At 36.3% G+C, this 288,358-nt stretch overlaps 3 protein-coding genes and 1 non-coding gene across 10 annotated transcripts; 2 read left to right on the forward strand and 2 right to left on the reverse strand.

The window, feature by feature from the left end:
* The first annotated feature begins 6,532 nt into the window (after positions 1-6,532).
* Ptpn13 (protein tyrosine phosphatase non-receptor type 13) lies at positions 6,533-208,474 on the forward strand. 7 transcript variants are annotated; one of them, XM_076864474.2, is made up of 48 exons: positions 6,533-6,902; positions 47,331-47,449; positions 75,875-76,053; positions 81,754-81,819; positions 84,386-84,571; positions 88,295-88,382; positions 99,389-99,952; positions 115,061-115,156; positions 116,231-116,324; positions 123,137-123,359; positions 126,512-126,586; positions 126,710-126,884; positions 135,172-135,325; positions 136,227-136,365; positions 137,058-137,210; positions 140,246-140,428; positions 143,468-143,630; positions 147,559-147,973; positions 148,119-148,213; positions 149,899-149,955; positions 157,191-157,280; positions 157,606-157,713; positions 157,884-158,015; positions 163,195-163,661; positions 164,631-164,777; positions 165,887-165,980; positions 166,469-166,554; positions 167,653-167,815; positions 169,395-169,609; positions 169,708-169,806; positions 171,249-171,613; positions 172,476-172,659; positions 174,000-174,158; positions 175,029-175,200; positions 175,295-175,505; positions 179,166-179,236; positions 182,768-182,829; positions 186,230-186,323; positions 186,951-187,088; positions 187,638-187,726; positions 193,070-193,113; positions 195,932-196,035; positions 198,301-198,449; positions 200,387-200,477; positions 202,718-203,055; positions 204,764-204,979; positions 206,374-206,436; positions 207,842-208,474. In XM_076864474.2, exons 2-48 carry the CDS (start codon positions 47,335-47,337, stop codon positions 207,935-207,937), a joined length of 7,467 nt encoding a protein of 2,488 aa, XP_076720589.2. In that variant the 5' UTR covers positions 6,533-6,902; positions 47,331-47,334; the 3' UTR covers positions 207,938-208,474. The 7 variants fall into 7 exon arrangements, with proteins under 7 accessions (XP_076720589.2, XP_076720591.2, XP_076720590.2 ...); XM_076864476.2 differs by having other exon boundaries at positions 164,631-164,762; XM_076864475.2 differs by having other exon boundaries at positions 123,140-123,359.
* On the forward strand, positions 17,490-17,596 carry LOC143406639 (U6 spliceosomal RNA). Its single transcript, XR_013092272.1, has one exon. It is a non-coding gene; the product is annotated as a U6 spliceosomal RNA (small nuclear RNA).
* Positions 208,475-213,676: 5,202 nt separating the features above from the next.
* On the reverse strand, positions 213,677-238,133 carry Slc10a6 (solute carrier family 10 member 6). Its single transcript, XM_076865156.1, has 6 exons — positions 237,757-238,133; positions 225,283-225,401; positions 222,593-222,681; positions 217,360-217,535; positions 215,048-215,205; positions 213,677-213,984 (listed from the first exon to the last, which is right to left on the reverse strand). The coding sequence occupies exons 1-6, from the start codon at positions 238,131-238,133 to the stop codon at positions 213,779-213,781; spliced, it is 1,125 nt and encodes a 374-aa protein (XP_076721271.1). The 3' UTR covers positions 213,677-213,778.
* Positions 238,134-261,574: 23,441 nt separating this feature from the next.
* C8H4orf36 (chromosome 8 C4orf36 homolog) lies at positions 261,575-264,940 on the reverse strand. The gene is made up of 3 exons (XM_076864047.1): positions 264,876-264,940; positions 262,369-262,520; positions 261,575-261,795 (listed from the first exon to the last, which is right to left on the reverse strand). The coding sequence occupies exons 1-3, from the start codon at positions 264,938-264,940 to the stop codon at positions 261,575-261,577; spliced, it is 438 nt and encodes a 145-aa protein (XP_076720162.1).
* Between the last annotated feature and the right edge of the window lie 23,418 nt (positions 264,941-288,358).

The following is a 288,358-nucleotide window of genomic DNA, read 5'->3' on the forward strand; positions in this document are numbered from 1 at the left end:
TTGTCCTTGTTTTTGATTTTTTTAAATTGTGATTTACAGTTTTCAAACACTTCTTGTGCACTATTTCATTTGATCCTGCTGAATATTTATAGGCTATCATATATGGAACATATTAGCTATTCTTAGTTGTTTCACTTTGTAGATGAGGAAAATGAGGACCAAAGAATTTGAAAAGACTGCACTTAGGTCTTCTGAGTGTAAATGCACTGCTCTTTTCAGTGTGCTGAGCTACCAAGCTGCCTCCCAACATTTAGAGTTATCTATGCCATTGCTGTCCTGTAACTCTACATCCTAAGGGAATTCTCAAATTTTAAGAGGGTTCAGCTACTAAAAGAAAATAACCTGTTTATTCAGTGGACCCGAGGGTAATTGTAGTCCTATCTGGTTTCCATCACTGCATTTCCCCCCCAGCTAATTCTTGGCTCACTTGGAAGTGTTAGTGCTGCCTCACAGAGTCTTCCTTAAACACTGTCAGAGTTTGTGCTCCAATTACCTGCTTATGTTTTGGTGGGTGACTTATCTTGCTTCTGCTTCTCTCCTGGGCAAAGTTCCCATCACAGTTTTTACCTGTAAGAAAGAAAGTATAGATAATATATTTCTGGACTTAAAAAAAACAAAAACAAAAACAACACTAACATAGCTAGTCCAAGCTAGAATATAAATATTCTACATTGAGGACAACACAAGAAGCCAGCTGGGAAAACACTGCAGATTACAAATTTGGATTAGCCCAGAATCAATTTCAACCTTTAAGTTAAAAGTGATATTTTAAAATTGATGTCTTTAAAAGTATGCAATCTTAATATTTTGGAGAGATAAAAAATCTCTTTGTGAACTTACTGAAATGTAAATTTACTGAAATGACAAAAAAATTAATTTGGCACCAAATGGCAAACGGATCTCAGAATGCTCACCGTTTAGGGATCATTCTTGTGACACACTTAGTTGGAAATATTTTCTGTGGGACTCATGGACATAACTGGACCCTATAACGGACATCAGATCCCCCAAACTGTATTCCCAGTATGTGTATTTGTGTTTATAAATATTATAAATAATGAAACACATTGAAATTGAACTCACAAATGGAATAAACCAATCTATAATTTTACCATCATTGAACATTACCTATTTCACATATTTTCATCAATATTAGATATTATGTCTTTAAAATATTCTCAACTTAAAACTTACAAATGAAATTTCTCTTTTAATTTTTCTTTCTGTAGTACTTGTTGTTTCCAGATATTTACTGTTTGTCTATATGTGTTCTTTTGTAAATTTTTCATTCATGTCTTTCTCCAATTTCGCACAACCCTCAATCATACTATTATTCTTATTGATTTTTAAGTTTGTTTTTTGGTATTGGGAATTGAACCCAGGGTCACTCTACCACTGAACCTCTGTCCTTTTTATTTCTGAGACTCTTTCTTGCTAAGTTGCTGAGTGCCTAGCTAAATTGCTAATGTTGGCCTTGAATTTGCAATCCTACTGCCTAAACCTCCTGAGTAGCTGGGATTACAGGATTACAGGCATTCACCATCACTTTGGGCTTGTAAAAAAAATTTTTTTTTTAATTCAAGGTATTGGTTCTCTGCCAGTTATATAGACTATAAGTACTAAGAGTATTTAAATAAAAAAACAAAACAAAACAAAAAAACCTCTAAGGCATTTTGTTTGTTGTTTTCCGTTATACTACAGAAACTCTGTATTCTCACAAATTATTTTCTTTAGTATTTCTGAGTTTCAGCGCATATAGAAAGACTGTATTTACTCAGAGATTTTAAATAAATCCACTTATATTTCTTTCTAGTAGTTTATGACTTCATATTTTACATTAAAGTCTAAGTATTATTGAACCAACGATAGCTTAGAAGTACACCCTAAAATATTTAGAAAGCACTTCATTCTAGTGGGGGAATATTAAGTTATTAGGTAAAGACATAGGGACAACTGGGCAGCTGCTGCTACCACCAAAGTAGATTCCATATGGATAAAAAGATTAAATGTGAAAAATAAGCACTTAAAAGTTTTTGAAGAGGGGCTGGGGTTGTGGCTGAGTGGTAGCACACTTGCCTAGCATGCCTGACGCACCGGGTTCAATTTTTAGCACCACATACAAATAAATAAAATAAGATCCATCAACAACTAAAAAATATTTAAAAAACAGTTTTTGAAGAAAACATGGGAGAATATTCTTGGTGACAGAAAAAAATATGGCTTATCTATACAAAAAGATGCTCATATGAGAGATGAAAATTATATCTACAATCAGATACAATTTGGTTCTATCATATTGACAGAGATCAAAAAATTTTGTTAACACTGTATTGATAGGGATGTGGAGAAACTGTGTGCCATGAAATTTTCTATTTTTGTTAGGATGACTATAATTTGTCCCATCTTCCTAGATGGCAGAATGATTTTGTCCATTAACATATAAAATATGCCTATTCTTTAATCCAGCAATTACTTCTAGAAGCAAAACCTACAAATCTATATCATATGTAATCCAGAACCAAATACAAAAAAAAATGTATTTCAATTTGTCAGGTGCACCAAAAGTTTGGGAATAACCTATGTGTCATTGAAAAGGGAAGAATTCAATAAACTATGCTACATTTAAGCAAAAGAATATTGTACAGCCTCACAAGAGTTAAACCCATCTAAACATTTGATATAGAAATCAAAGAGACATTACAAAGTAAAAAATCAAGGCATAGATATGTAATAAACTTTGAAAAAGGATATGTAGTTGCGAATCAAAAAAAGATATATGAGAAATAGATTTCTCAACACCAATTGAATGATAGACATTCCTCCCCTTTTACTGATACTGCATCTAGTTGACCACTTTAGTTTGCTGATAATTATTGTAATTTATAATTTATTTTAATACTTTTGTCACTGTGATTTCTCCACTCATTGTTTTCTTATTTTTGTTATACTCTTCCAAATAAATTTTTAAGTTATTTTATCAAATCCCAAAAGTATTATGTTAGCTAAGTTGCTGAGTGCCTCGCTAAATTGCTAATGTTGGCCTTGAATTTGCAATCTGATTAGAGTTATACTAGGTATATGGATTATTTTAATTTTTTGTTGTTGTTGTTTTAGATGAATACAGTACCTTTATTTATTTATTTTATGTGGTGCTGAGGATTGGATCCAGTGTCTCACATGTGTGAGGCCAGGACTCTACCACTGAACTACAATCCTAGCCCCTATAGATTATTGTTTTTTGGGGGATGGGAGGTACCAGGGACTGAACTCAGGGCACTCAACCACTGCGCCACATTCCCAGCCCTATTTTGTATTTTATTTAGAGATAGGTTCTCACTGAGTTTCTTAGCTCCTCACCTTTGCTAAGGCTGACTTTGAACTTGTGATCTTCCTGCCTCAACCTTCTGAGCCTCTGGGATTATAGGCCTTCCCCACCATGTCTGGTTTATAGATTACTTTTTAAAGACATTATAATCATACAATGTTTGAATCTTGGTATTTAAAGTACCTTTCTATTTCTAAAATTCTTGTGTCTTATAAGTTTATTTTAAAATTTTTTATAAATTTCTTTTAGTATTTATTTTTAAATATTTGATTTTTGGTGGGATCAACACGAGGGGTTTTAGATTAAATTAACTCGGGGACAGGGGCAGGGGATTTCCTTCTCTGAGTGGAACAGAAAAATAACTCCTTTTATATTGTATTTTTCAATTGCTTATGGTTTATACACAGGAAAACTCAATCTGTATGTTGATTTTATAACTAGTTACTTTGTTTTTTATTGCTTTCAAAAGTAACTCATCTATTAATGCTTTTAATGTTTTTTAGTTGATTCCTTTGGGTTTTCATATCATTTGCATACAAATGACAATCCTGACATATGTATGTGCAGTACAACATTTAATCTATTTCTATTTCATATTTAATTGCATTGACTATCAGTTCCATTGTTAAACGGTCTGATAGTAAGTGTTCCTGCCTTGTTCCTGAATTCAACAGGAATAATTATAGTGTTTAACTTATAAAGCAAGTTGCTGGTTTTGGTACAACATATCTACTTCTTAAATCATTTATTCCAAATTTTTAAAACATTTTTTAAAATTAGGAATGATGCAAGATTTTATAAACATTTTCAGCCTTAATTGAGACATACTGTTTTTCTCCTTTGACCTATTAATATAGTCAACTATATAAAAATGTTCTTGTTATTGAATGATTTTTATATACCTGGAATAATTCCTCTTAATTTTCACATATCAATCGTGAGTTCTATTTAGTAATATTTTATTTGGATTTTTCATTACATCTGAAAGGAGATTAATCTGTAGATTTCCCTTTTGTGTATTTTTTTTTATCTAGCTTTACTTTAAAAACAGCCTTTCAGCTCATCCCAAACAAAGGGATTACTGGTGAAAAGGCCTGGAGGGCAACCACCTGAAATGTCCTTAATTTAAAAGAAAGAAAGAAAGTGCTTACAGCACTGTTGTTTCTCTAATTTTTTGTAAATTTCCAATGCTATTCTCTCTACACCTTCTTTTTGACATGACTACACAAGCTTTAGCAGGTATTATGAATACTGTTTTTCTTTCCAATAAATATATAAACTTTCTTTCATTGGCAAACAGAAGCAGATGTTCCATGAAAGTTTTTGTTCTTCCAAAATCTGCCTCTCTCTCTCTTTATTTTACCTCCCTGATACAGGAACCAGGATATTTAAAACTGGAGGAAGGGCTAGGACATCCCCTGACCTACCCAGCCCCCCAAGCCATTCACCTCTGTTTTCACTCCAACTACGCTGGTCTTCTCACTGCTATTTATTTCCCCTCTCATTCCTCCTGCTGCTTTTTAGTTTGATGTTTCCCTCAATTCCTTTCCTCATCTTTGCTTCATTCATTCCACTACTTACCCTTCAAAGCCCAAATTAAATTCCCTTTCTTTATAACTTTCTTTTACCTGCTTTGTTACTCCAAGTGCCTGAATGTTTTAGCTATAATTGTTCTCAAATTGCTTCAAGAGTGCTAGCTTGCTTTTTTAGCTCCATGGTTAGCTCCTTGAGGGCAGGGCCCTTATCTTAAAATTCTGTTGTGTATTTTCCATTGTTTAGCACTGTGAGTAATCACATTCAATGCATACTAGCAAGGCACATCTGACTGAAGACATCCATCACAATTATTCATTTAGTAAATGAGATAATGAAAACTCAAGTGCTAGCCAAAGGTAAATCATTACTATTAATTCCCTCATTCATCATACATGTACAGCAGCCTCAGGGGCTGGGGAACCTAGGATTGCAGTTTCTAGGGGAAGCCAGATTAGCCTCAGATCTCTCCATTTTGGAGACAGGCATGAAATAAAGATTTACCGAGGGATCAGCACGAGGGGTTTTAGACTAAATTAACTCGGGGACAAGGGCAGAGGATTTCCTTCTCTTGAGTGGAACAGGTTACCTTGTACCTCTAGGATAAACTAAAACTCAAAACCCAAACAACTAAATACTGTTTGCTCATAAATTCTTCAAGACTTACTTGTAAATTATTAAAACTTAAAAATCTTTTAGTTTCTCTGAGAGGAATGACGACACGATTGACTTTCGCCAACTTGTAGGATGTAGAGAAAAATGGAGATTATTTTATCTTACGTTAAACCTCTTTTATTTAAATTTTTAAACTTTAGGACTATTCTTATTTGTATAAGAGAAAATACCAAGACCAGCGTTTACATACTTTTTGAAATTTTTGAGTATTTTTTGAGTTTTCCCGACGGCATTCTGAATTGTGTTGCCACCACACCTTTGAAGATCTCTTTACAACTTTAAACCACGGGGCTGTTTTCGGTAACCCCGCCATTTCGAACTTGCTTTATGGCTCCAGGGAACTGGCACAGCTCTGGTCTTTCTCTTCCACCTTCCCCTCACCCTTTCAAAGCCCAAATCTCCAGGAGAGATTATGGAAACAAGGCTGAGGCAGGGGAGCGCAAGCGGGGGGAGGGGTAACTGAGGTGGATCCGAGAAGAGCCAGCAGTTAGGCGCTTCTTCCTCTCCGGGGCACGCACTCCCCAGGCCACACGGTTTTTTCTGAAGTTGGAAGTGTGGCGGTCCTGGGATGCATTTTCATCTCAGCCCAAAAAAGTCCAGAAAGCAGGCTCTCGGAACTTTGCGGCTCGGCCATCAACCTCAGCGTCAGGCTACTCAGAGGAACACGAAAAGCCAGGCCCAAGGCACCGGTTGTCATGGGAACCCGGGCGCCGGTCTCCCAGCCGACCTCGTCCCTGGGGGGGGCGGGGCTAGAGCCAGACGAGCCAATGAAGTCGAGGGGAGCTCAGGGTCGGAGATCCGCGGTCCTTCTGGAGCCCGGGAAAAGTTGAGTGACAGGACTGAGGGGCGGGGTCGGCGCGGCCGCCCGAGGTGGAGCTCCTGTAGTGCCAGTAGCTCAGGCGGCCGCGCCGCGGCGAGGGTGACACACTATGGTTACGGCCCCTAAAGACCGTCGTGCGGCGGAGCAGCATTCCCCGGCTCCCCGGTCCGGCTCAGCCGCCTCGGCAGCGCTCAGAGCCTGCGGCCGGAGTTGAGGCGCTCTCGCTAGAGGGTTCGGCGAAGTTTCTTGAAGGGGCGCAGAGCACCGTAGGGCGGCTGGTGCGCTATCGCTCTGGGGTCAGGCAGCGGGCGGGGGTCGCCGCCGGAGGGGCGTTTCCAAGGCGTTGAGGAGGAGGAGGAGATGCTGCTTCTCTTCTTCCTCTCCCAGGCTTCTACTTCAGCTCCTTCAGCCCACGCCCGCAGCAGCTTGGGGGAGAAGAAGTGGTGGCTCTCCGCACCCGCGGCAGCTGCCGGCGGCCACCCGGGACGTCGCGTTCCCGCAACCCTTGCTCCGCGCTCCAGTAGCAGGAACGGGTCTCCCGACGAGCGGGTAAGGAGTAGGGCGGCCCAGGGCGCTGGACTGGATGCTCAAGAGCCAAAGTACCCCTCACTCGTCGTCTTCCTTCTCTCTGCTTTTGCTCCAGCCCCTAAACCCCTCGGTTGCCCTGGTGAAAGAAACTTTTCTTTGGTTTTGCTGGTAGGGTGTGTTTGTATGTTAGAGTGAGGATAGGGTGACCGGGGTGGGAAAGGACGAGAAGAAATTGCATTTAGGCAGAGCCATCTCTGCGGGAGAAAGCCGGATTCTTGGGAATGAAACCCCAAAGTCGGGGGCGGGGGTGAGAGATTGTGGGGTAATGGGGAGTGACATTGCCGCATCATCCTCTACAGACAGCTCTACTCAGTGCGTGCTAAGAGAAGGCTCCCGAAGTCTGTTTCTAATTTCTGTAAATGATTGTGGAGATGGTGTGGTTAGAGGCCGCCCAGAAGAATGTGTGTGTGTAAGGGCTGGAAGAAGAGGGGGTAGGGAAAGAGGAAGGGGGCAGAGGGAGACTCTCTCTGATGCAAGCTTTTATTGCTTTTCTTCTTGCTCAAGTTAAAACTCTTTTCTCCCCCGCACTCCCCTCCGCGCCTTTGCTCGTTACATGGTGCTGTAAGTGCAGAAGCTGAAAAACTAAAGTTAAACCCAAGTCAAGAAAAGTCTTAGGAATTTCTTTTTGTTGTAAATATATTGGAGAAGAGAGGATGGGTAAAAACATAGCCCCCAAGATTTACAGTAACACAGTTTTCGTTAGCTTTGCACATATAGGATCTACACCTCCACACACTTCCAGCTAATCTCTTCTACAGACTTGTGTCATTTTCGTTTAATTGCATCTTTGAAACAACAAACGCGGTGACTTCATAGGGAGCTGCCTGGAGCTGAGTTTACCTCTCAGAAAATGGGGCAATCGGGTTTGTTTTCAAGGCGGGACCTAAACAAAATGTAGGACACCTGATCTGTGGGTTGAAGGACTCTGGTAACTAATTAGCATGGTTTAAAAATTTATATTTATAGATTTTACTAAAGTGTGGGAGAAAAATTAAGTTTTCTTATTATGGAAACAGGCGTTGATGTTTTCCCAGAGTTTTATTGACTGAGTTGGTAGGGTCAAGGTGAAAACTTGTTTCATGCTCATTGGCTTCTAATCTACAAATTATTTCTTTGTAAAATATAACTAGAAGCACTTTTTACTAGGTTCATGCATATATTGATTCAGTAATTCATACAGAAGCACATTAACTATTTTATCATCTAATCCTAGGTTTATTGTAATTTTTTTCCTAACACTGTGTTCTAACTTTGATGTTCAGGAGACTTTGTGGGAGTGTATGTGGGGAAAGGGTAGGATGGAAGCTAGAATTAAAAAAAACATTGAGGGTTAATTATTAAGAATAGAGACTAATATTATAGTGTCTTTCACTTGTGCAATTAGAGAATTATGACTTCCTTTTCCATTTGTAGGTTTACTTTAAATTTACATTTGTCTTACCAAAAGATTTACTAGTGTGTAAAGTGTACATTTTTTTAAATGATGATCCCCAGCATCCTAAAATATAAATGGCCTTTTATGTTACAAGTAACACACACACACACACACACACACACACACACACACACCATTAAAACCAGTGTCATATGCATCCATACACCTTCTTTGGGTATGGGGGATTAAACCCAGGGAGTGTTTAACCACTGGGATATATTACCAGTCCTTTTTTATTTTTTATTTTGAGATAGGTCTTGCTAAGTTGCTTAGAGCCTCACTAAATTGCTGAGGCTAACTTTCCATCCTCCTGCCTCAGCCTCCTGAGTTGCTGGATTTATAGGCATACACCTCTATGCCAACAAACCAGCGTCAATTTAAAAGGCAGATTTTAATACTGTGGTAGGGATAAAAAGTTGTAAGACTTAGCACACATGCGTGCTCTCTCTCTCTCTCTCTCTCTCTCTCTCTCTCTCTCTCTCTCTCTCTCTTTTTCCCTCTCTGGAGGGCAGCTTTTTAAATGTAGGACTTGATTGTGAAAGAATTGAATATCTGTTCTTTTGTATGCTAGGTGTTCATCTTTAAAGGAATGGAACTGATGTATTCTTTACTATTAAGAAAAACTTGCTCTACCCCACTGTTAATAGGTTAAGGATTGCATGAGGAAGCCTTGTAGCTTCTTCCATATCAGTTGGGTGTATATTTTCCCAGTTTATCCAGTCCCAAATGTCCTGAAGAAACTGGAATGTCTTTCTCCTGTGATAAATTTTAAATAAACTACAAATATAATTTTTAAATAAACTACAAAATGTTCTTATAGTGTAATCAAATAATTTTGAAGTTGAAAAGAAACACAACCATAATCCAAGCCAGTGCATTTAGAAGTTAATTCCTTGTCATCATACCTTTATTTTTGAATATGTATTCCCCTCAATGCAGGGGGGATTAAACCTAGGACCTCTTGTGCATGCTAGGCAAGCAATCTACCACTGAGCTATACCCCCAGCTCTTTTTATGTTTTAAGATAGGTTCTCCCTTAATGCCCTGAGCTGGCCTCGAACTTTCATTCCTCCTGCCTTAGTCTCCCAAGTACCTGGGATAATAGGCATGTACCATCATATGTGGCTTGAAATATGTATTGGGAAAAATCTGTGCCGTTAATTAGAATAGCTAGTTGAAAGTATTCTTCTATCCGGTCTCTGATATAACCCAGTTTGACTCATTGAGTTAATGTCACTTTCAAAGGTAGGAACCTGAGAGGAGAAAAGATATTGGGTCTCAGGAAAGAAAGATCAGTGTTGATGGGAGTGGTGGGGATTTGTTCTGTACTTCCTCCACACTTTTTTTTTTTTTCCTGAAAACCTTTTCCTTGTAATTTGAAAATTGAGATGGGTCAAACAATTCAGGAACTGGATTTTTTAAAAAAAGATAGCTTTTACTAAGTAAATTAATATATGACTTTCAGTGGCCTAAGTTAAAGTTATAATTTCCATACTCATTTTAAATATGTTTATCAAAACTGTGGTCTGGCTGGGTGCTGTGGCCCATGCCTGTAATCTCAGTGCCTCTGCAGGCAGAGATGGGAGGCTGAGACAGGAGGATCGTGAGTTCAAAGCTAGCCTCAGCAAAAGCGAGGTGCAACTCAGTGAGACCCTGTCTCTAAATAAAACATAAAATATAGGGCTGGAGATGTGGGTCAGTGGTCAGGTACCCCTGAGTTCAATCCTTGGTACCCACCCCCACCCACCAAAAAATGAATAAATAAAATAAAATTAAAAACTGTGGTCTGTAAACTGTTTTGGGAGAAGTTCCAACAATCTTTTGAGTCTGGGGAAAAAAAGAAAACATGCTTAACATCCTTCTTCTATTCCTATTTTGTGAATAAGCATCCTGTTGTATGTACCCTGTTTCCAAATGTGAAAACTTTAAAAATAGCATGTGAAGCAGTAGATGAATTGTTTACTTTCTTAGGATAAAAAAAAAAAAAAAAAAAAAAAAGCAACTCCTCAATGATCTAGTATAGAGACTGGTGTAGATTTGAACTATAAACCTAATTTATTTTCCCCAGAGTTTGCAAACAGATGCATAGGAATTATAGGAATGGAGACTGGTTCAAGTACTCCCTTGCCTTATCTTGTGCTCTACCACTGAACCCTGCTTTTTCTTTTTCTTGTTTTGCTTTCACACTAGAAAAGTGTGGAAATTTTCTGAAACAAGCTGTCTCAAAGAGAATGCTTTTGCATGAGAGTGTAAAGGGCTTCACTGTGACAAACTATCCAAATCCTAGAAAAATTTTTTTAAATAATGGAACAGTAACTACCTCCATGGTATTTTGGGTTTGAAATTAAATGATATATACAAAAGTAGCAAGTGCAAGTTGACAGTCACCACTATCTAGCTTGTTTCGTCCTTGCTAATCTCTTTTGCAAAATTAAATAACATTCAGTAATTATAAAAACTTAGGACTGTTTACCCAAGTCATTCCTGAATGTTAGAATGTGTAACCTATGGGGTTTTGACTTGAATTTGGGTTGTCTGAAGGCTTTCTTTACCTGCCATCGAAGGAATGTTTTAGCAAGGCACAGTGGTGGACACCTGCAATCCTAGTGACTCAGAAGTCTGAGGCAAGAGGATCACAAGTTTGAGGACAGCCTCAGCAACCAGCAAGGCCTTCAGTAACTTAACAAGACTGTGTTTTAAAATAAAAAGTAGAAAGTGCTGGGGATATAGTTCAGTGGTAAAGTGCCCTTGGGGTTCAGGCCCTGGTACCCCACCCCCAAAAGTCTGAGTTTGCATATTGCCTCTATGCTTAATAAATAGTTTCTGATTTACTAGTTTAAGGGTACCCAACTCTGGCTCTACCTTAGAATCACTTGGATAGCTTTAAGGAATTTTTATGCTTAGGCATCAATCCTGACCAATTAAACCAGAAATTTTGGGAGAGATCTAGATAGCTACGATTTTAGAAACTCTTTAAGAAATAATAAAATATTGTCTACTCTACAACCAATCTTCTAGACCCCTTGAGGAAGTGAGTACAGAAAATTGGTTCCCACAAATGCAGCAACATTTTTATGTTGTTTATAATCCTTTTCTCCTTATAAGTCATAAGAATTTTAAAAAGAAGAAAAAAAAGTTCAGAAGAAGCATCTATGTATATGTTCATCTACAGGATTTTTTTTTTTAACTATTTAAATCAGGATTTAAGGCACAAATATTTTCATTTCTCCTGAGCTGTATTACCCAATATAGTGTCCCTAGCTGTGTGTGGCTATTGAAGCTTATATTTTAATTAGTTAAAATTAGATACAGTTTAAAATTCAATTTTTCATATCTATTAGCCACTTTTTTTCTGGAGGCGGGGACACTTTGCTGCTTCTTGTTCTTTTTCCTCTTCTTTTTTTTTTTTTAATGGTAGAACCTCACACATGCTAGGCAAGCATTCTAACACTGAGCTTTATTCCCAGACTTTTTCATTTTATTTTGAGACAGGATCTCTCTAAGTTGACCTGGCTGACAAATCCTCCTGCCTCAGCCTCCCACATCACTGTGATTTACAGACCTGTGCTATCACATCCTGCCATTGGCCACATTTTAAGTTGCTCAGTAGCCACTTACAGCTAGTAGCTACTGTATCAAACAGCTCAGATATGGAACATTTTCTCACTACACCAAGTAATTTACTTTCTGATTAGAGGTTTTGAAATTTGTATACTAGTTTCTTACATCTGAAAGGGAATATGTGTTTCCTCTAAGTCATTTCTTTCAGATTTGCAATTTAAAATATGTAAGGTGTTTTTGTTTTTTAAGTGAAGAGGAGTACCACATGTTTTGATTTTACATTACCCCTTTTCTGAATCTGTTGTAGCTAGTTGTAAGATTTTCCTTTTCAGAAATATCTGAGAAAAGGAAATTTAGTGTTTAGCAATTCTTATATCAGTATGCTCTCAATCTAACTAACTAGCTTAAATGCCCTTGTAAAATGTGATTTTCCCAAACTCTGAAAATAGAAATAGTTATCTTCCCAACTCAAGTGTTGGGATTTAATTAAAGTCTTTTCTTTTTGATGAAGATCATCTTTTTCTTTTATATAGAGATAATTATCATATGACAGGATCACATTTTTCAACAGAAAACTGTCTTATTGGTTTTAACATGAAAGTACAGATACACAAGAGATCATTTTTTTCCATATGTAGAAAGGCATTGCCTTAGGGGGGAAAATGAGATTCCTAAAGAATTTCAGATAGTTAGAAGCTAACACTGTGTCACTAAATTTAATGGTGATTTTCACTTATTAGCTACTAATGCACAGCTTAGAAGAAACTGTACTGTGTAGTTCATTCTACCTATACCCCCCTCCTGAAAACATCTAAAAAGATAACCTTTAATCACTTTTGTCAAAGTTGTATTGATTTTGTGTGTTCTGAGTTTAAATGAGAACAAAAATTAATTTTAATAAAAATATTCTTTCTTGGTAGGTTGTACTTTTTTTTTTTTTTCAGACGTAAATATAGGACTGGGGTTGTAGCTTACTGGTAGAGCTCTTGCCTAGCATGTGTGAGGCACTGGGTTCAATTCTCAGCACCACATAAAAAAATAAATAATTAAAATAAAGGTCCATCAACAACTAAGTGACATTAAAAAAAATAATACTTTTCCTCTTTCTTTTTGCCTATTCAGTTCAGGTAAATTTGCATATAGAACATTGGAAGTTGTATTATTGAAAGGATGCTTGATGGAATGTTTTGTGTATAATATCATTCTCATGTCTTATGTTTATTCCCTGAGTTAAACATACTATAGAGTCCATGAAACAAAAATGAAACATTCTTGTTGAATAACCTAAATTAAGGTTAGAATGATTATGTAACCAAAAATTGTAGTAAAGATACTCAAAGTTGTATTTTGTTTTGTGTTTTGAAGAAATGTAGTCTGATGATTTTTTTAAAAATAAGAGAATCCTTTTAAGAAATTTAGTTTCTCTTAGCATGATGTATTACTTTTGCTTCTTCTAGAAAAGTATAGCTTTAAAAATGAAGATTTACATTATTTATGGGTGGTTAATGTGGTTAATTATTTTAGTTCTTGTTGTAGTTAAATACTTCTTTCAAAAAATAAAGTGTAGGACTGGGGATATAGCTCAGTGGCAGAGTACAGTACTTAGCATGTGTGAGGCCCTGGGTTCAATCCCCAGAACTACAAAAAACAAACACAATACAAATATACACACAGGCACACACAAAAAAGCCTCAACCAGTTTTTTGTTTGTTTGTTTGGTACTGGGGATTGAACTTAGAGGGGCTTTTTACACCTCCCCAGTCCTTTTTAAATTTTTATTTTTTAATTTTGAGACAGGTTGTTCTAAGTTTCTTAAGTCCTCTCTAAATTGCTGAGGCTGGCTTTGAACTTTTGCATCTCTTGCCTCAGCTTCCCAAGTCTCTGGGATTATAGATGTGCATCATCATGCCTGCATAAGTCAGTTTTTGAAGGAAGGAAATAACATATTTTATTAATATAATTTAATTAATGTAATATTTTGGAACTAAAATTTCAGTTATGAAAGGTAGATTAATTCCTTCCTCAGTGTCTTTCATATTCCTACTGACTTGAGCTAATGTATAATTTCATGGAATTAGGTAAACATAACATTAAGTTTATTCTTCACACAATGTTTTAATTTTATTCTGATGCTGTTTTCTGTTCCCAATTCAAGAAATTAATTTATGATAATGATTTATATAAAAATATCTCAATTTTTAAAGCACTGTATGAATATTTGTTGAGGCCCAAAAGGTATAAATTTAGCTGTACTTCATGAAGAGCTGGAATACATTTTGATTTTTTATTATTAATAGATAAATAAATACAATAAACAAAGGAAACTTCAGCAGTGTTCAGTTATCAAACCTACACTGAAAAAACTTGTCGTAGACATATACCATTCACTGTGTTCATCTGGAACTTTGAAACTCTGGCACTACTTTAAGGAGTATAGAAATGAAAAACAGGGTATGTGTTATTACATAGTATCCCATAGTACTCTAATTTTAGTTATAACTCAAGTCAACAAATTCTATTTTCATAGTTTACAGTATATAATTCTTAGAGACATAATAAAAAAGCTAGAATATTTTATTCTCCAATATACAGATTTAATGAGAATATCCTTCATTTTTTAAACAAAAGAAAATATTTTGATGTGGGCACATAAAATATCACATTAAATTTGTGACTGAAGACTACACTGAGCTGTTTCATCTGAATCTTTTTCAATACGTATGTTTTACATCAGTCTTCTCTTAATTTCATAGGGATTTAAAGGTCATATTGAGATGCTAAGATTAAATTGCTCCTGGTGCTACACAGGAAGAACACATTTCTATGCTTCTTGAGATATTTGTTGTAATCACTAGAAGACAACTGCAATGAATGATTTGTGTTCCTTCTTGTGTCAGTTAGAAATTAGAGTAAGTAGCTAATGTAAGAGACTTAGCACAAAGACGGTTGGGATTTTCTCTTAAGAGTCCAGGCATAATTATCCAGAGCTGTGAATCCAGACATCTGTTTTTCTTCTCCATTTCTGTAATGTATGGCTTTCATCAAAATGGCTCAGGGTGGCAAATAACTGCTAGCATTCTGTTCAAACTGCCCTTCTAGGCATAAACAACATGGAAGAAGTGGGGAAAATGTACATATAAGAGTGCCTTTCAGCTGAGTCAGATTCTTTTAAAAAATTTTCTTGAAAGCCTTACCCAAGAACTTCCTTTTCTATTGGTTCTTGTAAAGGAAGCTTAGAATTGTAGTTTTTTTTTTTTTTTTTTTTTGCTGGACATTTGGGCATCCCAAAACAAATTGAAGAAGGTATATATGGGGATACAATTATTATTCTCTTCCTGTCGCCTGGTCCTGTTTGCTTTAGGTTTAGTAGAATTTGGTTGCAGTAAATACAAAAAACATAGAAAAATTATATGTAGTTTATGCTAGGTTTCTCTGGGAAAGGCTTATTGACTTAACTTAATATCTAGACCCAAATGATAGAAAATAAATTCAGTATGTTTGATATCCACTTGACCTAGTGGATACAAACATACTGAATTTACCTTTCTAGATGCTGGCTCACAGCCATTAAGATAATTAGTACTTTTGTTCTTTGCATTATTTGATACTTAATTCCTTTTTTTTGTGTGTGCTGCTGGGGTTGAATCCAGGGCCTTGTACATGCAGGGCAAGCATTCTACCAACTGAGCTATATCCTCAGTCTTTTCATAATATTACTTTTCCTAATAATACTCTTTGTCATTTAAAAAATCAGTATTTGAATTACCATCAAAATACTGAGTTAGTGTTAACCCTTTAACAAAACAAAATTTATGTCTATTTATATCCCTTCATAAATGTTTTGTTTTTGTGAAAACTCAATCCAGATAATGTCATGATTTGTTTATTCACATTCAAACAAAGTTAGGAAACACATAAAAGAGTTTAGACTTTACATTTAGGCAGTCCTCAATTTGAAGTCTTGTTCTTTCTATACAGTGATTTTGGATAAATAATTTCTGGGTCTGTTCTGTAAAATGGAAATGCTATCTAGCTGGGTGCAGTGGTGCACACTTGTAATCCCAGCAGCTTGGGAGGCTGAGACAGGAGGATCGCAAGTTCAAAGCCAGCCTCAGCAAAGGCGAGGTGCTAAGCAACTCAGTGAGACCCTGTCTCTAAATAAAATACAAAATGAGGCTGGGGATGTGGCTCAGTGGTCGAGTGCCCCAGAGTACAATCCCTGGTACCCTCCCCCACCAAAAAAAAAAAAAAAAGTAAATGCTATCTGTTTGATAATATTTTATAACCTTTGGTTTTGAATCATAAATGTATACAATGATTAGCCACAGACCACCAATTCATTTTACAAGACTTTACCTGTCACTTCTATTTTCTAGGAAATAACAACCTTAGAAATCTGATTAATTCTGAGCCAAAATATGATCTATCTCTTCATCACTAGATTTTCTAGTTTAAATTGTTTTGAGTAGGCCTCTCACTGAGGTTTTTTTTTTTTTTTTAACATATCAGATCTTTTTAGACAGAGTAACTACATATAGGCCACTTTAGGATTGAAAGAGTTAACATTTTAAAGGAAATGAAGAGGGTAAATCTGCCATATGTCCTTGAATATGTGAAAAATATAGAAATTGTCAGAAAAATACCCATAATAATTTTTGACTGTAGCTATAGCAACAATTACAAATGTTTTACAAATAATAGAAATTTAATTTTGTTTTGAATGTCTTTTTTCCCTGTGGTGCTAGGGATTGAACCCAGGGCCTTGTGCTCGTGAGGCAGGTACTACCAACTGAGCTATATCCCCAGCTCTCTTTTGTTTTCTATATAAACTAATTATACTACTGTATTCAGAATTGTTTTCAGTATTTTGAGAAATACTGAAAAAGAAGAAAAGAAAAAAAGGTTCCTACCAAAAAAATTTAAAATCTGGGTTAAAAACACACTCTGATGAACACACTCAAGCCGGGCATGCTGGTGCATGCTTATAATCCCAGCAACTGGGGAAACTGAGACAGGAGGGTTGTAAGTTCAAGGTCAGCCTTAGCAACTTAAAAAGGTCCTGGGCAACTTAGTGAGACCCTCTCCCAAAATTAAAAAAAAAAAAATTTTTAAAGGAATGGGAATGTAGCTTGGTGGAAAAGCACCAGTGGGTTCAACCCCCAGTAACAAAAAAAGAAAAAGAAAGAAAGAAAAGAAAACACACACAGACACAAAAGATATGGAGCCATTATAGATTGTAAAGCACTGAATAAATACAATAAAAGTTTAAAGTGTGCTCTGATATAATCTGAACTTGGGAAGCAGAGCTTGTTGAGCTGGCTGAATCTTGAAGACATTGTTAGAAGTCTGGGAATGAGAATGCTATGTCCTAGAGTGAAACAAAAGATATGAGGAAGTGGATTCAAGAGAATGGAAGTGTTTATAAAGAAGTGCTGGAGATGGCTCACAAAAGTGAGAAAAAGGGGACAGAGAAGGGAGTGTCTGAAGAGTAAAAAGAACTAGGGAAATACAGTGCTAAAGGAAGTGCACTAGGAGAGTCAAGAGTGTGACCTGTGCTCACTTTGGCAGCATACATAATAAAATTGGTACAATATAGAGAAGATTAGCATGGCCCCTGTGCAAGGGTGACACTCAAATTTGTGAAGTATTCTCTCCCCCCCCCCCCCGCTCTCTTTCTCTCTCTCTCTCTCTCTCTATCTATCTATCTATCTATCTATATATATATATATTTTTTTTTTTTTTTTTTAAGAGTATATATGGGGCTGGGATTGTGGCTCAGTGGTAGAGCACTCGCCTAGCATGGGTGCGACCTGGGTTCAATTCTCAGCACCACATAAAAATTAAGGTAGTGTGTTGTGTCCATCTACAAAAAAAAAAAAAAAGAGAATATATGACCTGCAGTTCCAGATGCCACAGGGAATCAGTGAAACAAGACTACAGAAAAGTAGAAGAAAATGAACAGTGTGATCTGTTGAGTGTTGTTACCTTCAAAAAAATCATTTTACTACCCTTATATGGAGAGAGACAGAGGGAAATGGAAATGAGGATGGTATTTGGTGGCAAAGTGAATGAGAGTTGAATGACCTAGGAGATTTCATAGGATCAAGAAACTTTCCCCTTTTACTTTTGAATATGGCAAAAGAATAGATTCTATGAGTTTAAAAGATGTTTAGCCAGGCACGGTGGCACAAACCTGTAACCCCAGAGACTTGGCAGGTGCAGGCAAGAGGATTGCAAATTTGTAGCTAGCTCAACGTAGCTCAGTGGTAAAGCATCCCAGGGTTCAGTTCCCAGTAACAAAAAGAAAAAAAAAAAAAGAAAAAAGGAAGAGAGAATTTCAAATGGCAAAAAGAATTATCTCCTTTAATGAAGATGTATCTGAATGGGAAGGAATGAGACATAGGTAGACTTTTCACTTTTAATCATGAAGAGAACAATTTTTTATAGTGAGAATGAAGGGAAGGCTACCAAGTTGGATCAGTGGGCCTACTATGAGTGGAAATGAAAATGAAATTCTAAAAGAGAACTTGTACTAAATGCTATTATTTTACAGAAAGTACTGTCAGAGGAGGCAAAACTAACTCCTTTCAGGTATGATTTGGGTGGTGGAGAAGAATTGGAAAGAGAGAAGTAAAATTTGGGAATTATCACTATTGGGAAGGTAATAAAAGGTTGATAAAGAGTTTATTGAGGGCTTATCAGTTTAAAAAGCAATGGCCCCAGTCTATATCTACAGGAAATGAGGAATAAAATGTAGATATAATTCCAACCTGTGATGGTGAAGTAAAATTGGGGGCTTGGAGTAATTAGGGAACCCAACTGAGGCTGCAAGGATTGGATTAAGTGGAAAGTGATTTTGCTTAGCATCTCCTGATTTGCCCAATCATCCAATTATTATTGAGTTAAAGATATTTTTTCATTTTCTTCTGTTAATTGTTAATAAGCTGGCAAACAATCTTGTCTCTCTCTCTCTCTCTCTTTTTGGGGGAGCGGGTACCGGGGATTGAACTGAGGGGCACTCAACCACTGAGCCACATACCCAGACCTATTTTTTGTATTTTATTTAGAGACAGGGTCTCACTGAGTAGCTTAGTGCCTGGCTGTTGTTGGGGCTGGCTTTGAACTCATGATCCTCCGGTCCTAGACTCCCAAGCTGCTGAGATTACAGGTGTGTGCTACGCGCCCAGTAGATTCTTAATAAAATATATGTGATGTTTGTTTAATTGAAAATACTATGCGGATCATAGTATTTTATTGCTGCTTGGGTTCATATAATCTGGGATTGGGGGTTGTATTTAAAATGAGCCATCTAAATTATAAGTTTAACAAAATCTGTTTAAATTAAAATCTTTTCTTGTTTAATATTCTATCATAATTGGGTTTTAAAATTTTCTACTAGTATGACTTTCCTGTCAGCCGTTATGCTTATTCATTTATTATGATAACCACTAGGATTCAAAGTTTAAAATTAATTGGGAAATGTTTTCTGCAGATTGTTTTGACTACAAAAATTATCTATTCTCTTTTTAGAAATTAGTATTATATTTGACAGGCATTTAAAGTTTGTAAATGAATCCCAGCTTCCCATCTTAAAGTCATCTAAATGTTTTATCGGGTATGCCATCAAGTGTGATGCAATTCCAATAAATATATTCAGTATTTCACCCAATCAGTACTTGATATATACTTTCTGAATTCCAGAAATAACATCGTTGGCTGTTTAAAAATACTTACTTGATTGTCTAAAGTCACCTAGTTGACTGTTAAATAACAGCAAAATTTAGTGTAGTATTTAAAATAGTGTCTTATATAGCCAGATCATCTGAAGGGTTGTCATTGCCTAGATTAATAAAGTGGAGATGTGGTGGCCAATGCATTTTTCTTTTCTCTTAATTTTTGTGTTACCAAATATTTCTAAGGCGGGGAGCATCAAGAGGGAGTAATGTTCTTCTAGTCTGTAAAGTAACTCCGGGTTCACTTAGCATCCTTTTAAATATACTAGGTCTCTTAATCATGTGTGGGGGGGAAAAAACCCCAAGACTTTCTTAGTTTGCTTTAAGATAAACAATTACAATGAAATATGCTACAAGGAGCAAATATTATGTTTAGGATTTCTTTAAAACTATAATTATTTAATCTGCTTTTTAAATTTGTTTATGTTGTGGTACTTGAGCTCAAATTCAGGGCCGAGGCAAGTACTGTACCACTGGGCTACATTCACAGCCCTAATCATTTTAAAAACTTAATGTTGAAGTGACCAGATTGCCCTGATGAGTGATGTTACAAAAATTCTCATCTCTCCATCCATGCTTTTACAATTAGCTTTGCACCATGCATGAAAAGTATTTTTAAGGCTATTTATGATACAGAAGACTATAAATATGATTATGTGCCATCAGATTAAGCCAATTTACATACAATCCATGTATCTAAATACTTACGTTTTTTTTTGAAGCCACCTTAATTAACCCTGAAAAATGGTTGCAATGGTAAGGGTTCTTCTCTTCAGATACTTACTGTGTGCTAAGCACTCTTAAATGATGCGTAGGATATTATTTGTCTTTACACCAGTCCTATGAAGTAGATGCTATTACTCCTGTTTTACAGATGAGAAAACAAGCTCAGAGAGGCTTAATGAGTTACTATAGGTCACACAGCTTGTTGGTAGTGGAGCAGGTATCTGAATCCAAGCCTGACTGACTCTACAGCCAATTATGTTAACTATAACTTCTCATGTAAATAGTGTCTTTTAAAATGAGCAGTATCAAAGTGGGGAAAATTATCTCAATTTACTTGAAAAAGATGAAAGAGATTTTGACACTTTAATTTAGAACCCAAATTTATTAGATTGTTTATTACCCTTTAAACAGTTTGTTCTTTCAGTCACGTAGTTTCCTTTCGGCTTATTTCCCCCCCAAGGTCTCCCTCTACTAACCTGTCACTTTCATCCTTCACGGCATTGAGTTCCTATGAAAGTGTTGAGCAAAGAAAAGGTAATAGTGTCATTTTGAGAATCGTAAAACATTTATATGCTCATCACAGTATTATTTGTAATGATGTAAGACTAGAAATAATAAAATTAGCTTGGGGAAGAGGAATGATTTAAAGTGTTCTAAATTCCTACAGTGGAATTTTGTGATCAGCAAAATTAGATTGATAAAACAGGTGTGGTGGCACATGCTTGTAACCCCAGCTACTTTGGAGGCTGAGGCAGGAGGATTCCAAGTTTGAGGCCAGCCTGAGCAATTTAATGAGGGCTTGTTTCAAAATAATAAGCAAAAAGGGCTAGAGCTATAGCTCGGTGGTAAAGTATTTGTCTAGTGTTTGTGAGGTCCTGGGTTCAATCCCTACTACTGGATTAAAATATATATATATTAATTTGGAGCTTTTTGTAACATGGAAAAAATATTCAACTTAAAAAGCTAAACAGTAAATAGAGTGTGATTGTAACCACACACAGTTCTTGCTATTGCATTATTTTTTTAAAGTGAAAACTTTCATTTAAAAAAGCCAGAAAAGGATTTAAAACAAAATGCCCCCAACGATGATTTGTAAGGGAAAACACATCTATTTTTTTGTAGAATATTAAATTGTGAAAAATTTATGAGGCACAGAATCGGTTAAGTTGAAAAACAGACTGTAGTATTTAACTGGAAGTTTTTTTTTTTTTGTCTAAATATGAAGGAGGCTCACCGGTTCTCATGTATTCTATTATTTTAGACAATTATTTCTTTCAGACAAACTAAAAGATGTTATTTGAGGCTGGGTTACTGTTTTACAAAGGTGTTCATGTGATAATAATGATAGTATATATTTGTAAAATATACCATTTAATATGGAAAGATTTTTATTCAAAACAAACTTAAGGTAGATGCTACTCTGTACCTGTTTTTACAGATACGGAAATTGAAATAGACTATTAATAAATTAATTAATTTACCCAAAATAACATAGATAGTTAGGGGACAGCCAGTATTTTGCATCCAGGCAGTCTGGTTCCAAAGCCTGGGTACTTAAACTCTAGATATGTTAATAGTGATAATTATTTCTAACTTTGGGTTCAGGTTAGAAGTAATAAACTTACTACAGTGTGTTGGCTAAGAATAATGCATGACCAAGTCTCCGTTTGGTGCTAAGGGCATTTAAAAATTGTCCTTTAGTTTGGAGGACAGCTGTTATTTAGAGTCCTAAACTGTTGGTGACTACAAACAAAGTATCTTTTCTTCTCCTTTGAATCAATTCTTTCAGCAGACTTGAATGCTTTGAATGTGGTAGTATAAAAAGAGTCTGATAGGAGGGAAAAAAAGTTTCTAAATTTTAGTTTTATCATATGGTTTTAAAATTCATTCACCATATAGTTGGTTGTTGACATTTGCTCTTATTTAGAGAAGTGGAATTTGTACTCTTAGAGTTCTTTAAGACAAAAAAATTTAGAATGACTGTTTGCATCCACTGATTCATATTCCTTTTTTCTTTCTTTGTACTTAAGAATTATGTATTGCTGTCTATATGCAAATAGTTTAGATAATTATGTGGTTCTTTTAGTAACAGTTTCATTGCCCTCTAAAGGGCATGCATTGTGTAAATTTTGGTAATTAGAGCAGATAAAGCTTGTTTTATTATTTTTAAGTATGCTCTTTTTTAGAATAGTTAATGGTTATACATTTTACAAATTTCAAAGTGTATAAAGACTGAAATGTAACAGGCTATGGCGGCATATGCCTATATTCCCAACTAGTAAGGCAACTGAGGCAGGAGGGTTGCAAAGTGCAGTTCAAAGCCAACCTGGGAAATTTAGTGAGATCCTGACTCAAAATTAAAAATGGAAAGGACTGGGTTTGTAAGTCAGTGGTAGAGCCTATCATTGATGAGCCTCTAGGTATTGATTCCCAAAGATGGCTTTTTTTTTTTTTCAGTGCTGGGGATTAAACCCAGGGCCTTGTACACCCTAGGCAGGCGCACTACCACTGAGCTCCATTCCCAACTCTCTTTCTAGGAATCTTATTTTTCCTTTAAAGAAATTAGATATTTTGGGGGTAGTCAACTTAAGAGCTGAGACTATAGTTAACAGGAGGTGGTGGGGGTGGGGTGAAATCTGCAACCCACTTGAACACTGCCACATCTCCTAGTATTTTCCCCAAGATATGTGTGTGTGTGTGTGTGTGTGTGTGTGTGTGTGTGTGTGTTGCTAGGGATTGAACCCAGGGCCTTGTGCATGCAACGCAAGCATTCTACCAATTGAGCTATATCCCCTTCCCCTTCCCCAAGCTTTTGATGTGAAATCTAATTTATAAAATTTTCTAATGTTTAAATGTTGGTTGAAATTGCACACTTTCGCAAATTGTGGTGTGGGCCATCACTCTACAAGCCAATCAAAACATGTCTATAGAACAAATAAAGACCACTGGTCACTATTGAGCAACTTGTGCCTACATTACCTTAGCCTTATACTTGCATAAATTTGCCATATTGGGTTTTGACATTTATTAAGGGATAATAGTAATAATGATAATGCTAGGGGTCTGTTTTGATTAATATATCACCTTAACATATTCCTTAAATGTTAGATTTTTGTGAGGAAAGAGAACGAAAGACTAGTTTGTAAAATGTATGGAAGATGGTGTGTTTTGTGTAAATATATCAGATGCTTGGTCTACATGATTTTTCTTAGAAAAATTTGATTCTCAGTCTTTCCTTTTCAAGGCCTACCATTCTTCCTTTTTCCTGCCGTCACATTTAGTATTTTCCTGCTCTTCTCATGAATGTTCTTTTCATTTGCAAGAATTATAAAAAATCCTTCTTAGAGAAACTCTATAGAAGCAAAACTACTTTGTGACTTACTTAGCTGCACAAACTTCCATTCTTTCCCCTAGCATTAAAATTCCTTAGCCTTAATGCTATTTCTTTCAAATGTGCTTTTTAAACAGAAGAATGACTGCCCTTAAGGCTGTTAGTGAAAAGATCCACAGAAATAATCTACAGAGGCAACCTCCCATTTAAGATTTGACCCCAATCCATCAGGGATGATTGAACTGAGATGCCATTTATTGTGGTTTAGTGCAGAGAAATAAATATAATAATTGAATAAAACTTCTGCTTCTAGCCAAGATGGGATGACAGGGATGAAATTTACCCTCCTACCTGAAACAACTGAAATATGGATAGAATATCTGAAACAATTTTCAAGACACTGAACATCAGGTAAGGAAAGACGATGATCTCTTAAGAGATAGAGACAAGATAAGCCTTATGACTGCCACAGCTTACAGCCTTGAATTTCCAGGGTGTGGCCTATGGAGGGGAAACCTGGGGAGAATGCTGGACTTTCTGAATACAGAAGTTGGACTGAAACTCTGGGGAGACCAAGGCAAGCTGGAGGCCAGCCTCAGCAACTTAGTGAGACCCTGTCTCAAAATTAAAAAATAAAAAGTGCTGGGAATATGGCTCAGTGGTAGAGTACCTCTAGATTCAATATCTAGTACCATTAAAGAAGGAAAAAAAAAAAAGAAACAAAACATCTTTTGAGCATATTTTCTTTACATCTTAATTTCCTTGAGAAATCAGGATAAAATTTCTTCAAAGCCCCCCAAAAATAATACCCTCAGATGATCCTGTTTGACTGTCACATCACCAGTTTTTTAGACAGTCTGTGTATTCATTTCATTGCAAGTGATAGCATATCTTATTTTAAAATGTTGAACATAAGCAGTCTGGAGGAAGGAAGTTCAAAGGTTTAGTCAGTCATACACTTCACAAGGTCCCTTGCTTCCTCGTTTTTGCTTGCTTCTCCTCCGCCTGCCCCGCTGCTGTTGTTCTGAAAATGATCTTTAGTTCTTAGGTTTATCCTCCTGTAGTTGCAGTAAATATGGCTGCCACAGCCACAGGTATTGCCTGTAGACATCCCTCCAGCTAGCATGGAGAATCCCCAAGATTACCCTTGGGTTCCATGATTTGCCAGGAGGACTCAGCTCAACAGATTTATTACAACAAAAGGACACAACATAACAGCAAAGGGAAAAGTCAATAGGGCAAAATCTGGAGGAAACTAGGCCCACATTTTCAAGAGTCTTATCCCAATAGAGTCATACAGAATGTACTTAATTCCCTCAACAATGAGTTGTGACAACATATGTGAAGTATTGTCTACCAGGAAAGCTCTTTAGAGATTCAGTACAAAGTTTTTATTGGGAGTTCATCGAGTGTGCACTCTCTGCCTACCAAATAATAAATTCCAGATTCCCAGAAGAAAAGCAGGTGTTCTGCATAAACCACATTGTTTGCACAAAAAGTTCAGACACAGTCACTCATAAGAGTTCTAGGAGTGGTGGGAACCCTCCTGAAGTTCCCAAATGTCAACCAAAGGTGGACCTTGCAAGAAACCCTGCTATTTTAATCTTTTTCTGCATAGCTAGAGGAAGAATAAAGACATTGCCTCCCATGCATCTTTTTACTTTTTATTTTTGGTACCAGGAATTGGGCCCAGGGGTGCTTAACCATTGAGCCACACCCCAACCCTTTTTCTTTTTTATTTTGAGACATGGTCTTGCTAAGTTGCTGGGGCTGACTTTGAACTTGTGGTCCTCCTGTTAGCCCCTGGAATCGCTGGGATTACAGATATGCATCACCATGCCCAGCTCATGTATCTTTTTTATAGGAAGGAAAATCTTTCATGATTTCCTTCTCACTAAATTCTGTCTCAGTACCATTAGCTTGGTAATGGGTATGGGTTGTTAAATATCTGGCATTTCTACCCTCTATATTGGAAGTCAGATTGCCAATGTGAAGTAAGGACATGGGATTAGGGGAGCATTTATGTTAGGAAGTTGAACATTGTTCAAACTCATTGTCAAAACTAGTGTTTTTAAGGATAAAGTGCTAAGAGATTCATGGTTAGGAAAAATAAATAGCGATTTACTTTTTATGTGAAAGATAATTGCAGGACTGGGGATGTAGTTCAGTGGTAGATCTTGTGCTTAGCATACTCAAATTCCTGGCTACCATCAGTACCACAAGAGGATGAAGGAAAAAAGGGATAAGGTGAGAGGAAAGAGGAGGAAAAAGAAGAAGAAAAATATTAGTAGTATCTATTATTGATTTTTCAGTTATTTAGAGTAGCTTTTTTTGAATTTTAAATATACAAAATAAATTTGTAGACAAAATTAAGATAAAATCTTTTCTTTGCTGTGCTGGTGAGTAAACCCAGGGCTTTGCACATACTAGGCAACTGTTCTGCCATGGAGCTGTGTTTCCAGCCTTTTTTATTTTGAAAGTGTTTTGCTATGTTGCTCAGGTTGGCCTTGAACTCCTCATCCTCCTGCCTCAGCTTCCCAAATAGCTGGGATTACAGGTGATCACCATTATGCCCTACGAAAACAAAATATATATCAGTAAGCTGAACAGCAAAATAATGTCCCAAGCAACCCCCATCAACAGAACAAAGTAACCCTACTCTAAATTTGCTGGTGGTTGATTCATGTAAGAAATTGCTCTTATTAAAACTGTAATATTGGAATGTTTTTTTTTTACACAAAAGAGTTTTTGTCTATTCTTGAAAAAGGATCACCTTTTTTGCCATGAAAACTTCCATCACTTTTCAATGATATTACTCTTTTTTGATTTTACTTTTAGGAATTTCCTCTACTTCTGACAATATTTTTGTCATAGTCAATTAAACAGGTAGTTAATTTAAGCCAAAAACCAGTTGGAATTGTCAGATAAATGTAAAATAGGCATTTACAATGAAGTACAAGCTATCAAAATAAATTTCCTGATACGAAAGCTGTACTATGTTGTTTATGGTTTAAAGCAAAACATTTCTATAATGAAGAATATAAAACTTGCATATCCAAAAATCTCAGTACTGAAGGAACACTACTAATACCAGTAAGACATTATTGACTTTGGAAATACCTCTAACATTGGACTTCAAATATGTAGATGTAGGTTTAAGAAAATTGAAAAATCCTTTATTTAACTAAGCAGACCTAAACATTGTGCTTGGTTTTTGAATTAAGAAAAAATCCTGTTAGAAATACAATTTCACTTATTACCCAAAATGTAATTTCTTTTTTGCAGGGTGGGGGATACTAGGGATTGAACCCAGATGCACTTAGCCACTGAGCCACATCCCGAGCCCTTTTTATTTGTATTTTTGAGACAGGATCTCACTAAATTGCTTAGGGCCTCATTAAGTTGCTTAGGGCCTTGCTAAGTTGCTGAGGTTGTCTTTAAACTTGGAATCCTCCTTTTTCAGCCTTCTGAGTCACTGGGATTTGTGCCACCATGTCTAGCTCTAAAATGTAATTTCTAACTGAAGTAAGGGATTATTATTCAGATTCTGATTATTGTTGAACAAATTTGCATCTGTTACTAAATTACTAGTTGTCTAGTACTGACACATATTTTAGTATGCAATTTGTTTTTAGCTGGTTTTTCAAGATCCTAAGAATTAATTGGTCTATTAGTTGTAGAGTTTAAGAGTGACTCTACTGATTGGAACCAAGGACTTACCATGTTTGCTTGGTCTAAGTGAAATTTTAGAAGAAGACCTATGCTATTGAATTGATTTTGTTTTGTTTCTTTTTCTTTTCTTTTCTTTTTGTACTAGGGACTAAACTTAGGAGTACTTTAGATAGATGAGTTAAGAGCCACATCCTGGCCCTTAACACTGAGAATTGCAACCCCAGCCCTTTTTATTTTTAGGAACGTTCTTGCCAAGTTGCTAAATTGCTGAGGCTGGACTTGAACTTGTGATCCTCCTGCCTCAGCTTCCTGTTTTGTTTTGTTTTTAATTGTTTTAATCAAATTCTTTTAAGACTGACTGACCCTTTAATAATATAAATACAGAAATTACATAGTGACTGTATTTATAACATTTGTCTATTCATTTCTAATTTGAACATAAAAAGAGTCAAATATTGTTAGTTTCATATGGTCAACCTGTTGTTATTATGGGTTTATTTCTACAGGCACAGGTACAAAGTGTTCTTAATTATTCAGTAGAACATTTGTGTGTTGACACTGTTTTGGCTCTCATTTTCCATTTCTTGCTGTCAGCCTTCAGAATTATTACTTATAGCAAGCAGGAAGCAACTTGTCAGAAAATAGCTGATTTATTAAGTTGCATTCATTATAGCATTTTGCAGACAATCTCAAGTGGAAAACCTGTTAGAAGTCTTCTAAGGCTACTCATTCTACTAATACAGGAAAGTCTCTGACACCCATACAGATGATTATTTCCTCCTACTTAACCACTGTAAGACATCATCTGAAGAGTTTTTCTATATTATTAGAAAGGCTTAATACTGAACTGAAAAACTACCTGACTTTTAACTCACTGGTCTCAGTTCTACTTTCTGTTAGGAATACAAATGTTTTAACACTAAAAGACAGACATCATATCTCTTATTCTCTTCCCCAAGAGAAACAGTTCCAACTACTTCTTATTGAATTCATTGGGTCAAAATTTTAGGATTCAAAGGACTTTAAGGATTATTTTAGTGGTAATCTGATTTACAAGGTCTAAGCTACTTTCAACTTGAGTTCCGCACGTTGTCTGAGGCAGTGCCTTGTAAACAATTAGCACAGAATGAATACATGTTGTGTGAATGTGAGACTGAAAGATTATGAGATTAGAGTTTATTGTCATTTAATAAATAACACTGAGAATCTACTACATGCCAGAAAGTGTCCTAGGCATGTGGGGATACACCATTTAACAAAGGAGACAAATTTTCTGTCCTCATGACTTTTATATTTTGTTGTGAAGACATTCAATAAAGATTCATTCTATAATATGTTTTCAAATATTATAAATGCTATGAATTATTGTATAGCTGGATAATGGTATGAGAGGGTGAGGAATTGAATAGTGCTACAGTTTTGGATTGAGATGGTTAAGAAAAGCCTCTCTGGGGCTGGGTTTGTGGCTCAGTGGCAGAGTGCTTGCCTAGCACATGTGAGGCACTGGGTTCGATTCTCAGCATAACATAAAAAATAAGTAAATAAATAAAGGCATTATGTCCATCTACAACTAAAAAAATTTAAAAGAAAAGAAAATTCTTTCTGTGAAGTACCAGTTAATCAAGGAATGAAGGGAGGAGTCTCTGCCATGAGGCTATTTAGGACAAAAGTGTTCCAGAGTAACGCAAGATCTTAAGAGTCACAGTGGCTGGAGTTGAGAGTTTTGGGATTGAAAGGATAGTTTAAGCAGTTGAGGTGGGAAGAACCTGGGGAAACATCATGTAGGAAACTGTAAGCTTAAGTGGGGATTTGAGACTTTATTCTGAGTGTGATGGGAAGTCATGGAGTCGAGTAGTGACATGAATGGACATGCATTTAAAAAAGGATTTCTATGGAATAGGCTACAAGGGAACAAGAGAGGGAAGAAAGACCTATCATAACCCTTTCATCAAAAGTGTTCTAGACCTTCACTGTCCAGTATGGTAGGTAAGCCATTTAAATTTAAATTAATTTAAAATTCAGTTCCTCTGTTGCAGTGGCTACATTTCAAGGGCTTAATGGCCACAAGTATTTAGTGACTTTACTACTATGGACAATACAGGATATATACATCATCACAGAAGTTCATTAAGTAGCACTATTCTAGACAATATAGAGTATCGAAGATTGTAGGGTAACAATGGAGGTCATGAGACTAATCAGATATATTCAAGATACAGTTTGAAGGTAGAGCCAACATAATTTTCCAACAGATTGGATGTAGGAAGTAAGGATAAAATAGCAGTCAGGTGAATCCAAAGTTTGTGGCCTGAATAAATGACATCAATTTCATTTTAAAGTGGGAACAGTGAAGAGGTTTAGTAGTTGAAATCAATAATTCAACTTTGGATCCAGGCATATGCCTGTAATTTCAGCTACATGGGAGGCCGAGGCAGGAGAATAGCAAGTTTGAGGCCAACCTATGCTACATAGGAAAACCCTGTCTCAAAATAAAAAGAGCTGGGGTTGTATCTCAGTGGTAGAGTGCCCTTGGGTTCAATCCCCAGTACTGGGTGGGGTAGGATAGAGGAAAGGCAGTTTTGAATTTAATAAATGGTCTGCTTGTTATATTGATTATAAGATGAGGATCATTTATTTAACAAAATTAAGTTTGTTGTTATTTTAAAATATTTTTAAATTACTACCTTTTCTACTTACTATCTGCCACATTACATATCTAGTCTATATACTATGAACTATAAATGAGGGTATAATTGTTTAGTGTATAAATACATCAGAAAAATACCCAGACTTCTGATGTAAGAGGGTTAGAAAGACTTATCAATTCAATTTCCTACTTCTCTGCTTAAATGATAGTATAGAAATTAAGATCTACAAACTCACAATAAAAAGGTGAAATGATGAGGGACTACTTGTTTATTGAAATTTCAAAAGCTCCCAAGTTGAGCATACAAAGGTATCTGAGGAAGCAAAATGGAGGAAATCAAGTACAAAAAAAAATGCACAGGATGGGATAAAAAGAACAGACCCATTTTGTCCCACAAATCTTGGAGGCGAGTCATAGGATTCAGGAAAATTAGGTATGAAAGGAAGCAGGAATGAGATGTGCTATTGATAATGAGGATGTGAATTAAAATATTTAATATATATCAAGTATATTTGTTTTTGTTTTTATTTTTCAAAATCCTATTAAAATATTATTACATTTTAATGTCTATGAATGAAATTTTAAACTATATACAATATTTTTCAAAACATTAAATAAACATGTAAGAAACTCCATGCCTTGACTATGTACTTATTGTATGTTGAATTCCTATTTATCTTTTGGCAGGAGCAGATGGAGGATAGATATGTGTATCACATGGCATAATTAGAAGAGGTAGAGGGAATTACAGTGGAATATTAAATATGAAAGAGCTATTTTCAGTTATTGCTTTCTGATTTTTTACCCTCTGCCTCAGACAGAGGATATTAGGAAAAATTGCCTTTTAGCTATAAGATGTGGCAAATTCTACACAATTAAATCTATTACTTCACTGTCTTTTTTGTTTTGTTTTGTTTTTGGCATTCTCTCTATAATTCCCAGAGGTGAAACTGTATAGCTATCCTGAAATTAGACCCATTACAAAGGGGAGAGAGGCATTGATTTAGGGGAAAATTTCTTGAAAAAATAAATTTCTTTTGTTAAATAGGAAAATATAAAATGTATATACATAAGCACATTTTGTGTAATAATTTGAAATTTTCCTTGAACTGAGGTGTAGTAATAGGCTTCATTATATCAGCAGTGTTGACTATTGAGATATGAGGTTCTGACTTAAAGTTCTGGATCATGAAATTTCTACGGCATTAATGAACCATCGTCCTCCATTTTCTCTCTCTTGAACCCAGAGACATTTAACCACTGAGTCACATTCCTAGCCCTTTTTAGTTTTTGAGACAGGGTTTCATTAAGTTGCTTAAGGCCTCACTAAGTTTCTGAGGCTGGCCTCAAACTCGGGATCTTCCTGCCTCAGCCTCCTGAATAGCTGGCATCACAGGTTTGTGCCACCATGCCTGGCCATTTTCTTTTAAGACTAGAATTTTCTTAAGCTGTATCTTCTACTTTTCATAATCTTTGCCGTATCAAATGCCCTTTACTTAATATTTTTAAAGAGTCTCATTTATATATTTGAAGTTATTTACTTAAAAAGGAAACCTTAGATTAATTATTATTTCCTTGAATGGAAAAACCACTAAAACATTCTTTAAGTAGAACGTAAGTAGAACGCCAATATCAATATGATACATGAAAACACAATTATGTGATTAAATCTGAGCTATGGGAAGGTAGCCTGCTGTGCAGCAACACTCCCAGCTTGAGACATGTCTCTATTTGTTAAGAAGGGAGACTGGAAAGTCAAACAAACAAATTAGCCCCAAACTGGGACTTTCTCCATGACTTAATCAGAAGTACTGACAGAGAATTAAAAGGGAATAACTTGCTTATTGTTGGCAACCTTATTAAAAATTTAGCTACAGAAAGGATCTCTCTTACCACTAGTATGACTCTTTAAAAAGCCCTGCGCTAAGCCAAATGTAATAATCAGAAATGTTAGAAAAGACAGAAATATGGAAATATGCGGTGTGGTGAGGGGAGTTGAAATTTGGGCTCTTTCCTCTTTTCCACTCCTCCTAAGAAACCATAGGCTTCAAGATGTGGAGGACTTCCCCAATTTTTTCTCATTTCTTTTTATATTTTAATGTAGTGTTAACATGTTTACTTACTAAAACAGCTAGGAGTGCCTTTTTTTTTTAATTTAAGAAAGTATATTATGTATCTAAAAGATAAAATTTGAATTTTTCTTTATGCTTCAGTAGGTTAGCCCTTCTCAAGCTAATATACTTGCAAATGTGGCCTACATTCTCTTCTTTATCAAATGTCCATCTGTAAGATGCTAGAAAGACTGGAAAATCTTTTTTAAAAAATTATCTATTGATACCTCTCACTGATGCCCTGATTTTTAATAATTGCATTTATTAAGCAATCATTATGTGCTAGGTACATGTTTATTTTATATATTAACTCAACAACTTCCATTTTATAACATGAAAAAATTTATAGTGCTCCAATTCGTGTCCCAACTCCTCAATTTGCTAGCTCTATAATCTCAGGCAGATTATTTCTGTGCCTCAGTTTCTCATCTGTCAAGGAATATTACAGTATCTATCTCAGGAAATGGTTGAGATGACAGACTATTTTTCTGAGCTACTCAAGAAACTATTAAAGAGTCAGATATCTCTTGCTTAGTATATTTACTCTGCTACTAACTTAGTTTAAAAATCAAACCTTTTGAGTTTTGGTTTTTTCTTTCTTTTTTTTTTTATGTGGCATTAGATCAAAAACAAAAATTCTGTAACTTGTAAAATCTCATGATAGGACTGAAGTGAATAAAAGTACTCTGTTTTCCTGTTTGGGGAGAGATTAGAAAGAAATTACTCACTGGTCATTTTTTTTTTTTTTTTTTTTTTTTAGTGGGGGTATTAGCGATTGAACTCAGGGGCACTCGACCACTGAGCCACATCCCCATATACAAAATAAAATATTTTGTATTTTATTTAGAGACAGGGTCTCACTGAATTGCTTAGCGCCTCACTTTTGCTGAGGTTGGCTTTGAACTCATGATCCTTCTGCCTCAGCCTCCCAAGCTGCTGGGATTATAGGCATGCACCACCACGCCTGGCTTCACCGGTCATTTTAACAAGCCCCTTTTTCTGAAAAATTATGAGTAATGAGGACAAAATCTATTGATTATTTTTTTTAAAAACAATATATAGCATTTGAGATCATTTATTTTTGAAAAAAAAAGTATCAGTAATTTTGTATATGTTCCTGTATAAAGCATTTGAAAAAAATAAGACTTAGACTAAAGTCCAGTTCCAAACAAATAGTTGGGAAGTAAAGATCTTTAAAAAGGTCTGCCACAGTGGCATGTGCCTGTAATCCCAGTGACTCAGGGGGCTGAGGCACTAGGGTCAAAAATTCTAGCCCAGCCTCAGCAATTTAGCAAGACTCTCAGTAACTTACTGAGAATATGTCTTAAAACAAATAAATAAATAAAAAGGTCCAGGGACATAGTTCAGTGGTAAAGCACCCCTGGGTTCAATCCTAATATCAGTTGATCAATTAATCTTTAAAAAGCAAACTGTCTTGAGCCCTTTAGTGGAATTGTTTCTTAGGGAGTTTGCATAAGTTTCCTCAATGAAAGTTAAGAACACGACTCAACATTTATCCATTGACACACCTAAAATCATTTTTATATGAATATGGAGGTATTTTGGAGGGTATTTAATCTTTTAGACTATATCACTCAAGTTACATGTAATATAATGTCAATAAGAGAAAAATAGAAGAAGTATTATATATATTCTTTGAGTCATAATGTTCTTATATGGTGGGTCACATTTCTCCTTGATGAGTGAAAACAGAACATAATTAAATCACCACAGTGTTCATTACTCAAATTCCAATGTTTAAGTCTTATTTTCGTCATCTAGAATATGCAAATACCGTTAGATATGCTCAAATAGACAAAGTCATTGCACTGGAGGTGGTTTTAGAAATAAATGTCAAGCAACAATTTCCATTTTGTAGCCTTAGCTGTTTCTTATTACCTGAGTGTTTATATCTAATTCATCTGGGCTTAAGATTTCTTTTTGTTTAGATATCTATTTCCTAGACATCTCTTCTCTGTTTTTCTTGAAGCCTCCCCTGTTTCTCCATAAAACACAGATTTGGGATGTAACTCTTTGTCATATAGGATACCAATACCTCTAATTAGATCTTGTGCTTACAGTTTCTCACTGGCTTATTGAATTCTGTACACTCAAAAAGCAGAAAAAAGCCTGATCTTGGTATATGCATAAGGGACTCATAGTTCAGGCTGGGTATGGAACAGAGATCCTTTGCTGTACTGTGATCACTTTGATAATTAGTGGGGCAAAACCTCTGCATTCACAATAGGCAAGAGAATATTGAATTAAACATTTATATCTCAATTTTCAAAAAGATAACTTTTTAATATAATATTGACTTTACCATATACATTTTAATTAGGTTCAATTCTACCCTTAAGTCCTTAACATTATGGCAAAGTGCTTTCAGAGATAATAGAATTTCCTATAGAGTTAGCATGCCTCTTTGATAAAATATGTGTTCACAATCCTTACCTGCAATTCGAGAATCCAAGAAGGTCTAAGAAAGCAGAAGCCATTTTGTAACTCATTTGAATTCACAACTTTATCTGAACATTTTTGGCGACAAAATCTAACTGAACTGATATGAAGGAAATTATGATTATTTTTTATCTCACTTAATGTGAATATTCATAGTTTTACTGCAGAAATGTTAATGTGTTGAATTACTAGGTACAGTCTCAGACCTTTGCTGGAAATGTTTCTGAATATATAGTACAAGTACTGCACTGCTTTTCTGAAATCTGAGTAACTGTTGTACTGAAACACAGTTGGTCCCATTTCTCATAAGTGGTTTGGAAACTTACTTTGGGAACTTGTGCATATATAAGAGAGAAAGTGAGGCTGTATTTCTTTTTTTTTCTTCCTCATTCTTTTCCTTCTTTGTCAGTCTTATCTTTTTTTCCTCCTCCTTTCCCCCTCTCTTCAGCTTGCATCCTCTATGCTAATAGACGGTAGGTAGCAATAACCCAAGTGACATCATATGTGTGGAGTTCAGGCCTGGATACATATTAAATGATCCTCATAAGATCTATAGTTCATTGGTTATAATAGAATCCAGAACAAACCAAGCCTTAAATGAATATTATTCTTTCATAAGGATTTCTCTATTTCATGTCTCCAAAAGGTCTTTTGAGTAAATTTTTCAACTCTATCATTAGGTCATTTTGTTTTCTTTCTTCTAAATTGCATATGGATAATTACCTTATTTTAGCTTAATAAAATTCTGTTTAATTTATCTCCAGACTAATAACAGTATGGAAAATAGGACCAGTGTCCTTATTCCATGTTCTGTGAATCAGTCTGAAAATAAATTATTGGGCTGGGGATGTGGCTCAAGCGGTAGCGCGCTGGCCTGGCATGCGTGCGGCCTGGGTTCGATCCTCAGCACCACATACAAGGATGTTGTGTCCACCGATAACTAGAAAATAAATAATAAAAATCTCTCTCTCTCTCTCTCTCTCTCTCTCTCTCTCTCTCTCTCTCTCTCTAAAAAAGAAAGAGAAAAAGAAAATAAATTATAAGCTTTTTAAAATTTACTTTAAATTAGGTTTTTATTTCGTAATCTAATAAAGGCTTATTCTACAAAAACCAACTGTAGACTTGAGAGAGAATTACAGAATGCAGGCTTATGGAGAATTTTGAGTAATAATTAAATAAATACATAAAATGTTTTTTAAAGTAGGCAAATGAAGGCAAGAAAAACCTTATCTATTTGACTTGAATTTAATTCTTCTGTTTCTATTGATAGGATTCTAGGGCTTAAAATGAGAGGAAAAGACATTGAAGTTTAAATGTATAACTAATTTGATTAAACAGATGAATGGCATACTATACCCAAAGGATTACTTTTTTTATATTAAAAGGGCTTACACAAAACATGGGCCTTGTTTGGATCCTCATTTGAACAAATGCAATTTTAAAAGCTAAACATATTGTGAGGTAATCAGGGATCTCTGGAAGAGAAGAGTTTGGGATAAAGCCACTTCTACTTAGTCTCCTTTTCTTGTTAGTCTTCACTCCTCTGTCTTTGGATTTCTCTTCTATCTGTATGTACTAATTGAGAGATCTCATGAAATTGCAGGGCTTTCAAAGACCATCTCTATACTGTCTGTATCTAAATGTTTATCTCCATCTCTTATAACCAGATCTCTACTTAGCATCTTCACTCTTCACTTAAATGTCTAACATACCAAAATCAAAACAAACTTGAAACTTTGAAACAAAATCACACAGAATTTTTGCTCCAAATCAACTCCTCCCACAATCTTGTTCATCTTAGCTAATGGTTTCTCCATCCTGTCAATTTCTCAATACGAAGAGCATACATATCAACAGATCCTATTGATTCTCCCATCAAAATATTTCTAGATTCTAGTGGTATACAGATTTAAAATAATTCATATTAAAATTCCAGTGTTGTTCTTCATAAATAGAAAAGGCAGTCATGAAATTCATTTGAAAAAAATAAGAAACCCAGAATAGCCAAAACAATCTTAGAGAGAAAAGCAAAGCAGGAGGTATCACAGTAACAGATCTTAAATTATACCACAGAGTTATAGTAACAAAAATGGCAGAGTATTGGCACCAAATAGGTATGAAAACCAATGGAAAAGAATAGAAGACACAGAAGACAAACTCACGCATTTACAGTTATCTCATATTAGACAAAGGCACCATGAACACACGTTGGAGAAAATATAGCCTCTCAACAAATGATGCTGGGAAAACTGGGAAATCCATATGTAGAAGAATGAAGTTTAAACCCTATCTCTCACCATGCACAAAACTTAACTCCTAAAGTGGATCAAAGTCTAGTCAGTAGTCCCGAGACCCTGTGCCTACTAGAAGGAAATATAGGCCCAACACTCATCTTGTTGGCTTAGGAACCGACTTCCTCAGCAAGAAGTAAAAATAAAAAGTAAAAATAAAAAACCCCAATATATGGGATGGCATCAAACTAAAAAGCAAACAAAACAATAACGTGAAGAGAGAGCCTACAGAATGGGAGAAAAATCTTTGCCATCCACATCTTAGATGAGGCATTTATTTCTAGGATATACAAAGAACTCAACAAGCTTAACACTAAAAAGCCAAATAATCAGTAAATGGGCAAAGGAACTAAACAGACACTTCTCAAAAGAAGAAGTACAAGTGGTCAACAAAAATATGAAAAAATGTTCAACATCTCTAGCAATGAGAAATGCAAATTAAAACTACACTGAGATTTCATCTCACTCCAACCAGAATGTCTATTATCAAGAATACAAGTAACAATAAATGTTGGCGATATAGGAAAGAGGGGATACTCATACATTGTAGGTGGGACTGCAAATTAATGTGATCACTCTGGAAAGCAGTATGGAGATTCCTCAGAAAACTAGGAAAGGACCCACCATTTGGCCCAGTTGTTCCACTTCTTGGTATAACCAAACACGTTAAAATCAGCCTACTACAGTGACACAGTCACAACGATGTTTATGGCAGCACAATTTACAATAGCTAAGCTATGGAACCAACCTGGATGCCATTAGCAGATGAATGGATAAAGAAATTGTTGTGTGTTTTCTCAGTGGAATATTACTCAGCTATAAAGAAGATTGACTTTATGACATTTGCTGGTAAATAGATGGATCTGGGGACTATCATGCTAAGTGAAATAAGCTGATCCCCCAAATACCAAAGGTCAAATGTTTTCTCTGATATGTGGATGCTAACTCACAACAATGTGTGGAGGGGAGAGAATAGAAGTTTAGTGGATGAGACAAAGGGGAATGAAGGGAAGGGAGGGAGATGATAATGGGAAAGACAGTGGAATGAATCTGATATAACTTTCCTATGTACATATATGAATACACCACAGTGAATCTCACCATCATGCACATCCACAAGACTAGGATCCTAATTGGAATAAGACACATTCCAAGCTTGGACAAATATATCAAAACAGATTCTATTGTCATGTGTAACTAAGAAGAACAAATAAAAATTTTAAAGAAGAAAATGTGATATATAATGGAATATTACTCACCATTAAAAGAAATGAAATCCTGTCAAAAAAATTTTTTTCTGGATTCTGACCACTTCCCTTCTGCCCTATAACTACTTAGAGCCAGGCTACCATCATTTCTTGCCTGAGTTATTGCCATTAGTCTTCTTGTTTTTACCCTTGCTCTTGTATAGTGTATTGTTGAAGCAGCAGTCAGAGTGATCTTTTGTCTTTGGGGAGGCGGGATACCGGGGATTGAACTCAGGGGCACTTGACCACTGAGCCACATCCTTAACCATAGTTTTCTTTTAAATTTTATTTAGAGACAGGGTTTCACTGAGTTTTTTAGTGCCTCATTTTGCTGAGACTGACTTTGAACTCGAGATCCTTCAGCCTCGGCCTCCCAAGCTGCAGGGATTACAAGTGTACACCACCATGCCCTACCAGAGTGATCTTTAAAAAAAAATTAATTAATTAATTTTGGTACCAGGCATTGAACTCAGGGACACTTGACCACTGAGCCACATCCCCAGCCCTATTTTGTATTTTATTTAGAGACAGGGTCTCACTGAGTTGCTTAGCTCATTGCAATTGCTGAGGCTGGTTTTGAATTCACAGGCTGTTTTCTCCTGTCACAGCCTTCTAAGCTGCTGGGGTTTCAAGTGTATGCCACCATAACCGGCTCAGAGTGATCTTTTTAAAGAAGATAAATTACATCTCCTCAAAACCTTCTAGTAAACTTTCCATTTCAGCGTAGGAAGTCTGAGTATTTTCAGTATCCTAGAAGACCCTATCTACTACTACTGTCCTCTCTTTACTAATGACTTTTCTCTTTATTATTCCTGAGACATCTTCCCATTTCAGAGCTTTTTCACTCTCTTTTCAGAACATTTTTTTTCCTAGACAGCGTAACTCGCTGTCTCATTCTTTCAGATCTTTACTGAAATGGTAAATTCCCAGTGAGGTCTTCTTTGTTTACTTTATTTTAAATATTCACCCTCTAATTTCTTTGATATTTCCTAGCCTCCTTCTCAAGTTGTTTTCATCCACAATATTTGTCACATACCGTTTTCTTTGTATTGTAGTTATTATTAAGATGTTTTCTCTCATAGAAGGTAAGTTCCAAAGGATGGGCATGTGTGTCTGGTCTGTTCCCTGCTGTATCCTAAGTGCCTAAAACAGTGTCTGGTTCATAGCAGTTACTCAAGAATATGTGTTGATTGTCGAATTAAAACTTAGCACCGACTAACGTCTACACAACAGTTTTAATGGATATTTAAATGAATGAAAGATTAAATGATCGAGTTGACAGATCATCCTAGTCTATCCCAGTCTATTTGACTTTCTTCTCTATCTTTATTTTTCTTTTTATCCACCTTCAACCCTAGGTCTATCCCCTCAGTAACTCCTGCTACAACTCTCAATTCTCTTGCTGTCATATCCACTAGGGAGGTCTTTGGCTACTCTGTTCGTTCTTACTGATTGTTAAGTGCAGTGAGGAAAAAGGTGAGGATATGACCTCTGGCTTTAGGGAGAGCCAAGAAAGAGAACAATAGTGGACAGTCCTTTCCTTAAGAGAGGACAGATAATTCTGTGGTTCCTGAGCACTGCAACTCCAGCAGTCCTTTTGCTTTGATTAATTTTCTAGTTTTATAGACTGAAATGATAACAGTAGTCCTTTATTCATTTGTTAGTTTAAGGCAGAGGCAGGAGAATCACAAGAATCACAGCCTTGGCAGCTTGGAGAGACCCTGTTCCAAAATAAAAAGTAAAAAGAGATAAGGTTATAGCTAAGTGGTAGAATGCCCCCGAGTTTTGTCCCTAGTACAAAGAAGGAGGAGGAGGAGAAAAGAGAGAAGAAGAAAAGGAGGAGGAGGAGGAAGAGGGGGCTGGGGTTGTGGCTCAGTGGTAGAGTGCTCGCCTAGCATGCATGAGGCACTGGGTTCTATCCTCAGCACCACATAAAAACAAAATAATGTGTCCACCTAAAACTAAAAGATGCATAAATAAATAAATATTTAAAAAAGGAGGAAGAGGAAGAAATGGTTAGAAAAAGAAGAAAACCAGATGATTATTACGTTAGAGAGGATGAAAAAGGTTTCAAAGAGTGTATCAGCAGAACACAAGATTAAGAATGTATATTAACGCCTGGTCATCTGGGTTCAAATCACTACCTCTATAACTTTAGGCAAATTATTTAATGTTTCCAGGTTCAGTTTTCTTCTCAAAACAAGTTATTAGCAGTTCCTGTCTTGCCTCCCAGGTAGCTGAAATTATTGGCAGTGCCACCATGTCTGGCTCTGACTATTTCTTTGCAGATACCTTTGCAGGCTTCATTTTTCTTTCTCTAACTTTTAAATGCTAATCTCCTATTAGTTTCTGTATTGGGCTTTATTTTTCATCTCTCTCTCTCTCTCCCCCCACCCTCTGTGTGTGTGTGTGTGTGTGTGTGTGTGTGTGTATGTGTATGTATACACACTCTTCCTAATGGACTTTATTTAAATCCATCTAAGTGACTTTGTTTATCACTTACATAGATTCTGTATTATCTCTAAGTAACCTATGGAATTTGAGCACTTCCTACTGTTTCATGTTTCTCTCTTCAGAAGGCTTATTTCCTCTGTCAGGAAGGTCTTAATTATACTGCTTTTGTATCTACCTTTCTCCTATACATTTAGAAGTCTCCATATTCACTGTGTAATTACTGATTTACCTTCTACTTGAGGTTTTTTCCCAGGTCCTATTCCTGTTCAGTTTTTTGTTGTTGTTTATGGCCCGAGATTCATCCTAGAACTTTCCATGTATGAGGTATTAAATGAATGTTTAAGTATCAAGTTAACTTATAGATATGCTTGGAGTTTATTTGGTAATTAGTATGGCCTTAAATGATGTTTATAAGAAGAGTAATAATGTGATGACAGCTCAGATTTAGAATTGCTAATTAAGAAGTATGAAATAGATGAGATATAGTTTATACTAAATTAATCTTTAAGTAAGGCAACTGAGAGCTTAATCAAGAAACCAAGGTATAGATAGCCATTGGCACAAAACTGTAATCCCAGCCACTCGGGAGATTTAGGCAGGAGGTGCAAGTTTGAGGTCAGTCTGGGCAATATAGTGAAACCCTGACTCAAGAATTTTAAAAAGTACTGGGGATGGAGCTCATTGGTAAGGTGTCCTGGATTTAATCTCCAGCTATTAAAAAAACAAAACAAAACAAAAAAACCCCACCAAACCAACCAAGTACCTGGTCTCCTATTGTGTTCCTACACCTATTAACCATTCTTTCTCCATCCCTTTCCTCATTGTGAGGTGTCCCCCAAAAGCTCATGTGTGAGACATTGCAAAAAATTTGGAGGAGAAATGATTGGGTTTTGAGAGCCTTAACCAATCAGTCAGTTACTCCCTAATGGAATTAACTGAGTGGTGACTGGAGGCAGTTTGGGTGTGGCTGGAGGAAGTGGTTGATTGGCGGGCCATGGCTATTGGGTATGTATTTTGTATCTGAAGAGTGGAGTCTCTGTCTTTCTTCTTTCTGATCATCATGTGAGCCACTTCACTCTGTCACACTCTCCCTCCATTATGTTCTGCCTCTCCTTGAGGCCTGAGGAATGGAGCTGGCCTTCTATCGACTAAGGCCTCTGAAACCTTGAGCTCTCAAATAAGCTTTTCCTCTTCTACAGTTGTTCTGGTTGGGGAAATTAGTCACAGGGAGAAAACTGACTAAAACACCCATGTTCTTCCAAGGCGCTGGTAAACACTACTCCATTCTCTACTTTGAGCGATACTTTTTAGCTTCTACATAAAAGGGAGAATATGTAATTTTTTCAGAAGATGGAATATTTCACTTAATGTAATGTCCTCAGTTCTATCCATTTTGTCACAAATTATAAGAGTTCCATTTTTTTATTATGACTACATAATATTTCATTGTATATAAATACCACATTTTCTGTATCCATTCCTCTGTCCATGGACACCTATGTTGATTCCACATCTTGGCTGTTGCTAACAGTGCTGCAGTAATCTGCAAACAGATGTCTCTTCCACAGACTAATTTTAATTCCTTTAAATTGACTCAGTAGTGGAATTCCTGGGTCATATGATACTTCTATTTTAAGTTTTTTGAGGAACTTCCATACTATTTCTATAGTAACTGTACTAATTTGAATTCCTACCAGTAGGGTAGGAAAATCCCCCTTTCTCTACATCCTTGTGAGCATTTATTTATTGTTGTCTTTTTCTACCTGGGGTTAATTAGTAAAGTTTAATAGCAGCTTTTAAGGATCATTTTGATTGAGTTCTTTAACTCCATTTTCAAATCTAGTTAATTAAAATTTCTGAAATATTTTAAACTACATTCATATAATTAAATGCCAATTTTTAAACATGTTTCATGAGTCTGAAAAAAAAACAACAAACAATAGCAAAAAAAAAAAAAAAAAAGCTTCCCAAATACTTCAGTTAAGTTTTCTAATGAGTGAAGATTTATCTGGAAAAATTTACATATAGCAAGACATTAATTTCTCTTCTATGTTCAAGTGGTATATTTTGTACATTTTAAAGTTCAAGTCTCAATCATCTTCACATTTACACTTTAAATTGGAACCACAGCCTAATCTAACCAGTTATAATAACTGGCCTATTTCTCTTAGCTGTATATGTACAGATTCTTAATTTAAAAAATACCAATATATGAACTTGCTTCTTGTAAAGTTTTATATCTTAATTCTGAATCTTCCTCGGTTAGAAGATGCTTACATTTTGGGTGGTTGCTTCTGGATTCATTTCTTTGAGGCCCTCAGTTGAATCTCCTGCACTGCAACTCTAAACAAAAACAAAGAAACCGTCATGAATTGTTTGGTGTTGCTGTATAGGAGATCCAACTGAGGGCCCTGCTCAGGCCAGACAAGGGCTCTACCACTGAGCTACAAGTCCGCAGTCCATGTTTACTTAATGATTAAAGAAACCCTCAGGCAGGATGCTGAGTGAATTCTTGCTCAAAACTCATTGCACACACAGAGCTCTAGTTTATAGCTGCTTTGTTCTTGAAATAGAGTGCTTTTATAGCCCCTTTCCCCTAGATTCAAGTTAAGCATTCTTAATTAATTAACTACCAGACAGGTTATTATGTCACTTGATTGGATTCAGTTAATCTGTTTACTATTTCATTCTATTCTGAATCACTTAAATATGCTTTCTATTCTTGAGCCACACTCCTTCAGGATTAAAATGACATCTGTTGGTATCCTTTTGTGGCACTGTCTAATTATACGGACCCAGTTTTACGTCATACCAGTAATTCTTATGTTAACCAAAAATGTAACAATGATTCTGGTTGTATAGCATAAGTAATTTTTCTTATTTTAATTTCTTTCCAATACCTTTGTAGTTATCATATAGCACACATGTTTTAAGAAAATAAAAGTAATATGTTATTTTTATTGTAAAACAGAGCCTTTGCAATAGTAAAATAATTCCAGTCATAGTTTTGTACCCCAAGTTATCTAGTATTGTATCTAAAGGAAACAATTGCACCATAAATTAAAAATTTTCTTAACTAATTTTTTTTCCTAGCCTTAATCAGTGTTCTGTTCCTTCTATGTTTTGGAGTCCTTAAGCATCACCGCAGATGGACATAGAAACCAGATACTGAAAAGACAAAAAAGTATTTTAAATGAAATTAACAGAAGATTAATCAAATATAATTTAGAACTGATTATATCAAGCAACATTGGCATAATTAGTACTCTTTAGATAGAAAAGTCAAGCATTAAAAAAGCCATCATATGAGAAATTACCTTTACTATTTTATTTTCTTATATATACAGAGTAATTAATGTTTTAAAAGCCAATTTCTTTAAAAAGGTATATAAGAACCAGTATTTTAAGATTTTGAAACTCAGAGCCAGGAGGTTGAGTTGCAACATGCCCAGGAAAAAGAATAAAATAAAATTTAGAACCAGGCATGGTGGCACATCTTTGTAATCTAGCTACCAAGAGGCTGAAGCAAGATGATCACAAGTTTGAGGCCAGCCTCAAATTTTGCAAGAACCTGCAATTTTGCAAGAACCTACACCCCTCTGCCAAGAAGAAAGAGACAGAACCACAAGCAATTTACTTTGTCCATCACTCCTCTTTCTTTCTTCCCACCACCCCGCTGTCCCCCGCCCTAGGAGTTCTTTCCCTGCATCTATATAAAGACTCAGGTAGTGATTTTCTCCTTACTATTGATGGTATAGTCACTTAAGTTTAAAAGACAGTTCCATTAAAAATGCCTACTCGTTATATAAACCAATATTTATATCTCCATTCAAAATTTAAACTTTCCCTTCCCTAACTGCAGTTAGCTTATAGATGGTAGGCAATGTATTTAACTTTACTTTTTATTGCTTATCTCCTTACCCTCCGGCAAGTTGCTATATCCAACCTCATTGGGATTTAAACTATAGGAATAGAAGCAGAAAATCAGTTTTTCCTGATTTCTATTGTAAAGAGCTTCATTTGTTCATTTTATTTCTTTTAGAGCTTTATGGTTATTCATAGTAGTTGAGGTCTTTTAATTTACTCTAATTTCCACACAAAAGAGAAAACATTCAGTTTGAGTTTCTGAATTTGGCTAATTTCACTTAGCACAGTATTCTTCACTTCCATCCATTTTTGTTTTAAACTTAATATGTTTAAGGGTGGCCTTTTCTCTTGTGTGTATTTCATAATTTTTTTTTCAGTGTCCACTGGAACTGTACTTCCTGTGACAATCCAGAAAATTTTTTCTCCAGTTAGCCAGTACCCTTTAACCCTTCTGGTCTTCAACTTGCTTTCTTCTCAGGCCATTTTTTCAATAATAATAATTCTAATTCTTCTTCCTCCTCTTCTCCTCCGTCCCTCTTCTCCTCTTTCCCTTGCTCTTTCTTCTTGGCGGTGCTCTGTATATTTCAGGTGGCACTTTGGGTAGACATGCATTTATATGTGTATGTTTTTGTATATGCGCAATGCTGGGAATGAAAACTATTTTGATGCATATTTTGAGATATAATTCACATGCCATTCAATTTAGCACATACCTACATACCTTGGGTGTTTTTAGTATCTACAGAGTTATGCAACCATCACTACTATCTAAATATTAGGATGTTTTCATCCTCTGGGCAGGACTGAAGATAGCTCCTGGCTTGTCCTCTGTCCGGCCTGCTTCCTTGCCTCTCTCCTCCCCCGTTCTGCAAGTGTAGCTGGCTCCAGACACAGCCTGCTCCCTCACTCTTGTGTGTGCTCTTCTCCTCTCTCCCTCTTTGTGCTAATTTGTGTAATAGCCAGTGCCATTAGATTACTGTATCAGGTACCAGTTTGCCATGTCACCTCCAACTCCAGGGAACACATTATCAAACACTCCGAGGGATCCCTGTGAAGCCTCTTTTACTGACTTGAGGTAAAAGGAAGGCCCCTTCCTACACCCATTCTGCTTTAGAGGAGACATGAAAATCAGTACAAGTTTCTTCAAAGAAATCTTCTTGTGCAATCTTTTTTCTTTATACCCTGTGTGTAGGCTTTGGAGCCATCTAACCGGTTCTCAGATGTAACACTTTGGAAATTTGCTACAGGGTAGTCTTTCCCACAAGTCATGTTGGTATCTGATTGCTAATGGTATCTTGATGTTTCTGTCGAAACTTTCAGTTTATAATATGTTTCATGTGGAAGATAGTAGCTCACACATCTCTCTAAGAAACACAACTTCTACTTTTTACTCTTGGACTAAGGTGCTATGGTTATAATAAGTATGTGAAAACCTAGAGACTTTTGCTATGGGCAAGAGGTCTGAATAAATAATCACACTTCTGTACAAGCTAAATAAAAACCCTTTGGCTTTTTCAAAGCAATATCTTACATCTTTCCTTTTAACTACTATATTATGCGTGATAGTAGACACCCCTTAGGGGCAGACTTTGAGCATAAAATGTTATAGTAAATGTTTTAAAAGAAAAGTGAAAAGACAAGTCTGGCCTTCCTGTACCTGAAATTGCTTTTATTCAATCTGGATTAAACTATCATAAATGTAAACTAAAAGAAAACTCCTGCTTTTCTTATGAGTTTTAAACAAAGTCAACTTTTGTCTAAATCAGATGTTTTTATAGTTTCATTTTAAAATTTAATGAGAAACTTAGTTACAGAAAATATAATTAAGTTCTGTATTTAACATTTTCAGTATCCTTTGGCTTCTTTCCTAAACCCATCTGCTGCTGTGTACTAATAGATATACCGCTTTATTTATTTATTTATTTTTTTGGTACCAGGAATTGAACCCAGTTGTTCATTACCACTGAGCCCAGCCTTTTTTATTCTTTATTTTCTGACAACATGGTCTCACTAAGTTTCTTAGGGTCTTGCAAAGTTACTGAGATTGACCTCAAACTTGGTGATCCTCCTATCTCAGCATCTACAGTCACTAGGATTATAGGTATGTGCTACTGTGTCCAACTAATAGACATAAATTATATATTATGCTTAAATTGGTTTGGTTTGGGTATAAATCTTAGTGATACCATAAAGAACAGTTTTCAAGGCATGCCAATTGAGAAAAGTTTATATGGAAGTATTTTGAATAGCTGCATTTTTTCCCTTCCAAAATAAAAATAGGATCATTGAGCCCCATAGAGAATCTTAAATTTAATCAACATATCACAGTTATAGTATATATTTCACAGTTATAGTATATATTTATTAGAGATTATAGAATCCATTAAAAAATGGAATAAATGTGCTCTGCTTTATTCCCAAATTCCCCTGTGATGGCTAAAGATTATCTTTTCCATTCTACGCTTTATATCTGGTGTGCATAGGATGAAACTTGGAACTGAAATCCAAAATGCTTGCAGTTTAGTCGGGCTGATCTAGTTTCATCATCCATCTATATTTTGGTGACTTCTGGTACCCTGGCTTCTCTGTCTTCTCATAAAATAGTCATCACCACTCTTATCCAGTTCTGTCTCTGAGGTGGATCCTGTTAGGCAAGAGCAATTAGTTGTTTTGAGGGGGTTTTCTTCCAATTCCTTTACTCTTTATGAGTTTAAGACTATAGGACTATATTGAAGGCTGTATTGAGAAATTAGGTACACCAGGGTTCATAGTCTCTCATCATATGTAGACCTCTTGCTACTATAAGTGCAGTTAAGTTGCTAATGCCAGACCATCTGTTACCTTTGTTTTCTAGTAATATGCATGTGTCACTAGCTGAGGCCCTGGAGGTTCGGGGCGGATCACTGCAGGAGGAAGAAATATGGGCTGTATTAAATCAAAGTGCTGAAAGTCTCCAAGAATTATTCAGAAAAGGTATGACACTTTTTAAAAAATATTTTATTTTGTATATTGGGTTGTTGAAAAACTGGTACAGGGTAAGAAATTTGATTTTTGTTTGGTGGGGGCTGGGGGGTGACTGGGAATTGAACACCCAGGGATGCTTTACTACTAAACTATATCCCCAGTCTTTTTTATTTTTTATTTTGAGACATGGTCTTTCTAAGTTGTTAGCATCTTGCTGACTTGCTGAAGCTACCCTCAAACTTTCAATCCTCCTGAGTCACGGGGATTACTAGTGTGTACCACTGAGCCCAGCAAGATATTTGATTTTTATTTTGGTATTCCAGTGTTTGGGGCCAAGCATGGAAAGAAATACTAAATCTTATCTCTTTGGGGGCTAAAAATGCTCTAATCTGTCTACATTAATTTGAATATATTCTGTGCACCTGATACTTCGTCAGACATTGAAAGTGTAATGGTTGCCAAAACAAATAACTTTCCATTTCTGCTTGGAACTTATACTTCTGTGTGGGAAGCAACTATTAACATAATAATCCTATGAACAAATATAAAAAGTGCAACCATGGGGCTGGGGATGTGGCTCAAGCGGTATCGCGCTCGCCTGGCACGCGTGCGGCCCGGGTTTGATCCTCAGCACCACATACAAACAAAAATGTTGTGTCCGCCAATAACTAAAAAATAAATATTAAAATTCTCTCTTTTTCTCTCTCTCTCTCTCTCTCTCTCTTTTTTAAAAAAAAAAAAAAAGTGCAACCATGACAGGGGGTAGAAAGGATTCAGTGAGTTTATAAGAACACAAAGTAGGATTTGACCTGGTCATGGCAAAGAAAAGGAAGGCCTCCCTGCATAAGTTACCCCTGAGACTAGGTGAGAGGGGGTTAAAAAACAGTCCTGGCAAAGAGAAAAATATGTACATCCCCTTTACTCTAAATTAGGTAATGTAGGCTAAATAAGTAGCCTGGTACTTCCTTGTCTTGAACACTTGGTCTAAATGGTTATATGACACATTAGAGATTGAATAGTCACCTTTCGGTTGTCCAAAACCTTTGATGTTATGCTGAAAAGCTCCACATGAAGATAGTTTTTGTAGTTCATATCACATGGCAGCACGTGTTTAGTAAGTAGAATAAGCCAAGCTTCTAATAAAAGAATAGGCCTTAAAATTGAATAATAATAATAATAATAATAATAATAATGCCTAATAAACATGACAGAAATAGGTGAAGATTGAGGGTAGTGGTAGTCCTCAAAATGTGGTACTTGGACCACCAGCATTGATGTCACCTAAAACCTTATTAGAATGCCAACACGTAGGTCTATATTAGAGATCCACTAAATAAGAAACTCTGGGAGTGGAGCCTGGCAATTTGTATTTTAGCAAGCATTCAATTACATTCTGATACTACCCTGTGAGAACCATCCATAGGACAGAATTGCTAAAGACCAGAAACCATGGGAACCTTTTGGAATAGTGTAGGAGTAGTCACTAATTGAGTACAGGAAAGTCTAGAGCACAGGGATTTAGAGAAAGGTGGTAAAGCTTTGTTATTGTTTTCCAATCCAGGGACAGGAACTTGGGAAAAAACTGTGCTAGGGCCCACATATTAACTGCTTATTACCTTTACATTTGAGACACCTATTTCCTAAGAGTTTGAAGGTCTTCGATTAGAGTTAGGATTAATCTAAAGAAAATTTATTCTTTTTATCTGAAATTACTTGCCCCAAATCTGGCTATTTTAAATGATCTCTATTGCTTCATTTCATTTTAATTTTTCAGAAAATTCTTAGAAATTCCAAAAGTGTAGGCACTCTAAAGTATAGAGCAGCCACACTCCAAAGGTATTGTTGAAGGAAAGATATGTTGCTGGTATTAGTTAACGATTAACAAGAGTCAGTTGATTAATATTTAAGAAACATCTACTTGTGAGGTATTATGTGGAAGATCCAAATGAGTAGAAGGTATCACTATTGTCCTTAAGGGACTTATTCAGATCAGAAAGATGCATGTAAGAAGTTTTACCACTTCAAAACAGAGTGCCAAATGAATGACAGAGACAATGAGTACTACAGATGTTCAGAAGAGAGAGAGAGAATACATCTTTTTATTATACAAAGGGCAGGATCATTGCCCAGGCCATGACTCACAGAGTATAAAACCTCTTGCACTCTGTAAGTACTTAAGGGTTTTTCCTTCTTTCAAATTTCATAATGTTAATAGAGTTTGAATGTTTGAATTTACAGTTCTTGTCATTGAGAGATAATTATTGCATCACATATTGGCATATTATAATAGAGGCTTATTGGATGTGTTATAAAATTAATTGTGAGGCAGCTATCTCTTACATACTGTCCAATGGGAGCTTGTTACCATAAGGCCCCCAGTCTCATTCTCAGGGTCGTATCAGTAATACAGAGAAATTAAATTTGGCTTCTTTGGCAGTTGGGAGATCACCAATTGTTTTGACTGTTACCTGGAGGAAGCAAATGGTCATTTGATTTACCTGAAATCTATCATCTTTTATTCCTTATATTAGATAATACAGTGTTATTTTACTACAAGTTTTTCTGACTCTCATACCAACTGAAATAAAAAAAATTATCAATTTGTTATTTTTGGATGAATTGTAGGTATCTTAATTCTCTATTAGAAACACTTATGAGTAATACTGGAAATATGTTACTGTAATACAGTGGCCTTCTCGAAGTCTGTTTTTCTAAAATGTGTTTTCCTTCCTTGATGATCTTGGTCTTTCTGGGTCTGCTGTATAAACCTTTGTTTTGGTTTTTGTCAATGTCTTTTTCTCCTCTCTAACTCCTTTGTTGCTTTTGTGCCTTTTTGTTAGTATGTGAGTACAAACATGCTATTCCCATAAGAGAAAGATGGAAGTAAGCATTTCCTCTGGGGGATTTTTGAACAAAGGTCAAGAAAATAATCTGTTTTTTTATCTTTTTGAGTCTCCCAACAATTTGAGACTTTTAGCATTTCTTAAAACAAAAGCTTTATAATTATTATTCAGAGAATCATGCTGTCTAAGCATGACCTCGTTGAAAGATCCCCATCTTCAAGTGAGTTTTTCTTCAGAGGAAGAAAAATTTTAAACTTGTAAGCAACATGCAATTCCAAACAATTGATGCTGATGATGGTAGTTGATGTCCAGCCTGTGTGCTGCTTTAGTACCGATATTCAGGAGATGAGTATTGATAGGGAAGAGTCAGGTTTACTTAAGGATAGCTCTGAAGAAGATTGAGGGTCTACCTCCTATAAAAGCTCCATCCTTTCTGGCCAGGCAAAAGTGTGTGTGGAAAGGGAAAAAGGCAGTAGGACTGCAAGCTGAGCGGGGTCTTCATCAGTGAGGGGTGTGTCTTTACCAGGGCACTGCAGTGGATTTCAGTCTTCTACATCTGGTTACTAAAAGTGTTAAAAAGGCCTTCTGGATTCTATGCATCCAAAGGTTTAGTAGTTAACATCTAAATGGGGCTTCTCTCTAAGAAGAAAAAGATTAGGGAAGGTAGAAGGGCAAAAGAGAAGGGGGAACAAAGGATAATTTTAAGGGAGCCCCTCTTATGGTTCTGCGTCAGACACCACCTTGGGTGCTTTCCAATTCAATTTTGATAAGAGCTTGAGGACTCAGTCCTCTGAGAGTGTCTCTCATTTTAGGCCCCAATCACAAACCTCACATTGTTTTACCTGTGCTTCTTCTTGATGGCTATAAATTGAGGTTCAATTAATTTGTGAGAGCAGCTCACAGAACTCAAGAAAGCATGCTTACTGGCATATTATAAAGGATATTGCAAGGGATAAAGATGAAAGATGCATAAGGCAAGGTACACAGGAAAGGGTATGAAGCTTCCATGCTCTCTGGGTATTCTCCCCACCTCTAGCAGCTTCCATATATTCGGATATCAGGAAGCTCTCTGAGCTCAGTTCTTTAGGCTTTTATGGAAGATTGATTATGTAGGCATAATTGACTAAGTCACTGGCTGCTTACTAGTGATCCACTTAATGCTCCCTCTCTTCCCATGAGGCTGGGGGGTTGACTGAGTAGGAGGCACTTGTTAGATGAATATCATTGTCTAGACCAGCATGATACACTGGAGTCCCAGTCAGAGGCCCAGTCCTGGAAATCCAACAAATCATATTCAGCCACTTGCCCCAAAAACTGAACAGGGGAGAAAATATGTGGGTATGTGTGTGTGTGTTGAAAAGCAGAAAAGGAACTTTGATCAGTACAGCTACACCAGGAAGACAAAGGAGACCAGCATTTCCAGCCCTATCTTCAGGGTACTAGCATGAGCTTCCAGATTATACAGACAAAAGGACCAGAAGTATGCATAGTCAAGCAGTTATGCTCAAACTGTGGCCTGGCTGATCGTTATCTAAGGATTGGTCAGGCAGAGGCCTTGTTAGAGATAAGAAAGTTGCTCTTGCCAGGGAGGTAGTTTTCACTCATCACAAGAGGTTTATAGATCAGACCTGTTCTTCTTGAAATCCACAGTGACTGATTCAGAGCAAAGGAGACAGATGCAAATAGAGCCAGAACCTGGGCATGGTGGCACACGCCTGTAATCCCAGCTTCACAGGAGAATGAGAAAGGAGGATAACAAGTTCAAAGTCAGCCTGGGTAATTTAGCAAGACCCTCTCTGAAAATAAAATTTTTGAAAAAAGGAAGGGAATGTAGCTCAGTGATAGAGTGCTTTTGTGTAGCATGTTCAAGGTATCCTGAATTCAATCCCCAATACACATATACAAAAAAAAAAAAGAGTAGAGGGAAAGAGAGATGCCAAGTTTTAAATCTGTTTTTAGTTATACTGATTGGACATTTGCAAACGCAAGTGAAGAGCTTAAGTTCTTGTTATAAGCACAGTGGCCAATTTAAATATTTCTTACAAAAGTGAAAGAGGTTGAGTATTGATGAAGACCAGGGTAAAGAAATGACTAAATGGGTTACATAATTTAGGAAATCCAGTATTGCATAACATCTTAAAAGCAGCTCGGACTAAGCGATGACATTGTCTCTTAGCTCAATTATAAAAGATGCCTGGTAGATACGTTAACACATATGTTTGCCAAGACCACTCCTGCTTTTCGAACTTGACAAGATAAAAATATACAAGCAAGTTTGCAAATCTGAGTGACTTCACCCTGGGGGACATTTTCATACCATATGGTAATGGACTGGATAATCATTAATGACTAATGGGATTCTAGTAATAAGCCAGTATCTTTTGAGTTCTGTATCCTTTTGATTCAAGGAATTCATGTTCCAAGTCTAAGGTTGGACTGATACTGTGAAATATATATGCAGTTTTTATCCCTATTTCCTTGCATACAGTTCCAAAAATCCTTGGATCTACAAAGTGGTAAGTGTATTTTTGTATGGTAATAGATTGACTGGTGACTGGAAGTCCCCAGGTAGTTAGGTTGGGGAAGTGGGGGTGAGTGGGATTTGGTCACTGAAAGACCGAGGCAGAATTAGAGGGTTGAGACCTTTCAGCTCTACTTGTCCGTCTGTCTGTCTGTCTGTCTCTCTCTCTCTTTTGGTACTGGGGATTGAACTCAGGGGCATTCTACCACTAAGCCACACCTCCAGCCCTGTTTTGTGTTTTATTTAGACAGAATCTCACTGAATTGCTTAGCACTTTGTTTTCGCTAAGGCTGGCTTTTGAACTGGCAATCCTACTGCCTCAGGCTCCGGAGCTGCTGGGATTACAGGCATGTGCCACCGCCCCAGTTTAGCCTCACTTCTCTTAATGCCACCCCCAACTCCCCCCGCCCATACAGAGGAGTAGGATTGAAAGTTTAGGTGATCACCAGTGGTCTATGATTTAATCATCATGTTTATATAATGAGATTTCAGGAGAACTTCAGATAGCTGAACATAGAGAGGTTCCTGGAGGGTGTTGTGCCCAGAGAGAACAGAGAAACTCCACACCCCTCCCACATACCTTTTCCTGTGCATCTCTTCCATTTTTGTATCTTTAAAAAATATATTCTTTACAATAAACCAGTAAGTGTAAGTAAGATATTTTCCTGAGTTCTGTGGGAAATTCTTATCAACTTCACTGAACCTGAGGAGGGGCGTAGAAGGAACCTCAACTTGTAGTCCATCAGACAGAAATACAGATGACAACCTGTTTGCAGTTGGAGACTGAAATGAGAGCTTTCTGCAGCTAGGTAGTATCAGAGTGGAACTGAATTAGAGGACACCCAGTTGGTGCTCACTGTATAGTTGATTGTTCAGCTGGTGTGTGGGGAAGAGACTCACATTCAATGACAGAAGCATGTTGTGAGAACATAGAAACTGGGTTGGTTTGTTTTTCCTGTATTTCAGAATACACCTTTAAGATTTCAGTTTTTGCATCCTAGATGAATTCGTGTAGGTATTCAGTGGTTCTAAATAATATTTTAAAAATGCTATTCTTGTGCTTTTTCTGGATAATCTTTAGAAGTGAGATTATTGCTGCTTTAGAATGCTTAGCTTACCATTATATAAATTGCCCAAAATAGTAATTATTTTAGTTGTGAAGCTGTTGCCCTCTGCAGAAAAGAGCTCTTTTGAAACTATGGAATTTTAAATTGTTAGAGTAGTTGATTAATTGGTGTTAAATCTCCCTTTCCTGAAAGGATTTAAGTCTTATATAAATCTGTTTTATGTGGTTACTTCTGGTTCCTTGTTTAATAAATAAAATAATAACTAATAACGAAATGAGCAATTTGATGTTAAAAAGCTAACAGAATAAAATAAAAGAAGTACTAAAAGCGTGCATGATTTATTATCAAAATAAAAAGTTTAACGAACTAAAAAGAACTACTTCGTATTCTTTGGTATTCGAAGAAGACTATGTTGTATTTCTTGTTATCTTTAGAAAACAAATTTGGATAAGGTAGCAGAGAACAGGATATATAGAACCCTTTGGCTGTATTTTATTATAAATTCTTTGAAAATAAATTTGAGAATGACAAATTAGTACAGATATATGGGACAAATATCAAATTTTTCTTCATTCCCTAAGAAATATTTTAAGATCAGAATTTATAGGTACTTTAAAAAAGTCTTATTAGAGAATGAAAAAATGCATTTTTCTATCAGCAAAATTTAGTGATGTATTAAGGTGTTCTAATATATAAAATCCTTGTATTATACAAACAATTTCAGAGACTCTCCTGATATTGTAAGAAAAAAAGTAGAAGAAATGCCTACATAAGCTCAGAACACTTACACATATATATTTTTAAAATTTTTTCTTAGTTACACATGGACACATATCTTTTTTTGTTAATTTATTTTTATGTGGTGCTAAGGATCGAACCCAGTGCCTCCCATGTGCAAGGCAAGCGCCCTGCCACTGAGCCACAACCCCAGTCCATTTATACATATTTATTTATGGAATAAAACTTTTAGAGCTGAAGAGATCTCCATTCTGTCTACATTTTAGAGATAAGGAAACAAGTTGTAGTTTAAATAACTCAGAAGTGTTAATATTGGCAGAACAGAAACAACTATTTTAAAGCAAGTCATTATGAGCAATATCTAAAAATTGATAGTTCTTTTATGAGCATAGATGCCAATAGTGTGTTTTGAAAACAATATCATCTCTTTAGATTTATAGATATTGAAAGAATAATAAGGGAAAATTATGAACAAAGTTGTTAAATATTCAATATTCATTCTATATTTTTAAAAACTCAACTAGGAATAGAAAGGAACTACCTCAACCTATAAAAGGGATATACAAAAGGTTAGAACTAACATCATACTTAAATAGTGAAACATTGAATCTTTCCCTAAGATCAGGAATAAATCGAAGATGTGTGCTCTCATTACTTCTTTTCAGCATTGCATTTAAAATTCTAACCAGTGCAGTAAGACAAGAAAAAGAAAGGACATCTACATTAGAAAGAAAGTAAAGTTGTATTTATTTGAAGATGATATCATCTATGTAGAACATTTAATAGTAACTACAAAGAAAGCCACTAGAGCTAATGTGTTTGGCAAGTTAAAGGATATAAGATCAGTATTTAAAAATCAGTCATATCTTTACTTGATATCAGTGAACAACCAGAAATTGAGATTTTCAAATATCATGTGAAAATGGTAAAAAACATAAAATGGACTTTCAAAATATGAAAAAATTAGAGATGAATCTGACAAAAGATATGAAGGCCTATATAATGAAAACTAAAAATAATGCCTAAAGAAATTATAAGACCTAAATAAATGGAGATCTGTACTGTGTTCCTGATCAGAAGACTCAGTGCTATAAAGATGTTAATTTTGTCTAATGGATAGATTTGATTTTTCTAGAATTCAAGAAGTTTATTCTAAAATTTATAAGGAAATTCAGTGGACTTAGAGTAGCCAAAACAACTTTGAAAAAAAAGTAAAGACTCACAAAATCAAATTTTCAAGACTTCTTATTGAGAGCTAGGCATGTAGCTCAGTGGTATATACTGCTTGCCTGGCATACACGAGACCTTGGATTCAGTTTCCAGCACTGCAAAACAAAAACAAACAAACAAAAAAATAAAAATAAATGAGCAACAACAAAAAACTTATTATAAACTTATAGTAACCAAATCAGACAAAGAGATCAATGGTAGCATAATAGAGTTTAGAAATAAACTCACACTTAGGCTAACCTTTAAACACACACTGAACTTCAAACTGACTTCCTGGGATTTGTTGTTGTTATTGTTAAAGCCTTTATATAAAATATAGAAAAGTTTTTTTTTGTTTGTTTGTTTGGTTTGGTTTTTTGCAGTACAATAAATTCAGAGCCTCATGCATGCTAGGAAAGCACTCCACCACTGAGCTACAATCCCAACCCTTTTTTAACTTTGGGACAGGGTCTCACTGAATTGCTGAGGCTAACCTCAAACTTATGATTCTCCTGTCTCATCTCCTGTGTAGCTGGGGTACAGGTGTGTGCCACAGAGATTGTTGTAGAAAGTTTTTATGGAATAAAAATTTTTGACTAAATCTTTACATAGTGTATGCAGCTTTTAAAAGACCAGATCCTAACTACCCCACACCCCTTTTAATTCCTAATTATCTACATTCATAATTTTGTTGATTAAGAGGGCGTATCAGTTGTCTTTGACATGCTACATCTTGCTGTGCATTGGTAAGGCCATAATGAACAGGTCTATCTAGTTAAATGTGTTTCAACTAGATAAAATTACCCCATTTGTTCCTTGGAAACAAACTATAAAACTTGAGATTAAATTTAATATCTTGCATTCTTAAAATGAATAATGTATGTGGTTTGACAAGTGTATGAAGCAGTCATAATGAATAACCCTTTCTTTCCCCACAAACACCTAGGCATTACACTGTTTTAATTGGAAATTATTTTGACTTTAGACATTTTAAACAGACAATTTTCATAAATTCACAGTCATATAGTTTGAGGGGAAAGTTGCTACATGTCATCCTGTCTTATCCCATCCTTGGTGATAAATATACTTTTAATTACTCAGTGTATTTGTTTTAATTTGTATGCTTATGTGAACTTTTAAAATGGTGAGGTATAAAATGTACAGTAAGAGCACTATTCTTGGTTGTACAGCCTGATGGACTTTATGAATGTATGCACACCCAGATTAAGAAACGGACATTTCCAGAACCCAGAAGGTTCCTTCAAGCTCCCTACTAGACAATTCTTTGCCACCAAGGCTAATCATTACTATGACATATCACATACACAAGCTTGGCCTAGTTTTCAACAGCAAAATAAGAGAATCACACAGTGTCTACTCCTTTTTTGTCTAAGTTTTTTATTCAGCATTCTAACTGTTTTTTTTTTTTTCCTTCAGTTTAATTGACTTCTTATATTTCTAGACTGCAAGATTATTCTGGTCAGTTAACAATTGCATTCCAAAAATTGACCTTGGAGAACAGTGTTATATAACTAAGGTTTTTCTTTTTCTTTTTCCTCTTTTTTTCATAACTAAGTTTTTAAAAAAATGTTTGCCAATTTTTTCCCTCAAATGTAGAAATTTAAAGGGTGTTATATGCCTACTATCATTTAGTTTAGATTTTTCTCTTTCCTGGGATGATGTATATTAGTTATAATAAACAGTCTTACAAGAAATATATAACTAATATTTCTTTTAAAAATAGCTCACCTTTCAAATAATTCTACTTTCCTCTTTTGTTTTGAGAAGGAAAAGGTTTTTATAATGTAAGTAGGGGAATGATATCTGAAGAGAGCAGAGAATGAATGGCATTAGTAACAAGAAAAATATTTTTCATATTAGAATCATTTTGTCACAAAACAAAGCTAGTTTCTCTCTGGGAAAGTATATTTTCTTCTTCTGAAAATTGAAAATATACAGTAATCTTCATTGACCTTTCATCCAGTTCTCCAAAAATGAAACAAATGCCATTTCCTGTTGATACTATTGGTTTTTCAGTCTTCGTAAAAATTCCATGCCCTGGAAAGTAAAAGGAAGTCACCTGAGGTCATTTAAATTTTGCAATTTTCCCCTTAGGTTAGAAGAGAACAAAATCTCTTTAAACTTAAAACTACAATTGGGAGAGGGAAAAAAAAAAACTGCTTTATAAAAGACCTTAATTATAAAACTTATTTCTTTTGGTAATTATCTCTGTTATTGTTTGGTAAAATATAATGTGATAGTTTTATGATCTACAGAGGCTATCCTGAAGTTGTTAGGCGGCAACAGAAATGTCAGTGCTTTGAGAGGGTTAGCACTCTATTCCAAAATTGCTCAGGCAAAATGGTTAAAAGATAGCAATAAAATTAAGTTTTTAAATAGACCCTTTACCATTAACAATTGACATTTTTATAACTGCTTAACTAGGGTGGCCAAAAAAGATATGATAGTTGTATTTTAAAAAAGAAACCACCTTCAACCAAACGTTTTTAGAAGTCTTCAGCCTTAATATTACATGTATTGAATAGTATTATTCTCATAGTTGGGATCCTCCTCAGGGAAATAAAAATTATTATTAATTTGAAGACCCTTTCTAGGTACTGGTTGTGTGCCTAATCACATATATATTTATCAGATAGGATGGGAGAGATCAAAGGTGCTCATTGCAATGCTTGAACAGGTACAATATAGATATTTACTGAATTTATAGAAAGTGTTGGAGCAGAAACAAAACACATTAAAAGTTCTTTTGTAGTTTGTCTTAGTTTTGAAATATTACCAAGTGAATATAATGTTATTAGGTGATGAAGGGGGGAAATTTTTCTTACCCATCACTAAGTTCATAGCTGAGGCCACTATTACCAAAGACAGATTAAAAGTGAAAGCATCAATATTTACTTAAAGTAACTTGTAGGTGAAATAGCAGCCTTCAGAAAGGAAGACCCAAGAAATGAGTGACCTTGTTTATATATAGATTTTCTTTTGGTTTGGTTTTGGTTCTGGATATTGAACCCAGGGCCTTACACATTCTAAGCACATGCTCTTCCAGGGAGCCACACCCCCATGCCAAACTGCATGATTTTTATGCTAAATTTGGTGTAGAAACTGAAAAGTTATAAAGAAGTATGTTTGTATAATGAAGTTTGATCTAATGGTAATGAACTAGGGGGAATTCAGAAGGCCTGTTTGTTTAGCTTCTTCTCTGTATCCCTATGTTCAGAGAAAAGGATGATCCTTTCCTCCAGGTATAGGAAGGGTACCTCTTGAAAGAGGGTCTTACGATCTCTTTCAAAGGAGAAGGTTAAGAAAAGATCAGAACATGGCCTTTGTACTTCTGCAGTTTCCTCAAATGCCTGTGTGCCATGTTTGCGGGTAGCAAATCCTGATCCATGTCACTGGATAAGGCAGTTTACTTTTAAATGTCACTAGCATTCTCAGTTGGGTGCCATTTAATCAGCTCCTCCTTGTACACAAAGAGGAGCATTTTATTTTATTTTTAAAATTTGTTTTAGTTGTAGATGACACAATACCTTTATTTATTTTTATGTGGTACTGAGGATCAAACCCAGTGCCTCACATGTGCTAGGCAAGCACTGAACCACTGAGCTATAACCCCAGCCCCAAAGAGGAGCATTTTAGATTTCACTTCTAGTCTAACTTATCTCTGATAGGTATTTGACCTAATCCAATGACTATTTTATAATTTGAATAAAGCAGTTACTTGTAACATTTTCTGACTTTCCATTTCCCTTTTTTTCCTCACTGCTTATTTTTGCCTCTCTTGTATCATTTTGTTTTCACTTGTAGCTTTATGAAAGTATATATAAGGTCAAATATGTATGTAAGTATATATGTGCTTTTAACATGTTCCATTTTATGAGAAACTTATCAATTGACGTAGAATTGGAAACAACTTAATTGAGCTATGACACCATTTTATTAATAATACTATTTAGTGTCCCCAAATAAGAGCAGTGGTTCTTATATGTGTGTGATGTAGGTTGGTCTGAGCATCTGACTCCCCAGGAAGTGTCTTAAAAGTAGTGTGCAGAATTCTGTGCCTCGTCTTCAGAATTCACACAAAAATCCTCTGTGACTTAGGAGACAGAAGGTCTGTGTGGTTTTTAAAAATTATCTCAAGCTTCCAAAATCAAACACTTTGTAAGTATGTTTGTTTCAATATCCAGGTTAGCAAAGCTGATATTTGAAAGCTGAATCATACTTGAAAATATAACTGAACTGGATTGGAGAATAGATTACAGATCCAGAACGTTTTCTGGGTGAATAATTTATTTAGTTTTTGGCGGACACAACATCTTTGTTTGTATGTGGTACTGAGGATCGAACCCGGGCCGCACACTGGGTGAATAATTTAGAGTTTCGGATATTTGGAAATTGAAAGAAAACTTTGCTTTCCTTTACAATGGGACTCCAAAATAACTCTGTGTGTGTGTGTGTGTGTGTGTGTGTGTGTGTGTGTGTGTGTCCAGCATAGTCTTAGTTGATAAATTATTGTCACAGTACAGCTGGGCAGAAGAGCACCTTTAAAACTTGTGGACCAGTGCTATAGAGTTAAAATTGTAAACAAATTCTTTCCCCCCTACCCAACTTCAGTAGATGGTCTGTATGTATGGGTTCCATATCTGTGTATTTCATGAATCACATATTGAAAATGTGATTAGGCCTGTGATGGTCATGTCAGTACTAGACACATATAGACTTTTCTTTTTCTTGTTGTCATTCCATAATTGTTATACAGTATAACAACCATTTACATCATATTGTGCCGCAGTCTTTTGCTGGGCACAAATCACGAGTCTCCACACAGCTTGTAGATTCAAACAGCAATTCTTTATTCCCGAACTCACACCGGCTGTCTACAAACACGCTCTGGGGGAATCCACGTTCTCTGCCCAAATCCCCTCTCTCAAATCCACTCCTGCCTAAATCCACCCCGCATGGGCTTCTGTCTCTCAAAATATACTGTCTGACCTAAGCACTCAAGAGGAACTCAGCAGCAGGATACGCCCTATTCTAAAGGGGGAACACCCTACTCTCCTATTATGCTAAACTTCCCTATTCTAAAGGGGGAACACCCTACTCTCCTATTATGCTAAACTTCCCTATTCTAAAGGGGGAACACCCTAAACACGGATCCTGCCCTGGTCCTTGAGCAAGGTCACCTTTCAGAAGTCCTTCCACTAGACAGCATGGGAGTAAGCTGGCAAGGAATTTGTCATACCTACTTGGCTGATGGCTCCCAGCATCTCCCCCCTTCTGATTAATTAAACAACAAGTAATGTGGCTTAAGGACCGTGCCTGGTAGGTTGTCCAGTTCAACATATGGCTCTTACCCGTCATCGGAAAACTGACCTTTAGGTAACTGACCTTTAGGCGTCAGCCTCCTGTCTTAGGTTGATACCATTGCAACTGGATCATACCCGTCACTGACTACCGGTCCAGCATACAGCCATACTTGTGGATAGGTCTATGCACCAGTGGGGGGGTGAGGTTCTTTGCCTCACCTCTGTTGGCCCCCAAATTTGGCCTTGGTGCCAGTGGGGGAGTGAGGTTAATGTGGCTTAAGGACCGCGCCTGGTAGGTTGTCCAATTCAACATATGGTTCTTACCCGTCATCGGAAAACTGACCTTTAGGCAACTGACCTTTAGGCGTCAGCCTCCTGTCTTAGGTTGATACCATTGCAATTGGATCATACCCGTCACTGACTGCCGGTCCAGCATATAGCCATTGGCCCCCAAATTTAGACCATCACTAGCAGAAGGGAGGAGGATACAGAAATGCCACGACACCAAGCCAATTGACAGTTCCTTTGGAAAAATTGCATCATTGGTGACACCATCAGCAAAGATCACTGGTGACACCATCAGCAAAGATATGCCAGCATTACCACAATTTGCTGCACTAAACGTAGTTACATAGTCCAGGCAAGTTCTGTAAGCAGTTCAAAGGGGAGGAATCTATCAATCTGTCCGTCTCTTCCCAAAGTCCGTTTCCTCCCAAAGTAAGTTGACTCCTTGATTGAGCATACTTGTTGAGTTATATTCATTGGGATGAAGATAGGAATTCTGGCAATGATGCTAAAAAGACATTAACCTGAAAAGAATTATTAAATATAATGAAAAGGAAAGGTGAAAGTAAACAAACAGATCTGTTAACCTACTTAAAAAACAATCCTTAACAGCTGTTTACCTGATTTAAATTAGTAAACAAGCAGATCTGTTAACCACCTTTAAAAACAATCCTTAACAGCTGTTTACCTAATTTAAATTAAACCATTTAAATCACGTGAATAAAAAAAAATAATAATTTGGATCCATTTTCTCATGAGCGCTCCTCATATATGAAATATGGACATACGCACACACAGACATATAACACAAAACACAAATGTGCAAACAAACGTACAACACATAAGATAATAATAAAGGCCTTGTAGCTTTACCTAGGTGAAATCTCCATTGCAATGTTTAAAAACTCTATAGTCAAAAAATAAAACTGATCAGAAAAACATTAACCTAGGTTTGTATGAGCTCAAAAAATAAAAATAGAACCTTATGATGTGGAAAAATGCAATAATAAAATAGATATTGAAAAAAGCATCCTGGTTAATCACAGTCGCAGATGTAAGAATGGCCAAGCTGGAGTTCTGGATATCAGCTGTTATGGATTTGAGTCAAATTATCTTCTTTTTGATCTGTAGAAATTGCTTTAGTTAGTCTTTCTGGAATCCAAATCGGCTGCTGTTCTCCCTGTGGAAACACACAAACAGAGCCCCGACTCCAGACAATCACTGGGTCTGGACCTTTCCATTGTCCTGTTAGAATATCTTTCCAAAGAACTTTAGGCTTATGCACATTTTTTGGATACATATGCCTTTCCGCAGCACTAAGTCCTGATGAATCCAAATTTAAAAAGTTTAGAGTAAAAAGCGTTATTTTAAGTTTATCTTTGGGGGATATATACCCCTTTCCAATTCCCTCTTTTTGTTTTAGTAAGTACGTTTTAATAGTTTGATGAGCTCTTTCAACTATGCCTTGTCCCTGTGGATTGTATGGAATTCCTGTTATATGAGTAATACCAAATGATGAGCAAAATTGTTTAAAAGAGGTAGAGGTATAGCCAGGACCGTTATCAGTTTTTAACTGTTTAGGAACACCCACAGTGGCAAAATTTTGTAAGCAATGAGCTATAACATCTTTAGTTTTTTCTCCGGCATGAAGGGAGCCCATCAAAAATCCGGAAGAAGTATCAACTGTAACATGTAAATATTTTAATTTTCCAAATTCTGGCAAGTGTGTGACGTCCATCTGCCAAATATGGTTAGGTATCAGTCCTCTAGGATTGACTCCAAGATTAACTTGTGGTAAAAGGGTCACACAATTTTGACATTGTTTTATTATATGTCTGGCTTGTTCCTTAGTTATTTTAAAACGCTTTTGTAAAGTATTAGCATTAACATGGAATTTTTTATGAAAATTCGTAGCTTCTTCTAGTGTAGAGAAAATATGTATGTCATGTGTAGTTTTATCTGCTAAATCATTGCCCAAACTAAGGGCTCCAGGCAATCCTGTATGTGCTCTAATATGTCCTATAAAGAATGGATCTTTTCTGTCCCAGATTAGACTTTGTATAGTGGAAAACAAAGAGAAAACAGTAGAAGAAGGGGAAATCCTACCAGCATCTTCAAGAGATACTATAGCATTAACTACATACTGACTATCAGAAAATAAATTAAATACAGAATCTTTAAACATTGAAAAGGCTTGTAATACTGCATTAAGCTCTACCTTTTGAGCTGATTGTTTGGGTACTAAAAATGTAAAAGTTTGATCAGGGGTAACTACTGCTGCTGTACCATTATTTGACCCATCAGTGAATATATTTGGAGCGTTCATGATAGGGGTTTTTCTTGTCATTTTTGGAAAAACTACAGGATGCTTAGACCAAAAAGACAACAAAGGATTAGATGGTAAGTGATTATCAAATGAAACATTAGATTTACACATGATTATTGCCCAAGTATTTAACTCATTAGCTAACTCATCAATTTGATCCATAGTATATGGAGTAATAATTTTATTGGGAGAAATTCCAAACACTCCCTTTGCTGCTTTTATTCCTTTGAGTATTAATTGTCCTACAGCCTCAGGATACCTAGTAAGAATAGTGTTAGGAGAATAAGATAAATGTATCCACAATAATGGACCTTCTTGCCAAAATACTCCTGTAGGAATATTTTTTGTTGGTAGTACAATAAATAATAAAGGCAAACTTATATCAATTCTATCCAAATGTATATTTTCCATATATGTTTCAATAATTTTCAATGCCTTTCTTGCTTCAGGAGTTAACATGCGAGGTGAGTTTGGATCTGATGGACCTTTTAGAATATCAAATAAAGGTCCCAACTCTCCTGTTGGTATGCCTAGATAAGGCCTTATCCAATTTATGTCTCCCAATAACTTTTGAAAGTCGTTAAGTGACTTGAGTTGATCTACTCGTATTTGAATTTTTGGTGGACGGACCATGGTTGAGGATAATAGAACTCCTAAATAATTAATTGGAAAATTTAATTGTACTTTATCTATTGCTATCTCTAGATTATAATTTTTTAATAAGTTTGTAAGTGTGGCATAACATTCCAGCAATATGTTTTTATCTTTATGTGCCAATAATACATCATCCATATAGTGAAATATTTGTAGTTCAGGATTTTGATTTCTAAGTGGCTGGATTGCTTTATTAACATATATTTGACACATAGTTGGACTGTTAGCCATCCCTTGAGGGAGTACTTTCCATTCATATCTCTGATCAGGACCTTCATGATTTAATGCAGGGATAGTAAATGCAAAACGTGGACTATCCTCGGGATGAATTGGAATTGAAAAAAAACAATCTTTAATATCTATGGCTAAAACATGCCAGGTTTTTGGCAAAGCAGACAATTGAGGAATCCCTGATTGAGCAGGTCCCATAATAACCATTTCATTATTAATGGCTCTTAAATCTTGCAATAATCTCCATTTACCAGATTTCTTTTTAATAACAAAAATGGGAGTATTATGGGGAGATATGGAAGGTTGTATATGTCCTTCCGCTAATTGTTGTTTGACCAGATCATGGGCTACTTGTATCTTTTCTTTAGTCAGGGGCCACTGAGGAACCCACACTGGTCTTTCTGATTTCCAAGTAATTTTGATTGTCTCAGTGGCCCTTTCTGAAAATCCAACCCATGTCTGTCTGTTCCTTGATCTATTTGAATTGGTGCTGCTATACCTTGTCCTTGTTTTCCTAATCTTTTTTCTTTCCTAAAACCTTGTCTAGCCCTAGTAGTGGGCGCATTAGGATTGATGTTATTTGTTAACGTCAAACCTAATTGATCTAGGACATCTCGTCCCCATAAATTTATAGGAAGATGATCCAATACATAGGGCTGTATAGTTCCCTCACAACCTTCAGGATCCTTCCAATCTAATATCATTGCACTTCTATGGGGATTAGTAGCCACTCCTAGGCCTCGAAGCGTTTGAGTGGCTTGTTGTAATGGCCAATGTTTTGGCCATTCCTTACTAGATATGATGCTAAGGTCTGCACCTGTGTCCAGTAGCCCATTAAAGTCGTGTCCTTGAATATTTAGTTTTAACATTGGGCGAGAATCTAAATTTAAAGACAACATAGCCCAATCTACACCTGTGGAGCCTAATCCCCTGGAACCTCTTTCTACACTATGACTAGGAAATTTATTATGTAGGCTGGGTATTATTAACAACTGTGCTATTCTGTCTCCAGGTGAAATTACTGATATACCTCTTGGAGAACTAGCTATAATTTTTATTTCACCTACATAATCGGGATCAATTACCCCGGGACTTATCATAAGTCCTTTTAATGTAGATGAACTACGTCCCAATAATAAGCCTACTGTCCCTTGGGGAAGAGGTCCTTTTATTCCTGTGGGAATGATTTGAATTCCCATCTCTGGAGTTAGTACTGCTCTGGCAGAGGCGCAGATGTCCAACCCTGCGCTCCCTCGGGTTTGTCTGATGAGGGATTTAATGGACAATGTGTCCTGGGCACTACTCTGATGGTGTTGCTGGGTTCCTCCACTGCCCCGTATATTTGTGGTTGTGGGCCCCGGAGCATTGGGCCCGGCTGTCCGTTTTTTGGCAACGGAGCCTGATGCCTTTCTCCACGGTATCGTGGGTAAATACCTGGTCCTTTTCCGTTTTTTGGTAAGGGAGTACCCTCTATGGTAGTTTGAGAACGGCATTCATTAGCCCAATGTCTCCCTCTACGGCATCGTGGGCAAATACCCGGTATTCTATTTCTTTGATACCTAGTTTTGTTAAATCCTCCTCCTATGGGGCAACTCCTTTTAAAATGTCCTGTTTGTTCACAATCATAGCATGTTTTTGGCCTGGTATCTAAAGCCTGTTGTACTGCAGCTGCCAAGACTTGCCCTTGTTCATTAATATCTCTACATAATTTAATATATGTGTTTAAATCTTCATGTCTCCATGGTCTAATAACCTCTCTGCAGCAACGATTTGCTTGGTCATAAGCCAGTTGTTTTATTAATGGCATTGCTTGTTCCGTATCCCCAAATATTTTGGTAGCCGTTTGAATTAGCCTATCTACAAAGTCAGCGTAAGGTTCATTAGCTCTCTGTATTACCTTAGATAGCTGACCTTGTAAATCTCCATGTCCTTGTAAAGTCTTCCATGCCCTAACTGCGTCTGCAGCAATTTGTGTATATATAGCAGGATCATATTCAATTTGCTGCCGTTGACCCTCATAAGGTCCTTTTCCTAGCAGCATTTCTAAATTTCTTTGAGGGTAACCGGCTGCTGCATTTCTCCTAGCTGTCTCTGCACAAAATTCCTCATTGGCAACCTTCCATAACAAATATTGTCCTCCATTTAGCACAGATTTACACATGCTAGCCCAATCTGCTGGCGTCATGTCCAAGTTAGTAATGGACTCGACCATGCTCACCGTGAAGGGAGCTTGGGGACCATAGGTTGTTACAGCCTCCTTTAACTGCTTCACTGTTTTAAAATCTAAAGCACGATGAATTCGCTGCCCTCCTACCTGTTCAAGTACAGGGCATGCTAATCTTTGAGGTCCTGTCTCAGGATCCCATTTATCAACTACGGGGTTTGAGGGCCACTCAGCTGTCTCTATCGGTGGGGCTGTTGGTTGAATTAAACCCTCTTGTGATAAAACGGAGTTAGTAACAGCCTCCTGTTGTGGCCTTTTTCCTAACAACCCCTTTTCCTTTAAATTTTCTTCCTCTGTCTGACTAGCTGGAGAGACCTTCTCTTTTGCTTGATCTAAAATGTCTTTCACCATGTTCTGAACCTCTAACAATTTACTTAACATCTTTTCAGTTTGTTTTAATCTACTATAAAGATAACGCAACCCAATAAGATAACACAAAACAAAACCGAAACTGAATGAAGCAAAAACAGAATAAAAAATCGTTGTATCAATTTTCTCTTCCTCAGGGCCGACAAACTTCAAACCTTTAGTCAACCATTTTTTCCAGTTTGCCTGAGAAATTTCTAGGGATAGGCAGCTTGAAAGAAAAACAAAATAAATCAAAAGAAGAACACATTGTTTTCTGAAATGGTCACCCATTCTCTCGCCTTCCCTCAGGGGCGAGCAATCTCACTTACCTCCAAGTTTCAGACGTTCCGCGTACGAGCCACCAAATGCCGCAGTCTTTTGCTGGGCACAAATCACGAGTCTCCACACAGCTTGTAGATTCAAACAGCAATTCTTTATTCCCGAACTCACACCGGCTGTCTACAAACACGCTCTGGGGGAATCCACGTTCTCTGCCCAAATCCCCTCTCTCAAATCCACTCCTGCCTAAATCCACCCCGCATGGGCTTCTGTCTCTCAAAATATACTGTCTGACCTAAGCACTCAAGAGGAACTCAGCAGCAGGATACGCCCTATTCTAAAGGGGGAACACCCTACTCTCCTATTATGCTAAACTTCCCTATTCTAAAGGGGGAACACCCTACTCTCCTATTATGCTAAACTTCCCTATTCTAAAGGGGGAACACCCTAAACACGGATCCTGCCCTGGTCCTTGAGCAAGGTCACCTTTCAGAAGTCCTTCCACTAGACAGCATGGGAGTAAGCTGGCAAGGAATTTGTCATACCTACTTGGCTGATGGCTCCCAGCAATATTGTGTATTATAAATAATCTAGAGATAATTTAATATATATGGGAGAACATGCATAGATTATAGGCAAATACAATGCCTTTTTATATAAGGAACTTGAGCATCTGCAGATTTTGTTATCCATGAAGGGTTCTGGAACTAATACCCTAGGAATATTGAGGGTTAATTATATTTCAGTTACATTAGTATAATGACATTGTAGGGATCTTTAGAAAATTCATAGTTTTTATCTGTAACCTACAATTTGGAAAAAATATGTGAAAACATTTACAAAAGCATTTTCGTCATCATTTTGGCATATAATTTTTGTAGATATGATCTTTTTTAAAATATTTTTTTTAGTTACAGGTGAATATAATACCTTTATTTTTTTTATTTTTATGTGGGTTGAAGATCAAATCCAGTGCCTCACATGTGCTAGGTGAGCACTCTACTGCTGAGCCATAACCCCAGCCCCTCAGTGATTTTTAAAAATTTATTTTAATTAGGTATATAGGATGGCAGAATGCATTTTGATTCATTGTATACAAGTGAAGCACAACTTTTCATTTTGGATGTGATTTTTTTATTGATGATGATGTAGCACTTTGGAAAACAGGTGGGATAGTCCTGCTGTCAGGCTCAAAGAGAAGATTGTTGGGAAATTTTTGTTGCAGTTGTTCACTTTCTCATTTATCATATGGTACACAGCAACAAATTTATTGTTTGTGAACACCTTTTATTTTGCAGATGAAAAATAATATATGCATATGTGTGTGTATGTATGTGTGTATTCATAGGCAATCTTTTATGTAACCCATTATGGTTTTAATATGAAATTATCTAAAAATAAATAATGCTGGGTATTTTTTCATATGCGCATTTGCCGTTTAATTATCTTCTTCAGTGAAATACCTGCTTATATGTTTTGTTAATTTTTAATTGCATTATTTGCTGATGGTTGAGTTTTTTAGTCTTTGTATATTTTGTAAACAAGTTTTGCAAATGTTAAAATAGTAATAACAAAAAGGGAGGAAAAACTTAAAAAAAAAAAAAAAAGAAGATTGGAAATGTTGGAAACCAAAGGAATATCAAAGAGAAGGAACTTAGTATATCAAAGGACTAAAATGAACAGATTTCTCCTCAAGAGTGTGTTAAAAATGGAAGATGGAATTGAAAGGAACTTCTGCTATTTATTTTATGCTATTTGATCATGTGCCCAAGGAAGCTTACTAAAGAAGAAAGCAAATTCTTAAGTGATCTGCTTCCCTCGATCCACATTGATCAATCAGTTAAGCCCTGTCATTTTTAACAATAATAAAATTGATTTGGTTTTACCCATGTAGATTGTCTATATATTACTTATTAAGCTCAGATCTCACCAGTGTTTTGTTAGCAAGTTCTAAAATTACCTCAAGAATCTTGCAAGTGCTTAACAAAACAAAACTACCAGAAGCTTAATTGATCATAAGCCATACCAAAATTCCAGTGGTTGTGGTTTGGATAAGCAGCTTGCATCTATTTAGTCATTTAAAAATAAACAGAAAATGTGTGTGTGTTGGGGGGGAGCTATCATTAAGAAATTAAAAATATCTTTTCTATTTTTCTTTTATTTTCTATTCTAGGGAAGAAAAACTCACTAAATAGATGAATTTAGAGTGACAACTTTGCATATCAGAGTGCTACAACTTCTATTACAAATAGATTTTCTAAAATTATATGCTGATATGATAGTGATACATATTCAAATAAATATTTTCATTTAATAATTCATGCTATATTCCTAAGGATAACAACTAGGTATAGTAAAACATCTATTTGACAACTATAGTTACTTAATAAATTGGCTTGTTTGTCAAATCTTAAGCCAATTGTTACAAATTGGGGAACTATGCTAACTAGGAATGCCATGTAATAAACAGAATACTTATTTAAGGGTTAATCCCCAAAGAATTAATTCTAATTAAAGAAAAAAATAGCACTTTAGAGTACATCATACCTTAAATCACCTGTATTTCTAATATGACTTCTAGGTTAGAGGTGCCAAAAAATTCTCAAACATCTAGAATAGAGCAGTTTGAGACTTCAATCTGTTTTTCTGAAAATGATACTTGTTACGGATAGTGCACTCCTTGTCTTCCACTGGGGAAAAACATGAAGTGATTGAGTTTGTATTTGAGTAATGGTTGTTTTTAGATGAGTTGTTTATATCTGGTATCTTTAGAGAGGTTTTGTTAAATAGTCATGGAATTGTTCTAAGTGGGTTTTTTGTTGTTGTTTTGTTTCCCATTAATCCTCACAAAAGCCTTCTCTTTGAGATAACAACTGGCTTTACAGAGAAGGAAACTGAGGGACAGAGAGGCTACTTAAGATCACAGTTGTAAGCTATAAATGTCAAACCTAGGATTGGAACACAGGGCTTCTTGCTTAGTCTGTACTCCTAACCACTATGCATACCATCTTTCTTAAGTGAAACTACATGCTAAATTAATGAAGTCAGATATTAAAAAGAATGAAATGAAGCTGACAGTTTCTGTGATATGTTTCCAAATCTCCTTGATGAGCTTAGAGATTTGTATAATTAGCAAAGTCTGGGACCTACTATACCAGAATATAAACTCCTGAGAACAAAGCCTTGTGAGGGTTTTATTAAATGCTATTGAGTGATTGACTGTATCAAAAATACTTATGTGATATAAAATGTCTTTAAAGAGTCTATCACTATCAGTTTGTATTATTATAGGAATCAGTTTCAATCATTTGTACAATTTTATTTTCAAAAAAAAGATTACTATTCTATCATGTTTCATATTAGAGAAGGTGAAATTTTAAAAAATAGTAACAAAACTTAGGCGGAATTAATTAATTCAATGAATCTTACATAATTTATCACAAAACAGTAATATCAAAAATATTAAAATACAGGGGAACTATTCTACACCCTTTTCTTGTTTGTACAATAAATTATACCAAGTGATTGAGATTTACCATGTATATTCATATGAACATATGAATTGAATTTTTGAGAGAATTTTGTATTATAGAGTGACTTCATCCAGTCCTTCAGGGTTTGGAACAAAGGCTTTTGCACAGATTTTTGCCAGTTACCCTTATAGAATATATATAATAGGAGGATGACAATTCTTTACTTGTGCTTGAATAGGCAAAGAAAGGGATTTTTCAGGTTGAAATCGTGCTGTTGATGTTCTAAGTCTTTACATTATTTCCTGATAATTTTGACTGTTGTTCCTTTGCTATTTTTGTTTCCCAGTTATGACCATTTTCCTAAATTTTTATACAACAAATGGGGGCATAAAAATTAAGAGGGGAACTAAATGAAATGACAAGATTCCTCAGGAGAAGAATATGAATGTTAAGTGATCCATAGATTTTAAGTTTAAGAAAACATGGAGGCAGAGGCAGGAGGATCACAAACTTGAGACCAGCCTACATTACGTAGGGAGACACTGCCTCAAATAATAAATATATTTTTTTAAAAAATGGAGGCAGGGGAGAATTCTATAATATAGAATCCTCTCAAAAATTCAGTTCATATTGCATATGAATATACATTTCAGATCAATCACCTGGTATAATTTAATGTACAAATGAGGATGGGGGAAAGTTTAGAATAGTTTCAAGGGGCTGGGGTTGTAACTCAGTGGCAGAGCGCTTGCCTTGCACATGTGAGGCGCTGGGTTCAATCCTCAGCACCACATAAAAATAAATAAATAAACAAAATAGTGATATTGTGTCCCTCTATAACAAAAAAAAAAAAGTTTTGATGTTTTTTTGAAGATGTAGTTCAATGGTAGAGAGCCACTGGGTTCAATCCCCAGGTACCTCCAACAACAACAACAAAAAGCTTCTCTGCATATCAAATTTCTGCTTATTGCTAACTTTCTCTCTAGCTACTTGAAATTCTCTTTAAGGAGCTTTTTCTGGGGAATGTTGGTATAAGTCTCTAAATAGAGTCACTTGACTACTGGAATCAGTGCATATCAGATTTAGTCTTTCATAATAGCATTCTTGAGTGCAGTCAGCACACAACTAAAACACAGGACATAAAATTATGAGATCCTGGACTCTTATCTTAAAAATATTCTTTTGTTAGCATTCTGTAAAAGATTTTGGAAACATTTGCTTTAAATTCCTTCCTTTAGTTGTCAAAAAGGTGGATTAAAGACCAATTCTAACCACAAACTCTAAATTCCCTGATTTGTGGGTTTATATAACTCTTTACAATTATTTTAAAATATATTTTGTGGTTTGACTATATTTTCTGAAGAATCCAATACTTAAATGTCATGTATGTGCTTTGGAAATTTGACAGCAATGTACTTTGTGGTCACAGTTTCTTTAGCTTTATTACAAGACATTTGAAAACTTTGTATCATTTCTGTGTGTTTTTTAAAAGGCAAATTATGACCCACCTTTGTAATTCTGTTTCTCACTGCTGCCCACCACTTCTCTGCTTAAAATTTTGGCTTGCCCAAGCATAATAATTTCTTGACCACATGCCTTTGCTTTGGCTGTTTCTTCTCTTTGGAATTCTACCCTGGGCCATGATCAAATGTTAACCCTCTGAAAGGGCCTCGTGTATTATTAGAAGGAGGAAGAGGTGGCGGCGAGGTGAGTAGTGCAGAAAGGAAGAAAGAAAATTCTCTCCATTGTAGTTGAAGTAATTTTGCTATCCTTGAAACTTCCTTTTGTATTGTTTCTTTCTTACTTTATACTATCTTATGTTTGTTTATGTACATACTTTATATCCCCAAGTAGCACTTTAGACTCTATTAGCATTGACTTATAATGTCAAGAACATTATATTAATACATAGAGTGCTTAGAATCATGATACATATTAGGTGTTTAATAACAAAAATCCCAAATGTATTATATAAAACTAGTTGAGCTATGCACTTTTTGTTAGAGTAATAATAGTTTTACTGATCTTGTGCTGGTTAAGTGAATAAATCTCTTAATCATTTCAGAGTGATAAGCAATAGTGGATTGCTTTCACCTTCAACAGTTTCATGTTGGAAAGGACATAGAGTTTGTCTGTGGCCAAGGATGAGGAGGAGAGTGTGGACGTATAGCCACACTGTTCAGCCTGTGTGGACATGAACATCATGGTAGCAAGACAGGACACAGTGTTTAGATTTCTGTGACATTCAAGCCTTTATGATAGCTGTGATCCCCAATAATTTGTAACTTATAAACTATAATTTGTAATTTCCTGTAACAGGTGTACAAGAAATTATAAGGGTCATACCCAAAATAAGGACTATCAAGAATTGAATGTGAGAGTTAGAATCCTACCCTCCTAACTTAGGTTCAAGGCTAGGTACAGGGGAACTGGACAGAAAGGTTAATAGAAGAACTAATTAAAATAGTGAGTGGAGATTGTCAGTAGTGAATGAAGTGTTGCGGGAAGTTATAGCACTATACTTTCGTGGATTCCCAAAAGAAGGAAGAACCTAGATAAAAAACTGAGAAGAAACAGTCTTCATGTTGGGAGAATACCAAGGAATATGCTTGATTTTCAGTTCTTTTCTATCTTAAATCATTTTATTAGAGATCAGTCATATGACTTCAAATCTGTTAAGCCAGGAACTCCCAAAATATATCTCCATTCCTGACTTTCAACCCACATTCTAGATCCAACTGCCAACTTGACATCTCCATTTCAATATCTAACAAATATCTTAACTTTATTAAGTCCCAAAGTAAAATTCTAATTCTTACTCCTACCCCAGTACCCATTTTGGCAACTCATACTATCTATAGTCATCTCCATCTTGTCTTCTCAGTTGATTGTACTCTGTTCTAGTTACTCAGATCAACACCTTGGAGTCATCCAGATTCCTGTCTTTCTCTTGCTCCCCATTCAGTCTGTTGGAAAATTCTATTATCACTACCTTTAAAATATGTTCAGTTTCCAGCGGATTCTCACCACCTCCACTACTACCACTCCGATTGCAGGCCGTCATCATCTTGTACCAGATGTTAGTTCCTTGGCTTCCTAATTAGTCTCTTAGTGTTCATTCCCCCTTAGTGGATAATCTGAAAAGAATTAATTTTAGTTTTTTTATAATGTCTCTGATATAAAATCTCAAGATTTTGAATAGTAGCTCTGCCTCATTAGAGTTCTTTTTTAGCTGTGTTGTATGTTGATTATTCATGAACTACCAAAGAAGCAGCATTTAGCAGAAAATGTTCAGAGTGACTGTGAAAGATAGCAGTATACCTAGAATTCCCATCTGCAATGACATATTGAAATGTATTTTGCCATAAGAATTGTGAGCCATGTTTCAACAGTCTGATGGATGGTGAATTAAGGCTGTGGGGACTATTAATCTGTAACTCTGCATCAGCTCAGTGTAAGATGTGCTTACTAGTTAAAAGTGTTTTCAAGCATTTTTTTTTAATCGGAGTTATTAAAGATGTATTTCATATTCAAAAATGCAGGGACATTTTAATCTTCAGAAGAGGAATGAATTTTATTAGTTTTTTTATTCATTTTTTTATGTAAGTCAAATTCTGATGACCTGAACATAGGTTGAAGTTAAGTCAAAGAACAATTTAGTTTTCAAAAGTTGTTTTCAAGCCTGGTGCACACACCTGTAATCCAGATACTTGAGGCTGAAACAGGAGGATCACAAGTTCAACACTAGGCTCAGCAATTTAGGGAGACAGGGCTGGGGATGTAACTCAGTGGTAGAGTACCCTTGGGGTCAATACCCAGTACTGCAAAAAGAAAAAAAAAAGTTGTTTTCTATAAAGCATAGATACTTGGATAAACTATTCCATGGATTTCTGTCAGTTTTTAATCATTTGAAGTAGAGGGATATTAGTATAATGCATTCAAATTGAACAATGAAATTGGTAGTCACAGGCCTTCTGTGACTTCTTTATAGTAATTTACCTTAAAACTTATATTAACTTCCTTTTGATTTGGGAGGACAAAACTAAGTTCCTTTTTATGATTTTGTTTTGTTGAGCTTGATGCCTGGCATTACTTTTAGAAGGAGACCTGCCGCAGTCTAAGAAATAAATGCTTCAAAAAATTCTTAAATATTCAGCTCTTAAGCATCTATACTGGCAGACATTAGAAACAAAAAATTAAGAGACTTCATTGCTCACATTGATAATACAAAACAAGCTACCCGAGAAATTCTAGTGAAATGATGAAGGAATACAAATAAGACAAAATTCGAATTCAAGCAAATACATTTTACTCAGAAAAAGTTTTTCATTGAGTTGGAAACATTACTAATTCTAAAACTGGGAAATTCTCAAAGAAACTGATTTCTATCCATTTCAAGACCTATAGTCTAAATCAAGAAATATTAATTTGGGGTCTATAAATGGGCTATAAGCAGATGTATGAACCATACAATTTTTGTACAGAGTCTTATATTTATGGGCAGAGTCCTTGAGAGAGCCAAGGGCAATTTCTCAAAGGAATCCATGATTTAAAATAAAAATTAAAGTACTATTGATTCTTATTCATTTCTGTGTATCACTACAATAAAATACTTGAACCAAGTATAATTCTTTTAACTAGTAATAAGAATTCTCTATTTCTAGTTTCTAGAATCTGCCGTCCAGAGTTTGAAAGATTCAGCCCATCAAGGCATTATTAACAATGGTAGCAGTTATACTTCTGTGAAGCCTACTTTCTTTTTGTAGCTCATTGATGTGGTATATGTAACTGTACATTCATATATACTAATAGACTGGAATGTACATTAAAATGATCTCTTGTTCCTCTCACTATAATTTTAAGCAATAACCTTTTTTTTTTTTCCTTTTCATTTCATGCAATTACAAACCAGTAAGCCTAACAGATCCTGCTGCCCTTGGCTTCATCATTTCTCCCTGGTCTCTACTGTTGCTGCCATCTGGTAGTGTGTCATTTACAGATGAGAACATTCCCAATCAGGATCTTCGAGCATTCACTGCACCAGAAGTTCTTCAAAATCAATCGTTAACTTCTCTCTCAGATGTTGAAAAGGTAACTGTTAAATATTTGTTGTTTCTGTTTGTTCTTTGTTTTGGGAACGGCAACTTAAGAAAATGGGCTACCCTACTTCAGCCCCCTGAAAAAAGTCCATTGAATTTTAATTTTAATTATTTATTCCAAGAGGTTTGTATTTATTTAAGAATTAAAAATAGTTCTATAAAGATTTATGAATCTAAGAAAAAATACTTTAAAAAGTGAGCCATTATTAATTCATATTAATAAATATTTATTAAGTACCTTCTGTGTAGAAAACACTGCTCATCAGGAAAATACAAAAATAAATAGAAAGTGGGCTGTGATTAATGTGTATAGAAGAATCTGTATTCTATGGCAAGCTGAAACAAATGCTATGGAGGGGATAAAGTGTTTTGAGAGTTTGCAAGAAAAGCAGTTAATTTTGAGTGTAGAAAATATTACAGAAAAGGCAGCATTTGGCTACAAAGAGCAAGGAGAATTTTTATAAGTGAAAACAGGTAAAAAGGACATTCCAATTAGTGTGTACTATGACAATACATTGTCCACTGTGGCTGGGAATGGTAGATCAGACCAAGTGGGCCAGAGCATTAACTGTTTGGATGGCTGTGGTTAAAGAAAGAAAGGGAGGCTGTAGGTCAACATGAGGAAGACTTTGAATACCAGGGCTTGAGCCTTCCTTCTAAGGCAGTAGGAATCATATTTTTAAGACTGTTATATAATGGAATTTGTGATTTTGTGAGTTAAGCTTGACAAAAGTGGGTAGCTTGGGGTGGTCCATAATTTCATGGAAATCTAATTGGAAAGTTTTAATAACCTGGAAATAATTGCAAATACTATAATGCCTTCAGAACATAAAGAAGTGGATGGATGAAGGGGATACAGTGGAGGCAAAATGGACAGTTTCACAGTCTATTTGATGGAACAATAAAGAAGAAAGAAAAGTTTGTGGTAGAAATATTTATTCTACTATGGTGATACCATCAACTTTAGAATAAGATCTAATTTTCTTAAAGTTATGAAAAAAATTTGGGGGGGGCAAATATATTTTGTGTTATAAAGCAGACTGTGGGTAATTTAGATATGGAATTCTGGAAAATTCAAAATTTGCTATCAACATCTTTTATCATACATCATTCCGCGTAAGTGTAAAGAATAATGTAATAATTTCCTAATAGTAAAACTGTCACATTAAAAAGTATGCATATTTTACATTTCTAACACTTTGCCTCATTACCACCTGAAATAAATGCAATCATTCATGTTTCTATTGATAATTATAATAATATTTCCCTTTTATATGTGTGAGAGGGGAGGAAATAAATGGTGATTAAGGGAGAGGAAAGCCCCTTGATTTGGGCCATCAATTGTATATGTTAGGGCAAATCCAGCAAAGGCTTATCCTTTGTTTTCCTTGAAGTACTTAAGAAATTTGGGAGGTACAGACAACCAGTGAGAGAAGACAATAGCTATGAGGTGGAGCCAATGCTTTAGGCATTAGCCCTAAGAAAATTCTCATTACATGAGATGAGGTATTTGAAAAGGACTTGTATACTATAGAGTATATACAGTCTTGGTCATTGTTAACATGTCATAAAGGCATTTAAATGTACTGGGTACTGTTTTATTAAGCTGGATATATATAATAGACAGTTATTCATTTTTATTGTTATTTAACCAGCATGCATTCATTTTGTACATTGTGTTATTCATTTATTAATACTTTTAAAAGACAGAGGGTGATTAGAATTTTGGGAATAGGCATAGTGTTTTTGAAAAGTATGTAATCCTTGAGATTTCTGAATCAGAATCAAGCTTCAGGGTGTTTGCAAACCAGTGAAATGGCATACTGAGTTTTGTGCATGTGAACATTTTTTGTGAGAGGATGCTCATAACGTCATGTCTGGTGACCTCAGAAAAAATAAGAACCACTGTACTACAGTAAAGCCATGGCTACTTTAGTTTTAAAAACCTCTGTTGAGCCGGGTGTGGTGGCCCAACCTGTAATCCCAGCAGCTTGGGAGGCTGAGGTAGGAGGATCTCGAGTTCAAAGCTAGCCTCAGTGAAAGCGAGGCACTAAGCAACTCAGTGAAATCCTGTCTCTAAATAAAGCACAAAATAGGGCTGGGTATGTGGCTCAGTGGTCAAGTGCCCCTGAGTTCAATCCCTGATACTTCTCTCCATTCTTCACAGTGTCTCTAAGTATACCGCATCCATTTGCTGCTGTTATATAGCACCTAGATGAAGTAAGAGCTCTTAGTAATGAAAGCATTACCATGTTAATTTAATTACACCTTGCCATCAGTGTTCTTCTGTATGCTTGTATCTTTTCAGGCTGTATCGAAAGTAGAAATTCTGTTTATTAATAATGTGTATGGAAGTATTACCTTATTTGACTATACAAGTTGCTTGTAATAAATATAAATAATAGAATGTTTTAATTTGTATTCTGTAAGAAATGTGTTGCTATTATACATTATTTTAACAAAGATCTGGCATACCTGGAATTATTTCTTTAACAAAATCTTAATGATTTGAAAATATTATTAAAAATTTGGAACATAGCCAAGTGTGGTGGTGCACACATGCAATCCCAGCTATTCTGGAGACTGTGGCAGAAGGATTGATAGCTTGAGGCCAGCCTGGAAAACTTTATAAGACCCTTCTCAAAATTAAAAAGGCTAGGGATGTAGTTCAGTGGTACAGTAACTCTCAATAAACCCCCATTACAAAAAAATAAATAAATAAACAAAAACAAAACCCATAAAATGTCATCCTAATAAAGTAGCATATTGTATTTCTCTATATAGGATTTCATATCTGTATATATTGGTAAGGGTTCTCCCAACAAGCAGAATATGTGTGTTTGTGTATGCATATGTCATGTATCCATGTACATGCAAGCTGATAAACCCCAAAATATTCAGGGCAAGTCTGTAAACTGAATTGAATACCCAGGAGAACTGATGGTGAAGCTTCAGGCTGCGTTCAAAGGCCAGAAAACCATAGGGCTGATGAGGAAGTTTCAGTCCAAAGACTGGCAGTCTTGAGGCTCAGGAAGAGCTTTTTCAGTCAAGTCCAAAGAAGGAAAAAGTTGATGTCCCAGTTTGAAGGCAATCAGGTGGAAAGATTCTCACTTACTTCCAAGAGTAAGCTTTTTAGTTCTTTTTAGGCTTTCAGAGGATTGGAACAGGCCAACTCAGGTTAGAAAGGGCAATCTGCTTTACTCAATCTACTGATTTAATGTTTATCTCATGCAAGATACCTCTATAGAAACACCAAGAATAATGTTTGATCAAGTATCTAGGCATCTCATGGTCCAGTCATGTTGGCATGTACAATTAACTATTACACTGTATACATTGGTGATCAGCAAGCGCACAATTTCACAACCTAGTTTTGAGGATTTTTTTTTGTCAATTTCATACAAAGATATATAAAAACTATTAACATGTAGTAACTCTTTTGGCATACTAAGAAATAAATATACTTAAAGCACTGGCCGTATCTGGGAAAAAAAAATCACAAATCAAAGTTAATGTAATTGAGTATGCAATTACTATTTTATGCTAATGTTAAGAAAAGTATTTTTCATATATGTGAAAAGTGTTTTTCATATAAGAGTTGTTTTGCAAAAGTATTAACATACAAGCCTCATTGAAGTGAAACCTAGAGAAGTTTGATACAGATCAAATGCATTATGCTATCATGTACTGCATGCACATTTAATTTAATTTAATTTAGCAGATATGTATTAAATATCTACTATGTACAAGTTCTGAGTTAGTTACCTAAAGAGATACTAAGATTTGTTAAAAGCTGGGAGCAGTAGTGCATGCCTATATTCCCAGCTACTCTGGAGGCTGGGGCAGAAGGATCACAAGTTTGAGGCAACTTAGCAAGATGTGTCTCAAAATCAGAAAGAGCTGGGAATGTGGCTCAGAGGTAAAGTATCCCTGGGCTTAATCTCCAATACCAGAAAAAAGAGAAGGAGAGAGAAAAAAGAAAATGTGTCCAAAAGACTCTTTCCCTCAAGAAAGACAAAAAAGAATTCAACTATAATACAAGAAAGTATTAAACAACTGCTTCATTAGAAATACAAACAAAACATAACTGTTATCTAAAAGAAAATACCCTATCCTGTTTAAAAGAATTTATATGACATATATAGTGGAAAACATCTCTGGCCTATCAATAATGGGTAAAACTGTCATCAACAAAGAAAAAAAAAACATATTTTTGGTGGACAAAAAAAGTTTGCAAAAGGTGAGGAAGAAAAGAATGTATTTTTTCATCATAGAATTATCTAGTAATGCTGACATGTTTAGATTGTGATAGGAAAAGGTGTGATGACGAGGAAAACCTGCCTGCAACATGGAAGTGGAGGCAGATCAGTAAGACTTGAAAGTCACAGTTTGGATTTCTGAAAATTGGTAGTAATGAAAATACTTCAAAATAAATACCCATTTTTATTCATATATCTCAACAATTTCTAAAGAGGATTTGAGACAGTTGATAGTATTAAAAAATAAAGGTAAGAAAATAGGAACAGAGTGAAATAAGGCAAGAAAATAATGAAATTGGGGGAAAAGAAAAGATTGGTTACATATATATTTAACTATCTTCCATCTCAGCTGATACTGTGCTCTTTGTCTCACAGAAAAAAATACCAGCAATTGAGAGACACTTTCCCCAGGATCCAATTATCAGTTTGCCCGTGTAAACCCCCATTTTCTCTGCCTTCTTACTAGAGGTGACCATCCATGCTCCTCTGTAAAGTTAACACCTTCATCCATGCATTAGCTTCCAACTTCTTTCCCTCCAGCAATCTCTACTCTCCTGCAATTCTGGTTTTCCTTGTTGTATCATTCCTGTCAGCGTAAAAATATGTGCTTACCCCCTCAATGTCCATTCTTTTAGAGGCAAACAACACAAAAGAAAACCCTTTCGATCTTGCTTTCTTTTTCTTGTATAACCCCACACAACCATAGTGAGAAAAATACCAAAGTTTTGTGAGAAAACAAGAGTTGCTGGTTGAAATGCAAAATTATCAAATTTCTCTGTAGGGGAATGTGACAATATGCATATCAAAACTTTATTTATAACTTCAGAGTCAATTCAAGAGAAATACCTGCATGTACCAAATGACATATCACAAGACTGACTGTTGAAACATTATGTATAACAGCAAAAGTTTGTAAAAATCTTATTTACCATTAAAAACAGATGAATAAAATAATGCTATTTTACATGATGAAATTCTATGTAGCAATAAAAAAAAGATACGATTTCCCATCATTGATATAGAAATGTCTCTGTTGGTAAATTTAAAATGCAGGCTGCTAAATGCATTATGATTATACCTAATACTGGAATTCATTATTACATATTTGAACATGCACACAGTATAACAATATAATTTGGTGCTGAGTAACTTTTAAATTTTGTAAAAGAAGAGGGATATAAGAATATATGCTCATATTTGCTTGACTTTGCACGAAGAAACTCTTTATTAGAAAAAACATCTGTTTTAATAATTTCCAGTCTTATTTTTTGTTTTAAGCTCTCACATACTTTTATGCATACTTTTTTCCTTCTGTGAAATGTTTTTCTCAAATTACATGTTATAATTTTTTAGAACAAAAAATATATAGCATATATAGCACTTTCTGTATTTTTTATTTTATTTCACCATAATTTTTAAAATTCTATTCCTAGATCCATATTTATTCTCTTGGAATGACATTGTATTGGGGGGCTGATCATGAAGTACCTCAGAGCCAAGTAAGTCAAGCTTTTGTATTTGTACAGCATTTCTGTATTGTTTATATATGTTGAAGAATGTCATACTTTCAATAATGAACTAACAAATATAAGTACAAACAAAATTATTTTTAAAAATATTTATAGAATTATAATATTTACCACCCAGGTTTCAACAATTTAGTCCATGATATGGAATTAGCCTCTTCAGAAATCATAGCAAGAGAAAGTGGGAGTATATTTTATTTCTTCGAATTTACTGACTGATAAGAGGAATTGTAAATATCTTTGCTGATTCATTCTTACACTGAAAGTAGTATCCTTTTTTTGATGGGGGTGGGTACCAGGGATTAAACTCAGATTTAACCACTGAGCCACATCCCAGCCCATTTAATTTTTTTTTAATTTTGAGACTGGGTCTCACTAATTTATTTAGGGCCTCACTAAGTTGCCAAGGCTGCTCTCAAATTTGTCATCCTTCTGCCTCATCCTCCCAAGTTGCTGGGATTACAGCTGTGTACCACAGGGACCCGATAGTAGTACCCTTTTGATGCAAAAAGTAGAGCCTCTAATTTCGAGTACTTGGGAGGCTCAAGTACAGAAGTATCACAAGTTTGGAATCAGCCTGGGAAGTTAAGCAAGACTGTCTCAAAAGAAAGAATTATTTAAAAAAAAAAAATGTCTGGGAATATATAGCTCAGCCTAGTACCACAAAGTGGAGGGTGGGGTGGGGATAGAAAGTAGCTCTGGCTCTGTCTCAGCCTATAGCACACAGAGCTTCATTACTTTTTCTCTTCTCACTGCAGAATCATACTTAGCTACATCTGTAACAGGAGACACAGATATTGACACTTTCTCAGATCTTGGGCTTTGATAACCATTGGGCCACTTCTAGTTGTTATTTTCTAAAATAATTCTGATTTCTGAAGATTCAATATAAACATAGAAGTAGGTAGTAATTAAAAATTTAGAAATTCTTTTATTTCAGGAAATCTAAGATACAGTATTTAAAATTATGTTTTATTTTAGGCATTTAGACACCAAAACCAAAATAACTAGGTATGTTTTATTATTAAATATTAGCAATAACAAATATGTTAGACTTTTACCCTAAAATTTGAACATCTTAAAATTTATGAAAGATAAATGATATTCTTCAACTTGGTTTGATTTAATTTTATATCATGAAAAATACTATATACTTTCTCTCTCTTCTCAGTTTCAATTCTGTAAATATAAATGAGAAAGTGAGATTACTACTGGAAATATTAATGTTGTTTATGAAGATGCCTAGAACTTATATATAAAATATGATCATAGTCCTTAAAGTGGTTGTACCATTATATTCTTTTTTGATAACTAGAAATGAAGTAAATATCAATAATGAATAAGTTAGAGAGGAAAGATAAATGTATACTTTATGATCAGAATTCTCAATCATTTTGGAAATACTCCATATTAATTTAAAAGTACTTATTAAGTGTGTGTGTGTTGTATCAGACATTGTACTAGCCATTAGTACTATAGGTATTCAGGCCTATGGAATCTATCAGAAGGTACAGTTGGCTAATTACAACATGATGTAGTGAATGCTGTGTTAGGGGAAATGGAGGGTGCTGTGGAAAAATAGAGTTGGGGTTTCTGATTAGGCTTGAAGGGTTAGGGCAAGTATCTTAAAGGAAAGTGCATCTAATCTGGGACCTACAGGATGAAATAATGCCTAAATAGATGAGAAGTGAAGTGGTCAGAGGGAAAACATTTATTTAAACAAAGTGACTATCAGCAATCGATGAGAATTCCAGTTGCTCTAATCCTTACCAGTGCTTTGTATTATTAGTCTTTTCATTTATTTGTTTGTGAGTAGATTTTTTTCTTTCTTCTCTCTCTTTCTTTCTGTCTCTTTTTTTGATGGCGCTGCCGATTGAACCCAGGGTCTCCCACATGTCAAGCTCAGGCAATACCACTGAGCTGCTCCTTCAGCCCTGTAGTGACTGTTTGTGGTGGTTTTATTTACACTTCTTAGTGAATAATGATGTGGACCACCCTTTCATGTGCTTATTGGCTATTTGGATATAATATTTCACAAATTGTGTTGACTAGTAAAAATAATCAAATGGTCTGGCTTCTCTGTTTCATGAGATAATGATAACTTGTATTTAAATGATCTTCAGTAATTGCAACATCTGAAAATCTTCAACCTTATTTTGGAAACGTCAAATTATATTCATATAATTATAAAATATTAGAAATATTTTAGAAAATAGTTTGTTCCACACAAATGGCATGTATATATAAGAACTGTTTTCAAAATATTTTTATAATTGAAGAATTCTACTTGTTTACCAAAAAAGATAACAGGTTCTCTGTAATACTTCCTATCAGGGAAGATGTATATTAACCATATTTTGTTAATAATTTGTTTTATAATAGAAAAAGGTAGAATAAACAAGATATTTACTAATAGAGAAAGAACTCATTGCTCCAAGTATGTGAAGTACATTTGCTGTGATTTCTGAAATTGCTAGAATGGCTTTTCTCAGAGGATTTACATACATTTATAGAAATGTTTTTCTTTCTTCATTTTTAGCCTATCAAGCTTGGAGATCATCTCAATAGCATACTGCTTGGAATGTGTGAGGATGTTATTTATGCTCGAGTTTCTGTTCGGACCGTCCTGGATGCTTGCAGTGCCCACATTAGGAATAGCAACTGTGCACCTTCATTTTCCTATGTGAAACAGTTGGTAAAACTCGTTCTGGGAAATCTTCCTGGGGTAAGCTACAGTTCCAATTGACCAATATAGTCATATTTTAAAATTAGTAGCACATCACAGAATTTTCTTTGAAGTTACTATATAGATAGCATTTTCTCAGTGGAGATTAGGAATAGGAAGTTGAATTTCTTATTCTAATGTTGTTTACTTGAAATAATATTAAATTTAGAAGCCCTTTGCAGGTACTTGGTCTCTTGCATTTTGTGAAAACTAGTCTTTTGTTTTTTAGTAATTTATTCTAGAAAATATCATAGAATCATAACATATTTGAGATGGAAATGTCTGTTCTTGCCTCCTTTCTTAATTTTTTTCCCAGTGAGCTCTTAAAGTGATTCTACCATTGTGAATATCTATAGAAAATCATTAACATGCAAAATGGGTTTTAGAAATATTTAAATGCTCTTCCTACTTCTTTATATTTCTTTCTTGTCCACTCATTTGTCTGGATCGCATAAGTATTCCCCAGCCTTTCTTATCCTCTTTGGACCTTGCCATAGGGACAGTGGAAAGGATCCATGCTTGATCATGGTCATACTGCCCTAAGACTTGGACGTTCCCATTTTCTCTTGTCTTGGTTAGAGGAATCCCAAGGACAACACACTCTATATCTAATAATACCACTTCTGATCTGTGTCTCTTAACTCTCTCCTATTCCTTTATCCCAGTTTGGATACTCCTTGGTCTCTGACATCTGATTTGTATCTAAACTCTTATCTTCTCTTTCCATTTTTCCTCTGTGGTAGTCTCTTCTTCACTTGGGCTACAAATTTGTTGCTGTCACACAGTGTTCTTCCTGGCTTCTGCTTAATTTTTCATCCCTAGATGTTTATTTCCCTTATCTTAACTAGGACATTATGTGGCTGACAAGATATATCCAAATTCCATGTACTCTGCCAGCTGATGAGAAATAGAGATCTTCTAGACAAGCAGTTCATAAACTATCTCCCATTAAACTTTTGTGTTTCTGTAGTGGTGGGAAATGGAGATAGTAAAGGCTGAATGACTGGCCTTCTTGGCTGCCTTTTTCCCCCTCTTTAACTAGGTCAGCTCCTGTTTTATTTCTGCATGTTCCTTTTTTTTGTTTCTGTTTTTGTTTTGTGAATAAAAGTGAAGCTACAAAAAATATATGAAAGTCCTTTATCCAGACCAAAATTTCCCACATTGTTACAAATGTATTTTTGTTTTAAAAATTCTTCTATGATCAGATAAGCTTGAGAAAAAACTGCATAAGGGAAATTAAAGGTATTTTCATTGCTGAATTTCTCAGTCTTTAATATGCTACACTGTGTTACTAACCTTCAAGAATAATCATATAGATGAAATATTTCCCCAACTTATTTTATTCCTGGAGGTCTTTTTATAATAGAACTTTTGATAATACTGATATTCTATAAAATCACTTCCCTTTATAGATGAGAAAATTGAGACCCAAACAGTTTCATAGTAGTCAGTATGGGAATCTTTTATTACACCATACCTTCTATGAGATATTTGTGTTCTTTTCTGATTTTACTTGTATAGTAAAATCACTGAAAATATTTTTTCTTCTGTCTTCCCATGAAGAAGTATTTCTCCATAGAAATTCTATTACCTTATCCAATAATTGCCTATGTTACAAAAAAGATCTCCATTCCTTGAAGGTTTAGCATTTAATTCAGTTTATTATAATATTTATTGCTTATCTAATTATGAAACCTATACTAGAAACTTGTATTAGAGATATGTTTTTGAATCAAGTAGTTGATTTAGGGGCTCTTAAGTGGTTATAACCACTTGCTTAATTATAAAATACAAATAAGGCTATGAAAAGTAACAACAAAAATATTAAAACTAAGCTGGTGTGGTGGCGCACACCTGAAATTCCAGCAGCTCTGGAGGCTGAGGCAAAGGATGACAAGTTCAAAGCCAGTCTCAGCAAGGCACTAAGCAACTCAGTAAGACCCCATCTCTAAATAAAATGCAAAATAAGGCTGGGGATGTGTGGTTCAGTGGTCGAATGCCCCTGAATTTAATACCCAATAACTCCCCCAAAATAAGTTAAAACTATGAGATCTGAGTGGAATGGAGATAAGTCAAAACTATAATAAAAATAGCACTTAGAAAGAAGTAGCATTTTGACGTAGATTCTGTAGGCTAGATAGAGTAATCTCAGCAGAGTAGTGAACCTAGATAAATGATGTGAAATGGGAAGGAGTAGGGTATAGTGGGGAATAGAAATAAGTCTGGTACAAGGTGTGCTGAGTAGTGTTTTAGTGGGAGAAAAGAAGAGAGGGTCCTTTGGAATCATCATATAGAGAACCTGCCTTTACATGAAGGCATATTTTTAGGAACTTTTATAATATACCCCACCTTTCAATTGTTCTTCACCTCTTGCACAGAATAACTCAGTAGCTGTGTTTACTTAGTGCCACACAAGTGTGCTACATGTTTTATATGCATTATCATATTTTTTCATCATAAGAAAACCCACCCTAGAGATACTTTCATCCTCATTTTAATGATGATGAAACTAAGACTCAGAAGGATTGTGTAACTTGCCCATGGTCACATGTATAATAAATTACAGAGAAATAATCGGAACCTGGGTCTCTGACCCAAAGCCAATGCTTTTAGCTGTTATCTTCCCCTGAAACTGTTCTGCTTCCAGTAACTCACAGAATCAGTCTTTCACTACTGTGAAATTCACTGGAAGTGACCAAAATTCCTATTTAAGATTAATATAGCATAGCATTAGTTTAAGATGAATTATAGTAAGCCAGCAGGCCTCCTTTTAGTTCTTCCAATGTTATAATATTTTCACCTCAATTTTTCTCATTGATAAGATAGGAATTTTAACACCATCCACTCTTATCTCTGAACAGTTGTGAAGATGATTATTTCAGTGTTAATGAGCTGCTTTAAGGTTCTTAAAATTATCCCAATTTATCTGTAACATGGGGATAATAATATTTACCATATAAGGTTGTGAATCTTTGTTAAATTATAAAGATTTTAAAGCTCTTAAGGCAATGCCTAGTGCACATAGTAACTGTTGAATTAACAACAGCTGTTATTAATAGTTGCCTCAACATAGGAATTCCCAAGTATATAGAATGTTCACTGTCTTTTCTGTCACAGCACAGTGTAATCTGCATTAACATGATTTATGCAGTTTAAAGGATAATATTATTTCAGAAATATTTGCATGTAATTCTTCTTATAGTTAGGAAATAGATCCCTGAAAATATTACTATAGATAGGTTTTTAATTCATAATCAAACAAATTTCACAATTGGAGGAATATTAACATTCATATGGTGTGTGTGTTGCGTGTGTGTGTGTATAAGCATTTGGTATGGTGTTAAATTTAAGTAACTTCTCTTCACCATTTTCTTTCCTTCCATTTTATATCTCCATGTTTCTTCTCTATTTGCTCATCTGAGTAAACCGATTTCTAGCTTTTCATTCTTCATTTTGTGGAGTTTGACTAATTTGACATGCTTTATTTTAAACAAATATCCTTGGTTAAAATTACTGATGTTTGAGACTACTACCCATTTTGTTGTAAAGGAGATTCAAAAGAGCATTGATTTAGATTTGTCATTTGCCAATGACAAATGTCCATTTAGTTGAAAGACCTAGAATATCTCGAATTGTCTAATTAGTGTTATTCTGTAGACAATTACCATGAAAATAAAAGGAAGATTTTTTTGTCAAACTTGATTTTTGATTACCTATATACAGACGAACCAGCTTTCCCGTAACAGTGAACAAAAGCCCGATAGAAGCCAGGCTATTCGAGACCGATTGAGAGGAAAAGGATTACCAACAGGTAAGAGCATATTAATAGGAAATTTTTAGACTTTAGCTTTATTCTACTGTTTCTTTTATAAAATCATATTTATCTGAGTTGGAAATCTAATAATTGTGATTATGATTAGTTATAATATCAGAATGCAAAGTGGGGGCAGAGAACAAACACTAACTACATTAATAAATAAATCCACTAAAGTTATGCAGAAAATATTAGTACAGTCAGGATTCCCACAGCAAATTATTTATCTTTCCAATATTGTATTATCAATAATATTATCACTTACTTATCATAACATTTTATATTAAAATATCAAGCATGACCAAATGAATACATATTTATGAATATAAACGTTACTGAAGCAAAAATTTCAGAAAGCAGCATCATTCTTACTACACACTGATATTTTACATTCTATATTTTTCCTCATACTGGAGATGAACCCAGGAGCATTCTACCAGTGAGCTCCATCTCTGATCTTTTTTTTTTATTATTTTTTAAGTTTCCAGATAGGATCTTAATAAAAAGCCAAGGCTGACCTTGAACTTGCAATCCTCATGCTTCAGCCTCACCAGCAACTGGGATTACAGGCATATGCCACTGTGCCCAACTCTGTTTCCCTTTTTTAAATGCTAGTCGCAGTCCATTAAATTTATTTCATAATTCATTTCACTACTTGCAGTTATCAATACTTCCATAAATTATATGCATAGTAAATAAAAATGAATGATAAATAGTGGTTTTGTTATTTTCCAATAACATTATAAAATTATGGGTCCTATAATAAGTGGTATGTAGATTTTTAAAAAAGAAATGCATGGAAATTCTCAACACTTGAAATAAAAATGGAAGAAATAAAATTTTCTGTGATGATTTTTTTTCAGTGTTGAGTTTCAGACTTGGCTTATTTATAAAATGGACTTTTGATTTTGCTGATTATCTTCACCCTTTTTACTTCTCATCAAGCGATACTAGAAATAGTAATCTAAACATTAGGAGATTTTTGGTGAAGTATTTTGTCCATAGATCTTGGGGCAAGAAAGAAGTAAATGTAAAGACAGCTTAAATATTTGCTAATAAAATATTCTACTAATATTATCTGATAAAATATTTAAAAGTTAACATTTCTAAGTTTTGATTTAATCAGGTAATCAGCGCACACCTATCTTACTTACAAACTTGTGAGAAACTCTCTTTGTGAAAATTAAATCTTTTTTTTTTTTTTTTTTTTTTTTAAAGAGAGAGAGAGAGAATTTTTCAATATTTATTTTTTAGTTTTCGGTGGACACAACATCTTTGTTTGTATGTGGTGCTGAGGATCGAACCAGGGCCTCACGCATGCCAGGCAAGCATGCTACCTCTTGAGCCACATCCCCAGTCCTCTTTGTGAAAATTAGATACGTAATGTGGACCAAATGTTTTGCAGAGTTCCCCACTCTCACCTCTGAGAAAGAGTGTCCCTTTCTACAGAAGGTGCTTAAAGAAGGTGCTATTACCCTTCTCAAGGTACTTTTCTCCAGAAGCCAAAGAAAAGAAGTAAAATTGTTTCTGGTGGAGAGTTTCTGTAGTGGTGCAGTTAGTTGTCTGTTTTCATGCTTCATTTTAATTGCTGTGAATAAGGATTATTTTTCTGAAAATGTATTGCAGTCTTCACATCAAGAATATTTATTTCTGGTTAGTTCAAGTTTCTTTTCTAATGCACATATTATTACTAGTTTCTGTGTGGGTAAAAATTACAGCATGGACTTTGTCTAATTTACAATGTTTTAATGGCAAGTTAAACATTTTTAATCATTTCTTACAAGTGTTTCCTTTACAATACTTATTTCTCTGTGTATATATGGACAAATTTTCCTATAGGTAAGAATCCAATTTTCTTTTTGTTGTAATAGGATTTGAAATAGGATACAATATGAACCTCAGTGCTAAGAATAACTGCAAATGGATAATTCACCAAATTTCCAAATTTATATTTTAGAACTAACAATAGAAAGTTATAGACAAATGTCAAGAGCAAGGTGAAAGAATCTTTTTTCAAGGAGTCATAATGAATACTTAAATAAGTGAAACATAGATTGTTTCTTTATCCTGTCTGCCTTTCTCCCCCCTTCCAATGCCTCTCACCCCTTACCCTCACACCTGTCTACCTTCCCTTTCTCTCCCCCCCGCAACACCTCCTACCCCTTGCCCTCACACCTGTCTACCCTCCCTCCATTATTTCCCTTTCCTGTTCTTTCTCTACTCTCTTTCCAGAGTTCCCTACCACTATCTGCTACTGCTACTTAAGTAGCCATGTTATGGAACTGAAGTTTGTTTGTTACTTGCTGATTTATTAAATACAATCTTATATTATGAATGATTAATTTTATAATAGTTTATACATTTTTGCTAAGAATAAAAACTTCATCTATGCATATATACACATAGATATACTTCTGTGTGTGTGTGTGTGTTTACCTCCTATTCTATTCTCCATCCATCATAGGTCTATAGAAAGAAAAATCACTTCTGCTATATTTAGTTAGCCAAATTTTAAATATTATCATATGTTAACATATTTAGATTATATTGATTTTGGAGATTCAGAATCTTTTTTCTCCTCTCTTTTGCATTACTGAGGATTAAACCTAGGGCCTCGCACATGCTTGGCAACTGTTTTATTACTGAACAACATGTCTAGCTAGCCCTTTTAAAAATTTTTTAAATTTTGAGGTAGGGTTTGGCTAAATTGCCCAGACTGCTTCAGACTTGTGATTCTCCTGCTATAGCTTCCCATGTAGCTGGGATTATGAGGTGGGTGCCACCGTGCCCAGCTGTGATTCAGAATCTTAATTTTACAGACATTAATTGTTTTACAGTATTTTAGAGGTAGTAATTAGAGATTCAGTTGAATCTATACTTACTCCATCACATACCTTTAATAGCAGGCTACTTACATATATACATATTTTTTTAATAAGATGTATTTATAGACATTAAGCTTTCTGGACACATAGATGCTAGGAATAGGGAAAGCCTGTTATATTAAGTACATTAGTTTTTGTACATGTTTAATGAATATTTATTGATTGAATGGAAATGAGATAAAAACATTACACATAATATAACATTTGTAATATAATTCTTTAATAGTTTCTTAAAGAAATATGTGAAACTATGATGGATTGATTGATTTAACCTGTTTTAAACATTAAGCTATATGCAAGTAAAACAAAAATTTAAGTAGTTCAGTGTCTTGGCTCATATTATTAGACCATTTTCTTATTATAACAATAAACATATCAGGAGTTTTAAAACAAATTTTTTATTAAAATCCCAAGCAGATATTTAATTGGTTTTATTGCAGTAAAAACACTTAGCCTGGGATCTGCCCTCTTAACTCAGTTTTATGTGTGCAACCCAGAAGTGTTAACTGTATTAAACCAAATTTTAATGCCTTTTATTTGTGACTTTTGTTTTTATACCAAAAGGAAGATTTAGTGTTGCTGTCTAAAATCTCCTTAGAATTTTTATGATCATTAGACTATGCAAATGCAGGGCATAAAGGTATAGCTATAACAAATTTATAAATCTACAGAAGGTGCTTAACAGGCTATCCATAGATTTTATTCTCTGATATGACTATTAGAGAATAAAATCTTTATTGCAGAATAAAATATCCCCTATATCTCAACTCAAAAGAATTTGTAAGGAATTACAATTAGTCACTCAGGATAAACCAAATTTTGTTTATGTTTATATTTTGGGGTAAAATTAGAGGTATTTAACCTTTAAATTATAGTCTTGTTTAGGTCAAATGTAACAGAAGAGGATTCTTCAGACCATTTTACCCATTGCTTTCCACATTAGTATTACACAGAAGCTCTTTTAATTTACTTTTTACAAACTTATAAAACCTGTTTCAAATACAGAATCAACATAAATATACTAATTATAGCCATTAGTACATAGAGGCAATTAGCAAGTAATAGTAAATGGTATATACTAATTTTAAAAAGTTTGAAGTTGAAGAAAGAATTACATTTGAAGAAGAAATATTCTTCTATGCCACTGGCATTACTTTTGGTCACAACTAGTTAACTCACAGTGGTCACTTGGAGCAAAGCAACATTGTTATCCCAATTTGGTAGTAAAGCATTTTCTTCAATGTGTACCAATCTGAAATGTTTCTATAAGGATGTTCTTTGTGTATTAGGCTCCTGACCTTATTTTCAATAAAGAAAATGTCAAGATGGGCAATGAGACATAGATGAGATTTAAAAGTAGTAAGCAAATTTAGGAATAATTGTTCATCCAATGTTTAAATAAAAAATTTCACCTATGAAAGATGACCTTCAGGGGCTGGGGTTGTGGCTCAATGGTAGAGCACTCGCCTAACATGTGTGAGGCACTGGGTTCGATCCTTAGCACCACATTAAAAAAAAAATAAACAAACAAATAAAGGTATTGTGTCCATCTACAACTGAAAAAAAAAAAAAAGAAAAGAAAGAAAGAAAGAAAAGTAAGATGACCTTCAGGGTTGTCTCCTTATATCTTACCTCTGAAATCCATCACAAAAGCTAGGCTCTACCCAAGTGGGCTAACTGCTCCTACTCCGTTATTTAATACTGCTAGTGCTGATAAAATGGCCTCTGTAAGCAGAAAGAAATCAAACATTTCCTGCCAAACTTAAGATGGAAACCTACACCATGACCAGATCAGTATGATAGTGCTTCAGAACTTTGGTATATTGATAATATAATGTTTCTTTTTTTTATGTACTTGAACACATTTGTGAGGAGATGAGGAATGAGGGGCCTCTTTTAGTATTTAAATATAATTTTGATGTTCACTTCTAAGAGATGCTGTAAATGTTTGAGTCTGTGAGGGGAAAGGTGAATAATGACATCCAACTAAGGATAATGTTGATCACATATAACAAAAATAGTTAAAACATAGTGTACCTCATAAGGAAGTTTTTTCCCAGTTGAAAATAAATGGAATATGTTCTATCATGAAGACATTTTTATGCTCCTAAAATCTTTTATTTGTAGTTCTTCAATATATATTTATTGTTCTCCATTTTGATTTTTGCAAGCTGTGCATTCTCCAAAGGAAAGTGTTTATGGTCTCATTTTAAATTTGGATGCTTATAATTGTGTATAGTCTAATGTTGGTTGTAAACTCTTTCTGAACTCAGAGCCTCCCCTATGAGATGAAAAATACACTTGTAGTCATCATTTAACCTATTTTAAACAATGTAAGACTTTTTTATTACAGAAAATTTTAAGACTTTTATGAGAAATATCTTGAACTTTGGTTTCATTATTTCCTCTCAAAAGAACTTTTAAATCCCCTCTCAGTAGATAATCACATGCTTAGGAAGATAAGCAAAAATAAAAAAAAGGGAGGCAAAATTTAGAATTTTAAGTTATTCTTGTTCAGAAGAGCTCAAAATAGTTCATGTGGATTAGTTCAATTTGCCCTGTCATCTCTACAAAAAAGGTCTAATAAATTATATACATATTTTTTAGATGAAGGAAATGACAAACATGGAAATTGAATGGCTTGCCCAAACTCATGGATTGAATGGAAAGCTAGAATTAAAACCCAGGCTAGGCACAGTGGTGCACATCTGTAATCCCAGCGGATTGGGAGGCTGAGGCAGGAGGATTGTGAGTTCAAAGCCAGCCTCAGCAAAAGCAAGGTGCCTCAGTGAAACCCTGTCTCTAAATAAAATACAAAATAGGGCTAAGAATGTGGCTCAGTGGTCAAGTGCTCCCCCCCCCCAAAAAAAACCCTAGGTCTATTGATAGTAATCTTCCCCCCCACACCCCCCACCTCCCCCCACACCCCCACCCCCCAACTGGGGATTTAACCCAGGGGCAATTTATAACTGAGCTACATTTCCAACCCTTTTTATTTCTTATTTTGAGACAGGGTCTCACTAAGTTGCTTAGGGACTTGCTAAATTGCTGAGGCTGACCTTGAACTTGGAATCCTTCTGCCTCAGCCACACCAACCACTGGGATTACAGGTATGCACCATTATGGCTTGATAGTAATCTTTCTGATAGATTTTGCTACCTAAATTGGATTTTAAAGGTTTTTAAATATTGTACAATCAATCAATTCTACTGTATTCTTTTGGAATCATTTTTATTGGAACTGGAAATATAGAACAAGTACAATAAATTCTTTATGTGATTTTTTCCACTTTGGGATAGAAGTGGGGGATGTTAGTGGGAGTAATGACAGATACATAATATAATGGATAATTTTTATGCAGTGAGGCAAGGGCTTAACATATGTCCAACAGGCTCTATGTATATAGTGTAAGGAGCACCTGGGTCAGGATGGGCAAACATCAGGAAATGTTCCTTCTGTCTGAAATAATTCAAGAATAGCTCCAGTGGCACTGCTTTCAGCAAAAGCATTAGCATAATTTCTTGTGATCAAAATTAGATTAGTGTAGAATTTTTCCCTAATGCTTTAACAACATAAAGCAACTATGATTCTATATAATACAGTCACTTTGTTTAATGAGATTTATAATTGTCAGAATTACATTATTATTTTTAATACGTATCATTAACAGGACAAAAATTCAGTGCTACTCCTGCCAGATAGGAATATTTGATTTAAGAATGGCAGGTTCGCAATGGCTGAAATCCACCTCTCCACCATGCACCTGTGTGCTTACTTAAAGATATATCTTCTTTTCCTTCAAAAAGCGAGCCAAAGCAGTCCTAGACTAATAGATCTAGTAGAGAAACTACTCTCAAAATATCTTTCCCACTGCTTCCTTTTTCTTCTTGCATCTACTTGGTTTCTTCCTTGAATGCTTTCATGTCTCATAACTCTTAGAATTTTATTTAGATCATCTTTGTTAGACTTATCACTAATTTCATACTTCCTCAAATTTTTGTCCAGTTTCCTGAGGACTTTTACCACTTTTCCCACCTTTCTTCCTTTCTAGTTTCTCTTTACATTTCACCAATCTCTTTCTTAGATCTGTTGACCACCAGAAAGACCTTAATTATGACTCAGAATCATCTGTTGTAAGGAATAGTCACGAGACTTTAAGTTAGCTACTATAATATGATTTTCAAAATTAGAAAGCAAATTGAACCATAGTTAAGTTTGACATATTTTATAGAATCATAGCACAAAGGTATTGCAAACTTTTAAGTGAATTATTCTCATTTTTATTTGTGCTGTTTTGTAAAATTTAAAATGACAACTTCTTGGACTTTCAGTAAACATGTACTGAAATATTTTCATATCCAATTAATTGGAATTAAGACAATAAAATCCCAGCATCTACAAAACAATCTTCATCCAAGAGCCATCTAATTAGCATTTAGTTTGGGGCCTTATACACCTCGTTAGAAGACATGACTCTCTTAAGATACTATTGCCTAGCTGGACACAGTGTCACACACTTGTAATCCTAGCAGTTAGGGAGGCAGAGGCAGGAGGTTTACGAGTTCAAAGCCAGCCTCAGCAAAAGTGAGGTGCTGAGCAACTCATTGAGACCCTTTCTCTAAATAATATACAAAATAGAGCTGAGGATGTGGCTCAGTGGTCTAGTGGCACCGAGTTTAATCCCTGGTACCAAAAAACAAAACAAAACCAACAACAACAAAAAAACCCATTGTGGCCCTTTAATGTTCTGTCAGTAAATACTAATGACATAAAAAGAGCATTGTACATTTACCTATTACAAGAGGAATAGACTCGTGATGCATTTTAGGTGACCTGTTCATATTACAATGAAGTTAGGGTAGACTTCTTTGAGGAAGTCATATTTAAAATAAAACTAAAGGATGAGAAGCAACTAGTTGTGAGAAAAGTTTGGAGCAGTGTTGAAAGCATCGGGAAGGTCTGTACAAAGGCACTTATGTATAAGAGAGCGTTAACAGAAAAACCTTTAGCCTGGGTGGAATAAGGGAAATAGATATGCAACTAAAGAAGATTCAAGTGGCAAACCTGAAAGGAGGTGAGATTTGATTTAAAACACATTAATATGCCTCATTAAACAGGATGGTGACATCACAGAATTTGCATTTTTAAAAGATAGTTCTGGCTGCTGAATTGAAGATAGCTGAGTAAGAAAAGTAGAAAAAAGCAGCAGGTGACCTATTTGGAGTTCCCTGCAGTCATCTTACCAAGCAATAACTTTAATTGGGAATAAAGTGATGGCAGTAGAATTGGAAGTAGTCATACAAAGTACCAGCACTTAGTGATGGATGTGATATGGGGACAAAGGAAGATGAAATAATGAATCCTGTTATGGGTGGTATCCATATTTCTCTTTGGAGCAATCAGTTGGATAACAGAGCCAATGACTCTAATAGTAAAGACTGAAGTAAAGACTTTGGAGAATGTGGGAAACAAAAGATCAATTTTAAGTATGTTTCGTTTGAGGTACTTCTGAAGTATCCTAGCAGAAGTGCCAATTATGAAAGACTAGAGCTCCCAGAAGAAGTTGATGCCAAGAATATAAATTGGGGAGTGTCAAGGGATAGATGACATTTAAAACCTTGTTTATGAGGTTAAAAGGAAAAAGTAGATGAGGGGGAAATGAAGTTCTAAAACTGATACCTGAGGAAATCCAACCCATTTGGATTTCCAGGAGAGGAGAAGGAAAAAGCAAACAATAAGAGCGAACAGTTTGAGAGGTAGAAGGAATGCTTTTAAAGGGTTGAAAGTGATTTGGTAATGGATAATCATCAATGTCAGTTGTCACTGAGAAGTCAGATATGGAGAAAAACTTGTCCATCGGATATGGTAATGTGGAGATCATTGGTGATACATACTGAGGGTTGTTGCCAAGGTCTGGACTAATTGGCAGTTGACTAAAGTTGGTAGAAATGAATGGGAAGTAAGAAATTTGAGACAGCAGTAGCTAGAGAGAAATGTAGTAGCGTGTAAGGAGTTTTACTTAAGTTGGTTTGTTCATGGGTGATATTAGATTATGTTTGTATACTAATGAAAATGGTGATTAAAAGGGGAACAATGAAGATACAAGCATAGAGCTAACCAAAGTTAACCAAAGAAGAAAAATCTTTGATAAAGTAAAAAGAGAAAGAAATCCTGAATGCATATTTGGAATTGGCCTTCAACTTCCTCTGAGACAAGAGGAAAAGATCTGCAGGCACAGGGTAGATATGTGTAGAAGTAGTCAAGGAACGATGAGAAAGCATTCCTTTGACAGCTTCTATTTTCTTGGTGAAATATGAGATAGGAAATCAGCTGAAAGAGTAGAAAGTTAAGGTAGAAAATTTGAAGAAAAAAGAAACAGTCATGGTGGAAATAGAGTGAACTTAAACTAACACACTGAATGTCCACAGTGATTGATCGTGAATTTATGGTGTTTCCAAAATACCCACTTGTTTGATTTTTTTGGAGGTTTTGAATACTTCTTGTTAGTCAAAGGCAGTAGAAGATAATTGCTTTCATCTGTGATATGATTCTTGACTCTTTCTAGTTTTCACTTTTTTGAATCTCATAATGAATTGTTTTCTGATAATATCTTTGTTCTCTAGTCAATAAAATTTTATATTAATGAATTTCAAAATATAGTTTGCTGAAGAATGCAATTTATCCCTAAAGTACTATAACACAGACATGCTTAGAAGCTAGAGCCTATGAGCATCTGTGTTTGGATGTGGTATGGTATATATCTTAGTGTTCTTTGTATTACATATCTCAAATACGGATGTTTTCCATATTTGCACTTAAGTTGATCCATGTTGAGAGGAAGATGAGGTATAAGAAAAGCAAAATATTTGAATCTAATCTTTGAGTAAGCAAGTATTTGTTGCCATTGTGAAATGAAGTCACTTTTTCTAAAATTTTTAAGATAAATTTTTGTGGTCACATCAATAAAGTTTATAGTCCTTTCTCTGAAGAGGCAATTGACATCTTCAAATGAACAAGTAAACAATTTATTGTTATTACAAAAGCTTAATCATTATTTTATATTGGTTATAAAGACAAATCACAGAAGGTAACACAGGAAATCCTCAGTGTTTATGAGCAATTGTATTAGTGACTGTGTAAAGTATTTTTTTACAGTTTTTTGCAGTAGTGGACAAATATATGATCTTTTGTTGTAAATCCACGAATTCACAAAGTCCACAGATTGTGCATTTTTTGGTGTGTTTCGATGTATTTATAGGCTACTGCCTTAAAAGGCAAGTAGAATGGGTTTTAATGATATCAAGACTAAAGAATAAGAATTTAATTCCAATTGGCAAATATTGATATGCTGTAGAAGGAAAAAATGTTTTAGTATGTGATGGCCTGCTATGGAAAAACTAGGTTTTGTTCATAATTTAAATGTTATCAAATTACCTGGATTTCAAACACTAATAATTTCTAAAATATGTCTAATTATAATAAATATTGAATTTAAGAATTCCAAGTGGTACAGTCTTATTCTTGTCTAGAATATAGCAAGAATTCATTGGCTTTCCTTTAAACATATTCATTTTAAAAATTAGAATATATCATGACCTTAGACTCAAGTGATATATATTTAAGTTATACCTTTAGAAGATAAAGGAGTATACTATGTTCTATTATTACCTTAAGTTCTTTCATGCATAATCAATATTCTACCAAACCAGATAGTATCAGCAATTTTTGTCAGTTTTAGAACTAAAAAATTTATCTTTGATGATAAAATAATGCTACTCAAAAGAAGTAAGTTCAGTCTATTACTTATTAGATAAGAGACATTAGCAGTGTAGCTCAGTGGTGGAGAACTTGCTTGGCATGTGCAAGGCCCTGACTTTGATCCTAGCACTGCAAGAAAAGTGTTGCTGGTGGGGGGTACATTGGACCATGAAGAGTTATACACATAGCATCTCTGTCCACCCTCACTATCACTGTAACCATCATTTCATTTCATCTCTGATCTTCCACTTGGAGAATTTATGAAGTTGCCACTGCTTTCATTGTCATTAGTCGGTTACATTCCAGTTTATTTTCTATCTAAAACTTCTGTGCATACATGATAGATTCTTATCATTCCAGGAAGAAGCTCTACTTCTGATGTACTAGACATACACAAGCCTCCATTCTCCCATCAGACCTTTCTTAACAAAGGGCTTAGTAAATCTATGGGATTTCTGTCCATCAGAGACACAAAAGATGAAGAAGATTATTTCAAGGACATTTCAGCTGATAATAATTCTGGTCATGAAGATTCTGAAAATACCTGCTCCCCTTATCGGTTTAAAAGTAGTGGCCCACATAAGAAGGTTATCGCTGGCATCGATATGCTTCCCAAGAAGAAGATTTGGGCTTCATCCATGGACTTGCTTTGTGCCGCTGACAAAGACTTTTCTGGAGAGACTGACAGATACCAACACTGTCACCCTGATGCAGTAACAGGACGGACTTCAACTACTCCTAGAAAAAAGGAGGCAAGATATTCAGATGGAAGCATAGCCTTGGATATATTTGGGCCTCAGAAAATGGATCCAGTTCATCACACTCGAGAATTTTCCACCTCCTCAGCAATATCAAGTGCTTTGGACCGAATTCGAGACAGACAAAAGAAACTTCAGGCTCTGAGAGAAGCCATGAATGTAGAAGGTTAGTAATTTTGTGTGTGTCTGAAAGAGGTCGGAATTAAAATTGTTTTAAAATAAAGAAAGGTTATTAAACCATTCCATATGTCTTATTGCCACTGCCAAGATTTTGTACCCAGGTTACATTGACTTCTCTCTTTCTGCTCTGCCTTCCACCAAAATCCCAGTCAAAGTATACTGCCTCTGCAGAGTCATTTATCCAAAACGTACCCAGTCCAGCCGCTTTGCAGTCTCTCAATATTTTAGGTTGTGTATAAGATTATGAGATTCTCAAGGGCAAGAAGTATGTTTTCTACTTTGTACACTTATATCATGGGAGACTTCAGTAAATGGCTGGTTCATGGAGATGCAAAGCAGCAAATTAAAAGCAGCAATTCCAGGGAGATAGAATGGCATGATGGTGACGAAGTGCCTCCCAAACCACCAGTTAAAAAAGCAAATTTTAGGGCACAGCTCCAGGAGATTTTGATTTGTTCATTCTGAAATAAAGTTTGAATCTGTACTCTAAGTCATGGTAATTTGGATTATAGACTTAGACAACCTAGATTTAAATTAATTACTCCATGTATTCTTTATGTAACATTTACTGCAGCAATTGGGTGATACCTCCATGTGTAAGTTATTCCTTCTATAAAATGGGCCTGCCAAAACAGATTAATAAGATAATGAATGTAAAGTGATAAAACAAAGTATTACATTTTTATTGTGAGAATAAAATCAACTTTATATAAATGGTAATTTCTTATTATTCCAGAGTAAAGCTCTGTTTCAGAAAAAATATCTGATTCACACACACAAAATTTCAGCACTTTTTTTGGAGGGGGTGGGTACCAGGGATTGAACAAAGAGACACTCAACCACTGAGCCACATCCTTAGTCCTATTTTGTATTTTATTTAGAGACAGGGTCTCACTGAGTTGCTTAGCGCCTCACTTTTGCTGAGGCTGGCTTTGAACTCGTGACCCTCCTGCCTCAGCCTCCTGAGCTACTGGGATTACAGGTGTGCACCACTGCACCCGGCACAATCAACACTCTATCTATCTATCTATTTATTTATTTATTTTTGTTCTGATTAGTTATACATGATAGTAGAATGCATTTTGACATATTGTACCAAATGGAGCACAACTTCTCATTCCTCTGGCTCTGTGTGGTGCAGAGTCACTCCAGTAGTGTAATCACACGTTTATATAGGGTAATAATGTCTGTCTCAATCTACTGTCCTTCCCATCCCCACAGCCCTACCCCTCTTCTCACTTCCCTCTACACAAACCAAACTTCCTTCATTCTTCCCTAAAGCCCCCCTCAACCCCCACTATGGATCAGCATCTGCTTATCAGAGACAACGTTCAGCTTTTGTTTTTTGGGGATTGCCTTATTTCACTTAGTATGATATTCTCTAGGTCCATCCATTTACCTGCAAATGACACAATTTCATCCTTCTTTAAGGCTGAGTAATATTCCATTCTGTATGTGTACCACATTTTCTTTATCCATTCATCTATTGAAGGGCATCTGGGTTGGTTCCATAGTTCAGCTAATTTACCTTTATTTTATTTGTTTATTTTTAAGTGGTGTTGGGTATCCAACACAGTGCTTCATCATCCTAGGCTGCACTCTACCACTGAACCACAACCCCGGCCTACATATATATATATATTTTTAATATATATATTTTTAGTTGTAGTTGAACACAATATCTTTATTTTATTTTTATGTGGTGCTTAGGATTGAACCCAGGGCCTTGCACATGCTAGGCGAGTGCTCTACCACTGAACCACAACCACAGCCCCTATTCCTATATATTTTTAAAGATAAAGTTTTATATCTGACCTTGCCTCCTAGACAAACTCTGTGATATAGCTGACTAAAGGAAATTTTTTTGGTGCTTTCTAGTTCAAAGAGAGAAGTGACATAATTGAGACATAGTCATCTTGAAGGTCATTAATCCAATATAATTAATTCAATTTTTAAATTGCTTTAAAAATATTCTGCTAAAGGTCTGTTCCTCTGTTATGTAAGTTTAAACATAGTTCTAGAGTCGAACATATTCAGAGTTGTGTTTTCCTTCTAGTAAAAGAAACTGCAATTTTTTAAATTCAGAAATTGCAAATTTGTAAAGAATTGGGAATTATGGAGAAAATTAACTTGTAAAAATTTTTTTTAGTTGTTGATGGGCCTTTATTTAATTAATTAATTTATACGTGGTGCTGTGAACCAAACCCAGTGCCTCACACATTCTAGGTGAGCACTCTACCACTGGGCCATAACCCCAGCCCAAGAAAATTATTGAATACATTATTAATATTGTGGGTTTGTACATAAAATGCATTGTAGAAAGAATTAGCCATTTTTATTATAAGTTGGTTGTATATATTTTTTATCTGAAAAGGTTAAGTCAAAGACAGGAAATAAAATTTAGAAATTTACAAATAATTTCACTATTTAGCTTTTGGAATTGTGATGGCAAGAAGTAGACACTGCTTATATCTTTAAAAAAAAAGTTTCCCACTTCATAAGTTATATTTTATGCCTAATTAATTTGCACAACAGTTAGCATGTGAATAATAATTTAGCCTGGTTTTCTTTTGTTTCCTTGTGGAGACATTTAAGTAAAGAACTCTTTTCCATTGTGCAAAAAAATAGCCCTCGATGATTCAAATAAAGAACCACTATAGTCTAAAACTATAAACAGTAAAGATACATATCAACCTAGATGAATATTTCTAACAGGAGGTTAAGTAACATCTTTTCTTAAAATGTGAATATTAAAAATAAAATAATTTTTGGTGATCTCATGTAGTTTGATATTTGCTATATTAATGGTACTGTTGATTAGTAAAACTTGAGGGTTGTGGGGGTTTTTTTGGTTTTGTTTTTGGTACCAGGGCTTGAACTCAGAGGCATTCAACACTGAGTGCCCAGCCTCGGCCCTATTTTGTATTATATTTAGAGACAGAGTCTCACTGAATTTCTTAGTGCCATGGTCCTCCTGCCTCAGCCTCCCCAGCTGCTGGGATTACAGTCTTGTACCACTGCACCCTACAAGAAATATTTTTATCTTAAATCTTAGTTTGAGAGTTAAAAAGGAAAGAAATCAAACATTAATGAAAAGTCGGGTTGAAATCCCAGCTATTCAGGTGGCTAAGGCAGGAAGATCACAAATTTGAAGCCAGCTTGAGCAACTTAGTAAATAAAAATAAAAATTTTCTTATAAGGGGACTGAATGAAAGATTACTTGCCTGGCAGGCCCAAGGCCCTTGATTCATTCCCTAATACTGGGAAACAACCAATTAATGAAAGGTATTTAATTTCTTATGTTATACTATAATAGTCTTTTAGATGTACTTTGTTTGAAAAGGTGATTTTGATTATTTGTGACAAAATATATTAGACTATTGTAGCATATCATCCTATTATTTTCTCAAGTAATGTGTGTGCACATATGTGGAAGCCTTAAGAAAATTCAGATAAACCAACTTGTTTCCAAATATTTTTATATAACTGCAAAGATGTTGCATAATCTCTGTTTGTTGCAAATTCTTATTTGTTGGAAAGGTAACTAGTTATGATACATCATTTTCCAGATTTAGAAATTTTAGATTTGTTTCAGGAGATGCAACCAAAAGAAGAGCTTTCTTTTAAAAAATCAAATATGCCTTGAATTTTTTGATACAGGGTAATTTCTATTTTGAAATCTTCCATTGTTATTAAAAGCATTTCTGTCACGCACACACACACACACACACACACACACATACACCTCTGCCCATGTTTTTTCAGAGGATATTTTAGAACCTAATTAAACAAACAAAACCTAAAAATGTTGGTTTGTTTCGAAAACGCTTACATCACCTTAAATAAACTCCTATTATTATATTTGCAAATAGTAATATATTGTGCTTGCTTTAGAATAAAAGCATTATTTCAAAAGAATGTTTGAGGCTTGGAATTCAAAAGCAATAATTCTTTACTTATTTAGTTGAGTAACTTGCTGGCTTTATACTGTACTTTTTCTAAAGGTAAAGTAATTTATGTTCACTCTATAAACGGTACAGATTGTTACTATGAAGATTTTAACTAGTATACAAAGAAGAAAATAGAAAATAATAACTCAGTCATCTAATTTAATTCCCATAAAAAGTAGGCTTTACAGATTGTTTTTATGTGTGATAAGTCATGCAGAACAGTGGATGTCACACATATTTTTAAATATTCACATTTCAAGCATTTTAAAAGATATCCTAATTTTTGTGATCTTTAAATTTGACAGTTGCTTGGATTTCAATAATTTTAGAATTAGATGATGGCTTAGAACATATGTTATCTAAACATATTCTTGAACTTATAAAGGTTTAATAGTGTACTCAAGACCACATAAGTACTTGATGATAGAGTTTTCATCATTTGAAGGATCGTCAATTTTCACCATGGATTTTCAGAGTTCCAATCTAAAGATTTCCTACTACTGTTACTTTAATTTTATTTTTTTTAAAGAGCTGTGTTCTATTTTTCAGTGATTTAATGTATCAGTCAGAAGAAAAGAAATTAAAACATTTCAGTGTGTTCTCTTGGATGCTCAAGATGTCTCCTTTAACCTTAGATGTATAGCCCCTTCCTTAGCCCAAGAACCAGTACTGTGAGTATAGTATGAATAGGACTCCCACTCCCACACCACTCTTGAAAAGAATCTTTAACTAAATCACCTCTATAACATCTTCTCAGCTGACATCAACCAACCAATTGGCACAGGGGAGACCAGACCTTAAAATCATGGAGTTTGGAACTGGAAGGAATCTGATGACCATTTAAGCCAAACAACTCAGAAAGGTAGACTAGTTTGCCAAAGGAGATACATAATTCATAGCAGAGCTAAATTTTTAATTCAGGTCTCTTGAGCCCTGTTATAAAATTCTTCCACTCTGCTATCCTGATTTCAAAAAGAGACCAGATGCATTTCAGACACATTGTTGGGAAGATTGTTTTACTGCTTGGGAAATTGGACATTCACCTAACCACCAAACAAGCCCCTTAAGTCTCTCCTCAGTAACATTATATAATTTTTAACACAGTGAAACAAGTAGGGTTATAAAATAAAAGCTAAAAATGAGATACTTTTGTAACCAAACTGTACAGGGGGTTAAGATGAAGTTTCATTATGTTTCATATTCTATTGTGATTGCTTTTGATGGGTTTCTACCATGATAGGATTTTTACCACTGAACTACATTTCCAGCTGTTTTTATATTTTATTTCAAATTAAATTGCTTAGGGCCTTACTGAGTTGCTGAGGCTGGCTTTGAACTTGTGATCCTCCTGCTCCAGTTTCTGAGCCATTAATATTACAGGTGTGTGCCATCTCACCCATGGCTAATGAGGTGAGGAAGTAAACTATCAAAAAGCAGTAATTGCCATTGAGTGCTCTGACTTCCTTGGGAATAGAATGGGAAAGTCAGGAAGAAAGATCCCAGGAAAGAAATTGTATTTGAAGTTGTAAAATTAGAAATTTAAAAACTTATGATTATTATTTGTTGTAATTATTATGATTATTAAATTAAGTTAAACATTCAGATCTCTATATAAAGCAGTAGGGAAAGAGCAGGAAGAAATTCGGTTTCTTTTGTGGAAATAAGTTTTAACACTGGATATCATACCTCTCTTTGCTTTATTCTCCTAATTTCACTTTTTCTCCACCTCAGCATATAGGACTCTGCTATTCTTTTTTTTTTTTTTTCCTTTCTTCTTTATTCCTAGCATTCTCTTTTCTATCTCATTCTACTGCATCTCAAGACCTAAGAAATTGTCTGTTTTCTCACAGGAGTGTCTGGCAAATGCTCCTGTCTCTCTTGTGATGTGTTACCATGCACACCCTACCCATTGCTCTGTGGTTGGCAGTAGATTTCTCATTATGAGAGACTGAGTTGGAACCAGTACTGTGAGTATAGTATGAATAGGACTCCCACACCCTGGGTGGAGACCTTGAATAGCATTGTGGCTTCCAACAGCTGAAACTGCTCTGCATTCTGCACAATACAGTACCATAAAGGAAATTGTAAAGGACAGATAAAATTATTTTATATAAAAGTGACTAGGTTAAATATTACTTATTTAATGAGACGTTAGTCAATCTACTTCAACTCAAAATTAAATAGTTTTCCTTCTTTCAAGTGCTATGACATCTAGCCCAAGCCTAACTTTGCTGTCCTGTGAAAGTCCTGTGAATACAGCTTGAAGTCTGGTTGAGAAACTAGAATATGTAAAAACTTAAGTATAGTAAGCCGTTTCCTATTATTGAGGCACTTAAATGTTTCATTATGAAAAGTAGAAATTACATTTAAAAAAGGGGGGGATAAATTTATAAATGCTATGTACTTTTTATGAACACAGATATATTTTATCCAAAATTATCGTTTTTTTTAATCCAAAACTGCTAAAGATGAACCATGTCAATTTTTATTTCTTTACCTTATTTCCCTTTAGTAGCACACAGAAAATAAAGGAAAGGAAAAGAAATATGATCTTATTATTATTTAGATTACTCAATGAGCAAAATAAATAATTTTATTATTCATTTTCTATTTCATTCATATCAGTTCCCAAGAAGTAAATACCAATAAGCAGGAATTTTATGTGTTATTAGTCAGATATTAAGTGCATTTTAGGTATTAATGACAATTATACCACTAAATATAGAAACATTTTTTATATTTAAAGTACCACTATTATAGATAGAATCAACATCTTGGTCAGAAAAAAAAATCAGTGTCTTCTTTGTTTCCAAGGTGATGATAATGAGATTTATATTTTAGACCAGCATTGTCCAATAGAACTTATTCAATGCAGGAAATATTCTGTATCTGCACAGTCCAATTCAGTAGCTGCTAGCCACTTGTGGCTATTAAACAATTGCAGTTTGGCTAGTACAACTGAGGAACTATTTTACTGTATTTAAATTTACACAGCTAAATTAGCTACTGACAAAATATAACATAGTACAGATTCCTATATAAAGTGAATTTAGAATAAAATACCAACACTCAATTGAGGAAAAATGGGTTCTAGAGTATATGAGAAGAGGTAAGCAGTAATTTGTTCATTAGTTTTAAAAAGAATACAACTGACAAAAGACATTTGCTCCTCTTAATTTCTCCACGTGGAAAAGGTAACATTACATTTTAAACACTAAGAAAACCAGTGAAACCAGTGCAAACTTTCTAGTATTTGTATTCATAACAAAATAATGGATTTCAGATCCATAGAAATAATATCCTATTTTGTTGGAAAGTAGGAACCTAATTTAAATCTTCTTGTAGCGTGATTCATATAGATCCAGTTTAACTTTGACATAGCCATCTTGTGAGAAGTGTAGATTTATATGTTGTAAGAAAAATTGTAGATGGATCTTACTAGTAATGGATGTCATAGCAATTTTTAAGACCCAACAGTTTTTTTTTAAGATAATGATTTTTTTTTTTTTAAAGAGAGAGAATTTTTTTTTTAAATATTTATTTTTTAGTTTTCGGCGGACACAACATCTTTGTTTGTATGTGGTGCTGAGGATAGAACCCAGGCCGCACGCATGCCAGGCGAGCGTGCTACCACTTGAGCCACATCCCAGCCCCAAGACCCAACAGTTTTAACCCACAGAAACATTTTTCTCATTTCATCTGAGTTCTTTTTGTGTCTGTGATAACAATTTGTGTGTCTGCCAAGTAAACCTGAATACACTTCTCTGCTGCCAACCATTTAATATTCCATCACCTGATTAAGCTAAAATGCTAGCCCCTTAAATCATCATACTTAAGGTTCTCCATGAAAGCATCTCTCCATTCTCAACCTTTTGCATTTGTCATTCTCATTCCCCTCTCCCCTCCTTATTGCCCTCAATCCATCCTGCCCACCTCTTTGTATGTCTATATAGAGAAATAAATAAATTAATGTAGGTAGGTAGGAATGTATAAAGAAATATCTGTCTACCTACCTACCTATCTACCTATTTAAAGGTCATTTTATATTTTCATGCCTTTATTCATGTAGCCATCCCTCCTTGAAACTTCTAAAGCTGTCAGGTCTTGCCGAGTTCAGGAATCTTTCTCTCATTTTCCCACTTTAGGATAATGGTCTATGTTTTTCAATTGAAATTGTTTCTTTTGAAGAATTTGTTACTCCTACAGATCTCAAAAATTTGGTATGATCTAATTCATACTGGTATCCCTGGCATCTGTACTACACCTGACATGGAACTAAATAAGTATTTGTTAATATAACCTGAGTATTACAATGTAGCCCTTAAAGAACTTTAGTTCACTCAGTGGTGCTATGGGATGCAATAATATTTTCTGGTCATTTATACATATAGTGAAGAGAAATCCATCTCATCCTTTTCCTATTTTGTCCAATGAGTAAAATCATTCTTGTCAATTAAAGGCTGAACAACCAACAGCAAATGTAATCCATTTTTGATTGAACTCTGTAGTCTTTTAAAAAAAATTTTTAGAAGACATGGTGCCATCAGAACAACAGAGAATCCTGGAGGATGTTAAAAGGGTTGTTCAGTAAGCCTAAATTCAAGTTATGACCCAAGTATATTGCTGCTATGTCACAAAGGACCCCCATTGGGGGAAATGGAGGCTGTTTATACTATTTGCTGTTCCTACCTCTGTACAAGTTTCACACATACAGAGTGATTTCTAGTTAATATATCCCCTTTCTCACTTGTATATATTCATACTGGCATGAGCTCTGTTCCTCTAAGTTAAAAGTCATATTCATCACATTTAGCTCTCAGGGAATTTGAGAATATATTCTATTGATTACAACATGCTTAATATAGAATATAATGGGCTCTGGAGAACATAAAAAAAGGTGCAATCTCAACTCTCCAGAAGTCAATCCCCTGAAAAGGAAGCAGAGAGAACATTCAACATATGAATACATGGTGATATTGCTTACATTTCTCTGTTTTGTTTGAAAATTGAAGTATTCTATTTAATAGGGTCCATATTCTTAAAGATGTGAGGTTTTAAATGTGTTTTATAGTTCTGAACTACTAAAATAGTTATTTTAGCTCATTTGTCTTTGAAACCTATATCTGTCATTTGAGTCATGACAAGCTAAAAGTGGTTATTTAATGCCTGTTGTTGCAATTGACTGAGTTGCACTCTGCATATTACTTGTCTGAGCTTGAATATGTGTCACTTGTAAATGGTGTTTTTTAGATTACAGTTTGTGCTGCTGGTTCGTATTTATTTTAATCTGAAGATTGTATATTGAAATAGCTCTATGTAAGCCCTGAATATTATGCAAATCTTCATAATGAGAGCCTGATGTCCCAAACATTTAAAGTATAGTGTTCTTAGCTGGATGTAGTGTATACATTCCACACCCAGCTTCTCTGGAGGCTGGGGTAGAAGGATCCCAAATTCAATGGCAGACTGGACAACTTGGCAAGACCCTGTCTCAAAACAAAATTTTATAAAAGGGCAGGAGATGTAACTCATTGCTAGAACACTTGCCTAGCAAGCCTAAGGCCCTTTCAAACCAACCCCAGCACACTCAAATATACACCAAAAAAAGCAAGCATTTTGTTCATTATCACATGCCACAATTTTAGTGTTCAAAGGCTAAGTGTGTCAAATGGTAATGGAAATTGTGACTCTTATTTGTCAAGAACTTACGACAAAGCATAAGCCAAGATAGATGTTACCATTTCTTCTCTTTAGAAGCGCCAAATCAGGACTCTGTGAGCATATAAATGCATAAAACATTCATGAATATATTTCCTATAAAAAGCATTTTGTAGAATAGTCATGAGAGAATGAAAAGAATACTAAAGAACAGCTTAAAGAATTAATGTTTGAATAGGAAATTCTTAAATAACTATAAATAGATGTATACTTCTCTGAAAATTAAAGAGATCCTTTAATTTCTAGTATTATTTTATCACAATTAAGAACATACTATTTGGGCCGAGGTTGTGGCTCAGTGGTAGAGTGCTTGCTGAGCATGTGTGAGGCACTGGGTTTGATCCCAGCACCACATAAAAATAAAACAAAATAAAGGTATTGTGTCCATTTACAACTAAAAAAACCACCTTTTTAAAAAAAGAACATACTATTTTTGCAAGAATATAAGGTATGGAAACTGACAAATGTTTTATGATCCTTTAATTATAACCTTATCCTCGGAACAAAACTCTCGTCTACTCTACTATCATATTAACTTAATTTGTATGTTAACAATAAAAGCTAGTTTTTCAGTAGGATAAAATGCTGTCTCTAAATAAAATACAAAAAAGAAAAAGGGCTGGGGATGTGGCTCAGTGGTCGAGTGCCCCTGAGTTCAATCCCCTGTAGCCCCCCGCAAAAGAAGGAAGTTGTCTAATGAAATGAGGAACTATCAGTACAGACAGACATTAGTGTCATTATTTGTACATTGCAAATGTACTAAATGAGCTAACCAGGGCAGGGGATGTAGTTCGGTGGTAGAGTGTTTGCCAAGCATGCACGAGGCCCTGAGTTCAGTTCCCAGCAACACACACACACACACACACACACACACACACACAAACACACAAGTTTGCAACCAGTGAATTAGAAATTGAGACTAATTTTATCCTACAAAAGGCAAATACAATTAGTTCTGCAATTGTAATGGTGAAAGTGTTGAAAGCTGAAAAAATTTCCTAGTATAGTTATAACGTTGCAATGAAGGCATTCATGTGCATATTGTATAATGTATATTTGGATATTATTAGCACATTCATTGCATATAATTTTAAAATTTACCATTCAGAAAGCTTTCTAATATTCTGTAAGTATGCAGATGTACCTTTTTGGTTTGAAGAAATAGTCTACACTTTTCAGCTAAAATAATCATCACCAGGTTTTGTTGATAGCGGGAAATGGGTACAAGAAGATTTATTATACTATTTGTTTTTGTGTATGTTTGGAAGTTTTCATAATAATCAGTCTTTTAAAAATCACCTGGTTTATATCACATTCCTGGGATCCAAATCAAATGTGAAGTGCTAGGATTTTACATTCAAATATAGACAGAAAACTTATTTGAGATGTTTGGATCCTCCAAAAAGTAAAGTTGCTAATAATGTTAGGAAACTTCATTAAAAATTAAGTATTACTTTTCTTCTGCAGACCAGAACAGAGAAAGAAAACCACCACCCCTCCTATCTGGTTAGTGCCTACTAGAAGCCTTTATATGTAGGTCATCTCAGAGCCAAGAAATATTCCTGCCTAAATGCTGTAAGACTGGGAAGTGTGATTCTCCATGTATAACAGTGCAAGATGGTATTGGTAAAACATAATTTCACAATAATTCCTGGAAAACTTTAATTTATTATTTAGTTAAAAAACAGAAACCCGATGCTTACTTGGGCTAATATTTTTTGTAAGCATGAGTGAATAGTAAAATTTGACTTAGAATTTTAATCTAATTATAACATTTTTATTAGTATGGCTGAGTAATAAATATTGCCTGGAAATTTTAATCTAGTTATACCTGCCATATTATTACATGAAAGGAACATGGGTAACAACATTTTAAAAGACACACTCCAAGAAACTCACAAAAAAGATTTTTACTAGATACTTCTACCCTTCCCTAATATTGGAGAAGAAAAAAGTCTTCTCACCCCTAATAGGCAAAGCTAGTCCTCTATTTCATGTTTTAGAGTCCTGGTCCTGTATGAGAATAAACCTATAAAACCTCATAACATAATGCTTCCTTCCCCCAAAGTGTGATACTGAGAACAACACTTATAAACTAATATTCATTCAGGGAAGATGATTTACTGTTAAAATTTTAAGAGGAATTTACAAAAGTTATATTTATTTGTCTTACAGAAAGAACCCAGAGATTGAAAAAGTTGCCAATAGTGTCGGCAAACTGAAGAAAAAGAGAAAACATAGACTAGTAAGAGAAAAAAAATATGGCCACATTAAACAATATAAGAACAATTATAAAGCATCACCAAAGAATGAAAATCAGATTAAAAATTATTTATGATCTTACACCCACTTTGCCAAAATAGTTACAAAATAGTAAATTTGTTTATTGTTTAATATGGAGTGTGAAATTGTTATCGCAAGGTGTAACATCTAAGTGACTCTACTCAGTTTATTGAATAGGCTTATTATGACTTCCTATTTTCCTTTGTACAGGGTTAAAAACATTGCCTCTTTAAATTTAGGTATTCTCCCTGACCTTGTTGTGTTTTACTGTCCTAAAATTGCAATTCTGTGTTTGTAGTTTGATTTTTTTCCTTGAAAAAGTACCACAAAACAGTAGCATTGAGGTTCTGTAACAATACAACAAACGTACTTTGGTTCCCTTTGAAAACAACAGTTCTTGCTAAGGAACTATTAACTTGTATATAATATAGCAACTATTAACTCGTATATAATATATTACACTATTAAATATAAAGTGGTTTTAGATGAAATTGCTGTGTTCTGCCCTCCACAATTCTTTCAAGTCGTGTTCATATTGAACCATAGGATTTGAAAAATGACTTATTTTACCATGAATCTACTCTGTGATAGAATGTAATCATTTAGGAAAAAAGTAATGGTAAATACCTTGATTTTCAATTCTAAGACTCTTTCCATTAATGATGATATTGCTTGATATTCATGTTCATTATACACAGAGCTGGACTAAGTAACAGCTTGCTTCATTATGTCTAGTGCTCCAGGGAAACATTGTAGGAAAGATGTACAACTTCCCCTTTCCTTCAAGTCCACGGCCAGTGATCCATCCTTCTCCTCCCATTTCTTTAAAGCTCTGTCTTAGCAAGTCTCCTGTTCTTGTCTCAGTAGGACCTCTCAGTTCTCCCAGCCCATCATCTCCATCCTAGTTCCACAAGCCTGGTTCCTGTGGTGTCTTTTGGCCATTTCATTTGTTCATTAATTCATTTTTCTTTTAACACTGTCCATAAACACCTTCTAGCATAAGGAATAATTCATTGTGTGAAGTCCTGTGGTCAAGTTTGTAGACTACCAAAAAAAGAATCCTTTGCCTAACTTGGTTACCTGCTGCCATACTTCCTATGTCCTTGGTTCTAGGTATTTCCCATGGGCTATTTTCTACCAAGAAAAAGCCACAAAACAATTCTGACCGGTTCCACTAAAATTGATGCATTCTGGTCTACCTAAATTCTTAGGGCCACATGAAAGATTTCATATGTTTTTTTCTGACCCTTTTCCCATTCTTCACAACATCATTTCTTTATTCTTTTTAAGCTTTGAGCAAATCACGCTTCCAGGAAGTGATTCAATTTTTATTACCAGGCAATTTTCTGATATGAGTATCTGGGGATTTCCTATTTTTCCCCTTGTCCACTATTTCTTTCAAGAAGAAAAGTTTTTCTCCTTCTTGCCAAACTAACCATCCCAGGTGTGCTCTTTTTTCCATCTCCTGTTTTCCTTTAGCACTTTTATTCCTGCTACCATTTGTAACTTCAGACTTCCCCACCCAACAAAATTATTTTCCATTGCCTGAAATTATGCACAAACATTCCACTGTGCCAAGAAGACTCCAATAACTTTTTGTGTTTTTGCCTTTCCTTTTCCAAACCCTCAAACTTGAAAGAATATACCCATTTTCTCAACTTCTCACTGTCTAGTCCTTTGACCTTCTATGACCTTCAAGTATCTGCTCAGAAAATATTTTGTGCTTGCCATGCACCAGGAAGGAACATGGTAGATACTAGTGGTTCATCTAAAAAAGACAAAATCCTTTTTGTCAGAGAGCTTATAATTTAGGTAAGGGAAGCAAACAAGTAGACAGAGAACTACTAGATAGTAGTGCAGTTTTAATTAGTTAAGTATAAGGTAATACGGAAGTAAGAGAAACAGTGTCTAATCAAGGCTTTTCAAGAGAAGGTGAGGCTTCTCAAAGGAAAAAGAGAAGGCATTTCAGATAAAGAAGGGAAATGGACTTCTAACAGAGCATGTCTTCCAAGAAGGAATCTGAAAGTTTATTTATACTTTTGGTTATCTGCACATTCTGTAACATGAGTGCAGACTTTGGGGAAGTGGATAGTAATGAGGCTTTTACCTGAATCTAGCTTTAAGTTCACATTAAAAACTTTTTAAAAAAATTTTTAATGTGAACTAGTATATGTGAACTAGTATATGTGACTCAGAGGGTGGTGAGAGAAGTCTACTTTTTACTACAAATGAATCTGTGACTTCAAAATATGAAGTACGTCTGCTATAAATGTAGGTGGGGAGCAGGTTATGAAAGCCTTTATACCAAGCTAAATTCCTTAGCTGAGTATAAAGGATTCTAGTTTGAAGGAGTTTAAGAGATACTGGTGTGCTCAGATTTTCAGTTCTGGAAAGTTCATTCTCTGTAATGTGAATTATCATGAGAGGAGCAAGACTGCAAAAAGGGAATTTGGGAGACATACAATAGTCCAGACATGAGATAAATAGTGCTCAATCGTAGAGACGGTGGAGATGAAGAAGAAGGGATGGGTATTTAGAAGAAAGGATTTAGATTTTCGTTCACACTTGCCCCTGAGCCCTACCTCTTTATATAGGACATAATCTATAAAATCTATGCAGTACCCCTAGCCTTAGTGCTTCTAGTGGAATGAAACGTCTGTCTCCAATGACATATTTGTGTACTTGGCTTCTCTGGGATTGAGTCTTTGGGTTTTTAGTCCTTTGTAAGCACCTAACAGAATTATGAATATATAACAGAATTAAGAACTGCCTGTTGATGATGCTTATATAGCACTTGCTAGAAATTTCTTGTATGTTCATTCGATTCTCACAACAAAACCTATGAGATGTATACTATCATGGTATCCCTTATTTGTCGGGGGAAGGGGAGAGTCACTGGGAGATTAAATTACTCTCCAACATTTCAAATCCAAGCAGTCTGGCTCTGGAGTCCATGCTCTTAACCAGTATGCCAAACCATCTCAAAATTAGAACCTCAGTGTTTGAATGCTCTCCTGCCATTGGTAAATTTGAAGCAGGATATATACATGTGTTAGTCCCATAAGATTAAACTTATTTTTTTTTAATTTCTGTGGTATTGCTCACAAATTTGCTTTCTAATGTTTTTGTTTTAATTCTTTTAGAACCAGTGCGAAGATACAAAACTTACCACAGTGACATTTTTAATACCTCCAGTGAAAGTCCATCTATTATTTCCTCTGATTCAGATTTCAGGCAAGGTAAGAGTTATCTGAAACAAGCAAAATATTTTTAAGAAACCACAATTATGAATCTTTTTTGGTAATGGTGAAATAAAAGTTGTCAAAAATTAAAAATTGTAAAATTCTGCCATTTACTCATTTTTCAAACAATAGTGCATTCATTTTCATCACACAGGGGGGAGCTCATTTCTTTAACAAGACATGCCAGAAGAGCTTAGTACTATGTTATTAATGTGATGACAAATTTTATATAAAAGTTCCTGTTGCTCTACATCCTTCCCAGCATTTGGTATCTTTAGTATTTTGGATTTTAGCCATTCAGGTAGTTGTGTAGTAGTATGTCACATTGATATATTAATTTGTAATTTCATAATGAAATACTATGCATAACATTTTCTCATGTTCTTATTGGTCATTTTCACTTCTTTATTAATAGCATGTCTGTTTAAGTCTGTTGCCCATTTTTAAATTGGGTTATTATTTTCTTATTGTTGTATTTTAACAGTCATTTTTTTAAATATTTATTTTTTAGTTAAAAAATAAATTCACATTAAAACCTTTTTGTATATATGATTTGGAGGGTGGTGAGAGAAGCCTATACTTTTTACCACAAATGAATGAATCTGTGACTTCAAAATATGAAGTGCTTCTGATATAAATGTAGGTGGAGTATATACATGTGCTAGTCCTACAAGATTAAACTTTTTAAAAAAAATTTCTGTGGTATTACTCACAAATTTGTTTTCTAACTTTTTGTTTTAATTCCTTTAGAACTATGATAGTATACATCTCATAGGTTTTTTTGTGAGAATCAAATGAACATATGTAAATCTTGAGCAAGTGCTATATAAGCATCATCAACAGGCAGTTTTTCGATGCTATGCATAATTCTGTTAGGTGCGTACAAAGGAGTAAACAACCAAAGACTCAATTCCAGAGAAGCCAAGTACACAAATATATAATTGGAGACAGGTTTATACAAATTATCATTATGTCTGCTTAATGCTTGAATATTAGATAAGTTTACTTTTATATTTTTATCACCTAAGCCATTATTATTATTATTATTATTTATTTTTTACTCACAATTAGTGAGAAGAAGTGAAGCTTCAAAGAGGTTTGAATCCAGCAGTGGTCTCCCAGGAGTAGATGAAACCCCAATTCAAGGCCAGTCACAGAGACCAAGGTATGCTGGGGTGGGGGGAAAATCGAGTAATAATACGTTTCCTGTAACAGATATTTTTATTATTGTCTTGTTTTCCTTTCTTTAGAATCAAGTTAAATTTATTTTTATTTACCTTTATTTTGGTTCATTTTTCTTTGTTCTTCCTTTCCTTTAGTTTCCCTTCTCTGTAATTTCTCAGGAATTCATCTAATTCTGTGAAAGACAGGGCATCGGACTCTTTTAGAATCAGGATTGGCTCTCATCGATCACAGTTTTTTTTTTTTTAAGTTGTCTATATGAATACAAAACAGTAAAGAAAGTCAAGGTACAGCATTAAAAATCTGTGAGAAGTGCTGATTCGGTATCACGTGCCTGAAATCCCATCTACTCAGAAGGCTAAGGCAGGAGCATCACAAATCCAGCGCCAGCCTGGTCAACTTGATGAGATCCTCTCTCAAAATATAAGTAAAAGGGCTAAGAATACAGCTTAGTGCTCAAGCACTCCTGGATTTACCCTCAGCATTGAAAAAAAAAAACCAAAAATCTGTAAGAAGATAATAAATCTTCATTTCTAAAAGAATATACTTCTTTTGGAAGGTTGGAATAGGCTCCACCAGCAGGCTTTCAGTGAGAATTAGTTGAATGAATAATGGGTAGAGTACTACTAAGTAAACTATTATATAAAAAGTTAATTATCCACTGGCTTAAAAGAGGTTGTATTTTTAAAGCCTGATTTAGGCTGTTTGGAGTTCATTTTCATGCTGAAATAACTTGGTGAATTTCTTACAGGGTGTTAGTATTATCTGTGCTAGGCTTAAGATGGTTGTATTATAACTGTGTATTAATTTGCTTTCTTTGAACTGAAAGATATCAAGCTAGTAGTGAATATGTTGCTATATATCACTGTCATGTGTATGCAGATCCCTTACAGAAAGAAAAGATGTTGTTAATGGAATTTATTTCAAATTTGTAATCTTATCATATTAGAGATCTAGAAGTTGCTTCAGAATTTACTCTTTTTCTTTTTCTTTCTTTTTTTTTTTTTTTTGGTGTGTGTGTGTGTGTGTGTGCGCACTACCAGAGAATGAACTCAGGGTCTCTTAACCACTGAGCCACATCCCCAGCCCTTTTTAATTTGTATTTTGAGACAGGTCTTGCCAAGTTGCTTAGGGCCTCACTAGGTTGCTGGGGCAGGCTTTGAATTTATGATCCTCCTGCCTCAGTCTCCCAAACCACTGGGATCACAGACTTGCACCACTATACCTGGACATAATTTACTCTTAAAGTATAAAAATCCTTTTAGGCTTCAATGATACCAAATATAAGAGAATCACTTGGAAATTAACAAAAACTTATCCCTTAACCCTTAATTCTCCAAAATAGATTCACAAGTATAAACTAATAGTAGACAAGGTGACCCTAGCCATGTGATTAAAAATAAACTAATCCCAAAAAACCAAAGGCTGAATGTTTTCTCTAATATGTGGATGCTAATTCACAATAAGGGGATGGGAAGGTGACACTAGAGAAGAATGGAATTACCTTAGATTAGGTAGAGGGAAGCAAAGGGAGGAGAGGGGAAAGGAAAGATAGTAGAATGAAACAGACATTATTACTTTATGTATGTGACTGCATGACTCTACAACATGTACACTCAGAAAAATGAGAAATCATACCCCATCTATCTATGACATATTAAAGTGCATAAATGCATTCTACTCTCCTGTAGAACTAATTAAAATAAATAATTTTTTTTAAAAAAGAAGCAATATACCTACTGTCATGTAATTAACTAATTAGAACAAATTTAAAAAGAAGCAATAAAAAAACAGGTAATCCACAGTTTTTAGTTTAAGTAATTAAATTCATTGCACTGAATTATCCCTTAATTATGTACCAGTACTTATTAAATTTATTTATTTTTATTTTGTTTTTTGTACCTTTTTTAAAAAAAATAGCCTATAATATTTCGTTGCAATGGCACATACAAGGTCAGGTGTAGCAAAGTAGCAAGGCCCAAAGCAACTTAGTGAGACCCTGTCTCAAAATAAAAAAATTTAAAAGGCTGGCAATGTAGTCTGGTGATAAAGCACCCCTGAATTCAATCTCTAGTACCTGCCCCCCCAAAGTTTTATTTCCTTTGAGAAAAGCTCTCATAAGTATTTACCTAAAGCAATATTATGCTTGGATAATAGCATTTTTCATATTATTGTTGTGTTAAACTCATTTTGATGATTTTTTAACTAAGAGGTAGGAAACAAAGATTTGTACTTGATATCTTGATATTCCACTCCCCCCACCCTTCTTATTTATTTATCTCTTTTTTGGTGGCACTGAGAATTGAAACCATGCATGCTAGGCAAATGCTCTGCCACTGATCTACATCCTAAGCCCTTTTATTTTGAGATAGGACCTCACCAAGTTGTCTAGGTTAACTTTGAACTTGGGATTCTCCTGCACCATTCTCCTGAGAGGTTGTATTTAAGGTGTGTGCCACCATGCCCAACTGATATTACACATTTTCTTAATGAATCAAAAGCATTTGGGGATGAACAGACATTAAAAAGTCTACACTGAGGGGCTGGGGATGTGGCACTTGCCTGGCATGCATGAGGCACTGGGTTCAATCCTCGGTACCACATAAAAATAAAGTAAAGATATTGTGTCCACCTAAAACAAAAAAAAAGTCTACACTGAATTGCACAAAGCTCAGTGTTGAGAATATATATATATATATATATATATATATATATATATATATTTTTTTTTTTTTTTTTTTTTTTTTTTTTTAAGAATCTACTCTTTTCTATTTCTGACTTGGAGAAAACTTATAAATAGTATTATGGCCCTTTTAGCTAGATTGTAAGAAGGAGGAATAGAGATGATAATTGGAAAAATTACTGAAAATTATGTGTTCATGATTTGCTTTTCATTTGTCAAAGATATATCCCTTCAAAACAAGATTAAATCCTTTTGTATTTTATATTTCTTAATAAAGAACCTCAGAAGTGTCAAGGTTATAAAAGAATCTTAGTTTTGACCATTTCCAGACTTTATTTAAGAAAACCTTAACATTAACGCTACCTTAGCTTGTCAGTTTCATGTTTTAAAGATAAGCTCTCTTTTGTTTCATGACTTATGGGGAAAACCCATAGGGTGTTCATAACATCTGAGTTAGATTGAGCTCTAGGTAAAAGAAAACTATCTCCAAGGCAAGTGGATTGGGGTGTGTGTGTATGTGTGTTGTTTTGTGCCAGTTGCTGAACTCTACTTCTTTGAACTAATTTCATACTTTTCCTGCCCCAAAAAGTACACCATTAACTAAAATGCTGTCTAAATTTCTTATGCAAGTGCATAATTTACTGAATGTGTACAAAGGTTCTGATAAATATCCTCAACATGCTGGTGTACAAGCTGGAACTCCTGTTTTGTTCTTGAGGTCACATATCTGTAAGATCTACAAACAGTACTGTATTTATATGAGTTGCATGTTTCCCTTTTTAAAAAAAATTCCATTCCCTTTAGCTAGAAAGAAATGGCAAAACAGATTCAGACAGTGTTATTGGCTTCTATCAAGGAGTCGGGAGTGTGGGGGGGAGATTAGCAGGAAATTATGAGTCAGATGCCGCAGAATGAGAAAATTTTAGATTCCAATTTATCAAAAGTGTCTTTCAGTGACCCAAAAAGATATTTAAAGCTGTTTCCAAAGAACATCTCTAAGCCTTTTTATGTGTTAACGTTTGAAGTACAATTTACATGTAGAACATTCCCACTGCTCTGTGCCTATTTACTTGTTGAGGTAACTTTTATCCTGATTTCAAATAACCTAGTTATTCATTCTACACTGAAACTGATTTTCTGAATTTTGGGGGTTGTTTGTTTTTGTTTTTGTTTTTCATATCTCAAATATTTCAGTCCTTATGAAAACTTCTACCATATATTCTGTTCAAAGAGATAAAATGATAATCATTTTTACTAACTGTGAGTAGCTCTGGTATAAAATAATTTGAGAAGCCAATATTTTTATACAAATACCATGTTTAAATTAAAATATATGAATTCCAGTTTTTATTAATTCCAGTTTTTATTATTATTTTTGGCCCCCAAGTTTGGGTGAACCATAGGATTATACTCAGTCATTCACTCAGCAATAATTATCCAGCACTCACCACACACTAGATTGTTTTAGGTGCTGAAGTTGTAAACTACACAGAAAAACTCCTTCAGAGAGATGTTTCAGAGGTGAGAGATAACCAATAAACCATAAAAGTCATAAATCTCTGTCAATTAGTAATAATAGTTACTTTAAGAAACATAAAGTAGACAAATGGAATAGAGAATATATTATTCCCTATATTTTGCATAAATGGTATGATCAGAGAACATCTCTCTTAAGGGGTGGCTGAATAGAAAGCTGAAGTACAGAAGTGATCCGAGCAGATACTAGCAGGAAGAATGTTCAAGACAAAAGGAATAGCCAGTACAGAGGCACTAAGATATGGGATATGTTAAAGGGATAGCAAAAAGGGCAGTGTGAGTACAACAGAGTACATGAAGGACGTTGTAACCAAGGACTCAGGACTCTGCTCAGACCAGGCTACAGAAGCTAAATTGAGTACTTTAGCTGTTGCTCCAAGTATAATAGGAAGCCATTGATTAAAAATATGAAGGGCCATGATCTAATTTACAGTATAAAGGGATTACTCTGTAGAATAGACTGTAGGAGTAAATGACCTGTCCAGAGACAGGTATATCTATTTGAGATGAATATAATACAGATTTGGTTGTTAGTGATGATGAAAAGTCAGATATGGATATTTTCCAGGTTCTGACTTCAGGATTTGCTGCTCAATTAGATATGGAATGTATAAGATAGAAAAAACATGAATGGTGCCAAGTTATGTCCCAAGCAATTAGTAAATGATTGAAAAATGGATAAATGTAGGAGAAAAGTATCAAGAATTTGGTTTCAGAAATGTTAGTTTAAGGTGTATATTAACATCCACGTAGAACACTCTCACTGATTTTTATTTCAAATAAAGGTGAGGAAAAGTTATCAGTTGAGAGAGGAAGAAGAGAATATTGGAGCTTTGAAAAAAAGAGGTAAAAAAAGATATTTAAAAATTCTGTAAGAAAATGAGTCATCAAGGTATGATCAGGGGACAAGAGATCAGTCAACTTGGTGGTGCAGTTACATGAGTATTGAGATTGTATGCAAATAAGTGATTTTTAACCTTGAACATAAAAGGAAGAGAAAAGTAATAGTCTTTAAAAGAGATAAAAGAAAGTGGTATGATTAATGAGTTAAAATTATTGATTAGAGTTTATGAGTTATTTGAAGAAGGTTATTAGATGGGCTGTACTACAAACATAAGGTTATATAGTGCATGGGACACAAGACATAGGAAACCTTGGAGGTGGCATGTTTATTTTTAACAGCCAGCATGACCATAGGAGTAGGTTGCCAGCTGAGATGGGAAAGAAGCCAGAATGTTGGAAGACTTCTAAATCTATTTATCACTACCAAGAATAATGATAGGACTAGTGATTGAGAAAAAGACGGAGTCAGGCACTTCAATCTTTGATTAATAAGGGGGAATAGCCAATAACGCAATAAATATCTAGACAGCAGAGTAGTGGATGTTATGATTCCACATTATGCACCTGAGGGGAGCTGGCGCCATTGGAGGAAGAGTCAACAAAGGTATGGAAGCTGAAATAAGAATTCAGGAGACTCTCTTTCCACTTCAAAGTCTCAATTTTTTTTAGGCTTATAAGAATTAAACAGGGGAACTACAGGGGAGGCAGTCTTCAGAGTATGCTGGACTGTTCAGAGAAGAGGTGGAAGACATAGATCTAACCCAATAAGACAGCATTATAGTAATGCATTAAATTACAACTGAGTGTTACTGTCTGCTATAATCTGTTTCTACCCACAGAATATTTCTGACACCAAGTATGTGGGTTTTTCTTCACTCAGCAACCAGTTCTCCAACTCTGCAGATACTAGCTAAGTGTCCTACAGTTTAATGCAACCTCAACACTAAGTCCTTGTTGTTAGCATAGAATCCCACAAGTTAAAGGCTCAGCTCACAGACCCACTTTAGATGATAGGTGCACGTCCTGGGCTTTCTGTATTTCTAACTGACCAGCTGTAAATCTGGGATTTCCACAGCTGCCTCCTCAGGTTTGATAATTTGCTAGAACTGAGGGGCTTTTTGGAGATTTCATTAAATAGGGCATGACTGATTATTAACTCGGTCTTTAGGACATCTTTTTTCCCAGGAGGCTGATGGGGGCTGGGACTGAAAGTTCTAGGTTTCTAATTGAGGCTTGCCCTTTGGGGAGACCAACCCCCACCTGAAGCTATCTAGGATCCCACTGAGAGTTTCTTGTTAGAATAAAAGATGCTTCATCACTGAGGAAATTCCAAGGGATTTAAGAACTCTGTGTTAGAAACCAAAGACGATCCTATCACCCAGGAAATTATGAGGATTTTAGAAGGTCTGTGACAAGAACCAGGGTCAAAGACCAAATATTAGAACAAAAGATTCTGTGATCACCCCAGACCCTAAGGAAATCACAAAGGATATAAGAGTACTTTGTCAGGAAGCAGACTCTCTTCTCGGTGTGTGTATACACAAACACACACACAAAACCACACATATATTATGTCACACTGTGTAGCACAGAGATTCTTCCAAGATGAAAATGATAAAATTTGTTTAAATTCTTGATACTTTACTTAATGTGAAGTTTTTTTTTTTTTTCCCATTAGCCTTAAAACAATTGTTTTCTTCCCATTACTTTTTTTTCTTCTCTCTTCTGTGTAGCAGACAATATGAAACACCCCTTGAAGGCAACTTAATTAATCAAGAGATCATGTTAAAACGGCAAGAAGAAGAAATGATGCAGCTGCAGGCCAGAATGGCCCTTAGACAGTCTCGATTGAGCCTGTATCCAGGAGACACAATCAAAGCTTCCATGCTAGACATCACCAGGGATCCATTAAGAGAAATTGCCCTAGAAACAGCCATGACCCAGAGAAAACTGAGGGTATGTTGATTCTCAGATTACTGTGTCTAAACTTGCTCTCAGAGAACTATTAGGGAAAGTACTTCAAAAATTGCCATGTGGTACATCCCATGATTTTATAATTATGTCAAAATGGATTCCACTGTCAAATATAACTAAAAAAAAAGAAAAAAATTGCTAATAGGTAACGTAAAGTTTCTTGTGCATGAAATTGACCTTCCATATTAGTTTCCATTGGGATTACTAATTTTGGCAATATTTCGTTTTGGTCAAAAGATAACCACATTAGCTGCAAGCATCCTGCATCCTCACATTAAAATATCCAAAGGAAAGAGGGAGCAAGTCTGCATCTAATATCTCATTGGGGTGATTTTTAAAAGGTGTATTATATATTCTTCAATTTGGGGTAGTTTTCTTTAAACATATACCCTTAAATATATTTTTATCAACATGAGCTCAAAATGAACATTGTCTTCTTTTCTCATATAATATTGTGGACATTTTATAACTTCATTAATATTATTGTTAGTGCTATGAAGTACTCTATCATGTGTCTTTATTGGGTGTTATAATTTCTTGAATACATTTCCAATTATTGGACATTTAAAATGTTTCTAACTTGTCATTGCTGTGTTTATAACCCTGTGGCTAAATCTTTGTAGATAACTTCCTTCAAGTAGACTAGCCAAGTCAATCAATCACCAATTTGATGAGAGAGGTAGTATCTCATTTGTATGTAATTTTAAAAATAATTCTTTAAAAGCAAACTAAATATTAATAGAGGTGATGTAGTTAATAATGAATTTTTAAGAAAAATTTACTAAGAAAATATGTTACTGTATTTTTTGGTTCTATTTTTTGGTTCTTAATTTTCTTTCTTTCTTTCTTTTCTTTTTTTGTTGTTGATTGCTTCAAAGATTCATCATTTTTTTTCCCCAAAGAATTATCACATTTAAGTTGACAGAATTCTAATTTCCTTTATAGTATTCTAAGGAGTAGAAATAATATTGGGTGGTGAAAATCACTTTGAATTACAAATAGAAAACTTTAATTATATTCTTTATCTGTTATAAGACATTATATAAAATTTTAAACTTCTTTTTGCCTCATTGCTCTAATTTTATAGTTGTTTGTTGTTGTTGTTGTTGTTTTGTTTTTTCCCCCTTCAGTTCTGGGAAATGAACCCAGAGCCTTGCCACATACTAGGCAAGGATTCTACCACTGAACTACATTCAGCCCTAATTTGGGGGGGGGGGGGCGCGGAGGGGAATGTGGAATTGGATTGTAATTTAAGACATTGCCTAATTTTAAAGTTTTTAGGTTCTAATAGATATAACTGAATTTAAGCCAAAAGGAAGGCTTTATTTATTTATCATTATAACCATTATCTATGTTAAAACTAGGTAATAGTAGGGCACCATATAAATAGTTTGGGCTTCCAATATAATAATTCAGTCAGCAGCATATAGGGCACACACATATACATACCTTTTTCCTAAACTATGGTTTTAGAGAAGTAATTTAGAGCTTTGGTTCATTTGGTGTAATTCAGAAATTATAGATTAGATGCTTTGCACTACTGGTTATTAAAAGACCACATAGTGTTTTCACTCTGAAAAGATCACAGGTTATATTTTTGAGGCAGAAAAGGAGTACTAGTGTGTAGAAAAATAACTTCACAATTGAATTAGTATTCTTTCCCAAAACATACATTTCATTTTTTTTCTATTCATCTTTTGGTGCAAATACATTTTAACTAGCTTATACCCTATTACCCTAGTTGATCTTTACTAGATGCCATTTCCCATGGCAGACCATTTTCATTTTTTCTACTCTGTTTCTGTTCTTTAAAGTGTGTACTAATGTTCCCGTGACTATCAATGATCCCTTAATGTTAAACTTTTACTTAAATTGTATGTGTCACATGTTCCACATGCTTAATTGGACAGAATTCCCACACCAGGCAACCAAATGAGCTGTAAAACAAAATGCAAAGAAGAAACCAAGACAAACAAAACTCTCAGAAGCTCCATTAGTTCAGACAAATGCATATATACACACATACACCTCCTGTATTCAACCTCAAGGCCCTGCTTTCCTTTAGCCTTTTGCCTCAGACATAATCTTTCAGACTAGTTTCAGTTCTGCTCCCACCTGGAGTTTAACTTTTTTATCTCCTAAATCAGTGTTCCCCTCTTGGCTAAAGTCCTGGATATATAAGAAAAGAAAGGAAACAGTAGATTGAGTTCAGAGTATAGGCTCCACTTTTCCCCTTCCTTTGAGTCCCCCCATTTCTTAAGATATTTTCTTGTTGGGAGCATCTGTGTGGGTCAGAGACTATGTGATCTCCATATTGTCCTTAGTTGTCACTATTTAAAACAAATAAGTGCAGCATTGCAAGGTTCCAACAACATGATTAAGATATGGATGATACATAGATAGTTTTTGTAGTCACAAGATAGATGTTTATTAACTTTGACACATTGGATGTAGATTAAATATCACTCTCTAAAACAATGAGATTCTCTTCACTCACTTCATAGATCAACAATATTAAACTAATTTAAAATTTTTTTTTCTTAGTTGTAGATGAACACAATACCTTTATTTTATTTATTTATTTTTATGTGGTGCTAAGGATCAAACCCAGTGCCTCACATGTTCTAGACCAGCACTGAGCCACAACCCCAGCCCTAATATTAAACTGAATCTTTACATGAGCTTGATAACTTTATATTGCTTCAATAACTAAAATTACATTTATTTTTATTTATTTATTGTGGCATGGGGGATCAAACTTAGGGCCTTAAGCATGATAAGGATGTAGTACTCTATCACTGAGTGACACTTCCAGACCAAGCTTACTCTCTTTTTTTTTTTTTTTTAAAGACTCTGAGTCTATCTGAAGGCCAAATAATGAAAACCAGTTAAATAAATAAATAAATAAGAATCTGGGCATTTTATGACATTCCTGGTAGAAAACAAACATGAGGGAAATTGAAATTTTGTGTAAGGAGGCCTGTCTCATTCCAGCTATCACTGAAAGTTTCCACGTTTGTTTTATATCATCTAGTTCTAATGTAGTGCCTTTATATGTAATTTATTAAGATTTTTTCAAGGAAAGAGCTAGAGTAAATGGTCAAAATCATTGATTCTACTTATGTGATTTGCAGAATTTCTTTGGCCCTGAGTTTGTGAAAATGACAATTGAACCATACATATCTTTGGATTTGCCACGGTCTATCCTTGTAAGTAATAAAACCAATTCTGGTCACTCTTAGGAAATAATTTGAGCTATTCTGTTTTAAAAGTTGGTTTAAATACTTATAATATTTACTTTAATAAATGCCATTTACTTTTCTCAATTATAGAACAAGAAAGGGAAGAATGAGGATAACCGGAGAAAAGTAAACATAATGCTTCTGAACGGACAGAGATTGGAACTGACCTGTGATACCAAAACTATATGTAAAGATGTGTTTGATATGGTTGTAGCCCATATTGGCTTAGTGGAGCATCATTTGTTTGCTCTAGCTACCCTTAAAGGTACTAATACATTTTAAATTCACAGTACAGAGTGAAAACTTGGCAACAAGCTGTCTTTCTGTACCTATAATGTCTCACTTTATTTTGGGAAATATTAACTTAATGAACAAATCAGCACTGAGAAGTAGAAGTGCTATCTTTGTATAAATTTAGTGGGTGGTTTTTTGTTTTTTTTTTTTATTTTGGGTTGTGTTTTTTTTTTTTTAATTAATTTTTATTGTAGGTTGTTCAAAACATTACATAGTTCTTGATATATCATATTTCACACTTTGATTCAAGTGGGATATGCGCTCCCATTTTTACCCCGTATACAGATTGCAGAATCACATCAGTTGCACAACCATTGATTTACATATTGCCATTCTGGTGTCTGTTGTATTCTGCTGCCTTTCCTATCCTCTACTATCCCCCCTCCCCCACCTCCCCTCTTCTCTCTCTACCCCCTCTACTGTAATTCATTTCTCCCCCTTATATTTTTCCTCCTTTCCCCTCACTTCCTCTTGTATGTAATTTTGTATACCCCTGAGGGTCTCTTTCCATTTACATGCAATTTCCCTTCTCTCTCCCTTTCCCTCCCACCTCTCATCCCTGTTTAATGTTAATCTTCTTCTCATGCTCTTTGTCCCTACTCTGTTCTTAGCTACTCTCCTTATATCAAAGAAGACATTTGGCATTTGTTTTTAAGGGATTGGCTAGCTTCACTTAGCATAATCTGCTCTAATGCCATCCATTTCCCTCCAAATTCTATGATTTTGTCATTTCTTAATGCAGAGTAATACTCCATTGTGTATAAATGCCACATTTTTTTTATCCATTCGTCTATTGAAGGGCATCTAGGTTGGTTCCACAGTCTTGCTATTGTGAATTGTGCTGCTATGAACATGGATGTAGCAGTGTCCCTATAGTGTGCTCTTTTTAGGTCTTTAGGGAATAGACCGAGTAGGGGAATAGCTGGATCAAATGGTGGTTCCATTCCGAGCTTTCCAAGAAATCTCCATACTGCTTTCCAAATTGGCCGCACCAATTTGCAGTCCCACCAGCAATGTACAAGAGTACCCTTTTCCCCACATCCTCGCCAGCACTTGTTGTTGTTTGACTTCCTAATGGCTGCCAATCTTACTGGAGTGAGATGGTATCTTAGGGTGGTTTTGATTTGCATTTCTCTGACTGCTAGAGATGGTGAGCATTTTTTCATATACTTGTTGATTGATTGTATGTCCTCCTCTGAGAAATTTCTGTTCAGGTCCTTGGCCCATTTGTTGATTGGGTTATTCGTTATCCCATTGTCTAATTTTTTGAGTTCTTTGTATATTCTAGATATTAGGGCTCTGTCTGAAGTGTGAGGAGTAAAGATTTGTTCCCAGGACGTAGGCTCCCTATTTACCTCTCTTATTGTTTCTTTTGCTGAGAAAAAACTTTTTAGTTTGAGTAAGTCCCATTTGTTGATTCTAGTTATTAACTGTTGTGCTATGGGTGTCCTATTGAGGAATTTGGAGCCCGACCCCACAGTATGTAGATCATAGCCAACTTTTTCTTCTATCAGATGCCATGTCTCTGATTTGATATCAAGTTCCTTGATCCACTTTGAGTTAACTTTTGTGCATGGCGAGAGAAAGGGATTCAGTTTCATTTTGTTGCAAATGGATTTCCAGTTTTCCCAACACCATTTGTTGAAGATGCTATCCTTCTTCCAATGCATGCTTTTAGCCCCTTTATCGAATATAAGATAGTTGTAGTTTTGTGGATTGGTTTCTGTGTCCTCTATTCTGTACCATTGGTCCACCCGCCTATTTTGGTACCAGTACCATGCTGTTTTTGTTACTATTGCTCTGTAGTATAGTTTGAAGTCTGGTATAGCTATACCGCCTGATTCACACTTCCTGCTTAGCATTGTTTTTGCTATTCTGGGTCTTTTATTTTTCCATATGAATTTCATGATTGCTTTCTCTATTTCTACAAGAAATGCCGTTGGGATTTTGATTGGCATTGCATTAAACCTATAGAGAACTTTTGGTAATATCGCCATTTTGATGATGTTAGTTCTACCTATCCATGAACAGGGTATATTTTTCCATCTTCTAAGATCTTCTTGTATTTCTCTCTTTAGGGTTCTGTAGTTTTCATTGTATAAGTCTTTCACCTCTTTTGTTAGGTTGATTCCCAAGTATTTTATTTTTTTTGAGGATATTGTGAATGGGGTGGTTGTCCTCATTTCCATTTCAGAGGATTTGTCGCTGATATACAGGAATGCCTTTGATTTATGCGTGTTGATTTTATATCCTGCCACTTTGCTGAATTCATTTATTAGCTCTAATAGTTTCTTTATAGACCCTTTTGGGTCTGCTAGGTATAGAATCATGTCATCTGCAAATAGTGATAATTTGAGTTCTTCTTTTCCTATTTTTATGCCTTTAATTTCTTTCGTCTGTCTAATTGCTCTGGCCAGTGATTCGAGAACTATGTTGAACAGAAGTGGTGAGAGAGGGCATCCCTGTCTTGTTCCAGATTTTAGAGGGAATGCCTTCAGTTTTTCTTCATTCAGAATGATGCTAACCTGAGGCTTAGCATAGATTGCTTTTACAATATTGAGGTATGTTCCTGTTATCCCTATTTTTTCTAGAGTTTTGAACATAAAGGGATGCTGTACTTTGTCGAATGCTTTTTCTGCATCTATCGAGATGATCATATGGTTCTTATTTTTAAGCCTATTGATGTGGTGAATAACATTTATTGATTTCCGTATATTGAACCAGCCTTGCATCCCAGGGATAAATCCTATCTGATCATGGTGCACAATTTTTTTGATATGTTTTTGTATCCGGTTCGCCAGAAGTTTATTGAGGATTTTTGCATCTAGGTTCATTAGAGATATTGGTCTGTAGTTTTCTTTCTTTGAAGTGTCTTTGTCTGGTTTAGGAATCAGGGTGATGTTGGCCTCATAGAATGAATTTGGAAGTTCTCCCTCTTTTTTCTATTTCCTGAAATAGCTTGAAAAGTATTGGTATTAGTTTCCTCTTTCTGTAATATTTTGCCGAGGATGTTTTGAAGAGGAGGTTTTCTAGCTGCAAATTCTTTTAACTTTTGTTTATCATGGAAGGTTTTAATTTCATCTTCCATCCTGAAGCTTAATTTCGCGGGATACACAATTCTTGGTTGGAACCCATTTTCTTTCAGTGTTTGAAATATGTTATTCCAGGATCTTCTAGCTTTCAGAGTCTGTGTTGAAAGATCAGCTGTTATCCTGATTGGTTTACCCCTAAATGTAATCTGCTTTCTTTCTCTTGTAGCTTTTAAAATTCTCTCCTTATTCTGTATGTTGGGCATCTTCATTATAATGTGTCTAGGTGTGGATCTCTTATGATTTTGCACATTTGGCGTCCTGTAGGCTTCTAGGATTTGGGATTCTGTCTCATTCTTCAAGTCTGGGAAGTTTTCTCGTATTATTTCGTTGAATAGATTGCCCATTCCTTTGGTTTGGACCTCAGTACCTTCCTGTATCCCAATGACTCTTAAGTTTGGTCTCTTTATGTTATCCCATATTTCTTGAATGTTCTGCTCATGGTTTCTTAACAGCTTTGCTGAGCTGTGTATGTTCTTCTCCAGTTGAAATACTTTGTCTTCATTGTCTGATGTTCTATCTTCTAAGTGTTCTACTCTGCTGGTAGTATTCTCAATTGAGTTTTTAAGTTGGTTTATTGTTTCCTGCATTTCCAGGATTTCTGTTTGTTTGTTTTTTATAACCTCTATCTCCCTGTATAATTGATCTTTTGCTTCTTGGATTTGTTTATGTAATTCATTGTCGAAGTGGTCGAAGTGGTCTTTCATTGTCTGATTTTGCTGTCTAATGTCTTCCTTGAGACTCCAGATCATCCGAAGCATGTATATCCTGAATTCTTTATCTGACATTCCATCTGCTGCAGATATTACCTCTTCTAAAGTTGAGTTGACCTGCATTGCTTGTGGTCCTTTCTTTCCTTGTCTTTTCATACTGATCGCGTTTCTTTCTGCTTGGTGAAACTGTTGTGTTATTGATTTTTCCCCCTATATATTTATATTGCTCTTGTATAGCTGCAAAGTCTCCCTCGCAGGCTTTGGCGGTGGTTCTGCCCCTCCTCCAATTGAGGCAATGTGCCTACCACGCCGGGAGGCCGCTGTGCCTGTATTTTCGATGGGCCTGTTCTTTCGGTGGTCACAGGTCTGCCTACCTTGCAGGCGTGAGCAGCGGCTTTGCCCCTCCGCTGGCCACTAGGCCTGTTCTGTCTGTCGGTTGCAGGTCAGTCTACCTAAAAGGCGCTGGTGGCGGCTCTGCCCCTCCCCCAACCGGGGCGATGTATCTGGCGGGCCACTGGGCCTGTTTTGTCAGTGGTCACGGTTCCGCCTACCTTGCACGTGCGTGGAGCAGCTGTGTCCCTCCGAGAGTTGCTGGGCCTGACCTGCTGGTGGGTGGCAAATGCACCTACCTTGCAGGCGCGGGGGTGACTCTGCCGCTCCGCGGGTCACTGGGCCTGATCTGCTGGTGAGTCGCAGGTCTGCCTAACTTGCAGGCGCCCGGCGGCTCTGCCCCTCCCCCAACCGGGGCGGGGCGATGTGTCTGGCCAGCCGCTGGGCCTGTTCTGCTGGTGGTCACGGTTCAGCCTACCTAGCAGGCACGTGGGGCAGCTGTGCCCCTCCGCAGGTTTTTGGGCCTGACCTGCCAGTGGGTCGCAGGTCTGCCTACCTTGTAGGCTCGGGGGGTGGCTCTGCCGCTCTGTGGATTGCTGTGCCTGTTCTGCTGGTGGGTCGCGGGTCCGCCTACCTTGCAGGCGCCCGGCGGCTCTGCCCCTTCCCCAACCGGAGCGATTTGTCTGGCGGTCCACTGGGCCTGTTTTGTCGGTGGTCACGGTTCCGCCTACCTTGCATGCGCGTGGAGCAGCTATGTCCCTCCGAGAGTTGCTGGGCCTAACCTGCTGGTGGGTGGCAAGTGCGCCTACCTTGCAGGCCCGGGGGTGGCTCTGCCGCTCCGCGGGTTGCTGGGCCTGATATGCTGGTGAGACGCAGGTCTGCCTACCTTGCAGGCGCCTGGCGGCTCTGCCCCTCCCCCAACTGGGGCGGGGCAATGTGTCTGGCCGGCCTCTGGGCCTGTTCTGTCGGTGGTCAGGGTTCTGTCTACCTAGCAGGTTCGTGGGGCAGCTGTGCCCCTCCGCAGTTTGTTGGGCCTGACCTGCCGGTGGGTGGCAAGTGCGCCTACCTTGCAGGCCCGGGGGTGGCTCTGCCGCTCCGCGGGTTGCTGGGCCTGATCTGTTGGTGAGTCGCAGGTCTGCCTAACTTGCAGGCGCCCGGCGGCTCTGCCCCTCCCCCAACCGGGGCGGGGCGATGTGTCTGGCCGGCCTCTGGGCCTGTTCTGTTGGTGGTCAGGGTTCTGCCTACCTAGCAGGTTCGTGGGGCAGCTGTGCCCCTCCGCAGTTTGTTGGGCCTGACCTGCCGGTGGGTGGCAAGTGCGCCTACCTTGCAGGCCCGGGGGTGGCTCTGCCGCTCCGCGTTTGCTGGGCCTGATCTGCTGGTGATTCGCAGGTCTGCCTAACTTGCAGGCGCCCGGCGGCTCTGCCCCTCCCCCAACCGGGGCGGGGCGATGTGTCTGGCCGGCCTCTGGGCCTGTTCTGTTGGTGGTCAGGGTTCTGCCTACCTAGCAGGCTCGTGGGGCAGCTGTGCCCCTCCACAGTTTGTTGGGCCTGACCTGCCGGTGGGTGGCAAGTGCCCCTACCTTGCAGGCCCGGGGGTGGCTCTGCCGCTCCGCGGTTGATTTAATCTGGGTCTGATTTAATCTTTATATAGATTTAATGCAATTCTGATTTATTAAATTCTGATTTAATCTGGGTCTGATCAGCTGGTGATTCGCAGGTCTGCCTAACTTGCAGGCGCCCGGCAGCTCTGCCCCTCCCCCAACCGGGGCGGGGCGATGTGTCTGGCCGGCCGCTGGGCCTGTTCTGTCGGTGGTCAGGGTTCTGCCTACCTAGCAGGCTCATGGGGCAGCTGTGCCCCTCCGCAGTTTGTTGGGTCTGACCTGCCGGTGGGTGGCAAGTGGGCCTAGCTTGCAGGCCCAGGGGTGGCTCTACTGCTCCGTGGTTGCTGGGCCTGATCTGCTGGTGAGTTGCAGGTCTGCCTACCTTGCAGGCGCCCGGCAGCTCTGCCCCTCCCCCATCCGGGGCGTGGCGATGTGTCTGGCCGGCCGCTGGGCCTGTTCTGTCGGTGGTCAGTGTTCTGCCTACCTAGCAGGCTCGTGGGGCAGCTGTGCCCCTCCACAGATTGTTGGGCCTGACCTGCCGGTGGGTGGCAAGTGCCCCTACCTTGCAGGCCCGGGGGTGGCTCTGCTGCTCCGCGTTTGCTGGGCCTGATCTGCTGGTGATTCGCAGGTCTGCGTAACTTGCAGGCGCCCAGCGGCTCTGCCCCTCCCCCAACCGGAGCGATGTGTCTGGAAGTCCACTGGGCCTGTTTTGTCGGTGGTCACAGTTCCGCCTACCTTGCACACGCGTGGAGCAGCTGTTTCATTAGTGCCTGGGCACACTCTCCTTGTTTGCCTCCCTCAGGCCCTAAGTTTGTAGAGCTTGGGGCTGAGAACCCCCAGCAAATTTGCTTACCTTCTGGTAGCCACACCCCCGTATCTGATGCAAGAGACCTCAGTTGTCAGCACTGGTGGGAGCGGTAGCCGTGAGTCCCACGCCGAGGCGAGTCGGTGCAAGAGACCTCAGTTGTCAACACTGGTGGGAGCGGTAGCTGGGAGTCCTGCGCCACGCGGTTCCGCCGGCTCCTGCGCCAGCGCCGCCGCGGCTCCCACTGGCTCCCGCACCGCTGCTGCGGCTCCCGCCGGTTCCGGCCGGCTCCCGTGCCGCTGCCCCGGCTGCCGCCGGCTCCCTCGCTGCAGCCGCGGCTCCCGCCGGCTCCCGTGCCGCCCTCGGTCTGGCTATTGCGCTCACAGGAGAGCTGGGAGGGGCCCTTAAGTTTTCCCCGCTGATCTATAGCTGAAAGAGCTGTGATCAGTCAAAAAACAGAGATGATGACGTCAGCTCTCCAAGATGGTGGCCGCTGGCTTCCTCTGTGGTCTGACCGATGTGGAGAACCGAATTGGATGGCTTCCTTCCCCGTCTCAAGCCCAGAATTCAGCTCTGAGTACAGTATTTGCACAGCTGGCGGGAGCCTGCAGAATCCGTAGCGCTGTATCTTTGCATTGTTATCTTACCGTCGTTTCCCAGCGAGCGCCGCAGACTCTGGCCGCGGGGCGATTTGCTGCATACGCAGCATGACCCTCCGTGCGGACAAATCTCTCGCGTTTGAGCTCCAGTAGTCTGGGTTGTGTTTTTTGAAACAGTCTTGCTCTGTTGCTCAGTCTCAAAACTCCTGGGTTCACACAGTCCTTTCACCTCAGCCTCTCTAGCAGCTGGGGTTATAGAAATGTGCCACCAAACTTGCTAAAAATAAAATATAAAATTTTGCTGTTACATTTCAGGACCATTTCATATGTTAACTACATGTATTTGTGTGTTTGTATGTTGGGGCGGTGCTAAACATTCTGTACAAATTAAATATTATTGACTAACCCTTTTAGTTAGAGTCCATAATGGTTAAATGATGACATTAAAATATAAAAATAAAGCAATGTTTTTCATTCTTCTGAGGTTTCAGATGGTAGCTCAATAATAATAAATAGCTAGTATTTGTTGAAGTAATGCCATGTATTACCTGCCCTACCAAGTGTTTTATATTCATTTTCTCATCTGATCCTTATAACATTCCTATAAGCAGTAACTGGCATTATCCGTACCTTACAAGCAAGAAAACTGATATCCAGAGAGGAAAATGATGTTTTCAGTATTACACAGGTAGTAAATGGTGTGACCAGGAGTTGATCCAGGTCTGTCTGTCTTTAGAAGCCACTATTTAAAAAAAAAAAAAAAAAAAAAATTGAACTGTATTGCCAAGTATAGTGGTGCATGCTTGTAATCCCAGCAACTTGGGAGGCTGAGGCTGGAGGATCACAAGTTCAAGACTAGCCTCAGCAACTTATTGGGACCCTCCGTGTTTCACACTAAAAAATAAGGTCTGGGAAAATAGCTCAGTGGTAAAGTCCCCCTGGGTTCAACTCTAGTAACAAAACAAAACAAAAAAAGAACCATACTTCCTCTACCCTGCCATGCTTCATAACAGTCGTGTTTTATTCTTGTCTAATACTATTTTGTGCAAGTCAGACTGAAAAATGAAGAAATTGAAGAGAAACTTTCCATTTAATCTGAACATTTTTTTCATTCTGTTTTAGATAATGAGTATTTCTTTGTTGAATCTGATTTAAAATTAACCAAAGTGGCCCCAGAGGGATGGAAAGAAGAACCAAAGAAAAAGAGTAAAGCCACTGTTAATTTTACTTTGTTTTTCCGAATTAAATTTTTCATGGATGATGTTAGTCTGATACAGTGAGTACACAAGTGTTTCTCGTTTGCTCCTTTTGGCCCCTGCTATTTTGACTCTTTAGCTTACTGATAATGAATTGATTCTGATCATTGATAATTTCTAATTTGTTGTAAAACAAGCAGCAGAGGTCCTCCCTTTCCATGGTTTTGTTTCCACAATTTCAGTTACCCACGGTGGACCATGATCAGAAAATATTAAATGAAATCCAGAAATAAACAATTGATACATTTTAAATTGTACACCCTTCTGAGTAACATAATGAAGACTTATGCCATCTTGCTTTGCCCTGCACAGGGTGTGAATCATGCCTTTGTCTAGTGTATCCACACTGTGTGCTCCACTTGCCTGTTAGCCACTTAGTGACTACCTTGGTGATCAGATCAGCTATTGTGGCATCTCAGTACTTGTGTTCAGGCAACCTTTATTTAATAGTGGCCCCAAAGCATAAGTATAGAGATGCTGGCAATTTGGACATGCCAAAGAGAAGATGAATAGTGCTTCCTTTAAATAAAAGATGAAAGGTCTCAATAAAGAAAGGAAAAAAATTTACAAGCTGATGTTGCTAATATATACAGTAAGTTATTGTTGTTAATCTCTTACTGTGCCTAGATTATAAGTTAAACTCCATCATAGCCGTGTATATTTAAGAAAAAACAGCATATGTAAGGTCTGGTATTATATATGGTTTCAGGTATCCACTGGGGTCTTAGAACATATCCCCTACAGATAAAGGATCTTGCATTATTTCCTTCAACATGGTTTATTTAGTTCTTGTACGTTTTAAAAGCTTAATAGCAGACTTAATAATAAACTATCTGAGAAATAAATTTCTATTCCTGTAATAAAAAATTACTCCAAGATTCAAGATCAAATACCAAAATGTTCCTGTTTATTTTCTTTCAGACACACTCTCACCTGTCATCAGTATTACCTTCAGCTGCGCAAAGACATTTTGGAGGAGAGGATGCACTGCGATGATGAGACTTCCTTATTGCTGGCGTCCTTGGCTCTCCAGGCTGAGTATGGGGATTACCAACCAGAGGTAGGATTTATTGTTTTCTCCAAACCACTTTTGTATTGGTGTTCTTATTCTTAGCATAATTAAAGACTAAGCCTGGTTGAAATGATTGATGTTTAGATCCAAAGACTTAAGAGGCTAGCTTGGTGCCTAGTTCCTCAACTATATTAATGATATACAATTGTGCAACTGGGATTTATTTTTCTGTTTAAAATTATTCTGTCTTTGAATTCAAGGGTATGTAGCACTTAATTCTTTTCCCATGTTCTAACTAATAGAGACTAAAGAGAGGAGTTATTATTGAAATATGGATTAAAGGGATCTTTTTGTCTTCAGCATGGATTTACACAGTGAGGGCTGGGACATAGCAGGGTTCTTAGGTGGAGAACTCACTGTATGTTCAGAGCCTCATATTCCTAAATGTGAACCATATAAGAGCCTGTGTCACTAGATCAATGTCCTTCACAGCATTAATCCTTAACTATCATGGCATGGGGCCTTTGAATGTCACTCTCCTAAAGTTGCCAGTGAGTTCAGTTAGTCTCCCTCACTAAATAGAAAAGAAATACTTATGCATTTCCTCTAAAAATGTAGAGAAAATTAGAAATAGAAATATTCCATGTACTAGCCAAGGCAAGAACGTTAAAATAAGAGGAAGAGGGTTCACTCCAATGAAAAGCAAATAGAACCACTTACAAAACCAGTCTTCTTTCTAGGTTCATGGTGTGTCTTACTTTAGACTGGAACATTATTTGCCTGCCAGAGTGATGGAGAAACTTGATTTATCGTATATTAAAGAAGAGTTACCCAAACTGCATAATACCTATGTGGGAGCTTCTGAAAAAGAGACAGAGTTAGAATTTTTAAAGGTAAGCATGTAGGACTACAAATGATAAATACTGCGACTCTTTCAAAAAATAAGCAAGGGGTATTAGAGGATACACATCTAAAACCTTAGGTACCAATAACTGATTCTGCACATCATCCTATCTCACTTATTACTGACTGAAACTGTGGTGTTTGAATTCTTGCTTTATAAAGGAGGGAACTAAAGTTCCAAGAGACATTCCTAAAGTCAGTAGCTACTATAGAAGGAAAATTACTATTTGAATCTATATCTGGCTTTGAACTCTGCTTTTTTCCTATCCAATACTCTCAAAATCAAAGTACATTATAAAGAAGAAACCATTGAATTTGTTGACTAAATTTGAGAGGCAAGTTCATACTCATTCTAGAATTGTTTTGTTTTTTCTAACAAGCCTAAAATTCAGTTAACATCCTTTTTAAAACTCTCTCTCCCCTGAAAGCTCACTAATTCATATAGGGGTACAGTCAGAAAAATTGGCTTTGGTTTGAGTTCTGCCAAGTTTCCTGTGAGACAAATAGTAAGGCATTTGTGATCAAGAAAGATAATACCATACAAGCTTCCAATGCAAATAGCAAATGTGTTTTATTGATAAAAGAAACTTTGAAAACGTTCTCCTGTTTCAGCTCCCTAGGATGTAACAGTATGCCTTCTATTTGCTGATCCATATTTTAGAGAGCCAAGTTTCTCAAACCTACAAAAATCTATGAAGGTGCTTCATTCACAGAACTATACCACCTTTAAACTAGGATTCATGGTAAGAAAGCCAAGGTGGTTTGTTTTGTCTAAGTCCACATTTAAAGATAGTAGTGCATTTTATACTTGTAGGATATAAATTATCAAGTTATATTTTTACCAACAAAGAAGACCAATGGGCACAGTAAAAAGAATTTACCCTGGGATTTGTAGGCAGATAGTCTTGCATTTCAATTCTTGTTTCAACTAGCCGAGTGACTGTGGACAATATATTCAACCTCTCTGAGTTTCAGTTTTCTTCCTGTAAATAGCATGCCTAATGCATATTATGTTACCCCACTCTTTTTGATAATATATCCTGCTACTCCTTTTCTCTTTAGCATCTTTCTAAATTTTTTAGGTTATTAACACAACCTTAAAAGGTTAGTGTTCTGCTTTATATCACCTTGTCTTTGAAAGACATTGGTATCTTTTTGCTAATCTACTTTGTTGAGGTATAATTTACATAAAATCAAATGTATCACTTTTCAGTGTATCCACGAGTTTCCAAAAATATATACAGTAGATCAACCAAGTCTGCAGTCATGATATGCTATGTATGTATATGAATATACCACAGTGAATTCCACCTTTATGTTTATCTATGAAGTATCAGTTAAAAAAAATAGTAAGCAAAAAGAAGGAAGACCAGTAGAGTAAAGGAAGGAGAATGGTTGAGAAATGGAGATTGTAATGGAGCAAATTATATTCCATGCACATTTGATTATGTCAAATGAGCCACACTATTATGTATAACTCTAATGCACTAATAAAATATTAAAAAAAAATAAAAAGAACAAGGTTTGCCAAACTATGACCTAACAATTTTATAAATAAAGTTTTATTAGAACTTGGCCGTGCTCATTTGTTTACACATTGTCTATATATCTACTTTCACAGTACCAACAGCAGAGCTGAGTAATTAAACAGCAGCAAGCTTACAGCCCATAAAGCCTAAAATATTCATTGCCTGGCTCTTTACACAGAAAAGTGTTCCAGCAGACCTATCCCCTGGCAACTACTGTCTGCTATTACCCTAGTTTTTTTCATTTCTCTAACTGTATATTTAAAAAAAAAAAAAAAAAATCTTACGTATGCAGTCTTTTGTTTCTGGCTTTTTAACTTCAAGTAATAATTTTGATATTCATCCATTGTGTGTTATGTATCATTAGGTGTTTTTTTTCCCCTTTATTTTATTTTTATTTTTATGTGGTGCTGAGGATCAAACCCAGTACTTCATATATGCTAGGCGAACCCTCTACCACTGAGCCACACCTTAGCCCATTAGGTGTTTTTTTTTTTTTTTTTTTTTTTTAATTATTATTTCTGAGTAGTTTTCCTTTGTGCAGAATTAAAATCTGTTTATTCTTTCCTTAGTGATTCTAAACATCCCAATACATATTTTTGTGTGAACATAGTTTTTATTTCTCTTGTGAATACCCAACAATAGCATTGCTGGGACCTATTGGAAGTATGTTTTCCTTTGTTAAAAACTGTCAAACTGTTCTCCAAAATGGCTGTACAATTTTGTAGTCCTCTTACTAGCAGTATATGAGAATTCAGTTGTTCCTTGTCCTCAATAATATTTGGAATTTTTAGTCTTTTTCATTTTAGCCCTAGAAATAAGTGAGTAGTAGTATATTATTATAGGTTTTATATCTCTCTAATTTATACTGAGCATCTTTTTATGTTTTTATTTGCCATTTATATTTTATTTGTTATGTGTCTAATAAAAACCTTTTGCCCATTTTTCTCTCTGGTTTGATGTCTCCTTATTGCTAAAAGCACATGTTCTTTATGTTCTGAATACAATTCCTTTCTCAGATATGTGTTTTATGTATATTTATTTCTCAGTCTGTGTTTGCCTTTATATTTTAACAATGACTCAAGATGAACAAGATTTTAATGTTACTGAAGTGACTTGTTGCTAAGGGGATTTTTTTGGTTTTGTTTTTTATGATGCTAAGGATCAAACCCAGTAAAGTTTTAATTTATCAATTTTTTCTCCTATGATTCATATTTTTCCTGTCCCATGTAAGAAATCTTTGCCTAACTCAAGGTTACAAATATTTTCCAAGACTTACACATTTAGTTCCTGTATTTAGGCCTGTGATCCATGTTAGATTAATTTTCATAGATCTGGTGAAGTAAGTGTTGAGATTTATTTTTTGAAATGTGGATCCAAATTATTCCAGCAACATTTGTTGAAAACTATCTTTTCCACCTTAAACTACATTGGCACAAGTACAACTTCTATAATTTTATGTCACCATTTATCAAAGTAGTCTTATATTGTTCCAATAGGTCTGCCAAAGATTAACAGAGTATGGAGTTCATTTTCACCGAGTGCACCCTGAGAAAAAGTCACAAACAGGAATATTGCTTGGAGTTTGTTCTAAAGGTGTCCTTGTATTCGAAGTTCACAATGGAATTCGTACATTGGTCCTTCGTTTTCCATGGAGGGAAACCAAGAAGATTTCTTTTTCTGTATGTACCTTTTAACCTGTTTTTATTATATTTTAAAATGAATGTTGCCAATTTCCAAAGTAACACATTAACTTTAAGTAAACTTTAGACCCTACCATTTAGTCAGGCTACCATATCTTAATACTATTTAACTCTTTCTTCTTAGTTGTAGGAAGTATTACTGAGATTTTATTTGTTTCTTGTTTTCTCAGGAGGTGATTTTTCAAAGCTTAAGACACATTCCTAGCTGGTTATACGCTCAATTAACTTTTTAGTTAAATTACAACCAAGTTGGATTCTCTGTTAAGTCAAACTTATTTGAATCATAACTTCTCATATGGAGAAACTCCCCACATGTTTTAAAGATACATAATTAGATTAATCCTCATAAACCTTTTGTAGCTCAAGAATGGATCCCTTATAGTATGAATTTTAAATATCCAGAGATTTGTTGGATTTTATAAACCAGTCCTATGACTTTCTGCAGTTTTAGGTTTTAGTGTCTACTTTCTATGAAGTTCAAGAAGTGATTCTTAGAAAATAAGTTTATGGAAGAAAGTGAGCTCTAAAAGCACATTTTGATATTGAACACAGTGTATCTGAATATTCAGATGCCACTAGCAAACCCCAGAATGAATAAAAAAGTATATACATTCGGGTATTTATTTTTCTAATGTTATTCAGGGATTACTGACGACTTTAGATGTTGTCTGGGCTGAAATGTATTCTTAGGAGGAGTTCAAGATATCAAGGTCATGGTGGACTCTGGATAATATTCAACGTAAGGACCTTTGAAATCAGTTCTAGACCTAATGGGTAATTGATTTATTTTCCGTGAAACCCAGAGGTGCCACTAAGATTTCTAGATAATAATTTGTTCTCTCAGGAAAGACCAGACCACCAATTTACTTTCCCTGAATGGAACTTCTTGCAGAGCACGTATCTGAAGGAAACCTTAGACTGGTTAAATACAGTTCTAATTTGGATCAGTTTTCAAGAGACAATAATCAAATCATCATATAACATTCAGCTTTATGTCATTTGCCAAGCTATCACAGCAGCCCCTATATATAGAACCCCATATATAGCCATGATGAGCTCATTTTTAAAGATCTGTGACAGTGTAGAATAGAACACATTCTCATGTAAACTCTGCCTGTATGTAACAACACTCATTGATCCTGAAGTTCTTTCTCTAACATAGAACTCTATTCTTAACTCTCCCCTTTTTCTTCTACTGACTTCTATTTCTGTGAGAATATCGAAAAGTCATCCTTTGGCCTTCTCATCTCTCAGTTCCTTCAGTCACAATTTTTATCCATTCCATCAATTAACTCTTAGAACCAAATATTATTCTAATTTATTTCAAACCACATTTTACTTAGATATTAAATCATCTATAATAATACTTTTTAAAAATTATTTTGGACCTCTTAACCTATATTTGGTGAGACTTTTTTGTCCTATGCCCCTTGTTACCTTTGGGTGTTTTATAATAGATACCAGTTCAATAGCTCTTTTGACTGATAGACTAAGGAGATTCTGTCATTTATATTAATGCTTCAGTCCGTGAGAGAGCTTTTAGTGATGGAATTCACTGTCCTTGCAAATTACTTGACAGTAGTTAATAGGTATGTTTGTTAGAAAATCAATTTCCCTAACTATTTGAAAAGTTACTAGTCATATTTTTGATAATCAAGATATTAATTTTTTGTTATTATGTCTTTAATGCAGCTCTATCACTTGCTCATTTCCATTTTTAATGATTGGCAACAATATCTAGATAGCATTTTAACAATGTTCCTTTGTTTTTATTGAATTTATTATAACCTATTTTTATAGCTGAATTATATTTTTGGCAAAGGCACTAGTTTTTTGTTTAAATTTGGGATATAAAGTCTCTTTAATGTGAATATACATGAGAAAATTAAATTTTAAAATTTACAAATAGCTGGGTGCAGTGGCACACACCTGTAATCCCAATGTCTGGGGAGGCTGGGACAGGAGAATCACGAGTTCACAGCCAGCCTCAGCAACTTAAGGAGGCTCCAACAATTTAGCAAGACCCCATCTCTAAATAAAATATTAAAAGAGGTGAGGATGTGGCTCAGTGGTTAAGCATCCCTGGGTTCAATCCCTAATTCCCCCAAAATGTATAAATAAGTAAGACAGAAATTATAATTGGCGTTTGGGTAATATTCTGTCATTATATCTTTTGTAATCCTATTAACTTTTATTTTTCTGTGCCTGTTTTTTTAATTTGAAATAAAAATAAGGGACATGAAATAGAATAATTTGAACAGAGGTAAGAGCTTTAGTAGAATCTAACTGTATTTAAGTTATTCTCTAAAGAACTAATCTTAGATTCCTGGCATGTGGAATGCTCATTTTTGAAGGCATATGGATTGCCTGAAAGGTTACAAACTTTGGAAAGCACTCCTACACAAAAGACATTCATTTTTTAAAAACATCAGGGAAATAAAACTGATTTGTCATTTTTCTACTTTCCCTAAATTAGCTAAGAATTGCCTTCTCTAAATATCAAAACATTTCATCTCTCAACCCAGCAGTTATGTTATTCAGTACCATTTCATTGCCACATTTTTTTTAACTTCCCATATATTCTAATCCAGCCTTCATGACAGCCAGGTTCTACCTAACTAAATCACAGCTTTTGTTGTTATATATTAATTTTAAAAAAACAATTCTTATTGAACTTAAGTTTCTTTACCCAATGGAGCAAAACACTTATCTCTTGTCATTTTTTTTATTTAAACAGTCTCAATATTTGTAAGCATAGCCATCAACTCAAAATGTTGATTAAAAATATCATTAAACTGTTTCTCTTGCTGATGGCTATAATTTCTGAAATAATAGTAATTTATTTCCTGAATTTGTTTATAATAATATAGGATTATATTTATATTAGATATAGGTCAAGGAATACCCATGCCTCATAATGGGAAGTATGAATAATATCTCTTCTTATAAATTATATTTTGGCAAGTAAGAATCACAGGAACGCATCCTAACTTTGAACACCTCTGATTAATATTGTAGAAAAAGAAAATCACATTGCAAAATACATCAGATGGGATAAAACATGCCTTCCAGACAGACAACAGTAAGGTATGCCAGTATCTGCTGCACCTTTGCTCTTCCCAGCATAAGTTCCAGCTACAGATGAGAGCAAGACAGAGCAACCAGGATGCCCATGATATTGGTAAGAAAAAGGCACATAGTTTCAGGAGATTCCAGGGCATATGTTTGACTTTTACCACAAATTTTAGAACTGCCATGTTTAGGATTGAAAACTTATAAGGCATATATATCTGTTAAATGACTAAATCAAAACTATAAAGGTATTACAAATGAAGCCAAGATTTCAGCTTTATGTTCATTTTGAAAACAGCACCCCCAGATAAGTCAGGGAAAAACCTGTTGAAATGTCTATTTTGTACTTAGCAATAAGCTATTTGATGTAAATATTATTGAAAAGTTTTGGCCGTGTTTTCTACCCACAGAACAATTCCACATTATTTGGGAAGGTTTAAACCAACATGCATGAAACAGTAATACACAGTAAGGTTCAAGATTTTAAGATTATATCATTCAGACTCTATGGTCCATACTACAGAGAAGAGGATGATCAGAAGCTAGAAGACTGGAGAGGTGGCACTTAACTGTATTTCAAGGAGAAAATAATTACAAGTTATTTGGGGATAAATTGAAGGATAAAGGAAAGAACATGGGAAACAAAGCAGGGGACAAAGGGAGTATACACTCAGAATAGTGAAGAAACAGACATACGGTTTGTGGTGGCAGATTTAAAACCTATCAGTTTTTCTTGAGTGCATCCTTATTAGGAGGCCGAGATGAATAACTACAGAACTAAATATAAATGGTCAGGGAAGTGGTTGCAGGTTTTGAAGTATTTGCATATATATAATGAGATTGGGAATATGTCCCAAATCTAAATATAAGATTGATCTCTGTCTCCTACACCTTACACAATAGCCTCGAAGGTGATTTTATACAGTATTTTTAGTATGCCTATGTTTCAACTATTATCTTTCACATGAGATTAGGTATTGACTTTTCCACTTGTAGCATAATCTCAGTACACCATAAGTTTCAGAGCTTCGAGCATTTTGATTATTACAATCGTAGTACCTACATCATAAGGTCATTGCAAACTAGAAATCAATTCATATGTGTAGAGCACTTTAAAAGTGCCCAGCAAACCAGGCTGGGGATGAAGCTCAGTGGCCAAATGTTTGCCTAGCTCAAATGAAGATCCTCAGCACCAAAATAAAGAGAGGGGGAAAAAAAAGTGTCCAGCAGAGTGAAGTAAGGATTCAGTAAATATTCATTATTATTTTTATCATATCATCATCAAACTTGTTTTACCACTACTACCTTTACTACCTTACTGTTGGGTAGTAGTTATGGTAACAGTATTATCTGCAACAGAAGGAGATACTGCTACTATAGTTCTGTGTACTGTTCTGCTGTGTACCACATACCATATAGTAGTAACAGCAGTAGTAGATGTTACTTAGGAAAGTAACTGAATTTTTAGATATTTATTTTTTCATCCATGAAAGGGAAATGCTCTTCATATCTCACAGATTAGCCCCTAGGAACAAAACAGCTATCCATCCTTAAACTCAGATTGTAAAAGCACTTTAAGATGGTATTATCTCTGTGTTCTCCCAGACTTCTGTAAACCTTCAAAGAAACTATTTCCTGCTTGGAATTGGGATAGAATTAGCTATCTACCTATTTAGCTGTCCATACCAAACAAGTGAAATTACTAGTATAATCCCTAGGAGATTGATAAGCTTAAAAAAAATGTGTTCTACTTCCTTAGCATGGTAGTATAGTATGCTATAAAAGACCTTAGAGGCCATTAAAAATTTCCAAAATTTTACTAATGAGGGAATAGAGTCAGAGAAGACAGTATCTCACTTAACCTCAAATAGTAAGAAGTCAAACTAGGGTGGAATGCTGGTCTCTTAGTTCCTAATGCAGAACTCTTACTATTACAAATAAATAATTTGCATGAAAATAAATTTTAAAAGAATCACTTTCTGAGCACTTACTATTTATAAGTGGTAAGTACTATGGAATATCAGAAGAAATGAAGTCTCTTTCCTCAAAAGAGCGTAAGTTGACAATATAGAGAAATACAAAATGATGTAAGAGACTGGACAAAGAAACAAAGTAGAAAGTATGCAATGCAGACTGAGTGTGGAACTAGCAAACTTTTGAGTTAAAATTTGCAACATTGGTATTAAGATACAGGTTCATTCTGTTGTCCTTCCCTATACTGATGATCCATGTTGGAGTTCTTTCCAGTTGGAAGGCAGTGGGACAGATGAGATAAGTAGTTGGTTTATGCTCCTATCCCATGAATATGTATACTGTTTTAAGCTCTATCCAAGAGTAGGTTATGAATGACTTTGAATATCCATAATCCCTGGCGTGTTAACAAAATCTAAACTGAACTGGTTGCCCTTATTATTACAAAAGTTTGGTCTATATTTTCCTTAAAAATGAAGAATTCTTTTGAAGGTAAAGGCATTTCCTGTAATTGAATCTGAATAAGGCTTCATTTTTCTTCTTTTATAAAGGCTGTTCTCAAAGTAAAAGACAATAGAAATAATGTTATCCGCTTTAACAAAATTCCACATTTTAAGTTAAAGATGATTACGGTAATTTTTAGACTAAAAGTTTTTTTCTAAGGTCTTATTTTAACCTGATGCCTACTTCTACTTTATAAGAAAGAACATTGAATTTTCCTGGTGACAATGAGACATGTTTATTTAAACTTCCTTTCAATGCATAGATATTAAAAATCTTCAGTGTTTTCCAACCTTTTTTCTGAGATGATATATTATGAATTTTCTTAGAAATTAGAAGATAGGTGAAACAGTTTAAAGATCGAAGTCACTAATCATTTGACATCTTTCTTTTTAAAAGAAATTTTTCCCAGTTGTTTTTCATAGTGGTCAAGGTTATTCTAAATAGAGTGCAACACAGGGTTGCTACTTTCCAGAAGGAAACAGCCAGTGCCTTGTGGTGTGGTTTAATTCATTAACAACTAAATCGTGAAATTTTATGCTCCTAGTCCATTATTTACAGATGATGCAATGTTTTTGTTAACAATCTTTAATGTTAAAATACTGATATGATGTTGGTTCCTACGGAATAGAATAGCCAAGCACCCATTCTCTAGTATTTCTAAATTTAGAATGTAAAAGATGATTTGGGATGTGTCTTTAGCAGTGAAAGGAGCTTAAGCATTAAGAGATACCCAGCTCACTGATCATGTTAATTTACAGATACCAAAAGAGAGAAGATTAGTACCATTTGATTCTCCTGTGGCTCTCATACCTCAATTAAATCATGAGGTCAGCAAGGTGGAAAGGTGGGAATTGGCACAGTAGTGAAATAACAACAACAAAAAAAAAAAAAAAAAATTGTGCCTTAAAATCTTTTTTTTTTTTTTTTCTGGTAACAGCATCATTGATCTATAAAGTACAAAAAAAGTACAAAAATATATAATTGTAAAGTGTATGATTCAGTGGTTTTTACTACATTCACAGTGGCACACCATCACCACAATCTGCCTTAAGCTTTTAAAAATACAATAAAGGAGAGCTTTTTCTCTGGGCACAACTTTCCTCTGGGCAGCTTCTTTTTCAGGCATGTTGGCCCATCCGGGTTTCATCCTTCCCTCTCCCCATCCTTGGTTTTCTGATACTTTGGCAGAAATGCTACTAAAGTTGAAGATTTCTCTTTTAAATGCCACTCTCATTTCTAAATGAGAGCTATAAGAAATTGGGGTCAGCATGAGCAAGTCTAAACTGCAAACATTTTTGGATCTAAGAATTATGAGATGAAGTGTAAAACATTGAATAGTCTATGGCTGAGCAATAACTAAAAGGATGGAGAGATGGTATGAAAACCATAATCTTCAAACTTCCTTTTAAAAACCCTTGATTGCCACATTATGAGAGCTATCTATCTATGCTGGCAATCAAAACGGTTAAAAACTGCATGCTATATTTTGCTTATTGAAATAACTCTTCTCACCAAGGTACTGCAATGTTTCCATCGTGTAAAGCAATCCTATTTCCTTGTAGAGAGAGCTTCGTTTAGAAGCCTGAATCTCCAAGCAGAGTCCGTTAGAGGATTTAATATGGGACGTGCAATCAGCACTGGCAGTCTGGCCAGCAGCACCCTGAACAAACTTGCCGTTCGACCTTTATCAGTTCAAGCTGAGATTCTGAAGAGGCTATCCTGCTCAGAGCTGTCGCTTTACCAGCCATTGCAGAACAATTCAAAAGAGAAGAGTGACAAAGCTTCATGGGAGGAAAAACCTAGAGGGATGAGTAAATCATACCATGATCTCAGTCAGGCTTCTCTCTATCCTCTTCGGAAAAATGTCATTGTTAACATGGAATCCCCACCTCAGACCATTGTGGAGTTAGTGGGAAAACCCTTTCACCAGATGGCAAGATCTGATACAGAATCTTTGGCAGGATTCACAAAACTTAAGTAAGAACATGATTAACTAACCCAAACTACATATTTATAAATTCTACATTTCATACATTTGTTTTTGTTTAGACATTTTATTATTTTCACCATATTTTTTTTTTACATTGACACTTCCCCTCCTACTTTCCTTTTCCCTCTTTAGTTCAAGGTCTGTTGCAAGTTTAAATAGAAGCCCTGAAAGGAGGAAACATGAATCAGACTCAGCCACTGAAGACCCTGGTCAAGCATATGTCATAGGTCAGCATGAACAAGCTTACCTTCTTTCTCTCATACCTCATGCTCATAGTGAAGTGAACAGGATCAAGAAATTGTTTTGGGTTCCATATACTAATTGCCAAAACAGTGACTATATAGTTAAAATTTACCAAATAAAATTAAAAATTGATTGAACACAAAATTGCTTCATGGCACTATTACTTAGCTTCCTCTTGGTCATGTTAGTCATGACAGTCATACCAAGAGAACCTAGTTTGTGCCTTGCTTTGGATTACCTTTCCTTGGCTTTTCATCACAAGCCTGTGTGAGTGGAATCTGATACTACTGCATTTTTTCAAAATGTTTATTTAGGCTGCTTTCAGCTTCGCATGAATGGAATTGTCTCTTAAAAAACTTAAATAATTTTTTTAAAGATTTTTTTTAAGATGGACACAATATCTTTATTTAGTTTATTTATTTTTATGTGGTTCTGAGGATTGAACCCAGTGCCTCACATGTGCGAGGCAAAAAACTTAAAATAATTTCATGAAACGTGCAGTGGTTGATAGGTGGAAACTCTTGTTGATTTTAAGTTTCTTCAAATTTCCCATCTAGCTTTTAATGACCTGTTAATTATTTAAATGTAGAAGTTATGTATTTATGGGGATGCATGTGTGCACACATATACCACCAAATATATCCTCAAATATATTACATATTACCTTATAAGATACATAGTTCATAATGCCTTTGCCTCATGTGTTTTTGAAGGGGAATGCAGTGAAGTCAATCTTTCAGAGGAGTTGGTATTTAAGCACAGAGATCAGAACTACTATTCAAAAAATATGAAGCAGCTGAACAGAAAAAAAGGAAACAAGGATACCCACTTCAGTTATTTCACCAAAATACTAGTACTTAATTCTCCTTGGACCCAGTATTTAGCCCAAATGACCCAGAGTTACATGTAGTTTTTTTTTTTTTTTTGTAATTGGAATAGAGCATATTAATGAAGTCAGAAAAAGATTATGTTATAGTTGATAAATATTTTGGGGGAAGCTACCTTAATAATGTAGACATCCACAACTTTCAGAGATTATACTATCATTTTTAAGTTGAATCAGTTAAAAAAATTAAAGTAGATGAAAGACAAGATTTAATTCTATAGGTAACTCTGTTGTTGAAAACAGTATAAAAAGAATCCTTTAGGAAAAACATTTCAGAATATTTTCACATATAATGAGATTTATGAGATTCTAAACTATTTTTATTAGGAAGGCTTCATCCTACATAAATTTTTCACATATATCAGGCAAGTAGTAGTATTGTATAGAAAAATACAGATAAACGGAAACAATGTATAAAAGTAAAATTTATTTTCTGCATTTGTTTTTTATTTAAATCATTCTTATTGAATATTTAATTTTCTTTTAACATGTGGACAAATGCTTTTAAAACTTAATTTCATCATTTCATATTTGACATATCAAAATGCCACTGTCAGAAACAACACAGTTGTGTTTAAATTCATTCTGCAAAACAAGTTAACATGCTTAACTACTACTTAAAAATAGTAAGTATGCCCATTGTGGGAAGACATTTTTGTCAGTGTACATAAAAATGTTGCTGCCTTAATGTTTTACTGATTTTTATTAATTTGTCACAAGAAATTACTTCTTTAGTATCTGACCATTTAAAAAAAATGTCTAATAATTTAATTTATACCACAGGAATGAGTATGCATAGTTCTGGAAATTCTTCATCCCAAGTACCCTTAAAAGAAAATGGTAGGTTTACAAAATGTTTTTCCCCTCATTTTCATCATATCCTTTCTCTTTTCTTATGCCCTATCTGATAGACTTGGATTTAACAATGGAGATTCTTTAGTTCTTTGCCAAGGATTTAGACCTTAAAATGGAGTTAAAGGACATTTTTGTATTTTTCACATCTTAGTTTTGTAATGGGACCTTGGTTTAGGCTACTGTTGATGAAGTAAATGCATAACAATTAGAGATAAGGACACTAAAGTAGTATTTCAAGCGGGAGATAATTTTGGATAAAAAGTTTTAACTGAGGCAGTTATTTTAAAAGGATGCTTGAACTGAATCTTCAAAGGAGGATTTGCTCAGCCAGAACAGTGGAGATAAGCATTCCAGAGCAAGGGCACAGCATGATTAGAAAGACATAGAAACAGGATTAAAAATAACAGATTCTGGAAACAGCCAGGGTCTCAGTCGGGAGGCATGTGATGTTTGGGGCAAAGCTTGAGAACTAAGTAGGAACCCGTTTTCAGGATTATCCTAAACATTATGGGGAGAATTTAGAGACTTTTAATGTTGAGATTTATAGTTTAGAAGAATTTTAGAAACAAAGTTGTAGGAAGAAGAATAGAAATATGCAGTGCCTTGAGTTAGTGGAGTCAAAATTTTTAGAATTTTGAAAGTATTTTCATATGTATTATCTTTTTTGATCTTTCTAACAATTTTATGGGTAGAAAAAAGTATTTTTATTACTCCCAATATATTACTTTTCTCCAAAAATGTTTCAGAGTCTTCCCCCCCTCAGACTCTGAAAATTAAACTAAAAAGCCTGATGAGAAGTAAATATGCTAATCAAAATGATTGATACAGCTAAACTTGATGAGGATCTAATTTTTTCTGATAGCAAAGGCAAAAAGGGAAGGCTTAAGAAAAATGTTGAATCTCATGGAATTAGAGTTTTTGTAGGTCAAACTGTCAAATACCAAAGTACTGCTTCCTAGTATCATCATTCCCTTAATAGAAATACACAGTCATTTTTCAAGGGAATAAAATCTTTCTTGGAAGTAAAATTGTTTCCAAAATAAAAAAAGACATACAATGTCTTAAATACTCAAAGAGGAATTGTTTTGTCAATTCTATTTTGGATTTATCAATCCTCAGAAAATCTAAGGGCATATAATTAAAGGAAAAAATTCCTAAACATATGTAAGTTACTAAGACCCTGGTCATATAGTTTTCTGATGATCAAACTTCTTACATAGATTGAATCTACATCACCTGCATACCCTAAATAGTTTTTCTTTTAACATGCCCATAATGGTAATAATTATTGACTAACATACTGAGTACTTGCTGTGTCTAAGCCCTGTTTTAAGCATTTTACATTGTTTCTCATTTTATCTCCATAACAACCCTATGAGATGGGTACAAATGTTATTTCCTCCTCACAAATGAGAAACCATAGCATAGAGAAGTTCAGTTGTGCAGGTCATGGAATTAGCATCTAGCAGAACCATGATCTTTCTGAACATAGGCAGTCTGTTTCCAGAACCCATGCTCTATCCCACATTTTAGAGTGCCTCCCAACATAATAATGCCTAACTATCTATACTTTTATATCTCCCTGCTAAACTTTGAAAGAAGCAGGACAGTAATATACTTAAGAATGAGAACTTGAAATATGTTTTAATTGAATATCTGATGGAAACTTTAAACTAGATATCCAATAAGCATGGGCAGGTTTAAATAATTTCTCTGCTGGAACATTTAGAAGCTTCATCTTTTCACCTGGCCCATACAGAAGACACCTTCTTATAGGTAAACCCTAGACAGCTTGAAAACTAGTCCATGCTTTTCTCAGATTCTTTTTGAACCTGCTTAAGTGGGCTAAATTAGTGGTCTGTTGAGAGTCAAATTTTCACATACAGAGCATGGCAAACACATTTTTCCAGATAAGAAAACAAATGGTCATAAAATTAAATTAATTGCCCACAAGTTGAATATAGGACATCTTATTCTTATTTCAGTGCTCTTCCTGCCAGCAGAAATTATTAGATGAGAATTATTAACAACACATCACCTAATACTGAATTATTTGTCAATTAAAATAAGAATGAATGCATTAAATTTAATCTTACCTTTTATGGCCTCTAGAAATTCTTGAAGAATGTGAAACATAAAAGAGAAATTAAAAAGTCATGAGTGTTCTAAATTTGCACTTTGAAGCAGAGATATGTAAAAGATTTCAGACTCTTTTAGCTAAGTTTGTCATGTAGTTTCCTGAAGTGTCCAAACCACCAAATATATACTAGTATTTTATGAGGTTGCCCGCACAGTAATCATAAAAAACACAAAATGCAAAAAAAAAAAAAAAATCCTATAAAGTAAGTTATCCTGGGACACAGTAACATAGTAAAAACACTGAAATAAACCTTTTCCAGTGTTAAAACTAATTATTGTCTTTATGAGCAATCTTAACTCCCAAGTAATAAAGTGTTGTACAAGTAGAAATAAGATTTTAAAATACACTTTTTTAGTCAGGTGCCAAAAACCATTGTAATTTCAGATGTTAGTTTTCCTCCCACTTAAGTTTAATTAAAATGCCTGCAATTTGAAAATTATAATTAAAATTGAACATTTAAAGTGCAAATAAAGGATGGAACAGATAGTAGAATTAACCAGGTGTAAAAGATGGTCAACTAAACTGGGAACTAAAAGGAACTTTAAAGGTTCTCCAGTCCAAGTCTTTTTATTCTATAGATCATTTAAATGAGTCCAGTGATGTTATGTGATCCCAATTGACTTAGTTGATAAGTGCTGACTCAGAAGTAAAACCCTGAAGTTTTGGTTATGATCCACTTTACCACCAGCATATATAGCATAGTAGTAGCATAACAATGAAAAAACTTCTCTGAGTTTTTAGTACCAGTATGGTACTGCTGACCCATCATCCCCAGGAGGTGAAATAGGTTTTTCCCCCCTCAGTGATGGATTTTTCCAGAGTCCTCTCTACTAAGTCCTCTTATCAGAGTTTCCTCTATTGACTCTTTCCTTAGTAGAATGGAACTTCCTGATGATATTGACTAGGATGTATATCAGTAACCAAGAAAATTAGGTTTTCTTGCTAAAATATTTTTAGATTGGTTCAGTTTTTATAGTCATCTCCATTTTTCACTTATTAAAATCCCATCCTACTTCCTTGAAGTCTTCTTCTATTCCATTTTAGTTTTGGCATTGCTTTACTAGACAATTTAATTTGCTCATAAACATACCTGTCAACAGCATTACTTGAACATCTAGATAAGGACTGCATACGTCTGTGACCTTCATGAGAGATGAGCAAGGCAACACTAGAACAACAGTCCCTAAAGCAGAGAGGATATGCACACAGCTTCTGAATTACACACTATTCAGTTCTTCTCAAGTTATTTCCCTGGTGTGAACTTTACTGGAAATGACACTAGCATGTATTACTTAAAGGACTAGAATTTTCAAGTTGAAGTTCCTTTTCACTTTAAAATACTTGTAAATTTTGGTGTGATGCATATTAATGGGAAAAGAAAGTTTGCAGACTACTATATAACCTCAGCTGCTGGGTCCCCCAATTTGAAAAATAAAATGAAAAGTGTTTTGACTAGGTACATGTGTATGACTGCACATGTGGTGTGACTCTACATCGTGTACCACCAGAGAAATGATAAGTTGTGCTCCATTTGTGTACAATGAATCGAAATGCATTCTGCTATCATGTATAACTAATTAGAACAAATAAAATAAATAATAAAAAAGAAAAGTGTTTTTAACATTGACTATATAAAAAGAATTGATAAATGGACACTCAGAATGTGTACAGTATTATTTAGTAACATGCAACTGTACCCTGATATCCTCTGCCTTCCACATTGATGTCACTCCGTGTACCTCCAAGACTGAGTAGAGGAGAAAGAATGTCCTGGTTACAAAAGAGTGTGCTAGCAAAGTTTCCCTTTCTAATCAAATATTCATTCAACTCCCACCTACTCAAATCTTGTCCTCCAAATATTTCCTAGTAACACTTTCAGCCTTCTTCAAATCTCAGCTTTTGTGGGTGTCTTACTTATTGCAGTAAAACCATCTATATATTCAATTTCTTAAAAATCCTACCCTACTTCCTTGATATTTACTCCTCTAACTCCTGCAGGAAGAAGCCTCTACTCTCTCCAAACTGCTATAGTACTTCTTAGGACCTCTCTGTAGGTCTAACGCATGCCTTTATAATGCAGCTACTTTATTGACAGTACTTAAGGCATTCTATTTAAAAGTAAAGTTAGATCTTTGCTTTTCTTAAATTTACTGTGCTAGCAGCTTTCGTATAATTACCTCACTTTATTTCCCAAAAAAAGCTTAGTGATAGACTTTGACAGACACATTGCTCAGAAAACATTTGAAGTTAGACTAATTGAATGAATGGATGCTGAAATCTCAGTAGTAGGTCCTTAAATATAGAGAGCTTTGTTGCTTCTAGTTAGGGAGGTGAGATAGCTATACAAATATGCACACAGACTTAGGAGCCAGATGAATAATATTAGCCAATCCTGTTGTCATATATGTTGGAAATGAAAATGGCGTTTTTATTCTTTGAATGAAAATATGCCTTGTAACAGATATTCCATAGGAACGTTCCAAGTATTATTCAAAGGCAGAAATACTGCATAGCACAAGCTGACTTCATCTTCACAATAGTGACAAAAGTTTACATTTAAAAACTGGCTGGGTTAAGTGCCTGCCTTTCTTTCCTTTTTTTTTTTTTTTTCTTTCTTTTTTTCCTTTCTTGATTAGGATAAGGAACAGAGTAACTCAGGAGCCATCTTTCATTTTATTCTGTTTATACTCCTTGGAATTTGCTTTTCTGGAAACTCCATGCATTCAGACTTATCCAGTACCATAGTGTAAAGAATTTCATTTTAGTTTCCAACTGTCCAATTCCTGGACAGCAAGTGCTTAAATCTGAAATTTGAGGGGGAAATGGAAAGTCAAAACAATCATTATCAGTTCATCACTTTACAAAGCAATTTGGTTATGTCTTTGTCTCTTATCACTTCACCAAGTGGTCACTTAAACATTCGCTTGTTTTAATTCTTAATATGGCCTTATTCCTTGTTTATTTTATGAGTTTTGTTTTGTGTTATTTTATATTTGTTCTAGCTGACAACTAAAAGTAGTTGCCTATTTTAGGACAAAGGAATCTTGGATATTTAGATAATGTATTTAAACTAGGCCTTAAGTAATGGATGGGCTTTTTTTGCTTAGGACTCCCTAATACATAAAGCTCTTCAAACCTTTGTTCAGAAATTTTTTTTTGTAATTCCATTAACAAAATCATTACAAATACTAATTAATATTACTCTTATTGATTGTAACTAAGTTTTAGCCAAAAAGGAACAACAGAATAGTACATATATTATAGGGAGCTAAGAAACTTTTACAAAAATGGTGCTTAAGATACAAGGGTGTTGGGAACACATGTCTGTAATCCTAGCTATTTGGGAGGCTGAGGCAGGAGGATCACAATTTTGAGGCCAGGCTGGCCATTTTAGTGAGACCCTGTTTCAAAATGCAATTTTAAAATGGCTGGGGGTGTGGCTCAGTAGAAGGACACTTGCCTAGCATATAGGAGATCCTGGGTAAAACCCCCAGTACTGCAAAAAAGAGAGAGAATTATCTCAAGAGAGGAAATGGTTGTTGTTTTCTCAAACTAAAGGAGTTTGCTTCTAGAATATGAAGTATCACATTTACTTTACTTAGTTATCAATATGTATTGGGTAGCAAAATTACTAGTTGTTTTATAACAAAGTTTCAAGTCCATGGATGATCTTATGTTGGAACATTGATAAATAAGATCTATGGGTTATAATGATTTGTTATAAGAATGCAATGAAGATTTAAGGAAATTCTGGTTTATGAGTTGGTAGAGTTTGAATTTGAAGACTCAGTTTACAGAACTACCATTCTGAATGTGTTGAACTCACCACCACTACGACCTTCATCACAGACCAGTTCACACTGTCAAGTTGTAATTGATGTTGAGAACTGTGTGTGCTCAAATGCTTTAATTGCTAAGTAGATGAGTTAGCTTGATTAAAATGGCAATGGATTTTCATATTTATTGGTTTCATTAAGAAGGTTATTTGTGAATGATTAGCCTACTTTTAAAAAAGTATGTGGAAATTAGAGTAAATTCTCGTTTTGATGCTGACATTCATTTAAATAATTGATTTAACTAGTGTTTACTAAATACTGACTTCAGGCATCTGGGGGGCAGTGTTACCAGCTATAATGTTGAAGAAGTCACAAACAGTTATTCCTCATCTGCAAAATGGTAGTTGAAAATCTTTTGAGACTAAATGTGCCAGACAAATTATATAGTGGGATTTTTTTTAAAAAAGATTCAGTTTCTTCCTTAGTGCGGTTTTGCTCAAGAACTTACTAATAGTATTTTATTAATTATGAAAAAATGTCAACCATTAATTAGAAGGAAATGTTGTATGTGTTTGTGTGTGTGTGTATCGTGGTTTTGGTACTGGGGATTGAACCCAGGGCCTTGCATATTAGGCATATGGCAAGTGCTCAACCACCGAGCTATACCCCAGGCCCTGAGGTTTCTGTTTTGAGACAGGTCTTTCTGTAAATTGTCGAGGCTGGCCTTGAATTTTTAACCCGTCTCAGTTTCCCAAGTTGCTTGGATTACAGGTCTGCATATGCTATCTTACCCAACTAGAGGGAGGTTTTTAGTATATTAAGTGTTACTAAACTCAGAGAGTCAACTGTGATGTAACAAAAAGAGATAGAAAACTGAAGTTGAAGGCTCAGCTCTTTTCTGTGCTTTCTTATTAAACTTACTCAAATCATTTATCCTCTTGATATTTATTTATTCATTTGTAAATGAATTGTACCATTTCAAAAGAAATAGTTTATGAGGGAAAAATGTTGTGTAATTATTTTTTAAACTATAAATCACTATAAAAATATGATAGGGCTGGGGGTGGGGCTCAGTGGTAGAATGCTTGTTTAGCAAGAACAAGGCCCTAGGTTCCATATCAAGGAGCAAAGGGGGTGGGGATACGTATATTTGATAGCAATGCCAGTAACCTTAAAATATATTTTTAAAGGGACTGAACAATGTACTAACAGTCTTCATTAGCACTTAAATTGGAACAAGCTGACAATTTTAATGCCTGAGCATGTTATGTTTATATTCTCTTAAAATTATAAATACCCTATAGATGTGCTACACAAAAGATGGAGCATTGTATCTTCACCGGAAAGGGAGATTACGTTGGTGAACTTGAAAAAAGATGCGAAGTATGGCTTAGGTAAGTCACTATGAGATTCTTGAAGGTCCATGAGAATTCAGAGAAGTCTAAAGTATACCATTGGCATGGAGGCACCTGCCCAGTTATGATTAAGATACTGGCTGTTTACCCACCATCCCCCACCCCTCCCACCAAATTACCAATTACCTAGACAAAGGGCCTGCAAGGTACTTCCACCAAGTTTAACAGAGGTTCTATAATATACATGTTACCTGTTAATCATCTGATCTCAGTCTTCACATTTCTGCATTTCAAGGAGGCTAATTATTAGTCATTGAGAACACCAATATAATGAAGATCTTTTAAAAAATGTGTTGTTTTACAGGATTTCAAATTATTGGTGGGGAGAAGATGGGAAGACTGGATCTAGGTGTGTTTATCAGTTCAATTACTCCTGGAGGACCAGCTGACTTGGATGGATGCTTAAAGCCAGGTACTTCACATTTTGATAATTTCTTAAGTACTTTATTAAAACAGGCATGAATTTGCAGAGGGCAAAAGTGGAACTTAGGCAAAATGAAAATACTGGAGAGGAGATGACATTTCTAAGATTTGAAGAATTTTTCTTTGTTCTTGAAAATACTGGGTTGTCTCTTTTTATAGGAGACCGTTTGATATCTGTGAATAGTGTGAGTCTGGAGGGGGTCAGCCACCATGCTGCTGTTGAAATTTTGCAAAATGCACCAGAAGATGTGACACTTGTTATTTCTCAGCCAAAAGAAAAAATACCCAAAGGTAATGTGAATGTCTCTTAGTTGGGTGTTCTATTTTGCTTTTCACAAGCACTTCAATACTTTGGCCCAATAAATTGGATTTAAACTGCTTATTTCCTTTCTTGCATTAATTGTTTTAGTTTTATGCATTAGTGTAACTTTTTCATTCATCAGTTCTAAGATATTTTGTTTAATTCCCCTTTAGTAATATATGCACAAAAATCAATGTCACTTAAGTAAATCCTGATTATTTTGTATGTTCCATCTCTTCTTAGGTCCAATGAGAAAAAGAACTCTTTAACATTGTGTAATTAATATGACTATATAATAGTTATTATATAATTATATAATATTATATATTATATAATATTAGAATATAATAGTTATAATAGTTATCTATGTGCTACTTATTAGCTGTGTAAATTAAATTCTCTCTTATTATTATATGAAGAGACAGTGATCTCTGCCCTGCCTTGTCTACCTTGCACAGAGTTGTTAAGAGGATCAGGTAGTAGGAGGACATTGCTTGTGGAAGAAGCGCACACAGTCCATGTGGAGCAGGATGATGCAGTAAACAATAAAGAGGCTACAGAGTCCAGGGTCAGATTCTGTCTCCACCACTTAAAATTGTGGAGACAACTTTAATTTTGCAAATCCCTTGAACCATGCTCAGAGATCAAATGGTACCATATTTTATAGATTATCAAAATCAGCTGACATAATGCATGTAAAGAATCTGTACATTCCTGCTACACATTAAGCACTTAAATGTGTTTTAGCTGTCACTATTAATAGTATTTTCAAATATAGTGAAATGTATATAGTGCTGGTATTTTCATCCCCAAATATATTAAAGAATTAACTAAAAATAAGCTGAAAACCAAATTTAGATAATGAATTTCAGGCATACCTTCTGATGCTTATGACAACATAAAAGGTGGAAGACATAAATATTTCATAATTGTATGATAAAATTTTTTTAATTTTATGTATATTAGTCATTTGACTCTTTTATTCATTAAATATTACATGTTACATGTATAGAACATATACCTATATAAACAACATGTTAAGTAATTGTTTACTGTGAGCAAACACAAAAAAAAGGATGGGAGATAGAAGACATCACTCCTCCCATAAGACCCTTGGAACACTAACTAAAACTGTCATCTTAGGCAAAGGTGGACAATTATAGTTAGAAATACAGCATACTGGGCTGGGGTTATAGCTTAGTGGTTGAGCGCTTGCCTTACTGGGTTCGATCCTCAGCACCACAATAAAACAAATAAATAAAACAAAGATATTGTGTCCACCTAAAAAAAAAAAAAAAAAAAAAAAAAGAACTATACTTCTGAGTTTCAACCAGTCAAGACCAAAACTTTTTAAAAAAAATCTAAACATTGGGTTTCATTATTTACCATAACTTAGCAACAGAAACATGAATTCAGAATCAATTTATTTTCACCTGGATCCCCATCAAAGGGATTCCATTGTAGTTTTAAGTAGATTTTTTAAATTAATTCATTTGTTCAAATATTTGTTGTATGTAACATATAAGACACAAAATCTCTGCCTGTGTGGAAATGACACTTTATCAGGAGAGACAAGTATTGAACAGCTGACTAGACATAAATTGGAGGAGGGAAACTACACTTGTATTTATGATAGGACAGCAATTGCAGCACTTTACATATAATAATTGCTACTCAGTGACTGTCTTAAGTAAATTAATGGATGGATAAATGAGAGGATAACAAAATTTTGCTCTTCTTATCTCAGGACTATCATGAAGGTCAAAAGAGATTGTCCTGGAAAAGGATCATGCCAGGGAGTGTTTTAACATTCTTTTATTGTTGTTTATTGCCTCATGTCCTATTTGGAAATAGGCAGTGAAATATCAGGATAGATTAATTACACTTTTCTAAAGAGTTACAGCACATAGTTACGAGTTTTGATCCTATGTGTGTTTTTGTTTCTCTTCCATATTTTCTATTGATGTAATTTAACAATATAATTTAGCCAGTATCATTCCCTAGTACTTTCTCCTTTCCTTCTCCTCCTCCTTCCCCCTGTCCCTTTCCTCTATTCTACTAATATCCCTTTGATTTTAATGAGATTCCCCACCACCACTTTTTTTTTTTCCTTTTTCCTCCCTTGTTTCCACATATGAGATGAAACATACAACCCTGGACCTCTGAGTTTGGCTTATTTTGCTTAACTTAATGGTCTCAACTTCCATCCATTTTCCTGAAATGATATAATTTCATTTTTCTTTATGGCTGACTAAAATTCCATTGTGTGTATATACTGTATTTTCTTTATCCCCTGATCCATTGGTGGACACCTAGGCTGGTTCCTTAGTTCAGTTGTTGTGAATTAGGCTGCTCTAAACATGGGTATTCATGTATCACTGCAGTAAAATGCCTTTAATTCTTCAGGATGAATACCGAGAAGTGATATAGCAGTGTCATATGGTGGCTCCATGCCTAGTCTTTTGAGGAACTTCCACACTGATTTCCATAGTGATTGTACTAATTTACAACCTAATAGTGTAAAAATGTCCCTTTTTCTCCATATCCTCTCCAGCATTTATTATTGTTTTTATTCTTGATGGCTGCCATTCTGACTGGTATGAGATGGGATCTCAGGGTAGTTTTGATTTGCATTTTCCATGTATTTATTACTTATTTATACTTGCTAATGATGTGGAACACTTTTTCTTATATATATTTGTTGGCCATCTGTATTCTTTTGTGACTATTCTTATTCATTGGGTTTTGTTTTGTTTTGTGTTTAAGGTTTTTTTTTTTTTTTTTTGAGTTCTTTATATATTCTGGATATTAATCCTCTATCAGAAGAGTAGCTAACAAAGATTTTCTCTCTGTAGGTCCTCTCTTCACATTCTTAATTGTTTCCCTTGCTATGCAGAAGCTTTTTAATTTGATGCCATCCCATTTCTTAACTCTTGTTATTTCCTGAGCTTTCAGGGTCTTATTGAGAATAGACAAAAATTTTTTAATCCACTTGTCCATGTTTAAGATCATCTATTTTGATTTTTTATATGAAATTGTTTCTTTAAAAATGCTATCTTATTGTGATATGTAGTTATTCTGTAGTATGACTTGAAGTGAGGCAAGAGTCAAATGACCTAGAAAATTATCAGTGTGTACACCAGACTATCCCTGTTAATAACTGGTCAGCAAAGAGGAAGGTATTGATTAATCCAGTTTGTGCTGCTCTAACAGAACATCAAAGACTGGGTAAGTTATAAAGAACAGAGGCATTTCTTTCTGTTCTGGAGGCTGAGAAATCAAGATCAAGGGATTGCATCTACTTAGAACCTTTTTGTTTAGTTACCTAGTGCTGAAAGGCAGAAAGGCAGTGTAGCACATGGGGAAGAAGATTGAAATCACTGCATTGAGCCTTTTTAAGATTAGCATTATTTCATTCATGAGGGTGGAGATTCATGACCTCAACACCTCCCATTAGGATATACCTCCCAGTACTGTTGTATTTGGGGTTAAGTTTCCAACACATTAACTTTGGGGGACACATTCAATCAAAGCAATTTTTAATTTTTCTTCTGTTTTAACTTCTTTTAAGTAATAGGATACATATAGCTTATTTTTTTAAATATATTTTTAGTTTTAGATGGACACAATACCTTTATTTTGTTTATTTTTATGTAGTGCTGAGGATTGAATCCAGTGCCCCACTCATACTAGGCAAGTGCTCTACCATTGAGCCACAACCCCAGCCCCAAGTACATGTAGCTTATTAAATGAATCTAATTTATACTAAACCCATGAAATAAGAACTAAAAACCCTCTCACCCCATTTCCTAAGAAAACTATCTGGTGTGTATGTATGTATGTATCTTGTATATTTGACTTATATGTGTATATGAGATATATGTATGTATAAATAAAACAACACATATGCTTTTTTTAAACTAAAAATACAATTTTTTTGTATTCTCATATTGTTCTTTAGCTTGATCCTGCAATATATTCTTGACATCCATGAACATATTCAGGCTAACAATAATTCTGTTACAAATGTTGCTCCAACAAATAGACTTTTATAACATTGGAAATATATACATTTTTGAAGTTTAGATACCTGGAACTAAATTTAAAAGTATATACATTGAAGTTTTGACATGCTACCAAATGCCCTCCAAAAATTTTACAATCTGTAGCCTATCCTAATAGATATGACAATCATCTTTATAACTTCAGTGGTACTAGAAATATCAGACATTTCTTTCCATTTTTGTCATTGAAGTAGGTAGAAAACTGTATAGCCCCTGAGCAATAAGGAAATTTTTTTCATGTATTTGTTACTTATTTACACTTACTTCAGATTTCTAGTCCATGTCTTACACCCCTGTTCCAAAGAAGTTTTATTGGGTTGTAGCTATTGTTTGTACATCGGGATATTAAATCTATGTATATTTCATTGTTGCAAATAGTTGCTCTACAGTTGCACATTATTTTAATTTTTCCTTGGTGTCACTTGCCATATAAATTTTTTATAAATTCATATTTTTCATTCTTTTCCTCGTGTCTCCTATTATGTCTTACTTCAGAAAACTTTTATAAGTGTCTTTTGATAAGAGCTATATATAAGAAATTTAGAGTTGCCTTCCTTGATAGTTTTTTTGTAGTGCAAGTAAATAAATAATATAAATACAAATAAATATAAATATTCAAATATATACAAATAAAATATAAACAAGTATACAAATAAGTATTGAATAAACAAGGACCATGATGGGTGCAGAAATAGCTCAGTAGTAGATTGCTTGCTTAATATGTATATGAAAAAGAAAAATAGACAAAGAATGTTAGAGACTCAAAGAAATTGTCAATCATCTCTGAAATCAGAAAATTCTTCACAGAGGAGATGGATGTGAATTGGGTCTTAGAGTATAGAAATGGAATGAGAAGTTAATGCAAAAAAGATATGGATTATTAATAGAGATTGTTATAAGAAAAACCAAAGGAGGCATGAAGGGAAGAAAAAGAATCTACTGTTTTCTGGGACCCTTCAGTGATTCCCAGGTCTAGTGTTTTACATGTGTTATCTTTGTATAATTCTCCTAACAATCTTTAGGCATCTTGTGTATGTGTATAAGCACAGGCTTGACTTGCAGATCACTAACTTATTATTTTTGTTCTTGAACCTTGACTTTTTAGTGCCTTCTACTCCTGTGCATTTTGCCAATGGAATGAAAAACTACATGAAGAAAACTTCCTACATGCAAGACAATGCTATAGATTCTTCTTCCGAGGACCACCACTGGCCACTTGGTACCCTGAGGCACATCATAGAAACTTCCTTTGGATTGTCTGGGGGCCTTCGAGAAGGAAGCCTTAGTTCTCAAGATTCCAGGACTGAGAGTGCCAGCTTGTCTCAGAGCCAGGTCAATGGCTTTTTTGCCAGCCAATTAGGTGACCGCATCTGGCAGGGGTCACAACATGTTAGCCCTTCTCCATCTGTAATAACCAGAGCCATTGCAAAAAAAAGGACTTCCTCTGACAGTAACCGAAGCAAAGCTAAAAAGCCAGGCATTTCTGATGTGACAGATTACTCTGACCGTGGAGATTCAGACATGGATGAGGCTACTTATTCCAGCAGTCAGGATCATCAAACACCCAAAAAGGCATATTTTAATTTTAATTTTTTGTTTTTATTTTATTTAGCAAAACAAAAGCAAATATATTACAGAGAAATAGAATCTAGTAAAAGGTGCTTGCATAATTCTGGAAAGAAAGAACAACTTATACCTTCTGCTACTAACTGCTACTGCATATGATGCTAACTTTCAGAAAAATTAGAAGCTTTGAATACTAACTGACTAAACTTAAAGTTTGATTCTTTTTTACAAGTTGTTTGTCTGTTGCATATTTAACATTTATATTAATAAGAAAACTTTAATACCTCCCAAATTGTTTCTGAATAGTTCATATAATGGGCAGTTGAATTTTTAGTTACAATCTTTTTCTGAAGTTCTAAATGTATGATAATAATAACAATGAAATAGCTCATTCCTAGAAGGGATTGCTAACATTCATAAGCAGTTTTAGAGAACAACATTATGCTTTATATTCACTGAAAAAAATCAGTACTTCTCACAATAGGATTATGCCCTTATTCTTATATGTACAGCTTAGCTATTGTTCCTGTGTTTATATTGAAGTTATACATGTAAGGAAAGAAACATGAAGCCCACTTACCTTAGAGGCAAATATATTACAAAGATCAAAAAAGAAAACCTACTGCTTGGTGTACATTGATTTTTAAAGAAAGTGGAAATATTTTATAAACTTGGGAATATAAAAAGTATTAAATAAGGATTATATAGAAGCTAAGTTCTAAGTGGGTTCTAAGTTTCCCTCTGTTTGACCTGAGGCAAGCACTTCAAACTCGGGGCATCAGTTTCCTCAATATGAATGCATGGAATTGATAATCTCTTAAAATACATCCCACCATTATGTATTTACATGCACTCTATTTCTTAATATTTTCTTTTGAAATTTTTTTCCAGGAAATACATATTTGTCTTCCAGTAGTAATTCATTTTGACTCTAACAAGAAATCCTTTTTTTGTTGTCTGTTTTTCTTTATTAAGGAATCTTCCTCCTCAATGAATACATCCAACAAAATGAATTTTAAAACTTTTTCTTCATCACCTCCTAAACCTGGAGATATCTTTGAGGTTGAACTGGCTAAAAATGATAACAGCTTGGGAATAAGTGTCACGGTACTGTTTGACAAGGTTTTCAAATATTTTCTCTTCTTCATTTCCAACAGCCTATTGTATGCCAAATAATTAGTTGAGTTATTTTGCTTCAAGTGGAATGTTTGGCAAATATTTTCAAAATTTATAAGTTGACTATCTTAAAACTTTTTTAAAAAATTGCTACCCATTTTTTTCTATATTTTTAAAATAATTAAACAAATACTCCCTCCCCTCCTCCCCCGATTTCATGCTTGCTTAATCTGAAGACATGCCAAATTTAAAATTAATACATATGCTTTGTATACATTTGACAGTTTCTTCATGAGCATGGAATAAAATAATGAAATGATACATCTTTAACTGTATCATGAATGATTAAAGATTATGGATACCTACATAAAAATATACAAAATAGAACTATCTTAGAATATATAGGAAAATCACTATAAATATTCAGAAAAAGCACTATAAATACATTGTGATCAAAAAAGAAAACCTATTTTCTAGCACATTTTAAAAGGTGGAAAAAATAAATAAAATACCACATAGAAAAATATATGTAACATTTTCCCTCTTGTTCTTAATTTCTTTAAAGCTTTATTATCTTTTTAAAGTAAAGGGAGATAAAAACTGAATATTTATAGGAGATAGAAAACTGATTCGCTAGATCTCATCTATACCATTAAAAAAAAAACTAACAAATCCTTTTAAAATAAAAATGAAAATAAACTTTTTCCCCTCGACTCATGGAATTTGCCTTCAGATTGGAATATGCAATCTGAAGTATGTTTTATCCCATGTACTGTTTCTTCTGATAATTATTTTCTCACACTAATTTTGCATAGATGGATTTTGCTTTCTGCTTTGCTCATAATGCATGATGTAGACTTAGGAAGGAAGAACAGTTTCTCACATAGTCAAGATCTAGGTTACTTGCTAAATTGAACAGAGTTCAATTGTAAAGAGAGTACTTCAGTATTTGGAAAACTTAGCTAACAATATTCTTGAATTTTGAAATAACTGCACTTGCTGAAGTAATCCTATTGCTTTGTCTGGTAAACTGAATCATTTCTAGGGCTCAGATTTGAAAAAAGAGTGCAAAATATTTCATATTACCAAATGTTATTTTGTCTTTTTGTATTTAGGGAGGTGTGAATACCAATGTCAGGCATGGTGGCATTTATGTGAAAGCTGTTATTCCCAAGGGAGCAGCAGAGTCTGATGGTAGAATTCACAAAGGTATGTTTGTATATATGTAGGAATTACGTAGATGAGCATCACAACAAATAGATAAGAAATCCCAAAGTTGATGTAGATCTTTCAATTCAAAATATGAAATAAAAACATACTCAATTACAAAACTACAACATTAAGAAATTGTTTGATGGCCACTTCAGTAACTCTTATTCTAGCTTATTCCTTAGAAAATATCTAAGTAGTGCTTTAGTTCATATTTCATACCTGCTACTTATAAGCACATTTCCAGAGAATGGAAAGGGATTGTAAAAACACTGACATTCACATTTCTAAGAACTCACTATGGCCTTCCCCCCAGTCTTTCTACTTTTGTAGTTTGGCTTATCTTTTCTTATGATTTAGATTGATTGTAAAGATATTATTCTAAAATATAACTCCTCAAATTACTAAGAAATACATCTACTAGGTGTTAATGAGCATATAGAATCTTTATTTTGTGATTTTCCCCCAATTAATTGCCTAATTAATAGGTGATCGTGTGCTAGCTGTCAATGGAATAAGTCTGGAAGGAGCTACCCATAAGCAAGCTGTGGAAACACTGAGAAATACAGGACAGGTAATGAATAGTGTACCAAGATGGTATGATCCCTTGTAAGAGCATCATAATGTGTGAATAACCTCAATCTAAATTTGTTAGTTAAGAAACAGCCTGATTTGTGGAACCATTCTGGGTTTGGGAGGGTTTCTCTTTCTTTCTTTCTTTTTTTTTTTTCTTTTCTCTGTCTTCCAAAATGAGAAACAAGTATTAAGAAGTTTCATACTGAGAAAACTGGCTTTCTATGTCACATTTTTAGTGCTAATATTACCAAAGAGGCATGACAGGAGAAGTGATGGAAATTGCATTTTTTAAATGTTTTATAAACATTTTCTAATTTCTAGTGATAATCACTCCTAGTCCCTCAGCTCAGAAGCTAAATTTATTTTGTTCAAATTCGTTTTGAGGTAGGGAGTTTACCAAAGTATTTATACAAAATACAAAAATACAAAAGTATTTTTACAAAGTATTTATACCCAGACTTTCTTTTTTTTTTTTTAATTTTAATATTTATTTATTGGCGGACACAACATCTTTGTTTGTATGTGGTGCTGAGGATCGAACCCGGGCCGCACGCAGGCCAGGCGAGCGCGCTACCGCTTGAGCCACATCCCCAGCCCAACCCAGACTTTCTATAGCCTATTTATGGTATTATCAGAGAATTTTAACATGTTTTATAATAGGTTTTTCAATCATTTATTCTTTTAGGGGGGGTGGGTATCCAGGATTGAACTCAGGGGCACTCAACCACTGAGCCACATCCCTAGGCCTATTTTGTATTTTATTTAGAGACAGGATCTTACTGAGTTGCTTAGCACCTCACTTTGGCTAAGGCTAGCTTTGAACTTGCAATCCTCCGGCCTCAGCCTCCTGAGCCAAATGGGATTACAGGTGTGTGCCACAGCCCCTGGCTAATCATTTATCTTTTTACATAAAAAGTAATAAAAATTTGATTTTTAAACATTCAATCCTTTTGTCCCTCTGTTTTTTCCCCTTCTGTATTTTGGTGGACAGAGTAGTGGCTTTAAATGATTTTACACTACAACTATACAAAGTCCTGAAAGTTTATCTATTTTTTATCATTCTTCTTAACTAAGACGTTCTGTTCCATTTGTCCAGGTGGTTCATCTATTGTTAGAAAAGGGACAGTCATCAGCATCCAAAGAACATGTCCCTGTAACCCCTCAGTGCACTCTTCCATATCAGGATGCCCAAGGTCAAACTCCAGAAAAAACAGCAAAGAAAACAACTCATGTCAAAGACTACAGCTTTGTCACTGAAGGTCAGGCCTTGGAAAACTATCACGTCCCTGTGAAATTACTCCTAGCTTATTTAAAACATGAATGCTCTATGATGGATTTTAATTCATGTCCTAGTCTCTTTATTCTGGTCAAGTATAAATAATAATCTGATGCTGCACCATGATAAATTTAAAAAAAAAAAAAAAACAGAAACATTTGTAGTTCATTGAGTCTGAAAGTCTTTGAATAATGAAGTTATGCCTGATTCTAGTCATTTAATTGTGTCTTAAGTTGTAAAATTTAAAATGAAATTTGGTAAAGAAAAAAATAAGTATAAATAATTGCTGAGAATGGCTTCAAACCCATATGAAACCTTGGCCCTTAGATTTTCTTATTTCTATTAAATTTTATGGTCTTATGATGGTAACCTTGGCAAGAAATCTACTTAGAAGTTACCAAATACTGGTTTTTCTTACAAAATTTTCTAACCCATGTGCACATCTCTAATTGGTAGTAAAATTTTTAAGATGAATAAAGATGTAGTAGTGAGTTCCTCATAAGGCTAATTATACTGGCGTACGCTTTATTCTGAGATTCCAAATATCTGCCTTTTAGAGCACTTCACTATTCTTTGCTTTATAAATGATGGTGATGATATACAGTCATTGTTTTGTCTTTTATTTTAAATCTCTATTTGATTACATGAAAGTTAGCAAAAAATAGCCCAGCTTTTATTATTTTTCCTGATTATAAAAATAAAATTAACATACATACTTTATCACACTGCTCTTTTCTATCATTCTTTAAATGTTTTTTTTCTTTTCTTCTCTCTCTTCTGGTTTTGATTCTTTTCATTTATTTTGCTAGTAAGAATTTTACTGGAATGCCATTGCAATTTATCTGGATTAAAGTAGACTTCACAAAATAATGTAATGTCAACTTATTTTTCCATATCCTTGACTAGCATTTATTTCATATTCTTCCCATATCTTCCATTAGACACCTGAATATCACTTGTAATTCTCTTTGCCTGGATATCCCCCACTTTTTAAAAATTTTCTATTATCATACTGTATTTTATTTTATGCTATTGGGGATTGAACCCAGGGGTGCTCTACCACACAAATACATCCTCAGCCCTTCTTTATTTCTTATTTTGTGACAAGGACTTGCTGAATTGCCCAGGCTGGCCTCTACTTGTGTTCCTCCTGCCTCAGCCTCAGGAATATCTGGGATTACAGCCTGTGCTATCACTCCCAGCTCTTACACTGTCTTTTAAAACATGAGACTGAAACATAGTTTTATTTTCAGAACGCTGCTTCCAAAACTTGGTTATGTTAAAACAAGGTTACCATCATAAGTCCATAAAATTCAATAGAAATAAGAAAACAGCTTAGTTCGTGTAGTTAGTTCATTAAGTTTTCTTAATGATAGTGTGAAATAGGATTTGAGCTTCGTATAAGGATGCATTGAATGCTTAGAAAGCTGTAGATATCATTGGAAAAAATGGGCTTTTAAAATGTCTCCTAAAGTCTGTATGTTTGTGTGTTCATATGTATACACAGCTTAAAGATATTTGTTTGTTTTGTGTGTGTGTGTGTGTGTGTCTTTTTTCTCCAGAAAATACATTTGAGGTAAAACTATTTAAAAATAGCTCAGGCCTGGGATTTAGTTTTTCTCGAGAAGATAATCTTATACCCGAACAAATGAATGCCAGCATAGTAAGGGTTAAAAAGCTCTTCCCTGGACAGCCAGCAGCAGAAAGTGGAAAGATTGATGTGGGAGATGTTATCTTAAAAGTGAATGGAGCCTCTTTGAAAGGACTGTCTCAGCAGGTGAGCCCCCAACATGTGGAATGTGGCATTTTTAATGACAAGACAGATGGATTGGCCTTTCTAACTATATCTTTGTTTGTCATTCATGGTATCCTCAGGAAGTCATATCTGCTCTCAGGGGCACAGCTCCAGAAGTGTCCTTGCTTCTCTGTAGACCTCCACCTGGTGTGCTACCAGAAATTGATACAGCTCTTTTAGTAAGTTCTCTGAAAAGTACTTATGTTTTTGTAGACTGCTAAATTAGCAATTTGCCAATGCCGCTGTAGTAGTTTCTTCATGGATTGTTCCACTGGGTTTCATACTTGCTACTTTTTGGCTATGAGGTATTATCTTGTGTGTGTCACTCAACTTCTTTGAGTATGTTCCGTTTTTTTAATATAAAGTAATTAACTCACTTTTTCTCCTCTATTGTAAAAGTCTAGAATGCTAGGATTTCAGAAATTTGTTTTCTAAGCATAAATGGGAAAGACATAAAACCTTACCAAAACCTTGTCCTTTCTTCACCAAACCAAAAGCAGCAGTCATTCTGATTCTCAGTTAGTTTGGATAAAAATGGGAGTAAACATGTTTAGCTTTTTTTAACATTAGAAATCAGAGAAAGAGATATGATAGTTTTACTTTCTTACATCAAGGAATAACTAAAGGATCCAAAATCAATTTCAGACAGACAGGAAGGAGTCCAAACAGATGAACACTAATATAATATAAGAAAATCTGCCTTGAGGTTGGGACTGTGGCTCAGAGGTAGAGCACTCACCTAGCTTGCATGAGGCACTGGGTTTGATCCTCAGCATCACATAAAGTGAAATAAAGACATTGTGTCTACCTATAACTAAAAAATAAATATAAAAGAAAAAGAAAATCTGCCTTTGGCCTGTCTACTTAAAATAATTTTAAGTGAATGGTGACTCCTTGGTCTGGAAGGCAGGAGTATCTGGATCAGTAGCTTTTACTCTAATACTGGGGAAAGGGAAAATGTGAGGAAGACATAGGAATGTAACATTTATGTAAGATACATTAGAAATAGCATTTTAAGAGACACCATTGATTTGAGACCAGATAGGATGAACTGAACAGAACTTTCGTGATGAGAACATCATAAGATAAGATCTTTCCAAAAAGCAATTTGGGAACAGTTAACAGGTCCTTTAAGATATCTAATGCTTAACAATGTAAAAAAATTATAAGAAAATAGAAACCCAGGTAGAAATTCTTGTTAAGTACAAAGAAGTTCTCCTTGATATCTGTTAATAGTGAAAACCTAAAAACAACTCTATATCCAGTAAAAGGAGAAAGCTAAAACACATCAAAGCCATCTACCAACTACTATGCAGTTATTAAGCTTGTTTTCAAAGCATACTTAAGCACTTCAGATAATACTCATGGTAGGAACCTAAATTTTGAAAGTAGAATACAAAGTTCAATATATAACTCTAATTCTGATTTAAAACATGTCATATAATATTAGCAGTTGTTGTTTTATATTTTTTTCTTTAAAGAGCATAAATTAATTTTCTTATCAGAAAATTGACCATTTTAGTAGAAAGTGCTGTTATTCAATAGGTTCCTTTTCATTTGTGTACTTCTGATGTTAATATAACTTGTCACCCTATGATATCTTTAAATGTGTTCATTACAGACCCCATTGCACTCTCCAGCACAAGGGCTTCCAAACAGCAGTAAAGACCCTTCTCAGCCATCATATGTGGAGCAAGGCACTGGCTCAGATGATAATGAAACTTCTGACAAAAATAGGAAACAATGCAAGTCCCCATCCAGGAAAGACAGTTACAGTGACAGCAGTGGGAGTGGAGAAGAGGACTTAGTGAAAGCTCCTGCAAAGATACCAAATACAACCTGGAGTTCAACTTTGCATCAAACTCTGAGCAATATAGTGTCACAGGCACAGAGTCAACATGAAGCACCCAAGAGTCAAGAAGACACCTTTTGTACCATGTTTTACCATCCTCAGAAAATACCCCCAAAAACAGAATTTGAGGACAGGTATAGTCAATATGATATGTAGCACTTAAGGCAATTGGTTGTTGTTAGTGACAGTGGCAGCTACACATATTTCTCTGAGAATGGAGTGTGTCTGTAAACTATGCAATAGTAAGGCATTTGATGACTCCATTAGATGTCTAGCTATTAGGACTGACAGTTTTAGTTAGGAAACCAGTAAGTTCTCAAGCCATTCAACCTGAGCCTCTCTTGAACATATTTGCTAGTAGTTAAGAAAGTTGTTTCTCAATGTTAACCATAAAGAGAAGAGATTTATTTAGGTACTGATACAGTGGGAGATCAGGGAGAATTATAAAGGAAAGTGAGTGGGGAGAAGAGTTTGCAAATGGTAGGACATGGAAAACAGGGAAAGAAGAAATAATTGAAAACATAGAAGTGTACAAAAGAAACTCCACATCTATCCATCTAGTAGTTATTCCTATGTTTTACTGTTTAGTTGTATCTTTTTGTGTATCCAGGTCCAAACATAATTATTCAAGCTTTGTTTTTAGTATTCTTTGTTTCTATTCTGTCATCCAAAATAACCACAGAAGCAATACTTTTTTCCTTGTGTTTTTTCTTATTAGATTGAAATACACATGAGGCTTCTGATAACATTAGCTTCAACCTTGAATTAACAGTTGCAAATCAAATATATAATTTTTTGATTGTGTCTTACTATCTTCATGCAGCTTAAAGAACTGTTTCAAAGTAGAACTGGGACAAAAGAATAAATCAGACAAAAAGTAGCTAAGATCTCAAAGTCAGAGAGGAATATTTGTTAAGCAGTTTCTGTTGTGGCACAGACTTACTATATTAACATTGAAATGTATTTGAAAATAGTCTTGTTTCTTTGTCTTTGTAGTAATCCTCCTTCCCCTCTCCCACTGGATGTGACTACTATTCAGAGTTGTCAACCCCAATTAGAATCTGCTTCCTCTGATTCCATGGGTAAATATCATATACATCACTCTTTTGAACCAACTAGACAAGAAAACTTGACAACTATGAAAAATGACTTGGAAAACCACTTTGAAGACTTTGAACTGGTGAGATGCTTCCTCAGCATTTTTCCTCAATGAAGGTGTAGATGTACACAGTTTTCCTTTAGCTTCATGCCTGTGTCTAATAAATGCATAGCATCTGATATGTTATTCTGCTAAGAAATGAGGGGAAAAGACAAATCCTGACTCTATCAGTGACTGCCACTTGGCACATACCTGTGGACATATCACTTAATTCTTCAGATTCCCATAGTAACTGACTGTACAAAGAGGCTAGTCACAACCTAGGATTGTAGTGAGAATTGAATGAAACACCATGTAAAAACACCTAGTTCAGTGTATAAACACTGCTACAGAATAGCCCTTTAGTAAACTTTTTGTTTCAAATTCCATTGCATTGTACATCAGATTTTTAAAGTTCATATGTTATTCTTTTCTCTTCCACATTTTTCTTGTGTGCCCAACTGGAGTGTTTACATTGTATTAATAGCCTTATAACTTCTAAACCTATAAATCAAGCATGGAAACCAAGTTTTCAAGTGAAATATCCTTTGTGTTGCTTGAAAGTCAGCCTGTTTCAGTATTTATTATCTAAATAATAAATGCTTATTCTAGAAAATTATAAAACAAAGAAAAAAAAACATTAAAGTCACCTACAATCTTACCACCCCAAAACAACAAATATTTTGAAGTTAATCTTCCCATATGTTTTGGTTGCTTAAAATTGGGTGTGACTAATTAGAATAAATAAAATAAATAATTTTTTTAAAAAATAAATTGCATGTATATGTGTGAGTGTGGGTGCATATGTGTGTGTATGGGTATGTGTTATATAACACCTACATCTTCAGTATTATTTTTACAATAAAGGCCAGATAGTTTCCTTAGAAACTATTTATCGGCCACATAAACAGCCCATCTTCAGTTGAAATCTTTTTATCCAATTTTTTTTATTTATACATTTTAACAAAGTTTTGATGTATAACTATTCAGAGACTTCATGTTTTTTACCAAAAACAAAAACAAAGCTTTCTTTGGAGACACTTAGCATCTATGTTGATTGTTTAGAAATATGTGAAGAATTTTTTCCTCATCTAAGTATATCCAGTCTTGTCTCATTGTTAATCTTGTTCAACCTGAATATGCAAGAATGGAAGCACAGTAAGTTCTGTTCCTGCTATCTCTGGATAAACATGTAATGTTGTTTTTATACTCAAATGCTGAGGAGAAGGGGCATTCCTTCCAGAGTTAGAAAGACTTGGCTTCCTTACTTGGTCAAGATTTGGTTCCCTCCTCTGTTAATCAAGAGTAATAATAGTCATCTTTCTGTTTGTCTGTAGGGCAAAACAGCCAACTTTAAAGGAATCATTGTTTTCTTTCTCTAGGAAGTAGAACTCCTTATTACCCTCATTAAATCAGAAAAAGGAAGCCTCGGTTTTACAGTAACGAAAGGCAATCAGAGTATTGGTTGTTATGTTCATGATGTCATACAGGATCCAGCCAAAAGTGATGGAAGGCTAAAGCCTGGAGACCGGCTCATAAAGGTAAAGACATTGAAGAGGAATAGAAGATTTGTGCAAATGTGACTGTCTTGGTCCATTTTTTGTTACTAGAGTGAAACATCCAAGGCTAGCCAATTTTATTTTTAAAAAATTCATTCAGCTCATAGTTTGGCAGATTTAAGGGCATGGCAATGGTATCAGCTTAGCTCTGGTGCAGACCTCATGACACCATGGTAGGAGCTCATTTGGAAAGGAAATCACATTTCAAAACAGGAAGCCAAAGAAGCTGGGACACCACAGTTCCTTCTAAGGGCAAGCCCTCAGAGACCTACTGATCTCCCAGGAGGCTCCACCTCTTAAAGGTCCCACAGTCACACTGAGGACCAAGCTCCAACACATGAGCTTTTGTGGGACAAATTTAAACAGTATCCAACCCAGAGCAATGACCAAAGAACAGAAATGGAAGAACTTTGAATTAATATTATACCGTGTTACTGTTTGGCTTATGTTTTCCTTCTGCACTACTTAAAAGTAAAGGCCTTTATATAGTTAAGTGCTTGGTAAATGCTTCAAGTTTCCTTTTTAATTTGAAAGTCCCTTTATTCTCAAGGCATGAAATAAGCTACCTCAAGTCTCAGAGACACAATGTTTCTTACATTATTAAGAGAATAAATTTTTGGTGTTAGCAAAGTAGTGGTGCATTTCTTAAGGCATTTTACCTTATTATTTTATTTATGATGGCTTGACCATTATGCTTATGATTTCTATAATAAAGGAATTAGAGTTCATGGTTTATTGTAAATTTCTTACTAAAATGTAAAAAATGTAGAGAGATTATTGTATTTTCTTGACAATTTAGCTTCCCTGTTCTTGACATTGTAATCCTAACTTGCCTCTTTCTCATTTTTGTAGGTTAATGATACAGATGTTACAAACATGACTCACACTGATGCAGTGAACATGCTCCGAGCTGCACCCAAGACTGTCAGATTGGTTCTGGGACGAGTTCTAGAATTACCCAGAATGCCAGTGTTGCTTCATTTGCTGCCTGACATTACATTAACATGCAACAAAGAAGAGTTGGGTATGAAAATTCAAGTTTTCTGCAGTATGATTTTCTTGGCTAGCTTAAGAATAAGTACTCTTATGACTGAGAAAACAATTTCTATTCTTTGAAGGTTTTTCCTTGTCTGGAGGTCACAACAGTCTTCATCAAGTCATATATATTAGTGATATTAATCCAAAGTCAGTTGCAGCCATTGAGGGTAATCTCCAGCTAATGGATATCATCCATTACGTGAATGGAATCAGCACACAAGGAATGACCTTAGAAGAAGCTAACAGAACATTAGACATGTCACTTCCTTCAGTGGTGCTGAAAGCAACAAGGTACTCTAATAATTCATGACCTCTGTTTATCTGCATGCATGTATTTCAGGCTTTTGATGATACTTACATACTCGTACAAAAATTATACTGAATTAGTGATTCACTGACTAAACTGGCAGGACTAAATAAAGTTAGAATAGACCTCCCAATACGAGATTCTAAAAATATTAAATGGATAAGTGAATACATGTATCCAGTTAATAAGGTGATTGACACGTTTATCAGGATGTTTTCAGTTGCCAATAGTAGAAAATACAACTCAACTTTGTTTAAATAAGAAAGAGAATTTATTGGCTTACATGGTTTTAAAAGGCTAAAGATTAGGTGGTCATCAGATGAAATTTGATCAGGCTTCTGGTTCCATTTCTTTGCTATTTTCAGTAATTCCTTCCTCTTTATGTTAGTTTCCTTTATGATAATCAAATGACTACAGTGGTTTTATACCTCACACATGTATACCACACCATCTAGAACAATCTTCAAACTGAAATCTCACCAGTCATCAGTGGTAAAGCAGGTAATATTCCCCAGTTGTCTTAGGCCTAAATTAAGGTCAGTCTCTAAACTGAGGCAAAGGGATAAAAATAAATTGATTGGTTTTGGCCAGTCATGACAATTCCTAGAGCTAGGATGAGGTCTGGCTCTGGAACTACATCTGCTACTGATGAGATATAAAGCTACCACGTGCACTGTACCTCATTACAGTTTCACAATATTAAAAAGTGCTAATAACAATTCTTGTACCTTAGAATGGAAATAAATTGAAAAAAGTATGGATGAGTTGCCTATTGCTTCTGTAACAAATTACCATAAATTTAGTGCTTAAGATAATATAAAATTATTATCTTAACAATTCTGGAGGGCAGGAAATATAAAATTGCTCTCACTGGGAAAAAAACCACTGGGTCTTCAGAGCTGTATTCCTTCCATAGGTTCTAAGAGAAAACTCATCTTCTTGCCTTTTCTGCATCTAAAGACTTTTCCTTGGCTCCTAGCCCTGTTCTATCTCTATCTTCAAAGCCAGTCTTTGCTGCACTCTGTGCTTCTGCTGTCACATCTCTTTTTCTGACTCCCCCCCCCACCTTATTAAGACCCCAGAGATTACAGTAGAATCCTAATAATCCAAGATAATTTCTCCATCTCACAATCTCCATCTCTTTTGACTTGTAAAATGGTCACAGGTTGTAAGAATTACAGCTTTGTCACTAGAACATTAGATATCTTTTATTCTTGATACTATGATGTACATGAATCTAGACTTTCTATGTTATGGACTGTGTCAGTCAACTTTTCATCGCTGAGATAAAATACCTGAGAAAAACAATTTAAAGGAGGAAAGCTTCATTTTGGTTCACAATTTCAGAAGTTTCATTCCAAAGTCAGCTGGCCCCATTGCTTTGGGACTGAGGCCAGGTAGAATACCATGGAGGAAAAATATGGCAAAATAAAGCTACTCACCTCTTGGCAGTTGGGAAGCAGGGAAAGAGCAGGAAAAGGGGCTAGGGACAATATATATCCTTCCAAGGAGTGCCCCTAGTGACTTACTTTCTCCAACCAGTCCCCTCTCCTATAGTTTCCATGACGTCCCATTAAAGCCATCTGTTTATTAATCCATCGATGATTAATCCACTTATGAGGTGAGAACCCTCATGATCAAATCACTTCCCAAAATCCCCACTTCTGAATATCACTGCATTCAAGTCATGAGTCTTTAGGAAACATTTCAGATCCAAATCATAACACAGACTAAGCCAAGTTATGTAAAGGGAAAATTAACAATTGTGCCTATGAATCTTTTTTTTTCAAAATGTAGAAATGTATGAATTAAATCATTAATAAACTTGTTTATTCCTTCTGAATCTTCAAGTTAGATTATATACTATTTTTCCTTGAATGTAATTCCTGACCTGCATCCTTAATATGTTTCTAAAACCTTATTTGGCATACAGTCATTTTCATAGGACTAACTGAATGTTAATTATTGGGAGGGAAGTCTTCAAACAAACTAGAGAATGTTTTTGTGAAAATTAACATTGCTGCAAGCCTTAGGTATAGCTGAATGTTTTGCCCCAAAATCAGTACCGTCTCCTTTCTTTCCTCCTCTTCCTCCTCCTCCTCCTCCTCTTCTTTCTCCCCTTCTCTTCCTCCTCCTCCTCTTCTCTCTCTCTCTCACTCTCTAATAGTACTGGATGGAACCTAGATCTCATAAATGCAAGGCAAGCACTGTACCACTGAGCTACATCCCCCAGACCCCCTCATTTTTTGACACAGGAGGTCTCACTAAGTTATTAACTCTGGTCTCCAACTTTCGATCCTCCTGACTCAACCTGTAGCTGGTATTATAAATGTGTGCCACCACACCGCACTCAGCTAGTAGATCATTCTTTACCCAGCCCTGAAGTCACTTTCTTTTATCCTTCTACTCTAGAGTCATCACAATCTCTTTCTTTATTCTTCTTCCAGCTTTCTCTCCACTCTATTATGTATGTAGTGTGATGTGTATGTATCCAATTTAAAACCCACAGGTTTTAAATAGTAATAATGGAGGGATGTATATTTGTAGCAATTTTCAGTATGTCGAGAATTGTAAAGTGTCTGGGATTTTACCTTATTTGTAAGCTAATAAATTAGCCTGTTATTGTTTCATGGATTCTAACAGTAGACATAAAACTGAAATCAGTAATACTTCATTGCTAAGCACAACAGGTAGCATGAACTTGGTGTGGGTGTCATGGAAATGATGTATATGGGCCTAATAGGATTACTGCACAGGCAGTGGATTGTGGTTACAGGAGAAGAATAGCATAAGAAGAATCTGGAGAACCCACCATTTTATAGTAGCCAAAAAGAACCTGTCTGTTTGGAGTTTAGGTTTTTTGTGGGGAGGGGGTGTGGTTACTTCCCTCAAGGTTGCTCACTGCAGATAAGACTTTTGAGAAATGGCCTAGGTAGGAACCATCAGAGCCTTGCATCTGGGGGATACCCAGCAAGCACATACATGGATGCTAGGGGTCTGTAGTATAATGCCTCTTTAAACACTGTACATACCTTAGGCAACCTCCTGTTCCTCACATATCAGCAGCAATAAGATTGCATACTAATCCCCTGTTCCCAAGGTGCTGTCTGTTTTACTGCTTTTCATTTGGGGTGGTACTATTCTTATAATCCTTTGAATATAGATATTTCATCTAGATTTTCACTTTATTATAAAAGAAAAAACATATAACAAGGGATTTAGATATAAAAATATGATTTATGACTTCTAGGTTAAATACTTTTTATTTACTTTTATTATTATTTCTTTATCTACCAAGTAATAGTGAACTAAATTATTATTTGATGATGACTATTACCAGTGTTTTAAATGGAAAGGGAAGTGTGTTGTGTTGACCCAAGAGTGATGTATTGACCCAAAACGCAAAGGAACATTACATAATAAAGTTATTCTTAATCTTTTGGAGATTGGGAATATCTCCATCCAGAAAATACATAAAGACTCTCATAAAATTTTGTCTGCAGCTTCAGGAGGCACTTAGGCCCTCTGAGGTCCATCCAGAATAAAATTTCTAAAAGTAGTTAACAGAAGGTTCAAAGAATATTTAAACAAATTATCTTTAATCTTTAATCTTTGTCTTTTTTTTTTTTTTTTAATTCACACAGAGATGGTCATCCAGTTATCCCTAGTTCAGAGATGTCTGCAATTTCAATTCTAAAATCAACTCAAGCCAATGGTAAGTCCATATTAATTGTATGACACAAGTAGTTAGGCAAGTTGTTTTTTTCCTGAATGGCAAGTTTGAATAGTATAATTAAATTGGTTTTATTGCCCTTTCAGAATGTTTTGCAGGATCTAACAAAAAATATTATATTTAAATGAAATCATCTCTGAAATTTAATTTATAATAGAAAACTAGAGAACAGAGTAGACCATGAAATTCAGAGCCCATTTGACCTGAGTTTTTAAGTTTTTTGTGATCTTAGTAAATCTCTAAGATCCATACATAAGTTTCTTTCTATTTCCTATCAGTAAAATAAATATATTATTAGTATTTGCTTTGTAAGGTTATAATTAGTCTCAAATATATTAGTACACATAAACATGTACCATCTTGCTTGCCACAAGGTAATTTATTCAGACATTTACTGAATTTCTCTTCTGTGCATTATTCTGGGCATTGTAAATACAGCAATGTGCAAAGTATCTGCTTCACATTCTAGCATAAGAAGGAAAACAGTAGTAGTAATTGTTTTGGCAGCAGTTACCTTTGTGTGTGTGTGTGTGTGAGATAACGGAATATTAAACCCAGGGGTGCTTTTACCACTGAGCTATATTCCTTGCCCTTTTATTTTTATTTTGAGATAAAGTCTCACCAAGTTGCAGAGGCTACCTTGAACTTGGGATCTTCCTGACTTAGCCTCCCAAGTTACCTGTATTCTCAGCCTATCCCACCAGGCCCAGCAGCAACTATCTTTTAATTTAATGCTAATTCTGGACGAGGCATTCTGCTAAATGCTTTGTCTTCACCATAACCCCATGATTATAGTGTTACTATTATCATTTTATAGAAAGAGAAACTGAGGCACAGAGAAGTTTGATAATTTCCCAGGCTCTCAAAGTTAAGGAATAGAGCCTGGGGCTAGGGTTGTGGCTCAGCGGTACAGTACTTGCCTAGCACAGGTTCAATCCTCAGCACCACATCAATAAATAAGTAAAATAAAGGTTTTTTTAAAAAAATAAGATGTGGAACCTGAATTTAAACCCAGAAAGTTTAATTCTGTACTTATTTGCATAATTGGGCTACATAAATGTAGCTTTTATCACAAGTACTAACATAGTATGCATGTTTGGCACTGAGGAATATAGTCAAATTAAGTGCATTTATAAAAGTAACTTCAGTACTTGACGGATAATTAATCTTTTAGGCTATCAGACATTGTTTCTAAATCCCAATAGTGGCTAAATGAAACCTTACTATAATAGATGTTTTTTTTCTAAAAGCTAAAGCATAGGGGTCCTTTTTGCTGCTTTATATAGTTCTAGTCCATGATAAAACTATCACAAATGTTTTTCTAGTGAGCTCTGGATGGCTTCTGTATAACTGTTGAATGCTCCAGACCCCTGTGAAACTGCCTAGTGACCTATCTGTGAGATCTTCTGACTTGATTCCCATAGAACTAATTTACTTATGGGTTTTAAAACTGATCCTTTGTTAATAATAGGCACTTTCCATAGTAACCAGAAAGTAAAATGGTATATCTATTCAGCAAAACAGTTTTAACGATTTCTTGAAAATTTAAACATGCCTACCAGTCATTCCATTCCTAGTGGGTATTTATTTATTTATTTATTTTGGTACTGTGGATGGAACCCATGGGTGCTTAACCACTGAGCTACATCCCCACCTCTTTTTATTTTTTATTTTGAGGAAGGGTCTCACTAAGTTGCTTAGGGTCTTGCTAAATTGCTGAGACTGGCCTCAAACTTGTGCTCCTCATGCCTTAGCCTCATGAGTGGCTGGGACTACAGGCATGCATCAGCATGCCCAGCACATTCCTAGTTTTGTTTTTTGTGTTTTTAATTAAGCATATGTCCATACATTAAAAAATTGAACAGAAGTCTCATTAGCAGATGGATACAGGGATGCATGCCTGTAATTCTAGCTACTTGGGAGGTTGAGGCAGTACGATTGCAAGTTTAAGGCCAGCCTGGTCAATTTAGTGTGAGACCTATCTCAAAAATTAAAACTTCAAAAAGAGCTGGGGATGTGGCTCAGTGGTAGAGCATTTGTTGAGCATGCATGGGGCCCTGGGCTCAATGCCCAGTACTGGAAAAAAGAGAAAAAAAAGAAGAAGAAAAAGAACAAGTGAAAGGAGAGGAGAGAAATAAAAAAGAGAGGGAGGGAGGGAGAAGGAAATCTTTCCAGCAGCTTTTCTTGTAACAGCCAGAATTGCAAAAGACTCAAATGTCCAAAATAAACCAATTGTATATCCAAACAATGGAATACTACTCAAAAAGTATGGACAACTGGTACATGCAACAAATAATTAAAATAATGTCGAAATAAATATACTGACGGAAAGAAGCCATACTGTAAAAAAAAAAAAAAGGAATTTATATTGTATGATTCTATTTGTACACAATGGTAGACGTGCAAATTTGAGGGACAGAAAACAGGTCAATGATCACCTGAGGTGAAAGAGGGGAAGAAGCAGTTAAGAAACAGGAGGGAGAGATTATCAATAATATACTAGGATGTCTTATACTCTTCTAATATGATTTTTTGAACAAGTGGCTTATTATTGGTATGTTTTTATTTTTTCTGAAACTAATAGAATATGTTGCTTTCAAGTGAGAACAAAAGACATTTGTAGGCTTTTTATAATATCAGGCACAAAATTTTAGAGATTTATGCATAAAAATTCCATCTCAGGCTTCATCTTTCTATGTAGAATTATTTTTAGGTCATTTTCAAGTAGATATCCTTGGATTCATATACCTGTGTTTGTTGTTTTAATTTTCCCAAATTCAATCATATTAATCTGAATCTCTTAAAAATATAATTTAATGGATTAAACTATAAATATATGACTTTTAATCATAAGAAAAAAGAGAATCTGCTCATTTTTAGTCTATGTATTAAATTTTTATACTGATAGTCTAAAACCTAAAATTAATATTTGTTTTGGAAATATATTTAAAGTCTTTTTCAGTTGTAGCTATAATATCTTTTCCTGTATTAAAGTGATATTCTTTTTAAAATGAGACAAATGTTTGTTTTCTTCCCTTAAATACTACATTGAATATAATACAGTAACTGTGATGCCTCCTCCATTCAATAGGGGTATTTTCTGTTTAATGTCTCACACTTGAATCATTCAGCCCCAATTCAGCTTTTATGTGAATCATTTTAAGAAGTTGGCTTTTTTACTTGTTTTTAATCACTTTGTGATGTGATCTTTTTTAGTATACTAAGAAAATAATAACCTCAGAAATGTGGGTTTTCTTTCATTATTTTATATGTATCATATAATCTTTTTTCTCCCACTTATTTATTTAGTAGTGGAAGGACCTAGGGCCGTGCATTCTGGGCAAGTGCTCTACCACCGAGCAACAGCCTCAACCCCAGGATTTTGAATTTGAGTCATATTTTTACATATCTACTTTGTGCAGCAGAAATTCACATCTTCATGTATCTTTAATTATTGTGATGTCTCTTGTTTTGACTGGCTTATCCCCTGACTTCCTGAGTTGTTCCTTTCAGGCCATCACAGTGTGGAACCTTCTGGCCAACCTGCCCTCACTCCTAAGAATTCATTCTCCAAGGTAACGTCATACTTTTTAATCTAAATAACCAACTTGTGTTTTGAATCAAAATGTTTTCATATTTAAATATTTGTCTTTTTCAGATATAAGTATTGATAGTAAGGATATATTTTGGTAAAATAATAGGTTTTGCTAAGTAAAACACACAACAAAACTCTCACACAAGTAACACTATTTGGCACACATATGGCTCTTAAATAAGCTAATTACTTGAAAAGGTAACTTTAGTGTAGGGATTTTTTTTTTTTAATTAATGTGTACAATTCTTTTGTTTTTCTCATAGATCACAGTAAGAGAGAAAGAATGCAAATAAAAATAGAATTGCTCATTAACACCTGCAGGTGTTAATTAAATCTATACTCTGAGGAAAAACTGTAGTGGCCAAGTTTACTTGCTTGAAAGATTTAAGAAATAATTTATCACATAATAAAATGAGAGCTTGAATCATTTAAGATTAGAACATTTAGTTGGGTGCCTTCGATCCCAAAGGCTTAGGAGGCTGAGGCAGGAGGATAGCAAGTTCAAAGCCAGCCTCAGCAACTTAGTAAGGCCCTAAGCAACAGCAAGACCCTGTCTCTAAATAAAATATTTAAAAGGGCTGAAGATACGGCTCAGTGGTTAAGTGCACCTGGGTTTAATTCCTGGTACCAAAAAAAAAAAAAAAATTAGTCCACTTGTATCCTCAAGAACTGAGGAGGCTGAGGCAGGAAAATCACGAATTCAAGGTCAGTCTTGGCAACTTGGTGAAGATCCTGTTCAAAACCAATAAAAATAAAAAGGACCAGGGATGTAGCTCAGCGGTAAAGCATTCCTTGGTTCAAATCTTCAGTACCACCACCACCAAAAAAAAAAAAAGATTAGTGGAGAAATCTGGGAGTAATTTCACAAAACTATTTTAACACATAATAAATTTTATTTCATGGCCTTTCCTTAAGTCTACATGTGTGCCAGTTTGGCTAACATTTATTTTTATGATTTTTCTTCTGGCATGTAATGTACATTTCTAAAATAATCACAGCTGATCTTCATTTACACCAATCTTCATTTAGTTGGACTGTTTTATCCTACATTCATCCCATGCAATCTGTTCTGAACCTCACTGCTCAAATGTCTTTTCTTGTAATGTAAAATGTAGAATGTCTTCCCATGTAAAACGTTTTATTGTTCCTATAATAATCAGAAAGTCTTATCATTTCAACAGGATTCTGGATATGAGCTTGATTTAGTATAGGAGAAGAAAATTAGTTAAGTGACCACAAGCCCAAAATTCTGTGCCTTTCATCTGTTATCTCACACTTGTGACTTAGTTTTTCAAGTTCAGAAAAAATACTGCAGCATACATGGCTGACACAAAAATTAAAATTTCTTAGTATATGCATATGTATAGATTGAGTTATAACAACACTCACTATTCTCTGTTAATTCAGAAGGTCTTCAATTTCACATAGTCGAAGCAACTGCATTTTCATGTATTTCTATTATTATTCATGCTGTGTAGTGTTTATTTTCTTTTTAATCATCAGCAAGTTGTTGAAATAGAGAAGGGTAGAATTTCTGTTAAGTTAACATAAAACTATAAAATCAGACCCTTTTGTTGTTGTTGTTGGAGTTAAAAATCTTAAAGGAAGCCTCCCTGACAATGTTCTGTCCTTGAATGCAAATGTCTATAATATAGATTTCTGATGAAAAATGGATTTCATGATCCAGGGAAGCTTTATTTTTTTTTTCCCAGTGAAACTTTCTGACATCATTATATCAGCATTCTTTTTTTTTCTTTTATTAGTGCATTATAGTTGTGCATAATAGTTTGGTTCATTTTGACACAATCATACATGCGTGGAATTTAATTTTGTCATATTTACTCTGCATTTCCTCCCCTTTCCCATACTTCCTCCTTCCCTCTCCATCTCCTTCTTCTACTTCACTATCTTCCCTCTGTCTTTATGATATCCAACCTCTCTCAATTTTTCCCTTATTTTGCTCTAGCTTCTACTTGTGAGAGAAAGCATTTGATCCTTGACTATCTGAGTTTGTTTTATTTTACTTAGTACAATATTCTCCAGTTCCATCCATTTACCAGCAAATATCATAATTTCATTCTTCTTTATGGCTAAAACTCCATTGGGTTTTCTTAATCCATTCACCTATTGATGGGCATTGGGCTGGGTTCATAATTAGCTATTGAGAATTGTGCTGCTATAAATATTGGCCATATCACTATAGCATGCTGATTTTAGTTCTTTTGAATAAAAACTGAGGAGTAGGGTAGCTGGATCATATGGTGGTTCCATTCCTAATTTTTTTAAACATTTATTTGTTAGTTGTAAGTGGACGCAATACATTTATTTTTATGTGGTGCTGAGGATCGAACCCAGTGCCTCACACATGCTAGGCGAGTGCTCTTCCTCTGAGCCACAACCCCAGCCCCCATTCCTAATTTTTTGAAGACTCTCCATACTGATTTCCAGAGTGATTATACTAATTTGCAGTCTCACCAACAATGTATATCATCATTCTTTATGAAGAAATAATTGCGTTGCATCTACCACATGTCCTTTTTATCTTAGTATAAAGAGTAAGACCTTCAGAGCAAACCACAAGCTTAATTTGTACAAAATTATTTTAATTTATTCTAATCATTAAACTTTGCATTTTTGCTCAGATCTTTTTTTCATTTTTCCTGCATGTGTTGCTGGGTATGAAAACCAGGACCTAGCGCATGCTGGGCAAGCATTCCACCACTACCTCAGCCCCATTTTTCTTTCTACAAGTTACACTGTATGAAGTGTTTCACAGTTTACCATTGCATTAGGAAGTTACATTATTATCTAGTAGTGAAGCCATTATTGTTGTTTTTTTTTCTTAAATTCACATGAGATATAGACTAAATTTGAAAATGTTTAAGCCCACAAGATGATCAGATCACTAAATTGGAGTGTATATCCATGTAACAGCCTCATAAATAATTAAAAAGTTGATTTTTTTTTCCCCTTTCCCTCAACTTTTAAGCTTTTGTATTTCTAAAATATTCTTTGGAGGACAGGTTCCATAAAATATGCCTTAAGCAAGAGACTTCTGCAATTCAAGAAATTTAATATTGTATGTAATATATTTCTTTTTAGTAACTCAACTATATATTAGTATTGTAAGAATTCCTGGAATAAAAAATATTAATTTAATGTTATTTAATCTAGTGTTTCCAGATATATTTGATGATGGAAAACTTCATCCCCTTTGCACATTTAATTACACTTGTATTTTCTAGAAACACAGATCTAAATGGGAATACATAAAATGAATTTTGTAGTAAGGAAGAAGAGAGGGGCATTGTGCACACCTCCCTTATCCTGGAAATTGGTAACATAATAATCTGATGATGTGTTTTGGTTTTATACTTTAGGTTAATGGGGAAGAAATAACTCAAGCCTTGCACCCTAAAGGAAATTATTCTCCTTCTCAGATGAAGGAATCAACGAACTTGACCAGGTCCAAAGGTAGTCATCCAATTACTCTAAATCCCCTAAAATTTTAAGTAACAAAAGAAATATTAGGTATCCTCTCATTTGCCTTCCATGTTACTGTAGCTCTAAAAGGAAAGATGATTGTTCAAAGAAATAAAAGAACATAAAACCAATAGTTAATGGCATTAACATACAAATGCCTTCCATCTCGTTTAATCTCTGAGACTAGAAATACTTTTAAATGATTGAAAAGACAGCTGTCTTGTTTTATAGTGTTTCTTGCATTTTATGAAGTACCACTTCACAAACTACCTAATAGTTTAGGAAATTTATCTTTGAGAATGTTTTGTGTGACCTATTATATTCATAACCTTTATAACATAACTTGTGTTTCTTTCCCAAATTAATAACTTGAGATTAATTTAAGAATATAAACTTAAAATTATTAATGTCTCATGGAAAGGTATATCACCAACATTGGTTTTGATTAATTCTTTGAGCCACCAGACTAATTCTAGGACTAGAAATGACTGAGTCCCATTAGTAACCATAGCTGCTTTTCAAAGTAGATGCTTAAAGTTCAAAAAAACCTAGTATGTTGTTGCTTTCTTGTGTCAGTATTTTTAAAGTAAAACCCCATGAAAATTTCTGTTTTTCAAGAATCTAACATACAAGATGATGACATTTATGATGATCCTCAAGAGGCTGAAGTTATCCAATCTCTGCTGGATGTTGTCGATGAGGAAGCCCAGAATCTTTTAAACCAAAATTATGTTACAAGAGATGCCTCTGTTTCAGGTAAATGAACCAGATGAATAAATTGATACTCTAAGGAGTACAAGGAAATCTCTAGGGAACATCTTTTTAGTAAATGTGAAAAATATTAGCATAATCCTCATTGTTGAGTAATATTTTAAAAATAAATGATTTTATCTCTTATTTTTGTCTTTTCCATATTTGTGGGAAGATTACCTTATTAATGAGATCAAAAACTGTATCACTAACATTATGACTTTTATTTTTAGAAGTGATGGTCTAAACATTTTCCCCCAATTATAATAAGCCATTGTGAAGGCATGCAATTTGTGTGTGTGCGTGTGTGTTGAGGATTAAACTCAGTGGATTGTGCTTGCTAAGCACATGCTTTACCATGTAGATAATTTTAACCAGAAGTCTTATACTGACTGACATGTACCATGTCATTTGTTTCTAACATTTACAGTTAGAACACTGAAACAATTTGTGGATATTGGTTTATTTACTGCCTTCTTTTGAGGACTGATGAAAACTTTTCTACTTCCTCAATAATTCTGTTAGTTTCTCTTGGCCTGTATGTTTCTCTCCCAGATACATTAAAGACAAATGGGAAGTTATCAGAAGAGAGAGCAGAAGATACAGACTGTGATGGCTCACCTTTACCTGAGGATTTTATTGAGGTAAGGATAATAATACCTAGATAAACAGCCTAGAATACTAAACTTCTTTAGAATCGTGTGTCTTAACCAGGAAGGTGAAATAATCTGAGATTGTTGCTTGTTTTATTGACAAATTATATTTAGGGGGGAAAAGGAGATTAATTTTATATGTTACATCAAAGTGTCATTCAGATCAATCATTACTCATTCAGAAAGAATCGTCATTTAGTTCCTTCAAAAAGAAAAGAAAAAAGAAACAACTGATTTTCAAAAGTGTAATGGCTAACTTTCAAATTCTTATTTAAAATCTTCGGATCTTTTGGGACAATGGGCTAAGAGAAAATATAAAATAGTGGGCATATTATATTTAGGGTTCCTCAAACTCAGCATCATCCTATTTATACAAATCTGACCTTGCTTAGTATTCTAAAACAACTCTTCTATCATTCTTAGTCTCCCTACTCCATATCTTCAAATTGTCAAAGCTCTGCTGACTTGAATTCTTAAAATAGTTGACCATCCATGCATGTACTTACAATCTTATATGCACATAATTATATCTAAACATTTATAAATATTTAATATGTGTATATACAAGGAAGCTTATATCTATTGAATATTTATTAATCTACAAGAATGATTATATACATATTGAATATATCAAAATATAATACTTTTTGTCGTTTTACTTTATATATTCTTTCCTACTACAGAATATTAGGAATTATAGCATTGATAGGTTCTTTTAAAAAAAAGTTTTCTGAACATTTAAGTCATGATGACTTAAATTAGATTTTTACTATTACTAGGAGTGCCACTTAAAACGTTATGTTCTAAAGTCTCTTAACTAAGGGAATACATAGAAATTTTGCCATTTCAAAAATGTCATATCAAATGCCTTTTCATGAAAAAAGAAAAAAACTTGTTAACTTATATAGATTCTCATTTATAACTAAGATTTAATAATAAAAGTTTATGGCAGAAAACTCCAAGTTATCATTTTTGTTGTTTTGATTTTGAAAGTATATCTTCATTACAAAAACATTTCACACAGAATTATTTAAAAATGTAAAATTTTTTTATTCATTCCTCATATTCATGAGGCAATTTTTGTTAAAACTTTTAACTTCTGTTATGCGTGTTGGAAAAAGCACAGATAATGTGTGCATATTTGATTTTTAATATAAATTTATCACATTATTCAAAACTTGCTTTTCACTTAACAGTTAATTGCTATCCTCTTTCCATATGAATACATATAAGTTTTCTTCATACTTTCTATTGCTTTCTTATTCTTTTGTATGAACATATCATAGCTGATTAAATTGGTGATCTACTGGTAAATTTTAAATTTCTTAGAAACAATGCATTAAAGGTTCCTCATCTTTGTAATGTGAACTTTCTGGTCTCACAAAGCAGAATTAATTTTACAAAATTTAAGTGGCTTGCATGCTATGACCACATTTTCATGAATTGCACAATTTCCTATTGTCCTACACCACCCTACCCATGCATTCCCATGATTTCTGTTATTTGTCTGGTCTTTGCAGACATTTGACTTTGCAGTCTGTCTTAATCTGTTCAGGTTGCCATAACAAAATACTGTTATTTGGGGTGTCTCAAAATTACAGAAATTTATTTTCCCAAAGTTCTGAAGGCTTGAAGTTCAGAGTGCCTAATTTCCAATTAGGCCTCTGTTGTCACCCCAGATTGCTTTTTTTTTTTTTTTTTTGCTGTGTCCTCAAGGTCATTGTCTATATCTTATTTATGAATGAAAGAATGAATCCTAATTATATACATTATTGTAAGTTATTGTTTCAGACTATTTTTTTTAGCTAATATTGATCTTGTCTGAGACCCTGATTTTGCTGGGATAACAGAATGGGAAGAGAGATCATGGTTTCTGTCCTATATTTGCTGATAAAATCTAGTAATCAACTTGGAAAACATACACGTTTAAATAAGTAAATGCAGTTTTTTAGAAGCTGTAGTAAAGTACATGTGCAGTTAAATGTTGATATGGAATTCTAAAGAAGTTATAAAGAATGAAGGAAGCCAGGTGTAGAGGTGCACATCTATAATCCCAGCAGCTCAGAAGGGTAAGACAGGAGAATCCCAAGTTTGAGGCCACCCTGGGCAATTTAGCAAAGGTTCTAAGCAACTTAGTGAAACTCTGTCTTAAAATGAAAAATAAAAAGGGCTGGAATGGCTCAGTGATAAAGTACCTCTGAGTTTAATCCCCAGAACAAAAACAAAACAAATAACAGAAATGTCTAGTCTACACAGGAGTAGGTAGATAGGGTTATTAAAGCTTCCTAGGAATTAGCATTTTAAAGGTATTTGACAGTGAAATACGACAGACATGAGCAGTCTATACTATGGAGCCACTTTAGCAAAGGCATAAAGGACTGGATCAGTCTGGAATGTTCAGGGCACTAAGGCATTGCAAATAAATACCTTAGTTTATCACACAGTGTCTTGAAAGGGAAAGCTGAAGAGATAAGCAGGCATTATTGGTTCCTGACGTGTCTTGTATGCCATGCCAAAGACTGTGGTCTTTTTGCCTCTCTGGACATGTAGTTTTCCTAAAAGAAATTGAAACATTTTCCCATTAGGTCAAAAGACCTAGGATGATGATTCTCCATGTTCTCCAAAGGTATAGCATCATTGTACTAAAATGCATCAGTATGCTTCCTGTTGTATTTCTAATTTAGATTATTTTGTAAATACTTTTATATTTTTAATCAAATGTAACACAAAACTTTTAGTGACTCTTATCACCTAAAAAGATAATCATGCCTGACCGTGGATTCTAGGCAATAATGGCTTTACCATGCAACCAGTGCAGGCACACAGAGCCCAGTGGAACCCTGCAATTCTAATTTAATATTATGCTATGCCTTTGCCATCCTGAAGTTCATAATAATTTTTTAATGAGAAATCCTGTGTCTTCATTTGATACTGGGGTCTACAAATAAGGTAGCTGGTCCTAAATCCAGAAGGTAGCACCTCTACTCTCCACCTGCTGGATTTAGACTCACTGAGCATTAGAATTATTAACTAATATTTATGTAGGTTGGCCACAATAAAAATCATATATCTTTTTCTTAAGGCCATACTGAGCTGCCTCCTCCTTCTCCTCCAATCTTCTTAACCCAAACCTCCCCATATTCAGGTGAACTTCATAACAACAGTGAGAAATGGTTAATACCAGTATCACTGTAGTTTACATCCAGTTAGGCAAAACTGACCATTTTCAGGTTAATAATAGCAGTTGGCTCTTATAAAAGGCTTTATACTTTTTAAAATTATTACGCATATAGTAGATTCTTAGACAAAGACTATAATGAGGAATAAAAAATCTCAATGACTTTACTTGGGGAAAAAACTTCAACCTAGACTAAACCAAGCAGGTTCTCAAAACAAATGAAGACTAAACTTCCTTTTAGTTGTCAATGAATAAAAATAGTCTACTTTTTTTTTCTTTAGCTGTAGAAATTCTACACCTAAGCTGGGCATGGTGGTGCATGCATATAATCTCAGCTACTCAGAAAGCTGAGGCAAGAAGATTACAAGTTTGAGGCCTGCCTCAGCAACTTAGTTAGATCCTGTCTCCAAAAACAACCCATAAAAACAACTAGGGATATAGCTCAGTAGTAGATCATCCCTAGGTTCAATCTCTAGCACCACCACCCCAAGAAAAGGAAACAAAAACAATTCTACATTTCCCTCAAATAAATCCAAATTGTTATCAAGATAAATTAATTATGTGTGTTCTTTAACTCTACAAAGTTTATAACTGAATAGTCATATTAAAGTTGACGTTTTTATTAAATATATAAGGTACTCTATGTCTCAGGCCCACAATGGTGAACAGAGAAAATTCCTGTTCTCATGGAGATTATAGTCTAGTGGAGAGGAAAAGAGGAAAACCTACATTTGAAATTACAAATTATATAAGATCTTTTACTTTTTTTGGGCGGGGGGTCTGGTTTTTTAAAAGGTGCTACAAAAGAGAATAACCCAGGAAACCTGCTTTAGAATGAGAACATGCTCAGGAGGAAAAAACATTGATGAGTCTTTCAAAAGTGCCTCCCATAGGAAGAGGTCTGTGGCAGGAAGAGATGAGCAGTTTTGAAGAAGTAAAAGAAAGACCCATGTGCTGGGTGTGGTGGCACACACCTGTAATCCCAGCGGCTGGGGAGGCTGAGGCAGGAGGATCGTGAGTTCAAAGCCAGCCTCAGCAACAGTGAGGCGTTAAGAAACTCAGTGAAACCCTGTCTCTAAATAAAATACTAAATAGGCTGGGGATGTGGCTCAGTGGTCAAGTGCCCCTGCATTTGATCCCCAGTACTGGAAAAAAAAAGAAGAAAGAAAGAGAGACTCATGGGTTTGAGCCTAGCAAGTGAAAGAAGAATTGTACAGAGGAGCTAGATAATTCAGAGTCATGAGATAAAAAGAATTTCCCATTTGTTAAGATAGTTTGTCCTGCCAGGCATAGTGGTGTTTGGCTTGTAATCTCAGCAACTCAGGAGGCTGATGAGGTAGGAGGGTCACAAATTCAAGGTCAGCCTGGGCAACTTAATGAGACCTGGTCTTAGAATTTAAAAGGACTGGGAAGGTAGCTTAGTGATAGAGCACTCCTGGGTTCAATCTCTAGTGTGCCCCCCCCAAAAAAAAAAGTTCAAATGTATGATTTACTCACCATTTGAGAATACTACTTGACATCTCCTAACTATAGTAAACTACCTAGGCAGTATTGGAATCTCAGAAATAACATGCTCAAAGTTCAAGATCATTGATGTTTGATAAAAAGCAAGATGATATAGCACATTTAAAACTAAAACTTGAGGCATTTTCAGATATTTATTTCAAATAGGTTCTCTTGTGTTGCCCAGACTGGCCTAGAGCTCCTGGATTCAACTGCTCCCTTGGCCTTAGCCTCCCAAGTAGCCAGGACTATAGGCACCACTGCACCCAGCTCATTTTCAGATTAAAAAATTGAAGCCATATAAAAGCATATGCCAAATGTGCATATCTAAATGATCATTCAGATCTTCACCTTGCTTTTTCCTTACCTCTTTACTTTTAATATCCCTCACATAAGAAATGAAAAGTCAAGGAGATGAATGAATGGGGCCAACAAAAATTGTTGGGCCACTGCAAAGTTCTCAGCCACTGTTTGGTCTGTATTAATTGAATGCCATATGTGTCTTTGAATTGTGAGAGTGAACAGTAACATTAAATATAAGAAATAATTCACAGAAAAAATTAAACATTATGAGATTGTTCAATTTTTGTTTAATTAAACATTATGAGATTGTTTAGTAACCTAATTTGGTTTTCTATTTTTCTTTATTGTAGTCTTCTAAAATGAATGGCTGTGAAGAAAAAATAAACATTGAAAGGTAAGAAAAGTTTTCAGTGTAATACTTCCATTCTTTTTTTCTTTCTCTTTCTTTTCCCCCCGCCCAGGAAATACTCTGAAGATTTCCATTTCTTTTCCAATAAAATGAACATTGTTGAGTAAATTATGAAACTATGGTTGAATATTAAGAATGTTTAAAATTTTTCATTTTAAGGAAGTTCTATGAGCATGTGAAAATGTGTTCACTATATAGTTGCTTCAATAAAGCAATATCCTCTTAACCTTTGGTGAGGGCAGTGAAGGACACATTATTAAAACAGAGATTTCTACAAAAATTTAAAAAATGAAAGAGTGGTTTAAAATAAAGTGTATTTCAACCAATGGTGGCACGAGCCTGTAATCCTAGCTACTCCAGAGGCTGAAACAGATGAATCTCAAATTTGAGGCTAGCATGGGCAACTTAGAGAGACCTCTATCTAAAAATGAAAAAGAAGTGGGTGGCAGATGTAGCAGAGAGGTAAAGCACTTGAGTAGAACACATGGGGCCCTCGGTTCAGTCCCCAGCACATCAAAAATAAATAAAAGGGAAACATGCTAACAGTAATGATAGTTATTTTCTTTTCCTGCTAGGATTATGGGTAATTTGCTTTCCTCTATTTTTCTGCATTTTCAAACATTTTAATTTTTATTAATTAAATGAAACCAAAGAAGGTAAGAAACTTTTTGAAACCCCACCAAAGTTTTCTTTCTGAAAACAGTTTCTAATCTAGGTAAGATTTTTTAACACTATTTATCTGAAAAGACCTGCAGGTTATATACAATTTTGCTTCATATTAGATGATAATCAGGAAGTCAGAGGGTGCTATTTGTTCTTTCTTCAAAAGGAAAATTAACAGTGAAGTTTTTACTAAGACAGTAAAGTACATATTATTAATGAAGTAGTGCATACAATTTTATGCCAAATAGTTACCAAATATCCAAAAGGAGGGTGTCAATAAACAGGCACCTACTGTGTTTTGTTGGACAGGGAGAGGGGGAAGAGGAACAGTAAATTAGTGTAATCTCTTGAAAAAGTAATTGGAAATTATATTAAAATATAAATTTTTTGCATATTGCTATTTCTTGTATGGACTTATTTTGTTTTAACTTCTCTAAATCATGAAGGATCTTGTAATTAGAATCACTAATATTATGTCTTTCTTAGTATAAACAAAATAATAATGTATCCATGGATTGGGATAATAGTCAAAGAAATGTGATAGATATCCTTCAAACCAAGTGATTTTATTTCTAAGAATTGGTCCCGGTGCCATATTTGTGCAAAGACATTTCTGCAGGAAGATTATTCTTTTATAATATTACATAGAATATGTAATTGCACTTTTGTTTATAGTAGCAAAATGCCTAAGAGAAACAGTAAATTAGGATGTACTCATTCAATGAAATACTGAGCAGTTATTCAAAAGAATGAGAAAGAACCTAGATGCCCTTCAATAGATGAATGCATTAAAAAAATGTGACATATATACACAATGGTATATTACTCAGCAATAAAAGAGAATAAAATCATGACATTTACAGGTAAATGGATGGAGTTAGAGAAGATAATGCTAAGTGAAGTTAGCCAATCCCAAATAACCAACTGCCAATGGTCTTCTTTGATATAAGGAGGCTGAATCATAGTGGGATAGGGTGTGGGAGCATGGGAGGAATAGATAAACTCTAGATAGGGCAGAGGGGTTGGAGGGGAAGGGATGGGGCATGGGGTTAGAAATGATGGTAGAACATGATGATCATTATTATCCAAAGTACATGTATGGAGACACGAATTGGTGTGAACCTGCTTTGTATACAACCAGAGATATGAAAAATTATGTTCTATATGTGTAATAAGAATCATAATGCATTCTGCTGTCATATATAATTTAAAAAAAAAAAAAGAATGAGAAAGAAAGGAAAGCCTTATGGAAGAATCCCAAAATACATCTTTACAGACAAAGTGTATATCTAGAGGACAAAATCAACCTCATGAATACAGAACTTACTAATGAAGTACTAATTTCAGCCTGCAATGAATCAGAGCAGAGAAAAACATCTACCATAAAAGCAACATAACTGTTACCCTGTTGTTGACATTTTGGAGCATTAGACCATGTCCTGCTTTAGTCGTGTGTACTGTTGTCATCAAGATATAAGTACTCTGTTTTGTTCCTTTATCAGAAAGTGAGAAATATATTCAGACTTTTACATAATCCTTTTTCATCTCATCTTAGCCCTAAACCCTGTTCTTCTACCTAGACTCTACTTTCTAGCCATCTAACTTTCCAGGGATACCACCTGCCGTGCATCCCTGAAATAATAAGAACTTGTATTGAGTTTCATTACATTGAGTGCCCAGATACAGGAATGTCCTCCTGGTCTCCGGTTGTAACAAAAGACTAGTTCCATCAATAGGGAGTTCTTTAAATAAATTAAGGAGCTTCCAGATGATGCAGTAGTGGGCAGGTGCTGAATAAAAAGGAGAGAAAGCTGTACCCAGATCCAGTTGTGATTACTCATCCATGCAGAATGGTGGACATTGAATCACCACTTTCCTCATCGTCAAGGAGACTCCTTGAGGTTCAAAGACTTGGGATGTATTTGAAAACAAATTTCAAACTATGTTCAATGAATTCTGCACCTTTGTTTAATTTCTTTCTGCTAATAAATTTTAAGAATTATGGATTTGGCTTTTCTAATCAGACAACCTATTTTAAAATACTATAATAATTGTAGTAAAAATAAGTGGTTGGGCCATAATGTTTAAATTTGTTTTGTGAACAAAAATAAAATATTACAAATGTGTTTTGTTGGCATAGCTTAACTCAGAAGTCACAAGAAAGGAAGACTGATGAAGATGAGATAACATGGGGAAGTGATGAATTGCCCATAGACACAACAAACCATGAAGATCCTGATAAAGGCAAGAGTTTTATTTAGCAGTTTTTTCATTCAAAACAATGGATAGGAAAGCAAGTGTTTAAAATGAAAATTTTCAGAATATATGGATGTTATTCCATCATATATGTATGTTCTTTGGTTTCACACATACATTTAAATCACATAGACAAACATCAACATATAACCAAATTATTCCCACAGGTGTAGTCAAAAAGCCTCATTGCAGGCTGGGATTGTGGCTCAGCGGTAGAGCACTCGCCTAACACGGGCGGGGCCTGGGTTCGATCCTCAGCACCACATAAAAATAAAGTCATTGTGTCCATCTACACCTAAAAAATAAATATTAAAAAAAAAAGCCTCATTGCCCCAAAGTAAAGCATACAAATAAATCTGTTATGACTTTAGTTTGCCATTATGGAATGAGAAGTTAAGAAATACACTTTATTTATGGGAAAACAGGTAGAATGGCTGAAAGGTGGGGAATTTTGTCCTTGACTCTGAGCCTTATCTTTTAAGAACTAGGAAGTATTTGATCTATTTTATCATTTCCTTTGCATTTTTATAACTGAGCCAGTGGGAAAACAGAGTCCTAACCATGTTTCATTTCCCTTATTTTGTCTTTTTTAAAAATGCTATATAATGAAAAAACATGGTTTTATCATTTGAAATCTTAATTTTTTAAATGAAATCAGTGGCATTGTTAATTCAATTAATTAATTCTTGACTTATGCTGACTGTTGTGCACATGGTGCTTTGTCACCTCCAGTAGCCTGCACTTACCTGCCCAGCCCTTGGCTCCTGTTGCATTCACACACAGTTCTGAAAAAGTTTATTATTGTTTCATGTGAGTGAATTTTGTATTTCCACTAGCCATGCCCCAGCCAGATGTTGCACTTCCTGAGGTACCTTGTTCAACTTTGCAGCCCTCATGGTGCCTAGCAATATTGTTGCCTATATAGTAGCTATATCATCAATATGCTTTAATCAAGTGATGGAGTTAATTAAAGCTACATTTGTGCAGGCTATAACAAGAAGTCTCTCCTTTTTTTGTGTAGGTGAATAATTGCCCTCTATTATAAGTAATTTCCATGGAGCAGGTACAAATTAGTCCCATAGCTGTTCTAACATACTTGGTTGACTCAGCTCTTTCATGAAACCAAGGGAATTAATTCTTCATCAGCTTAAAGAAAATATCAGGTGACAGGATATTACCTATGAATGCCCAAGAGTGGCTGGTGAAGAGAAAATCACTTCATAGAGCAATCTCCCATTGTATGAATTTCTGAAGTATCTTTTTTCATTTTTTTCCCATGTGCTTAAAAACAAATTTAGATTTTCCATATAAAATATAAATTTTCCTCATAAAATTTTAATTTTCCTCATAAAAACAGTGTAATTAAAATCAAATAAAAGGGCTGGGAAAGTTAAGAGAAACAAAAAGAATATAAACTATAAGTATAAACAATGGAGAGTTCAGGAGCCTTAAGAACTTCTGAGCAATTGTGGGTATCACAGAGCCAAACTGTGGCAAAGACTTGTTGGGCTGATTGTAGTTATCAGTCTATTGTTAATTCTGTTGCCTTACTAAATCTGTCATATTTAAAGATCCCTCCTTTTGTAAAAATAGATGAGGTGAGAATAGGATTGAATTAATTCATTTATTGGTTAAATAAATTCTGGGGAATTTTTTTTTTTTAAAGAATGGTCTGCTGTATTCCAGCTAGATTATCTCTTTTTTGTTTTGTTTTGTTAATGCTAGGTTTAATGAAGAATGACCAGTTTTATAAAAATGTGATTACACAGAAAAAGAATGACCTAATGATAATACATAATAATACATTGACGGTAATATCAGCAAGGACTATGGGTTCAGTTTTTTTCCTATTTCTTCCAGTTATAGGGCAGGACACTTTCTAGAATGAGATCTTATGACCTAACACTAAACATGATAGATCAGGGAATTTATTTATTGCCAGCTCTAAAACAGGAAGTTGGGAGAAATTTAGAGTACTGTTTAAAGGTTCTGTGGCTATCTTTGGGGAAAAAGGTTCTGTACTTAGTATACCTAAACCCTGTATTTTGGGGTGCCATTTCTGGGTCCCCCAAACAGCATGATTATATCAACTTGATTTATGTGCACAATTTTATTTAGTTCAAGGAGTTGACAAGACTAAAAGTAACTATAAAACAAAATTTGAGTTCACTACTTATCTGAGATTAATTGTTTTTTATCTAAACATAAACATTAATATTTATTAGAATAATATACATTTGGTCTTCTTATTAGATCATCTCTTTCTGACAAATGAGGAGCTCACTGCACTCCCTGTGGTCAAGGTGGCTCCCTCTGGCAAATACACCGGGACCAAGTTAAAATCTGTCATTCGAATGTTACGGGGTTTACTTGATCAAGGAATTCCTTCTAAAGAGCTGGAGGTAAGTGTACCTGCCAAGGGATCTTTTCTTTACAAAGAACCATTACATTATTTGTAAGAGAAATGTGTCCTTACAACTAACCCAAGGTTAGGAGACATTTTGGAAGTGCCTATTACTTTCCAACTCTACCTGTAGTCAACTCATTTCCAACTATAGAAGCACCATCTTGTCATCTCCGGCAGTAAATCTGTTTTTCTAAGCAGAACCCTAATGATATTGATTAAAAGAGATCGTATTAACTACTCAGAACTTGGTATTTTCCCTACCACATATATAACAATAAAAAGTTTTTTTAAAAAATCCTAACTGTCTACTAAACTTCACAGCAGTTTGTAAAGAATGTGCACCCTATTCAAAGCAGCAGTGGTTCAGAGCCCTTGCCCCTGTGATCTTGTGGCACCATCCATCTTTACCACTAGGTGAGAGAAACAGGGCACCACTGTGGTTTAGGGGTTGACCTTGCCCCTCTCCCTCAAACCGTTTAGTTGACCACTTCCTGAGCTTCAGTACCCTTAAAGGGAGCTAACTTTCATTGGGAGTACCTGCTATGCTTGTTGCTTTGATTTTTGTAAGTCAAAAGACTTACTGTATTGTATAGATTTCAAAACTGAAGCTCACAGGAATGAAGGTATACTCCTCCTTTCTCCAAATCTCTTTTGTGGAAATACCTTTAAAAAAATACTTTTGTATCTTTTTGTTTTTAATACTTTATTTTTATTTATTTAATGTGGTGTTCAGGATCGAGCCCAGTGCCTCACATGTGCCAGGCAAGCGCTCTACCACTGAGCTATACCTCCAGCCCCTGGAAATGATATCTTAAGTTCTTAGGTTTGAAGGTCATCATCAGAGAACTTCTATCACAATCCTTATAAAGCTGATCTACGTTTTTCTCTATCAAAGCAGCTTTTTAATATCCCCAAAGCCCATATTCAATACCTGTTTATTTACTTCTTTATTGCCTCTTTCTCACAATGGCCTATAAATTCCATGAAAACCAGAAGTATATTTTTTTGCTGTGTTCCCAGCACTTACCATAGTACCTTGCATATAATAGACATTCAATATGTATTTTTTGAATAAGGGAATGAATGAAAAGAGAGAATTGATTTTACAGTAGTGGAGTATCTGACCACAATAATATCAGGTATGGAGTAGTCTGTCACCCCACAGGCAATGCTGTCAAGACATTGTATTCTATGAAATGGCATTTGCCAGTAAATGGATAGAACTGGAGACTATCGTGATAAGTGAAATAAGGCAATCCAGAAAACCAAAGGCTGAATGTTCTCTCTGATAGGTGATACTAACACACAATAAGGGGCAGGTGGGGGCAGGTGGAATAGAAGTTCACTGAATTAGACAAAGGAGAATGGGGGAAGGCAGGGGGTATAGGAATAGGAAAGACAGTAGAATGAATCAGACATACGTTCCTTTTCATATGAGTATGTGAACGTATGTCTGATTCAACCAGTATAGCTCCACATCATGTACAGTCACAAGAATGGGAAGTTATACTCCATCTATAATATGTCAAAATACATTTTACTGTCATGTATAACTAAAAAGAACACATAAAAGTTTTTTAAAAAAGAAATCTTATTCTACATTATTACATTAAGCCAAAGTTATTTTTATGAAGTATATTCTTTTCTAAAAAAAAATAATTGCAGACATTTTGAAACTGGATTTAAAACTTTTGACACAAGGTACTATTTCATAAAGTTAATTGAGAGCAACATATTTAAAGGTGCTTGCAATAATATATTTCAACACTTATTTGTCAAGTCAGTATTAATTTTAGGTTTACTTTAGGATGTGTTTATTTCTTAACACCTGGTTATTTCAATCAACTACTTTTGTACTCAACACATTGAAAACATTTGCTGAATTACTGCTTTTCTCAACACATTTAACTTTATTTGCAACTTTGCTTATAGAATCTTCAGGAATTAAAGCCTTTGGATCAATGCCTAATTGGACAGACCAAGGAAAACAGAAAGAAGAACAGATACAAAAATATACTTCCCTGTAAGTTCCAATTTGGCTTTACACTGAATGTATGTTCAATATAATTTAAATTGATTTAAAGTCTGTATGCTAGTTTAGCCTATGTATCCATCACATAAGCATGTACATACATAACACTTTCAGAGATTTGCATCAGTAGCAAATTTAGATATACAATGTGAATTCTTTTTAAAATTATCTACATATTCTAAAACTCAGAGAAGTCTTAAAGTCTTTTTAAAAATATGAATTGGCTTTTGGATGAGCACTTTTTTGGATTCATGTCACAACCACCATCAATTTATTCCACTTACTTTAAGTTTACAGACATGTCAATGATGTTAGTAGCTATATACATGGATATGACTACAGTGAAACTACCAGACTTTGAGGGCTGGTGATGTAGAGTCTTTGTTTAGCATACACAGGCCCTGGGTTTGATCCCCAGCACAAAAAAAAAAAAAAAAAAAAAAAAAAATTACATTAGACTTCGAATCATTTAGACACCAGAAGAAAATAAAAGGTATTATTTTAAGCTATGTTTTGCCCGTTTCACTAACCAACAGTTTGATTTTTTAAAAAATTTTGTACAAGTATATGTACATAGCCAAAATATTAAACTATAAAGATATGACTCAGTGATAATTTGCTTAGCATGAGCAAGACCTTGGGTTCAATTCCCAGCATGAAGGGAAATGAAGAGAAAGGAAGGGAAGGGAAAGGAAATTAAGCTCTAGCAACTTCTTTTAGTTATTATCAGCCAAATTTACATATTAGCACTTTGGATTACAACATATAACACACTGACCTTATCTTTACACAAACCCAACAATGTCAAATAATGCACTCAATAATAATGCACTTGAAGTTTTCAATCATGATGGAAGATACAAAGTTTATTTTGAAAAACTTCCTATAAAAAACTGAATCTTGGTCTTTTAAAAATGGAATAGGTCATAAGGTAGGTGGGAGTTATTTTAAGACAAAAAAAAAAAAAAAGCTCAGATGAGAATATCAAATCAGAATGGGATAAGTCATAAATAAAAAAAACTAATTAGTGAATTCGTTTCCATGAAACAAACAGCCAGGATGGCCTACGGGATAGAAGTCAAATAACAAAGAGAATTTTGAAACCTATCTTTAAAAGGTTTTAAATTAAACCAGGTATGGTGGTTCACTCCTGTAATCCCAGAGAGTCTGGAGGCTGAGGCAAGACCACAAGTCCTAGTCCAGCCTGGACAACTTAAGAAAGACCTTGCCTCGAAAGAAAAAATTAAAAGGTCTGGGATATAATTCAGTGGTAGAGCACCCCCTAGGTTCAATCCCCACTAACAAAAAAAAAAAAAAAAAAAAAAAAAGGTTTTAATTTGATAATCACCAAAATTACTAGTGAAATTTATAGATATTTGAACTAAAATTGACTTCTAATATACACATGCATGCAAATTTATTTTCTTGATAAACCATTGACTGTATAACTTCAATAAAAGAGAACTAATACATACTTTTCATTGGGGCAGCCTAGTTTTAAAGATTATATTTTGACTCTACAAAGTTATAATTAGACAAAGATGGTCTATGTGCAAATGAGTTTCCTTTTTATTTATTGTTATTCTTTGGATGACTAATAAAAAGTATATGATTTAAATAATCCACAAGGGTTATTTATGCCAATGGTATTTGTAGTAAGTTATTTAATGACACAATAATATCAACTTTTATTATATGAAAAGGTGTTTGGCATTGTCACTTAGTACTATTATTATTGTCATTAGCATTAAAATATTGATGGAGTAGAAGTAGCAATGTTGTTTTTGCTTATTTCTCTAGTTTTTTTTATTTTTTAATGTTTTTTAATACCTTTATTTTATTGATATATTTTTATGTTGTGCTGAGGATTGAATCTAATATTTCACTTGTGCTAGGCAAGCTTTCTACCACTGAGCTACAACCCCAGCTCCCTCTAGTTATTATGAAGTTCAATATGCATCTGTTTTTATTTCTTTAACCAAATTTATGTAAATAATAACTATCAAAATTTCAAACATGAGAAACAAAGCTGACATCTTAGATATTCTTAAATATGAAAGGAGTAGATGTAAAATCATTTGCTGTGCTTCATTTTTAAAATATACTTCTATTAAAATGTGTTTCTGATTGCAGCTATGGTTATAAGAATTTCCCATGACCTTTGATTTACGCTATCTGACTCTTGTTTAACAATATATAATATGAATGGTTTTGTGGTGGGAAATTCACAGATGATGCCACAAGAGTGCCTCTTGGAGATGAAGGTGGATATATTAATGCCAGTTTCATCAAGATACCAGTGGGGAAGGAAGAGTTTCTTTACATTGCCTGCCAGGGGCCCCTTCCTACTACTGTTGGAGATTTTTGGCAGATGATCTGGGAACAAAAGTCCACAGTGATAGCCATGATGACCCAAGAAGTAGAAGGAGAAAAAATCAAGTGCCAGCGCTATTGGCCTAACATCCTGGGCAAAACAACAATGGCCAACGACAGACTTCGGCTGGCTCTTGTGAGATTGCAGCAGCTGAAGGGTTTTGTAGTGAGGGCATTGACCCTAGAAGACATTCAGGTGAGTGAATTAAAGCTTTCCATGTAGTCAGCCTCATCTCCTCATTGGAAACCAGGCCAAGACTCTTGCCATGGTTACGTCAATGTATTTTTAGATTAAAAATCATAAGCCCCTGTTTTTTTCTTATCAAGCATAAAAATTTTTAATGTGACCCTCTTCATGAATTTCCTCCAGTGTGTACTGTATTAGATTGAAAATGAATACATGATCATTTGTCATCCATTGCTTAGTGATAGCTAAGAATGGCTCAGAAGCTATGGGATGGAGACTTCTGCGAGTTGTTTGTTTTGTTTTTGCAGTAGGGGGATCAAACCCAGGTCTGCATCCACGCTAGGCAAGTACTCTACCACTGACCTGCAACCGCAGCCCTGGAAACTTATTTTTCAAGGTCAAATTCAAAGTTGACTCTATTTTAAGAGTTTTTTAAAATTTCTGAGTTGAAAATATCCCTCAAAAAGGTAGCTTTTCCACATTTGAAAATAAATGAACAATTTTAACATTATCATTTGTCATTTAGATAATTCTTACTGTAGTCACTAACACTGAGTACATTTAGCTTGAGTTTTAGTGGTCAGACCTTAAGTAGAGCTACAGCTGCTTTCTCGCTTCTGTCCTCCCTGCCCTTACTACACCCTTCTCCAGTAATGGGTGCTATGGTGAGTAATGTATTTCCTACTGGTTGGTTAGCTTTTTTAAAGAAACAAGATGGTTTACCTTCACAGAAGCAAAGTATATCAGTGCAATTTTGTGGTTGGCATGTAAATGTAGTCTGTGATTTGTTGTTTTACAGAGAATTAAAGATTATACTTATTGTTTAACTTAAAATTTGTTTTGACATATAAAAATTGTATGTATTCATGGGTACCATATGATATATACCTCTTTATTCACATACACCAGCTTACCTATCACAGAGGCTAGCACAGTTGTTCAATATTCCTCAAGTGATTGGGTCACTTAATCCACACAGATTTGTAGAGCTCAGTCCCTGTTACAGGGCCCTAGGGATTGAGCAGTTAACAATGCAGACAAAAAAAATTCCACACCTCATGGGGTTTACTTCCTAATGAAAAGATACTGGTGTCAATAGTGCTATGGAAAGAATAAAGCAAGGAATGACAAACGGATGAGGGAGAGAGAGAAGCATGTTGCATTTTCAGTAGTGAGGGAAGACTTGAGAAATGGCATGTGATAAAAACTGAAGTTGTTGAGTGAGCCACAGAGGCATAACTGGGGGTGGGAAGAGGGAGGACATTCCAGTCACAGGCCCTAGAGCCCTAACCCTGTGTCCAGTGTATTTAAAGATTCATTACAGGTCTGGGGATATCAGTCAATAGGAGAGCTCTTGCCTAGTATGCACAAGGCCTAGGTCAATCTCCATCACTGAAAAAAAAGCAGATCTAGCAGCCTTCTTGCTGAAGGCTTTCCATGTGTTTTTTGTGGCTTTGTTTTAGTTTTTGTTTGTTTTGTTTTGTCTTGTTTTTTTTCAGCACTGGGGATTGAATTCACAGGTTTCTACGAATTCTCTACCATTGAGCTATATCCCCGGCACTCCATATGTTTCTTAATGGAATTCTTTCACCTGTTTCATTCTTCTTTCAATCTGATCCAATACACAATTCAAAATTTGACAGGACAAAATAATACTAAGAACTAATTATGTAGGAATAATATTGCATGACATGTACTAATTGTTTTACAATTTCAGACAGGAGAGGTGCGACATATTTTTCATTTGAATTTCACTGCCTGGCCAGACCACGATACACCTTCTCAGCCGGATGACCTGCTCACGTTTATCTCTTACATGAGACACGTCCATAAGTCAGGCCCAATCATTACGCACTGCAGTGCTGGCATTGGACGTTCAGGGACCCTGATATGCATAGATGTAGTTCTGGGATTAATCAGTCAAGATCTTGAAGTGAGTACAAGATATATTCTGAATCTGCATATGACCAGAAATTATGCTGGAATCTGTTTAATAATGTGTATTTTAGGGCAGGGGTTGTGGCTCAGTGGTAGAGCACTTGCCTAGCATGTGTGAGACACTGGGTTCAATTCTCAGCACCATAAATAAGTAAATGTCCATTGAGAACTAAAAAATATTTTTTAAAAAATAATGTGTATTTTAATACTGTGCTCAAAAACCCCATATGCAGTGTTGCATTTTTATCCTTTATAGTCTTTATGCCTGTATAAGATTAAAGTCAGAATTTTCATCACACTTTGGGGATAGAAATATTGATGTATAGGGCTGAGGTTGTAGCTCCATGGTAGAGTGCTTGCCTAGCATCTGTGAGACACTGAGTTTGATTCTCAATACCACATAAACAAATAAATAAAAGTATTGTGTCCATCTACAACTAAAAATATTTTTTAAAAAAAATTGTACAAAAGAAAATGTATAAGAAATGTACATTTTGTTATACAAATTAATGCTAAATTTTCTCTTTCAATTTAAAAAATTATTACTAGATAAACCAAGCAAATATGAGTATAATCTTACTTTTAGATCTAATTAGTATAAATCTATGTAAAAATGACAGAAACTAGAATATGTAATTAATATAATTGTCTTTTTCTTGTCTTTTTTTGGTACCAGGGTTTGAACTTAGGGACGCACTTAACCACTGAGCCATATCCCTACCCTTTTTTATGTTTTATTTAAAGATAGGGTCTCACTAAGTTACTGAGGCTTGCTTTGGACTCGCACTTCTCCTGCCTCAGCCTCCCAAGCCAATAACTGTCTTTTAAAGATTTGTTAAAAGTAGTTGTATTTTGTACTTTACATACTCTTATAATATCAACTATAATAATTTATGTAGAACAAAACCAAATAGTCTATTTCGTCCTTTTTTCAAACTGTTAAATGTCAGCTAAAATCAAAAGATATAGAATTTTATTCAGAAATGCAATATCTAAGGAAAGTAATTTATATTTTTTAATTATAATTAGCCAAATTTTAGGAAAGAGAATTTTTGTTACAGATTTTTACAGAGGATAATAACCTACTCTAATTCTTAGATCATAAATAAGAATACCAACTGATGACAAAGTCAGTTCTCTAAGTCATTTTGTCTAAGACAGTTTCCCAAAACTACAAGAAAGTGAAAGGGGGGGCCCAGGCACTGTGGTGCACACCTGTAATCTCCGAAGGCTGAGGCAGGAAGATCGTGAGTCCAAAGCCAGCCTCAGAAAAAGTGAGAGGCTAAGCAATTTAGTGAGACCCTGTCTCTAAATAAAATACAAAATAGGGCTGGGGATGTGGTTCTTTTCCCTTTGTATCTAACGTGTACATTCTATTTTCTTGGGCAGTTTGACATTTCTGATTTAGTGCGCTGCATGAGACTACAAAGACATGGAATGGTTCAGACAGAGGTAAGTCTAGGCCTATTTGAAGAAGGAATTTATAAAGATTCTAATAGTTTAAAAAGTTCTTATTAAACTTTTTTTTTTTGAGATGGGCTGTCTAAGTGTTGTCCAGGCTAGCCTGGGATTCCTGAGTTCAAACATACCAACTTAGTCAGATCCTGATAGAGTAACAGAGGAATTCTAGCAGGATTTGCAATAAGGATGGCAGACCATAAATATGTTAAATATGTACAATGAAATATATAGGATCTAAGAAAGTACTCTTCAGAAAAAAGAAGAGTAGGTAAAGGGAATCAGTCGTGGCAGATTGTGGATATAATTTTAAATAGTGTTACCATTGGGAAGGTAACACTTAAGCAGAGATTTGAAGGAAGATGTCATGAAGCTATTTGGGGGAGCCTTCAGGCAGAGTGCACTGCCTCCATGGAAGTCTAAGTGGGAGTGGACCACAAGTAAGTACAGGTTCAAGAACGGTCATGACCAGAGCACAGAGGAGAGTGGGAGAATGTGAAGTCAGAGAAGAAGTGATAAGAGCCAGAATTTGGGCTTTCCTCTGAGTACATGGGAGTTATCACAGGCCTGTAGCCAGAGTGGTGGGTGTGGACAGAGGAGGAGGACATTATGTGAAGTGTATTTGCCAAAGAGTTGTAGGCAGTGTAAGAGAAAGAGAGATGATGTGGCACATGCAGAAAAGCTAAAATACAGGGGAGCACCAAGAAAATTAAAAGGCTACTCATAATCCTACTTTCAGAGAGTTGCTAATAACAACAACAAAATAACAACAACAAAAAAAAACTCAGATACCAATACCATCAACTTAAAGAGAATAATTTTGAGAACCACAAGGATTCATTTTCAAAAATCTTTGATTTTCATATTTTGTTCTAAAATATTGAAAGAAAAGATTTCATATTTAAAGAATATGTAAATATCAATTATATTTCCCCAAACTTTGATTTCTCTCTTTGTATATTCTTTTGTTCTAAATTATTTAAAGGAAATCATTTTAATAGGTTCTTTATATTAAATTTTTGGTATTTTGAAACATTAAGGTGAGTTCAATAAATCTAGCAGAAATTATGAAGGAAATTAATTTTCATGAAATATTATCAAAGCACAAAAATAGAAATGGCTGCCAGTCAGAGACAACTTCACTTAGTTCTCTAAATACCACCACCTCCAACTCCCAGGCTTTACCCCTCATATTGTCAATCCGGTTTCTGTTTTTTTATAATTTTTCTGTAGGCTGCTTTGTAATGTTTCTGACATTTAGCATTTAAACAAAAATATTCCATATTTTCTAAACTCCTCAAACATTGCTTCTATTAAGGGTGTAGCTGAGTATGATATTTGTGACACATTGAAAGTTCTATGTGTATTCATTGCTGTGGTTTTGTTTTGTTGGCTATAGGATCAGTATATTTTCTGCTATCAAGTCATCCTCTATGTCTTGACACGTCTTCAGGCTGAAGAAGAGCAAAAAGACCAGCCTCATCTTTCTAAATAACAGGGAAAGAGCAGCCTTCTGAATGTCTCCGTATTTCTCCTGAACCTCCAACAAACTCCTGCTCTCTACTTAAAATAAGAGTTATAGAGCAGCAAGGCCATGCAATATTATGCTTATTCTCCTCTACCGTGGAGGGGCAGTCTTTATAACAATAAATAGTGTTGAAATGCTGTATTTTTTACAGCTACCATAACCAATGACAATTATTAAAAAATGTTTAACACTAACTGAATAATTCAGATCTAAAGGCTAGAGGCAGCATTTGATTATAGTGGACATTGTTAGAGGATACACTGAGTCTATTTTTAATGTACCAATCTTGTTTATAGCAAAAAAAATTTCCAGTATTTTAATAAAGTAGAGGTATTTTATAGAGGATACTTGAAACCAGTATTTAAGCTTTAAGTGACAGTAATATTGGCATAGAAAAAAGGTAGCAAATGTTTACCATGTCAATTTCTAATGTTTACTATATAGAATTTCCTGTAATATATTTATATACTTTTTCATGAAAATGGATTTATCAGATGTTTGTAACTGTGTCATCTGTTTGTAATGTATCATTCTCACTTTGTAAATAAAAATACACCTTAAAACATCAACAGCCAAAACTGTGTAGACAGATACTTTCAGTTTTTTTATCACAACACACAGTCCTCTGGGAAGCCAGTGACCTCTGGACCCCAACTTCCCATCTCCCCAGCTGGTCCCAGTCAGTCCAGGCCACAGAGAATGGGAGTTTGTCATCATCCTGTGGATCGTCATTAAGCACTGTCATGAGGGTCATGTCTGGCTTAACAGAAGCTAAGAGAAGAAACTTCTACCTCCCTGTAAGTGGTGCCCACTTTCTACACTTAGTTGATACATAAATCAGAGTCTTTTAAGACCTGTTTGAAGTAATACTTAGAAAAGTCAGTTAACCAAAAGGAGTAATCAAGGAAACCACTGTTGTCCTGCCTGAGAGGTTTATGTTTGGTTTTGCCAAATAGGAAGGAAAACAGCTCAGCCTCTGAATGCCTACTTTAGTTTTCGGTTCTATGATTCTCAATACTGAACTTGTTTTGCTAAATCCGAATTCTGTCTCCTTCCATTCAGCTCTGACACCACTCCATGACCCAGAACACTCCCTGGTTCATCATAAGATTATATCAATTCGGAGCTAATTGATTCGAATTTGTAATCCTAACCAAGTGCAGTGGTTTACTGGGACCTGTTCCTAAGGAGCTGAGGCTATTTGAAGGCAGAAGACAGTATCAGTAAATAACTAAAGCTTCCTGGTGATCTCCTGACTCCCTTGCCAAGTAACAGGTTTGGCTCCTACTCAGAATGGGATCTGAATCTGGCAAGAGAAGCTTCACCACCACCATTCCCACTTCAATCAGAAGACTTCTTTTATAAACTTTAATTGTAAACAGAATTATCATTTGGGAAAAGGAAAAAAAAAAAAGGTTTCTGTTACTTTAAAAACATTTGGAAATCTCTGTTCTGAGTGAGTTGGAATCCTGAGGCCTTGTTTTCCTGGGCATGTGGAGCCACAAGGCAAAGCTCCAAGAGCCAGTACAGCTGAGGGCAATTAGCTACCATCAGAAGTCAGCACAGATGGGAGAGGGCAAAGCTGGAGGATACTTTCTCTGGAAAGAATGTAACTAGGAAATGGAAACTGAGAAAAAAAATTTAGGTTTAGGTTTATGACCCCTGAGTGGAAACTTGATTATAATAAATCCATTACTGCCTGCATTGTGGGATCTGGCTCCACCACCATGGAATGGTATGAGTCACTTGCTAAGACCACTCTGTTTAGGAAGATGAGGCCATAGAGCCCAGGCACAGAAAAAACTCGAATATCACATTAATGTATAAAGACAGCCTAGCTCCTCACAGACCTTTTATTAGCTAAGTATTATAAAACATAAACCCAAATCTTAGTGAATCAAGCATAATAGTTTATTTCTAGTTTATATAACAAATCTGGGCAGGCAAACGACCCAACAGGGCAGCTCTCCATCCTCCATTTTTAAGAACTCAGGCTGATGGAAGTTCTATGATTAACAAATGTGCTTCCAAGGTCATCCTCCGTTCCTACAGCCAGAAGGAAAAACAGCACATGTGGAGAGGGTTCTATTAGGCAGGCCAAGACTGGAAATGAAGCACATCACGGCCACTAGTTCCATCAGCACGAACTGACTGATTGACAAGCCCCCAAGTACCAGGAAGCTGGGAAGTGTAGTTGGCCGAACAGCTGTTTCCCTGTGACAACTCAGTGCTAGAGAAGGGAAAGTACAAGTCTTAATAGAGGATATGTATAAAAGTGAACCAAAATATATTCTAAAATAACAAATGCTGGATAAGATGTAAAGGAAACAAACACTCATAAACTGTTGGTGGACTATAAATTTGTTTAGCCACCATGAGGAAAATCATAGAGGTTTCCACAAAAACACTAAAAAATGGAACTATCATATGATCTGGGTATCCTAATCCTGGGTAGGTGTCCAAAGAAAATAAAATCTACATACAAAGGGACACCTGCATGACCATGTCTATTGCAGCACTGTTCACAATAGCTTTGGTGCCCCATCAACAGATGGATGGATAAAAAAATATATGGTTATTATACACATGAGAGAGTATTATTCAACTACAAAGAAAAGTGAAATCCTGTCGTTTGCAACAAAATGGATGGAACTAGAGAACATTGTGTTAAGCAAAAACAAAACAAAAAACCAGACACAAAAACAAGCAATTTCCCTCTCGTATGTGAAAACTAAAAAGAAAGGGGGAAAAAAAGGTCCGTCTTAAAGAAGGACTGGGAAAGGGGGGTGAGGGCAAGGGTGGATGGATATGATCAGGACATGCTGTATTCTTGTATGGAGATGTAACATTGAATCCCATTAATATGTACAAGGAATGTGTGTTAATTAAAAAACAAATGGTATCTTAGTATAATCCTGAGCACTGGAGAATTAAAAACATAATTTTATCTCAAAATCAAAACTATGGTACATGTCATTAGTATAGATGTTTCTGAATTGTTATGATAAACAGGAGGAAAATGTGTGTTGAGAAGAGATCAGACTTTTTTTAAATGTGTGGCTTCAGAGCAGCCTGCCAGATCTCTTCGTTTAAAAATAACTATTATTGAAATGTAATGTGATAAATCCAAGAAATTAAAAGTACAGCTTACCACAGTTATGCTTGTTGATAATGAAAGAAAAGATTCCTATTTTCCTTAATTCAGAAATATTCAAGATACCTTGTTATGGTGCAGATAAATGTGACAGATTATAGGCTAGCCCACATAAAATTTTAAAATCAAAATTTTAATACACTGGTTTGGGAATGTATTTGAGTTCAAGTATCAAAAAAACAACCAAATGTGCTTACACAAATGAAAGATTTATTTCCTTTCCTTAAGGAAACAATTTCAGAAGTTGGCTGTGGCTAGGATTGATTCTATAGCTCAAGAATGTCAGCAGCTTGCCAGGCACGGAGGCACATGCCTATAATCCTAGCTACTCAGGAGGATGAGGCAGAAGGAAGACAAGGTTAGAGGCTGTCCAAGCAACCTAGCAAGACACTCAAAATTTAAAAGGGCTGGGAGTGTAGCTCAGTGAGAGAGCACTTGCCTAGCATGCATAAAACCTTTAGAGTTCAATCTCCAGGAATGAAAAGGAAAAAAAAAAAATAAGTCACAAGTTCTATAATTATCCTGGTCTTTCCTTCATGATCTAGAATTGCTGGGGCAGCTCTGCTATTACATCTATGATCTAAAAGGAAATAGGAACTGACAAGGAGAAAGGGTCAGTCGGTGCCTAGGGCAAGAAAGCAAGACTCCCCAGGAACCATAAACAGACTTCTGCTTCAATCTTACTAGCAAGAATTTTGTCACATGCACACCTTTAACTTCAAGAAAAAAAAATACTTTTAGCTAGGCATTTTGCAATACTGAACAAAATCTCAGTTCTATTAATAAGGACAAAGAAAACATACACAGTGGAAGTGTGTACTTTTCCATGTCTGCCTCAGTTTCCACCATTCCTTTGTACCTAACACTGTGTCCTGTTTTGAGGAGTTTTTTTGGCAGTGCTGGGAATTGAACCTACGGCTTCGTGCATACTAGGCAAGTGCTATACCACTGAACTATATCCTCAAAACTTGTGTCAATCTTTTAAAATCTTCCTGAATCCAAAAGTATCTATTTTTTTAATTTTATTTTTTATGCATTAATAGGGATGGAACCCAGGGCCTTGCATATGGCTACGCAAGTGCTACATCTCCAGCCCTTTTAAAATTTTATTTTATTTGAGACAGGGTCTCATTAAGTTTCCTTGAACTTTAGATCCTCCTGCTTCAGCCTCCCAAGTAGCTTGGATTAAGTCGTGTGCCACTGGGCCCAGCTTAAAACTTTTTTAAAAGATTACTAAAACTGAATGTGTAAAAAATACAAAATTGTACAACAAGAGACACTTTGTAAAAATGAGATAAAATACATAATAGGTAAAACGTTGATAATACATAGAACATATACATAGTCACTATCCTGTTAAGATCTATAAATCAACCATGAAAAAATAGAACAGAAAAGCAGGCAAAGGACATGAATGGGCACATGATCATGGAAGATGCTCTACTTTGCTTGTAGTTTTGAATATGTAATTTTAAAGAGATGTTTTCACAAGTCAAAGTGACCAAAACTCTTTGGAGTACAAGTTTGAAGCCAGCCTTGGCAACTTAGTGAGATCCTGTCTCAAAATAAGAAATAAAATAGCTGGGGATGTATCTGAGTGGCAGAACACCCCTGGATTCAATCCCGAGTACCAAAAAGAAAAAGAAAAAAAATCTTCCTTAGACTGGTGAAACCATGGGAAACTGGACCCTCTCGGGACTGCTGTGCCACATTGCCAAAGAGCAATCTGTCCAATATTTCTATGGGCAACGGGCCTGCCCAACCCAATCATAGGAATGGAGTCTCCTGAAATGCTTGCACACAGGCAAGGATAGTGTAGCAGCACTGCAATACCAAATAAATTGAAAGTTATAAAGATGGGTTAAATAAATTATAGTCCTTCTATGCAATGCAATATATCTATGCAGCCACTGTTCTAAAGAATGAGGTAGGTTAACACAAACTGAAGTGTAGAGATGTTCTATCATATGTCATCAAGTGACTTTCAATACAGAATATATTGAACATATTTTGAATGACTCAGTCTATGTACATGAAGATTAGAAAGACAAGTCTATCTCTAGGGAGTTAAAATATGAGGAATTCATACACTTTTTAACCTCCTGTTTACTTGAAATTCCCTCTAAACTTGTATTACATCTATAATCAAAAAGGTATTCAAGCCCTTAAGAAACAATCATTTAGAAAAGGGCCCCATTTTTCACAACTGTGTCCTCCCTTGTATTCCCAAGGACTTGCCCAAAGTCAGGAAGTTATGTGGATCCAGACCCTACCTTGCCAGGCAGAGATGACATCACCTCTACACAGAGTCCTAAGTGTCATTAGATTAAAATCCAAACAAGAGACAACTTTACATAATAAAGGGCATTACCTCCTGCCAGGTGGCACTATTCACCTCATGGGACAACAAGAACACACACAGCAGCTAGGGAAAAAACAGTGTAAACCCCCCAAAACTCCCTGAAATGGGCAGAATACACTCTCAAAAAGTGATCCTATGACATTGCACAATCCACACAAAAATATAAGTATTCTAACATCTGACACTTAACTATTCACACAGGTCCTGCCAACCAAGGAGATGGCATCGGCGTGGCCCTGTCTTTACCCATCACTGAGGAAGACAGAGGACCACTCTGGCCAGCAAGTCCCCACTATTCACATGAAGTGATGTGGCCAATAGGCTCCAGAGCCCTGTGGCGATCCATTGGTCCTGATGGCTCAGGGGTTCCAGCAGCTTCTTCATGCACCTCCAAGAAAGCACTGGCCTCTCTGCATTTTTTGTCGTGGCAGATTTCTGCACAATCTGGGTTCCTTTTTCTGGGTCTGTTCTTCAGTCTCCTCTTGTATATCTGATATGCTAGGTGATTAAACATATGATTATTAAACACTACTTCTGCAAAGAGTATAATCTGGGGACACTGTGTCATTATCCTATACTTGGGGACTTTGCTTTGCATCATTTAAGTATAAATACACTGGGAAAGAGGGGGAGAGGGAAACCATGGAATGAAACAATTCAGTGTGTCAAAATGGTTCTTTCTTCAGACTGCCGAAAGCTTGGTCATTCATTCATTTAGTCCATAAGTCAGTTGGTCAGTGGAGGGCTTACTGAGTCACACACTTGCTAGGATGTATCTGGGGATGAGCCAGTCATAATTCTTCCTCAAAACTTTGATCTCAGACCAGAAGTTTTATTCTGCTAGCATTGGTATATTTATTATCAGTAATCAGTATATAATCACTTATACCCGTAATCATTGAATCTTATTTAGAACCTGTTCCCTGAGAACAGTGAAAATTTATAATGGCCCAAGATCAAAATATATATATATGTGTATGTATTTAAATGTTTTTAAACCTAAATGAAATCAACTCCAAAATAACATGCTTTTAGTTGTATAGAGAGGTAAACGGTGTATGTAGTATGCATGTGTATAAATTTTTAATATTTGTGAATATGCTTATATATGTATTATATTTTATATTTGAAAAAATTTCACAACCATTTGGCATAAATCATAGTCACAGAAACATTGAAGTAACTTGGCATTTGGGAAACCTCAAGGCCCCTAAAATAAGACATAACAAATAAATGCTTATGTTCAGTCAATGTCATTTTTGAGATCGATGATTGTTCATGGAGAGCTTATCCTGACAAATCTTGGAATTTAAATGCTGATTGTGCTTTGGTTTTTATGAAACATATTTGGTTCTAATTATAAATTCCTATTTGGGTGTTTTTTAAATATTTTTCTGTGAAAGTTCCACTGTATCAAAGTATTGTGTTTATGCACCTTATTATCCCCCAAAATGTCCTGCTAAAAATATAATTCAGGGGGCAGCACATACAAGTTTGAATCACAAAAAAGAGCTGGTAAATTAGGTTGTTAGTCAAATCTACCCAATGAAAGTCCATTCACCTGCAACAATGAGAACTCCATCCACCAGCTGGAAGAGTCCATAGGCCAACGGGAAGTTAAACATCTGAACCAAGTGCTCTGCTGTGAAAGACAACTGGAGCATGGTGATGCACATCTGAATATTCTGAGCTCCGGTTTCCAAGGAAATTGTCCTGCACCTGGCAATGACAAAAAATTTCAAGAGTTAAGTATTACCAATAAGCACCGTTTTAACATTTGCTCTTATGCAAACTGATAAACTATGAGCTCAAGCAATTAGAAGTGTTTATTCATTCAACAGCTGTTTGCTGAGTGCCTGCTCTGTGGGGTGGTTTTCTAAGAGGCACTGTGGAGCAGGACCTTTTGAACCCTGCCCTAAGGAAAGACCAGATACACACGAGGAAAAGTTCAGTAGAAGTACGTGACAAAGCAAAATCAAGGGCCTGGAATGGGCTGTAGCAATTGAAAAAAGTTGCAGAATTATATAGAGAAGGCTTCACAGAGGAACAACACTACAGAATGGAAAGAGTGGAAGAGGCATTTGATGTGGAAAAAGGATAAAAAAAAAAAGGTGGGGACTGGGGCTGTAGCTTAGTGGTAAAGTGCTTGCCTCATGTGTGTGAGGTACTGGGTTTTATCCTCAACACATCACATAAAAATAAATAAAGATACTGTGTGTGCACCTAAAACTAAATAAATATCTTTTTAAAAAGATAGAAAAAAATTACTGAGCCTTTTCACCTAAGACAACCATTTTTTAAAATATATTTGTATAACTTTATTTCATTTATTTATTTACTATATGTGGTGCTGAGGAACGAACCCAGTGCGTCACCCATACTAGGCAAGTGCTGTACCACTGAGCTACGGCTACAGCCCCTAAGACAACCATATTAACATCTGGTTTTCATTTAGGATTTTCCTGTTTGTTTTCAAGTATTTAATTTGTACTGTTTCACATACAGCTCAACTTTCCTTTTCATCTCCTGCAACCCTCCTGTCCATGCAGATTGGCTGTCCAGGCAATGCCTCGTGAATGGGCCATGCCCACTCCTCTCCCAGTGCTCAAAGTTCCCCAGTGGAACACTGGCACAAAGCCAACTAAAAATTTCCCAACACTCACCTTCAGTATTCAACTTTATAATTGAATAAATATTTTAATAATTTTTTCTGATTTTAAAAGTAAACAAACTTTACTTTTAAACCTTAGAAAATAAATCAAGAAAATATTAAAGAACTATAATTACTCTTAGTCTCATTACTCAAAATTACCATATGGTACGGTTTTTTTTTTTCAATATTTTGTTCATGCATAAAATTCTTTTTGCTTTCTTTCACAATATGGGAATCAAAATAAATATCATTTTCTATCCTTTTTTGCAGGGAAGTATTGAGGATTACACCTAGGATACCACAGAGTAACATACCCAGCCCTCTATTGCTTTTTAACTAAAATTTATCTCTTGAGTATTTTCCAAATTCATTAAAATTGATGCATCATATCCATCATATGGATGCAACGTGAATTAAGTATCTCCTATTGTTAGATATTTCAATTGCTTCCATTTTGATTTTTATAAATAATCCTGCAATTAATGTCTTAGCATATCAGTATTCATGTGCACATCTGATAGAGCTAGCTTCAGAATGGATTTTTAAAAGTAAAATTGTGGAGTTAACAATTATGCATATTTATAAGGCTGTTGATATGACACTAACTTTTCTTCCAGAGAATTTATTCCAGTTTTCTTCCCCTCCATCACTATATGATGATGTGCATTTCATTGCAGGCATGGAGACATGCAAGTTTATCATTTTTAATATTTGCAATAATATTATAAACCATATATATCAAAGTGTAATATAATTTTTAAGTGAAATTCCTATCTTATTTCTCAGTTTATGTCCTTTCTCCTCTTGTGTCTCATAATTAGCAATTCTTAAAAATTTAGCACAAACAACAGACAAGAATATAATCTCTTAAAACTTGTTCATGACCTAAAGTGATTTCTACATTTAGTGAAATGACTTCATTCCTCCTATTTAATTATTTGAATATGAAGAGAAATGTGCCCAGATCTCAACAAATGGCACTAACATCCCCAATACTAATTTTACAAATTACAACTTCCTGTCAATTTGGCCTTTGCTGCAGTTAACATTTAAAATCACCATGATCTCTTCACTGTCTCTGGGCTGAACTGTCCTGTCCTACCTGCCGTGTACCTTGAAGCTCTTCCTGTCTCCTGAGGCAGCCAGGCAAGACAGACTTGTCAGGGGCAATGTATTTAATTTACCTTCCTCAAAAAAGGTGAAGGTTAATGTAACTGTACCTTTGCCAAGACTGATGGGTAAGGAGTGCCAGCAGAAAGCCCGCGACATGGCCGATCAGAGGAAAGATGAAACTGATAGTCAGAAGGGTGGTATCTGAATTCCACGATCCCTTCGCTAGCACCACACCAGCAACTGTGACCACCAGAAGGAGGACCCCACCAACCACGGCCCCAACCTAAAGCAAACCAAAAAAATAAGTACAGGTAAACTTCATGGGCTGATTGTTTTCTGTATGATGCAAAGACTACCAAGGCTCTCAAAAGGCTTGAAACTTAGCAGTTTAAAGAGGGAACTTAGAGAGCACTGAATGCAATTTCATTTCATAGTAGGCCTTCCATATCCACAGGAGATATGTTCCAAGACCCTCAGCAGATGCCTGAAAACATAGACTATACTGAATCTCATATTTTCTGAGTTTTACTACATATACATACCTATAATAAAGTTTGATTTATAAATTAGATACAAGAGGAGATTAACAACAACTAATAATAAAATAGAGCAAATGAGTTTCTCCTGACCATGGACTGTACATAAAGTAACAAAAAATATATAGCTGGTGCATAGTAAGTCAATAATATAACCAGCAAAAAGAGATGTCCTGGGGGAAGTCCAGACTGGTAATCATGGGTGATAAGGACAATTGACCTTCTAACACTTTCTATGCAAGAGGGAGGACCAGAGAGCTGAAGGCAGCAGGAAAGGCTCCCTGGATGTCTTTAGAACTTGAACTGGATGCTGTGTCATCTCAGTGAATACAGCGTGGATACGACGGACAAAGGACACTTCATGTCTCCAAAAGGATAGTGCAAGGTTTTATCACACTCTCTAGAACAGTGCTCAATTTGGAACATATGAATTTATTATTTCTGGAATTTTCCATCTAATGTTTTTACACTGTAGTTAACTACAGATAACTGAACTGACAGAAAGCAAAACTGTGGATAAGAGCATTTAACTATATAGTGGAAAAGCCCCAATTCCAAAGTGTCCTAGTGACTTAGCTAATTTAGAAGTGGGTGGGGTTTGACATAAATTCCAGTCTTTTTTTATTTAGTGACCAGTATCTTTTCCATTCAAATGGAGGATCTGACCAGAAGAATTTGGTGATAGTTTTTTTCATGGATTAGACAAAATTTTGAAATAAATAGACTTGGACAATGAGCTCTGTCCTAGACCATTTTCAAATGCTGTAACAAAATACCGAAGGCTCTGGGTCCTTTGTAAAGAAAAGAGATTCATTTTAGCTCACAGTCCTGGAGTTTCAACACTACGGCATTTACATGTGCTTGGCTCTAGTGAGGGCCTCATGACAGATGGCATTCATACTGTTGGGTGCTATAGTTTGGACCTGGAATGTTCCCCCAAGGTTCATATGTTGAAGGTTTGGTCCCCAAAGCAGCCATATTCAAAAGTGGGGCTTTGGGGAAGTGACTGGATCATGGGGGCTCTGCCCTTGGTAGTGGATGAATCTGTTGTTAGCTGAATGGACTTCTGGGAAGTGGTAGAGGCTGTGGCAGTGAGATCTGGTTTAAGGAAGTAGATCATTAGGGGCATGCCCTGGAAGAGTATTTCTTGTCCCTGGTACCCTCCTCTCTGTTCTCTCTTTCCCTCTCTCTGGCTGCTGTGTGATGAGCCGCCTTCCTCCCCAATGCCCTTCCTACCTCACCTCAGGCCCCGAGCAATGGAGCCAGCTGACTATGGACTGAAATGTCTGAATATACATCTTTTCTCCTTTAAGTTGTTTTTCTCAAGCATTTTGTCCCCAAAAAGCTGACACACACAGTAAGAACTTGTGCAATAGTGGTGAATAGTGTACGTGCAGGAGAGAGACGGGGGAGGCTCCAGCAACCCTGCTCTCACATAATCCAGTCCCTCCAGACCTGTATTATCCCTCCCAGGGTCAGGTCTCAGAACCCAATTACCCCCCAAAAGGCCCCACCTCTTAAAGGCCCATCACCTCCCTCCATGCCACCACACTAGAGACCAAGCCTGTCTCAGGGGGTCAGACCAGAGCAGCATCCAACACTCCCACATACACATAAGACCCCCACACTCTGGTAACCCACTGTCTGTGGTCAGCCCTGCCTGACCATTCACCTCACTTCCCACCCCACTTTTCAACAACCAACAGCTTCCTTCTGCTATCTCCCAATGAAATAGCACCGTTCCTCACAAGACAATCTGAGCTCAGATTAATGTCATAGGAGAAATACTCTATCCCCTCCCACATAAGTACTGTCGTTTTTGTCGGGAGGTGTATGCTGGCAATGGAACCCAGCACCTCACACATGCCAGTCAAGTGCTCTGTCACTGAGCTACATCCCCAGCCCTACTGTCTCTTATTTTTGTTAACATAAACAAAAGCAAAAGTAATAATAATGTTAACAACAACAACAAAACCAAAAAACTCTAATAGTTCAAGTCTTAGATAAGACAGGAAGAAAGTGTGGCCTAGAGTATTTAGGGACAGTCAGGCTCCGGTCGAGCTCATCTTGTGTGGATGGTGAACTATGCTCCAAGTGACAGCATCAATCTTGACTCAAAAGGAGTCAGGGTAATGCCAGAGTCATGAAGAACCAAAGCAAAGAACAACACAACACCCTGCTGTGTGTATCATGGGTGAGCTCCAGGGTCGTTTTTACTGTCGAGACACAGGGACACACAAGCCATTGCCTAACAGGAAGATGCTAAAAGACATGAAGAAAACCTCTGATTAGAAAACCCCTTCTTCATATTTTACCAAAAAGAGATTTCAAAGTTTGAAACTCACCAGGACAAAATTAGAAAAACAGGTTATTCGGAAAATGTGTCAGATCTAGATATCATAAACTTATAATTAAACTAACCTAAAGTGCTCTCAGATATTTATTCAAACACATTAGTAAATATTTTTTTGCCACAAATCCTATGGAATTGCCAAGGGAAAATGTTTTAAACCTGCTCTTTACAGATAATAAAACTGGCACATGTAAAGTATATCTTACTTTTCTAATGACACTGATGGACTAATAGAGGATATGGAAACACAAGAATCAGGATTGTTCTGTTGCTGTTAAGTGCTGTTTTAAGAAAAGTAATCCAAGATACAGTACTTGAAAAGTAAGAAGTTTCCATAGTCATACTCACTCCTCTTGTTTTATAAACAAAATCATAAACAAACACTGACCATTTGAAATTTTCTCCTATTGAAACGATGACAGTAAATGTGGAAAAGGACTATGTTCCATGACTACAGCTGAAGGAGTGAAAGCAAGCTGTCATTTTAATCAGTCTTACACAATCCAAACCCATGGCTTCTTCCTCCAATGGTCTATACCCACCTGACTGGTCTGCTGGTTGGCTCCTCTTCCCTTGTTCATGTTCTTTGAGGAACCATAGGAGTGGTTTGGTCTTACATGAAATTAGGGAACAGCATCCGTTTGCCAGGTAGAGCCAACAGCAGGAGCTTAAACTGAACCAAATCATAAGCCCCAAACTAAATTAACTGATACTTGACAAACCTCTGATTAATCCCAAGTGATAAAGTGATATGTTTATAATATAAAATATAACTAAAATACTTTTTAAATCTTCATGAAAGCAGCACACGGTACTTTCTTCTTTTTTTTTTTTTTTCCGACCTGGGAATTGAACCTAAGTCCTCACACATACTAGGCAAGCACTCTGCCACTAAGCTACACCCTAACCCATCTTTTAAAATTTTGAGAGAGGTTCTCACTAAATTGCCCAGACTGGCTTTGCACTTATGATCTTCCTGCCTCAGCCTCTCAGATAGCTGAGATTACAGGCATGAACCACCACCACCTGGCCACATTACATTCTTATTTTTTTCAGTTCTGGGGATTGAACTCAGGCCTCACACATGCCAGACAAGGGCTCTACCATTGAGCTACATCCCGATCCCGACGTTACATTCTTACATCTTCTAAAATGATACATTAATTTGGAAAATGGAAAATACCCTAGGATGGTGATTTCATTATTAAGTATGCCTCTCTTTAGCTAGGTTTTTTTTTTCTTTTCTTTTTTTTTTTTCTTTTTCTTTTTTTTTTTTTTTTTTTTTTTTTGTTACCAGGGATTGAACTCAGAGACATTCAACCACTGAGCCACATCCCCAGCCCTATTTTGTATTTTATTTAGAGACAGGGTCTCACTGAGGGGCTTAGCATCTTTCTTTTGGTGAGGCTGGCTTTGAACTCATGATCCCCCTGCCTCAGCCTCCAGAGCCACTGAAATTACAGGCTGTGTGCCACCATGCCCAGTTAGCTAGGTATTTTTAAAAGTCATTTAACAAGGACACTTTCTCATTTCTCCAACAGGCAAAAGACAACACTGCAAGATGAGAGAAGCAGTAAGTTCTGATTACTATCATTCCATGGGAGGGCTCCTCAATGCTTTCTGGGTGATTTCACTTAAAAGTCTTATTCATGCTGTCTGCAGCCCTTGCTCATGTGCACAAACCACATGTCAGTGGTGTCCCCATGAATGCTTCTGGCAAGTCTGTCCTTCATCCTACTGTTCCAAGAACCAGCCATGTTTCTAAAGCTGAGGCTCCACTTCATGAACACTTGAACAGCTTTTGCCTTGAAAGTACCTGTGTAAAGCCTAGTGGATGGGCAGGTCTTGGGCTTTCTCTGTCCACATCTAGGCCTTAGCTTTCCTGTCACTAAGAGGCCCATATGTTTTCCAAAATGTTGCAAGACTTGGTTTGACCTGTGGGAGCAACAGAGCAAGGCTTAAAGAAATATAGGAATGGGCTGAGGTTGTGGCTCAGTGGTAGAGCACTTGCCTAGCACGTGTGAGACACTGGGTTCTCCTCACTACCACATACATACATATACACATACATACATAAAGGTTTTTTTTTTTTTTAAGTACAGAAATACAAGAGCTGGATTTCAAACGTCAGGACAAATAAGGAAATTGCACCAGGCAAGATGTTGCAAGACTGTAATCCCAGTGATTCAAAGGCAGGAGTATCACAAGTTTGAGTCTAGCCTGGGCAACTTTAGTGAGACCTTGATTCAAAATTAAAAGTTCTGGGGATGTAGCTCAGTGGTACAGTGCTCCTGGGTTCAATCCTCAGTAGCAAAAAAAAAAAAAAAAAAAGCAAAATTGAATTACAGAATGTGGAGCTGTGTTCGATCAGCTCATTTGTTCCTGCCATTGATCTCCATCTTTCAAGTGTCTGAATCTGAGAATGTGCTAACTGTGTGTGCACTTGCTTACCTTGAGAATGAGTTTTGATTGTTTTGGCCACCTATAATTCACACAGATACCGAAGGCAACAGGAATGGTCAGGCACACAAGGGTAATTCCTGAATAGAAGAAAAATTCATCAGACCGTATTCCCCTCTCACCCTAAAAATTTCTATTTCAATTAGATAACATACTTTAATGAAAGTTGCATTTTGTTTTTGTATCCATCTCCAAAAATAAAAACAATCTCTGAAAGACAGTTTTCAAAGGTCATATGATACTAATAAATGCCACCAGACCTGGTTCATCAACTTCCTTCTCAGAATCCTTCTGACAATCACATGAAGAGTTAGAGACAGCAGGAAATGAAAAGATTAGGAAACAGGAAGGCCATTTTAAAATCCATGAAATTCTTTGGCCCCTACATATAGGTGTTACCCCTCTATAATCAAAGCTATTGCTTCCTTATTCGAGGCCAATGGGTCATTTGCTTCACCGAGTAAAGAACACCCATTGTAGACATTAGAAACAGAATTTGCTACACCACCAAGTGTAGCCAGGTGACCCAAAGATGAGTAGGAAAAACAAATGCCTTTGTAATTAGCTCAAGTTAATAAAGCCATTGAAGGCAGGCTCAGTGCAGCAAAGGTGACTGTCCCCCCACCCCAATAGGATCTGTACATGGATATTTTCCAGTGCCACTTTCCAAATGCATTGGAAACCTGTGCATTGCTGTTTATTTATAGCAACAAATATGGTAAAGATTCACAATACTGGCTCCAAAGTTTTGTGAGTTATTCATGACAGTTTAGGTTCTTTCAGAATGTATTATCAAAACAGAATATATTAGGGTGGGGGTTGTGGCTCAGAGGTAGAGTGCTCTCCTAGTATGCATGGGGCACTGAATTCAATCCTCAGCACCACATAAAAATGGAATAAAAAATTGTGCTCACCTACAACTTAAAAATATTTTTAAAAAACAGAATATATTAAATAATTTACTGATCAGAAAAGCTGCACATAAAACTGTGGTTGTGGGCTGGGGTTGTGGCTCAGTAGTAGAGTGCTTGTCTGACACATGTGAGGCACTGAGTTCGATTCTCAGCACCACATAAAAATAAATAAAATAAATAAATAAAGGTACTGTGTCCATCTACAACTAAAAAATATTTTTAAAAAAACATGGTTCCTAAATATGGATGTCACTCAAATTTTACAAATGTAGTGGGCTCCTGTTATCAGGAGATGGCTTTGTTCATGGGTTTGAACTATGGGCCACGGACTGAAGCCCTCAAGATGCTTATATGATACTCCAGATGACACTTCTAAGTTCTGAGAATCACAGTTTCTCTTCTTCAAAGACTCTGATGAAACTAGAACAGGAAAATCATTTCACCACACTTTTCTAAGCCTAGTAAGTCTACAGAGATCTTAGGAATAGATCGGAGCTTAATGAGAAATAACATTCCAGAGAAGAGCTAATGAGATCTGGATGTGGTTGTGACATGCAGACGAGCTCTAATAAGCTGTACAAATAACTTACATTCAATCTGTAAGAAAAAAGTCAAGGCTCCCAGGCAACGTGAAGGGTGAAATCATGGGACATTAAGATCTCATCAGAGCCACTAGAATCAGGTAAACTTTGAATCATAAAGAGTCCAGTTGCACTGGGTGCAGCGGCACACACCTGTAATCCCAGCAGCTCAGGAAGCCGGGACAGGAGCCAACCTCAGAAAAAATGAGGAACTAAGCAACTCAGTGACACCCTGTCTCAAAAAAAAATTCAAAATAGGGCTGGGGATGTGGCTCAGTGGTCCAGTGCCCCTGAGTTCAATCCCTAGTACCAAAAAAAAAAAAAAAAAAAAAAAAAAAGAGTCTGGTTGCTTTATAGTCTAATTATCTAAGATTTGTGTTTTCTTTTAAAGTAAGACCTCTGGCTTTCATTATTTTCGAAAATGAACTCTTAATAGTGTGCTACGGGAGTTCAGATGTTGTTTATTTCACCAGAGGTTCATGTGTTGAAAGCTTGGCCCTCAGTGGCTATATTGGGAAATGGAAACTTTAAAAGATGGGTTCTCCCCAGAAGTGATTATAAAAGCCTTAGCCCGGCCCCAGCCAGCTCTCTCTGTCTTCCTGACTAGGGAGCAACTGCTTTCTCATGCTCACTTCCATTTTGCTAACTGCCATGATATTGGCTCAGGGTGGAGCCAGGGGGCCTCACGAGAATATGTACATTGCTGTTTATTTATAACTAAAGTTGACTAACACATCATAAGGGTTAGGAGCTTGGACTTTACAGTCAGATTCCTGAGTTAGAATTCCAGTTCTAAGCCAGGGGCAGCAGCTCACGCCTATAATCTCAGCTACTCAGTAGGCTGAGGCAGGAAGATTGCAAGTTCAAGTCAGCCTTGGCAACTTAGTGAGGCCCTGTCTCACAAAAAGGGAAAGAGAGAGAGAGAGAGAGAGAAGAAAGAAAGGAAGAAAGAAAGGAAGGGAGCAAGGGAGGGAGGGAGGGAGAAAGAAAGAATTCCAGTTCTGCTCTTACCAGTCATTTAACCTCAAAAATCTAGAAATTCAAACTAGTAATAGAGTCTATGCTGTAAGGTTATGTATGGAATTAAATTAAATAACACAAAAAATAAAAAATCCCTGCAGAAACAGCGATGCCTATCACTATCTCCATTACCGTGACTGCTGCATTTCCCAAGCCCAGTACAGACCTATGTTCTGATAGGGAATGGTGAGGTTCTGCGAAAGATCCCAGGACCAGGTGTAGAGGTAAAGGCAGAGCGGCATCATTCCCAGGGCGGCCACTGTGGAACAGGCTGTCATACTGATGCTGAAAAGTAAAGTGAAAGCCATACTTAGGACAAAGAGCTGGAAACAGAATCCAGACTTAACCAACTCTGAGCACTTAGTCTTCACCAAAGCCAACTGCTGAGACAGAATTTCTTAGAGATTACATGGGATAAGACTTGGAGCTCACTTCTCTCCTATTATTCAACAAATAATGGCTTCTTTTGTGGTCTAGAAAAAGATTTGTTACAGTTCTTATCATTCATTAGTTCATTTATTTGAGTATCTGCTTGCTCTAAATGTTGTACTAGGTGCTATAGGAATCTTTGCTGTCTCCTTATACAGTTCTTTTTTATTGAGATATATTTCTCACACCATACAATTCTGCATTTTAAAGTATACAATTCAGCAGTGTTTAGTACAATCACAAGATTGTGCAACAACAGTACTATTTCCAGAACATTCTAATCGCCCCCAAAAGAAAGCTATAGCAGTTACTCTTCATTCTCTCCTTCCACAAGTCCCTGGAAACCACTGATCTGCCTTCATCTTCCTAGGACTGAAGGATTGCCTCTACCAGACATTTCATATGAACAGAACCATACAATCTCTGACCTTTTGGTGAGCTGAGCTTCCTTCACCTAACATAATCCATGTTTTAGCACATATTCGAAGCTCATTCCTTTTTAATGGCTTTTTGTCCTTCTGGTGTGTTGCATCGATTTTTATGTATAAACCGACCTTGAATTTTTGGGATAAATCCCACTTAGACATGTAGTATAATCCATTTTGATGTAGCTGGTATTCTGTTGAGGATTTTTGCATATATATTCATAAGGAATATTGGTTTGTAGTTTTCCTTTCTTGTGACATCTTTATGTAGTTTTGGTACCAGGGAGACTGGAATAGTCCAAGTGAAAATGCCAAAAAAGCTGACTAAGCACCTGTCCAGTGTGAAGTATTGTTAAATTCCAGGAAAAAGTTACCCAAACACCACAGACCATAAGATTCTCATTGGATGCAGCAGACTTTATGGTCACTGACCCTCAGACAGTGATTGTGACTGCTGCATTTCACAAGCCCAGTACAGACCTATGTTCTGATAGGGAATGGTGAACAAGGAGAAGTATCGAATCAGAGAAAGGGTAAGCTGAATTAAAAGTTCTCTTCCAATTCTTCTATGGTATGATCTTATTATTAGAAGTAGAAATTGAAGCAGAGTGATGAGTCAGAGTAAAAAGTAAAATTTCTAGGTGTCAAAATAATGCTGAGTCAATTGGGTCAGAAAAAAAATTATATTTTAAAATTATTTATTTATTTATTTATTTATCAGCAATACTGGGTATTGATCCCAGGGATGTGCTAACCACTGAGGTAAACTCTTCTTTATTTTTTATTTTTAGATAGGGCCTTGTTAATTTGCTCAGACTGGCCTTGAACTTGTGATCCTCCTGCCTAAGTTTCCCCAGTAGCTGGACTATAGGTGTGTGCCACTACCCCTAGCTGTTAGCATCAATTCGAAAGGACCCATTAAGTGAGAAGTAGTGGGACATCCAGTGGAATTCTCATTTGTAGACAAAGGGAAGCTCAGTAATGCAGCCACCATCATTACCACAGATACACATCTGGCCACCTTGTGAAGTGAAATGTGGTTCATGAGCTTGATTAACCAAAGCAGAATAGTCCCGCCAATGATCATGTAACAGCTTTACCAGGAAAACAAATGAGTTAGTCTTTGCTCAACAAACTTGGAATGATTTACAACAGACCATCTGTTTGTTTGTCTTCATCATTATTGAGATTAACTGTCTCTGGGTTAAAGGGCTAAAAAAATTTCAAGATCAGATAAAGATTTGGAAGGATCTAATGTCTATGGGAAGGAGAATCCTTTGGTGTAGAATCTTCAAATATTATGTATCTTAATTGCTATTGTGGATTGAATGTGTCCAAAAGTCATGTTAGATAACTAATCCTCAAAGCAACAATGTTGGGAAGTGAAACCTCTGGGGAGGTGTTTAGGTAATGAGGTCTCTGCTCTCCTGGATGGATTAATGCCATAAAGGCTGGTCATAGGGAGTGGAGCCATTTTTGCCTTTCCACCTTCCACCATGTGAGGGTGCAGCAAGAAAGCCTCTAGCAAAAAATAGATGATGGTATCTTTGCCTTGGACCTCTCAATCTTCAGAGAACTGTGAGGAAGTAAAATTCTGTTCTTTATAAATTACTCAGTTTCAGGTGTTCTGTTATAGCAACATGAAACAGACTACTCTACCTTTATTGCACTATATGAACTAAGTTATTGCTTCATAAATTTGTAATATATCCTGGATTTTTTGTTTGTTTTTGTTAGTTTGGCTTTGTTGTTGTTTTGTTATGTTTGGGGGATTTTGTTTTGCTTTGTGGTACTGAATATTGAACAAAAGAGTGCTCTACAACCAAACTACATCCCTTCCATTTTTTGTTTTATTTTGTTTTTTGAGACAATTTCTCACTAAGTTGCAGAGGCTGATCTTGAATTTGCAATTCTCTTGCCTCAGATTACTGAGTAGCTAGGATTATAGATGTGTGCCATTTTACCAGTCGGGTTTTTTTGTTTGTTTTTGTGATGCTGGGGATTGAACCCATGGCCTTGTGGATGCAAGGCAAGCACTCTACCAACTGAGCTATATCCCCAGCCTTATATCCTGTTTTATTTTGCCTGAATATACAGTTTTTAGGGGACTTAGCTCAGTAGCAGAGTACTTGCCTAGTAAGCACAAGGTCTTGGGTTCATTTCCAGTACTGGAAAAAGAAAAAAAAAGGAGATAAATGTATAGTTTTTAAGTCTTTGCTTTTATGTTGTTGCTGTTGTTATTGTTTGCTTGTTGGTTGGTTTGGGGTTTTTATGGGGGGGGGGGTGGAGTTTGATTTATTTTTGAGACAGGGTCTCTTTATGCTGCCCAGGCTGACTCCCAACTCCTGCCCTTTAGCAATCCTCCCCACCACACCCACTCAGGCAGCCGGGACTCCAGATGCAGGCTAAAATGCCCAGCTTTGTTTTTTAATTTTTTTTACTGGAGAAAACCACTTAATTACATAATTAAGAACATAATGAAGAATAGTTTAAATATTTTAATATTTAAAATATTAAGATACATAACTTGAGTAACAGAACATTGCAAAGGTCCCACCTGCTCTGAAATGGAAAGAGAAAAAAAAAGCCAACGATGCAAAAGAGTTGGCAAATCGTGTGGTACACCATAAATATAATTTTAACTGTCAATTTAAATTTTTTTAAAAAAATAAGTTAATAAAAAACTGGGAGTTTACATTTCAGGAAAACTAAGAAAAGAGAGCTCCTAAATGATGTCTAAATAGCAACCAAAGATCAGAAAGGATAATAAGTAACTCAGTGCCTTTTAACCACCCTGCATTTCTTTGCGTCTCCCACTCCAAATCTATTCTGTTCATCTCTCACCCCAACTCCCAACTTCCAAGTTCAGGCTCTGAAATTAACACCTACAGCAAAAGAGTAAAATTAGAGAAAGTAAGACCAATGGAAATGAGATACCCTTCAGATCAATAAAATGTTCTATTTTTCAATTGCTGGAAAAAATTACACAACTGGTTGAAACACATAAAAATTGTCAGTAGACCGCATTAGCCCTGTTCTACACAGTGGAGTAAAGCAAATGAAAGCAGACGCAACATCACACAAACCCAGTGCGAAAAGCAAGAGTTAATTCACCTAGACTACAGGCCCAGAAAGTCTGGGGAACTTTTTAATAACCGTTGTTTAAAATTCTCACACTAGTGGGTTATGGGGGTGCATGCCTGCAATCCCAGCAACTCCAGAGGCTAAGGCAGGAGGACTGTAAACTCTAGGCCAGCCTCAGTGACATTATTAACGAGACCCCCATTTCAAAATTTTTTTAAAAAGTGGGAGGGGGCATGCTGGGGGTCTGGCTCAGTGGTAGAGAATTCCTGGGTTCAATCCCCACTACTGCAACAAGTTCTCATAGCAGACCACCCTTCACATAGTGTGTATTCAATATTCACAGCACAAGTGTTGAACACACTGAGGCAGACAATTATTCTGCCCCCAAAAGAAGAGAAAGGACTTTCTCTGTGTATAAGACCTCCTGAAGAGATAACATGGGTCCTCTAGTACTTTGAGCCCATGATTCCCATGTCATTCTTCTCCATAATATCACCGATGGGGCTAGGGTTGTGGCTCAGCGGTACAGCGCTTGTCTAGCATGTGCGAGGTGCTGAGTTCGATCCGATCCTCAGCACCACACAAAAATAAATAAATAAAATAAAGGCATTGTGTCCAACTACAACTAAAAAAAAATTTTTTTTAAATATACATCACCAATATTTCCAACTAACCCTGCTTATTCAACAATGTGTCTATGATCACTTTTTTCATTTTCTGCCACTGTATCCTCTTGGCAAAGTAGCAGCCCTTTTATGTCTCTGATATTAATAATAGTTCTGGGTTCTCTTGGTCTGCTGGTCACAATGGCATACCAATGGAGAGAGTTTGGCAATGCCAGGCAATTCTGAATCTGTTGTCCTCTGGACACTGGTACTGACTGTGCCTCCTGAGCAACATTCATACTCACTTCACACTACTTGAGAGCACACCTCTCACCTGTGCCAGGGAGCAGTCTTGGGCCCAGGGCCTTACTTTCCTCTCTGTCTTTTGGGCCCAGTGTTACCTCAGGCTGTGGCACTTAAATACTTATGGAATAAACATATGAATAGAATAATGAACAAGTGTGTCAATACACTGTGCTGTTCAAATGTGCCCTCTGCATTCCTCACTGTCATATTTTTGCAAGTGAACCTCACTAAAATCCTAGTGAAATGACTCCTTCACCATAATTCAAATGGTTGATACCCCAATTGCAATCCAATAAGAGATTTTCTGTGAAATTATACTCTTTTAAAAAATTGGGGAGGGGGGCTGGGGATATGGCTCAAGTGGCAGCGTGCTTGCTGGCATGCATGAGGCACTGGGTTTGATCCTCAGCACCACATGCAAATAAAATAAAGATTTTAAAAGAATTCAGTTGGTTTTTTGTTTGTTTGTTTGTTTTTGCAGTTCGGGAGGTTTAACCCAGCATCTTGACACATACTAGGCAAGCAATTTACCACTGAGCTACATCCCAGCCCAGATAAAAGTACGATTTTGTGGAACAAATATTTAGTTGGTTGATGTTCCATTCATAAATTCAGACTTGGATAACACAAGCATTTGTATAGATCTATTCTCTTTTCATTTTCTAGTCCATGCTTACTTGTTCAAGTAAGAGAACTTTTTTTTTTAATTACTTTTTTCTTTTCAAAAGAACCATGTCATGCCACATGATTGCTTTGGGTTGTTTTTTGTTTGTTTGTTTTCCACTTAATATGCCACAGACATTCTTAGATCAATACATTTAAACTCAATCTTTTAAAGAATGGGCTCATTTTAAAGATGGACTGGGGTGTAGCTCTGTGGTAGAGCACTCACCTAGTATGTGCAAGGCCCGGGATTTGATCCCCAGCATCATTAATTAACTAATTAATACTGCAGAGTACTTCACAATCTAACCTAATTATCTAATCTTCAATCGCTTATCTAATGATAAGGTATTGTTTAGTTTTTTGCCATTCTAAATAATGTATAATCATTCTTCTATATATTTCATTTGAGATGATATTTTATTTCTGTAGATTTCCCAAAATAAAATCACCATACTACACCCAAAGCACACCATGAATGTGTCAAACATTTTCTTTTTTTGTTTGTTTGTTTTAACAGACACTGCCAGATTAATTTCCAAAAGATTGTTGCAATTTACAATCACGTCTACTCTGGGTGTGATCAATCCCTTTTAATTCTCATGAGAACCCTGAAAAATGTCTCACTTTTGTTGTTACACACTTGACTCTAGAAGACTAAGCTTTCTTCTGCGTTTCTGGCTTCTTCTGTATCCTCCTTTCTAAACAGTCTTGCTGATCTGCCTTTTTCTTCTCAGCTTGTCAGGGCTCTTTAAAATTATAGTACATATCATCAGGTACAATGCAAATATTTTTGTCAAACTTATTATATATCTTTGACTTTGCTCATGACTTTTGCCATAATTAACATTTGTATAGTCAAAAGCTGTTTTTGTTTTGTTTTGTTTTTTTATGGCTTCTAAGTTTCTTATCTTGCTAAAGATCTTTCCCCATCCTGAGGGCATTCAAATATTTCCCCCAACACACGTATTTTTACTTTATAGCTTGATACTTTATATTTTCAACTCACTTAAAATTTATATTTTACATAGTGTGAGGTATTGAGAAGCAAGTGTGTGAATATAGTTTATCAAATAAATCATATGCCACTACAGTAAAGTTCCAACCTTACCATGCATTAAATGTCTAAGTTTATTCAAAATGTTTTCTGAAAACTTTATTCAAGCCCATTAAATAATTTTATTTTTTCCTGAACAAATACCAGAATGTCTCCACATATCAGAGGGCTGATACCTTCCCATAAAATTCCTTTTTAAACTTTCTTAGTAGTTTTTATGTATCCTTTTCTCCAAATAAAATCTAAAATTGCTTTATCCTATTAGGAGTGTTAACTTGAAGACTTCTTTCTGGTTATATTAAAGAAAGAAAAGTATTATGGCCCCAACTCCCCAACCTCTGTATCCCTGAGGAGAGTGTCTGGGAAGTTTCTCCAAAATCTTGGCCTGCGACATTGCTACATTCCTTGGCTCTCCAAATACCAAGTCCTGGAAGGAATTCCATATTACATCACTTTAATCCGGAACCTCTGAAGATCCAGCACAACATTGCCTTCTCCCCATCCCACCTCATGGCTTTGACTCAACAGAAAGGTAAACTTGATGGTCGTGGGTAGGAAAGTGGGAGATTTGTGTTATAGTGTGTACTCTCTATTCCCTCAGTTATCGCTTTTATCCCTTATACATTCGTTCAAGTCCATGACACGATAATGGCCAAAGGTGGCAGTAGATGATCCTGGTGCTCTGCCACTTGTTATGAATACCAACCACGCTGGAAAAGCACAGGGTGAATCTGTGAATGCACTGGGAAGCCACACCTTTCGTTTTACTGCCATAAAATTCCTTCCAATGTAGCATGAACAAAGGATGTGGCTAACTGGATCTTTTGACTGTTCACAAGTAGGAAAATTGTTGGCACTATCTGACTTTACTAGAACAAGATTCCACTTGCATTAAGTAGAATGGCATCATCATCCCCAAACTATTGCAGAGAATAATGAGACAGATTTAGCAGGCCTGGACAAACAGGTAAGTCCTGAATCTCCTTAAAATAGGGAAATTACATATATACACATTCCGTTGAAAGGCAGTGTCGATTAAACATTTTGCAAATGAAGCTTAAAATATTCAAATGTTGCTTTAATTTCAAACCCATAAAATCAGGAACTCTAACTCTTAAAATGAAAGCACACATACCTGCTTCCCCACTAAAAAAAAGAAAATAGTCATCTCACTAGCCAGATGGACAAGGAGAGTGCTATAATATCACATGGAGATGGGCACACACCTGTAATCCCAGCTACTCAGGAGGCTGAGACAGGAGGATTACAAGTTTGAGGAGAGCCTGGGCAACTCAGTGAGACCCTACCTCAAAATAATATTTAAAATGAAGTGAGGGATGGGGATGTAATTCTGTGGTAGGGTATTTGCATACCATTCATGAGGCCCTGGGTCCCATTCCCAGTACTGCAAAAGAAAAAAAATTATGTCGATAGAATTGGCCCTAGAAAAGAGTTTAAGGACCAGTTTTCCAGATCCAAATATATCTGCTTCCTTGCAATAATAATGAGCATTTATCAAGTACTACAAGCTATGTATTGTACTTCATGCATATTTATATTTTCTCTTTTTATCTACACAATAACTGTATGTGTAGGTGTTATTTCCATTTTATTCACAAAGAAACTGAAGTTTAGAGTGTGATAGGAACATTCATAAAGTCCCATGGATTCATTCTCAGAAAAGCCTTAAGCACAGAAGATTTTCATTTCTCCACCAGGCCAAATCAGACAGATCCGAAAAATCTAAAAGTCCTGTTTCCAGGGTCTCTTTTCTGATGACCGAGGACTTTTTTAAAGTTCGGTGAGCAACATTGGTCACTGAACTCCACAGTCTCCACCCTCTTCATGGACAGAATCTTTTCTTTCCAGTGAAGGGTACAAATACACCTTCAGGAAAGAATAGACCTACCTCAAAGAGAGCAGGGCATAAAAGTAGTTAAATGAACCATTCTGGAAACAGTAAGCAGATGCATTACTTACCGAATGGCCACTTAGGCAGATTATGTAAATTCTCCAAGCTTCAGTTTCCTCACATTTTTTTTTTCTTTTTGGTGGTACTGGGAATTGAACCCAGGGTCTCATTTATCAGTTTCCTCCCTTCTAAAAGAAGGAGAAACATAACTACTTCATGGGCTGTCATGAGGCTGAGTAATTGCAAAACACACACACACAGATCTTAGTTTCATGTCCTTTCCTCAAATGCAGCAATCCTGTCCATCTCTGGAAGGGCGTAAGGCAAAAATAGTCTCCATATCTTTAGCCCTTCCCTACCCATGCCCTCTACAATGTTATGTTGTAGCACATCCATCAAAACCTACTTCCCCATTCCTTGAATCTGGGCTGGGCTTGTAGTTCACATGGACCAATGGGATGTGATGGAATTGATGATGAACTGGATTCAAACTCAGGCCTCACAAAATCTTCCATGCATCCCCTTTCTCAGAGTTTATAATTATAAGCTTATAATAACACACCAATAATCCCAGCAACTAAAAAGTTTGAGGCCAGCCTCAGCAATTTAGTAAAACCCTTGTCTCAAAATAAAAAAGGACTAGGAATGAGATATGGCTCACTGTTAAAGTGCCTGTGGTTCAATCCTCAGTACAAAAAAAAACAACAACTTGTGATTTGGTTTCAGCTAGCCTGCTGGAAAATGAGAGACCATGTGGAAGGGAACCCAGTTGTGCCAGCTGAGGCCATCCAAGACCACTGTATATTTAACCAATCCCCAAACATGCAGAAGAACCCAGCTGAGAACAGCCAGGGAGCAGGATAATGTCGAAAGCTCTTCATACGAATAGTCTTCTAGAACCATCATTAGGAAGAATCATAACAGGAGGAGACAGAACAATGTCAGTCAACATTCCAGGATATGGGAACAACACGGGCAAATCAAAGTTAGCAAAATGGGGTGTGTTTAGAGAACGATGACTGGTCCATTTTGATAGACCGGTTGTGCTCAAGGGGTAAATGATAAGTAATGGGAAGCAGCTGGGTAGAAGGGCTTTGTCATTTCTGTCCAGTTTACTAGGTATTGAGAGGCCTCTATGTGTACAACATGTTCATTTTCTCCTTACCATGCCATGATGGTCCATGCTGAAATTTCCAGTTACAGAAAAGAAACCTGTGATCAGAATTTGGATACAGGAAATCTGCCCTCAGAGCTTGCTTTGTCTTTATAGCACAAAACTATATCTGGGAAACCTGATACAGAGAACAGCTGTGAGGATACAGTACTTGGCTAAGGAAAAAAAAAAAAAAAAAAAAAAAGAATCAGGGCCTGACTGAGGAAGTAGCTGTGGCATGGACAGCTAGCAAGCACCCACTAGAGGAAGAAGTTGGGCTACAGGGCTGGGCAGTAGATGGAGCAAACAAAAGGAGCAAAGTGATTTATGTCATCATCTGACACTAATTCAAGCCTATTGATTCTGAAATGCCTGTTTGGGGTGAACACATGGAGAATAGCATAGAGAGCTTCATCCCAGTTTCCTTGTTTGTAAAAAGAAATGCTGCATTAAATACTTTTGGATTCAATAATAAAATAAAATAAATAATTTAAAAAAATTTAAAAATACTTTTGGAGTCTGAGTTTTACTTGAATGTGATTTTTATTGGTAGTCGATGCAAAAAAATGCATTGAACTTGAATATCCTTTCACTCAACAATACTGAATTTTTTCCTATTTGAAACTTTTTCCAAAAATTAAGATTTTTATTAGTTTTGCATCTATAAGCTTTTGAAAATCTAGTTTAAAAATAAATCTAGCTGGGAGCGGTGTTACATACCTATAATCCCAGAGGCTTGAGAGGCTGAGGCAGGAGGAGGATCAAGAGTTCAAAGTCAGCCACAGCAAAAGCGTGGTGCTAAGCAACTCAGTGAGACCCTGTCTCTAAATAAAATACAAAATAAGGGATATGGCTCAGTAGTCTAGTGTCCCTGAGTTCAATCCCTGGTATCAAAAAAATAAAAATAAAAACAAATCTAATTTTTTGTCCCTGCTTTAAGTTTTCAGTTTCTACAGCTTAGTGTTTTTGTTTTTGTTTGTTTTGTTTTGTTTGTGAAAATTAAAACCTCAATTTAGAAAGAAAAGGAGAAAAGCAGCTAAATATTTATTTTATACCCACTGTGTGTATGTATATGTGTGCATGTGTATATTTAATAGGTTAAATAATTTGACCAGAGTTAAAAGCTAATTAAGGACATAGCTGGCAAAAGGAAGTAAAATGAGCTTTATCTTTCATAGACTTCCTATTCACTGGTGTTTTTATGACAATGCTGACTAATAAGAGATGAAGGTAGTAAATGTTCTCTTTCCCAGAACAGACGTGTTTGAAAACACTGTTTAAAGATTTATGCTTCCACTCAAAACAGAAGATCCAGTCATGTTGCTAAATGTCATGGAAAAAAAAAAAAAAGCCCAAATTGCAGACTGATGTAAAACAGATGTGAATTTAAATATGTGTTCTGCCATTCTCTGTTGGCAAGCTACCTAACCAATCCAAAATACAATTTTCTCAACTGTAAAATTCAGAAAAATGAAAGGTCACTCACAAGGTTATTATGAAGACCAAGAGGAGAATATATCCATGAATACATCTATGCCATATCTGTGAGGTACTTTTAACAATAGTACTTTCCTTCTTCCTTCCAAAATCTTTCAGGTGTTAGAATTTATCACTGATGTGTGAACTTCAGGCAAAGAATATTTATCATATCCCATTTAGTTAATGATCAACTTTATTGAGTTTGAATTGGTGATACATTATTAGCTTAATAGTAAAATACAAAATCCATCAAGTGGTTTTATTTTTTTTCAAATCTCTCCTAGGTAGGTAACTAAAAGACATATGAAAGTTAATTACTAGTCTGAGTGGTAAGAACACATTAAAATGTATAGGTGAAATACGTTCGATACACCACACATTCAGCACATGCAGGAAACTGGAAACCCCAACCCAGGTGACTCACTGATGTCAACTCCCAGCTCGGTCATCACCTCTGATTCATTCATTCATGGTACTGTAAATCTAAGGGGCATACATATGGAACAAAGATTTAAATTCATATGTAGTCCTCTCCCTGAGCAGAAGACAAAACAGAGTGTTTATTAATAACAAACCATCTAGAAAGACCATTGTTTTTAGCTCTTCTTTTTTTCCAGTGCCTATTGTTTCTTCAAATACTCTTTTCTCCCCTAATCAACATGTTCATTCCCAAAAGTATGTGATTAATTCATCCTTGTTAAAGCATAAATAGATGGTAGAGCTTAATGTCTCCAAGGAGTATTTATTTGTATCTTAACCAGGAATAAGGTCACTGGCTTCAGTGAAAAGAATTCAAGTCTACTGAGGAATGATAAACATCTATAAAGCAACCAGGAAGAACAATTTTAATTTTGGGAGCCTTCATACTTCTCCCTAAGTCAAATCAACAGGACAGCACTGGCATTTTAAGAAGGACTTGTCTACCAGATGCCCCTAAAGCTCTTTTATGTAATCCCCCAAATATTATTTTGCATAGTAGGTACTCAGGAAACACCAATGAGAACTTCAAGGCCTTCATTCTGGTTGAGCCACTTGTCACCACCATCACCACCATTATGACTACTACCAAACCACTGTCACTAGCTTCTAGGGATTTTCAGCTACGTCCTGGGAATTGTCATTAAAGATGTGAGCATGTTAGAGGCAGGGGGTGTAGATGAGTGGTAGAGGGCATGTCTACCGCATATGAAGCCCTGGGTTTCAATTCCCAGCATCACCAAAATGTGAAGATGCCAGTGTTGAGTGAGAACAAATGCACATTTGGGAAGGGTCACTGGGTGAGGTGGAGACAAGCCTCCTCTGTTAACATATGAACCAAATCCCACTACTCAGAACAGTAGTTGCCAATAAAGCAGAGGAAGATCACAACAAAGCCAACCTGCAGCTCAGAAAGGAGAGTCCTTTCCGTGTCTGATCAAGTCTCCATAATATTTGCAGTATCTCCCCACTGGAATCTCTACCCAAACACTGAAGTCCCCTCCAGGTGGGATGAGGGAAGGACTACTGAGCTTCCCTAGTGTAGCTTACCTGAGATCCATATCTCCATCAACCCAGAAGGTGAAAATGTTCGAGATGGTTCCCCCAGGACAGCACCCCATGATGAGAACAGCAATAGCGTGGACTGGCTTCAGAGAGAAGCTGATGGCCAGGAGATAGGCTGTCAAAGGCATGAGCCCAAATTGGCAGAGCAGTCCCACAGCAATGCCCCATGGTCTCCTGATGTGCCACCAGAGCTTTCGGATCTCCACAGAGCATCCCAAGGAGAACATGAGCAGACCCATCATAACAGCTGACACCACTGTGAAAACAAGTTCCAGGCTCCCATGTGCCTCCGGTCCCACAGTCAGCTCCTCCTCCGAACTGTTGGCAGGGCAGGCTGAGCTGCTGGAACAATTTGCTCTCATCTCCTCATCTCCTTAAGACAGCATTACAAATGAACATCGGCAACGATGGCTGGGCAGGTCTATCCTGTCACATTTTGTAATAATGCAACCAAGTCACACGTGGAGAATCATTCCGATCCCTATTGGCCAGCCAGGTGATTCATGCTAATCTGATCAATTTATTCACAAGTGGCATTATAAAAGTAATGAGCCTAGGCGTGAAACATATAATAAACTGTGGTAGGAAAGGCTTTCCACTTCTCTTCTTACTCACCACTGAATAATCAAGGGCAATGAGACAAGCAAACTTATTGTCAAGTGGAGGGACCGGGCTATGTCGTCAACGTCACACTGTTCCAGGAAAGCACGTCAGATGCCAAGAGACAAGTTCTCCAAATTCAGCAGGGATTTCAAGGAGCCAGGATGCAATGTTATGTGAGAGAAGGCTGACTCCGGAAAAAAACAAAAGACTGCTATGCCAGAGCCACGCCTCAGAGCATTAGCAAAGCATTTCTGTAGGAAATGTTAAAGCAAAATGAGGCCAGTTAAGGAAATGTGAGGGAATAAGGAAAATTTCAAGATATCTTTCAAATTGGCCTCAGTTTTTCTTTCTGTTTTAATGGAAATGTGTGTCTAAAGCCAATAATGAAACACCTGAAAGAATAATGTGGTTTTAAGCACCTGACTGTGTCCCATGAAACGTGGAAACTCACTTCTATACAAAAACAATTCAAGAGAGCTGTCATTTGCTTTTAGAAATTCAAGTCTGATTTGAGATGCCAGGCCCCTGATCCACTAGGGAAAGCCTGGAATTCCTGCAAGGGAATCTAGTAAAGAGCTTAGTCTGGAATCCAGAGATGGGGTCTGAGGATAGCCCCAGGTGCTGACCGAAATGCCCCAGGTGCCCCTTTGTGCTTTGTAACTAGACATGTTGGTGAAACCAGATGAGATGATGTGGTTCCTTGAAATTAAACCTCCAAAAAAGCAGGTGCCACACCTTTTCTCACAGACAGAGTTTATTTGTGGGGCACAGGCTGGCAACAAGGCACACTTTATCAACTCCTGGACCTGTCTCAAGAGGGATGCTGGCTATGCATGGTTGGTTCCCGGAGTGAGTTAGGTTTCTGGAAAGCCCTGTGTTCTCAGCTTGAAATGATGCAGAGGTGCAATCAGGCTAAGAAGGAATGGAGGAGGGAGAGAACGAACAACTTCTGAGCGCTTCTGGGTGATAGGGGTGTCCTCGGTGCTTTACTCAAGAGTGGCTGTGTCTGGTGAAGAAGAAACTTTTTTTTTTTTTTTAATTTCCTAATTTAGAGAGAGGAGGTGTCCGATGTTTCTGTCTAGATAATTTCTAAAAGTCCCTTAACCAAATGATCTGTATCAGGCCCCACTTGAATGGCCCTTCTTTGTTACACGAGTTTAGGTTTACTAGACACCCCTCCTGGCCATTCCCAAAGAGGCTGGTGTTATAGGAACTTTTGTGATGTGAAGAGTATTCAGTGCTAATAGCTATGTGAGGGGGATAAATTTACCTATTGTGGGGGGAGGTGACTTTGGCCACTTGCCTTTTGAAATTTGGTGTTATCAAAAAAATCTCAAAAGAGTTAGAATGGATCCAACTGAGGTCTGCTCTCAGAGAAGGATACCAAGGTCCTGTTACCCATCAAGAATGAGAGGAGTATCCTGACTGGTAAGAGTTTCCACTGGATACTGACACCCTGGCACAGATGTCACAGAGGGATACAGGACCCAGGACTGAAGGGTGTAACCCGAAAAGAAGTACCTTGGAGAGCCCAAGCTTGGGCACCACTATGAAGTGTGTGAGGATAGGACGAGAGGGGCTGGTGGCAGTGGGTCCTATGGATTAAGAGGAACAAAATGTCCTGACAAAATAGCAACTAAAACCACATGGAGAGCCATTACAGAGCTATTAAAATGAAAACATTATTTTAACAAGGTGAAATGTTTACAATCAAAGGTAAAAAAAAAAAATCAAGATTAAGTCAGGTACAATGGCATATACCTATAATTCCAGCTACTCAGGAGGCTAAGACTGGAGGTACACAAGTTTAAGGCCACCCTGGACAACTTAGTGAGATTTTGTCTCAAAAAATAAAAAGGAGGGCTGGGGTTTTGACTCAGTGGTGGATGGGTGGATTGTTCGCCTAGGACATGCGAGGCCCTGGGTTCCATCCTCAGCACCACATAAAAATAAATAAAATAAAGGTATTGTGTCCAACTAAACTTAAAAATAAATATAAAAAAATAAAAAGGAAGCTGAGCATGGTGGCACATGCCTGTAATCCAAGAAACTTGGGAGGTTGAGGCAGGAGGATTGCAAGTTCAAAGCCAGTCTCAGCAATGGCGAGGCACTAAACAACTCAGTGAGACCCTGTCTCTAAATAAAATTCAAAACAGGGCTAGATATGTAGCTCAGTAGTCGAATGCCCTTGAGTTCAATCCCCAGTACCAAAAAATCAAAAAATTTAAAAAATTAAAAGGTCTGGGGATGTATTTGAATGATAAAGCATCCCTGGGTTCAATTCCTAGTATTCAAAAAAAAAAAAAAGAGAGAGAGAAATTAAATGGTATGGGCAGAATGTTCTCAGCTATGTTAGAATAAAAAACACACATTAGGCTGGGGTGTAGTTCAATGGTAGAGCACATGCTTAACTTGTACAAGGACCTGGGTTCAATTTGCAGCACCACACACACATTAGCAATAACAAAACAACAACGATAATAATAATAAACAGAAAGCAAATATAAGAAATTATGACAATTTTTTCCAGGTGATTTCTTCTGTACAAAGGATTTTGGATGTTTTTTCTTTTTTGTATTTTTCTACTGTTTGTCATCTTTTACGTGGCTGTCAGTTATTTTTTTTTTTTTTAATAATCAAGAAAAAAGGAACTGAAGAAAAAGGAGTAAAAATAGAGGAAGTTGTGGTTATTCCAAGTAGCTCCCTAGAGGTTGACAACAACTTGATGACTTACAGTCACCAGGAGCCAGACTGTTGAAATGACTCAATTGTTGTCTTTGTTCATAGGTTTTTATAAGGGAGCCTAACAAATACCAAAACTTCCAGGTAAGAGACACCTGCAGAAAATGGAATGTAAGGGAACGAGGAGGGGCCAGGTCAGACGTGAGGAGGGGGGGTAAATAAAATCACAAGGTGTTTCCCCTGAAACAGCACCTGCTCTACCTCCAGGACAAAATAACCAGCAGGGCAGACAAAGCTCCTGTCAACAAAACCAGCCTGCTCACCCCACACTGGCAGCACACTACTACTAAGAGCATCTGTGGTCCTCTTCCCACAACTGGCCTCAGCTCACCAGATCACGTTAGTAAGATTATAACCACACAGCCTCAGAGCCTGTTTATATCTCAAAAGTGTGGATTCCAGGGGAAGAAAATTAACCACAAATGGTAATAAATAAGATGAACTGGGTTTGTCAATCATGAGAACACATTATGATATGAATTTTCTACTATGATAACATTTTTCCATATTTTTATTGGCACATTGTAGCTTACATATGGTGGGATTCTAGTTACATATTTGTATATGCACACAATATAGCAATATAATCTGGCTAATATTATTCCTCAGTATATCTCCTTTCACTCTCCCCCCCCCCACAATTCCTTTCCTCTACTCCACTATCTCCCTTCCATTTTCATCAGATCCTCTTTTTCAGCTTTCTTTCCCTCTTTTCCCCTTTTTCTTCTCCAGCTTCCACATGTGAGAGAAAAAATATGACTCCTGACCTTGGCTTATTTCGCTTAACATAATGGTCTCAACTTCCATCCATTTGCCTATAAAAGACATATATTTCATTCTTCCTTATAGTTGAGTAAAACCCATTGTGTATATATACCACATTTTCTTTATCCATTCATCCATTGATAGATACCTAGGCTAGTTCCATAGTTTGGCTATTATGAATTGTGCTGCTATAAACGTAGGTATTTATGTATGCTGACTTCAGTTCTCCAGGGTGAACACTGAGGAGTAGTATAGCTGCATCATATGCTGGTTCCACTTCTAGTTGCTGAGGCTGGGTTTGAATTCTTGATCTTCCTGCCTCAGCCTCCCAAGTGGCTGGGATTAACAAGCGTGTGACCATACCTGGCTTCATTCCTACTCTTTTGAGTAACCTCCGCACTGATTTCCATAGTGGCTGTACTAATTTACAATCCCACCAACCATATACAAATGTTTCTTTTTCCCCACATCCTCTCCAGAATTTATTATTGTTTGTATTCTTGATGACTGCCCTTCTAACTGGTGTGAGATGAAATCTCAGACTAGTTTTGATTTGCATTTCCCTAATTACTTATAATGTTGAATATTTTTTCATAGATTTTGATAACAACTACCAATTATGGAGTCCTTCCTATATTCCAGCCCTGGGACAGGTTCCTCATGCATCTCATTTAATCCTCCCAACAGCCCTATCAAGCAGGTATCCTTAGTAACCTTACTCACAGTGACTGCAGAGAGGCTTATGGATATTAAACAACTTGCCATGGGCTAAGTTAGTGAACAGCCAGGCAAGATGACGAAGATGACTCAAAGGCTTTACTACAAAAATAAATAAAATAAATGTTCATGAGTTTCATTTATACAAAATATTATTCTTGCTACTCAACCTAACATCCTATCCTGATCACTGTTGTTCGCCTCATTTAAACTTTGATTTGTGTGCTGTGCACAGCGCTTAATACAGGTGCACAGTAAATATGCTGATATTCTGAAAGAACAATTTTTGTGCTGAAAAGGATAATATCCTAATGTACATGTCTAAATAACTATTTTATTCTGAAGTAATTCCCGGATTCAAACATTCATGGCAAAGAATATTTCCTAACAATCATCGTAAGCCCTAAACTGCTTTATAGTAGCCTCCCTAAAAGAATCTGTAAGCAAAACATTTCCTTTATTCAAAATATGCCAGCCAATTTACCCTGCCCTTCCAAAAGGGAATGGAATCAGAGCAAGTTAGACGTTTTACAATGCAAATTATGAAAGTGATTGTTCATTATTTTCTTATTTTATTTCTTTATTTTACATATATATATACACACACACACTTTTTTTTGGTACTGAGGATTGAACCCAAGAAACTTAATCAATGAGCCATATCCCCAGCCCTTTTATGTTGTATTTTGAGACAGGGTCTTGCTAAATTTGCTCAGAGCCTCACTAAATTGCTGAGGCTGCCTTTGAACTTGCAATCCTCCTGCCTTAGCCTCATGAGTGGCTAGGATTACCAGCATACATCACTATACCAGGCTCATTCTTTTCTTATTTACATTTCTTTGGGTGGTACTGGGGCCCTCTACCACTGAGCTACATCCCACCCCTTTTTAGCAAGACAGGATCCTGCTAATTTGTCTGACCTCCAATTTGTGATGCTCCTGCCTCAGTCTAGAGTTGCTGGGATTACAGCTTCCTTATACACTCTTTCAACAAGAAGTTAAACCCTAAAGCCATGGCTACAAAGTTTCAGAACTGTTTCTTCCCACCCTCAATTGCTAGGCTAGGAGAACGTGCACCTAGTACTGTAGCCAAAATTAATCAGAAAAAAATGTGTTGCTGAGCCCAAAATATTGATAGGAAAATCAGGGCTCAGTCTCAGGTATTTGGTACAAACTTCTATCCTTCTGATTTGACTATTTTTAGTTACTACATCTGGGGGATATTCAGAGTGCAATAAATATTAGCTATTGTGGCAGCTGCTATTATGAATAACATTTTTTGTATCTAACCCAGAAAAATAATGTCATAATTTCAAAAAATAAAATTTCCTTTGCTGTCTTTCAATTTTCTAGTTTGCTTTTCAAAGTCTTATATTAATAAAATTTAGAAATGTCTTTCAAATACTAAAAAGGTCATGAGAAAAAAATTATTTTTATATTATAAACATATGTATTATTTTTATATATACACACACATGTATATATATATCGTGTGTGTGTGTGTGCACCCCCCTATCAGTTGATCCCTGAAGAAAGACCACCATTAGAAAATAACTCTTATTCTGAAGGAAATTATGTCAGCAGTTTTCACTACTTGTTTAAAGTAATTTCAGTATTGTTAAACTGCAGAGCTAGAATTCTGAGAGTCACCCTCCTGGAGACATATGAGTGTTGATGAGACACAGCACCTGGGAAAGGAGGTGGTGTACGTAACCCAAGCCAGGCAATGTTTGGTCATCTGTTGGGTTCAGAGTATTGCTTGTCTTACCTGCTCTACACAGTTGGTGAGAGCACAAACTAAATTACAACAGGAAATAGCCATATGTTGAGCAATCTCTAAAACAATGAAAGGGAGTCTACTTCTGGCACTTGGAAGAAGGTGCTTTGACAGCCAGTTGATCTGATGTAGGAAAAAAGGTACCTGCAACTGCAGTCCTCAAAGGAGATTACACCGACCCACATTCCAATGCCCAGTAAGTTTCAGAGTAAATCGCAAGTTTTTAGAGTGAAAGTGGATTGGTAAAAACAAAAGGAATTGACACAAAACACTGTGTTTGAATGGGAGATAGGGACCCATTAAGAGAAAATCACAAAATAGAGCCTGAGGCTCCTAATAGAATGGTTCAGACAACTTTTCCCTTCCCTATCAATCAGTGAAGACTAATAGATTATGCCCATTGTCACAAATAAAGTAAGCCAAGGTTGTTAGGTTCTTTCATGGGTTTCAATACACTTACTGGAAATGGCACTGGCTTGGCATGGCTCTGGGCAGGCATTGGATAGGGAAAATACATCTTATGCCAATTTTTAGTATGGAACTTATTTGTCCCAAACCAGCCATGTTCTTCAATATTTGCTTTATCACTAGCAAAGCTGGTATCTGAGATTCCTGTTTATTCTTTTGTCCTAGTCCACTCTTGGTTCAGATCTTGGATAGGGAGCAAAGGTGCTTTTTTTGGGTGCTTCTCAAAGCTTTACCACCTATCACATTTAACCAGAAATGTTGAAAATTTGGGGACCAAAATATCAAGGATTTTGCTGGCCAGGGTATGTAGCTTTGGGCCTTGGATTTAGAAGGAGAATAAAACATTTTAACCTTGAAAATTTTCAGAGATTACTACTGATAAGAAGACTAGACTTTAGAATTTTGCACTTAGATTAACTATTGTGCTGGGCAAGCATCTGTAGCTGAAGACACTGATCACATGAGTCCTCACCTTGCTTGTCACTGAAGCTTTGAAAGTTTTTTGAGTGCCATTGTTAAAGAGAAGGATACAATCACTGGATCTGAAGCAAGTAGTACATAGACCTTCATTAACATGAGTAAAATTAATTTATTTACCAAACATGTGCTTCAGCAAGTGCCTTACTTACAAAAATGCTGGTGGAAAGAGCCTTCAACAAACACTGGCTGCCCTTGCCTACCAGTACTAAGTAAGCAACATTTACAGGTCCTAATAAGCAACACATATGTCATCAGCAGGTGTCTGGGAGCCTTAACAACAGCAAATCATCCAGGTAGGACTTTAGTAGAAGCAATTAGTCACACAGGCAGCCAGGTCAGAGGTGGACCAAGTAGGCACCTTGAGAGCATATGCTTCTGGACAAAGATCCCTTTGAAGTCAAAGGGATCTATAATTCCATCTCAGTTCAACTTTTGTAAACACCATGTCACACTGGGTATGCTACAACTCCTTCACAGATCCCCCAAGTCCTTCAGCACTAAAATGGGGGTCTGAAAATCTGCCAGGATTAACATGTACCTATTTACCCTGAACAACAACAACAACAAAAAAAAAATGAAAGCTATGCCCACGCAGTGCTCACAGCAGCTTTACTTGTAATCACTCAGAACTGGCAACAACCCCAATATCTATCAATAAGTTCACAGTATTATACAACAACTAGTATTATATCCATAGAATGGAATACCACTCGGCAAGAAAAAGAAACCGACGCGCAACAATACGAATGTATCTCAACATAATTATGCTGAGTATAAGAAGGCAGACTATTTTAAATGTGCATATTAAATAATTCTTAGGTAAAATCCTCAAAAATTCAAAATAATTCATGGTGCCAGAAGGTATATAGTTGAGTAGCTGCCTGAGGCTGAGGATGAAGTAAGAGCAGTGAGAAGGGATGGATGATGAAAGACAAAGAAAACTCTGGGTGAAATGTGCATGTTGATTAGCCTGATTATAAGGATGGTCCCATGGGGTGGACATATGCCAGAACTCACCAAAGTGCACAGGTGCAGTTTATGCAGCAATCAACTACACCTCAATAAAGCTGAAAGAAATGTATGTCAGAAAATGTATAAGGAAGGAGCATCAGGAATCAAATCCCTGAGCTACTCTTTTCAAAAGTGCACCTTTTCAATAATTTTTAAGGTGATACAGTCATTCAAAAAATACTGACAGGGGGTTGTAGCTCAGTGGTAGAGCACTTGCCTAGCATGTGTGAGGCCCTGGGTTCAATCCCCAGCACCACATAAAACTAAATAAACAAAATAAAGACATTGTGTTTATCTACAACTAAAAATTAAAAAAAAAAAATAAGAAATATGGCTACTTTGGGTAAGTACTAATATAGATGCTGGAGACCATAGGAAAATCATTCAATCAAAAAAGTCATTGCAGATGGTGACTTGAGTGCTATGAAGGAATTAAGGCCGAGTCTCGTTGGGCAAAGTGGTGTGCTCCTATAGTCCCAGCTACTTGTGTGACTATAGCAGAAGGATCACTTGAATCCAAGAATTCGAGCCCAGCCTGAGCAACATAGTGAGATCCCATCTCAAAAAGTAAATGCATATAAAGTGGAAAAAAAAAAAAGGCCCCTTAATTTAGGAGCTGGAGGTGTAGCTCAGTGGTAGAGCACTTGCCTGCCATAAGCCAGGCCCTGGTTTCGATCCTCAGCATCACAAAATATTTTTTAATTAACTTAGAAAAAAAATTAAAGCCAGAGCGTAGTCACTGAAAGTCACTGGGTGAAATAAAGGTCAATTTATCTAGGGGAGTCACCAAAGGCTTCCCTCAACAGATGCCTGAAATAAGCAGAAATAAGCCTGATGTGTCAGAAAACAGAAAATAGGCCAACGTGGCAACCCGGTAGGCTGCATGACAAGTGGAGGAAAGATCACAGAGGAAGGCCAGAGTCCGAGGGCCCAGGGCCTCAGAGGCCAGGAGGCAGGTGTTACTCAGGGAGGGAATCTTTCTGCAGTGACTTGACCTGGTCATTTCTAAGAGATCAATGTAGATAGACTATAGGAATGTCAAAAACAGACATAGGAGGTCATCAAAGCCTACCTCATAATGCAAACAAGAGACGATGGGGCTTGGACCAGGGTTGATGGAGGTAGAGCAAGAAATGGATTCAATTGGGATATATTCAGGCCGAAGAACCTGCAAGAGTCGCTTTTGAACTGAACTGAAGAAAAGGTGAGGGACCCAGAGGAATCATAGATGGTGCCTAAGTTTGTAGTCTACGTAATGAAATAGAAATTGTACTGTTTAACGGATGGGAAGGAAGATATGGGTTCTTAAGACAGAGCAGTGAAGAGACAAAGGCAGACAACCCCTATGAAAGCAGGACCCTCAGAGATACTTACTGTGAGCCAAGGGAGGGCCCTTTTTTCCCCCTGTGTATTATTGGCTTGAGTCCTGAAGCAACAAGACCTGGCCTGGCCCTGGCCACAGACTTTCTTCCCCTGATGTGAGAAATCTGCTGTACTCTGTTCTTCCTTTCCTCCCTGGCAGGATGACTGTGAGGACTACCAGATATAAACAGAGCACCCAGAAAAGTACATAAATCATACAACAAATTCTTACTAATGTTTTTTATTCTTTCCTCTCATCTTCCTCTGTTCCCACATAAAATGTTTTTATTAAAAAACCCTTGATAAACTCTGTAGACTGTAAGTGAAAAAATTCTTATAAATTCCAATGATTCATTAGCAAATTTCTGTCCTAAAATATTGTTCCCTAAAAAAAATTATAGCAGATAATTCACCTAAAATTTAGATATCCGTTCATTTTTTTCCTATAAGGTCTGCCTCTTCTCTGTTGCCAGCAGGTTTTAGAACATTCACTGTGTCACTTCTTTTTTTGCTGTGCCCTCTCCCTGGATGTCTCTCAGGGATATCTATGGTGTCAGCTTTCATCTCTACTCTCTTCTCCTTCCTGAGCAGCATATCTGGAAGGCCCAAGATTACTGGAGATTTCCACTAAGTGTCTCCCAAGAGCTTCAAACATCGATGTATTTGAAATGAAATGTACCTTCAATATGCCCAAGACAATTAATTCTTCCTTTCCCATGCTCTATATTATTATGTAATAATACAATTCGCCCTGTGTCCCAAGCCCACAATTTGAAAGTCATCCTAACTTCCTCCTTTTCATGCATGCCCTGGTCATTCTGACATCCTATGACTTCTCTTTCTTCCAGGACTCCTAAATTGCAGCTGTATTATGGAGTCCACCCTTCACTTCCTTAAGTCATACATTTTGTCACACCTGAATTGACTGTGAAAGCTTTTAATATGACACGGATATAAAAATAAACAGGAAAAACAGCTTTGAAGAAACACATTAAGTGCAGAGAGAAGAAATCTAGTTTGAATCATCAAATGGATAAAATCAGCAATTCGTGAAAAACCAGAAAAATGGCAAGAATGAAAGAAAAATGAAAATTGTATGATGATTAGAAGATAAAACAGAGGAAATCCCAAAAATTGGAGCAAAAAGCAAAGGATGGAAAAGAAGAGAGAAAAGATTTTAAAAACTGGACTACTACAGAAGATCTAATCCAGGACTAATAGCACTTCTACAAAGATTAGAGAAAAGTAAAAACATGGAAATATCCACAAAATAGTTCAAAATAATTTCCTAGAACTGTGGGATGTGAGTTTCCAGACCACAAGATCTGAAGAGCACCAATTGCAAGGGATTCTGGTAGACTGGTAAACAAAATCAGTGCTGGGTTTACTTTGTGCCAGTCACTGTTCCAACTGCTTTACATATCTACTTACTTACTTGTCACAACATTGTTATTAATTTCTTGCAGATACAGAAACTCAACTCTTGAAACATTAAATATCTTGTCCAAGATGACACAGCCAGAAAGTGATAGAAATGACATCGATTCCAGGCGCCCAGGCTCTACACTCAATCCCATAAATCACTGTGCTCCCCTAGCTGTGAAGAGTCCTACACCAAGATTCCTGTCATACACTGAGAGCTAAGAGAAGCTGCCTTCCACTCCCAGAGAGAAAAAGCAGGTCTCAAGGAAAATGCTAGGTAACAATAATAAACAGAAGGAAAATAAGGAGGAGAAAAGGTGGAGGAGGAGTGACAAGAGAGAAGGAGGAACAAAGACTTTGCAGTTTTAAAGGAACATTAGTACAACCTAGAATTCGATACCTAGCAAGGTAACAGTAACATCTGAGATTAAAATAAAGACATTAGACCATAATACCTCAAAAATTTTCCCTTTTTCAAACCATTTCTCGGGTAACTACTGGAGAATATGCTCCAGTAAAATAAAGGAGTAAATAAGAGGATCAGACACATAAGAAACAGGGGTACCTACACAAAAGAATGTGAAGTAAATCCCCAGGCTGATGATGTGGAATCATAGAATGAGAGCTTACTCTTTAGTAGGGAAATTGGCCAGGTTAGTTAGAGCAAGACAAGACTTCTTAGGAAAATGAAATTAGAGAATATACCATAATATTTTGAGAAAATTGACAACAGGCAAGGATCTTGGGGTTTAAATAATGTCTTTATTTAATGACAAATACACTAAAAATTAAGGAATTACTAAATCCCATTAATAAATCTTACCCCCAAAAAGTGGAAATTTAATCTTAATTTAAATATGATTCAAATGTGAAATATTGACATAATGGTGTGATCTGAATGTTTGTGTGCCAAAATTCATACACTGAAATCCTAACCACTGAGGTAATGACATTAAGAGGTGGGGCCATTTAGTAGGTAATTAGGTCATGAATAGGATTAGTGTATTTATAAAAGATACCCTAAGAGCTAGCTAGTACCTTCCACCATTATGAGAAGCACCATCTGTGGGTCAGAAAATGAGCCCTCACCAGATACCAAGATAATATCTTTGCTCTCAGACTTCTCCACTTCCAGAACTGTGAGAAATAAATTTCTGTTGTTTATAACCTACCCAGTTTATATTGTGTTTCAGCTACCCAAATGGAGTAAAACACATAATCATAAAAATGTTAATATTCTGTATTGATCTAAGTAAAATTAAAATCCAATCTAACGATATTTAGAGAGTGATGAAAGTGTTCTGCATGTGTGATGAAGTTAGGTAAAGAAAAGAAAAAATATACTCTCTTCTACACTGGTAAATCAATAGATTAAAAAGAAAAAGTCAATAAGTAGCAATAACAATTTGTTATCCAGAGATACGGAGGTAAATAACAAAATAGATGGAAGAAACAAAAGTAACTTGTCTCTGTAGAGATGAAAATGAAAGTAGAGATGGGCCCCATGGTACACACCTATAATCCCAGTGAGGTAGGAGGATTCCAAGTTCAAGGACAGCCTCAGCAATTTAGCAAGGCCCTAAGCAGCTTAATGAGACCCTGTCTCAAAATAAAAAATAAAATAGGGCTGGGGATGTGGCTCAGGTATCAAGTGTCCCCAAGTTCAATCCCTGGTACCAAAGGAAAAAAAAAGTGGGGGGCTGGGTATGTGGTTTAGTGGTCAAGTGCCCCTGGGTTCAATCCCCAGTACAAGAAGGAAGGAAGGAAGGAAGGAAGGAAGGAAGGAAGGAAGGAAGGAAGGGAAAGTAGGGATGAGGTATAAGGAATTATCGTTTTTTAAAAGTAAATCTTTATTTGACCTTTAAAACACATTTATTTTTTAAGTAAAAAAAAAAAAAAACTGATTTCCATTGCAAAAATTTCCATGAAATTTTTTTCAAGGCAACAAACACAACTAATGGAGGAAACGGGGTATCTAAACCCAAATCTATTAACTAAAAGCCTAGAGTTTTCTATTACCATCTTACTTAAATCTGAGTTTTAAGAAATTAAATCTAATTTTAAAAGGTCATTGTGTAGTAGATTTATGGACTTTATATTAGGAAATCTACATAATTTCAAATAAACGGTTGCCTATATTATTCCTGGGACTTGATGGATCGGTGGCGCTGACACTAAAAGGGAAGAGTCTGCTCAGTGGACCATGAACTACAAAAATAAGCACACAGCATTAATCTCTTCACGATCCAAAACACATATTGATACAGCTGTATAGCATTAAAGTTTTCAAGAAAACAATAGATTGGTTTTGATTTCCAAAGGGATGGAAACACACTGAATTTTTACTAAAGACTGATCTTTGGCTGAGTAATCATAAAATGATCCTTTTCCAGACTTAACAACCCAGCTATCATATTTGTGATAATAATCTAAGTAGAGGAAAAACACAGTCAAAAAACAAGTTAGAGGACAGATGTGTGAAAGAACAGAAAAAGCAGCAGAACAGGGTTACCAAGTGAAAGTCCCAGCTCCCTCAACTTTTTGCCAAAAGACGGGGGAGTATTTCTGGTTGGCAGATAAATATCTTACACAAAGCACATTTGAATTTCATGAGGCAAACATGGACTAGGAATGTGGAAATTCCACCTTCTCAAAGTCATGCAGCCAAGGCTACATACAAAGCCTGAGTTCCTGACAACAGTTTCCATGGCTGAGTATCACTAAATCAAATGAGTTAATCACAGGAAAATGCCTGAGAGTAAGTGGTCTTCCTTTGAGTCACTACGTCATAGGTGGAAGAAAGTATCGAGATAATTCAAGTAATAGCTTCTAAATATTTTAAAGAAGGAACCACCAGATATAACCTCTTAATCTGAGGTCACACTATTTGCTCCTGTAGATTATGCCTCCCTAGGTATGCTTTGACTGGTCTGTATCTTTATAGAATTGGATATAGAAATATTTATAAAATCTGCGTTTTAATCATTATAAATAAACTGATGTGTCTATAATTTGTATCAAAATAATCCAGTGGTGAATAAATAAAAATGAAGAGAACCTGCTTAAATAAACAATGGTAAAGTGTAATGTACACATCAATAATTCCAGTAACTCAGGAGACTGAGGCAGGAGGATTGTAAATTTGAAACCATCCTCAAAAACTTAGTGAGACCCTTGGCAACTTAATGAGACTGTCTCAAAAAAGACTGAGTATGTAGCTCAATAATAAATAGCCCCTGGGTTCAACCTCTAATACCAAAAAGAAAAAAATTAATAGCCAAAAAACTTTACCATAATTGAGGAAGACAATGGACATACAAACTGAAGAATCTCAATAAAGCTAGGCATGGTGATACACACCTGTAATCCTAATGGCTCTAGAGACTAAGGCAGGAAGATCACAAGTTCAAAGCCAACCTCAGCAACTTAGCAAGGCCCTGAACAATTTAGTGAGACCCTGTTTCTAAATAAAAAATTTAAAAGGGCTGGAGTGGAGCAAAGTAGCACATGCCTATAATTCCCATAGCTCAGGAGGCTGAGGCAGGAGGATTTCAAGTTTAAAGCCAGCCTCAGCAAAAGTGAGGTGCTAAGCAACTCAGTGAGACCCTGTCTCTAAATAAAATTCAAAATAGGCCTAGGGATGTGGCTCAGTGGTTGAGTGCCCTTGATTACCCTCCCAAATAAAAAACTTTCCCAGATAAACAAAAGCTGGGTGATTTCATTACCAGTAGACCTTCCCTACAAGAAATGCTAAAGAGAATTCTTTAAATTGAAACAAAAGAACACTAGTTAGTCACAAAATCATACAAAAATATAAGGCTCTATAGAAGAGGTAAAAATACAGACAAAATATAGGATTCCATAGTATTGTAATGTTGATGTATAAACCACTTTTTTTCCCATAGAGACAGTGTCTTACTACCTTACCCAGCTGGTCTCAAACTCTTGGGCTCAGGTGATCCTCCTGCCTCAGCTTCTGAGAAGCTGGGACTAGTGGTGTGCACCACTGTATACAACCTTGTAAACTGAATTCGAACACTGTATAGAATCTAAAATAACAAAAGCATAAAAATAACTATAAATTGCTGGGTGTAGTGATACACCCCTATAATCCTAGCAACTCTGGAGGCTGAGACAGGGGGATTGCAAGTTTAAGGCCAGCCTAGCAACTTAGTTAAGCCCTAACTAGGGATACCCTGTCTCAAAAAATAAAAAGGGCTAGAGCTGTAGCTCAGTGACAAAATGCCCCTTGGTTCAATCTCCAGTATCCCCCCACAAAAAAACTATAAATTTATATAAATGGACATAAAAGATGCAATTTGGGACAACAATGACAAATGGGAAAAGGAAGAGATGTAAGGAGTTTGTGTATGCCATTGAAATTAAGTTACTATCAGTTTTACTTAGATTATAATAACAAAGATGTTTCCTGTAAGAATTGTGTATTTGTTAAATTCCATCTTAAACTACTTGAGTCCCAAAGGCAATCACATCATGGCCATCATCCAATAAAAAATATCCCACTACTAAAAGCAAGGATATAACTAAAAAGTACTTTCTATTATGGAACTCTTGACCATATTTAGAAAATTTCCATCAATACATGTATATTGAGTTCTGGGGATGTGGCTTGGAAATAGAGTGCTTGCCTAACACACATAAGGCCCTGAGCTTGATCACCAGCAGCACACACACACACACACGTGAAATAAGTGTATACCGAGTGCCTGAGTGAGTTAGGCATTGAACTAGGCAACTGGAGTACTGACAAGTAAAATAGCATTGTTGTTCTTATGTCATTTCAAGAGAAGAGACACACATGAATGCATTTTTACTCAAATTTATTTTACAGTGTAATTTTTAATTTCAATATGGGCAATTTTAAAAGTTCCAAAACATCTGTTCAGAAACATGACTAGAAGAATCTTAAAGTTATAAACAAGCACTTTTCTCTTAAGAAAATGATGAAGAACTAAAGATTTCTCAAATCCCAGCTTTCACAAGGACCACTGACATGTTTCACTCTGAAAAATCAAAGCATCACTGAAGAAGGATGGAAGCCCAAGACTCATATTGCCAGTATGAGACAAGGTGTGAGATGTTGACGGTTCCCTGATGGCTACTGAGACAGACCATAAATTGACCCAGTGGGGACATCAGGATAGAACATTTTTCCATAGACAAAATTCCCATGCTACCACTTTTTTTTTTTTTTTTTTTGAGGCTGGGTGTTGATTGCTATGTTTCCCAGGCTGCTCCGGGGATCCCCTCCTGCTTCAACCTCTCAAGTAGCTAGGAAAACAGGTTTGCACCATGCCTAGTGTCCATATTACTTTTAAAAGAAAGATATAAGTGAAAAGTTGATAATCAGGGATTATTGTTTTTAAAAAGATATGATCAGGAATTTCCATAGATATAGGGGCCATGTATTAAACTACAAAATCAAGTCAGATGGTCTGAGAACATAAACACTGACAAGAACAAAAGTAAATTTTTGAAAATTTAAGATTTCTCCTCTGCAAAAGGTCAACAGAGTTAGACAAATATTATACATGTTTGATACCTCAATTAAAGTGCTAGAGAATAGTGATTCTGACAATTTACAACAACCTTATGAATTAGGTGCCATTATTACTCCCACTTTACACATAAGAATAAAAATTCAGAGACAAAGTCAATTATCCCAAGTCACACCAATATAAGCAGCTGAGATGGGATTTGAAGACAAACAGGCAGGTCTACAGTCTGTACTCCTCATGTACTCACTAATTTGTCCATGCTGACCTCAAACTTGAGGTCCTTCGCCTCCGCCTCCCTGGAGTAGATAGGATTACAGGCATGTGGCACTGCACCCAGCTCATTTGTACTTTATTTTTTTCGGGGTTTTGTTTTGTTTTTTTTTGGTTCTGGGGATTGAACCCAAGGGCACTCAACCACTGAGCCACATCCCCAACCCTTTTTATATTTTATTAAGAGACAGAGTCTCACTAAGTTGCTGAGGCTGGCTTTGAACTCTTGATCCTCCTGCCTCAGCCTCCTGAGCTGGTGGGATTATATGCATGTGTCACAGTACCTAGCCCATCTATACTTTTAAATTCTATGTCATAGTGCCTTTCATAAATAGGGTAAGATATAAGAAGTTCCTAAAATGCCTACTGAATCACCTGAAAGCATATGCTTACATCACATTAATGTCAAGTATGTTTTATTCGATTCAAAGAAAAACTGGGCCATCAATATCTAGTACTTTCCAGTCAAGTCCCCATTCCCCAACCACTCTGCAATCTGAGTTTTCCTCACAACTTCTTTGTACTTTCATGTCACTTTCACATATGCCTGTGTGTTCCACATGCTCTGGGTCATTCCAGAGAGAAAGAATGAAATTGAGCAAAAAGAAAAAGACATTTTTAGGAAAACAAAAACAAAGTAAGTTCCACTTGCTATTATAAAACACCAGAATATAGAATATTAAATGATGATTCGCTGAAGAGTTACAAAAATGAAGTCTACCATTTTTCTTAACCAAACAAAAATTTCCAGTTTATGCTTTTTAAGAGAATTTCTCTCACCTTCTTTTTGGCTCCTCCTTAGGATCTCAAAGATGCCAATTCAGAGTGTTTCTTCAAAATAATACCGCTGACACGCCTGCAAGGTAGGCGGACCTGTGACCACCGAAAGAACAGGCCCACCGAAAGTACAGGCACAGCGGCCTCCTGGCGTGGTAGGCACATTGCCTCAATTGGAGGAGGGGCAGAACCACCGCCAAAGCCTGCGAGGGAGACTTTGCAACTATACAAGAGCAATATAAATATATAGGGGGAAAAATCAATAACACAACAGTTTCACCAAGCAGAAAGAAACGCGATCAGTATGAAAAGACAAGGAAAGAAAGGACCACAAGCAATGCAGGTCAACTCAACTTTAGAAGAGGTAATATCTGCAGCAGATGGAATGTCAGATAAAGAATTCAGGATATACATGCTTCAGATGATCTGGAGTCTCAAGGAAGACATTAGACAGCAAAATCAGACAATGAAAGACCACTTCGACCACTTCGACAATGAATTACATAAACAAATCCAAGAAGCAAAAGATCAATTATACAGGGAGATAGAGGTTATAAAAAACAAACAAACAGAAATCCTGGAAATGCAGGAAACAATAAACCAACTTAAAAACTCAATTGAGAATACTACCAGCAGAGTAGAACACTTAGAAGATAGAACATCAGACAATGAAGACAAAGTATTTCAACTGGAGAATAACATAGACAGCTCAGCAAAGCTGTTAAGAAACCATGAGCAGAACATTCAAGAAATATGGGATAACATAAAGAGACCAAACTTAAGAGTCATTGGGATACAGGAAGGTATTGAGGTCCAAACCAAAGGAATGAGCAATCTATTCAACGAAATAATAGGAGAAAACTTCCCAGACTTGAAGAATGAGACAGAATCCCAAATCCTAGAAGCCTATAGGACGCCGAATGTGCAAAATCATAAGAGATCCACACCTAGACACATTATAATGAAGATGCCCAACATACAGAATAAGGAGAGAATTTTAAAAGCTACAAGAGAAAGGAAGCAGATTACATTTAGGGGTAAACCAATCAGGATAACAGCTGATCTTTCAACACAGACTCTGAAAGCTAGAAGATCCTGGAATAACATATTTCAAACACTGAAAGAAAATGGGTTCCAACCAAGAATTGTGTATCCCGTGAAATTAAGCTTCAGGATGGAAGATGAAATTAAAATCTTTCATGATAAACAAAAGTTAAAAGAATTTGCAGCTAGAAAACCATCTCTTCAAAACATCCTTGGCAAAATATTACAGGAAGAGGAAATGGAAAATAACAATGAAAACCAACAGTGGGAGGTAGTACAGTAAAGGGGGAGGGAATAATCAAAGAGGAAAACAAACCATGTTTAGTAACATAAATAAACAAATATGGCTGGAAGAACAACCCATATCTCAATAATAATCCTAAATGTTAATGGCTTAAACTCACCAATTAAGAGACACAGGCTAGTAGAATGGATCACAAAACAAGACCCAACAATATGCTGCCTTCAGGAGATGCATTTGATAGGAAAAGACATACATAGACTGAAGGTGAAAGGTTGGGAAAAATCATATCACTCATATGGACTTCGGAAACAAGCAGGAGTGTCCACATTCATATCAAATAAAATAGATTTCAAGCCAAAGTTAATCAAAAGGGATGAAGAGGGACACTACATACTGCTCAAGGGAACCATACACCAACAAGACATAACAATCATAAATATATATGCCCCAAACAATGGTGCAGCTATGTTCATCAAACAAACTCTTCTCAAGTTCAAGAGTCTAATAGACCACCATACAATAATCATGGGAGACTTCAACACACCTCTCTCACCACTGGACAGATCTTCCAAACAAAAGTTGAATAAGGAAACTATAGAGCTCAATAACATAATTAATAACCTAGACTTAATTGACATATATAGAATATACCACCCAAGATCAAGCAGTTACACTTTTTTCTCAGCAGCACATGGATCCTTCTCAAAAATAGATCATATATTATGTCACAGGGCAACTCTTAGACAATATAAAGGAGTAGAGATAATACCATGCATCTTATCTGATCATAATGGAATGAAATTGAAAATCAACGATAAAAGAAGTAAGGAAAAATCATGCATCACTTGGAGAATGAACAATAGGTTACTGAATGATCAATGGGTTATAGAAGACATCAAGGAGGAAATTAAAAAATTCTTAGAGATAAATGAAAACACAGACACAACATATCGGAATCTATGGGACACATTGAAAGCAGTTCTAAGAGGAAAATTTATTGCTTGGAGTTCATTCCTTAAAAAAAGAAAAAACCAACAAATAAATGATCTAATACTTCAACTCAAAATCCTAGAAAAAGAAGAGCAAAACAACAGCAAAAGAAGTAGAAGACAAGAAATAATTAAAATCAGAGCTGAAATTAATGAAATCGAAACAAAAGAAACAATTGAAAAAATTGACAAAACTAAAAGTTGGTTCTTTGAAAAAATAAATAAAATCGACAGACCCTTAGCCACGCTAACGAAGAGAAGAAGAGAGAGAACTCAAATTACCAGCATACGGGATGAAAAAGGCAATATCACAACAGACACTTCAGAAATACAGAAGATTATCAGAAATTATTTTGAATCCTTATACTCCAATAAAATAGAAGATAGTGAAGGCATCGATAAATTTCTTAAGTCATATGATTTGCCCAGATTGAGTCAGGAGGATATTGACAACCTAAACAGACCAATATCAATTGAGGAAATAGAAGAAACCATCAAAAGACTACCAACTAAGAAAAGCCCAGGACCGGATGGGTATACAGCAGAGTTTTACAAAACCTTTAAAGAGGAACTAATACCAATACTTTTCAAGCTATTTCAGGAGATAGAAAAAGAGGGAGAACTTCCAAATTCATTCTACGAGGCCAACATCACCCTGATTCCTAAACCAGACAAAGACACTTCAAAGAAAGAAAACTACAGACCAATATCTCTAATGAACCTAGATGCAAAAATCCTCAATAAAATTCTGGCAAACCGGATACAAAAACATATCAAAAAAATTGTGCACCATGATCAGGTAGGATTTATCCCTGGGATGCAAGGTTGGTTCAATATACGGAAATCAATAAATGTTATTCACCACATCAATAGGCTTAAAAATAAGAACCATATATGATCATCTCAATAGATGCGGAAAAAGCATTCGACAAAGTACAGCATCCCTTTATGTTCAAAACGCTAGAAAAACTAGGGATAACAGGAACATACCTCAATATTGTAAAAGCAATCTATGCTAAGCCTCAGGCTAGCATCATTCTGAATGGAGAAAAACTGAAGGCATTCCCTCTAAAATCTGGAACAAGACAGGGATGCCCTCTCTCACCACTTCTGTTCAACATAGTTCTCGAATCACTGGCCAGAGCATTTAGACAGACGAAAGAAATTAAAGGCGTAAAAATAGGAAAAGAAGAACTCAAATTATCACTATTTGCAGATGACATGATTCTATACCTAGCAGACCCAAAAGGGTCTACAAAGAAACTATTAGAGCTAATAAATGAATTCAGCAAAGTGGCAGGCTATAAAATCAACACGCATAAATCAAAGGCATTCCTGTATATCAGCGACAAATCCTCTGAAATGGAAATGAGGACAACCACCCCATTCACAATATCCTCAAAAAAAATAAAATACTTGGGAATCAACCTAACAAAAGAGGTGAAAGACTTATACAATGAAAACTACAGAACCCTAAAGAGAGAAATAGAAGAAGATCTTAGAAGATGGAAAAATATACCCTGTTCATGGATAGGGAGAAGTAACATCATCAAAATGGCAATATTACCAAAAGTTCTCTATAGGTTTAATGCAATGCCAATCAAAATCCCAACGGCATTTCTTGTAGAAATAGAGAAAGCAATCATGAAATTCATATGGAAAAATAAAAGACCCAGAATAGCAAAAACAATGCTAAGCAGGAAGTGTGAATCAGGCGGTATAGCTATACCAGACTTCAAACTATACTACAGAGCAATAGTAACAAAAACAGCATGGTACTGGTACCAAAACAGGCGGGTGGACCAATGGTACAGAATGGAGGACACAGAAACCAATCCACAAAACTACAACTATCTTATATTCGATAAAGGGGCTAAACGCATGCAATGGAAGAAGGATAGCATCTTCAACAAATGGTGTTGGGAAAACTGGAAATCCATATGCAACAAAATGAAACTGAATCCCTTTCTCTCGCCATGCACAAAAGTTAACTCAAAGTGGATCAAGGAACTTGATATCAAATCAGAGACATGGCGTCTGATAGAAGAAAAAGTTGGCTATGATCTACATACTGTGGGGTCGGGCTCCAAATTCCTCAATAGGACACCCATAGCACAACAGTTAATAACTAGAATCAACAAATGGGACTTACTCAAACTAAAAAGTTTTTTCTCAGCAAAGGAAACAATAAGAGAGGTAAATAGGGAGCCTACGTCCTGGGAACAAATCTTTACTCCTCACACTTCAGACAGAGCCCTAATATCCAGAATATACAAAGAACTAAAAAAATTAGACAATGAGATAACAAATAACCCAATCAACAAATGGGCCAAGGACCTGAACAGAAATTTCTCAGAGGAGGACATACAATCAATCAACAAGTATATGAAAAAATGCTCACCATCTCTAGCAGTCAGAGAAATGCAAATCAAAACCACCCTAAGATACCATCTCACTCCAGTAAGATTGGCAGCCATTAGGAAGTCAAACAACAACAAGTGCTGGCGAGGATGTGGGGAAAAGGATACTCTTGTACATTGCTGGTGGGACTGCAAATTGGTGCGGCCAATTTGGAAAGCAGTATGGAGATTTCTTGGAAAGCTCGGAATGGAACCACCATTTGATCCAGCTATTCCCCTACTCGGTCTATTCCCTAAAGACCTAAAAAGAGCACACTATAGGGACACTGCTACATCCATGTTCATAGCAGCACAATTCACAATAGCAAGACTGTGGAACCAACCTAGATGCCCTTCAATAGACGAATGGATAAAAAAAAATGTGGCATTTATACACAATGGAGTATTACTCTGCATTAAGAAATGACAAAATCATAGAATTTGGAGGGAAATGGATGACATTAGAGCAGATTATGCTAAGTGAAGCTAGCCAATCCCTTAAAAACAAATGCCAAATGCCTTCTTTGATATAAGGAGAGTAACTAAGAACAGAGTAGGGACGAAGAGCATGAGAAGAAGATTAACATTAAACAGGGATGAGAGGTGGGAGGGAAAGGGAGAGAGAAGGGAAATTGCATGGAAATGGAAGGAGACCCTCAGGGGTATACAAAATTACATACAAGAGGAAGTGAGGGGAAAGGAGGAAAAATTTAAGGGGGAGAAATGAATTACAGTAGAGGGGGTAGAGAGAGAAGAGGGGAGGGAAGGGGGGAGAGGGGATAGTAGAGGATAGGAAAGGCAGCAGAATACAACAGACACCAGAATGGCAATATGTAAATCAATGGTTGTGCAACTGATGTGATTCTGCAATCTGTATATGGGGTAAAAATGGGAGCTCATATCCCACTTGAATCAAAGTGTGAAATATGATATATCAAGAACTATGTAATGTTTTGAACAACCTACAATAAAAATTAATTTAAAAAAAAATAAAAAAATAATATTGCTGACAATGAGTTTACTCATTCCTTAGTGCAATTTTACAAAAATCAAAACAAATAGCCCAAATGATTTAGCCCCAGATGCATTTTCATGTACTTACAGTGCTCTTGTTGGTGATACCATAGAAAAAGAATAAAGCAGGGACCCAGATGATCGGCCAGAGCTGTCCACTAACTCACGCTGATGTGCACTGGCTTGTCCACCAGTGGGCGTTCATGCATTTGCATCTTTACACAGTGAGAGTTCTTCATCCCCTTTGGGTTCAGGAAATAGCGTGAAGACTCGATTATGAGATGCCTGCCACTTGGGTGGTAGAGGTCTTCTCAAATCAAATGTCTTTTCCTTGAGGGAAAACCCAACTTCTTTAGATACATTTTCTTGGCATTTAAGTGCAGTTAGGCGCTTCATTTCATACTCCCTTTCAAGTTTGAGGGCTAAAAGAAGAAAATACATGAGGCAATCTGACTGGCATTTTTCAACAGGCATAATTTAGTCAAAACAATATCATAAAGTTATGTTGATAGCTTCCCATTGTTGAATAATTAGAAATATGGCAAGGATAAATGTTCTCTCTGATAAGTGGATACTGATCCATAATAGTGGGGGGGCATAAGAAAAACTGAGAAACTTTGATTGGGCAAAGGGGCTGGGGGACAGGAAAGATGGTGGAATGAGGTGGACATCATTACCCTAGGTACGTGTATAACTGCACATATGATGTGATGCTACATTGTGTACAACCAGAGAAATGAAAAGTTGTGCTGCAATTGTGTACAATGAATAAAAATGCATTCTTCCATCACATATATCTAATTAGAATAAATTAATTAATTAAAAAAAGAAATATGGCAAGGATACAAAGATGGGAAGTACGGAAAAAAAGGAGCTATGGTGGAGGCATAAGGAAAACAGGAGGTCTGGGTATGCATACACATATTTAAACATTTCTCTGATAATAAGCAACTGATACAATTATAATTTACTAAAGCAAATCTTAAGAAACTTACCTTCTGCTGAAGGGAGTAGACCTTTCTTGGTTTTGCATTTTTTTAGTTGTATAGGACGACCCAGTGTAATTTCTTCCAAGAAAGGTAATCTGAGGTCAGCTAAATTCTGGTACCAAGTCCTTGTAAGCACTGCAAGATCCCAAGGTTCCTGTCTGGGGCAAAAATTAAGTAATTCATTTAAGAAACACTTAAAGAACATATACTTTATGGAGTACAGAAGACATCTTGGTAGCCCCCCAGTTCTATTTGCCACATTTGGATTTCCATGGAGGTATTGAGGATTTTCCAGCCTGGAAAAGAAGCCTTATGTTGAAAAATGACCAGAAATTACAATTTCAGGAATTTTGTTTTCAGTGCACCATCCCTGGAGTCAATCCAATCTCTCAATATAAGTGAATGTAGATAAGAACTGTGAGCTCCAAAGTCTTCAATGGCTAATTAAAATATTGTCAGATTAGGGAAGTAAAGAAGAGCATCGTCATGCATTGAATAAGGAATATGGTATACTCTAAGGTTTTAGATGTGTAATCTGGGGAAGAATGAAACTTCAAACTACAACATTAAAAATAATCACTATGAGCTGAGCATGGTGGTGCATGTCTGTAATCCCAGCAACTCAAGAGGTTGAGGCTTAAGAATCTCAAGTTCAAGGCCACTTCAGCAACGTGGGACCCGTCTCAAAATAAAATATAAAAAAGGACTGGGGATGTAGTTCAGTGATAAAGTACCCCAAGATTCAATCCCCAGTACAAAAAAACAATAATGCATGAACCCTAAATAAATTACTTTATCTAGCTTAATACTGAAGTTTAAAAAAAAATGTTACATGCTTCTTACTGCAGTCTAAGTGGGTTCCACCTCACATGCCTGGAGAAATAGAAAGACTTGCTTGGAGCTGAATAGTGGAAGCCACAGTGGTACACACCTGTTTTAGTGAGTTTTGGAACCTCTCTGACCAAAATACCCGACAATAATAATTTTAGGGGAGGAAAAGTTTATTTGGGGCCCACAGTTTCAGAGGTCTCAGTCCATAAACAGCCACTCCATTGCTCTGGGCCTAAGATGAGGCAGAACATTAGGAAAGAAAGGTGTGGAGAAGAACAGCTCAGAAGAGGGGACCAGGAAACGGAGAGATTGCTCTGCTCACCAGAGACCAAATATCTAGCCCAAAGTCAGCCCCAAACCCAACTCCTCTGGCCATAGCCTACCTGTCTAGTAGGTAGTTACCACTCAATTAATCCATTCAAATGGGTGTAAGGTTCTCAAAACCCAATTAATTCATCTCTAAACTTCCTTGCTTTGTTTTATACGTGAGCTTTTGGGGGACACCTCATATCTTAAAACCATAATACCACCTAACTCAGCAAAATGTAATTGTAAGTTTTCTCTAATTTTCCTACTGCTCTGGTTTTATAACCCTTTAGGAAATCCCATTTACTTCTTACGATATTAACAAGAAAAATTCACTTGACTCTAATAGTAAATATGTCATAAACTGTGGCACAGGGAATAACTAAACAAATCCAAAAAAAATATTTAATAGAATAGGCAGCACTATAACACCAGAGTAAAATACTGTTAGTTAGCAGCACGTGTTCATTATATGTTCTCTATATTCCAGGCAACCTGCAAGTTCTTGACATGCATTACTTCATTCACAATCCATACCACATAAATAGGCATTTTTATATCCATTTTACAGATGTGGAGTCAAGGCCAAGGCCCAGAGAAGATTTTTCAGAGGGAGTCAGAACCCAAGTCCTCTTTTTTTTTTTTTTCCAGTACTGCAATGCTAGGGATTAAACCCAGGGCTTCGTGCATATTAGGTAAATTATCTACCACTGAGATACTAAATTACATTCCCATCCCTATTTTCTTTTTCTTTTCTTTCTTTCTTTCTTTTTTTTTTTTTGTTTGTTTGCTTATTTATTGTGTGAAAGGGTCTCTTTAATCACCCAGATCGCTGTTGAACTTTCAATTCTCCTGCCTCAGCCTACCCAGTAGCAGGAATTACAGCTCCCAGGTCTTTTGCTCCACCATACCCAGCTCCTAGGTCTTGTTTTGCAAAGTAGTAAGTTCTTTCACTTCCTGCAAAGCATAAAGACGCTGAACTGACACTTTATGCCAACACTTTGTGCTCTAAGGTAACATCTGGCACCAGGATGTTTTTAAGTAAATTTGAACTCTCTAAAAATGTATTTAATGTTGTTTTGGAATAAGAAGCCTCAGATCACTAGCCTGGTACTGCGCTCTCAAAGATCAATGATTTGATCAAACTTCTTGAAACCTACATTTTCTCATTTGTGTTACTTTGGTGTAAAGAGCAAGTAAGATCATTTATATATTCTTATAAAAGCAGTTCCTTTTAAAAAACAAAATTAGCACCATACACTGGATAATACCTCCTATAGTCCAATATCACATGAGGAATACAGGAGTATCCAGTATCTTTATTTTAACAAAGACTACCCACCCCAATGGCTGCTTACTGTGATAAAAATACTTACACTTTATAACAACTGCACTGCAAAATGGTCTTCACTGTGTTCTTTCTTGGTAAGCCATAAGCCATGATGGTCCACAGTCCAATTTCCTTACATGGGTGCCTGATGTAATGTCACAGGTGTTCTGTTCACCTTGCCTGAAGATTGCAACATACGTAATTAATGGCTTTCACTTGAATTTTTTTCCTCTGTGTTGGGGATGGAATTCAGGGTCTTCTGCATGCTAAGCAAGAGCTCTATCACTATGCTACTCCTCAGCTCTCACTTGAATATTTTTATAGAAAACTAATAAAGATTCAGAGAAAGTATTTCTAAATTCAGAAGGGCCATTAAAAAAAAAAAAGTTCATTGAACCTAAACCTGGACTGTAAAACTTTTATTCTATTATTTCATTTTATCAATTCTTACTTTTTTTTTTTTTTTTTTATTGGAGATTGAACTCAGGGGACCAGAGGATCTTAACCATTGAGCAACATGCTCAGCCCTTTTATTTATTTATTTATTGGGGAGGCGGGGACAGGTACCAGGGATTGAACTCAGGGGCACTCTACTGCTGAGCCACATCCCTACCCCTATTGTGTATTTTATTTAGAGAAAGGGTCTCACTGAGTTGTTTAGCACCCCACTGTTGCTGAGGCTGGCTTTGAACTCGCAATCCTCATATCCGCTGTCCCAGCCCTTTTTATTTCTTATTTTGACACAGGGTCCAGCTAACTTGCTTGGGGCCTCACTAAATTGCAGAGGCTGGTATCAGCCTCCGGAACTGCTGGGATTACAGGCGTTAGGCGCCACCACGGCAGGCTCTTGCCTCCACTTAAGGAGAAAAGACCAGGCAAGATTTGCCCTCCTGTACTTCATTTCTCTCCCTTGTTTTTTTTTTTTTTTTTTTTTTTTTACCCCTTTCCCTTCACCTCCCCTTATACCACTTGAATCAAATGTATGAAATATAGAGATATGTCAAGAGCTATGTAATGTTTTGAACAACTAATAAAAAATTAATTAATTTAAAAAAAAAAAAGATTTGCCCTCCTGAATGGGGGTTTCTTTAACTGCATCAGTGTTTGTTATGGCATTTTGTCATTGCATACCAAAACAATACAATCCCTGCATCACACAATGTGTGTGCTTATAGCAGTAATAAACCATAAATGGCTCTCCTGGCACAGAAACTTCTTGCCATCAGCCCGAGACCTTCAAACTAATCAACCCTTCCCAAATTTTCCCTCAATCAAAAATCTGAATTTAAACCAGGTGATGAAAGTCTATAATTGAAAACGAGCTACTCGGGAGGCCAAGGCTGGAAATTCCAGGCCACCCTGGACAATTCAGAGACCCTGTCTCAAGATTAAAACATAAAAGGGGCTGGGAGGTAGCTCAGTTGTACAGCCATTGCTCCGCATGCTGGAGGCCCTGTCAATCCCCAGCACTGCAACCGCACAAAAGTCTGAATTTAAAATGTGGCCAACTCTTAGCATCATTGCTGGGTCCCGCCCTTGCACAGGGATTCTGGCAAGTCTCCTTCCCTTCCCTGGACTTGCAGTTCCTGGTAGGAACCGGTTCCCGGGAGAGGTGGAGGCCCCTGCAGCCGCGGGGTAGGAACCAGGAGGCGAGAGACCGGCTGGACCTCGAATCTTCCCACGCCTGAGCTCCACCCTTCCTCCGCCTCGCCTCAAAAGCTCAGCGGGCGCGCCAAGGCCAAGGAGCGCGGGGCGGGTCCGCGGCACCTCGGGGCCCGGTGCCCGCGAGCCGGCCCCAGCGGCCTCGTTACCCGGGCTCCTGGGTCTCCGCGGTCGCGCTCCCCCGCGGACCGAGGCCGAGCGCGCGCGGGCTAGGCGCACATGGCCGCGCACACGCCGCGGGCCCGCGCCGCGGGCACACGACTCTTTTCCTGATCGCTGGCTCTAGCTGCGGATGGCGACCAGAGCCGAGGCAGGGCGACCCTGCGTCACGCGGAAACCTCAATAAAGGGCTTTATGGTGCCAGCCCCGCCCCAGGGGTTGGCTCGGGAGGGGCCCTAGGGTTACCGTGCCGAGGTGAGGCTCAGGCTCCACCGAACAAAACCAGGGAGCAAGCTGGGTCTTTCCTTGAAAACGACCCTTTCCAACGTCAGTGGGTGTACCCGACTGATTTGGTGTTGGGGCTTACATTGGGGGCACCACTGGGGGGAAAATTTGTACCTAATTCAGACATGTTGACTGTGGGCGATCGTCACTGGTGACCCTTGATGATAGTAGTTCACAGGCTCTAGTGGATAAAGGTAGTTTTATGCGCTAGAACTCCGAGGTTTACGTGGGATCTTTCATATTCCTGTTAAATAAAAGTCGACCGGATCAGTAAAGTCATTAGAAATTAGTCATTAGTTAGTATGAGTCCATATTTTAATACATCAGATCGTCAGCAAATAAGGTCACGTGAAAATAGCTTACATTGTCATTCTGCGTGAAGGTTTTGGAGGCAGAGCTGTGTTGGAATTCTAGCTCTGCCGCTTGCTAACTTTAAGATCTTGTATAAGTCACTCCTCTAAGTCTCAATTTCTTCACCTACAAAAAGGGGATTCTACTCCATACCTTAGGGGGTTGTTGTGAGAACTAAAGATCATGCCTTTAGATTTCCTGTGACAAAAGGGTGTAATTGTGAGACTAGTAGCAACTCTATGAAATAGGCAAAGGGGACACTACTTATTATTCCAATTATACACAGGAGGAATGAGGTAGGAGAGGTTAGAGAACTGAACAGTCACAGAGTAAGCTCCAGAGCCAACTTTTGAAGTTAAACAGAGCAACCTCTTTACCTGATAGGCTGCTTCTGATCCTAGCTCCTGCCTGATTAGAAGAGAATCACAGGAATGATTCATCTGTAGAAGGTGATTTTGTGCCTGCCAGAAACAGAGTGAGGAGTCTCTGGTTCTTCAGTGTTTCTGTTTTAGTTCCAACGGAAATGAGCACCAAGGAGTGAAAGTGTGTGTGTGGATTTTGTTTTATTTTGTTTGGGGAATTAAACCCAGGACCACTGTACCACTGAGCTACATCCCCAGTCCTATTTATTTATTTATTTATTTATTTATATTAATTTTGAGACAGATCTCACGATGTTGCTTAGGGCCTTTAAAGTTGCTGAGGCTGACCTTGAACCTGGGATCTCTTTCTTCAGCCTCCTAAATTGCTGGGATTACAACCATGTGCCATCATGCCCAGCTCGGGTGTTGATTTTTAGCACAATGAATGATGAAGCCCTTATGGAGTGTGAAACCAAAGTAGTAGATTCATTTCAAAGAAGGAGCATAAAATGGAGAATAAAATGAGGATACATCATACAAACATTGTAAGAAAGTACTGTTTGGTGGAGCTTTCATTTCTGTCATGTGTATATAATACATATGTGTTCATTCACATATATAATGCACATACATGAATATTTTTGTGTGTTGGGTTACAATGTAAAATATAATTTTTAGAGTGGGTCTAAAAGTTGAAATCTACTGTCTTAGATCATTTTATATTAGAGATAAAGAGACAGGTGTTTTCTGGAGACACACCAGATAGAACAGAAAAGGCCTCCTTAGAGTGAAAGTACTTTATAAATACCTGGACTATTCTCCTTCATAGATGAAGAACTCTCCATGGAAATGATGTGATAGGTTCAGGACCACACCAAAAGAAATCAATCAGTTTGTGATTTTTTTTGTGTGTGGGAACTGTTTCCTGTCTGTGTATAAGATCCCTGAAATTGTGTTCTGTTATTTCCTTTGTGACTCGATTTGGACAAATATGATGGAAATTACTGCATATGACTTCTGAGGTGAGGTCATAAAAGGTATTGTGGCTTCCTGGGGCACTCTGGGAGACACCAGCTGTTATGCTGGGAGGACACTCAAACTGTCTTTTGGAGAAATTCATGTGCAAAGGTATTTTGAGGCCTTTTGCCACCCACAATGTGAGTAAATCATCTTGGCCACAGACGCTTCAGGTCCCAGTCAAGCTTCAGATAACTGCAGTCCCCTTGTAGTTACATACTTCATGAGAGATCCTGAGTCAGAAACACCCAGCTAAGCAGCTCCAGGATTGCTGGCCCTCAGAAAATAGAAGATAATAAATGTTTATTGTTTTAAGCCACCAATTTTGGGGGGAAGGGTTACATGACAATAGATAACATTTAATATACCATTAAATGTCTCATTGTAGAAGGAATATTTTACATAGATGAAAATGGTTATATTTTTACAATTGAGATTAATGGTACAATAAAAATCAACAGTAAGCTACATTTCTATGTGGCTAATTTTTCTAAATCCAGAATCACTTAAGATCCTTAAATATTGTCAATACAAAAAATATTTACCACTCCTCCACAGGTGTTTACAAACAAAATAAATTTTGTAAACAGTGGAAGGCTGTTTAATAAAGATCTCATTTCTCACATAATGACTATTCTAGTATTTTCTTTTGAAATAAAAAGTTCTAAAAATCTTGTCTGGCCTCCTCCTCCCCTCCCCTCCCCCTCCTCACCCTTTCCTCCCTCCCTCCTTTTACTATGTCTAGGTTCCCATGTCTGTCTCTATCCATCTCTCTCCTCTTGCTTTGCTGGCTCTACACATGTCTTCCTATTCGATGAAACTTCATTCACTGGTTTTATCCCTTTCAAAAAAGTTAGCATTTGTTGGTTTAATTTATTAGGAGAGCATTGCTGCCACCTAGTGTTAAAACTAAGGTTTAAAGAAGAATGCAAAGAACACAAAAACCTAAAAATGTGATAACTTGGACTATTTTGGGTGCTGTTCAATGTGTTTCATAATCATTGTCTCAATGATCACACAATAAATGTTACAGCTAGCTTAGTGATAGGATTACAAAGAAGAAAAAACTGAGGCACCTTCAGCATTAATGATTTTTTTTTAATGTCACAGGATTTGAACTCAAGACTACTTGATTCTGACTTTTGTGCTCTCTCTCTCCACTATACTATACATTCTCCAGAATGATTATTAAGATGATGTTTTAGGTAATTTACTTATAAATGCTTTTGAAATTGTCCTTTTCAAATATTCTGATGAATATGAATAGTTGGCCTAATTTCAAAGAGCACTGTTTATATCTTTGAAATTTGTGTGCAAATCACAGAGGCAGCTTACTTTTTTCATGGCTCTTTCTGAATTTCTTTTAATAATGACACCAACTCCCTAAGATAATGACAAAGCACATATCTGCAAAAACTTCGAAATCATCAATAACATCACTGAAAGCCCTAAATGTTCTCAACCCTTTTGTCTTAGCATCTTTGATTCTCTCGCTTCTCTGGCCATTCCTTCACTTGTTTCCCCTCTTCCCTTCCCTTAGATTTGTGTAGTAGTGGAACAAATCCCTCCTTCCTCTATTCATTCTACCTGAGTGCTTCAGTGGCTCTTTCTCACAAATGTAACTCTCTTCTCTTTGGATCAGTCCCAATCTGATTCTCTAGCCAGCCTTGGCTTCTTTCCTGAATTCATATCCTGCCTTTCCATCAGTTTAAGGGAACTTCCTACCTGACTATCCTGTTCTGATGAAAATTTCAACATCATCAATATATAAGTCATCTCCGAGGCCCCAAGCCATCTCCTTTATCTTTCCTTATCTGAGAACAGCCCATGAGTCTTCCGTGAACCAGGCTTAGAATATCGGAGTCATTTTGAAAGCATATTACCATTACCTATTCCATGTCAGCGATCATTCTTAGCCTCTTCACATAACATCTGATCCTCACAGATTAGCAGAAAAGAAGGCGATAGTTTCCCTAATACAGTTAAGGAAAAAGAGTTGAAAGGACTCTAAAAGGATTTTACATAACTAGTAAATTGCAGAGCCAAATTTCCACTAATTCCTGAGCTGGGATCTTTATATTCCCCAGCCAGACTATAGTGCCTGCCCCATGAGATCTCATTGCATTCTAAAAATAACACTTACCCACCCACCCACTGTGTTTTTACCAGATGCAGTGGGTCTCCCTACCTTAACCATATTATTACCTGATCAGAAGAGAATAATGGTCCTGCTATTGTCCAGACTGCTCTACTCTCCACAGGGGCAAAAATTACAATCTCCCAGGATCCCTCTTCCTTGGGAGGCAAAGCCAGTCAGAATCCATCATGCTGAGATAATGAATGTGGTGTGTGCTTTACAACCTAGGTTTCTTCCCAAAATACCATCAGCATCCCTGGCTCCTCTCAAGCCAGCACTACCTGTCCTGTATCTGCCATGGAGAGGCTTAACCTGACCACCAGATTTGAATTTGTCCATTTCCTATTTTTCTTTAAAGTTGTGATGAACATGATATCTTTATTTTTATTTATTTATTTTTATGTGGTGCTGAGGATTGAACCCAGGGCCTCAAGCATGCAAAGCAAACACTCTACCACTGAGCTACAACCCCAGCCGGTCCATTTCCTATTCTTAGCATTAGTTCTAAAAATAGGAAGACAGGTCTATCTTTACACATCTTAATATATGAGGCCTTTGAGGTCTTATAATATTGTCCAGAAAAGCACAAACACACAGATTTATATGCTTCAGTACATTTGGAATTTTATTTCCATGCTAAATTGTAAATTATTTTAAGAATATGTCATTAGCTTGAAACTAAAAGCAATTGGAAAATTGAGAGGAGATCTCCAGTTATTAATCAAATATTTTTAAACAAGTTATGTTTTATCGACTTTTCAAATATATTTAGCTGAACTCTTCTTGAGGAGGGAGAGCCCAGATGAAGAAGCCATGTGCTCTCATAGAAAGTCTAACTATGGGGGGATAGAGGTGGTTTAGCAGTAAAGCCTAGCATGCTGGAGGTCCTGAGTACAATCCATAGCACTGGGGAAAAAAAAAAAAAGTACTGTGGCTACCCATGTGTTCTCTCTCTGATTACTCACTCTGTGGGATGCCAGCTGTTGTGTTGAGAAGTACTATAGAAAAGCCATAGAATGAGGAAATCCCTCTAGCCAACAGCCATATGAGTGAGCCATCTTAGGAGTAAACCCCCCCCCACCCCAGCTGGAGTCAAGCTTCAGATGGCTGCAGTCCTAGCCAATATCTTGACTGCAACCTCATGTGGACCCTGGGCCAGAACCATCTGCCCAGCAAAACTGCTCTCAAATTCCTCACCTACAGAGACAGGGAGATAAGATGGTTATTTTAAGTCACTAAATTGGAGTAATTTATTATTGCCACAGATAAGGGACACAATCTGCTAGGTCACTCTTACACAAGGAAGAGATAAGGAGACAGAAGGGAAGATAGGAGATGAAGAGGAGTTGTGAGAAGAGGTGGGAAAAGATGGAGTGAGGCAAACCCAAAGGTTTTCACTCTCTGAAAAACAGGATGAGTCGGGGGGGGGGGGGGGGGGGGGGGGGACAGATTTAAAAAGTGGAACTTGGAAGCCAGATAGATGTTTGTTGTGGTCTGTGGTATAAACCTCTCTGTGTTTCCTGAGAAATTTTAAGTAAAGATCTGTATTGTTGTGGGTTTTGTTTTCGGCAGGACAGGGGAAGGAACCTAGGGCCTCACATATACTAGGCAAAGCTTTACCACTGGGCTAAATCCCCAGTCCTTTATGCTTTTTGTTTTGAGGCAGGATCTGGCTGTGTAGCCCAGACTAACCCCAAACTCACCATCCTTCTGCCTCAGCCTCCCGAGGAGCTAGGAATATCTGGGAATATAGTTGTACCCCTCCATGCCCAGCTTCTATTGTTCTTTAGTAATTGTAACAGTCCAACATTTCCCAGACCTTTAACCTGTGCTGTGGCTCATGAACCTCTTGTTTAAGTCTCTCATCATCCTTTACTAGATGCCCAGTCTCTGGTTTTTCTCACAGCCAGGGGAGCCCTAGACAAAGATCTGGTCAATGAGACTGCAGAGGAAGCCTGCTGGGAGCTTCTGGGAATATTTGGTTTCCTGCGGAGCACAGAAACACACGAGGTGAATTCTACTGAGAGGTTGTGTGAGGCCACAGTCTTTTGCTAATGAGGAGTGTAAGAGGAAAAGGTCTCAAGCAGAAGATGGCTGAGCGGAAGGATAGAAAGCACCTGGGCCCCTGGAGACATCATTGAGCTGTTGCAACAAACCTGAATTGCCTCAAGCCACCCTCCCTGTTAAGAGAGTAGTGAACAGTCTTTATTACTTATGCCACTCAAGCCATAGTTAGTATGATTTTCTGTTTTTTGTGGTAGAACCATTTCTAACTGATACATAAGATCAACATTCAGTTAAAGATAGTGTTCTTCAATGGGGCAACATGATATATATTGATCTGAGACCCACTGCTAGAGTTTAAATTCTCCTTCAGGCTGGAAGCCTCCAACCAGGTAGTTACCTCTATGCCTCAGTTTCTCACCAGAAGACACAGATGGTTGTATGTACATCATAGGATTTTTGTGATCATTAATTTAAATGCCTGTAAAGACCTACAAGAATGCCTTTCCAGCATTATATAGTGTTATGGTTGGGATATGAGGTGTCCCCTGAAAAGTTCATGTGTTAGGCAATGCTGAAATGTTCAGAGGTAAAATTATAAACACTGTATTTTCTAATCAGTGGATTAATCCATTTTATAAGTAATAGTGTGAGTGGACTCAACTCTACCCTGGTGGGTAACTATAGGCAGGTAGGGCATGACTGACTGAAGGAAGTAGGTTACTAGGGACATGACCTTGGATTATATCTCTCAGGCACTTTTTCTCTCTGATTCCTAGCTGCCATGAGCTGAGTATCTTCCCTCTGCCACACCTTTCTGCCATGATGTTCTCCTTCACTCCGGCCCACAGCGATGGGGTTGGCTAACCATGGACTGAACCTCTGAAAACTGTGATCCCAAACTTTTCTTTCCCTAAGTTGTTTTTGTCAGATATTATGGTTACCCTGACAAAAAGCTGAATAACCCATATAACGAATACAAATTGTTATAATTTTAAGAGTTTAAAAAGTAAAAACATAGTATTCAGAAATCTTCAAAGGGTGGAGAGGTATAGCTCAGTGATAGAACACACACTTAGTATGAGTTCTAAGTATGAGTTCTCCCTGGGTTGAATCCCCAGCACCAAACAAACAAACAAATCTTCAAAAGCAGCAGGATTCTCTCAAACATATGAAATCTGTTAACTATAGATAGTAGGATTTGCAGATAATCTGTTCCTGTAATCACTAGGTCACAGGGACTGATGTGGAATAGATTTATCTTTAATTCTTCAGTGAAGAAAATTTTAAACAGATTCAAAAACTAAGACATTCATATGATAAATCTCCATCTATCCATCACCCAGTGTCAGTCACTATCAATACATCTCTAATCTTATTTAGCTTGTCACTTCATCCCCAAATACTGGGTAACTCTTAAAACTTATTATCTATGTCACTTTAACTTCATTTAAAAAATTAAATATGTGGGGCTGGAGGTGTGACTCAATGATAGAGCATTTGCCTGGCATGTGTGAGGCCCTGGGTTCGATCCTCAGCATTGCATATAAATAAATAAAATAAAAGATCCATTTACAACTAAAAAATGTTTTTTAAAAATTAAATATGTGGGCTGGGGATGTGGCTCAAGCGGTAGCGCTCTCGCCTGGCATGCGTGCGGCCCGGGTTCGATCCTCAGCACCACATACAAAGAAAGATGTTGTGTCCGCCGAAAACTAAAAAATAAAATATTAAAAATTCTCTCTCTCTCTCCCCCTCTCTCTCTTTAAAAAAAAAAATTAAATATGTGTGTATATATCTCCAGATCTAGCAACTTAAAAAAAAAAAAAAAGTTTTGTTTTTATACCTCCAGTTGTTTTGTTTGAGATTGAACCCAGGGCCTTGTGCCTATAGGCTAGTGCTTTACAACTGAGCTATAGCCCCAGCCTTTTTTCATATTATGTTTTCTAAATGTAAGACCCCAAACTAAAGTTTTAATAATTGTAGTTGGGAAAGTGTGGGTTTTGAAGCTGTATAGACTGGGTGAAAATTCTAGTTTCAGTACTTTGTAGTTATATGACGGGAATAAGTTACTTTCTCTGAGCCCTAGTTTTTTCACCTGCAAAGCAGAGCCATCAGCAGACCTGACCCACATTACAAGGTCATCAAGAGAAATAAAAAGCATAACAGTGGTGAATGATAGCTGTGATTTACCAAGTAAGCGAGGCCCTGTCCTATGTACCTTTCCTGTAATACTTCGTTTTGTCCTTAGCACTTGGCCCTTGCTTAGTGCTCAGAAAAAGTTCCCTCCAGTCTAGAAGCAGGTTTTACAGTGATAGAGGTGACAAGGAGCAGCATCCTGGTTAAGAGAGAGGCTAGTGACAGAGGAAGTGCTTTACAGGGCAGAGTTCACAAAAGGAAGGCTAGGGACACTGAAGAAGTCCTTCCCAAATTTGAAAACAGTCTGAGTATTGGAGCAGGGAAGGAGAATGAAAAGGAAAGATAGGAATTAAAAGGAAAAGCTGGGCATGGTGGCTCATTCCTGTAATCCCAGCTTCTCCAGAGGCTGAGGCAGGTGGATCACAGATCGGAGGCCAGCCTATGCAATTTACCAAGACCTTGTCTCAAAATGCAGTATCTTTTTTAAAAAAGGACTGGGAATGTGGCCCAGTGGTTGAGCAGCCCTGGGTTCAATCCCCAATGCCATACACAGGGGGAAAGAAAAAAAGAAGAAAAGAAAAAACAAAAGGAAATGTGGAGTCAAAAAGAAAGGAAAGCGCCCCATGTTGAATGAGCCTCGTCAATGCTCTCCTGACCTCGCAGGGCCTCCCCGGCCAGCAGTGTCGTACTCTGGACTTAACCTTGGAAGCTGATCCAAACTCAAGCCTTATCAGGGTGAGGCCAAGATTCAAATCTACATCTGTCTCAGGGTTCTTTTTCATTCCATGCAGCCACCATGTGCCCTTCAAATGGTCTAGATGACAGTTCTTTTTTACAGAACAGGCATCTGCTATGAAATGTTAGGCAAGGTTTTAGGGTGGGGTGGGGAAGCAGCCTGGTGACCTGAAATTGGTCCCAGAAAGACCACACAGTCCCCATTACCCAGGAAGAGACTCCCTAATACCAATCAGGCTTCAGAGGATGGGCCCAAAGATAATGTCAGTTGTCAAGTCAGGGCTCTCTTAGATAGGTCCTTCCACGGTCCTGACCACTTCACAGTGCAGCTGGCTGACCTCGAGAGTAAGCTGTCTCCCAGGACATGCTCAGGCCAGCGATAAACTGGCAACTGATCCTGTGGCATAGGAAGGGGTGATTTTTAAATCAATGTTTATTAGAGAAGAGGACCTCACTTTCTTCTTTTTCTCTCTCCAGAGGGTTTTTGAGGCTATATCTTACAGCAGAAGATCCAACAATATTTCTCAAACAGAGATCTCTGGATGCCATGAGAATCAACAGAGAATGAATTTTTAAATGTATATTCCTGAGCCCTGTTTCCAAATATTCTAATTCAGGTAGTCTGGGGTCTGGATCAAGGGCTAGATTTTTAAAAATAAGTGCCCACATGATTCCCTGAAATGTTTTTTGGATATTTCTCCAAGAATGGCCTGAAGAGACCACTGGTATGAGATGATCACCGGGAATCTTGGGAAAATGAAAATTTCCTAGATGACCTGAATCACAATCTGCTGCTGGGACTGGAGGAATGGAACTCAGGATTCTGGATTTCCAAGTAGCCTTCCAATTAAAGGCTCACTGGAAATTTTTAAGAATCACCTACTGGAGAATAATAAAACATTCTTTTGGGTGGCTTATGACCTGGAGGATCTACTTCTACTCAGTTCCATTCAGCTACTTTGCAGGTGTGTTCATGAGAAAACCACAACCCCAAGACTCGAGTGAGTAATGAGACAGAGACAGGGTGCCGAGAATATGAATTAGGCAAAAATCAAGATGGAAACTCATAAAAGAATTTGTTTCTCCAGGAAGAGTGACACATGCATTTGCCCTCTACTCAACCTTGTTTTGCCTAGGCAGGATTTTTCTTACTTGTAGATGCTTAATAAATATCTGTTGAATTGATTAACATATTCCCCTTTGAAAAGCCATATGTTCAACCTGTACATACACACACAAACACACAACTGCACACACATTATTAGTGGGATCTAGACAAGCATTTGTATGTACAGGGACGGGGCAGAAGAGGTGGAGGTATGAAAAGAAGCAGATTTGATAAGAAAAGGAATATTAAATTCCATCTGAGTAGACTTTAGTTGTAGTCAGAGAAAAAGCATAACTACAAGTTCTAATTTTGTTTTACTTCCTCTCTTGCCCTGGGATGTTAAGCAAGCTACTTTCATTTCTCTATTCCAACCATGCCTCTTTTTTTTTTTTTTTTCAAAGGAAAATGCCTTGTGGAATTATTTTAAGAAGTCAGTAATAAGAGATTGGAAAGTACCTTTTCCTCTTAGCCAGAAACGCACTGAAGAGAATTTCCATCATCTGAGCCAGTTCAGTGAAGAAGTACTTGTCTTGTCTTATCTTTCTCCTTTGCTCTCTCCCTCTCCCACTCACCCTCTTTCCTTTCTATAAGCTAAAGATCATTAATTTAGTAAAATTCTCAAGGAATTAAATACATGCTAAAAGTTCTATCCCTAAAAGACTCTTGGGATAGCAAACAAGACACGGTTGCTACACACTGTTGTTGGAGAAGCTGCAGAACTCAGGATCCAAAAGCAGAGGTTAGGGGATCAAAGAAGAGTCACTGACAGTCCTCTTAAAAAGCACTGGGACAGGGCTGGGGCTGTGGCTCAGAGGCAGAGCGCTCGCCTAGCATGCATGAGGCACTGGGTTTGATCCTCAGCACCATATAATAATAAAATAAAGATATTGTGTCCGCCTATAACTAAAAAGTAAATATTAAAAAAACCCCATTGCTATAGCAGAGCATGATGGCACATGCCTGTAATCCCAGTGGCTTGTGAAGCTGAGGCAGGAGGATCATGAATTCAGCAACTTAGAGAGGCCCTACTCAACTCAGTGAGAACCTGTCTCTAAATAAAACATTTTTAAAAGGGCTGGGGATATAAATCAGTGGTTAAGAGCCCCTGGATTCAACCCCTAGTTTAAAAAAAAAATGCACAGGTATGGGAGGACAGGGTCCACTCTGGAAGTCAAGCACTTCCAGCTATCAGAGTAGACCTGCAGCCTTAACCTGATTCTTTTTTTTTTTTTTTAATATTTATTATTTTAGGTGTAGATAGACACAACACAATGCCTTTACTTAACCTCATTCTTAATCAGCAGGGTCTGTACTTGGGAAGAAGAGCTGGGTGTGGAGTAGCAAAAGCAAGGACATATGGACCCCCCCACCACCATATTTGTTTTTCAATGTGGCAGAAAGCAGGGACACATTGGGATACGTCTGTCTCTTTGTCTTCCTCCCACATATAGCTACTGGTTCACTTTTAACTCCCAAATCTGTGTAAGATTTTTCAGTTTCTAACTCTAACATAAACAGCACAGGGAAGGGGCTCTAGGCACCGTAACAGTTCCAGCTGGGCAAAGCTAACATGACATTTATGAGGAGTTGGGTCAGGAGTGTTGAAGAGAATTCCCAAGAGGCTAACATATGCCTGAGGGTGGCAAAATCAAAGAGTCTGAGGGACAGTCCTAAGCTGTTAGCAACTACTCAAATGCTTCTCTAGGGGGTCTCGTATGTCAGCACTACACAGGATCTATCCACAGCAAGCTGGCTGCGTGGCAATAGAAGTCACCTAGTAAAAAAGTGTAAGACTGATACAGATCACAAGTGCCATAATTAAGAATGACCACTGAATTTCCATATCTCAGTGTATCACAATGACTATTAACAATTACTTCAAATTTTAATTTGTTCTCAGACTCAGATATATGTGGCATGGAATGCTCATCCGTTGAAACATCCTGAATGAACCAAATACCCATCTTTCTATCAGTCCTCAAATCCTCTTCTCAACAGATTCCCCACAAGATTTAACATAAATAAAACCTGATGATAAAGAGGACCTGAGCCACATAATAAAGTCTTAAGTTCTAAGATTTTGTAATCTTAGAAAAATTGACCATAATTTTTTTTTTGTGTGTGTGTGTGTATGTGTGTGTGTGTGTGTTACTGGAGATTGAACCCAGCAGCAATTCACCACTGAGCTACATAACAGCCCTTTGTATATTGTGTTTTGAGACAGGGTCTTACAAAACTGCCCAGTCTGGGCTCAAACTTGAGATCTTCCTGCCTCAGCCTCAAGAGTAACTGGATTATAGGCATGCACCACCACATCCAGTTATAACTCTTTGAATAAAACGATTTTGCTGAAAATAGAAGAACTTCCAGGGAACTAGATTAAACCAAAGGGAGACTTATTATAAGGATATTGGCTTATCTCATGGAAAAGAAGTCCTCAGGCAGGGGCTGAAACCAAGAGGTAGAAAGCCAGGAATACCCCACTCGATCTCACTTATTTTTCTCTCTGTTCATTTATTGCTGTGCTTTTGCTCCTTCCCCCTGCAAATTAAATCTCTGTGTACTTCAGAGCACAAGATGGAATACAGTTGCTCTTTTGAGTTTGAAGTACATGAAAACTTTCAGTCCTAATACTACAGAGAGAATCTAATTGGTTAAACTTCAATGTTTTTTGCCCAAACCAATCAGCCTTGAGGGTGGTGATGGAGGGAGGGGAGGAAAGAAGCTTCAGTGCAAACCTGCAACCAGGGACCCATCCCTGTGAATGACAAGGATCCGTTCAGAGATAAGGAGAGAGGGGAGTCTCAGACTTGGTGGACATTTCCTGAGATACAAACACTCTGACTTACAGAGGATATAAGGTTAATCTAATGACAAGCAAGGACACAGAGATAACTTACTTCCTAGAGAGACTCCAAACATCAAGCCTATTTTTCAGCTTCCTACAGAGGTAGCAAGAGCAGCAGGAATCAGGGCCAAGTCAGACAAGTAGCCAGGTGCAGTGGCACATGCTGGTAGTCCCAGCTATTCTGAAGGCTGAGGCAAGTTCAAGGCCAGCCTGGGAAATTTAGTAAAATCCTGTACCAAATTTTTAAAAAATAACAAATCCTGGTAATGTAGCTCAACCATTAGGTTTGACACCAACACTAAAAAAAAAAAAAAAAAAAAAAAAAAAAAAATTAAAAAAGAAAAAAAGAAAGAAAGCCAAAGGCCTAAAAATATGAGGTTGGGGAAACTGTAATTAAGTCAGGATCAACAAATAAGCAAAGTATTTCCAGGAATGAGTAGGCATTGTTGGTTGCCTTGCCCAAACCACTTCTTCCTTGCCAACATGGCTCTAGTTTTATTCAGTTATATGCCCACCTCCCTCCTCTACTTGGTCACAAACTTGTGGGGACACTGGGGACCTCCCAACCCTGAAGGTGTCCCCTGATTAGTCTAAAACAGTCAAGATGGTAGCTTATTGGGTTAGGCCTGTGCCTGTAGAGACAGACTAGAAGATTCTAGGAAAACTTTCCTCTCTCCTCAAAAAGATACAGATAGAGATTATCTTTCCTCCTCTCCATCTTCTCTGTTTGATATTGGGCACATCTGGAAATGCTGCAGCCGTCTGGAGATCATGAGGAGAGTTACTCCAAGGAAAAAGAGAGAAGGGGAAAGCCGAAAAATGGAAAAACCATTCCCACTGATGGTAACGCCATTTCTCAATGAATTACCATCTTGGGAGTCATCCTAGATTTGAATTTCTAATGTGAGATAAATTATTTTTTTTTAATATTTTATTTATTTTTTTAGTCGGACACAATATCTTTATTTATTTATTTTTATGTGGTGCTGAGGATGGAACCCAGGGCTTTGCACATGCTAGGAGAGTGCTCTACCGCTAAGCCACACTCCCAGCCCCATGAGATAAATTATTTTTAAAGCCACTTTGAGGTTTTGTTTGTTTCTTGTTTTTGTTTTCATGCACTTGATGCTGAATTCATCCTAACTAAAGCCGGGGACTGGAGAGGAATAAACTAAAAAGAAAGCAGAGCAGATGCCCTGTATTGAGTCAGCAACAACTCTGGAAGCTGGCTGACAAAATGATAAAGGAAACCAGGTGCAGTGGCTCACACCTGGGTCCAAACCTAGTCAAAAAAAAGAAAGAAAGAAAGAATAGGGGCTGGGGTTGTAAATCAGTGGTAAAGCACTTGTCTAGCACGTGTGAGGCGCTGGGTTTGATCCTCACTACCACATACAAGTAAATAAATAAAAATAAAGATATTGTGTCCATCTACAGCTTAAAATTTTTTAAAAAAATAAATAAATGATAATATTTTCCAATATAGAAATTTCTCCCCAATCAAATTATTGTGCAAGCATGAAAGAAGAATAAGAATGTTTTAGCCAGTGCAGTGACACACATCTATAATCCCAGCCACTACGGAGGCTGAGGCAGGAGTATTCAAAGTCAGTCTGGCAATTTAGCAGGACTCTGTCTCAAAATAATATAAAAAAGGCTGGGGATGTTGTTCAGTTGAACAGTGCTTGCTTAACATGCATGAGGCCCTGGGTTCAATCTTTAGCATCTCTCTCTCTCTCTCTCTCTCTCTCTCTCTCTCTCTCTCACACACACACACACACACACACACACACACACACACAGAGTAATATTTTAATACACAATCTCAAAAAAAAAAAATACCTACACTGAATTCTTTCTAAAATGCTACTGGAGAATGTGCTTCTCCAAAATGAAGGAGGAAGAAGAATAATGGGATCCAGTAAATAAGACCTCCATCATGAGAGGTAAAGAGAGGTCCCAGGATAGTAGAGGTGGACCAGTCTTTGTGAAAGGTGATAGCATAGTGCCCCAGAGAAGATCTCTTCAAGAAGATGAAATGATTAAAAAAAAAAAAAAAAACTGATGAAGCTGGAGATCACAGGAGTTTATAAACCTGTCAGAGAATTTGAGGAAATGAGAGAATTATGCAGAAAAGTTGTCAATAATATATTATTACATTACTCAACATGGAATACCATTTATATGAATATTGATTTAGCAAAATTTTAATATAATTTTACTGGCAGGATGACTGGACCAGAAGATCGTGCGTGTGTGTGTTTGTGTGTGTGTGTGTGTGTGTGTGTGTGTGAGAGAGAGAGAGAGAGAGAGAGAGAGAGAGATGAGAAATCTTCAGTAGTAGAGAATGTATAGATAATGCCTAAAATTTTAAAATTAAGTAGCAGCATAAGCATTTTATTTAGAGATATGAAAGGAAACACAAAAATTCTACCTAACAAGTATGAAAGTTGTAATCTATAAGGAGAAGAAAATTGTGGTGGGCAGGGAGCAGGGGACTTCTTTTCACATAACAATCTTTTGGAACTCTTTGTTTTTCTATGGTCCTAAAATTTGTTTCAGGGCTAGGGATGTGGCTCAGTGGTAGAGTACTTGTCTAGTGTGCACTGGGCCCTGAGTTCAATTCCTAGTACTGAAAAATAGAATCAACTGTGATTTTCTTTAAAAAAAATTAATGACAGGATATAAAAATAAACAGTCATTGCAAAAGGGAAAAGGAAGGAAGATGCGTATTTTATGGGGAAGTGTGAAAATATCCCAAAGGAGAGGGCATGGAAGGCCCCTATTGGTTATAGCAGATTATGTCAGCAGGTCCTCAAGTGCCATCTGAGGGGTGTAAAATTTATCTTGGAAGAAGTAGAATTTGGCCAGGCACAGCAGCACACACCTGTAATCCCAGTGGCTCAGGAGGCTGAGGCAGGAGGATGGAGAGTTCAAAGCCAGCCTCAGCAAAAGCAAGGCACTAAGCAACTCAGTGAGACCCTGTCTCTAAATAAAATATAAGATGGGACTGGGAATGTGGCTCAGTGGGTGAGTGTCCTGAGTTCAATCCCCCAGTACCCCACCCCCCCAAAAATAAGTAGAATTTGAGTTAGTTTGGATGTGACATACTAGATTTATGCTTGGGGAAAAAAAAAGGAAATCACTCTCTGCAGGGTGTAAAATGTTGTGGAAGACATAAAAACCAGGAGCAGGAAGGCCAGGTAGAAAGTTGTACATAAATTAACCAAGTCAGAATTGAGAGTTGGAAGTAAAAGGGACTGAGAAGCAGAACAGCTTGGGGAAATGGAGGTGGAAGTTTGGTGACTGGTTAAATGCAAGCACCACTGGAGTCTAAGAAGTTTCTGGTTTGAGCAGCCCAAGGAGCCCAGTGCAGCACCTCATCGTGGGAATTTCCCCATCTCATTAGTTTGGTGAAATAAAATCAGATTGGCATAATTCCCCTCATGCCACCCTTATCCTTTGCGCCCACTCTTGGGAATATCCAACACAAAGGTCAGATCTCTTACCTCAAATCTTAGTAGACTTAATTAACATAAAAGTGCTGCATATTAATTTTATGGCTAGCGTATGAGACAGGAAAACCCCTGGAACTTCACCAAATCTCTGTCCTTCTGAGCTTAGATGAAGAGTAGGAAAAGTTTTACAGGGTTTTGGGGGGGTGTGTTTATTTCTTGATTGATTTTGATTCTGTGTGTGCCTTCCCAGTGTTCCCAGTGAGAACATCTAATGCCGAGACATGCCATCTTTGAATTTAAGTCCAGCTCTTCCCCAGTGGCTTATCACCTGTAATATTTTCATACGTGTGATTTCTTGGAGGCAATAAAGACAACAGAAGACATATCATCATAAATACCTATGATTTTGTCTATCAAGCATGACCCTGCATTTTTATTATAGAATGTTGGGTTTTCTTGGGAAACTACCCATTGCCACTTCTGGTACTCATGGATCGGGTGGAACTGGCTTCAGCCTAAATCCCAGGGATGATTCTTTGGCACTGGCCTAAAGTAATCCCTGTAAATGTTACCTGCCAGGCCACAGTGACAGGTTCACAGGTGAAAAAGGAAATCATGTGAGTCCAACCAGCATATTTCCCAGAACTTTTGTGAGAGTTTACAGTAAAAAAAAAGCTCTTTCCTTTTTGGAACTACAGACGTATAAGCCTGGAGCTGCTGAGGACACTAGATGCGACAAAGCTGACACAGAGATGGAGAAAGACTGCTTCCTGAGACGGATTTTGAGCATGTGAACCCAGTCAGGCTAGAAGCTAGGTCAACCCATGGACTTTACAGCTGCTAAGAACAGAGTAGGGACAAAGAGCATGAGAAGAAGATTAACATTAAACAGGGATCAGAGGTGGGAGGGAAAGGGAGAGAGAAGGGAAATTGCATGTAAATGGAAGGAGACCCTCAGGGGTATACAAAATTACATACAAGAGGAAGTGAGGGGAAAGGAGGAAAAATATAAGGGGGAGAAATGAATTACAGTAGAGGGGGTAGAGAGAGAAGAGGGGAGGGGAGGGGGGAGGGGGGATAGTAGAGGATAGGAAAGGCAGCAGAATACAACAGACACCAGAATGGCAATATGTAAATCAATGGTTGTGCAACTGATGTGATTCTGCAATCTGTATATGGGGTAAAAATGGGAGCGCATATCCCACTTGAATCAAAGTGTGAAATATGATATATCAAGAACTATGTAATGTTTTGAACAACCTACAATAAAAATTAATAAAAAAAAAAAAAGAAAAAAAAAAAAAAAGATGAAAGCCTCAGGGCTGGGGATGTGGCTCAAGCGGTAGCGCGCTCTCCTGGCAAGCGTGCAGCCCGGGTTCGATCCTCAGCACCACATACAAACAAAGATGTTGTGTCCGCCAAATACTAAAAAATAAATATTGAAATTCTCAAAATAAATAAATAAATAAAGATGAAAGCCTCACCAGGTGCAGTGGCGCACACCTATAATTCCAGCGGATTGGGAGCCTGAGGCAGGAAGAGTGCAAGTTCAAAGCCAGCCTCAGCCAAAGTGAGGCGCTAAGCAACTCAGTGAGACCCTGTCTCTAAACAAATACAAAATAGGGCTGGGAATGTGGCTCATTGAATGAGTGCTCCTGAGTTCAATCTGTGGTGCCCTCCCCCATTAAAAAAAAAAAAAAAGGATAAGTCTTCCCTACCCTTTAAAAAAAGTCCCACTGCAACTCGACTGTTTGTGACTTCTGAGGGATAGAATACTCCAAGGTACAGAAGGAAGGACATAGAAGATCAACAATAGCAGGAGGAGGATTCCAAGTGGGAAAAGTGCATTGATGACCTGCACCTGTAATCCCAGTGGCTAGGGTGGCTGAGACAAATTCAAGGACAGCCTGGGCAAGACTCTGATTCAAAATAAAAAATAAAAACTGTTAGAGATGTAGGTCAGTGATAAGAGTGCTCCTGGATTTAATCCCCAGCACCACAAAGGAGAAAAAAAAATGACTTGATAGGGTTGAACTGTATGCTTAGTATATTGCAAATGTTGTCTTTTATGCTCATCCATTTTATGTATATAAGAAAACTAGAGTTCATAGTCACATGTAATAAGTGCAAGAGCCATAACTTAACCTTAGGTCCTGTGACCCCAATTTTTATTCCCTATGTAATATTGTGCCACAAAGCTATTATGCATGACTGTATTCTATGAAACAACATGTAAAAATACCCCACTTTAGCTATATCCTCTAAACTTTGACATTGTGACATAAAGGAAAGTCAAATAGATGGAAGTCTGTCACTATTAAACTCCTAGATGTCTTCCATCTGACCTTTGCATTCCCACTGTCATTGCCTGTCCCCCAAATTTCAGCTAGTGTTTTGTGTTCTTAACTAAACTATTAGGGCTGCCTATAATCCCAGTGACTTAGGAGGCTGAGGCAGGAGGATCAAAAGTGAGGCCAGCCTCAGCAACTTAGTGAGCACTTGTCTTAAAATAAAAGGACTTGGATGTAGCTCAGGGGCACAGCATCTCCAGGATCAATCCCCAGTACCACTAATAATGATAATAATAAATAAATAAAAATTAAAAATCCATCACGTTTTTCATGCCAGTTCATGACTAGATATTATGACTGATACCTACAAGACCACTCTCCTCTGTCTGTTCATATAGTTTTTTTCCATATTACCTGTCCATTTCTCCTTACATAAACAATTGTTTGTTTTATTTTATTTTACTTTATTTTGCTGTACTGGGGATTGAACCCAGGGCTGCATCTCTATCCCAGTGTTCTTTTACTGAGCCACATACATCCTGAACAACCATTTTAATATATTAATATGTATCCCTTTATTTTAATGTCTCCCTAAAAATGTGTCTTTATGAGGATTTTCAAAAGCTTATATAATGATAATATGTTATATATGCAATTTGTTGTTGTTGTTTTCATTCAGGTAGCTGAAATTTCAGGCTCAGGGCTGTGTGGCTAATACACACCCATCCATGCTCTGTGTGTATTAGCCATTGCTTCTAATTGCTATTCAGTACTCCATGGTATGATGATAATATTTTATCTATCCACCCTTTATCCCATGATGAACATTCATTCAACATTTATGGAGCAGTTACTATATCCCAGGCATTTCTAGGAAGTTGGGATACCTCCGTAAATAAAACAGAAAAAAAAAAAAAAACCTCCTTTCATGGAGCTTACATTCTAATTGGGGTAGGAAGGCAGATAAAAAATAATAGAGTATCTAACATTATATTAGGATGTGTAAGAATGCCAAATGGGGCATGGATGGGGACAAGTTGTAGGTTAAAATACTGTGTTCAGGATTGGTTTTGGGGAAAGGTGACAATTTTAGCAAAGAATTGAAAGATGTGAGGCTAGCAGGAGAATCGGAGTCTAGGCAAAGAGAAGCCACCTTGATGCCAGTGCGAGGTGCCAAACTTGCATATTTAGTGCGTCGAGGTGTTCCAGCTCAAGTGCAGGGAGCAGGGGAGAACAAAAGAGAGTGATCAGAGAAGCTAAGCACTGGCAGAATGTGGACCCAAAGCACTAAAATGACTTTGACTTTGGGGCTGGAAAGGATGGGACCCTCGCCCTCACACATCCTGGGCAAGTAAGCACTGTCAATCACTGAGCTGCATCCTCAGCACAAAACTTGACTTTCACTCAGTGTGAAATAGGGAGTCAATTAAGAATTTGGAGCTGAGAAGAGCAATGAGCTTTCTTCTGTTTTAAAGGAATGACTCCAGGAGTGGGGGTAAAATGTTGATTCTAATTTCCTCCAACATTCCATCACAAACAGTATTCAATGGACAGCCTTATTACAAATGTCCCCTTATAGGTCAATGTGAGAATTTATATTGTTTATAAACCCATAGGCCAGCTCCATTGCTGGGTCATGGAAATGCTTATTCTTAATGTAGTGTTAAAAAGAACTATAGGGCTGGGGATGTGGCTCAAGGAGTAGCGTGTTTGCTTGACATGCACTGGGCGCTAGGTTCGATCCTCAGAACCATATAAAAACAAAATAAAGATGTTGTGTCCACCAAAAACTAAAAAATAAATATTAAAAAATTATCTCTCTCTCTCTTAAAAAAAAAAAACTATAGCTGGACTGTAGTTAAAGTAGTAAAAGCAACTTTATACAGGATTACTACAATAGGAGAAAAGAGACCTCAGTGTAGAACCAAAGATTGATTCTGAATGCAACAAAGATAAGTGAGATTTATAGCCATGTGAGGGAGGGGAGATGTCAGAGCATGGGGAATTACTAACAGGGCAGCAATTTTGCTCAGCTGACCTAACAGAAGTCTGGCTAATGGCCAGCTATTGAGCAGACATCATATGCGAACCCGTGGGAGAAGAGGGAATGAATCAGATACAGAGTGGTCAGAGACTGAGTTCAGGAGGTTCTAGCTAAACTGACTTATTAGGGTTCTTGCTAAAATTGGGCAGGCAATGCAAAGATAAAAATGGAAACTCAAGCCAAGCATTGTGGTGCAGGCTGTAATCCCTGCAATTCAGGAGGCTGAGTCAGGAGAATCACAAGTCCAGGCCAGCTTTAGCAACTTAGCAAGGCCCTAAGCAACTTAGTGAGATACTGTCTCAAAATGAAAAAATCAAAAAAAGGGCTGGGGATTTGGCCCAGTGGTTAAGCACAACAAAAGTCACAACCTACTTGGGAAGAAGGTTTAGGGGAGCTTGACTATCGTTTGGTCAGGGAGAAAGTCTTTGTCACTAGGAACTTGCTCTCCAGAAGGACTGTGAATCAGCACTCGCATCAGCTGAGCAGAGAGGACTACAGCTCTATGTACAATTTCTTTTTTCTTTTTCTTTTCTTTTCTTTCTTTCTTTTTTTCCAATTTAATATGTGTAAAGTGTTATTTTGTTGTTTTAATTAATATTACTGGGGATTGAACCCAGGGATTACTACAAAGTTTGAGCATCTCTTCACATCTTTTTAGACTCTTGGGTTTTCTATCCATCATATTTGACTTACCCATGTTTTGTTTTTTTGTTTTGGGCTTTTTTTTTTTTGGGCGGGGAGGTCTTTTTCTTTTTGACGCAATGTAGTCCCCTTGTATATTCCAGTATATTAGTTCTCTATTTATTTTAGACATTAAAATCACTCTCCCTATCTACTCTCTCTTGGTTAATTTTATCATGGGCTGCAAGAAATCCTTGATTTGGGTATAAAAGCATTATTATTATTTTGCCTTATACTTTGGGCTTTTATAG

This window comes from Callospermophilus lateralis, chromosome 8 (assembly GCF_048772815.1).
Source record: "Callospermophilus lateralis isolate mCalLat2 chromosome 8, mCalLat2.hap1, whole genome shotgun sequence".
In the NCBI taxonomy this organism is placed as follows: domain Eukaryota; kingdom Metazoa; phylum Chordata; class Mammalia; order Rodentia; family Sciuridae; genus Callospermophilus; species Callospermophilus lateralis.

Excerpts from the sequence above, each read along its gene's own strand:
- Ptpn13 (XM_076864474.2), top strand. The coding sequence starts at position 47,335 with ATGCATGTGTCACTAGCTGAGGCCCTGGAGGTTCGGGGCGGATCACTG. Across the intron at positions 163,662-164,630 it reads ATCATCAAACACCCAAAAAG|GAATCTTCCTCCTCAATGAA; the intron begins GCATATTTTAAT and ends TTCTTTATTAAG. Across the intron at positions 193,114-195,931 it reads GAAAAAATAAACATTGAAAG|CTTAACTCAGAAGTCACAAG; the intron begins GTAAGAAAAGTT and ends TTGTTGGCATAG.
- Slc10a6 (XM_076865156.1), bottom strand. The coding sequence starts at position 238,133 with ATGAGAGCAAATTGTTCCAGCAGCTCAGCCTGCCCTGCCAACAGTTCG. Across the intron at positions 222,682-225,282 it reads CATTCCCTATCAGAACATAG|GAATTACCCTTGTGTGCCTG; the intron begins GTCTGTACTGGG and ends TCTTCTATTCAG. Across the intron at positions 217,536-222,592 it reads AATCAAAACTCATTCTCAAG|GTTGGGGCCGTGGTTGGTGG; the intron begins GTAAGCAAGTGC and ends GGTTTGCTTTAG.
- C8H4orf36 (XM_076864047.1), bottom strand. The coding sequence starts at position 264,940 with ATGGCTTATGGCTTACCAAGAAAGAACACAGTGAAGACCATTTTGCAG. Across the intron at positions 262,521-264,875 it reads CAGTGCAGTTGTTATAAAGT|ACAGGAACCTTGGGATCTTG; the intron begins GTAAGTATTTTT and ends TTTTTGCCCCAG. Across the intron at positions 261,796-262,368 it reads TCTACTCCCTTCAGCAGAAG|CCCTCAAACTTGAAAGGGAG; the intron begins GTAAGTTTCTTA and ends TTCTTCTTTTAG.